At 37.3% G+C, this 288,358-nt stretch overlaps 2 protein-coding genes and 2 non-coding genes across 5 annotated transcripts; 1 reads left to right on the forward strand and 3 right to left on the reverse strand.

Annotated features, from left to right (window-relative positions):
- The first annotated feature begins 2,760 nt into the window (after positions 1 to 2,760).
- SH3BGRL (SH3 domain binding glutamate rich protein like) lies at positions 2,761 to 114,240 on the forward strand. 2 transcript variants are annotated; one of them, XM_058714770.1, is made up of 4 exons: positions 2,761 to 2,997; positions 101,225 to 101,410; positions 105,852 to 105,932; positions 112,918 to 114,240. In XM_058714770.1, the coding sequence occupies exons 1-4, from the start codon at positions 2,953 to 2,955 to the stop codon at positions 112,948 to 112,950; spliced, it is 345 nt and encodes a 114-aa protein (XP_058570753.1). In that variant the 5' UTR covers positions 2,761 to 2,952; the 3' UTR covers positions 112,951 to 114,240. The 2 variants fall into 2 exon arrangements, with proteins under 2 accessions (XP_058570753.1, XP_058570754.1); XM_058714771.1 differs by lacking the exon at positions 2,761 to 2,997 and adding an exon at positions 74,776 to 74,858.
- LOC131503208 (SH3 domain-binding glutamic acid-rich-like protein 3) lies at positions 102,648 to 140,693 on the reverse strand. Its single transcript, XM_058714773.1, has 4 exons — positions 140,529 to 140,693; positions 137,647 to 137,814; positions 137,144 to 137,243; positions 102,648 to 102,770 (listed from the first exon to the last, which is right to left on the reverse strand). The coding sequence occupies exons 1-3, from the start codon at positions 140,574 to 140,576 to the stop codon at positions 137,178 to 137,180; spliced, it is 282 nt and encodes a 93-aa protein (XP_058570756.1). The 5' UTR covers positions 140,577 to 140,693; the 3' UTR covers positions 102,648 to 102,770; positions 137,144 to 137,177.
- Positions 140,694 to 143,161: 2,468 nt separating this feature from the next.
- LOC131503318 (small nucleolar RNA SNORA62/SNORA6 family) lies at positions 143,162 to 143,315 on the reverse strand. The gene has a single exon (XR_009257409.1). It is a non-coding gene; the product is annotated as a small nucleolar RNA SNORA62/SNORA6 family (small nucleolar RNA).
- Positions 143,316 to 143,793: 478 nt separating this feature from the next.
- Positions 143,794 to 143,897, reverse strand: LOC131503283 (U6 spliceosomal RNA). Its single transcript, XR_009257385.1, has one exon. It is a non-coding gene; the product is annotated as a U6 spliceosomal RNA (small nuclear RNA).
- Positions 143,898 to 288,358: the final 144,461 nt, after the last annotated feature.

The following is a 288,358-nucleotide window of genomic DNA, read 5'->3' on the forward strand; positions in this document are numbered from 1 at the left end:
AGACCATGGGGGAAGGGAAGGGTAAAAATAGTTACAAACAGAGAGGGAGGGAGGCAAACCTCAAGAGACACTTAAATACAGAGAACAAACTGAGGGTGGACGGGGGTGGAAAGAGGGAAAATGGGTGATTGGCATTGAGGAGGGCACTTGTTGGGATGAGCACTGGGTGTTGTATGTAAGCTAATTTGACAATAAATTATATTTTACAAATATAAATAAATAAATAAATAAATAAATAAATAAATAAATAAATGATATCTTATGGCAATAAGTCACAAATACTGTTTGAAAATTCTTTGATCCATTTTACTTTAATCAGGCCATAGTCTTTCCAATACAATTATATTGAAATGATTTGGGGAACTACTTTATATAAGATTAAAATGAAGCAAAAATGTCTATTCTAGAATATACATTCCAGGGATGGTTGAATATAGTAAGGTGTAAGTCTAATATAATCTATAATGTTAATTTCTAGGATAAAAATATTGATAAAGCCGGTCCCCTCATGTATCCCAAGTATTGTCAATAAGAGACAACAGATTTTGTTTATTGGTGAAATTTTCACTTAGATTAATATATCTGGATTTAAAATTCATTAAATACCAGGAATACCAGGAATACCAGGAATTCCATCTTCCCATTCCTGAGAGTTTCAGATAAACTGAACTCATTATTCATTCTGCCATCCAGTTCTCTGCAGATGTAAATTTATTTTATGAGTATATAGAATAAGTACAAGAGTTTTTCTTTCTTTCTTTTTATTTTTTCAATTCAAAAGAGACTATGGGTCAAAATGTCCAAATAGAATACATGTTGACCACTAAGAGACAGGAGTCTGGGCGATATATGTATATGAAAAATTGTGTACATTTTGCCAAATCAAAACCTGAATGAAGATTTTCCTATCCTGTGGACTGGGAAGCACAATAACAGTCACCCTGAATTAGACAACGATGAAAGTAGCTTATCACCCTGCCTTATTTCTGTCTGATCATTTGTATAATGATTTTGAGTTGTATCTAGAGAAGGAGTTAGACACATGAGGAGGACAGAAAAGAGTAAAAGGGTGTGGGGGAAAAGTGAAGAATGAGAGAAAAACAGAAAATGCATGAAAATGAGAATAAATATGGTGATTTCAATGGGGAGTCAACAATGATTATGTAGGGAAGTTAGTTTGGAGGAGGAAGGGATAAGACTATGGCTAGTGTAGGGCCAGATTATGGAAGGAGCTCCTTAGAAACATAATTTAGGTTTGATTTGATAGTCTATAGAGAGCTATGTTTAGTGATATATGAAAGTAATATTTTAAATTTTTTAGTGTTTATTTTTGAGAGAGAGAGAGAGAGAGAGAGTCAGAGCATGAGCAGGGGTGGGGCAGAGAGAGACAGGCAGACACAGAATCTGAAGTAGGCTTCAGGCTCTGAACTGTCAGCACAGAGCCCGACGTGGGGCTCGAACTGTGAGATCACGACCTGAGCCGAAGTCGGACACTCAACCAACTGAGCCACCCAGGTGCCCTGTATGAAAGTAATATTTTAGAAGGAAAGATAGCTAACTATTATTGAGTACTTTCCTTATTCTGGTCAATGTGATACAGGATGGGCAAGAGGGTGGCCTTTGAAGTTGGTTGACTTAAGGTCTAGTACTGACTCTGGAATTTACCAGCTATATGACATTGGGAAAATTACTTATTTTCCTGAGTCTCAGTTTCTTCATCTGTAAAATTGTTATAATATCCACCCTTCAAGGTTGTTGTATGGATCACATAGATTGAAGAAGGGAGAACCTGTGAATAGGGAACAGTTAGGAAGGTATTACAATGAATGAACCTAGACAAAGGTGATTACACCACTAGAATGGAGAGGGAGGAAAAACGGCAAAGGAAAAGGAAAGAAGTAGGACAGATAAGTGACTACCTCACCTCACTCTTATTCATCTTGCAAGTTTCTTATTTCTGTTCATATGACATAATCTGGGATAATGAAATTACACTCTGAAGTACAGGGTCCCTCTCTAGACATTATCATTTATTCATTTCCCTAGAGTTATAAATAACCGTTTATTTTCTCTGTTCATCATTTAAACATCTCTGCAACATACGATTCAAACTCCCTTTCTTCAGTTAAAAAAAACAAAACAAAGCAAAAAGTCATTCACTTTCTTACACTGTATTTTCAATTTTGTTATTGTTTGCAATTTCTTCCTCCATTATTGAGTTTGCCAGTCAGGCCTCCTGTGAATTTTCACAGAGACAGTATTCCCTATCATAACAAAAAATGAAACAGAAAGAAAACTAGTCCTGCCGTTTCTGGGCTTAGAGAAACCTGAAACTTCTTAAACCTTCTGTGTCATTGGTTACTTCTTCAGTGCCTAATTTCTGCTACCAACTAACATTAGATAATCACTACATAATAGGAGTCTTAAAATGCACAAGGCTTGGAAGGCATGGGCTTTCTTACCAGTGTCTGTATTCAACATAGAGCGTCTTATTTCAAGAAAGGTCTGTCTTATTTGCATACATTTCTGACCAGGAAGTTATGCACAGAACTTTTAGTTTCTGTGGGAAAATGTCCTTCATTTTAATATAATTTAATTCAACCCTTTCTTTTGTTTTTTTCTTTCTCCTCTACCTCTTCTCGGGGAGAGAATAGTAAAAAATAAATGTTTCAACAGATCTCGCGGTGTTATTCGAGATTCCCTAATAAAAAAAAATAGAAATGATGCAAATGAGCCTGTGTTTTCCGGGCTTTGGGGCTGAGACTGCAGTGTTCTTAGCTGAGTGAAAGCAGTCAAGGGAGGAGGCGGGTCTCTGGCAATTTCCCGTTCTAACTTCCCCCACCCTTCTCTTCCAACCTCTGATCCACCTCTAGCTGGATTATAGCCTTTGCGACAGCTGCTCTCTAGCCCTTTGCAGGACCCAAACAACAGCGGCCGGCCATCGTTCCCAGGATGGTGATCCGTGTGTATATTGCATCTTCTTCTGGTTCTACGGCGGTAAGGAGGGTGGGGAGACCACTTTGTTTTCCTACATACCAGTCTCCTTCTGCCCCAGAACCCTTAAATTGAAGTTCCTCTGGCAGCTGTTTTTTCAGAAGACACACACATATCTTCCACCCCTCCTCCCCTTCTTCTGTTTCTTCTCTTTGTTGCATCGATTTCATTTTTCCATGGGGTTTAGCTTTGTTTGCCTTATGTTAGAACCACATTTCTTCTTTGAAGGAAAAAGAAGGCTACTGAGTTTTGGTAGATGGGAGATGGTGGCTTAGGGTCTTTAAGGTTAGGGGAAGAAGGCAAGTAAAATCACACACTGGTGAGTTTCTGGAGTGGGAAATTTGCCATTTGTGCTTCTAGGTACTGAGATCAAGGGCAGGAGTGCAGTTCTGTAAGGATGCAGAACATGCTAACTGAAGATAATTGAGTGGAGGCCTATTTAGGCATTGTGATTATTTTTGAAGTGAGACCCCTTTAATCAGAGAGTTATATTGCCAATGTGTGGGAGAGGGTGTTTAAATTCAGCCTAAAAAGTGTTAGAACTAGGCAGAATGGGAGGGGATTTTGGGAACAATGATGCAAAGTTGTGGGGTTTTTTTTAACTTTAATGTGACAAGGGGCCTGTTTTTTCCTTCCATATTGCCCCTTATTTTGATTTTTTTCTTTTTTCTTTTTTCAAAAGATTTTACTTGTAATATTTCTAACTGCTTCAACTATATTGAGAACTAAAAATAGAACTAAAAAATAAGTGGCTTCTTGTGTAGAGGCAGACTCCACTTGCTTTTTTTTTTTAATATTTATTTATTTATTTATTTATTTTGAGAGAGAGAGAGAGAGAGAGAGAGAGAGACAGAACGTGAGCAGCTGAGGGGCAGACAGAGAGGGAGACACAGAATCTGAAGCAGGCTCCAGGCTCTGAGCTACCAGCACAGAGCCAGACATGGGGCTCGAACCCAGGAAACTTGAGATCATGACCTGAGTTGAAGTAGGACCCACTGAGCCACCCAGGCACCCCTCCAGTTGCTGCTTCTTAAAATGATAGGACAGGTCCCCACTGGATTCATGTGCTTTTAATTTAGAATAATATATCAGCAGCTGTGGGGAGCAATAGGGTAAACTGGGGTGAAAGCTGAGTGTATATCCATGATAAATGAAAGTGCCTGTTTTTCACAACTCAAGGGAAAAGCTAACAGTAAGTAGCACATTTCTTATGTGTGAGTTCAGGATGTAGGATGTAGGAACTGCATCCCTCTTCTGAGCTTTAGAGCAGCAGCTATTCCATGTTTTCACTGTTATTGTTTATTTTTGTTTTGTTTATTTACCCCCTAAGTGGGTTTGGGATAAAACTGAAGGTTCTGGGGGTGCCTGGGTGGCTCAGTGGGTTGAGTGTCCCACTTTGGCTCAGTTCATGATCTCACGATTCGTGGGTTCAAGCCCCGCATGGGGCTCTGTGCTGACCTCTCAGAGCCTGGGGCCTGCTTTGGATTCTGTGTTTCCCTCTCTCTGCCCCTCCCCTGCTAGCACTGTTTCTCTCTCTCTCTCTCAAAAATAAATAAACACTAAAAAAAAAAAAAAACTAAACTGAAGCTTATGTGAAATCACAGGAACCTTGAACTTTGAACTTTATCTTCTCTGGTCACCGTGTGTGGGTATGTTCAGACAGTTTTCAGATAGAATACTTAACTTTACATTTTTTGGACAAGTTTAGGTTGAAAACATAAAGAGAACTTTTTATATTGCCTTTGAACTTTATTTTATGAGCTTCTTGCCTCATTATTATCCATATATATTCTGATATTTCAGAGTAACATTTGAGTTGCTCAGAGTCTCAAGTCCAGTATAACAATTGTAAAATTTGAAAGACCAGCTTAATAACTTTAGTTAAATTCCTGATTAGATTGAACAGATCAGGAAGTTAGTTTCATTTTGGGTGATATGCAGTTACAGTACTGCTATTTATTCTTTGCTTTCTTGTTCTTCTACCCCTCCTCCAAAAGTATATTCAAAAAGAAACTCCATTCAGAATTTCTATCAAAGTAAGAACAATTGTACCTCTCTCTTTATTAAGATTTAAGTTTCTAAGGGCCTTAAAAAATAACTGCTGTCTCTTATTATGTACATTGTTAGACTAGAATGTTGAAGATTCTACAAATAGTAAATATTTATGCTATTTGTGTTTTGTTTCAATTTTTTCTTATGCATAATTAGATTTATCTGTTATTTAAGTAATTATAGTTCTTTTCAGCCTGTTATCAAAATTATACATATTGACAAAATAAATTCTTATTTTTTATAAATTATGCATACTTTTAAATAATACTAAAATGGTATAAAGTGAGTGTACTTCAGGAAGAGCTCATTTATAACATAAATGGGAAATATTCAAGTGGCAATACTAAGTTTTTCCCTTAAGATTGCTACCATATAGTTTTTAACACACAATTTAGAAATTTTGGGGTAAAAATCATAATAGGAACCCAAAAATTACTCAAAGTGAGATAGTCTTATAAGTGATTTAGTGTAGTTCTCTGAAGAGCATTTAAAAGAAAGCTTTTGATTTTGGACTGATAATTTCTGATGGTTTTCTGACTCTTCCTAATGGTTGTTACAAAATAACCAATATTAGATGTTTTGTCAGGCAGGGGAGGATCTATGATGATTCTAAAACAATATTAAGTTATTCTGTTTTTATTTCAAGACTCTTTTTCCCTCATAGCCTGATTTAAAAAAACAGAAAAGTTTTCAAACATTTACTTAACTCTGTCCCAATACAGAAGAGTAACACTTGCTTCTCAAAAATTTAGAAATGAAATTAAGTATGTTGATTTTTGCAACGGATTTCTAGAAAGCCATAATAATGATAGTAGTGGGAACACTTAATTGTGTCAAGTACTATCTGATTTTTTCTTGACAATTTTTAGTCCTATGACTCAGGTCTTATGATTATCTCTCTTTTTAGGTTAAGGAAATACAGGTTCAGAAATGTTAAACAACTTTCCAAGGTCACATAAGCAGGAAGCCACAGAACTTGTATCTAATAGAAGCTGTTTGAATCCAATAACATGTGTTTAACCACCAACAAATATATTGTTCCACTGGTGCATGATAGCTAGGAGGCATGAGAAGAGAAATGTGAATATGAGGTGAGAGGCACAGAAATAACTATGCCCTTTAAGTGGAAGAATTGCCTGAGTATGTGTGTGTCTGTGTACACACACACACACAGACACACACACACACACACCCAGAGGTTAGAAAAAAGAGGAGCTGATGTGGAGGAGGGATAGTATGTCCAAGGCTGAATGCCAGTAAATGGGGTAGATGACCATTCACTCAAGGACAGGGAGATGGAGACATGCCCATTTGGAACTGTTTTTTATAGATCAAGGTATGGAAATTCAGGCATTAATATTGTTTCTTTTTATGGAAACAATTTAGTAGCAATGCCGTTCCAAAGTTGTCTGTTCATAGGAAGTGATTTAGTGCTTTCTGCCTGTTCAGAGCTGGTGTGCATGTCTTGACCCACTGTAACACAGAAGTATACACCATGGTTTTTTTTCCTCGAGATTGTAATGCCCTATAAATTTGTATTTAATGGAAAATAATAAGCACAGACCTATAAAAATAAATTTCAATAACTTTTAACAAAAATCAATATTGGCCTTTGATCAGAATTGCTAGAGTGATGATTGCTTAGAGATTTTTAACTGGTTTGAGAGGTTTTTATTTTTTTTTTCTCAAACTTCTTTTCCTTGGACCCATAATAATCTCCATTGTTTGGTCTCTATACATTCTAGGTGTGCTTGGTGTAGAAATGTTAAGATTGTGGTAGGATAGATCATTTCTAGGGGTTTTATTTATGAAATAAAATTTGTAAGATGATCTTTTTTATGACTGCTAAAACATAAACTATTACTAATTAATAAATGAAATATACATAATTTTTCTTTACGACAGTATCTGCTATACAAGTTATAAAAACATTTAAATAAAACAAATGCTTGTGATTACCAAAGCATGAGTCACAGTATTTTTTTTTTCATTTGGATAATACAGATGTGGAATAATTAAACTACAGCTATTCATCTATATGATTCCCAAGTAATTGTATTTTAGGTGACAGAGTATTTTGCTGTTCTGACTCCGCATTTATAAGTTGAACATTGATTTGATGTATGCTATAGTCTTTGTTATAACTGTCAAGATTTGCTTGAATGATATGAATTTGACAATATCAAAGGTATTGATAAACTACTTAAAAGGACAAAATCAGAAACTGTTCATCATATGAATGCATTGACATACTTTTTGGATGTTCTAAACAGTGAGAAATGATAGCTTTCACTTGGCAAATGCAGGAACTCAATATCAGCACCTCAGCCTGATGCTCTATATTTGATGACTGACTTCCTCAATTTCAAAACAATAATGACAAAGTTTTTGGAATAATTTTGCCCAACTTAAAGAGGGTTGGAAAACACAATTATCGGTGATGATGATTTTTGAGCTTTTAAAAGTCAAATGGTTTCAGAGAAGAATGTATTTTGGAAATTTAGTATAAAATTAGATTTATAATCTGGTAGAAGAGAAAGATAAAGTGGATTTATCTCTAGCTCTAGCTCAAAGACTAATTTCTCTACTGAGGAGGAGTTTTGATCAATAAACTGTAAGGTCAATGCTCCCCTTGAGTTGACATGAAAAAAAAAATTGACGCCTCAGGTACAATCAGGTTAAGTGTTCTAATTCTCTGTGGTTAATCTCTAAATTCTTCTCTAAAATATATATCATACAGTCAAATATATATCTTTTTTTAAGTTTATTTATTTATGTTTTTAATTTTTGTTTAATGTTTATTTTTGACAGAGAGAGACAGAGCATGAGCAGGGGAGGGGCAGAGGGAGAGAGAGACACAGAATCTGAAGCAGGCTCCAAGCCCTGAGCTGTCAGCACAGAGCCTGATGCAGGGCTCAAACTCACAGACTGTGAGATCATGACCTGAGCTGAAGTCAGATGCTCAACCTACTGAGCCGCCCAGGCGCCCCAAGTTTATTTATTTATTTTTGAGAGAGAGGGGGGGAGAGTGAAAGCTGGGGAGGGGCAAGGAGAGGAAGAGAAAATCCCAAGCAAACTCTATGCTTTTAGCACAAAACCCAATGAGGGACTTGATCAGGTCATGACCTGAGCTGCAGTCATGAGTCAATGGTTAACTGACTGAGCAATTAGGTGCCTCAAACATATATCTTTTATAGAAATATTTTATGCTTTAATTGAATTATCCATGGTTATATTTTGTTTCTTACTGATAAAATTAAACATAGTGAGAAGCTGTTGGTGATTATCTGATCATCTGCTTTCAGTTATACTTTATAGCCCACCAGGAGGCCTTTTATTTATTTATTTATTTATTTATTTATTTATTTATTTATATTTTGAATATATGAAATTTATTGTCAAATTGGTTTCCATACAACACCCAGTGCTCATCCCAAAAGGTGCCCTCCTCAATACCCATCACCCACCCTCCCCTCCCTCCCACCCCAAATCAACCCTCAGTTTGTTCTCAGTTTTTAACAGTCTCTTATGCTTTGGCTCTCTTCCACTCTGACTTCTTTTTTTTTCCCTTCCCCTCCCCCATGGGTTTCTGTTAAATTTCTCAGGATCCACATAAGAGTGAAACCATATGGTATCTGTCTTTCTCTGTATGGCTTATTTCACTTAGCATCACACTCTGCAGTTCCATCCATGTTGCTACAAAGGGCCATACTTCATTCTTTCTCATTGCCATGTAGTATTCCATTGTGTATATAAACCACAATTTCTTTATCCATTCATCAGTTGATGGACATTTAGGCTCTTTCCATAATTTGGCTACTGTTGAGAGTGCTGCTATAAACGTTGGGGTACAAGTGCCCCTATGCATCAGTACTCCTATATCCCTTGGGTAAATTCCTAGCAGTGCTATTGCTGGGTCATAAGGTAGGTCTATTTTAATTTTCTGAGGAACTTCCACACTGTTTTCCGGAGTGGCTGCACCAGTTTGCATTCCCACCAACAGTGCAAGAGGGTTCCTGTTTCTCCACATCCTCTCCAGCATCTATAGTCTCCTGATTTGTTCATTTTAGCCACTCTGACTGGCATGAGGTGATATCTGAGTGTGGTTTTGATTGTATTTCCCTGATAAGGAGCGACTTTGAGCATCTTTTCATGTGCCTGTTGGCCATCCAGATGTCTTCTTTAGACAAGTGTCTATTCATGTTTTCTGCCTATTTCTTCACTGGGTTATTTGTTTTTTGGGTGTGGAGTTTGGGGAGCTCTTTATAGATTTTGGATACTAGCCCTTTGTCCGATATGTCACTTGCAAATATCTTTTCCCATTCCGTTGGTTGCCTTTTAGTTTTGTTGCTCGTTTCCTTTGCTGTGCAGAAGCTTTTTATCTTCATAAGGTCCCAGTAATTCATTTTTGCTTTTAATTCCCTTGCCTTTGGGGATGTGTCGAGTAAGAGATTGCTACGGCTGAGGTCAGAGAGGTCTTTTCCTGCTTTCTCCTCTAGGGTTTTGATGGTTTCCTGTCTCACATTCAGGTCCTTTATCCATTTTGAGTTTATTCTTGTGAATGGTGTGAAAAAGTGGTCTAGTTTCAACCTTCTGCATATTGCTGTCCAGTTCTCCCAGCACCATTTGTTAAAGAGACTGTCTTTTTTCCATTGGATGTTCTTTCCTGCTTTGTCAAAGATTAGTTGGCCATACGTTTGTGGGTCTAGTTCTGGGGTTTCTATTCTATTCCATTGGTCTACGTGTCTGGTTTTGTGCCAATACCATGCTGTCTTGATGATGACAGCTTTGTAGTAGAGGCTAAAGTCTGGGATTGTGATGCCTCTTCCTTTGGTCTTCTTCAAAATTACTTTGGCTATTCGGGGCCTTTTGTGGTTCCATATGAATTTTAGGATTGCTTGTTCTAGTTTTGAGAAGAATGCTGGTGCAATTTTGATTGGGATTGCATTGAATGTGTAGATAGCTTTGGGTAGTATTGACATTTTGACAGTATTTATTCTTCCAATCCATGAGCAGGGAATGTCTTTCCATTTCTTTATATCTTCTTCAATTACCTTCATAAGCTTTCTATAGTTTTCAGCCTACAGATCTTTTACATCTTTGGTTAGATTTATTCCTAGGTATTTTATGCTTCTTGGTAAAATTGTGAATGGGATCCGTTTCTTTATTTGTCTTTCTGTTGCTTCATTGTTAGCGTATAAGAATGAAACTGATTTCTGTACATTGATTTTGTATCCTGCAAGTTTGCTGAATTCATGTATCAGTTCTAGCAGACTTTTGGTGGAGTCTATCGGATTTTCCATGTATAGTATCATGTCATCTGCAAAAAGTGAAAGCTTGACTTCATCTTTGCCAATTTTGCTGCCTTTGATTTCCTTTTGTTGTCTGATTGCTGATGCTAGAACTTCCAACACTATGTGAAACAACAGCGGTGAGAGTGGACATCCTTGTCGTGTTCCTGATCTCAGGGAGAAAGCTCTCAGTTTTTTCCCATTGAGGATGATATTAGCTGTGGGCTTTTCATAAATGGCTTTTATGATGTTTAAGTATGTTCCTTCTATCCCGACTTTCTCAAGGATTTTTATTAAGAAAGGGTGCTGAATTTTGTCAAAGGCCTTTTCTGCATGGATTGACAGGATCATATGGTTCTTATCTTTTCTTTTATTAATGTGATGTATCACGTTGATTGATTTGCAAATGTTGAACCAGCCCTGCAGCCCAGGAATGAATCCCACTTGATCATGGTGAGTTATTCTTTTTATATGCTGTTGAATTTGATTTGCTAGTATCTTATTGAGAATTTTTGCATCCATATTCATCAGGGATATTTGCCTGTAGTTCTCTTTTTTTACTGGGTCTCTGTCTGGTTTAGGAATCATAGTAATACTGGCTTCACAGAATGAGTCTGGAAGTTTTCCTTCCCTTTCTATTTCTTGGAATAGCTTGAGAAAGATAGGTATTATCTCTGCTTTAAACGTCTGGTAGAACTCCCCTGGGAAGCCATCTGGTCCTGGACTCTTATTTGTTGGGAGATTTTTGATAATTGATTCAATTTCTTCGCTGGTTATGGGTCTGTTCAAGCTTTCTATTTCCTCCTGATTGAGTTTTGGAAGAGTGTGGGTGTTTACGAATTTGTCCATTTCTTCCAGGTTGTCCAATTTGTTGGCATATAATTTTTCATAGTATTCCCTGATAATTGTTTGTATCTCTGAGGGATTGGTTGTCATAATTCCATTTTCGTTCATGATTTTATCTATTTGGGTTATCTCCCTTTCCTTTTTGAGAAGCCTGGCTAGAGGTTTGTCAATTTTGTTTATTTTTTCAAAAAACCAACTCTTGGTTTCATTGATCTGCTCTACAGTTTTCTTAGATTCTATATTGGTTATTTCTGCTCTGATCTTTATTATTTCTCTTCTTCTGCTGGGTTTAGGCTGCCTTTGCTGTTCTGCTTCTATTTCCTTTAGGTGTGCTGTTAGATTTTGTATTTGGGATTTTTCTTGTTTCTTGAGATAGGCCTGGATTGCAATGTATTTTCCTCTCAGGACTGCCTTCGCTACGTCCCAAAGCGTTTGGATTGTTGTCTTTTCATTTTCGTTTGTTTCCATATATTTTTTAATTTCTTCTGTAATTGCCTGGTTGACCCACTCATTCTTTAGTAGGGTGTTCTTTAACCTCCATGCTTTTGGAGGTTTTCCAGACTTTTCCTGTGGTTGATTTCAAGCTTCATAGCATTGTGGTCTGAAAGTATGCATGGTATAATTTCAATTCTTGTATACTTATGAAGGCCTGTTTTGTGACCCAGTATATGATCTATCTTGAGGAATGTTCCATGTGCACTCAAGAAGAAAGTATATTCTGTTTCTTTGGGATGCAGAGTTCTAAATAGATCTGTCAAGTCCATCTGATCCAATGTATCATTCAGGGCACTTGTTTCTTTATTGACAGTGTGTCTATATGATCTATCCATTTCTGTAAGTGGAGTGTTAAAGTCCCCTGCAATTACCACATTCTTATCAATAAGGTTGCTTATGTTTATGAGTAATTGTTTTATATATTTGGGGGCTCTGGTATTCGGCGCATAGACATTTATAATTGTTCGCTCTTCTTGATGGATAGACCCAGTAATTATTATATAATGCCCTTCTTCATCTCTTGTTACAGCCTTTAATTTAAAGTCTAGTTTGTCTGATATAAGTATGGCTACTCCAGCTTTGTTTTGTCTTCCAGTACCATGATAAATTGTTCTCCATCCCCTCACTCTCAATCTAAAGGTGTGCTCAGGTCTAAAATGAGTCTCTTGTAGACAGCAAATAGATGGGTCTTGTTTTTTCATCCATTCTGATACCCTATGTCTTTTGGTGGGTGTATTTAATCCATTTACATTGTGTTATTATTGAAAGATATTGGTTTAGAGTCATTGTGATGTCTGTATGTTTTATGCTTGTAGCGATGTCTCTGGTACTTTGTCTCACAGGATCCCCCTTAGGATCTCTTGTAGGGCTGGTTTCGTGGTGACAAATTCCTTCAGTTTTTGTTTGTTTGGGAAGATCTTTATCTCTCCTTCTATTCTAAATGACAGACTTGCTGGATAAAGGATTCTCGGCTGCATATTTTTTCTGTTCAACACATTAAAGACCTCGTGCCAATCCTTTCTGGCCTGCCAAGTTTCAAAAGAGAGATCAGTCACCAGTGTTATAGGTCTCCCTTTATATGTTAGGGCACTTTTATCCTTTGCTGCTTTCAGAATTTTCTCTTTATCCTTGTATTTTGCCAGTTTCACTATGATATGTCATGTAGAAGATTGATTCAAGTTACATCTGAAGGGAGTTCTCTGTGCCTCTTGGATTTCAATGCCTTTTTCCTTCCCCAAATCAGGGAAGTTCTCATCTATTATTTCTTCAAGTACCCCTTCAGCGCCTTTCTCTCTCTCTTCCTCCTCTGGGATACCAATTATGCATATATTATTTCTCTTTAGTGTATCACTTCGTTCTCTAATTTTCCCCTCATACTCCTGGATTTTTTTACCTCTCTTTTTCTGAGCTTCCTCTTTTTCCATAATTTTATCTTCTAGTTCACGTATTCTCTCCTCTGCCTCTTCAATCCGAGCCGTGGTCGTTTCCACTTTATTTTGCATCTCGTTTAAAGCGTTTTTCAGCTCCTCCTGACTATTCCTTAGTCCCTTGATCTCTGTAGCAAGAGATTCTCTGCTGTCCTGTATACTGTTTTCAAGCCCAGTGATTAATTTTATGACTACTTTTCTAAATTCACTTTCTGTTATCTTATTTAAATCCTTTTTGATCAGTTCATTAGCTGTTGTTATTTCCTGGAGATTCTTTTGAGGGGAATTCTTCCATTTGGTCATTTGGATAGTCCCTGGAGTGGTGTGGACCTGCGGGGCACTTCCCCTGTGCTGTGGTGTATAACTGGAGTTGGTGGGCGGGGCTGCAGTCAGACCTGATGTCTGCCCCCGGCCCACCGCTGGGGCCACAGTCAGACTGGTGTGTGCCTTCTCTTCCCCTCTCCTAGGTTTGGGATTCACTGTGGGGTGGCATGGCCCATCTGAGCTACTTGCACACTGCCCGGCTTGTGGTGCTGGGGATCTGGCGTATTAGCTGGGGTGGGTAGGCAAGGTGCACGGGGGCAGCAGGGGCAGGCTTAGCTTGCTTCTCCTTAAGTGATCCACTTCAGGAGGGGCCCTGTGGTAGCGGGAGGGAGTCAGATCTACTGCCAGAGGGGTGGCTCCGCAGAAGCACAGCGTTGGGTGTTTTCGTGGAGCAAGTAAGTTCCCTGGCAGGAACTGGTTCCCTTTGGGATTTTGGCTGGGGGATGGGCGAGGGAGATGGCTCTGGTGAGCGCCTTTGTTCTCCGCCAAACAGCTCTGTCATCCCGGGGCTCAGCAACTCTCCCTCCCTTTGTCCTCCAGCCTTCCCACTTTCTGAGCAGAGCTGTTAACTTATGACCTCCCATATGCTAAGTCCCGCTTGCTGTCAGAACACACTCCGTCTGGCCCCTTCCTTTTGCAAGCCAGACTCGGGGGCTCTGCTTGGCCAGCAGGCTGCCCCTCTGCCCCGGCTCTCTCCCGCCTGTCCGAGCAGTGCGCACTGCCTCTCCACCCTTCCTACCCTCTTCCGTGGGCCTCTCGTCTGTGCTTGGCTCAGGAGACTCCATTCTGCTAGTCTTCTGGTGTTTTTCTGGGTTATTTAGGCAGGTGTAGGTGGAACCTAAGTGATCAGCAGGATGCGTGGTGAGCCCAGCGTCCTCCTATGCCGCCATCTTCCGAACATCACCAGGAGGCCTTTTAAACCTAGTACTGAATTATTTCCTCCAATCCAGACCAAGATTAAACAAACGTATATTTAGAGAGAAGGGGCAGCTCATTTATTATGACTTTTTATTAATAAGAGAGCCAAAACTGGCATTTATACTTGGCCAGTTGAGCAGAATTCTAAGCAAAGGGCTAATTTGCTAGCCCAGTCCTTCACATTTTGGCTTTATTAGGTTGTTTAAAGTTTTGCAGATTGCCAGAACCATTAGGCAAAAATTAAATATAAATTTTAAAAAATCATGACAAATTCAAAGATTGTATATATAAAAGTATACAATGTCAGTGTTGCTAGGTTTTTTATTTTATTACTCGTTCATTAATGTGACTAATCAAGATTTGAGTCTAGTAATAGTAAAAGCTAACCTTTATTTATGCATTATATATATTAGGCACTGTGCCCAGTGTTTTATATACATAATCTTAATTAGTTCAATCCTTATAATGACACTGGGATGTAAGTACTATTATTATATCTATTTCATGTACTTGAGAGTATCCCTAAAACCCAGAACCATTAGGTATATTCTTCAAATCAAAGAGTTACAAATGGCAGAACTGGGATTAGAACCCAAGTTGTTCTGACTCCAGAAACCACTCCTAAACACTATATAATTTTCACATCCTTTTATTTATTTATTTTTTTTTTTTATTTTTTTTTTTTAATTTTTTTTTTTCAACGTTTTTTATTTATTTTTGGGACAGAGAGAGACAGAGCATGAACGGGGGAGGGGCAGAGAGAGAGGGAGACACAGAATCGGAAACAGGCTCCAGGCTCCGAGCCATCAGCCCAGAGCCTGACGCGGGGCTCGAACTCACAGACCGCGAGATCGTGACCTGGCTGAAGTCGGACGCTTAACCGACTGCGCCACCCAGGCGCCCCTCACATCCTTTTAGTGTATAGGTATTGAACAAAAATTAGGTCAATAGTACATTAAAACCTTCTCATGTGACTGTGGATCTATAATTATCATTTAACACTGGATGATGCCTGGGTCGCCTGGGTGGCTCAGTCAGTTAAGCGCCTGACTTCTGCTCAGGTCATGATCTCATGGCTTGTGAGTTTGAGCCATGCGTTGGGCTCTCTGCTGACAGCTCAGAGCCTGGAGCCTGCTTCAGACTCTTTATCTCCCTCTCTCTCTGCCCGTCCCCTGATCATGCTTTTCTCTCTCTGTTCTCAACAATAAATAAATGTTGGGAAAAAAAGACTATATGATGCCTAAGCAGGGAAATGTGTCTTCATCCATAATCTGCACATGAATTAGGTGCAACTGAGGGAAGTAAGGGGGTTGGTTAGCAGCATCAGTTTTAGATACATTTTAGTTCTTTCTTTAAAATAAAAATAAAATTGCATAGGGGTGCCTGGGTGACTCAGTTGGTTGAGGGTCATGAGATTGAGCCCTGCATCATGCTCTGTGCTGTGAGTGGAGCCTGTTTAAGATTCTCCTTCCCTTTCCCTCTGCCCCTCTCTCCTGCAACTTGTAGTCTCTTTCTCTAAAGTGAAAAAAAATTGCCTAGCCAAGGGCAGATTTTAAAATAGCATTTGTGCCATGTATTGAAGTTTTATGACTTTGATTCTTTTCTCTAAAAAAAATTTTTATGTTGCTATAAACCAACATAATTCAGAGATGGCTTTCTTTGATTCTTACCTTCTAAATTTATTAGAAAGGCAGTACTAGTATGACTTATAAACTCTGGTTCTGGATTCTAGTCTGAGTTCTGGCCCTTTGGCTTAGTCCTTTCTGAAAATGAGACCCTATCAGAGTTGGAGTTAAAGCCAAAGATTTTTGTTTAGGGGATTTCCAACAGTGAGTCAAAACAAATAGAACTTTACCTTTTAAATACCAGAGAATATAGGGGCGCCTGAGTGGCTCAGTCGGTTGAGCGTCCGACTTCAGCTCAGGTCACGATCTCACGGTTCGTGAGTTCGAGCCCCGCGTCAGGCTCTGGGCTGATGGCTCGGAGCCTGGAGCCTGCTTCCGATTCTGTGTCTCCCTCTCTCCCTGCCCCTCCCCCATTCATGCTCTGTCTCTCTCTGTCTCAAAAATAAACATTAAAAAAATTTTTTTAAATACCAGAGAATATTTATTTCAGTTAACAGTTACAATTTGGGAAAATTTTGTCTGTTTTACCACCACCACTTAGCCAATTATTTCATCATTCAGTGCAGCATATTTCTCAATGTTAAAATTAAAACAGTCAATATAGGGGCACCTGGGTGGGTCAGTTGGTTAAGCGTCTGACTTCAGCTCAGGTCATGATCTTGAGGTTTGTGAGTTCGAGCCCCACATCAGACTCTGTGCTGACAGCTCAGAGACTGGAGCCTGCTTCAGATTCTGTGTCTCCCTCTCTCTCTGCCCCTCCCCCACTTGTGCTCTGTCTCTCTCTCTCTCTCAAAAATAAATAAACATTAAAACAATTAAAAATAAAAACAAAACACTAAATATATACTTAATAGTAGCTGCAATATCAGAAACCATTCTATCCAGTGTGGTATTTCAATTTATTTAGAAGGAAGATGAGGATAGGTTAAAAATATGATAAATTATCTCACTTTAAATTCTCACGCAAATAATTTGTCAGTGAGCTCTTAAAATGTACCAGGGATAGTGGTAAGAACTTTACATACATTATATCATTGAATTCTTGTGACAACTCAACAAAGTCAGTACTCTTAACATTGACCATTTTTAAGAAGAGGAAACAGGGTCAAGAGAGCTAGCAAAGCACCCCTCCCCCAGCTTTGTCTGATGCCAGAGCTCATGATCTTAACAACTATGCTATTTGGCCTTCTGGTTGGTATTTACTGATTATCCACTATGAATGTGGCTTTGAAATTAATTTATAAGTCATTGCAAAATTGGTTTTCTGACAAACTGGGTAAATCATGAAAAGTACTTCTTAATTAATTGCTTTATAGCAGCACCAAGAATAATTCTGGTGGTCTGTTATATCATGTAGAGAACTTAGAATTCTTCAGAGCAGAAAATCAAAGTCATAATAGCTCAATATGTTCTATTACTTAGAATGCAGAATGTGTACTTTTATCCCAATATAAGAAAATTACTTGTGTAAGGCAGTCTAACTAAAAGTAGATGAGAGAAATTGTTTTTAGAATGGATTTTAAGCTTTCAGCTAGAGCAGGTAGCTTTAGGGTGAGGTATTGCCCATGTGATGTGTAGGTCGCTAAACCTTTCTGTACTTCTCATAACCCCCACAAATGGAATATAGCTGTCATAAAATGAGAGTATCATGGAAGAAAGCTTCTACAAGTGTTTTAGAAATCCATTACTGAAAATTATAGTACTTGATTTCACACTTTCAGAAACTTAAATATTTTTGGTCTTGTGTATCAGCTAACTATTTTGAACTCAAAAGATGCAGTAGTTGGGGTGAGGCTTTTTCAATAAATTTCTATTTAAAAATTTAGGAATATTAAGTTTATATTTTCTAAGCAATGTTGAGAGGACAATCAAGGGTGGTGGGATGATATACAGAGTTTTCCAGAGACAAAGACTTGGTGAATTTTAAAGGGAATAAGTAGGAAGTGTGACAAGATCCGGAATAAGGCCAATTCTATACCAGACTTGGAATTTTTAAGAAAAGCTTGTTGAGGGGCGCCTGGGTGGCGCAGTCGGTTAAGCGTCCGACTTCAGCCAGGTCACGATCTCGCGGTCCGTGAGTTCGAGCCCCGCGTCAGGCTCTGGGCTGATGGCTCGGAGCCTGGAGCCTGTTTCCGATTCTGTGTCTCCCTCTCTCTCTGCCCCTCCCCCGTTCATGCTCTGTCTCTCTCTGTCCCAAAAATAAATTAAAAAAAAAAAAACGTTGAAAAAAAAGAAAAGCTTGTTGAAAGACAAGTACAAAAATATGAGGAAACTGTGACTAAACATTGACTTATTGTCCAGTTGCATTAGTACTTATGATTACATTTGGAAGTTTAAAGAATAATTTTTGTTTGGTATGTGCTTATATCCCCTTAAAAATTGGTTATGATCAGACTCTGCATGGGAACCTTAAGAGAGAAGTTTATATATCTCACTTGGAATTCAGTCTGATTACCAAAAGGTTGACCTCAAGAACTAAAACTACACATCCCAGGAAATTCTTATATTGCCCAAATATCAAGGACTGCTCTGGAGAGGTCCTACCTGCCATACAGCATATGTGTACTTTTGAAATCCAGTGACTCTAGATTTCATAAAAAGTAATGCACTCTATGATGCTTCAAAACACAAAGGATCTAACACAATATTATCTAAATAATTTATGTCTAGATGACCAAGTAAATTTTCTATAAATTAATTTTTAATTACTTTTTGAAAATCTCTCATATATAGAGATGGATTTGATTTTTTTGTACTGCATAATGTGGGTGGATAAAGAAATATTAGAACTGTCCTTTTAGGATAATGTTTAATACCAGGTAAACAGTTCACAAGCATATTATTGCTTGGAATATATAGAGAACATCTCAAAAGGGGCTCTTGGTACAACAATTAGATACCTTAATGTGCAATACCTCATGCTGAGAGATTCTGGGGGAACAAAAAGCAAAATCTGAATTATTGGGTTGCCAAAACATGAACTGCTTCAACAATTATAAAGAAAAGTAGTTAGAATATCTCCTAATGAGTGAGGCCATTATGACCTAATTTTATACCCGCACTTGCAAAAAGGACCACTATTTGATGCCACTATAAGATTTCTTGAAAATATTTGAAGTTGAAATGGTAAGCATTAATTTATGTGTCTATTTTGGTTTTGTTTTAGTAAAAATGTATAGCAGTATTTATTTCATGTGATTACCAATGAGCCCTTATTTTGTAAAAGCATATGATAAAAAAGATCGCATGTTGTTGTATTTCACTCATAATGTAGAATTTAAGAAACAAAACAGATGGGGGCACCTGAGTGGTTCAGTTGGTTAAGCATCCTACTTTGGCTCAAGACATGATCTCATGGTTCATGGGTTCGAGCCCTGTGTCAGGCTCTGTGTTGACAGCTCAGAGTCTTGAGCTTGCTTCAGATTCTGTAACTCTCTGTTTCTCTGCCTCTCCCTTGCTCACACTCTCTTTCTGTCTCTCAAAACTAATAAACATTAAAAATTAAAAAGAAAAAGAAAACAAGTGAACTTAGGGCAAGGGAAGGAAAAATAAGATAAAAACAGAGAAGGAGGCAAACTATAAGAGACTCTTAAATACAGAGAACAAACTGAGGGTTGCTGGAGGGAAGGTAGGTGGGGGGATGGGCTAAATGTGTGATGGGAATTAAGGGGGGGCACTTGTTGGGATGAGCACTGGGTGTTATATATAAGTGATGAATCACTGGATTCTACTTCTGAAACTAGTACTGCACTGAAACTAGTACTAACTTGAATTTAAATAAATAAGTTTAAAAAAATAGACATTGAAAAGGGAAAAAAAATAGCATTAGAATGTTTTTCTAAACATTTTCTCAAGCTATAGAGATTGTCTTTACCACAGTAATTAAGTCATATAAAGTGGGCTTCTGTATATAAAAGAACAGATTTTGAGGCCAAGTCAATGTTTTTACAGTTTATGTCTTAGCTTTCCTCCTCTCAGAATGACGGGCCTGTCAATATTTAAGATCCTTTGTAGAGCTCTACTTTAGAATAGTACTATTTCAAAATTCAATGGAGATAACAACTTACCTACCTTCTCCACCAGACCATGAGCTCCTTACTGTCCAGAATATGCTTATACATGGTAAGTTTCTAAATAAATATTTGTTGATGCATAAATGGATGAGATGTTTAAATTCAAGTACAAACATGTCATCCAAATGGAGATATGCAGTTGATAGAAATGTGTGACTAGAACTTGGGGAAGTTGGTGGCTAGAGGACAGATTTTAGAGTTATTCACAAAGAAGTGCTTGAAACCATAGGAAAGAAGAGCTCACTTGGAGGGAGGAATTATAAAGTGAGATGAGAAGAGGGCTGAGAACAAACACAGTATCTTGGTGGATGTTCACATTTAGGATGGTGTGAAAGGAAGCAGATGCAGAAGGAAACAGGAGGATTCATTAAGAGAGATCAGAGTAACATCCTTTAGTGGAAACTGGAGTAGGGAAGAGTTTTGAAGAAAGGTGACCATTGTTGGCTGGTACCATACACAAATTGGAAAAAAAAGAAAGAAACTGATTTGAAAAGGCCATTGAATTAAAAATAAGGAAATTATTAATGATCTTGAAAATTTCATTTTCAGTGGAATTCTGAGGAAAGAAGCCATATTAGAAAGTGTAAAGAAATGCATTATGTAATGATGAAGAGGTGAGTATGTAGACTAACATTTGAGTAGTTGGATGAAAAGAAAAAAGGAAGATAGTTGAAAGAATTAAAATAACATTATTTTAGAGTGATTAAAATAGAACAAAACTAAGTGAAGTAGAATTTTTCCCTGAAAAATCCTATTTGCCACTTTCCCCAGCCTAGATTTATCAAAACATTGGGTTTTTTTTATTTCATTGTAGAATCAATTTTAAACTAACACAATTACTAGTGGCTGAAATATTGAAAAATTAATATTTTAGAAATTATGACACAGAGAGAAGATGAATATTTGTGATGAGAAAACAATGAAACCAAATAAACATCTTTATTTTATTTATTGAATTTTTCAATCAATCTTCTTTATCAAGACATATCCAAATTACTTCAGAAAGCATTCTCTTTAAAGTATAAAAGCCTTGGAAAGACATTCCCTGCTTATGGATTGGAAGAATAAATATTGCCAAAATGTCAATACTACCCAAAGCTATCTACACATTCAATGCAATCCCAATCAAAATTGCACCAGCATTCTTCTCAAAACTAGAACAAGCAATCCTAAAATTCATATGGAACCACAAAAGGCCCCGAATAGCCAAAGTAATTTTGAAGAAGAAGACCAAAGCAGGAGGCATCACAATCCCAGACTTTAGCCTCTACTACAAAGCTGTCATCATAAAGACAGCATGGTATTGGCACAAAACCAGACACATAGACCAATGGAATAGAATAGAAACCCCAGAACTAGACCCACAAACGTATGGCCAACTCATCTTTGACAAAGCAGGAAAGAACATCCAATGGAAAAAAGACAGTCTCTTTAACAAATGGTGCTGGGAGAACTGGACAGCAATATGCAGAAGGATGAAACTAGACCACTTTCTCACACCATTCACAAAAATAAACTCAAAATGGATAAAGGACCTGAATGTGAGACAGGAAACCATCAAAACCCTAGAAGAGAAAGCAGGAAAAGACCTGTCTGACCTCAGCCGTAGCAATCTCTTACTCGACACATCCCCAAAGGCAAGGGAATTAAAAGCAAAAATGAACTGTTGGGACCTCATGAAGATAAAAAGCTTCTGCACTGCAAAGGAAACAACCAACAAAACTAAAAGGCAGCCAACGGAATGGGAAAAGATATTTGCAAATGACATATCGGACAAAGGGCTAGTATCCAAAATCTCTAAAGAGCTCACCAAACTCCACACCCGAAAAACAAATAACCCAGTGAAGAAATGGGCAGAAAACATGAATAGACACTTGTCTAAAGAAGACATCCGGATGGCCAACAGGCACATGAAAAGATGCTCAATGTCGCTCCTCATCAGGGAAATACAAATCAAGACCACACTCAGATATCACCTCATGCCAGTCAGAGTGGCTAAAATGAACAAATCAGGAGACTATAGATGCTGGAGAGGATGTGGAGAAACAGGAACCCTCTTGCACTGTGGGTGAGAATGCAAATTGGTGCAGCCACTCTGGAAAACAGTGTGGAGGTTCCTCAGAAAATTAAAAATAGACCTACCCTATGACCCAGCAACAGCACTGCTAGGAATTTATCCAAGGGATACAGGAGTACTGATGCATAGGGACACTTGTACCCCAATGTTTATAGCAGCACTCTCAACAATAGCCAAATTATGGAAAGAACCTAAATGTCCATCAACTGATGAATGGATAAAGGAATTGTGGTTTATATACACAATGGAGTACTACAGGGCAATGAGAAAGAACAAAATATGGCCCTTTGTAGCAACATGGATGGAACTGGAGAGTGTGATGCTAAGTGAAATAAGCCATACAGAGAAAGACAGATACCATATGTTTTCACTCTTATGTGTATCCTGAGAAATTTAACAGAAACCCATGGGGGAGGGGAAGGAAAAAAAAAAGAGGTTAGAGTGGGAGAGAGCCAAAGCATAAGAGACTGTTAAAAACTGAGAACAAACTGAGGGTTGATGGGGGGTGGGAGGGAGGGGAGGGTGGGTGATGGGTATTGAGGAGAAGTGCTCATCTTTTGGGATGAGCACTGGGTGTTGTATGGAAACCATCTTGACAATAAATTTCATATATTGAAAAAAAAATCAGCTCAACAAAAAAGGTGAAAGCTAAAAAAAATAAAATGCATAGCAGTAGACAAAAAAATGTATAAAAGCCTTTGCTAATTTCAGTGATCATATAAAATCTGTGTTGACTATGTAGCAAAATGTCTTTATTTTTAGTGGTAAATTTAAATTACCCTTGTAAGAAAATAGGCGGGAAAGTCAAAGTTCTTATAGAAATTATAAAGAACAGCTGGACAATTTACCTTACTCTTACTTCAGTAAGAGTTCAGGCAAGCTTCAGCAAAGACTACTTTGACTCTTTAGAAAATATTGCTCTTCTCAACTCTAACTTCTATTAGATGGATTATTTTAGTCATAAGAAAGTACAATTTATCCTTTTTTTTTTTAGTTTCTTCTTTTACATTTAGTCCCCCTACTCTCAATCCTAATCTAGCTTCCAAGCGGCAAGAAGGAGTATAGGGCTGGGAGATGAGTAGTTAGTCAAATAACCCCCTTAAGATTTCTGGGCTGACTTGGGATCTGGTGAAAGCAATTCAAAAAAACAAAAGACAAAGAAAGATAAATGAAAAGAAATTAGAAATGTGGGAATCCACATAAATTATTAAATTCAATTTTATAGTGTTTATGGAGCTCTGGTTTAGTACTTCTACATTTAACAAACTTTATAATATGTGTACATACATATGCTATATAAAAATTTGGCAGAGATACTCAAGTGCAGAATCTTAGGGTGGACGGGCCCTGCCAATTCTAGATTCTAGGCTGTACTGAGGATTCTCTTATTCCAAAATTCATTCATTCATTCATATAATATTTACTGTCATCCACTGGGCTAAACTCTGGATCCAGGTCCTCGAGGGCAAAAAACAGCCAGGAATAATCCTTAGCCTCTTCTCTGAGCCAGAATAAGGGAGAACATATAGAGACATCAATTTGGGGTACCAAACTATGTGGTTTACAAATAAGGAGGTATATATGAGGTGCTCAAAAGCAGAAGTAATTTAGAGACTAGTGTGCAAGTTGGTATGCTATCTCACAGGAATTATCATTCTCTTGCCCCTCAACAAATGTCCCAAGCTACTTTGTCTACCTCTTCCAGTTGCCCTGACAATGATCTTCACCTTGAATAACTATTCCAAAAGCAGTGATAGTTTATTAATTGAATTTAACTTTTACTCAGTTTTCCTGCCATTTCACCAGAGAAGGGTGTGGGAAATAGGTCTTAAGCACAATTTACACTTTCATCTTATTTTTTTTTTTAATTTTTTTTTTAATTTTTTTTTTTTGCAACGTTTTTTATTTATTTTTGGGACAGAGAGAGACAGAGCATGAACGGGGGAGGGGCAGAGAGAAAGGGAGACACAGAATCGGAAACAGGCTCCAGGCTCCGAGCCATCAGCCCAGAGCCTGACGCGGGGCTCGAACTCACGGACCGTGAGATCGTGACCTGGCTGAAGTCGGACGCTTAACCGACTGCGCCACCCAGGCGCCCCTCATCTTATTTTTTAACATTTTGCACAAGTATGATTATTATACAGTTCTGATTAAAGCCAAATATAGCAATGGCAACAAGATGAAGATTTGTGGTTTTATTGCCTTACTATTTCTATTAGTTACTTTGGGATTCTGGAACAAAGATGCTAGACTCCTGTTTTATTGTCTAAAAAATACCTTTTAGACCACTCTATAATCCCTTCACTTTGGGATCACCCCAGCTTTGATCTTTTGTGTAAACAGTTATGTGTTACAAAAATCTGACTCCTTTATTTATACTACCTCAACCATCTTATTTTTGTCTCTCCCTTTGTGCTCTTTCCTTCTTTTCCAAGGATTATAGGATTCCCAACTACAGTATATGGTTCACTGTTTCATTCAGGGTTCTGCATATCAACGTGCTTTATTTACTTTGGATTCAATTCATGCCATTGCTACAATTAAATTTGATAAGGACTGTATCTTAAGCTAGACTTGAATAGCCAGGCTATTCAATATGTTTGCCTTTGATTAAGTATATGGCAAAGAGGCTAAGTGCTGAAACAATATTTCTCCTCATGTTGCCACCAATTATTAGATAATAAAGATAATTTTAGTCCCTCCTTTCCCCTTCCACCATATTTCTAACTCCCTGCTACAAACATGTAAATTCTGTCAAAAAAAATTGTTGCCTAAATACCAAGAGTTAATAAGCATTGAAATCCAGTTGGACCCTGTTGTTGGGGTGGATAAATTTTCTCCTAGTACCAGATAGTTCTTAAAATAGCATTAAGGGGGTGCCTGGGTGGCTCAGTCTGTTAAGTGGCCGACTTCAGCTCAGGTCATGATCTCGCTGTCCGTGAGTTCGAGCCCTGCGTCGGGCTCTGTGCTGACAGCTCAGAGCCTGGAGCCTGTTTCAGATTCTGTGTCTCCCTCTCTCTGACCCTCCCCCATTCATGCTCTGTCTCTCTCTGTCTCAAAAATAAATAAACGTTAAAATTTTTTTTTTTAAAAATAGCATTAAGGCTTTCAAATTTTTATAATGGTGTTTTATTGAACTCAAAAGACTATATCTAGATGGAAAGGACATGGAAAAATATTTTTGGTTGTTAATGTCACTTGTTATTAATAAACCTAGAGTTTAACATTGAAAGTTAATTCTCCTTCGTAAAAAAAAAAAATTGGCTTTCAGTATCTTCTATTTTCATCAACATCAAATGTACTGAAAATAAACTATTAGAAGCATCTAGGTAGAAGCCTAGGAAGTCATCCAGTCTATCCAAATAAGGACTGCCTGTGAACTGTCCCACCAAGATTGTAATCAATTTCCTCTTAGTAAAATCTCTAAAGAAGGAAATCTTCAACCTCCCTTGGTAATATGCTGCAGTGCTTCTTTCTTCTATTTTCTGTTGTCTTAGACTTGTGAACTTAGATTATGGAACTTTGCATGACCAATGAAGAATATGTTTTACCTTTTTCTGTGTAGTAAGGAGGGAGATCAGATTCTTGTAACCATGGATGCAAAGGAAGTAAAGCACTATGCAATTCATAGATTTCAACTAGTTATCAGCTCAACATATATTTCCTAATATCTGACGACAAAATATTCAACTCTGTGAAGGACAAGATGTTTGTCCTGAAAGAGTTTACAACCTACCTTGTTTTTGAAAGCTTAAAATATGTTTGATGGTATTTTTTTCTCTTCTTTTATATCACTCTTTTTTGGAGGGAAACATTCTGGGTGTTGTTCATGCCTACAGAACAGTACCCTCTAATCTCATGGCAAAAGGAATATTCCAATATATTGGTTATTTCATGAGACTTGTGATTTATTGACTTTAATCTCAAAATCAGCAGTTTAAGCACCTTCAAGTTAGTAATTCATTAAAGCCCAAGTACTAGGCATTGTTCTTATGATAGTTGATGGTGTTATTAATGAAGACAATTATATGGCATGGCTAATGTAATATCCAGTGTAGTGCCTTTAAAAGGTTTAATTTCAAGAAAAACATATTTTGTTGTGAAATTATTATACTACTTACTTGCTATTATAGAGAAAACACAACTGTTCTAGAATTCTTTTTTTATTATTATGAAAATTATTGTCAAATTGGTTTCCATACAACACCCAGTACTCACCCCAACAGGTGCCCTCCTCAATACCCATCACCCATCCACCTCTCCCTCCCACTCCCCATAAACCCTCAGTTTGTTCTCAGTTTTTAGGAGTCTCTTATGTTTTGGCTCCCTCCCTCTCTAACCATTTTTTTTCTTCCCCTCCCCCATGGTCTTCTGTTAAGTTTCTCAGGATCCACATAGGAGTGAAAACATATGGAATCTGTCCTTCTGTGTATGACTTATTTCACTTAGCATAACACTCTCCAGTTCCATCCACGTTGATACAAAAGGCCATATTTCATTCTTTCTCATTGCCACATAGTATTCCATTGTGTATATAAACCACAATTTCTTTATCCATTCGTCAGCTGATGGACACTTAGGCTCTTTCCATAATTTAGCTATTGTTGAGAGTGTTTCTATAAACATTGGGGTACAAGTGCCCCTATGCATCAGCACTCCTGTATCCCTTGGGTAAATTCCTAGCAGTGTTATTGCTGGGTCATAGGATAGGTCTATTTTTAATTTTCTGAGGAACCTCCACACTGTTTTACAGAGCAGCTGCACCAGTTTGCATGCCCACCAACAGTGCAACAGGGTCCCCTTTCTCCACATCCTCTCCAGCATCTATAGTCTCCTGATTTGTTCATTTTAGCCACTCTGACCTGCGTGAGGTGGTATCTGAGTGTGGTTTTGATTTGTATTTCCCTGAGGAGGAGTGACGTTGAGCATCTTTTCATGTGCCTGTTGGCCATCCGGATGTCTTCTTTAGACAAGTGTCTATTCATGTTTTCTGCCCATTTCTTCACTGGGTTATTTGTTTTTCGGGTGTGGAGTTTGGGGAGCTCTTTATAGATTTTGGATACTAGCCCTTTGTCCGATATGTCATTTGCAAATATCTTTTCCCATTCCGTTGGCTGCCTTTTAGTTTTGTTGGTTGTTTTCTTTGCTGTGCAGAAGCTTTTTATCTTCATAAGGTCCCAGTAATTCATTTTTGCTTTTAATTCCCTTGCCTTTGGGGATGTGTCAAGTAAGAAATTGCTGCAGCTGAGGTCAGAGAGGTTTTTCCCTGCTTTCTCCTCTACAGTTTTGATGGTTTCCAGTCTCATATTCAGATCCTTTATCCACTTTGAGTTTATTTTTGTGAATGGTGTAAGAAAGGGGTCTAGTTTCATCCTTCTGCATGTTGCTGTCCAGTTCTCCCAGCACCATTTGTTAAAGAGACTGTCTTTTTTCCATTGGATATTCTTTCCTGCTTTGTCAAAGATTAGTTGGCCATACGTTTGTGGGTCTAGTTCTGGGGTTTCTATTCTATTCCATTGGTCTATGTGTCTGTTTTTGTGCCAATACCATGTTGTCTTGATGATGACAGCTTTGTAATAGAGGCTAAAGTCTGGGATTGTGATGCCTCCCACTTTGGTATTCTTCTTCAAAATTACTTTGGCTATTTGGGGCCTTTTGTGGTTCCATACAAATTTTAGGATTGCTTGTTCAAGCTTAGAGAAGAATGCTGGTGCAATTTTGATTGGGATTGCATTGAATGTGTAGATAGCTTTGGGTAGTATTGACATTTTAACAATATTTATTCTTCCAGTCCATGAGCACGGAATGTTTTTCCATTTCTTTATATCTTCTTCAATTTCCTTTATAAGGTTTCTATAGTTTTCAGCATACAGATCTTTTACATCTTTGGTTAGGTTTTTTTTTTTTAATTTTTTTTTCAACGTTTTTTATTTATTTTTGGGACAGAGAGAGACAGAGCATGAACGGGGGAGGGGCAGAGAGAGAGGGAGACACAGAATCGGAAGCAGGCTCCAGGCTCCGAGCCATCAGCCCAGAACCTGACGCGGGGCTCGAACCCACGGACCGCGAGATCGTGACCTGGCTGAAGTCGGACGCTTAACCGACTGCGCCACCCAGGCGCCCCCATCTTTGGTTAGGTTTATTCCTAGGTATTTTATGCTTCTTGGTGCAATTGTGAATGGGATCAGTTTCTTTATTTGTCTTTCTGTTGCTTCGTTATTAGTGTATAAGAATGCAACTGATTTCTTTACATTGATTTTGTATCCTGCGACTTTGCGGACTTCATGTATCAGTTCTAGGAGACTTTTGGTGAAGTCTCTCGGGTTTTCCATGTTTAATATCATGTCATCTGCAAAAAGTGAAAGCTTAACTTCATCTTTGCCAATTTTGATGCCTTTGATTTCCTTTTGTTGTCTGATTGCTGATGCTAGAACCTCCAACACTATGTTAAACAACAGTGGTGAGAGTGGACATCCCTGTTGTGTTCCTGATCTCAGAGAAAAAGCTCTCAGTTTTTCCCCATTGAGGATGATATTAGCTGTGGGCTTTTCATAAATGGCTTTTATGATGTTTAAGTATGTTCCTTCTATCCCGACTTTCTCAAGGGTTTTTATTAAGAAAGGGTGCTGAATTTTGTCAAATGCTTTTTCTGCATCGATTGACAGGATCATATGGTTCTTATCTTTTCTTTTATTAATGTGATGCATCACACTGAGTGATTTGCAAATGTTGCACCAGCCCTGAAGCCCAGGAATGAATCCCACTTGATCATGGTGAATAATTCTTTTTATATGCTGTTCTGGAACTCTTAACTGAAGGCTGTGACTTTTAACGTTGTTTAGTAGTAACTTTTTTGGAATACTTTCCATTTTTAGTGTACTAATCAACAAGAAAGCCCTGGATTAGGGAGTATACAACATGTTAGAATAATGGGCTAATCTCTATGTTTTTTCCCCATTGTAAAAGAGAAGAAATGACCTTATCCCAACTTCCCCTGAAGGTTAGTTTGATTTTTTTAATGTTATTAATTGTAAGTACTTTGAATTCCTTTGAAAGAAAATAATTTTCATTAGCAGCCCAAAATAATTTGTTAAAACTGCCAAGGCAGGATGGCCTTTCTATTTTTCTTTTATAACTTACAATTGTGTGTTTGTTTTTACTAGTTCAAGATTAGGTTTCAAGAAAACGTTAGCTCTTTATTTTATTTTGAAATTCTAATATTGGGCACAGAAGAGAATACTTATTCTTTTTCCTTTGAAAAATGAACTCTTTTTTAAGAAGAAATATTGTAGACTTTTCTGTCCTCTCTCACTATTTCCCTCAGTTTCTCCCTCCCCCCCCCTCTGTCTCTCTGTCTCTCTCTGTCTCTGTCTCTCTGTCTCTCTGTCTCTCTCTCAGCTTCTTTTCTATGTCCTTGTAAGAATGCACAGTGATTGGGGCACCTGATGCTCAGTCATCGGTTTAGGTGTCTGACTCTTGATTTTGGCTCAGGTCATGATATCTTGGCTCCAGACATCCAGCCCCACATCAGGCCCTGTGCTGATAGCATGGAGCCCGCTTAGGATTCTCTCCACCCCCTGCCCCTCCCATGTTCGTGTTCTTTCTCTCTCTCTCAAAATCAATAAACTTAAAGAATGCACAGTGATTTGCAGTTAGTTGAACATGACATTTAATAACAAATTTGTGTCTCAAAGTTGTATTTTAAGGAAGCAAAAGGGTACTAAGAAAAAGTCATACAGGACCTTCAACTCTAGAAAAATAGGCTAATTATGCTGCTTATTATTTTCACATTTCCAAATTAGGATTGTCACATATAGACTTCAGTATATTTATTTTTGTGTTCTGGAAAGGGAATCCCATGCTATTGAAAATAATCACATTCTTTTCATTAATAATCTTTCTCTTTTTGAATATTTTCCTTCCCACCTCCATTTCTTCTGAATCTCTTAGGAGCTCTTAGACTTCATTGTAAAATATTAAAAATCTACTCTCTTTGAGTATTTTTCAACTATTTCAGGCAAATTTGCAGTAGGTACCAGTCTCAAGACCATCCTAAATTATAAACAAATTTTGTGAAACCCTATCATATGTACCCCAAATATGACTTTTTTTTTAATTTATTTATTTATTTTTTAATATATGAAATTTACTGTCAAATTGGTTTCCATACAACACCCAGTGCTCATCCCAAAAGGTGCCCTCCTCAATACCCATCACCCACCCTGCCCTCCCTCCCACCCCCCATCAACCCTCAGTTTGTTCTCAGTTTTTAACAGTCTCTTATGCTTTGGCTCTCTCCCACTCTAACCTCTTTTTTTTTTTTTTTCCCTTCCCCTCCCCCATGGGTTTCTGTTACGTTTCTCAGGATCCACATAAGAGTGAAACCATATGGTATCTGTCTTTCTCTGTATGGCTTATTTCACTTAGCATCACACTCTCCAGTTCCATCCACGTTGCTACAAAAGGCCATATTTCATTCTTTCTCATTGCCACGTAGTATTCCATTGTGTATATAAACCACAATTTCTTTATCCATTCATCAGTTGATGGACATTTAGGCTCTTTCCATAATTTGGCTATTGTTGAGAGTGCTGCTATAAACATTGGGGTCCAAGTGCCCCTATGCATCAGTACTCCTGTATCCCTTGGATAAATTCCTAGCAGTGCTATTGCTGGGTCATAGGGTAGGTCTATTTTTAATTTTCTGAGGAACCTCCACACTGCTTTCCAGAGCGGCTGCACCAATTTGCATTCCCACCAACAGTGCAAGAGGGTTCCCGTCTCTCCACATCCTCTCCAGCATCTATAGTCTCCTGATTTCTTCATTTTGGCCACTCTGACTGGCGTGAGGTGGTATCTGAGTGTGGTTTTGATTTGTATTTCCCTGATGAGGAGCGACGTTGAACATCTTTTCATGTGCCTGTTGGCCATCCGGATGTCTTCTTTAGAGACGTGTCTATTCATGTTTTCTGCCCATTTCTTCACTGGGTTATTTGTTTTTCGGGTGTGGAGTTTGATGAGCTCTTTATAGATTTTGGATACTAGCCCTTTGTCCGATGTGTCATTTGCAAATATCTTTTCCCATTCCGTTGGTTGCCTTTTAGTTTTGTTGGTTGTTTCCTTTGCTGTGCAGAAACTTTTTATCTTCATAAGGTCCCAGTAATTCACTTTTGCTTTTAATTCCCTTGCCTTTGGGGATGTGCCGAGTAAGAGATTGCTACGGCTGAGGTCAGAGAGGTCTTTTCCTGCTTTCTCCTCTAAGGTTTTGATGGTTTCCTGTCTCACATTCAGGTCCTTTATCCATTTTGAGTTTATTTTTGTGAATGGTGTGAGAAAGTGGTCTAGTTTCAACCTTCTGCATGTTGCTGTCCAGTTCTCCCAGCACCATTTGTTAAAGAGACTGTCTTTTTTCCATTGGATGTTCTTTCCTGCTTTGTCAAAGATGAGTTGGCCATACGTTTGTGGGTCTAGTTCTGGGGTTTCTATCCGATTCCATTGGTCTATGTGTCTGTTTTTATGCCAATACCATGCTGTCTTGATGATGACAGCTTTGTAGTAGAGGCTAAAGTCTGGGATTGTGATGCCTCCTGCTTTGGTCTTCTTCTTCAAAATTACTTTGGCTATTCGGGGCCTTTTGTGGTTCCATATGAATTTTAGGATTGCTTGTTCTAGTTTCAAGAAGAATGCTGGTGCAATTTTGATTGGGATTGCATTGAATGTGTAGATAGCTTTGGGTAGTATTGACATTTTGACAATATTTATTCTTCCAATCCATGAGCAGGGAATGTCTTTCCATTTCTTTATATCTTCTTCAATTACCTGCATAAGCTTTCTATACTTTTCAGCATACAGATCTTTTACATCTTTGGTTAGATTTATTCCTAGGTATTTTATGCTTCTTGGTGCAATTGTGAATGGGATCAGTTTCTTTATTTGTCTTTCTGTTGCTTCATTGTTAGTGTATAAGAATGCCACTGATTTCTGTACATTGATTTTGTATCCGGCAACTTTGCTGAATTCATGTATCAGTTCTAGCAGACTTTTGGTGGAGTCTATCGGATTTTCCATGTATAATAGCATGTCATCTGCAAAAAGCGAAAGCTTGACTTCATCTTTGCCAATTTGGATGCCTTTGATTTCCTTTTGTTGCCTGATTGCTGATGCTAGAACTTCCAGCACTATATTAAACAACAGCGGTGAGAGTGGGCATCCCTGTCGTGTTCCTGATCTCAGGGAAAAAGCTCTCAGTTTTTCCCCATTGAGGATGATGTTAGCTGTGGGCTTTTCATAAATGGCTTTTATGATCTTTAAGTATGTTCCTTCTATCCCGACTTTCTCAAGGGTTTTTATTAAGAAAGGGTGCTGGATTTTGTCAAAGGCCTTTTCTGCATCGATTGACAGGATCATATGGTTCTTCTCTTTTTTTTTGTTAATGTGATGTATCACGTTGATCGATTTGCGAATGTTGAACCAGCCCTGCATCCCAGGAATGAATCCCACTTGATCATGGTGAATAATTCTTTTTATATGCTGTTGAATTCGATTTGCTAGTATCTTATTGAGAATTTTTGCATCCATATTCATCAGGGATATTTGCCTGTAGTTCTCTTTTTTTACTGGGTCTCTGTCTGGTTTAGGAATCAAAGTAATACTGGCTTCATAGAATGAGTCTGGAAGTTTTCCTTCCCTTTCTATTTCTTGGAATAGCTTGAGAAGGATAGGTATTATCTCTGCTTTAAACGTCTGGTAGAACTCCCCTGGGAAGCCATCTGGTCCTGGACTCTTATTTGTTGGGAGATTTTTGATAATTGATTCAATTTCTTCGCTGGTTATGGGTCTGTTCAAGCTTTCTATTTCCTCCTGATTGAGTTTTGGAAGAGTGTGGGTGTTTAGGAATTTGTCCATTTCTTCCAGGTTGTCCAATTTTTGGCATATAATTTTTCATAGTATTCCCTGATAATTGTTTGTATCTCTGAGGGATTGGTTGTAATAATTCCATTTTCATTCATGATTTTATCTATTTGGGTCATCTCCCTTTTCTTTTTGAGAAGCCTGGCTAGAGGTTTGTCAATTTTGTTTATTTTTTCAAAAAACCAACTCTTGGTTTCGTTGATCTGCTCTACAGTTTTTTTAGATTCTATATTGTTTATTTCTGCTCTGATCTTTATTATTTCTCTTCTTCTGCTGGGTTTAGGCTGCCTTTGCTGTTCTGCTTCTATTTCCTTTAGGTGTGCTGTTAGATTTTGTATTTGGGATTTTTCTTGTTTCTTGAGATAGGCCTGGATTGCAATGTATTTTCCTCTCAGGACTGCCTTCGCTGCGTCCCAAAGCGTTTGGATTGTTGTATTTTCATTTTCGTTTGTTTCCATATATTTTTTAATTTCTTCTCTAATTGCCTGGTTGACCCACTCATTCGTTAGTAGGGTGTTCTTTAACCTCCATGCTTTTGGAGGTTTTCCAGACTTTTTCCTGTGGTTGATTTCAAGCTTCATAGCATTGTGGTCTGAAAGTATGCATGGTATAATTTCAATTCTTGTAAACTTATGAAGGGCTGTTTTGTGACCCAGTATATGATCTATCTTGGAGAATGTTCCATGTGCACTCGAGAAGAAAGTATATTCTGTTGCTTTGGGATGCAGAGTTCTAAATAGATCTGTCAAGTCCATCTGATCCAATGTATCATTCAGGGCCCTTGTTTCTTTATTGACTGTGTGTCTAGATGATCTATCCATTTCTGTAAGTGGAGTGTTAAAATCCCCTGCAATGACCACATTCTTATCAGTAAGGTTGCTTATGTTTATGAGTAACTGTTTTATATATCTGGGGGCTCCGGTATTTGGCGCATAGACATTTATAATTGTTAGCTCTTCCTGATGGATAGACCCTGTAATTATTATATAATTCCCTTCTTCATCTCTTGTTACAGCCTTTAATTTAAAGTCTAGTTTGTCTGATATAAGTATGGCTACTCCAGCTTTCTTTTGGCTTCCAGTAGCATAATAAATAGTTCTCCATCCCCTCACTCTCAATCTAAAGGTGTCCTCAGATCTAAAATGAGTCTCTTGTAGACAGCAAATAGATGGGTCTTGTTTTTTTATCCATTCTGATACCCTATGTCTTTTGGTTGGCGCATTTAATCCATTTACATTCAGTGTTATTATAGAAAGATACGGGTTTAGAGTCATTGTGATGCCTGTATGTTTTATGCTTGTAGTGATGTCTCTGGTACTTTGTCTCACAGGATCCCCCTTAGGATCTCTTGTAGGGCTGGTTTCGTGGTGACAAATTCCTTCAGTTTTTGTTTGTTTGGGAAGACCTTTATCTCTCCTTCTATTCTAAATGACAGACTTGCTGGATAAAGGATTCTCGGCTGCATATTTTTTCTGTTTAGCACACTGAAGATATCGTGCCAAGCCTTTCTGGCCTGCCAAGTTTGAAAGGAGAGATCAGTCACGAGTCTTATAGGTCTTCCTTTATATGTGAGGGCACGTTTATCCCTTGCTGCTTTCAGAATTTTCTCTTTATCCTTGTATTTTGCCAGTTTCACTATGATATGTCGTGCAGAAGATCGATTCAAGTTACGTCTGAAGGGAGTTCTCTGTGCCTCTTGGATTTCAATGCCTTTTTCCTTCCCCAGTTCAGGGAAGTTCTCAGCTATAATTTCTTCAAGTACCCCTTCAGCACCTTTCCCTCTCTCTTCCTCCTCTGGGATACCAATTATGCGTATATTATTTCTTTTTAGTGTATCACTTAGTTCTCTAATTTTCCCCTCATACTCCTGGATTTTTTTATCTCTCTTTCTTTCAGCTTCCTCTTTCTCCATAACTTTATGTTCTAGTTCACCTATTCTCTCCTCTGCCTCTTCAATCCGAGCCGTCGTGGTTTCCATTTTGTTTTGCATTTCGTTTAAAGCGTTTTTCAGCTCCTCGTGACTGTTCCTTAGTCCCTTGATCTCTGTAGCAAGAGATTCTCTGCTGTCCTGTATACTGTTTTCAAGCCCAGCGATTAATTTTATGACTATTATTCTAAATTCACTTTCTGTTATATTATTTAAATCCTTTTTGATCAGTTCATTAGCTGTTGTTATTTCCTGGAGATTCTTCTGAGGGGAATTCTTCCGTTTGGTCATTTTGGATAGTCCCTGGAGTGGTGAGGACCCGCAGGGCACTTCCCCCGAGCTGTGGTGTATAACTGGAGTTGGTGGGCGGGGCCGCAGTCCGACCTGATGTCTGCCCCCAGCCCACCGCTGGGGCCACAGTCAGACTGGTGTGTGCCTTCTCTTCCCCTCTCCTAGGGGCGGGATTCACTGTGGGGTGGTGTGGCCTGTCTGGTCTACTTGCACGCTGCCAGGCTTGTGGTGCTGGGGATCTGGCGTATTAGCTGGGGTGGGTAGGCAAGGTGCACGGGGGCGGGAGGGGCAGGCTTAGCTCGCTTCTCCTTAGGTGATCCACTTCAGGAGGGGCCCTGTGGCAGCGGGAGGGAGTCAGATCCACTGCCGGAGGTTTGGCTCCGCAGAAGCACAGAGTTGGGTGTTTGCGCGGAGCGAGCAAGTTCCCTGGCAGGAACTGGTTCTCTTTGGGATTTTGGCTGGGGGATGGGCGGGGGAGATGGCGCTGGCGAGCGCCTTTGTTCCCCGCCAAGCTGAGCTCTGCCGTCCGGGGGCTCAGCAGCAATCCCTCCCTTTGTCCTCCAGCCTTCCCGCTTTCTGAGCAGAGCTGTTAACTTATGACCTCCCAGACGCTAAGTCGCGCTTGCTGTCGGAACACAGTCCATCTGGCCCCTCCGCTTTTGCCAGCCAGACTCGGGGGCTCTGCTTGGCCGGTGAGCCGCCCCTCCGCCCCGGCTCCCTCCCGCCAGTCTGTGGAGCACGCACCGCCTCGCCGCCCTTCCTACCCTCTTCCGTGGGCCTCTCGTCTGCACTTGGCTCCGGGGACTCCGTTCTGCTAATTCTCTGGCGGTTTTCTGGGTTCTTTAGGCAGGTGTAGGTGGAATCTAAGTGATCAGCAGGACGCGCGGTGAGCCCAGCGTCCTCCTACGCCGCCATCTTCCGGAACTTCCAAATATGACTTCTTTAAAATACAATTTGTGAATCAGGAAGATGAGCTAAAGCACAGGTTATATGCTTAAACTGGAACCTCATAGGTGGAGGCAAGACAGAGTTCATCAAGAATAGTTATCAGGGGACCTGAGTGGCTCAGTCAGTTAAGCATCCTTCTTCAGCTCAGCTCAGGATCTCACTGCCCATGGGTTTGAGCCCCGTGTCCGGCCCTGTGCTGACAGCTCAGAGCCTGGAGCCTGCTTCAGATTCTGTCTGCTTCTCTCTGCCACTCCCCCACTCTCACTCTGTCTCTCTTTCAAAAATAAATAGACATTAAGAAATTTTAAAAAAAATAATAGATATCAGAAGGCATTATTTCAGGTCATAATTAATCTGGGCAAGCTGAGATTAAGATATTTTGTATTTAATAACTTCATTTTATACAAAAATTCTTATTTTTAGTCTCCCTTATGACCCCACTGCATTTTCCTTATACTCCATTTTTTTACATAGTATAATAAAAGGACCACTAATTATCCTTTGTTCAGTCATTTTTTTGTCAGTAGTCTTTTTTCCTTCCCTTTTCTTCAACTCTGGGATTGGAAACACAGATTTTTTTTCCCTCAGTAATTAGAGAAACCATGAAGGAGGTGTTATTATAGTTTCTTCTTGGAGATTGCTGATTTAAAGCTGACTCAACTTCAGTCTTTTCTAAAGAAGACAATGGATCAGATAATGACCTGATAAATGATATGTAGAGTTAAGTAAAGCTGACTTCTTCATAAAAGCTCTATACAAGTAGAGACTATATTTCACTCAACACCTAGGCCTTTTCTCAAGCCTTTCAAGCCTGAGGTAAGTTCTGCAACCCCCAGTACCAATTCTGTTAATTTTATATGATTAAGACTAAGGAAATAGAATGATCCTAGTTGGACTGTTAACCAAAGTTATGGGTCACTACAAATTATACTGTAAATAATTTCAAGGCCCCAGAAAAAGAAATGCTGCACCTTAACCTAAGTATGGGCAGGTAACTAATATGTTTCCAAAAAACCAATTTTTTTAATTAGGCCTTTGACAGATTTTTAGACACCTAAATTCATCCCATTTATTTTGTATATTCTTTGATGAATGTTTTGAATTTCCAAACATTAACTGAAATTTTGTTCCCATGAAAGTTTTTTTTTCATTATGGCTAGGGTTATGTTGATAATATTTAACTTGAGAAATAGGACGTCATGACTTAAGAATCTCAGCACTCATTAAAAGTGTATACATTTCCAGTAACACCTTGTGCATATTTTTATATCATTGCATATTGTAATTTTCCGCTTATATCTATCTTATCTATAAGTCTGTGAACTCCTTGGACTCAGGGACTTTGCTTTGTTTATCTCTGTTGTGTTCTCAGACTGTAGCACAGGACCCAGTCACCAGAAAGTGTGTAATGAATACATGCTTATGGAATCAATGGATGCATGCATGAATAAAGAACTTAATTTATCCCATAGAATAGTATCTGTGGAATCATGGATTTAATATGCTAATTATTTTTTCTATTACACATTAGTATGAACACAAATAAACATCTTCATTCATGTATTAAAAATCATTTGTGTGTAATTAGTAGAAAGCATTGTATTAGTGACACTCTTTGGGTCAGACGACTGGGCTTACCACTTCCTGAATGTGCCACATAAATCCTCACTTCTGTGCCTTTGCTCCTCATGTTTCCTCCACCTGAGTTATCCTTTTCCACCCATTTCATAGGCTTTGGTCTTATTTATTACCCCCTCTCACAAATAGTCTTTCCTGGATATTTAAAGTAATGTAGTTCTCTCTTCATCTAAACTCCTTTAGCACTTATTGTCTATGTGTTTCACGAGGGCTGCTCATCATATTTTCCATTATCTTTTTATGGCTATGTTCTAACCATTCCACTAAACTTTATGAGAATAAGAACTATATCATATATGTCTTCAATCCTGAAGCCAAAAGAGATATTCAGTAAATGCTTGTTGATCAATTGCTTTACTTTTATTAATGATGTTGCTGCCTTAATAAAGTAAGCAACATTAGTGTAAGGTTTTATGTGGAAGAAATTGTATCTATTGGCAAAGTCTAATTCTAGACTCATAGAATATTCTGGGCAAACTGGACCTACAGCCCAGTGTGTCCAACATTTTATTCAGTGCAACATCCTTTTTTAAATAGTGTTTTAAATATTCCCTTCTTCATTAATACTTCTAGTAATTCTTCAGATTTTTTCATTGTTAAACAGCTCCAGTTAACTTTTACTACTAACTACTAACTGTTCATAACTACTACTATTAACGACTAAGTTAATAAATACAGCTTCTACTAATTATTCAAACAGGTTGTTTCATTGTTAGACAACTCCAGTTATTAAATGTAATTTTAAGGGGTGCCTGGGTAGCTCAGTCGACTAAGCATCAGACTCTTGATTTTGGCCCAGGTCATGATCTCACGGTTCATCAGATCATGCCCTGAGTCAGGCACCATCATGTGCTGACAGTGCGGAGCCTGCTTGGGATTCTCTCTCTCCTTCTTTCTCTACTCCCCCGCAGCTCCTGTGCCCTCTCTCTCTGTGTGTCTCTCAATAAATAAATAAACTTTAAAAAATAAAATAAAAGTAATTTCAAATTAAGCCAAAATGTGGTTCATTCTAAGTTCTCCCTTGTGGTCTGGATTTTTTTTTTTTTTGGTACTAAGTCCTCTCTTTGATATCAGAGCACTTCATCTAAGGGAAGACCCACATCATGTCTCCTTATAGTTTTTTGAAAATAGTTTTTGAATATCTGTCTCCAGACTGAGCATTCTTAGTTCTCTCAAGTATTCCATATAATGCATATATTTTAGGCCTTTTACCATCTTGGCTGCCACCTTCTAATTTCAGCTTCACTAATTATCTTTAAAGTTTTTAATCCTGAAAAATTACTGTAAGTATTCAATGTACTTTTGGATATATATACTTTTATTTCTGAGAAATTTAATAAATTTTAACAAAAGCATATTAAGATGAATGGTGTGTTCAGATTGTCCTTGTGACTGAGAGAGACTCTGATGGCAGTGACACTTGGAATAAATGTGATAGAGATAAGAGCTGTGCCTATGTTTTATAATTAAGTGGAATAGTAATTTTCAAATCCCCTATTTTCTATTAGGGCAAATTGAAGAGGGGCATTTTTACAATCATTGGGCTACTATGGCCACCTTTATTGGATGAATTCACTGAGTGAATTTACATAGATGAATGCCTACATACAATCACAATGGATTAATTATTAATTAATATTAAGACCAATTATGGTAGGCAGAGTAATGGCCTCCCAAAGATGTCCACATCGTAATCTTTGGAACCTGTGACTGTATTACCTTACATGGCAAAAAGGACTTTGCAGATGTGATTAAAGATCTTGAGATGGGAAATTATCTTGGATTATCCATTAGGGACTGATGTCATCACTAGTTTTGTTATAAGTAAAAGATAGAGACAGAGAGTCAGTGTCAGATTGATGTCATATGAGAACAGTTTGACAGGCATTTCTGGATTGAAAATGGAAGAATAGGCCATGAGCCAAGGAATGCAGATAGCTTCTAGAAGCTGGAAAAAGCAACAAAATGGATTCTTTTCTAGAGCTTCCAGAAGAGAATGCAACTTTGCCAACACCTTGATTTTAGCCCATTATAACATGTTGGATTTCTGACCTCCAGAAATTTAAGATATCAAATTTGTGTTAGTTTAAGCCATTAAATTTGTGGCTATTTGTTACAGAATCTAATAAACCAATGTTTAAATTAAATAGTCTCAGTTTGGGGCGCCTGGGTGGCTTGGTCGGTTAAGCGTCTGACTTCGGCTCAGGTCATGATCTCACGGTCCGTGAGTTCGAGCCCCGCGTCGGGCTCTGTGCTGACAGCTCAGAGCCTGGAGCCTGTTTCAGATTCTGTGTCTCCCTCTCTCTCTGCTCCTTCCCTGTTCATGCTCTGTCTCTCTCTGTCTCAAAAATAAATAAACGTTAAAAAAAAAATTTAAATTAAATAAATAAATAAATAGTCTCAGTTTAGAGAATTGAAAATAGAAGATTAAAAATAGGAAGTTTTAGAATATTGTCAGTAATGAAGAAGTAGGATATTTCCCTATAGGAAATAAGGAACAGTTGAGCATTTTTCCAATGATTTGATCATTTGTCAATTGTCTGTATAAAACTCTGATCAGAGCCCTGAACTATCTAATCTGGTGTCATAGGAATTGTGCCTGCATGCCTGCCTATTTTGTTGAGAGAGACACATCACTGGGCAGAGTGATTATGTTATGGATTGTCAATATAACTTAATCTCCATATGAACTTTCTGACTATGTCATATAGAGAGATATGGACACAGCTTGACAGAAGGAGCCCAGCACAGACCTATTTTAATGTCTACTCTCCAAAATCTTCTTCCTCAAGAGAGATTTTAAGCAAGTTTCCCTGCTTTTATATGCTTAAGATCTTTGTGACTAAACAAATGGGTCACATCTCATATTAAGGAGAATTAACGAGCAATATAATACTCCCTATTCTTCTCCAAGCTTCATGAAGATGGCAAGCAATAGAATACTTAATTTATATGAAGGTTGTTAAGCATCAATGAATGCTTAACTAATGAATCAAAACTAAGATATGATAATATTAAGTGACTAGCCCTGGAATTCTTAAAGAAATGGTAGCAGAGTGAGGATTAGAAATTTTGCTAGTTTCAATTAGTATTTTTAGATTGCTCTGTACTTCACTATAATAAGGACATCTATTCTAGGTGGTGGTTATGTCCTTCATGGTAATAACTTTATCTGAAAGGAATTTTTAATTTCATCTTGTTTAAACTTATTTCACACATAAAACTGAGTTTCAGAAGGACAAAAAGACTTGACCAAGGTCACACAGCACATCAGTGACATCACTGGGAGAACAAATGTGATTTTACATAAATTTCCTATATCAAAATTAATCTTCATAATTCAGATGCAGTCTCCAATAATTTTTTTATCTATAGAGGTAAAAATGTTTTGGGGGTGGGATGGGGTGATGTAGGGATAAGGAATTATCTAATTTATCTAGATTTTTTTCATTTGCTATACTTGAACTCACTAGGTAATTACCAGCCATCTTTTTCTTTCTTTCTTTCTTCCCTTTCTTTTCTTTCTTTCTTTCTTTCTTTCTTTCTTTCTTTCTTTTATTTATTTTTATTATTTTTTTAAATATGAAATTTATTGTTAAATTGGTTTGCATACAACACCCAGTGCTCATCTCAAAAGGTGCTCTCTTCAATACCCATCACCCACCCACCTCTCCCTCTCACCCCCCATCAACCCTCAGTTTGTTCTCAGTTTTTAAGAGTCTCTTATGTTTTGGCTCCCTCCCTCTCTAACCTCTTTTTTTCCCCTCCCCCATGGTCTTCTGTTGAGTTTCTCAGGATCCACATAAGAGTGAAACCATATGGTATCTGTCCTTCTCTGTATGACTTATTTCACTTAGCATAACACTCTCCAGTTCCATCCACGTTGCTACAAAAGGCCATATTTCATTCTTTCTGATTGCCACGTAGTATTCCATTGTGTATATAAACCACAATTTCTGTATCCATTCATCAGTTGATGGACATTTAGGCTCTTTCCATAATTTGGCTATTGTTGAGAGTGCTGCTATAAACATTGGGGTACAAGTGCCCCTATGCATCAGCACTCCTATATCCCTTGGGTAAATTCCTAGCAGTGCTATTGACCAGCCATCTTTTTCAAATGTTGGTATGTAGGCCTGGCTTTTACTCTACATCTTGGTCTACTCCTGACCACCTTAAAGGTAGAATTTAACAATATGGTTTTTTACTATGAAAATGTTATGCTGTGTTGAAAATTGACTCAAATACTTTATCTATATTTTTATTTTTATTCTATGTTCATTTAAAGAAAATTGTCATTTTAAATTAGAACATTGATAATCTGTTTTAACAATGTGTAAATGAGAGAGACAGAGAGAGAGAGAGAGAGAGGGAGAGAGAGAGAGAGTTATTTGTTTTGCCAAAATCGCAGAGTCGCACAGAAAACCAATAAGAACTCATGGCGGCCATACAGCCATGGGCAAGTCATCCTTGGTTTAGTAGATGAAGCATGAATGTACTTGGATTCAATTTTATTCTGATATAGGCTGAACTCTAGCTCCCTAACAGGGAGCTTAGATCCTAATTAGATCCTAATCTCCAGGACCTGTTAATATTACCTTATATGGCAAAAGGGACTTTGCTGGTATGATTAAATTAATGATTTCGAGATGGGGAGATTATCTTAGATTATCAGGTGGGCCCTAAATGCAATTGCAAGGGTCTTTATAAGAAGGAGACAAAGGAAGATTTGATGACAGAAGAGTGATTAGGACATATAATGATGGGAATAAGAGGTTGGAGTGATGCAAGGAAGGGGTCACAAACCAAGAAGTGCAGGTAGCCTCTAGAAACTAGAAGAGGCTAGGAAAATGAAATTCCATCTAGAGCCCTCAGAAGTAACTGGCCCTACCACCATTTGATTTTAGCCCCATTAGACTATTTTCTAACTGTCACCTCCAGAGCTGTAAGTGAATAAATCTGTGTTGATCGAAGCCACTAAATTTGTAATTTGTTATTGTGACAGTAGGAAACTAATAGAATTCCCTGCTCTTCCATTGATAAATCATATATTCTCAGCCAAGTCACTTGATTCTGTCACTACTTTTATTTTTCTTAGGAAAAGTTGGATTTAACATTGCCTGTATTACAGATCCCTTAAGCCTATCATGAGGAAACTTGTAAAGTTGTACCTGAAATAAATGCTTTGGGCTTTTCACAACAATGGTATCATTGTGAAAAATGGAGTGCCAAATGCCAATTGTTGAATAATCGCTTGCTAGACCCCAAATCAGTTAAAAACGTGCAAATTTTTTAGTTTTGAATTTAAAACTGCCACATTTTATTGTGATCTGAAGGCGATTACTAAAGCCATTGCTAAAGCAATTAATTAATCTCTCATTTAAGAATTCCATTTTATTTTTCTACTTAAAAACAACCAAAATGTTTTGTTCTTTACATTTCCCACTACCATATGCCCTTACTCTGCTAGATTTACTTCAGAATAGAGAACCTGCCTAATTGCTTGCAAAACCCTTGGGGTTTGAGTATATGTGAAGAATGCACAAAAATTCTTGAACAAACTATCAAATGGAACTTTTGATAGCTTTCTAGCATAACGAAAATCAGTTTTTATTTTTGCCTTACAAATGACTTATTTTCTTACTTGCTGTCTTTGGTTAAGTCTTAAAGGCACAATAAATCATTTGCTATTTAAGCTTTAAGTAATAAGAACTTTTAGATTACAAATACTCTTTAAATAATGTAATTGAAAATAAATTGTCATTGTTTTTTTCAGTTTTGGTAAGCTGTACATGCTGTTAAATAGCCTAAGCAAAGAGTGGGCTTAGTACAATAAATGGTGAACTAATGTCTGGAATGTTAACTCACATGATAACATACTTCACTCATTTTTTTTGGATTTCTGCACTCTCTAATTTACAGAAATCATTACAAAATAAACTGACAGAGGGTGGCTTCATTCTTTTGTATATTTTATCAAGCAGGCAATTTTAGATACTAGGGCTCTAGAAAATATGATTCCAGGGATTGCCCATAAATATGTATAGACTCTCCTTGTAGTAATTATTATTAATGTGTTTACAAGAAGAACAGTCCATTTTAAACTATGGTACATAGTCAATCCACTTTACTTTGTTCATATTATTTGAATATATAATTCTATTTTTTCAACAAAATGACATTAGTATGACACATGAGCTATAGCTTATAAATTACATTTTAGACTTAGAGATTTTAAGATATGCTATTATTAAAATTTGGGAGTCTTGAGTGGTTGGATGAAATGGAGGTACTCTTTTGAAAAGAACATAGACAATTGGGTAACTCTTTTATAAGGAAGTCTGTAATGCATATTCATCTCTTGTGCCTAGAATTCATATCCAGAAGCTATGGAGGAGGTGACAATGACTAAATGATATGGCATTACTAGTAATTAGGGAGTTACTAGACATGTGGTGTAGTAGAAAGTACATTGGATTTTGAGTAGGAAATTCAGAGGTTGAGTTTTAGTTCCACCATTCATAGCTATATTATAGATCATTTCATTTCTGTGAACCTGAGTGACCTCAACTAGAAAATGAGTATACCAGTAGTTGCTCTTCCTATTCCAGAGGTTGTTATAAGGAATGAGTGAATGTATATTCATTCATTATACTTTGAGCATTTTCTATGTGGTTGGCTCTGTGCTAGGCCCTGGGCATTCAACAATGAACAAGATTGATATAGCCTTTGCTTTCATTAAGCTTACATCTAATGGAAAATAAAGATAATAAAGAGGTAAACACAAAGAAATATGTAATTACAACTTGTGATAAGTGCCATGAAGGAAGAGGTCAGGGTTTAGTTTAAGAGCATAACAAGAGACTTACTTCAGGTAGTGTGGTCAGGGAAGGTCCCACTATTGAGATGATAATTGTATAGTCCTAAAGGAAAGAAGGAAGAACCAGGTAGATGACATGCAAGAAAAAAACATTTCAGGAAGAATAATAGCAACTGCAAAGACCTAGAAGAGTAAATTAGTTTGGCATATTTGAAAATACAGGCAATCCCTGGTGTGGATAGAGCAAATTGAGTAATTTGAGATAAAACTAGGATACAAGTCACAAGATAGGTTAAATAGAGCCTTGAGAACACTATGGTAAACTTTATAAACTCTAAAATCCTCTACAAGTTTAATGTGATGATAATATTGGCAGTACTATTTTCTTTTTTTGTTTATTTACTTTTGAGAGAGAGAGAGAGAGTGAGAGAGAGAGAGACAGAGACAGAGATAGCATATGAGTGGGGGAAGGGCAGAGAGAGAGGGAGACACAGAATCCCAAGCTGGTTCCAGGCTCTGAGCTGTTAGTACAGAGCCGAATGCTGGGCTTGAACTCGCAAACCGTGGGATCATGACCTGAGTTGGCAGTACTATTTTCTTAATTTTTTTTAACATTTATTTATTTTTGAGAGACAGAGAGAGACACAGCGTGAGTGGGGGAGGGGCAGAGAGAGAGGGAGACACAGAATCCAAAGCAGGCTTCAGGCTCCAAGCTGTCAGCACAGAGCCCTACGTGAGGCTCTAACTCACAAACCATGAGATCATGACATGAGCCAAAGTCAGACGCTTAACTGACTGAGCCATCCAAGCGCCCTTGGCAGTACTATTTTCTTTTTTTTTTTTTTTCAACATTTTTTATTTATTTTTGGGACAGAGAGAGACAGAGCATGAACGGGGGAGGGGCAGAGAGAGAGAGGGAGACACAGAATCGGAAACAGGCTCCAGGCTCCGAGCCGTCAGCACAGAGCCCGACGCGGGGCTCGAACTCACGGACCGCGAGATCGTGACCTGGCTGAAGTCGGACGCTTAACCGACTGCGCCACCCAGGCGCCCCGGCAGTACTATTTTCAACATAAAAACCCTGAGTACTTTCATCTCTGTAATGTGTGGCCCTGACTCTTAGACATGAAGATACGCCAGTGGATTCCTGTATTTCAGCTTGAAACTGAGCCAAATGGGATGAAAGCTGGGTTTCTCTCAATTGCCTTAAGATCAAAAATATGCTAGGCATCTTCTATAGTTACTTTCCCCCCAAATGAGATTATTGATCTCTTGGAGTTCCGAATTAGGTCACAGTAGGTTGAAGAGTTTTAGCTGTTTGTACTTCTAACATCAACAATTTCATCCCTGTAAACTAAGTAGAGAACTATTCTGTTGAAAGAGTGGTCACTAGAAGGTATACTTCTTTATGTAACACTCTTCAGGAAAAACTTATTTTTCCAACTTATTTTTCTAGAGGAGATAAAGATTCAGGGAGAATTGTACATCACTTATTCTATCTGGCTTTTCTGTCTGTTAAAGTGGAAGACTTCATTAAACAACAGCATGACAGAGTAGGAAGCTTCCTTGGAAATTAGCTATTTAAAATACCTCATTATATATATAAAGAGCTACAGCTCAGGAACTAGATTCCAAGTCAACTGACTCCCAGGTCATTGCTCCTGAGAACAATGCGTTGACATATTGAAGGCTGATACATTCACTAGTTGGTAGTCTGTGGCTCCACAGAAAACAAAAAAGCCAGAAAAACTATAGTGGATTGCTCTTGAAACATTTTCAGATAGAAATAAGTTTAAATATAATTTTAGTAGAAGCCTGTGAATATAAGTGTTGTCCACTCTTACTCTTTTAGGAAAATAGTTTTCTGTTGACAAGAATGACACATTTCACCAGACATATACCTAAAAATATGGATTTGCAGATGAAGTTCTATTTGTAAATTTGCAGTCAAGTGAATACTCATCATGCTAACTCTGTGACATTAGGCTTTAAATGAAGAAAATTGAATTTCATTTTGTATAAATTATTAGCTTTTGAAGATATCAGTATCTGTTGTTTGTCATTTTTAGAATAGAAAAATTGGGTTATAGTTTTGGGCATTTTCTTTTTTTAATCATTTCCATATGAAACTAGGGATCTAAATAAAGTAGTAAACTATTTTATGGGCTTTTTGTCCTCTGCTACAAAACAGTTGACTTTGTGTTATAGCTGATTAGAAGGAGGATTCCTAACTCTTACCAACTGCTAGCAGTTATTAGTTTAACTAAAGTGCTATTAAATGGGGATTATATCATCAATTTTGTGATGAGCTTGTCAAATTTTTGCTGAAAAGTTAAGTGTAGTTAAGTTCAAAACAGAATGTTCAATTTCAATTTGTGAAAAATTAATGTGCTAACAGTTTTCACAATGACTTGTCATTTAAATTTTAGAATTCCATTGTGGTATAACATATATATGTGTATGTATATATATACATATATATGTGTATATATATATATGTACGTGTGTGTGTGTATATATATATATATATATATATAGCCCTTTGTTCCTGACACAGAACTCCTAAATCCTTGGAGTTTCCTGAATGATAAGAGTGCTTTTTGTTATTTATAATGACCACACCTAATTTTATGCTAATATGGTGGCTCTTGGCAGGGCAAGACCTCAAAATATCTTCAGAATGAGAGCTGAGCTACAGAAGAAACAATCAAATGATTAGAGAGTTGGAACTTTCATCCCCACCCCTAGGGAGTGGAGATGGGCCAGAGATTGAGTTCAATCACTAGTAGCCAGTGATTTAATCAATCATGCCTACATACTGAAATGTTCATAAAACCTTCAAAATGACAGGGTTTGGGGAACTTCTGAGTTGGTGAATATATTCACATTCCAGGAGAATTGCTGATGCACGAATTCAATAGAGACAAAATTCTTGCACTTGGCATTCTTCCAAACCTCACTCTATGTACTTTTTTATCTGGCTGCTCATTTCTATCCTTTACAATAAACTAATAGTAAGAGGTTTTGTTTTTTTTTTCCCTAGAACTTTCCTAAGTTCTGTGAATTGTTCTAGTGATCTTGAGCAGGGATAGTTGTGGGAACCCTTGAATTTGTAGTTGGAAGTATGGGCTTCCTGGGATTCCCACTCGTAGAAATAAGTGGCTGGCATCTGAATTGAGGGCAGTCCTGAGACTGAGCCCTCCAATTTGTGGTATCTAATCTAACTACAGGTAGTGTCAGAATTGTATTGTTGGACATTCATTTGATGTCATATAATCGGAAAATTGATTATTAGGGTAGAAAAATAACACATAGTTGTCAGAAAAAACACACAAACATGCTAGGTAGTTTGTTTTGAGATTAAAATGTGAATATATTACATTTAAATTCCAAGAGTCTTCTTTGGTCTTGGTTTTGTAATGTTTATTCGTTTTCATAAGTGAGCCTTATATGAAACTCAGCCGCATAAACAATAATGCCAAGCTGTTAGAAGACCCCAGTTGAAAAAGTGTCAGCTTTGGGTACAAGGCTGCAGTAGCAATATTCTCTGGACATTAGCAAGTGAAATTAAATGAAATAATGTGTGTGATAGTTAGCATAATACCTGGCATATAGTAAATGGTAAATATATATGTATATTCATATATGTATATATGTGTGTATTTTAAAAATGATTAAACAATTTAGGTAATACAAACAAACTTTATTTAACACTTCATGAAGCAGACAGTCTCCATTTAGAGAACTGCAAAATGGGCACGAAGAAAGGCAGGAAGCTTTTTTATAGGATAAAGAATAAAGAACAAGGAAGAGAAAAATAGAAAATATCTAGTTGGTTGAGGCCACATAGTCAAACTTGTTTGGGGTGAGAAGGCCCAGAGTTGGCCTGGCATTTTGGAATTGGCTGACTGGATATACTGTGTTTCTGGCCAAGTGGAACATGTATAGGAACACAAAAGTTATCTCAATTTTAGTTTCCTGACATGGCACCCCGGTCAAGAGTGGCTCCATCTTGTGATTAGAAATTTGCTTCAAATAGACACACACACACACACACACACACACACACACGCACGCTTCTAAGCCTCAGTAAGTCAGAGATAATAATACCTACCTTACTTGGCTATTCTAAAATTTAAATAAGATAATATAGTTAGTACAGTGCTTAAAGCAATAACTGTTTGATGTTATTTGATAATATTGCTTTTGTTATTATTATTATTATTACGGATATATTTGGATAAATTCATGTTGTTTATAAAATCCTTTACTAGGTATAGCATTGTATACAAGTTCCTCTCTGAAACTCACTTTATAAAATGAAGGTAATAGGTCTACACATACATCACAGTATCATTATGATGACTAAAGAAGCTCAGTGGAATGCTTGGCATACAGTAATTATTCAATAAAGAGTAGTGATGATAATGATGATAAAGATGATTTGCCTTCTCTTTGGAAAATAATAGGCTAGCTGTAAGCCTTCTTGAACATCAAGATTTGTATTGCTTAATTGATACTTACCCAGAACTTTTTTCTTATTACTAAATTCGAGTTTCTTTTTTTATTCCTTTTTATTAAAAATGTTTTAATGTTTACTTATATTGAGAGACAGAGAGAGAGAGAAAGAGAGAGAGAGAGAGACAGAGGCAGAGCACGAGCAGAGTAGGGGCAGAGAGAGAGAGGGAGGCACAGAATCTGAAGTAGGCCTGAGGCTCCAAACTGTCAGCACAGAGCCCAATGTGGGACTCAAACCCACACACTATGAGATCATGAGCTGAGCCAAAGTCTAACACTTAACTGACTGAGCCACCCAGGCACCCCACTAAATTCAGATTTTCAAATGCATACCCATCTCTTTCTCTTCTCATTCTCTCTCCTGTGCTTGCTCTGGTTTTTGCATGCTAAGACAGCAGTTTTTGTGAAAGCACTCAAGGCATAGGTTAGCTTGCCCTTTCAAACATTTAGCTGAACACTTTATAAAACACTTTTCAAATTGTGAAAAATGATACAGTATTTCCTTTTTCCTTAGATATGCAGGATCAAATTCTTTTTTTTTTTTAAAATAATGTTTATTTATTTTTGAGAGAGAAAGAGAGACTGAGCTGGAGGAGCAGAGAGAGAGGGAGACACAGAATCCTAAGCAGGCTCCAGGCTCTGAGCTGTCAACACAGAGCCCAATGCGGGGCTTGAACCCACAAACCGCAAGATCATGACCTGAGCCAAAGTCAGACGCTTAACTGACTGAGCCACTCAAGAGCCCCCAGGATCAAATTCTTAATATGTTTATGAACCAGCATCTGACCCTGCACTTAACCTAACTTACTTTACCTAATTGACTTGACATACCTAACTTACTTGACCTTCAGGCCTTATCGGATCGTGTCTATTTAAAATTTAGATTTTTTTTTTCATCATATATTTTTTTGCATTAATTTTTATTTTACAAATTTCTTTAAAATATTATTTATATTGATTACTAAGATTTTTGGAGTCCCTTAAAATATTTCTATAGGTGAGTGCCTCACTTTCACCCTAGTCCAGGTCTGCTGTAAACAACTGGAGAGCATCATACATCTATAGAGACACTTGTAATAGTGGGATACAGCTTTTCAGAATAAAAATATGGCAATAAACCATAATAGTAGTTGAATTTTTATTATCCATCGATTAAGAAAGTAAATAATAACAAAAGCTACCATGAATTTGGTAGCACTTTGAAATGAATTTGTATTTTAAGTTACATAGGTTTCTCTCTCTCTCTCTCTCTCTCTATATATATATATATATATATATATATATATATATGAAAACATAGTCAAATGTTTCAGTGCAAGACTTATTCTTTTCAGTCTCTAGAAAATGCTTCCTGTACTTAGAGCTTTGTAAATCATTTATAGTAACAACTCTGTTTTTCCCTCCTCACAGTGATCTCGACCACAGATCAGAAACCACTGCTAAGAGAATTCAGATACTATAAGGAAAATCAAAGTGCCTGAAATATATTCTAGGAAAGGTAGAACTTTGGGTTGAGTTTGAAGAATGTGTAGAAGAAAATGAGGAAATGGTTGTGGAAAGACTTTCTATTTATTGAGTGTTTTGGAGGTACCAAGTTCAAAGTCAGGCACTTCACATTCTTCTCTCATATAGTCCTTACATTGCTGTGAAATAGGTATAGTATGCCCATTTTACATATAAGAAAACCAAGTCTCAAAGTATTTGGGTAACTTGGTTGAGGTCTTATAGCCAGTAAATTTGCAGAGTCAGGATCCATACCCTGGATTTTACTTTAGCATTATTCTAATAGGAAGGACAAAAGTCAGCTACTATTAATGTTGGTAAAGAAAATGTGAATTTTAATTAGTAAACTTGATTTCCACAGAAATTATAGCAGTGGTTTACTTTTGTACTTCCTCATTTGGCAGGCCTGTCTTAATTACCGTATTGTTTTTTTTTTTTTAATATCCTGTTGGTTAAACTTGTGCTATTTCTAGACCATCATTCAACAGATTATTTCATCTTTGATTGACTTTACTATTAATGTTTAACTCTACTGCCTAGGCTCTTTCCATGATCCAGACTAATCTATTTTTCACAGGACTTTAGAAACAGGTCACAAAAACACAGGTGGCCACTTGATTGGCCCTTTCTTTTTTTAAGTTTGTTTATTTTGAGAAAGATAGTACAAGGGAAGGGCAGAGACAGAGGGGGGGAGAAAGAGAATCCCAAGAAGGCTTCATGCTGTCAGCACAAAGCCGGATGTGGGCCTTGAACTCATGAACCATAAGACCACAACCTGAGTTGAAATCAAGAGTTGGAAACAACCAACTGAGCCATCCAGGTGCCCCTTGATTGGCCCTTTATAAATTCCTCAAATTGTGTGTGATGAAGTTGATTCCCATTATAAATAGGTTGTACCAAAGTAGAAATACCCTTAACTTGCTCACTTGCTAAAAGTAATGGAGTGAATATTATAAAATCAATTCTGAATTATGCATGAGGAAATGGTTTTCTTCACTTTCTTTTTAGTTATCTTTGATGAATTTATAAACATTTATGAACAGTTCAGTGCAACTTTTCCTTTTTAAACTTTTAATGATTTATTTCTTCCAATGTCGTTCTGATTATTTTGCTTCCAAAGACACCCAATAGATGCTATTGTTGATTACATTGTTTTATAACTTATTTTACAACAAAATGTTCTCCATTGCGTATTTTTCCTATAACATGGAAAAAACTTTCTTCTGTTGTGAGATGATGCATGATATTTAACATAGCAATAGGCCTTACAGAAATTTAAAAGTTCTCATATGTGACTTAACTGGAGTTACTCACTTTTTTCAATTTTGTCTCCCTCTAAAATCATTAAACTTTTCTGGATCTTGCAGCATGCAAATACTTGATCATGAGTGTATGAGCTTGGTAATAGGGGTTTACCAAGCATGTTCTAATATCATTAAGGATTTTAATTCTGGCTTTGAACTAAGTCCTTTTGCCTTCCTTTAAAATTTTTGTGGCAGTCTCTTTGACTTATGCCAGTTATTGTAGACAATAATGAGCTTATAAGTAGTCATGAAACATCTGAGTTTCCACCAGCTATAGGGTTGAGCAATTAAGAGTGCAGAGTTTAGGTTCTGAGTGCATGGGTTCGAATCCCATGTGGTGGCTTAAACTATCATATTCTGTTGGTTATACTGAGAAGGTTACTTAACTTTTCCCTCTCAAAGCCTCTATTTCTTCTTCTGACAAATAAAGATAATAATATCAACCTTACAGTTTTCTTTTGAAGATTAAGAGAGAATGTGATATGCTCCATGCCACCTAGCACATAGTGGGCACTTGCTAAAATGTAAGGCGATGATGATGATGATGATGATGATAGTTAACTTTAACAAAGAAAAATGTATTTATGAGCTTAAGCGTTCAGGAAATAGTATGTCTGGCTGAGACCACTACCAAGCTATCACAGAAAGATAGTTACTTTCATATTTTGGGAAGTTTAAAGGAGTTTAATTTTAAGAACCCAGAGCTTGCAAGGATGAGGCAAAGAGGAAAGAGTTCGGTGAATTTATCTTTTTAATGCTTGGGCCTGCTAGGTAGTTGGATACCTCTGAAAAGATGACATGGATATGAGGAGAGGGAAAGAAATAGGGCCTCAAGCAAGCAGTGAAAAGCAAAGTTCACTGTTTCCCACATATAATTTACAGACTGCCCACTTGCACTGGTTCTTTTTTAAATGCAGATTCCTGAGTCCATGTCTAGACTCCCTAAATTATATTCCAAGTCACACTAAGGTCTGAAAATCCACTAGTATGGTGAAATTAGGTTGCTCTGGGTTCAAATCCCTATTTTGCCATTTATTAACTATACCCAAGCCTTCTACTCTTCTCGTGTGTCACTGCCAACCCTACTGTTAGCTCTCATTCTCTCTCTTATTTCCTCTTTGTTATTTATTATATGGCCAATCCCAACTGCATAAGCTCATTTAGGTAGTTGTGTAACCAGCCATCTTTTTCCCTGAGACCACTGGGGTTATCACTTGACTACTCATTACTAGTACAGTGTTCTAGCTAACAAGTATTTTTTATTTACTTCTCATTATCAGTAGTTGGTCCTGATATAGCTGCCAGTATTCCTTTCCAGTTTCTATTAGCTCAAGGACAGATACTCAGATATAAAACTTCAGTTTGTAAAGCCCAGAGACTCTATGATCTCTCAATATTTCCTTCCTTGTACCCCAATGCTGATAATGTTCCATATCTTATTCAATAGAAATGGACATTTGTGTTAGGTATGGGGGAAATTGACTAGGAGACCACGTTTGAGCTGGATCTCAAAAAATAAGCAAGGTTTTTACAATTAGAGATGGAAAGAAGGCAACAGTAAGAACAAAGATATGACTAGGGGACTGGTGAAAGACTCAATATTAAGTTTTCTATAAACATTTCATTGTTTTTTCACAGTGTAGTGAGGGGACTACTGGCTTCAGAAATCTCACAGGATTCTTGTTCAAAATATCATTCATGGATGCTGCAAACCTATTGAATCTGTAGGAATGTGACTCAAGAGTCTACATTTTGAGCAACATATGCAACATCAAAATGAATCAAGTAGCTACATTTAACTAAGGCTATGGAGCTGAAGATCTGGGTAGACTAAGCTAAGTCTTTCTTAAAGAGCTGAAAACTACACAGCTTGGAGAATGAATAATGACTTTATAAAAGAAGTGGTAGGGTTTGGAATTAGTCTATGTCCAGGGAACTATTTAAGATACAATACATAGAATTCTAGGAGAAAAAGAAAGAAACCGATCTGAAATCCAGTAAGTTTTGTGGTATGTGTGTGTGAGAGAATAGAATAGAATAGAATAGAATAGAATAGAATAGAATAGAATAGAATAATAGTGCAAAGAAATCTTAATATGGTTTTGAAGTACCAGGGAAGCCTCAGAAAGCAGACACAGCCTGGATAGTTGGAACCATGGGGATTAGATAGACTCAAGGGAGAAGTACAGTAGTGGGAGAAAAGTCAAGAAATTTTATTGAATTAAATCCTTATTATATTTATAAAGTCTTTTCATATATATTATCATATTTCACATAAATACTCCTAATAACTTATGAGCATAAGTACTCATGTCACTCTTTTGGACATTAGGACACTGAGTGAGGCCCAGAAAATTTAAATGACTTGCTTGTGATCATATATATATTATTTTGAGCCTATTTTTTTGACTCAAAGTTGAGTCAAAATACACTAGTATTACCGATACACCAATACCACTTCCCTCACCTACGGAAATAATAATATCAGTAATAACAAAAACTAACATGAATTACTTAATATGTATCAGACATTGTTTTTAGCACATTGTATGCATTAATCCATTCAGTCTTTTTTTATAGAATCATTTTTATCTGCCCAATAGATTTTCAATCCTGACTTCTAAAATCCTTGTATCTGACATATGTGCCTTTACTATGTAGATCCTTATAACTCTTTATGAAACACAGACCAAAAAAAAAAAAAAGTGGAAGAGAAAGCTAAGGAAAAGGATTGGTGAAAGGACACATAAATTACAGGATCAGACAGGTCATGTTTATTTGGGACTATGTTCAGGTAGCAATCTCTGCTGACCAGTTGTAAGGCAGTAGTTAAGTAGTAAGACAACACCTAACTTTAAAATGTTGATTAACAGTGCACATTTCCATGAATATTTTAATTGAGCTTCATCTTTTATGAACTTTTGGATATTGTGCCTATATACAGCATGTAAATTCATGCTTGTTGCCACAGGGTGTATTTTTCATTTTTGACTTGTTTACCTTCTCAAACTACACAGGCAGGGCACAAAAAACAGTTGTATATATATAATCATCTTTGAACTTTAACCAATTCTAAATAAATATTCTAGTGGCTCATGTATAAAGTATTTGGTTAACAGCTTTAAGAAAGATTATTTAATGTCTACAAACAAGACGTTTTAGAAGTTGGGGAGAGGAAGATAAAAACCTGGGAAGAGTCAGATATGCTTATCAAGCATTTTTATCTACTTTATCTCTTTGCCTGCCTCTTTTCTGGCTTAGTTTTTGGGACTGAAAATTCATTTATTCTGCTTTTCTCAAGTTCTTTGTTTTCTTGTTTGGAATTGGATCAAAACAGGTTTTGACTGAAAGATAAAAATACTACTACTAACTAATTTTACAGTGGTTACAGTGCCAATAGAATAAATCCAGTTAGTATTCTCATGACAAGAACCATCAAAGTGATGCTGTTATGGAACCAGGCTGGAACGCTGGCAGAAAAACCAAGCGGAACTCGGCTATCATGGTGGATCTGAGATTTATTTAACACCGGCCGGCTCAGAGGGGACCATTTCTTGAAAGATCTGAGCACCGAATGCAAGTGGGGAGGGTAATTTATAGTTGTCAGATTCCATATCTGTGGGGGGTTTCGCGTGCTCAGCAAACAAAGGACAAAGAACCCAGAGGAGGGGTCTCTAAGCCAGAGACCAGAGTCAATTTTAGCCCCATCGGCCATCTTTGGCATACTTTATTCACTTCTCCAACATTCCCCCCTTTGATGCCTTTTAGAAAAAAACTTTTAGTAGGCATCACCTTTCAGTTTTACAGGTTGGTACTCTCAGAAGGCTAAGATACGTGCTGTAGTTTGGTGAGCAACAGTGTTTTCAATAAAACGTACCACAGCATTCAGTATACAGGGACTGATGGATACAAGTAAAATTATGGAGAGGAGGGGCTCCACCAGGTCAGGAAGCCAGGATGCCCAATCTGTGAGATCCCATCCTTTCCATTGATGGATACTTTCCTGTTGTCTACGTTGAACTCTTTCCTTGAGTTCCTTAACCTTAGTTGTAACTATTCCTGACTGGTTCTGGTTTCCCCAGAAAGATGCAAGTCCCTCCTTTTTCTGAAGTGAGGAGGTCAAGGGCTCACCTATTTTGAAGGGTTATTGCCGCCAGAGAGTTTATTTGGCTTTGTAAGGTTACCAGAGAATCTGCCACCTGTTCCATGTCTTCATTTATCTCTTGAGATAGTCTATGGTATAGTCCTACGAATGAACCTGTGCCCCCTATTCCAGCTCCTATTCCTGTTGCAATTCCTGCTCCTATCAGAACGGGTAGCAGGATTCCCCGTTTAGCCTGGGACTTGGGGCTAAAGGCTGTTAGCAACTTATCTTCAGTGTATACGGATATCTCTGGGATTAGGAAGACAGAATAACATATCTGAATCCAGTTGGCCTCTAAGCATCGGTAGGCCAAATTAGAACACAGATAGAACACCCCAGGGGTTGAACATAGGGTTGTATTCTTCTTTAAGGTTATATTTCTTCCACATAGAGAGGTACCATTCATAACTTCAGGGACTGTAAAGATTAGATTGTTGGCATTTGTGAGTCGGATCCCAGTGGCCAGGGGTCCAATTAAGACAGAGGTGTTGGTTTTGAGATTTTCAGGAGCTTCCAAGGTCAAAGGGATAGGAGTGGCTAAGTAAGTCCTCTGGCTGAAGGGCAAGCACATCCAGCAGGTTTGGGTGTGATTATCTATTGTATGGAGGACTTGTAGAGTAGTGTTGGCCCAATGCTGGAGTGGGGAATTGGTAAGCATCTGATTGAGGGCTGAAAGGTTCAAACCCTGGTAGGCTTCTCGGGGAGTGGTCGCCTTTATGGCTTCTATTACCCTGTCCTGGGTATCCTTTATAACCTTTGAAGGGCACTGTCTTGCACTCCTCCCCCATCTGAGATTCCCCCATTGAGGAAGGTAAGTGTAGCAAGCTCGCTTACCTCTCTGGAGGCCCTTGTTGTGACATGGGTTCCTGACATTTTGGGTTATCTCTATGGTCCAATACTTAGTTCTTGGGGTACCGGGTGACTGACAGAAAGTGGGTGTTTTCCCTTGTAGCAATCTTTGTGGAGGGAGGTGAAGGTGCTGAATGCCCTTGACCCCCTTATTGTCATATAACAATCCTGGGGGCAAAGTGGGTAAGTGGCAGTTGTGAGGGTGAGAGAAGTTATCATAATATGCAGGCGATACTTAATAATCCTCCCATCCAGAGGAGGTATGTGAGACCCAGCATGCATCTTTTGTCCCATGTCCAGCTTGTTGGTGCAGTCTCTATCAGCCCAACAGTAAGAAGTAAGATCAGGGCTATGACACCAGTAAGAGGCAAGGGCTGGCAGAATTGCATCCAAACCACTGGGCTAGGTTCATGCGTTGATTCCTCTGGCTTCTGCCGTGCGCAGGCCAGCCAGTTTCTGGGGTGTGGCTGGAGCAGGGCTGGGGATCTCAGAGGCCAGTGTCTTTTTGAGGGTCAGCTGAAGCGGGTTGACTGGATCTGGATCACTTTGCCAGGTTGAGGTTACTCTGAGTTGGCCTTAGCTCTGGAGTGATGGACCCATGGGGTGATACCTGAAAATGAATTCTCTATTTGGTTGCATATCTGTAAATTCCATCTCCAAGTCTTCGAAAGGGGCGGGTTTCTGGTAGCTGTCAGATCAGGTTTAAGGAAGATATGGTTTGCATATTTAGAGATCCATCCTGTTTTCCAGTTGTTTAAATAATCGTATGCCCGTGGGGTCTTGTTATTATCCCCATAGAATAACTAGCAGAGAAGATTGCCTATACATGAAATACTGTGATAATTTTTCTGGAGTTTACCTCAAGTTGTCTAATCTAGGCAAACAACAAACATTTAAAGACAATCATAAGTAGAATTTAACATCCATAACAGTGCATTGTTGAAACATAGTTGTTCTCTCTAAAAATCCCTCCTTTCCAGAGATAGCCAAATTGAAACCAATGCATTTGCATTTGTAGAATAAACCCAGTCTTAACAAAGCTGGCTCAGCAAGAATAGTGATTGATCATGAGGATCTTTTAAAGTTTGCTTTGCTGGAACCTTTTATAATGAATGTCCGGGTTGAACTTTTAGTAGCCTCTCCAGGCCAGAAGCCAAGCCAAATACTTGCCATCAGACAGGCCTGCAGTGCCTGTAGAATTTGGCGAATTCCTCTTCATGAGGTCCTCAAGATATCCTGAGGTTTTGCACCTGCCAGGAAGTGACCTTCTTTACTCACCTGGTGAGGCTGCTGGGAACTCTGTAAGCAAGGCACCAGGCCAACATTTCCAAGGATCTTTATGGCTCCATGTTTTATAAAGCCAACCCTGGTTCCTTAAAGCTGTGTGGTCATATCTGAGTCTATGAATGTCATCCTCAATTATAATATTGCAGTCAAAGCCTTGGTAAAATAACCAGTATTTCCAACGGTGACCTGTTACAAGATGAACAGATTCTTATTGAACTTATGCAAACAATTTTAATTACCATGAAGGAAAGAATACTCATTGAGAGTTTTTGAATCTCAGGGGAAGTATGTAGAGGGAAAAGATAAATGCTTCAGTTTACAAATGAATACTTTATGACATTTTTGTATATCATAGATATCTTAAGAGACAGTTTCCTTAATCTGGAAGAGGAAACATTAGAGAACCAGCAATATCTTCAACAAGAATCACAAAACTATAATCTTCCTCAGTTCATTTAATCCCAGTGCTTTTCCAAGTAACTTAGCATCCCAAATAAAAAGGCCTACTTGGTCAAGAAGACTTCATTTAACATTTAAATACTGAGAAGTTTGTTGAAACCCCAGGAAGTCATAAGTGCATCCTAAGTAGGACTACAGATCATTACAAATCTTAAAATTTTATTTATTCAACCAAAGTGGCAATAAAAGATCCCAAAGGTGAATGTATAGCATTATATAGTTGTTATCAAAACATAGCTTTAACATTGAGAAGTTTTTTTTAATTTTTTTTAACGTTTATTTATTTTTGAGACAGAGAGAGACAGAGCATGAATGGGGGAGGGTCAGAGAGAGAGGGAGACACAGAATCTGAAACAGGCTCCAGGTTCTGAGCTGTCAGCACAGAGCCCGATGCGGGGCTTGAGCTCACGGACCGCGAGATTGTGACCTGAGCCAAAGTCGGCCGCTTAACTGACTGAGCCACCCAGGCGCCCCAAAATTCCATTCATCTCAACCTTCTACAACCTTCTTTTGCCTTCAAATTTTGTCCCAAAACCATTTCTCTCCAAATAACCAGTCTCATTTAGGACAAAATTACTTTCTTCTACCCTTAACAAAACTGTATTTCCATTCTTTATATCTTTCTTATATATCTCCTACTTTCCTACATACAGGGTTGCTTTTCTTTATTTTCATCAGTCTTAAGAACACTTAGCAGAATTTTATTTTATTTTTTTTTTAAATTTTTTTTCAACGTTTTTTATTTATTTTTGGGACAGAGAGAGACTGAGCATGAACGGGGGAGGGGCAGAGAGAGAGGGAGACACAGAATCGGAAACAGGCTCCAGGCTCCGAGCCATCAGCCCAGAGCCTGACGCGGGGCTCGAACTCACAGACCGCGAGATCGTGACCTGGCTGAAGTCGGACGCTTAACCGACTGCGCCACCCAGGCGCCCCAAGAACACTTAGCAGAATTTTAACTCTTAGGAAACCTTAGTCTCCAATTGAGGATTTAGTAATCAGTTAAGAGGTGTTTACATCAGAATTTTTTAAATGGTAAACTCATGAAGCAATTAAGTACAAAGCATGTTTTCCAATAGGTCCGAATAGCCTTAATTTCTCAGCAATAAGAAGTTAAAAACACAAACCTATGTTCAGTAATCAAAGCTTTAGCATTCCATCCTATCTGGAAAGTTTCAGGTTACCAAGGACCTTGAAAGTTATCTTAATTACCCATGAAAACTTTGAGACAGAAAAAATAACTATCATTAACAAATTGCAAAAGAGATAACATGAGCTTATTTGACCTTTGCTGATAACTTTAAAGACAGGTCCAATAAACTTAAATTAGTTTAAACATCGAATATGTTTCACCTGCATCCACGTAAAAGTCAATCAGTTTTTCCCCATTGTCAATTTTCATTTGGAGCACCAGTGGAGATATCTGAAATGGGTGGTCTAAGGGGGGCGCACTTTGCTCCTTGACTTGGAGGGTGGGAGGAGGAACCAATGGTGCCTGAGACATGGAGGATGGAATAGGACCACACCCAAGTTGGTGCAGAAACATGAGGGGGAGGGGAAGGTATAAGCAGCAACTGCTTGGGAATATTCCTTAAAGTCCCTGTCCCGGGGTAGACTAACCACAGTTGGCTCTAATTATAGCCGTTAACCTGGGATATGAAGTAAAATCCTTTACATCTATTAGGCAGAGGAACAGGGAGGGAGAGTCAGTGTCCCCTTTTGGTCTGATTCTTTCTTGGCTAGACCAATAAGGTCCCCTTCTCAAGGTTCCTCCTGATGTCAGCTGGGGTTTGGGGACTTTCCCTGGTTGGGACACTTATTCTTTTTAATGTCCTTTCCCCTTGCAGTAGGTTCATTGACCCCTTGCTAAGGAGGTTCTGGGCCTCCCCCTTTTGGCGGCTAGACCTTCTCTGTCCTTTTGTCATGGCTCTTTTGTGCCTCTGGAGCAAACAGGGTGTAAGCCACATATAGTTTCTTATAATAATCCCCGGGGGGAGGGGAATCCGCTTGCTTCTGGGCATATTTATGGCCTTCTTAGCCCCTGCTCTGATACCCCAGAGAGCCTCTTGGTACCAGCGGATGTGGACTGGCATCTGGAGAGTGCCTGCGCCTGGCCGAGGGTGCCTGCGCCTGGCCGAGGGTGCCTGCGCCTGGCCTAGGGCACAATCTGGCATCTGGTCCTCGTGGGGGAGGGTTCTCCAGGCCCAGAAGGGGAGGAGAAATGGGCGGTGGAGGTGGTGCAACAGAGGGGGGAGGAGTTTCAAGCTCAGGGGAGGGGGAGGGAGCCTAATGAGTCATGAGGAGGCAGAACACTAGGAGAGTGGTGGGTCGCTTCTTTGGCTCCCTGGGTGAGTTTCCGGATAAAGTGGCTAAAACCTTAACCTGGCTCTTCTTACTATGGATGAATTGCACCCCAGGCGGAGGATTTGGGGCAATTTCAAGCCAGGAGCCTGGGTCTCTGTAGACAATATGCCAGATGCAGCAGACCATTGGGACATCCAAGGTTCCCCCAGAGGGCCCCCCCACACCAAAAGTGGAGCATTCCAACTCATATAGGGTCCCCAATGTGCCAGGGGCTATTGCAATTCCAGTCTCCCAAAAACCCCCTCCTTGCTCTGTCCCGACCCCACAATGCTCCCACCAGGTGGAGTTGCAAAGACAGAGGGACAGGGGCACCCCCTCCAATGAGGAGACCAGCCAGATGCCCTCCTGTGTCCCGAAGGAACCCAGGCAATGCTCAGCTGCAGCAGTCCCAGCCCTGCGACTCATGATCAGAAACCACTCTGATGCTGCCACAGACCTTGTGTCATCCATCATGGAATTTCAGATGGGCCCATTCAGACTCCGTGAGCCCCTGGGGACCCCAAGGGCACCCACCTGTGGAGCCACAGAATCGAATTTGGCAGGCAAGCTAGACCAAGTAGCACATTCACATTCACATTCACACCAGAGGTTATTACATTCCCTCCCATAGAATTCCTACCTGTGAGACTTCTGAAGTCTCGGGGAGTGATCAGGTCCCCTTTCCACTCTTGTGAGTGGGCCTGACTAGATTGGGCCCCAGCCAGAATGGTTCTGACCTCAGGTCCATGTCCTCACCTGCCAAGTTTCCTCGAGTCCAGCGGGAATGGTGGAGCGGGGGCTGGCCTGAGGCAACTGAGCGGGAGACTGCTGAAATTCAAGCAGGGCTTGCCCTCTCCCTTGCAATCCCTCATTCTGTCACCACCTCACCATTTTCCCTTTCCCAAGCCAGTGGCAACAATGGGCCAGCGCAGTTGGGTTTTCTGGTCAGGGAACCAAATATCTTGTGGAATCAGGCTGGAACGCTGGCAGAAAAACCAAGTGGCACTCAGAGATCTTGGTGGATTGGAGATTTATTTAACACAGGTGGGCTCAGAGGAGACCATTTCTCCAAAGATCTGAACACCAAATGCAAGTGGGGAGGGTAATTTATAGTCGTCAGCTTCCATATCTTTGGGGGGGGGGGTTGCGTGAGCAGCAAACAAAGGAAGAAGAACCCAGAGGAGGGGTCTCTGAGCTAGAGACCAGAGTTTATTTTAGCCCCAATCAGCCATCTTTGGTGTACTTTATTCACTTCTCCAGCAATGCATTGTGATTTAAATAAGATCTTCTGTGTTGAAGGGGTCTTTACCTAAAAATATTTAGTGAAGGGGCTCCTGGGTGGCTCAGTCAGTTAAGTATCTGGCTTTGGCTCAGTTTGTGATCTCGGGTTTTGTGGGTTTCATGGGTTGGAGCCCCATGTAGGGCTCTCTTCTGTCAGCACAGAGCCTGCTTTGGATCCTCTGTCTCCTTCTGTCTCTGTCCCTCCCCTGCTCTCTCTCTCTCTCTCTCTCTCTCTCTCAAAAGTAAATAAACATTTAAAAAATATATTTATTGAATACCCACAATGTGTGAAGCATTCTGGTTGTCTGAGGGACACAAACACAAATCAGATGTGGGAACTGCCTTTTGAGGAGATTGTAATCTAGTAGGGCTAACAAAACTTGTATGTAAATGTTTGTGTGTGTGTGTGTGTGTGTGTGTATTATATATATATATATATATATATATGTATTTATATATATATGTAAAATATATATATAATATATATTTTAGTCTTTTTTCCACACAAGGGCTATTAGGATTAGCAAGCCTGCATTGATGATGTGGTAACAGCTCTACAAAGACAAAAGCATTTATATCAACAGTGAACCGTAGGAGTAGGAAACAAAAGAGAAGCACAGTGCATTAATTTACCAATTGTTCATTACTTACTGTGAATAGCCATTATATGTTTATCATAAAGAAAAGCCTCAGGCGCCTGGGTGGCTCAGTTGGTTAAGCATTTGACTTCCGATCAGGTCATGATCTCACAATTTGTGGGTTTGAGCCCCACGCCAGGCTCTGTGCTGACAGCTTGGAGCCTGGAGCCTGCTTCAGATTCTGTGTCTTCCTCACTCTCAGACCCTCCCCCACTCCTGCCCTGTCTCTTTCTGTCTCTCAAAAATAAATAAAACATTGAAAAAATATTTAAAAAGCGTCTTCACTTGTAAAGATAGCATTTTCTGAATTTATCATCTTGTTTTGCTGTGCTTAGTTTTTTGTTTTTTTTTTCCCTTTGGTTGTTTGTTCAGATAGCACTTTCTGTTGTCATACCCATGGGTTGATTTCTCCTCCCTATAGAGGACTTACAGCTCAATTCATTTAAAACATAACTCATAATCTTTACTCTCTCATCCTTATTTCACCTTTTGCTTCTCAGATATACACAACACATACACATTTAAATGATACACATATATATGGAAGGTCTGCCTTCATTTACAATGATGAGGGAGACAAAGGCAAACTGAGGGCAAAGCACAAGCCAGCACGCCCCCCTCCCCAGGTGGGATATGTGTGACATTTCTCAGGCACTTCTGGCAGCCCAAGAACAAAGGAAAGGGAGAAACCAAAGGTTATCTGTTAGAGATCACAGTCATGCAGGACATGAGTCTCCATCACTTTACAAATGTCTTAGTAAATTATAAGAAAAAGGCAGTCTTATCAATAACCTAATCTTCAGAAACCTATAAACTCAGTTTCCTGGAGCCCTAACATCACCCTCCCCTCCATAGTGATGTGGGGAGTAAAAGTGAGAAAGAAATGGTAGGTAAAATTAAATTTCCTTATAACCTGCAACCCATTGACAAATACTTGAGATAGGCAGAGTAAAACATTCCTCCAGGAACTCCCTACTGTCTTAATGTTAATACTTTGCTAGAGGAAAAAAAAAAAAAAACAACTTAGCTTGACAATAGCTAGGCCTCCAGTATCCTATGAGTCCTCTTTAGCGTATGAAAGTCCTTTTGGAAACCTCCCTTTTGCCTTTACCTCCTCCAACTCCATAGTATATAACTAGTCATTCTTCACAACCCCAGTTCAGCTCTTTCCACAGGTCCTGTCCCTGTGCTTTAATAAAATCACTTTTTTGCACCAAAGATGTCTCAAGAATTCTTTCTTATCCATTGGCTCCAGATCTGCACCACCACTCCAAAACCGCATCAACAATGTCCTGCTTTTTACCAGTGGTTCCATATTATTGTCAGCATCATCTTTTAATTAAATGAGATAATTTGTTTTAAAAGCCTAGTCCATTAATTAAGATTTATTTAGTTCCTTTACACTTGTCTACTTTGTGTTTTGGAAGTCATCTTTCACTTTGATAACTGATAACGTATATCAACTAATTAATATCTGAAATTATTTCATATATTGTTAATAATTAAGCTGATAACTACACTTATCCTGGTGAGCATTTTATAATGTATATAAATGTCAAATTACTATATTGTACACTTGAAACTAATAAAATATTATGTCAACTATACCTCAATTTAAAAAATAATTAAAAGCCACTTATACTGGGTGTTGTATGCAAGTAATGAATCACTAAATTATACTCCTGAAACTAATATTACACTGTATGTTAACTAACTAGAATTTAAACAAAAACTTGAAACTAGAAAAAAAAATGCTGCTTACTTTGAATCTCTGCTCTACTGTTTTCTAGCTGTGTCTTCTTGGAAAAGGTTAACTGTTTTCTGACCCATTAAAATGAGATAATGCATTAAAGTGCTTAGTGTAATATTTAGCACATGGCATAAGTATTTAAAAGTATATAAGTATCATGAGGCACCTGAGTGGCTAAGTCAGTTAAGCCTCTGACTCTTGATCTTGGCCAAAGTCATGATCTCAGGGTTTGTGAGAATGGGCTCTGTGTTGATGGTGTGGAGCCTGCTTGGGATTCTTTCTCTCTTCCTGTCTCTCTGACCCTCCCCACTTGCTCTCTCTCTCTCTCAAAATAAATAAATAACTTTGAAAATACATAGCTATCATAAATATTTTACTTAAGTGTGGAAATTGAATTTAGTGTCTTAAATTTAAAAATCTTCAAACAGAAATAGTATTTTGTCCTATTATGCTCCCCAAAGAGCTAAGCAGTGAAACAGGAATTCATCTACAGGATTGGGAGGAAGGGTGGATTTCATTACCAATATATGAGCATGGACTGAAGAAAATAGAAAAAAAAATGTTAATTAAAAAAATATTTTAATTAAGTACAACATAGCAATGAATCTCCTTATTTTTCACCATTTTACTTGTTTTTATGCCAAGAAGTATGGAATTCCACACATTTTGGAAGGCTGGGAATATTTTTATATTATTCCCTGTTGCCCTACAAAACTAGTCATTTAAATGTTTGTGTCTCAAGCTGTTAAAAAGTGCAGGACTCTATGATGAAGAATCATTGACATATATCATGCAGATCTTTTAAAAGGTCCATCAATGTTTTTTAATGTGTATTTATTTATTTAGAGAGAGAGATAACATGAATGGGAGAGGGCCAGAGGGAGAGAGAGAGAGAGAGAGAGAGAGAGAATCCCAAGCAGGCTCTGCATTAACAGCTCAGAGCCAGATGTGGGGCTCAAACTCACAAAACTGTGAGATCATGACCTGAGCTGAAACCAAGAGTCAGATGCTCAATCAACTGAGCCACCCAGCTGTCCCAGAAATGAAGTACTTTTAAAAATCATAAGGTAAAATGAATATTTTAATTTTTGCAATTTTATTCCCTATACCATATGCTTACTTGTAATATTGATTAAAATTAAAACAAACTATAAAAGCAGTTCTGTTCATATAACATTTTAGTAGTAACATTGGCATTACAGTCCTTTTTTCATAGACTTTACTTTCATAAGAATTCTGTAGTGATAGCTGCCAGGTTTTTTTTTTTCTCTTTTAAACTTGACTATTATTAGATTTATTTCAACAAATAATTTCCTAAATCAGGATGAAAATAAGGCAAAAGCATGTTTACAGAGAGAATAAATGCTTTGCAGCTTGTCTAGACTTCAAAATGAGGTCATGATTTACTTTTTGTCTTTTGGCACACATATGGATATTTGGGTTTTGAATTAGAGAAGTTAAAGATGTAACATTGGTCACAAGAATTGATTTTACACATAAGCAACCTAACTTATGAGGGACTGCTGATGAATGTGTTATCCCTAGGGGAAGAAGAGTTTAGTCTGGCTTGATGAATTCTTGAATAATCCATGATTTCTGTTTTTAATAGAATTTCTATACAACTTAACTCCCACAATTTTCTTTTCAACCATGTGAAATGACAGGATTTCATCAGGCAAAAGTATGTTTGATGTTCAGATTAGCTTCCTCTTCAGAAACCTAGAAGAGTTGAGAACCTTATAAAGCCAAATAAGTTGTAAATAGTAGATGTGGGCAGAGAGTTCTCCATTAGTTTCTTGCATTTGTGCACATCTTGTGAGCAAAGGCACTGACTACCATTGTTCTGTATTATCTTTTCAAGGATGCAACCTGCCTTGAAAGATGACAGTGTCTCTCCCTAAACCAAAGGGAAGATTTGTGTATGGCTCTGTATAAAATACCTGAGTTCCCTAACATGGCTTCCTGTGTCACCATAAAGGAATTAAGGAACAGGGAAAAGGTAAAAGAAAATGCTGATACTTTGGATACTACTCTTGTTGTGATGGAGAAGTCTCATGTTTTCTGCCACCATTCTTAAAACTATGGCAGGCTTATCTGTTAGTGTGCAAGTAGGATAAAAATATCAGATCTTTCACAATTCTTGACAGTAGTTTTTATTGTTGTTCATGCTGTTCTTGACAGTCATAATCCAAATAACAATGGTAGCAATTAAATTGCACAGAAACTCACTAATAAACCCACAGAACTGCATGGCCCAAGCCGATTTTGTTTAGCAACCTTAGTTTACTATTGGTTAACTTCTTGGACCATTTGATCCTGGTCTTATTTAACTAATTAGGTAACATATAACCATTATTCTCAGCTGGTCAGTTTGGAATATGGTTTATTGCCTCGAGTCTGGGAATACATTCATAGTTTTCTCCGGAATGTTCACCTGGGGCACACTGGTCAGCTAAGACTTCAGTCTAGTTATTTTTTCCTATGGCAAATGAATTTGTTTCGGCCAAGATACAGAATTCTCTATGTTGCCATACTCTCTTAAAAGGAAAGTGTTTAAGGGCACCTGGATGGCTCAGTCAGTTAAGCCTCTGACTTCAGATCAGGTCATCATCTCCAAGCTTGTGAGTTCAAGCCCCACGTCAGACTCTGTGCTAACATCTTGGAACCTTGAGCCCACTGCAGATTCTGTGTCTCCCTTTCTCTCTGCTCCTCCCCTGCTCTCTCTCTCTCTCTCAAAAATAAACATTAATTTTTTTTAAAGGAAAGTGTTTAATTTCCTAATGAAATATTATCACTTCACCAACTAAAGGGGAAAAAAAAAAACACCACCGCTAATGTAGTCTGAAAGGGTTTTATTTACTCTTTTGTTTTTGTGTTTGCTTTCTGAAGTCATAGGCTGCCCTTCAGGTGTAAAGATTATTCTAGGGATTCATCATCAGCTGGATATGGTTAGCAGTTGTTTTCTTTCTTTTTCAAGTTTTTATTTAATTTCTAGTTAGTTAACATATATAGCAAAATTGGTCCCAGTTGTAGAATTTAGTGATTCATCACTTACATATAACATTCAATGCTCATCACAACAGTACACTCCTTAATACCCATCACCCTTTAGCCCATCCCCCCACCCATCCCCTCCACATCAACCCTCTGTTCTCTATAGTTAAGAGTCTCTTATGGTTTGCTTCACTCTCTCTTTTCCCCCCTTCCCCTATGTTCATCTGTTTTGTTTCTTAAATGACACATGTGAGTGAAATCATATGGTATTTGTCTTTCTCTGACTGATTTATTTCATTTAGCATTATACTCTCTACCCTATCCATATTAATGCAAATTTCAGGATTTCATTCTTTTTTAAGGCTGAATAATATTACTATACACACACATACACACACACACACACACACACCCCACATCTTCTTTATCCATTCATCAGTCAATGGATATTTGGGTTCTTTTTGTAATTTGCCTATTTTTCATGCTGCTGCTATAAACGTTGGGGTACATATACCCCTTCAAATCAATGTTTTTGTATCTTTTTGTATCCTTTGTGTAAATGCCTAGTAGTGCAATTGCTGGGCTGTAGGGTAGTTCTATCTTCAACTTTCTGAGGAACCACCATCCTGTTTTCCAGAGTGGCTACATCAGTTTGCATTCCCACCAACAGTGCAAAAGTGTTCCCCTTTCTCCAAATCCTTGCCAACGTCTGTTGTTACCTGTGTTATTGATGTTAGCCATTCGGAAAAGTGCGATGTAGTATCTCATGGTTTTGATTCCTATTCCCTGATGATGAGTGATGTTGAGCATCTTTTCAAGTGTCTGTTAGCAATCTATGTCTTTGGAAAAATGTCTACTCTTGTCTTCTGCCCATTTCTTATCTGGATTACTTATATTTTTTGGGTGTGCATAACTTTTTTGATAACTTCTTTATAGAATGTGGATACTAATCCTTTATCTAATATGTCATTTGCAAATATCTTCTCCCATCCCAGAGGTGGCCTTTTGTTTTGTTGATTGTTTCCTGTGCTGTGCTGAAGCTGTTCATCTTGTCAAAGTTTCCCAATAGTTCATTTTTGCATTTGTTTCCCTTGCCTCAAGAGACATGTTAGTAGGAACTTGCTACAGCAGAGGTCAAAGAGGTTGCTGCCTGTGTTCTCCTCTAGCATTTTGGTGGTTTCCTGTCTCACATTTTTTTGGCATCCATTAGCATGGTAGATGATTCTCCATCCCCTGACTTTCAATCTGGAGGTAACTTTAGGTCCAAAATGAGTCTCTTATAAGCAGCATATATATGAGTCTTGTTTTTTTTTAAATCCATGCTGATATCCTATGTATTTGGGGCATTTATTCCATTTACGTCGATAATTATTAATGGATAAGAATTAAGTGCCATTGTATTACCTGTAAATTCGCTGTTCCTGGAGATTTTTCTCTGTTTCTCTCTAGTCTTTGTTGCTTTTGGTCTTTTTTTCCCACTCAAAGAGTCCGCTTTAATATTTCTTGCAGGACTGGTTTAGTGGTCACCAACTCCCTGGGAAATTCATTATCTGTCCTTCTTTTCTGAATGACAACCTTGCTGGATAAAGTATTCTTGGCTGCATATTTTCCCATTCAGCATATTGAATATATAATGCCACTCCCTTCTGGCCTGCCAGGTTTCTGTGTTGAGATCTCCTTCTAAACTTATTTGTCTTCCTTGTAGGTTGAGTATTTCTTTTCTCTTACTGGAAATCCCTTTCAGGACTTTTTTCCTAAGATTTTTTTAATGTTTATTTATTTTTGAGAGAGAGAAAGCATGTGCATGTGAGCGAGGTGGAGCAGAGAGAGAGGGGGACAGAGGATCCAAAGCAGGCTTCTTGCTGACAGCAGAGAGCCCAATGTGGGGCTCGAACCCATGAACAGCGAGATCATGACCTGAGCTGAAGTCAGACACTCAACCAACTAAGCCACTCAGGTGCCCTCAGGATTCTTTACTTATCTCTGTATTTGGTTAGCAGTTATTTTCCCAGGAAGATCCAGAGAGGGTGACCAAGGACATACTTTTTACATGTATGGAAGGTAATTGGACAAAGAATTGCCTACCAACTGAGCCTGGAGAACTTAAATAAATAGTCATATAAGCAACTTTTAGATTTTTAAACAACATTTAATAATATACATTTCTTTGTAAAGATAGTTGAAAATTCCTTTAAAAAGGCAAAAAATATATATTGAAATAATCATATGTTTGTGTAACACTACTTAAAATCCTTGACCTTGGGGCACCTGGGTGACTCAGTTGGTTTAGCATCTGACTCCTGATTTCAGCTCAGGTCGTGATCCCAGAGTCATGGGATTGAGTCAGCAGGCTCAGCATGGAGCCTGCTTAAGCTTCTCTCTCTCTCTCCTGGGGTGCCTGGATGGTTCAGTTGGTTAAGCCTCTGACTTTGGCTCAGGTCATGATCTCACGGTTTGAGCCTTACATCAGGCTCTATGCTGACAGCTCAGAGCATGGAGCCTGCTTTGGATTCTGTGTCTCCCTCTCTCTCTGCCCCTCCTATGCTCACACTGTCTCTCTCTCTCTCTCAAAAATAAATAAACATTAAAAAGAATTTTTTAATTGTCTCTCTCCCTCTGCTGCTCCACCCCACTTGAGTGCTCTATCTCTCTCTCTCAAATAAAATAAAATAAAATAAAATAAAATAAAATAAAATAAAGTAAAATATTCTTTACCTTGATTAGACTGTAACTGAGGGTGGCTGTATTTTTTTTCAGTGTGTAAAAAAAATAAAGTCAGGCCTATTTGTCTGATTATATTACATTAATAAACCAGGCTGTTTAATTATACAAAATTTTCATTGTTTTGATAGCTGACTCTGTGATCTAAAAGTATGATAGAATTATTTGTGAAAACCACTCAGATATTGTGTGTGTACAAAGATTTGCTATCTCCTATTATCATGCATTTAATAGAATGGTAATTTTTAAGGGTAAATAGATTGAATTTGAGTAAGTTATATGGGACATTTTGTACCATTTCCATGAATTTGAACAACATGCAAAAATAATGTGTTTTTTTCCCACATTTGATGGTGGACAATGGAGATATTCTCTTATTTGAATGTCATTAGCAATAGACCAAACCTTCCTAAATCATTATATTTTGTTCCTTTTCTTTCTGCTGTCACCGCAATACTACTCTCTAGTTTGAAAAAGCCATTGCCTTAAAATATTCTTACTGTACTGAGACAGAATTTGGTCACAGCAAAGAGATGTTTTACCTGATTGAAAATGCAGTAGTACATATGCAAAAGCAGTTACCTTTACCTTTGGAAAGGTACAGGGAAGTGGAGAAATCATTTTCTTTCAATCTAGAGTTATTAGGAATTGCATTCATGAGAATTTGCATGTGTCTTTTTATTTGGCAGTATTATTGGTCTTCTTCATAGAATGATTTTGGGGGACTTACAGAGATTAATTCAATGACTTCCTTACTCATTGTTTCACATTTTTTTTGGTCTTCTTCCTTTTTAAAAAAAAATTTAAACATTTATTTATTATTGAGAGACAGAGAGACACAGAGCGTGAGCAGGGGAGGGATAGAGAGAAGGAAGACACAGAATCTGAAGTAGGCTCCAGGCTCTAAGCTGTCAGCACAGAGCCTGATGTGGGGCTCGAGATCACGAACTGTGAGATCATGACTTGAACCAAAGTCAGTCGCCTAACCAACTGAGCCACCCAGGCGCCCCATGGCCTTCCCCTTTTAAAGGAATTAAATGTTGGTGGACTTTTATAGTGAACACTAGCTGAGTGTCATGGGTATATGGTTTGTGGTTCAAATTGACTTAACTTTGGAATTTTTTCTACTGCTTCAGATTTATCTGTCGTTTGGGAGTGGTAATTATTTCACATTTGGAGCAGTTTAATAGATACCAGATAAAGTAACCAATATAAGAAAAAGAGCAGTTTTATAATTTGGCAGGATTTTTTTTCTAAGTAAGCTCTCTGCCCAACATGGGGCTTGAACTCATGACCCCAATATCAGGAGTCACATGCTCTACCCACTGCATCAGCCATGCATCCCTGGCAGGATGTTTTGAATGAAAATTTACTCTAAGACTCAAGAAATGTATTGTTTGGCAATATATAACCATCAGACAATTTTCTATTAGACTCTCTTACATTAGAAGCACATTTTTATGGATATTATCAGATAAAATTTCTTACTTTGATTGACACTTTTTCTAAACACAACACTTCTGGAATTTTACTGTGATGCAGTGAACAGTTTCATCTTTTTAAGGTTTTTTTTTAGGAAGAATTTTAAAGTCTGAGTGGCCCCTCAAACATTTGCTGGGTGTGTGTGCTTAACAGCCCATCTTGCTTCTCAGCGCCCCAGCAAATGAGTGAGGGAAGTCATTAGATGTTTTGAATGTTGAGGTGTCATCCCAGCACTTTACAAAGCATTTGTCTGGTAGTGACTACCTAGTGACTACACTATTTGCTTTAAACACCTATTTATCATCCTCATGTGCAATTTCTATTGATATTGATAGCTGCTTATCAAAAAGTTACATTGAATGGTGCAAATACAATATTCTTAAGTTTGATTCTAGAGCCTGGCTCTTCATCTGCATTCCCTTACTAAACAGCTCTGGAAGGACTGTATTCTAATAGGATTGATGTACTATGGTGTAATTCATTGTTTTTAATAACTTGAGAACAAGGGTTCTTTACGAATATTTAAAATAGGTAGCTACCATTCCCTGAGAGTTTACATTTATTTATTTATTTATTTATTTATTTATTTATTTATTTATTTTCTCACTTGTAACACATTTATAGAACACCTGCTATAGGTAAGATATGATAATGGGTACTGGATAACATGATGAGCAAGATAGACAAGGTTCCATCCATGAAAGAGCTTATAGTTTACAATCCAGACTATTTTATTGTAGGCAGTATGAGAGGTACATTGCTTCTCTCATCTATATTTGTTTCTATAATCATTCTTGGAAGTGAATGCTATTACTCTCACCTCATAAGTGAGGAATTTGAGACTCAGAAAATTTAATTAATTTACTTAGTCACACAGATAAGAAATGTAGGATACAAATTCAAACCCAAGTCAGTCAGGTTTTGTATTAATTTTCTATGCTATGTAACAAAGTACTATCATTTTAGTAGCTAAAAACAGTACACATTTACTATATCACAGTGTCAGTGCATTGAGTAATCTGGTATAATTTAGCTGGGTTCTCTACAAGGCCTAAATCAAAGTGTCAACCAGGACTGGTTTGTCATCTAGAGGCTCCACTGTGGTAGAATCTACTTTCAAGCTCATGGTTGATGGCAGAATTAATTTCCTTGAGACTGGAGTACTCATGACAGCTTGCTTTTTCATATGTAACAAAGGAGAGAGAAACTCTAGTGTGGGTTAGCAAGAAAGGTCAAGCCTTACAGTATCATCACTAGAGTTACATTCCATCACGTTTGCCATATTCTGTTAATTGGAAGCAAGAAACAGTTCATTTCCATACTCCGGGGGAAGGGATTATACAAGGGAGTGAATCCTAGGAGGTAAGGATAATGGAGCCCCATGACAGTGTGTTTGCCACAAGTTCCATAATCTATTGTCTTTGCATTATACTATTCTGCCTTTATTAAGAGCTCTATATACATAAATTGATTTTTGAAATATTTTTTAACGTGTGTGAAGCATTATAACACCACTAAAAAAGTTTGGCAAGGGAATCCCCATAATCTCATGATCCTAACACCACTCAATTAGTCTCCTGAGCAAGTTGTAAAGAGATAGCACTCCTACTATCTGTATAAGACGTAATAATAATTGTGTTTGAATTCCTATCTGATTTAAAAAAAAAACACAGTTTTCCTTTTCACAAGTTGGATTCATAGCAAATACATGATTCTCTAGACTTCTTTTTTCACTGTTTATATCATAAATGTTTTTCCTTGTTGCTACATAATCATACAGTGGTCAGTTTCAATTGTACTCAGCAATCTTTTGAATGATCACATCATTGTTTACTTAACCAAGTCCAAATAGTTTGATGCAGGCAATTTTTAATCTTCCACTGCTAAAAAAATAAATAAATGACAACAACAATAAAAACACACCAAAACATTGCATAAACTCTTTAGGCACAAGTTCTATCCTCTTTTGCATTATTTACTTAAACTAGGAATTCAGAAGTGATATTACTGGATCAAGACACATGAATGTTTCCATGGATCTTGATGCACACTCTCAAAATGCTTCTAATTTTATTTGACTTTCATTGAATTAACCAGCCTTCAAAATTGTAAAGGCATGTGATAATTCTAATTGAAATTCTATGATCACTGGACAGACAGTATCTTAACTGTTGCTATTACTGCTGTAGTGGTTTTGGTAGGGCAAAGGGGAAATTATCTTTTCTTTATGGCCATGGACCAGATCTCAAGATGTTGTTCTATCCTGGAGTTCAAGTGAGGAAAAGGATTTCCTCAGGACTTATCCTTAGTACCAAAGGATGTCACTTACATGGATATTTTTCTCGGTCATAGTGCAATACAGTGACTTCCCCTACAATGGGGCAGAAGCTATTCACATGAGATACTTCAGAAATCTACATTAGCTTCTGTACAGGGACAGATTTAATTAATTTATTTCTTCAGATGCTGTTGTTGAATGTGTCCATGTTGGCAGCACATTTCACAGTAGCTTTTCTTATAGTTGAAAAGGAAAAGAATAAAAAGATGGAGCTAATGTAGTACCCAGTATATTGGCTCATATTTGTCCTCTGCTACAGTAATAAGAACAGATTATTTAATTTTTTATGATTCAAGTACTGATAGTTTGGAGTTGGTGGTTACAGCCTTTTTTTTTTTTTAAGTATCTGTTGTGAGCTGGAGAATTTAGCTACCATATTTGGTTTTCATATGCCTTCCCTGTGACTTTACATTAGCCTGTTGGAGGATTTCTGTGTTTTTGCTTATCCTTATATGGGAAGGCTGCCTGGAGAATCTGTCTGACCAGAATTAGAAGCCCTGTAGCATTTGCAGGAAGTGTGGCGTTAGGAAGAAGCCGTCATTTGTGTAATTAAGTTTCCTTACGGCCAGAATTTGTTGCATAAAGAGATGGTGAGTTAGAGAACATTTTTGCTAACTATAAAATACCTCTTCATATGCCAAATTTCCTTTATTCTAATAAAATTCCCCTAAAGAAGATTGAAATCTCTTTGTGCTGAGCTTGATAATGATAAGTGGTTGAAGCAGGGAAGCAGAGGCTGGAATAGATTGATAGTTTATTGTTATAGTTTATTGTTAAATTCTTAGTGCAAACTTAGTCTGAATTATTTTGGAACATAAGATCCACATATGTTAAACTCGCACTTGTCACAAATATTTAGCTTTGATATTTGATTATAACAATGTGATTTGTGTCAAGGAAAGTTTTTGCTTTAATGGCATTCCCAAAGCAGCCAGAACAGTCTAAAATACCTGTTACCCTATTTCCCCCTTTGCACTAATTTCCTGTACCTACCTATGGCCACAAGTCACTGACACTTTTGTGGAAGCACTTCGGAATGTTCTTAACTTCACACTTTATTTGTTCAAATATGTGACAGTTTTAAATGGAGAACTTTTTATATATATAAAGGCACTGGGTTCATATGAATAACAGCTTCTTCACTGTAACTCTTTCTTATCAAGTCTTAAAGTTCCATAATGGCTTTACTACTTGTGCCATGTTTGTTTCATTATCACAGAACTTCAGAGTGGGAAAGGATTAAAGGGATTATCTAGAAAAATCTACCCTGTGTATAAAACCTTTGAAACAATCAATGGTTTTATTGCTCTTACTTTAGGCCAAGCTTTGGAAGTAAGAATGATACAAAATATATGAAACATCTCTTCACTCAAAGAGCCATCATTAAGTTGACAGTATAATTAGTATGAGATAGCAAGTGTGGTAGTGCATTATTTTGTTATTCATCATGCTTAGTATTTAAGTGGTGTTTTTCACTCATACAAATCTTGGGCAAGTGTGTACTTTGAAGAAAGTTTCTAATCCATTTGAGCATTAGTTCCTTCATCTGTGAATATGGAGTGAAAATAATAGCAGCTGCCTCATAACACTTGTGGAAACAAAATAAGATAAGCATGTGAAAAAAAGATAAGGATGTAAAGGGCTTAGTATAATGCCTGGCCCATAAAAAACCTTAATAAGTAATAATTATTATATTAAACTTTGGAGTTAGATTACACTTGGTGCAATGCAGACAGGAACCTAGTTCATATAAAATTCTGCAGCCCTTTGTTAGCAAACCCTAAAGTGAAGTCTGTCCTTTTGTTTCCCCTTATTACCCCAGCCCTAATACACCCACTACCATCCAGCAGAAAGAGGCCAGACTTTGATTAAGGGCTGGCTAGTTTCCATTGTTTAAATTATCTGCTAGTATGGAATTTATAATCCTATGATTATAATTTATAAATTTCTTGAGACCATAAATAATATCTATTTTATTTTTACTTGTATCAGGGTAAGAACAATGGCCTTGAGGCCCAGTATGTACTTAGAAACTACATTATTTTTTTATAATTTTTTTATTTGAGTATGGTTGACACATAATGTTATAGTATTTTCAGGTGTACAACATAGTGATTCAACTTCTCTGTACATTATCCTATGCTCACAAGAAGTGTAGCTACCATTCTTGATTGAATGGTAGCCCCTAACATTACCTAGGCAGGGATCCAGCGCTAATCTTTTTCAAGCAGCAAAGGATCCTAATGTTGGATTTGGGTATTCTAGTTACTTTTTGTTCATAATGATGTGGAGATTGATTAAATTGTGTGCATACTCATTTGGACGATAATGGAAGCAAAATTATAGTCCAGTAAGTAGAATTTAGCATTAAATTATATAGTAAGAACACATCAAAAAGTGTTGTTGCTTTTTGTAAGAGATCGTTAACCTTGTATAATTTTTTTTAAATCTATTTAAGATGTCATGAAGATGGACATGGAATTTTAGTTTACTAATTTAAGCTTTGGAGTTAGAGATATCTAAGTTTGCATGCCAGCCCTGCCGGGCACTAGCTTTGTGAGTTTGAGTAAATTTACTTCTTTTTTTTTTTGGGGGGGGGGGTGCAGCAATGCTTTATTAAACATAGAAAACAGACAGAAAAAGATCAGTTTCAAAGGTGGGTGTTGGTTACCCAGGGCCAGGACATCTCTCATAGTGATTTTTTTCTTTTTTTCAAAAATGTTTATTTATTTTGAGAGAGAGAGAAAGAGAGAGAGAGCAGAGGAGAGGAGAGGCAGAGAGGGGAAGAAAGAAAAGCCCAAGCAGGCTCTGTGCTGTCAGTGCAGAGTCGGACGTGGGGCTTGATCTCACAAAGTGTGAGATCATGACCTGAGTTGAAATAAAGAGTCAGATGCTTAACTGACTGAACCCACCAGGCACCCCTCTTTGTGAATTTCCTTATGCATATCCTTTTCATGCCATAGTGGAAGGAACACTGTCCTCTCCCTAAGGAAGACAGATGTAACAGTGGGGGTGACCAGGTATCATGTAACGTACGTGCTTTAAGAAAAGACAAAAGAATACTCAATGAACATGAAACAAGAAAGATATCCACACAAGGTGGTCATTCAAGCACAGGGTATTTGGGCTCTTTATCTCATAAGTGTTCCAGCCCCAAGGCCCATTCTAATGTGGCTGAGTAAAGGTAAAAAGACTGTGCATGTGAGATAGTCATTTGGATTAAAAAAAAAAAAGGTACAATTGGAGATGTAAAATTAGACTGGAAACCCTATGAAAAATATTCTCTTAAATAAGCTTTTAGTAATGTGAAAATATACATTCTCTGAGAAAAGATAAAATTTTCACTGCTGTGATGTTACAATTCCAGGGGCAGAATGAAGTCATTTTTATTGTTTGTAACAATAATTGGAATATCAAACATTTCTAGCTGTTGTCTGTCAAATCTGCACTCATTTTCTTCTTAATGTGTGTTTCTAAAATAGTACTGTCAGTATCTCTTTTTGAATGCAAAATAATGTCATAGTCTGAAGGTGAATATAAGGTCATTTTATTTTTTTTAAGTTTATTTATTTATTTTGAGAGAAAGAGACAGAGACCAAAGGAGAGGGGCAGAGAGAATAGCAAGCAGGCTTCATAGTGTAAGCACAGAGCCCAATGGATACAGGGTTGGAACTCATGAACCGTGAGATCATCACCTGAGCCAAAACCAAGAATCGGACACTTAAATGACTAAGCCACCAGGCACTCCTCTTGGGGACTGATTTATAGAAATACCTCAAGTTCTTTTATTTTTTAGTTTACCTCTTCAAGTTCCCATTAGCCCAATCCCTACTGCTGTCCCACTTCTTTTTTATTCTGTACCTTTCTATAAAATTCAGAAGTGAATTTGTAATCTGTGAATTTGTAATCCATGCTGGTGAGAGTTTACATGCTACATGGATAAGTTCAGATTTGCCTGAGTCTTTTTTTGAACCTACTATTTATTTACAACAATTTCACCACGTGGAGTACTGGGTGTTTATAGTAATTATTTCTTTTTTTTCCCCCATTTATTTATTTTTAATTTTTTAAATTTATTTTTTTATTTTTTAAAATTTACATCAAAATTAGTTAGCATATAGTGAAGCAATGATTTCAGGAGTAGATTCCCTAATGCCTCTTACCCATTTAGCCCATCCCCCTGCCCACAACCCCTTCAGCAACACTCAGTTTGTTCTCCATATTTATGAGTCTCTTCTGTTTTGTCCCCCTCCTTGTTTTTATATTATTTTTGTTTAACTTCCCTTATGTTCATCTGTTTTGTCTCTTAAAGTCATCATATGAGTGAAGTCATATGATTTTTGTCTTTCTCTGACTGACAAATTTCACTTAGCATAATACCCTCCAGTTCCATCCACATAGTTGCAAATGGCAAGATTTCATTCTTTTTGATTGCCAATACTCCATTGTATATATATACCACATCTTCTTTATCCATTCATCCATTGATGGATATTTAGGCTCTTTCCATACCTTGGCTATTGTTGATAATGCTGCTATAAACATGGGGGTGCATGTGTTCCTTCGAAACAGCACACCTGTATCCTGTGGATAAATGCCTAGTAGTGCAATTGCTGGGTCATAGGGTAGTTCTATTTTTAGTTTTTTGAGTAACCCCCATACTGTTTTCCAGAGTGGCTGCACCAGCTTCCATTGCCACCAACAATGCAAAAGAGATCCTCTTTCTCTGCATCTTCACCAACATCAGTTTTTGTCTGAGTTAATGTTAGCCATTCTGACAGGTGTAAGGTGGTATCTCATTGTAGTTTTGATTTGTATTTCCCTGATGATGAGTGATGTGGAGCATTTTTTCATGTGTTGGCTGGCCATCTGGATGTCTTCTTTGGAGAAGTGTCTATTCATGTATTTTGCCCATTTCTTCATTGGATTCTTTGTTTTTTGGGTGTTGAGTTTGATAAGTTCTTTGTAGATTTTGGATACTAAACCTTTATCTGATATGTCATTTGCAAATATCTTCTCCCATTCTGTCAGTTGCCTTTTAATTTTGCTGATTCTTTCCTTCGCTCTGCAGAAGCTTTTTATTTTGATGAGATCCCAGTAGTTCATTTTTGCTTTTGTTTCCCTTGCCTCCAGAGACGTGTTGAGTAAGAAGTTACTGAAGCCGAGGCCAAAGAGGTTGTTGCCTGCTTTCTCCTCGAGGATTTTGATGGCTTCCTGTATTACATTGAGGTCTTCCATCCATTTTGAGTTTATTTTTGTGTATGGTGTAAGAAAGTGGTCCAGGTTCATTCTTCTGCATGTCGCTGTCCAGTTTTCCCAGCACCACTTGCTGAAGAGACTGTCTTTATTCCATTGGATATTCTTTCCTGCTTTGTCAAAGATTAGTTGCCATACATGTGTGGGTCCATTTCTGGGTTCTCTATTCTGTTCTATTCATCAGAGTGTCTGTTCTTGTGCCAGAACCATAATGTCTTGAGGATTACGGCTTTGTAGTATAGCTTGAAGTCTGGGATTGTGATGCCTCCTGCTTTGGTTTTCTTTTTTAAGATTGCTTTGGCTATTCGGGGTCTTTGTGGTTCCATACAAATTTTAGGATTATTTGTTCTAGCTCTGTGAAGAATGCTGGTGTTACTTTGATAGGGATTGCATTCAATATGTAGATTGCTTTGGGGAATATCAACATTTTCACAATATTTGTTCTTCCTATCCAGGAGCATGGAATCTTTTTCCTTTTCTTAGTGTCTTCTTCAATTTCTTTCATAAGCTTTCTATAGTTTTCAGCATATAGACTTTTCACCACTTGGGTTAGATTTATTCCTAGGTATTTTATGGTTTTTGGTGCAACTGTAAATGGGATTGATTCCTTGATTTCTCTTTTTATTGCTTCATTGGTGGTGTATAGGAATGCAACTGATTTCTGTTCATTGATTTTATATCCTGAAACTTTGCTGAATTCATGGATCAGATCTAGCAGTTTTTTGATGGAATCTTTTGGGTTTTCCATATAGAGTATCATGTCATCGGCAAAGAGTGAAAGTTTGACCTCTTCCTGGCCGATTTGGATGCCTTTTATTTCTTTGTGTCGTCTGATTGCAGAGGCTAAGACTTCTAATACTATGTTGAATAACAGTGGTGAGAGTGAACATCCTTGTCTTGTTCCTGGCCTTAGGGGGAAAGATTTCAGTTTTTCCCCATTGAGGATGATATTAGCATTGGGTTGTTCATATGTGGCTTTTATGATCTCGAGGTATGATGCTTCTATCCCTACTTTCTTGTGGGTTTTTATCAAGAAAGGTTGCTGTATTTTGTCAAATGCTTTCTCTGCATCTATTGAGAGGATCATATGGTTCTTGTCCTTTCTTTTATTAATGTGATGAATCACGTCAATTGTTTTGCAGGCATTGAACCAGCCCTGCAACCCAGGTATAAATCCCACTTGGTGGTAGTGAATAATTTTTTTAATGTATTGTTGGATCCGGTTGGCTAATATCTTGTTGAGGATTTTTGCATCCATGTTCATCAGGGAAATTGATCTATAGTCCAACTTTTCAGTGGGGTCTCTGTCTGGTTTTGGAATCAAGGTAATGCTGGCTTCATAGAAAGAGTTTGGAAGTTTTCCTTCCATTTCTATTTTTTGGAACAGCTTCAAGAGAATAGGTGTTAATGCTTCCTTAAATATTTGGTAGAATTCCTCTGGAAAGCCATCTGGCCCTGGACTCTTGTTTTTTGGCAGATTTTTGATTACTAATTCAATTTCCTTATTGGTTATGGGTCTGTTCAAATTTTCTATTTCTTCCTGTTTCTGTTTTGGTAGTGTATATGTTTCTAGGAATTTATCCATTTCTTCCAGATTACCAATTTAATTGGAATATAATTGCTCATAATATTGTCTTAATATATATTTTTTTAAATTTCTGTTGTGTTGGTTGTGATCTCTCCTCTTCATTCTTGATTTATTTATTTGGGTCCTTTCCTTTTTCTTTTTGATCAAACTGGCTAGTGGTTTATCAATTTTGTTAATTCATTCAAAGAACCAGCTTCTGGTTTCATCGATCTGTTCTACTGTTTTATTGGTTTCAATAGCATTAATTTCTGCTCTAATCTTCCTGTCTTCTTCTGATTTGGGGTTTTATTTGCTGTTCTTTTTCCAGCTCCTTAAGGCATAAGGTTAGGTTGTGCATCTGAGATCTTTCTTCCTTCTTTAGGAAGGGCTGGATTGCTATATACTTTCCTCTTATGACCGCCTTTGCTGCATCCCAGAGGTTTAGGGTTGTGGTGTTATCATTCTCATTGACTTCCATGTACTTTTTAATGCCTTCTTTTACATCTTGGTTAGTCTATTCATTCTTTAGTAGGATGTTCTTCAGTCTCCAAGTATTTCTTACATTTCCACATTTTTTCTTGTGGTTGATTTTGTTTCATAGTCTTGTGGTCTGAAAATATGCACGGTATGATCTCAATCTTTTTGTACTTAGGGCTGATTTGTATCCCAGTATATGGTCTATTCTGGAGAAAGTTTCATGTGCACTGGAGAAGAATGTATATTCTGCTGCTTTAGGATGAAATGTTTTGAATATATCTGTTAAGTCCATCTGGTCCAATGTGTCATTCAAAGCCATTGTTTCTTTGGTGATTTTTGGATGAGATGATCTGTCCACTGCTGTGAATGGAGTGTTGAAGTCTCCTACTATTATGGTATTACTGTCGATGAGTTTCTTTATGTTTGTGATTAATTGATTTATATATTTGGGTTCTTTCACATTTGGCACATAAATGTTTACAATTGTTAGGTCTTCTTGGTCTATAGACCCCTTGATTATGATATAATGCCCTTCTTCATCTCTTGATACAGTCTTTATTTTAAAGTCTAGATTTTCTAACATAAGTATGGCTACTCTGGCTTTCTTTTGTTGACCATTAGCATGATAGATGGTTCTCCATCCACTTACTTTCAATATGAAGGTGTCATTAGGTCTAACGTGGGTCTCTTGTAAAGAGCAGATAGATGTATCTTGTTTTTTTATCCATTCTGTTACCCTATGTCTTTTGATTGGAGCATTGAGTCCATTGACGTTTAGTGTGAGTACTGAAAGATACGAATTTATTGCCATTATGATACTTGTAGAGTTGGAGTTTCTGGTGGTGCTCTGTGATCCTTTCTAATCTTTTGTTGCTTTTGATATATATTGTTTGCTATTGATATATATATACATATATTCATCTTTTCTCTCCTCTCCCCTCAGAGACTCCTTCTTAAAATTTCTTGCAGGGCTGGTTTAGTGTTAATAAACTCCTTTAATTTTTGTTTGTCTGGGAAACTTTTTCTCTCTCCTTCTATTTTGAATGACAGCCTTGCTGGATAAAGAATTCTTGGCTTCATATTTTTCTGATTCAGCACACTGAATATATACCACCACTCCTTTCTGGCCTGCCAAGTTTCTGTGGATACGTCTGCTGCAAACCTGATCTGTCTTCCCTTGTAGGTTAGGGACTTTTTTTCCCTTGCTGCTTTCATGATTCTCTCCTTGCCTGAGTATTTTGTGAATTTGACTATGATATGCTTTGTTGATCGTTGGTTTTTGTTGAATCTAATGTGAGTCCCCTGTGCTTCCTGGATTTTGATGTCTGTCTTTCTCCAGGTTAGCAAAATTTTCCTCTATGGTTTGCTCACATAACCCTTTTACCCCTATTTCTCTCTCTTCCTCCTCTGGAACCCCTATGATTCTGATGTTGTTCCTTTTTAATGAGTCACTGATATCTCTAATTCTTAAATAGTGCTCCTTTGTCTTAATCTCCCTCTTTTTTTCTTCTTCGTTATTCTCTTTAAGTTGTTCTCTTTATCACTGATTCTCTGTTCTGCCTCATCCATCCTTGCCGCCGCTGCATCCATCCGTGATTGCAGCTCAGTTATAGCATTTTTAATATCATTCTGGCTATTTTTTTTACTTCTTTTATCCCTGAAGTAAGGGATTCTAATCTGTTTTCAACTCCAGCTAGTATTCTTATTATCGCGATTCTAAATTCTGGTTCAGACATCTTGCTTCTATCTGTGTTGGTTAAATCCCTGGCTGTCGTTTCTTCGTGCTCTTTCTTTTGGGGTGAATTCCTTCGTTTTGCCATTTTGAAGGGATAAAAGGAATCAATGAGGTAGAAATATTGAAATAAAAAAATTAAAATTAAAAAAAATATTGAAATTAAAAATTAAAAAAACACACACAGATACAAATTGAAAAGATTATTCTAGATCCTAGGTGTGTTTTAGTCTGGGTGTTGAAAGTGGTTTGACAGATTAAAGGGAAAAAAAAAGGGGGGGGTGGAGAAAAAAAAGGAAATCGTTTGAGAATTTGAAAAGCTGAATACACTAAAGTAGACTAAAATAGGTGATGTGGGTAAAATAGAACTTTAAAAAAATATACACAAAAGTATAGAATATAGTAGAAAAAATTAAAGAAAAATATTTTTAATAAAAATTAAAAATAAATATTAATTTTTTCATTTTCTGTATTTAAGAAAAAAGAAAAGAAATGAACAAGAGAAAAAAAAGATAAAGAAAAAAGAAAAATGAAAAAGATAAAAAAGAAAAAAGAAAAGAAAAAAAGGAAATCATTTGAAAATTTGAAAAAGTGAATACACTGTAGTAGACTAAAATAAAATGATGGGAGTAAGATAGAATTTGAAAAAAATTACATAAAAGCAAAAAATATAGTAATAAAATTTAAATAAAAATATATTTAAAAGAAATTGAAAGTAAAAATGAAGCTTTTATCTTTCTGCATTCAAGAAAAAGAAAAGAAATGAAAAAGAGAAAAAAAGAAAAGGAAAGAAAAAAAGGAAATTGTTTGAAAATTTGAAAAGGTGAGTACCCTGAAGTAGACTAAATTAAAATGATGGAAGTGAAGTAGAATTTGACAAAATTTACACAAAAGTAAAAAATATGGTAATAAAAATTAAAGACAGATATTTTTAATAAAAATTGAAAATAAAAATGAGTTTTTTCTCTTTCTGCCGAATTCTGTGGTTCAGGTTGTGCAGATTGTTGTCTTAATCTTCCAATAAGTTTTCTAGATGTGTAGGATGGTTTAGTGTTGGCCTGGCTATATTTCATGGACAGGAGACACACCGAAAGCTTCCATGCTGTTCCACCTTCTTGGCTCCTCCTACTTAACTTCTTTTAACTTCAGTATTCTAATCCATAAACTGGAGGTAATACCTTCCTTATAGCATATTATAAATACTAAGTGAAGGAGTGCCTGGGTGGCTCAATAGGTTGAGCATCCAACTTCAGCTCAGGTCATGATGTCACAGCTCATTGGCTCAAGCCCCACATCGGGCTCTGTGCTGACAGCTCAGAACCTGGAGCCTGCTTTGGGTTCTATGTCTCCCTGTATCTCTGCTCTACCCCCACTCATGTCTTTCTCTCTCAAAAATAAGTAAAAAGTGTTAAAATTTTTTAAATATTAAATGAAATAACATGTAAAAGACATACTTTGGCTGCTGTCATTTAATGGGTCTTTTATAAATGGTAATTGTGATTGATTGAAATAAATAATAAGACAATATGTATCTCCTAGACTTGTCTGAAAACAACCACAATTTGAAATTCCTGTGAATTTGGGAATAATTAACAAATACCTTCTAATAACCCAAAGTATCTCTCTATGCTAGATGAACCATAACTTCGGTGAGCCCAGATATTCTAAATCTTGTGAAGCTTATGAGATTCAATCCTGACTGGAACAAAAGTACAAACGGTGTGGGGAATAAGCTTAGGAATCCCCTGGGCTTACACCAATGGGTTGACAAGGCATAAAGAAATACAAAGTCATAAAATTGCTCACACCCGAGTTTGGGTAAACCAAATTGGCACCCCAAGAATAGGGGGGTGCAAAGACACCCCAAGAATAGGGAGGCACAAAGGTGCCAGGAATAAGGAAGTGCAAAGGCACCCCAAAATAGGGAGCAGGTGCAGAGCCCCCCAAAATAGAGAGAGAGAGGCAAAGGCCTGAAATAGAAACAGTGCAAAGATGCCCAATACATAGGAATAATATTAGAAATTCAGAGTGAAAGCACCCCAAATTTAGTACTATAGCAGAAAGCTGCTTTCATAGGAGAATAGGGCCAGGTTAGGTAAATTGGTGAAATTGGACTATGGACTGCTGCACTGCAGGCAAAGCAGGCCAGAACAGAGATGATTAACAAAAGAAAAGGTGTCTTGTCAACCCTGGGGTTATTCCCCTTATCTTTCTCATCCCATAGGCTAGCAAAGATAAACAGGTTCTGCCTCACTTCCGCTGTAAACAACCCTCCTCCTGACTGCATGGCGCCTGGATTTTGTATTAACCCAAACCCCTAACCACAAAAGTCCTCAAGACCCTCTTTCCCTCATGTCCACAAGTTAATGTTCACAGATTCATTGTCCCTTTGTGCACGTCCATCGCCATGTTTGTAAGCCTTCCGAGCCGAATAAAAATTGGGCAAGGACCCTTATTCAGGACTGTTGTCTTTTCCCGGACATTAGCCATCACTCCTTTCAATCCTGCTTCCTCTTTTGCTGGACAAGAGAGAACTTTAGACCCAGAGTCTAAGACAAAACACAAAAAAGTACCAGATAGGAAAGGGCTGGATAAATGAGGTCATTCAGAACTGATATTTCATTTAGTCAAGAAAATCCTTTTTAACCTAGAAAATAATTGTAACTGTATTTTCCTTACTGTGATCACCTTAAGAAATAGCTATTTTTGGGAATTACATTTAAATATCTACTTTTTCTTCTTTTCACACTGGTCTCTATTTTTAAAACTACTTTGGCCTTAACATCTATGTAGATTTGATGTGGTAGAAGTACAACTAAAAAAGAAACTAATAGCAGTATATTTTTTCTTTTGGTAGCAGTGTGTAGCAAACCTTAGCTTGTGGTTTTATGTTGCCATGTCTTAGAACATCTGTCAGCAGAATTCCAGGGGGCTGAGGGTGGAGGCTGGAGACCAAGGAAGAAAATTCTTAATAGTATTTCTTAACCCAGATTTGTTGTGAGTTTGTTGGCAAAGAGATATGAATTGCAAATTTTACATGGTTGATTGCGACCAAAGAGTTTTTAAAATATTGCAAAACAGACAAGGTGCAAACAAGTGTCTTGCTGTGGTTGTATCATTATACTAAGCAATAGGAAGAGTGGCTTAAGGATTCATGACAGTATTCATTTAAAAATGCACACAGATGTCGCTGGTTACTGAGCAACTATCCTGTGGCAACACTACACTGGTCCAGCATCAAACTGGTAATTCAGATTTAATTTTCTTTTTGGATGTATTTTGTAAGCAGATTGGCTTACAAAATTTAAATTTTATTTGTTCACCCCTCCTTCACTCCACTGTTAAATTTTTAGGCACAGGCTAGGCAAATACAGGCTTACTAGTTTCCTACAAAGTATGGTGGGCTTTTTAGGGAAGCATTTGAAATAAACAGAACCAATCGGAGGGAATCTGTATATCTGAATTTCTCCTTGCAGAGGTTGACTGGGTCACAAATTATAAACTTGTTTAAAAAAGACAAAATAGGGGCATCTGGGTAGCTCAGTTGGTCTAGTGTCCCACTCTTGATTTTGGCTCAGGTCGTGATATCACAATTGTGAGATTAAGCCCCGCATTGGGCTGCACACTTAATGTGGAGCCTGCTTAAGATCCTCTCTTCCTCTTCCTCTACCCCTCCCCCCAAAAAAAGACAAAATAGACACCCACACAATTGTTCATTTATAGACTTCAAGCATGCACAAAAATTTAGTCATAGAAATGTGAAACATCCATTTAGAAAATTTTCAAGTTTACTTGGTAATACTGTACCTTCATTGTTCTAGTGCAATATGCTATAACATTTGTGAGCTTAGTTTTCACAGATGACCAGTTATATTAAACTACACTAAGTACATCATCTTTTAACTAAAATTATATATTGGATGAAATATAAATAAATGTAGTATGTAGCATTTGTGCTATTATTAAGTTTAGACTAAGTGGCATCAACAAAAGCACTTACTCTCTCTTCTGAGTTCCTTGCACTGATCGGCTTTTCATTCATTTGCCCTCTCTCACCTAACCAACTTGTATTTATAGTTGTCCTAGCTTCATATTTAAATACCATATTGTAATTTAACCTTTTAGGATAATCTTTTCCATTAGATTGTGATCTTGGGTGGAAATCTGCTACTCTTTCTCTAGATATTTTAGAGAACCTAATAAGGTTATCACACACTTAAGAGGCCCCCAAGATATATTGTTGAATAGCTAGTAAATAGTTTCAGACTATCATTTTAAATTTTAGTGCATCATATTTGGAACCTCTTTCCATGTTCATTATTTTTTTTAATTTTTTTAATTTTTTTAAATTTAGAATGATTTTTTTTAATTTTTTTAATGTTTATTTATTTTAGAGAGAGAGCACAAGCAGGGAAGGGGCAGAGAGAAAGGGCAACACAGAATCGGAAGCAGTCTCCAGACTCTGAGCTGTCGGCACTGAGCCCAACGTGGGGCTCGAACTCACGAACTGTGAGATCATGACCTGAGCTGAAGTCGGACCCTCAACCGACTGAGCCACCCAGGCACCCCTGTCCATGTTCATTAAAGTGCCAGCTGAGAACATGCGACAAAGGTTGATTATAAAACAAGACAAAATCCTCACCTAGATTAAATGTTTTATGGTAGATTGGCACTTTCATAAAAAAGATTCTTGTTTTCCCATTTTAAATATATATATATATTTAACGTTTTATTCATTTTTTGAGAGAGAGAGAGAGAGAGAGACAGACCATGAGCAGGGAGGTACAGAGAGTGAGAGAGACACAGAATTGGAAGCAGGCTCCAGGCTCTGAGATATCGCACAGAGACCGATGCAGGGCTTGAACCCACCAACTGTGAGATCATGACCTGAGCCGAAGTTGGACATTTAACCAACTAAGCCACTCAGGTGCCCCATCTTGTTTTATCATTTTAAACATGATTACTAAAGTTTTATTGTTTCTTTGGAATTCAAACATTCACACTGGCACCTTCTAAAGCAGAAACCTTTTCAGTTTCCTTCCTTTAAAAGAAACTTGATTCTTATCCCCCAGCCAAAATTCCAAACGGAACCAGTTCCCATCACTAAACTTGCTTGCACTGTGCAAATGCCCAATGCTGTGCTTCCGTGGATCCATCCCTCCAACAGGCCTGCCTCCCTCCTGGTGCTTCAGGGCCCCTCCCACAGGGGACCACCAGCAGCAAAGCAAGCTAAGCTTGCCCCTCCCACCCCTGTGCACCTTGCAGATCCACCCCAGCTAATATGCCCTTGACCAGATCCCATCAAAGCAGCACCACAAGCCTGGCAGTGTGCAAGTAGCCCAGACAGGGGCCACACCATTCCACAGTATGTCCTGCCCCTGGGAGAAGGGAAGGTAAGGTACACACCAGTCTGACTGTGGCCCCAGTGGTGGGCTGGGGGCAGACATCAGGTCTGACTACAGCCCCGCCCACCAACACGAGTTTCTCTGGACAGCACGGGGGAGTGACCTGCAGTTTGGAGCTACTGCAGGGACTACACAAAATGATGAAATGGAAGACTTCTCCTCAAAAGAAACTCCAGGAAGTAATGACAGCTAACGAATTGATCAAAAACTATTTAAGCAATATAACCGAACAAGAATTTAGAATAATAGTCATAAAATTAATCTTTTGGCTTGAAAAAAATCATAGAGGACAGCAGAGAATCTATTGATACAGAGATCGAGGGACTAAGAAATAGTCATGAGGAATTAAAAAATGCATAAATGAGGTGCAAAATAAAGTAGAGGCGAGAACAGCTCAGATTGAAGAAGCAGAGGAGAGAATAGGTGAATTAGAAGATAAAATTATGGAAAAAAAGGAAGCTGAGAAAAAGAGAGATAAAAAAATCCAGGAATATAAAAGGAGAATTAGACAAGTGACATGATTAAATGTAATAACATACGCATAATTGGGATTCCAGAAGAGGAAGAGAGAGAGAAAGGTGCTGAAGGTGTACTTGAAGAAAACATAGTGGAGAACTTCTTTGATCTGGGGAAGGAAAAAGGCATTGAAATCCAAGAGGCACAGAGAACTCCCTTCACACGTAACTTGAATCAATCTTCTGCACGATATATCATAGTGAAACTGGCAAAATACAACGATAAAGAGAAAATCCTGAAGGCAGCTAGGGATAAACAGGCTCTAACTTACAAAGGTAGACACATAAGGGTAGTAGCAGACCTATCTACTGAAATTTGGCAGGCCAGAAAGGAATGGCAGGAAATCTTCCATGCGATGAACAGAAAAAAAATATGCAGCCCACCATCCTTTATCCAGCAAGTCTGTTATTCAGAATAGAAGGAGAGATAAAGGTCTTCCCAAAGAAAAACTGAAGGAATTGATCACCACTAAACCAGCCCTACAAGATGTCCTAAGGGGGACTCTGTGAGTGAAATGTTGCAAGGACCACAAGTTACCAGAGACACCACTACAAGCATGAAACCTACAGACATCACAATGACTCTAAACCCATATCTTTCAATAATAACACAATGTAAATGGACTAAATGCTGCAACCAAAAGACATAGGGTAACAGAATGGATAAAAAATACATGACCCATCTATTTGCTGTCTACAACAGACTCATTTTAGGCCTGAGGACACCTTCAGATTGAAAGTGAGGGGATGGAGAACTATCTATCATGTTACTGGAAGTCAAAAGAAAGCTGGAGTAGCCATACTTATATCAGAGAAACTAGACTTTAAATTAAAGGCTGTAACAAGAGATGAAGAAGGGCATTATATAATAATTACAGGGTCTATCCATCAGGAAGAGCTAACAATTATAAATGTCTATGTGCCAAATATTGAAGCCCCCAAATATATAAAACAATCACAAATGTAAGCAAACTTATCGATAAGAATGTGGTAATTGCAGGGGACTTTAATGCTCCACTTACAACAATGGATAGATCATCTAGACACAAGATCAATAAAGAAACAAGACACAGGATCAATAAAGATACATTGGATCAGGTGGACTTGACAGATATATTTAGAACTCTGTATCCCAGAGCAACAGAATATACTTTTTTATCAAGTGCACATGGAACATTCTCCAAGTTAGATCACATACTGGGTCACAAAACAGCCCTTAATAAGTATAAAAGAATAGAGATCATACCATGCACACTTTCAGACCAAAATGGTATGAAACTTGAAATCAACCACAGGAAAAAGTCTGGAAAACCTTGAAGAAATGGACAAACTCCTAAGCACCCACAAACTTTAAAATTCAAACAGGAAGAACTAGAAAACTTGAACAGACCCATAACCAATGAAGAAATTGAATCAGTTATCAAAAATTTCCCAGGAAATAAGAGTCCAGGACCAGATGGCTTCCCTGGGGAATTCTACCTGATTTAAAACAGAAATAATGCCTATACTTCTCAAGCTGTTCCAAAAAAATATGAAGGGAAGGAAAAATTCCAGACTCATTCTATGAACCCAGCATTACTTTGTTTCCCAAACCAGAGACCCAGTGAAAACAGAGATGTTCAGGCCAATATCCCTGATGAATATGGATGCAAAAATTCCCAACAAGATACTAGCAAAGCGAATTCAACACCATATAAAAAGAATTATTCACCATAATCAAGTGGGATTCATTCCTGCACTGAAGGGCTGGCTCAACATTTGCAAATCAATGTGATACATCACGTTAATAAAAGAAGATAAGAACCATATGATCCTGTCAATGGATGCAGAAAAAAAAAAAAACATTTGACAAAATTCAGCATCCTTTCTTAATAAAAACCGTCGAGAAAGTCGGGATAGAAGGAACAAATTTAAACACCATAAAAACCATTTATGAAAAGCCCACAGCTAATATCATCTTCAATGGGGAAAAACTGAGAGTTTTCCCCCTGAGATCAGGAACATGACAGGGATGTTCACTCTCACTGCTGTTGTTTAACATAGTGTTGGAAGTGCTAGCATCAGCAATCAGACAACAAAAGGACATCAAAGGCATCCAAATTGGCAAAGATGAAGTCAAGCTTTCACTTTTTGCAGATGACATATTATACATGGAAAACCTGATAGACTCCACCACAAGTCTACTAGAACTGATACATGAATTCAGCAAAGTCACAGGATACAAAATCAATGTACAGAAATCAGTTGCATTCTTATACATTAATAATGAAGCAACAGAAAGACAAATAAAGAAACTGATTCCATTCATAATTGCACCAAGATTCATAAAATACCTAGGAGTAAACTTAACCAAAGAGGTAAAAGATCTGAAAACTTTAGAAATGTTGAAAACTATAGAAAGCTTATGAAGGAAATTGAAGAAGACACAAAGAAATGGAAAAACATTCTGTGCTCATGGATTGGAAGAATAAATATTGTTAAAATGTCAATACTACCCAAAGCAATCTACACATTCAATGCAATCCCAATCAAAATTGCACCAGCATTCTTCTTGAAGCTAGAACAAGCAATCCTAAAATTTGTATGGATCCACCAAAGACCCCGAATAGCCAAAGTAATATTGAGGAAGGAGACCAAAGCAGGAGGCATCACAATACCAGCCTTTAGCCTCTACTACAAAGCTGTAATCATCAAGACAGCATGGTATTGGCACAAAAACAGACACATAGACCAATGAAATAGAATAGAGAGACTCCAGCATTGGACCCACAAAAGTATGGCCAACTAATCTTTGACAAAGCAGGAAAGAATATCCAATATAAAAAGACAGTCTCTTTAACAAATGATGTTGGGAGTACTGGACAGCAACATGCAGAAGAATGAAACTAGACCACTTTCTTTCACCATTCACAAAAATAAACTCAAAATGGTTTGAGGACCTGAATGTGAGACAGGAAACCATCAACCCTAGAGGAGAAAGCAGGGAAAAACCTCTCTGACCTCAGCCGCATCAATTTCTTACTTGACAGATATCCAAAGGTAAGGGAATTAAAAGCAAAATGAGCTATTGGGACCTCATAAAGATAAAAAGCTTCTGCACTGCAAAGGAAACAATCAACAAAACTCAAAGGCAACTGATGGAATGGGAAAAGATATTTGTAAATGACATATCCGACAAAGGGCTAGTATCCAAAATCTATAGAACTCACCAAACTCCACACCTGAAAAAGAAATAATGGAGTGAAGAAATGGGCAGAAGACATGAATAGATACTTCTTAAAGAAGACAGATAGCGGGGCGCCTGGGTGGAGTAGTCGGTTAAGCGTCCTGCTTCAGCCAGGTCACGATCTCGCGGTCCGTGAGTTCGAGCCCCGCGTCAGGCTCTGGGCTGATGGCTCGGAGCCTGGAGCCTGTTTCCGATTCTGTGTCTCCCTCTCTCTCTGCCCCTCCCCCGTTCATGCTCTGTCTCTCTCTGTCCCAAAAAAAAAAAAAAAGTTGAAAAAAAAATTAAAAAAAAAAAAAAAAAAGAAGACAGATAGCTAACAGGCACATGAAAAGATGCTCAATGTCACTCCTCATCAGGGAAATACAAATCAAAACCACACTGACATATCACCTCATGCCAGTCAGAGTGGCTAAAATGAACAAATCAGGGGACTATAGATGCTGGAAAGGATGTGGAGAAATGGGAACCCTCTTGAATTGTTGGTGGCAATGCAAACTTGTGCAGCCAGTCTGGAAAACAGTGTGGATGTTCCTCCAAAAATTAAAAGTAGATCTACCCTATGACCCAGCAATAGTACTGCTAGGAAATTACCCAAGGGTATAGGAGTGCTGGTGCATAGGGCCCCTCTACCCCAATGTTTATAATAGCACTTTCAACAGTAGCCAAATTATGGAAAGCACCTAAATATCCATCAACTGATGAATGGATAAAGAAATTGTGGTTTATATACACAATGGAATACTACGTGGCAATGAGAAAGAATGAAATATAGCCTTTTGTAGCAACGTGAATGGAACTGGAGAGTGTTACAGTAAGTGAAATAAGTCAGACAGAGCAAGACAGACACCATATGTTTTCACTCTTATGTGGATTCTGAGAAACTTAACAGAAGACTATAGGGGAGAGGAAGGTAAAAAAAAGTTAAAGAGGGAGGGAGGCAAACCATAAGAGACTCTTAAAAACTTAGAATAAACTGAGGGTTGATGGGGGGGAGGGAGGAGAAAGTGGGTGATGGGCATTGAGGAGGGCACCTGTTGGGATGAGCACTGAGTGTATTATGGAAATCAATTTTATAATAAATATCATATTAAAAAATAAAAGAAACTTGATTCTGACAAGACAGACAAGAAACTGAGGCTAGCAGGAGAGCAACTGTTTCTTCCAGGTAACAATTGTTCAGTGGCCCTGCTTTGTGTCTTTGGAGGGAAGGATACCTTGATTCTCAACCCTGATATGTGGACTGAAACAACTTCACATTCTTTGGGTGGAAGTGAGGGGTGTTTGCTCTTTTCAAAAGATTGATTTAAATTTTTGGACTGTGCCAGTGTCCACTTGCAAATGCTTTTATGTGCTGAAGAGGATATCAATAACCTTTTAACTCCAAAGTAATTTATTTTTTCCTATAGAAAATTTAATTTTTTTGCCTTAGTACACCCTTGTGACACCCATTCTTAATTGTTCTGACAATGTGTAGTTTTCAATCATTTTTTTTCTGTGTCCCTTTATTTTAAATTCCAGTAAGAAATTAGGTAATTAGCATTAACAGAAGCTCTTTTGTCAGGATGTGTTGCACTGAACTATGTGCCTGTAGGCATATAAGAAAGGCAATAACTCTTTAGATATAAAATATCCCTTGTTGGAAGTAAAGTTAATATGTGAACATTTGGACTCACAGATATGGTTAAATTAGGAAACCTTTTATTTATTTTTATTTATTATTTTTTTACATATCCTGAAGACTCAAAGCTGAATAGATATTCACATTTGACAGGGAAGAACCTACTTAAATTGTTATTATGAGGCTGCCTGTGTAGCTCAGTCGGTTGAGCATCCAACTCTTGATTTCAGCTCAGGTCACAACTTCATAATTTGTGAGATCAAGCCCATTGTTGGGCTCTGCACTGACAGTGTGAACCCTGCTTGGGATTCTCTCTTCTCTCTCTCTCTCTCTGTCTCAAAATAAATAAACTTTAAAAAAAAGTGTTATTATGGCCCATTCTGTTCAGCTTTATAGAGATGTAAACACTCTAAGGGGCATGTATACTTATTGTCAGGTAGTTCCAGAGCATGGGAGAAATATTTTCAGTCTGGAGCTGATGGTCGAGGGGTAAAGATATGAGTAAAGATACGCTATAAATGCCCAGTGATCTTAGACTTAACTACCATCTTAGCACAGTGGACAGTGTTCTCAGTATAGCATCAAAGATTCATTGATCTTAAAGGTCCTGTGCCTTTTGTCTCTCACACAGATATGACAAATTATATTTACCCAGGGCCATGTATAATTCTCAGCATGTGAGCTATAATATAACATTAATTCTTCATTTATTCAGAAATATCTGCTAAAATGATAAGTGCCTGAAAGTACCATATTTATATGTCATCTGTATCTAAAACTAAATTTGTGAATATGCAAATGATTGACAAATTACTTAACATACTTCAAACTAACTGAACACCTATTGTATCATGAAGATTGAAAAACACTGATGTAATTGAATCTTCCATTAAGTGTATTAATTTACTAGATACTCACTCCTGATTATTTAGTGATTTTTACAGTGATTTTCTTCAAAATTCATAAAAGGCTATATGTTATACTTAGGAGTAAAAGTTTGACTTTATAAACCAATAAGAAAATAGGTTTCCTGTTATAAAATAATATCTTGTTGCAAATTTTGTTGGATTGTAATGTATCTTTAAAGAAGAGAATTATTGGGGTGCCTGGGTGGCTCAGTTGGTTAAGCATCCAACCTTGGCTCAAGTCATGATCTCACAGTTTGTGAGTTCTAGACCCACGTCAGGCTCTGTGCTGACAGCTCAGAGCCTGGAGACTGCTTCAAATTCTGTCTCCCTCTCTCTCTCCATGCCCCTCCCTGACTCATTCTCTCTCTCTCTCTCTCTCTCTCTCTCTCTCTCTCTCAAACATAAATAAACACTTAAAAAATTGCCAAACAAATAAGAAGAGAATTATTTTTTCCTGGGGTTATCTGATGAGAGAGAAGCTTTTTTATCCATAAAAACAACAAAGTTAGAAGACAAAAATGTAATCTGTGTGTATGTATGCATGTGTATGCAGGGTATAAATTCAGAGGGGATTTCACTGTATAGAAGTTATTTTTTTTAATTTTGCACTATTGTATCCTTTGGGAGAACTGCTTCTGTTGACTTTATATTTCTGATGCTTCTCTCCATGTGACTTTTTAGTGTGACTCCATGAAGAAGCTTTTATTGATTGGCCTGTGCAACTCAGAAATTTTAAGTAATAGTTTTAAATTTGAGCAAATTACCATAGACGTGTGAATTAAAGTCCTAAGAAAAACATATCAATGGAGAAACCTGACTAAAAAAAATCTTAACTTTATTATTTTAAAGCTCTCTCCTAGGTATGATTAGTAGACAAAATAGTGTATTATCTCTACCTGGTAATCTAAAGAAGTAGCACAGAAACCAAATGTAAACTTTCTATTTTAATGGGTTAATCTATAACCTCCCAAATATTGTTAAAACACCAGGTAGAAATGCTGGCATTTTCCTATTAGTTTCATCAGTATTATGTTTGACAGTTTTGGAAAAGAAAGAACAAGAAACAGTTTGAGGACAGAAAATGTGGTTGTAACATGACTAAACATTTTTCATTTTCCAGTGTCACAGGATGGGAAGGTAATGGTTTCAAATCTCTTATTGAAGAAATAGCACAGACACATGAAAGATAACCTGAGCAGCATGTGTTAAGGGCTCATGAGTGGTACAAGTGTATTCCAAACTAAGTATACAGGAAGGCTTAGCGCCTATATTCTTATCCAATTTCTGTTCTAATCCAATTTCTGTTGTAAACAATGAAAACTGACATATAGAGTAACTCTGAGACTTATAATGTGGTCAAAGAAAGATTCATTTCTGTTTGCTTGAGGATGCTTATTAAGACAGAAAGTATAAACAGAAAGGAATCAGAGTGTATCACTAAAGAAAACCAGCATGAAAGAGAAGGGAAGAGAAGGGAAGAAAGAATCAGAAGAAAACAATAGAAATAGCCACAAAACAAGTAACAAAATGGTAATAAAAACATATCTATCAATAATTACTTTAAGTGTAAATGGATTAAATGCTACAACCAAAAGACATTGGGTGACATAATGAAGAAACAACAACAACAACAACAACAAAAAAAAAAACAACAACAAAAACAAGACCCATCTATATGCTGCCTACAAGATACTCATTTCAGACCTAAAGGCACCTGCAGGTTGAAAGTGAGGGGTGGAGAAACATCTATCATGCAAATGGTCAAAAGAAAGCCAGGGTAGCAATACTTATATTGGACAAAATAAACTTTAAAACAAAGAGTGTAATAACAGACAAATAAGGATGCTATATATCAATAAAGGGGACAATCTAAAAAGACAATATAACAATTGTAAATATGTATGCACCCAACATGGAGGCACACAAATGCATGAAACAGTGAATAACAAACATAAAGGAAGCAATTGATGGTAATACAAAAATAGCAGGGGACTTTATCACCCCATTTACATCAATGGGTAGATCAGCCAAATAGAAAATCAACAAGGACACAGTGGACCACTGTGAATGACACACTGGATGTGTCATGACACACTGGACCAGATGGATTTAACAGATATATCCAGAACATTCCATTCTAAAGCAGCAGAATGCACATTCTTTTCAAGTGCACACAGAACATTCTCTAGAATATAGATAATAATAAATTACATGTTGTGCCACAAATCAAGTATCAACAAATTAAAAATATTGAAGTCATACCATTCACCTTTTCTGACCACAAAGCTATGAAACTAGAAATCAATCACAGGAAAAAATCTGGAAAGACTACAAATACTTGGAAGTTAAATAAAATGCTACTATACAATGAATGGGTCAACCCATAAATCAAAGAAAAAATAAAAAAAAATTACATGGAAACAAATGAAAATGAAAACAATAGTCCAAAACCTTTGGGATGCAGCAAAAGTTGTTCTAATAAGAAAGTTTATAGCAATACACGTTTACCTCAAGAAGCAAAAAAAATTTGAGATAAACAACCTAACCTTACACCTAAAGGAACTAGAGAAAGAACAAAAAAACCTAAAACCAGCAGAAGGAAAGAAATAATAAATATTAGATGAGCAAGAAATGATCTAGCAAATTTAAAATATAGAACAGATCAATGAAACCAGGATCTGTTTCTTTGAAAGAATCAACAAAATTGATAAATCTCTAGCCAGACTCATCAAGAAAAAAAAAAAGAGAGAAAGGACTTAAATAAACAAAATCACAAATGAGAGAGGAGAAAAGAAATGACCAAAACCACAGAAATACAAACAATTATAGGAGAATATTATAAAAATTATATATGCAAACTAAATGGATAACCTAAAAAATGGATAAATTCCTAGAAATACATAAACTACCAAAACTGAAGCAGGAAGAAATAGAAAATTTGAACAGAAAGATTACTAGGAAGGAAATTGAATCACTAATCAAATAATTCCCAACAAACAAAAGTCCAGGACCAATTGGTTCACAGGTGAATTTTACTAAACATTTAAAGAGTTAATACCTATTCATCTCAAAGTATTCCAAAAAATAGAAAAGGAAGGAAAATATTCAAATTCCTTCTATGAGGCCAGCATTACCCTTACCCTGATACCAAAACCAGATAAAGACAGACACACACACACACACACACACACACACACACACACACAAAGAACTACAGAGTGGTATCTCTGATGAACATAGATATAAAAAAACCTCAAAAAATACTAGCAAATCGAATCCCACAATACATTAAAAAAAACTTATTTACCACAAGCAAGTGGGATTTTTTTTCTCCAGAATTCAAGTGTGGTTCAATATTCACAAATCAATGAATTTGATATAACACATCAATAAGAGAAAGGATAAAAATCATATTGTCATTTCATTAGATGCAGAAAAAGTATTTGACAAAATACAATATCCACTCATGATAAAAGCCCTCAACAAACTAGGTTTAGAGGGAACATACCTCAACATAGTAAAGGCAATATATGAAAAACCCACAGCAAACATACTCAACAATAAAAAACTAAGAGCTTTTCCCCTAAGGTCAGGAACAGGACAAAGATAGCCACTTTCACCACTTTTATTCAACATAGTACTGGAGGCCCTGGCTTCAGCAATCATACAACAAAAAGAAATAAAAGGAATTCAAATCAGCAAGGAAGATATAAAACTTTCACTATTTTCAGATGATACAATACCCTATATAGAAAACCCTAAAGACTCCACCAATATATATAAATCAATTCAGTAGAATTGCAGGATACAAAATCAACATACAGAAATCTATTGCATTTCTATACACTAATAGTTAAGCAGCAAAAAGAGAAATTAAGGAATCAACCCCAATTACAATGGCTACATAAACAATAAGATATCTAGAAATAAACCCAACCAAAGTGGTGAAAGACCTATATTCTGGACTCTAAAACATTGACGAAAGAAATTGAAGATGACACAAGGAAATGGAAAGACATTCCATACTGATGGATTGCAAGAGCAAACATTATTAAAATGTCTATATTACCAAAAGCAATCTACACATTTAATGAAATCCCCATCAAAATGCCAATAGCATTTTTCACAGAGCTAGAAAAAACAATCTGAAAATTTGTATGCAACTACAAAAGATCCTGAATAGCACAGCAATCTTGAAAAAGAAAAGCAAAGCTGGAGGAATCACAATTCTAGGCTACAAGTTATATTACAAAGGTGTAGTGACCAAAACAGTATGATACTGGCACAAAAATAGACACATAGATCAATAGAACAGAATAGAAAAACCAGAAATAAACCCACAATTATATGGGCAATTAATCTTCAACAAAGTAGGAGAGAATATCCCATTGGAAAAAGACAGTCTCTTCAGCAAAAGGTTTTTTGTGAAAACTTGTCAGTTACATGCAACAGTGAAACTAGACCTCTTTCTTTTCCCATACTCAAAAATAAATTCAAAATGGATTAAAGACCTAAATGTGAGACCTGAAACCATAAAAATCCTGGAAGAGAGCACAGACAGTAATATCTCTGACCTCGGTCATAGCAACATTTTTCTGGATATATATCTTGAGGCAAGGGAAACAAAGGCAAAAATAGACTGTTAGGACTACATGAACACAAAAACTTCTGCACAGTGAAGGAAACAGTAAAAAAAAAAACAACTAAAAGGCAACCTTCTGAATGGGAAAAAGATATTTACAAATGACATATCCAATAAAGGGTTAGTATCCAAAATATATAAAGAACTGATGCAACTCAACACCCCAGAAAATCAAATAATCCAATTAAAAACTGGGCAGAAAACATGAACAGACATTTCTCCAAAGAAGACAGATAGATGGCCAATAGATGCATGAAAAGATGCTCAACATCACTCATTGTCAGAGAAATGCAAATCAAAACCACAATCAGTTATCACCTCACACCTGTCAGAATGTCTGAAATGAAAAGCACAAGAAACGAGTGTTGGTGAGGTTGTGGAGAACAGGAAACCCTTTTACACTGTTGGTGGAAATGCAAACTGGTGCAGCTACTGGGGAAAACAGTTCCTCAAAAATGTATAAATAGAATTACCCTATGATCCCGTAATCACACTACTATTTACCGCCAAAATACAAAAGTGCTAATTAAAAAGGATAAATGTACCCCCTATGTTTATTCCATTATGGTATATGGTAGCCAAATTATGGAAGCAGCCCAAGTATGCATTAATAGATAAATGAATGAAAAAAAAGTGGTATATATACATAATTGAACATTATTCAGTCATAAAAAAGAATTAAATCTTGTCATTTGCAAGGACATGGAGCTAGAAAGTATTATGCTAAGCAAAATATGTCAGTCAGAGAAAGGCAAATACCCTATGATTTCACTCATATGTGGAATTTAAGAAACAAGACAGTTGTGCAAAGGAAGAAAAGAAGAGAAAGACAAACAAAGAGACAGACTCTTGACTATAAAGAACAAACTGATGGTTACCAGAGGGGAGGTGGGGGGTGGGAATGGGTGATATAGGTAATGGGGATTAAGGAATGCACTTGTGATGAGCACTGGGTGATGTATGGAATTGTTGAATCACCTGAAACTAATATGACACTGTTAAATACACTGGGATTGAAATAAAAAAGTTAATTAAAAAAAAGAAATGGAAAAATGCTAGCAGGTATATATTTTTAAGAATTATTCTGTCATGAGGAAGATCTAAAATCACTTAGAAGCTATAATAATTATGGACTTTTTAATTTAAAAATACAAAAATAAAAATTAAAGATAAAATTTAAAGCAAAAAAAGGACATAATCGCAAGTCATTTGGAAAGATTTTCTATGAGGCTGAAACTAAGAAAAGCTTGTAGATAATCAGAAAGCAAAGCTTCCCACTCCTCAGTTTTGATTTAACTGCACTTTAGGTTATTGATATGCATTAGCTAGCCTCACTTCTGCATCATTAGATGTGGGAGTTTTCTTTGGAAAAAGAAAAAATAGGTTTATACACGGATTTGTAGACTTAAAGTTATTCAATCCACTTGTGAGACATCATTAACAACAAAATAATAAAGAAGAAAAGCTACATATCTTCTGTGAAACCACAAATCTTGATCCGTGTCTGAATTAATTTCAGCTAGTTCACAAACACTGGCTTTTAATTTGAAAAATAAAAACAACAAAATCTTTTTTTAAACAATATAGTTTCTTTGTCCTTTGGGTTCTAGATTAAGAAGAAACAGCAAGATGTGCTTGGTTTTTTAGAAGCTAACAAAATAGGATTTGAAGAAAAAGACATTGCAGCCAATGAAGAGAATCGAAAGTGGATGAGAGAAAATGTACCTGAAAACAATCGACCAGCCACAGGGTACCCCCTGCCACCTCAGATTTTCAACGAAAGCCAGTACCGTGGGGTAAGAAACTGATTTAAACTCTTGTTTTATCGAAATGGATCGCCTCACATCTATCCTATCCCCTTCACTCCACCCCCAAATTTGCATACAGCCATTTATCTTGTTCATCTCTTCATCCAACCTAGGCAGCTAGGATATTTCTACTAGGAAGCAGATGGATGAGTAATCCATCCCTACCCCACAACTTTCCTGTAAATGCATAAATACAGACCTTGGGCACATAGTTTCCTTTCCCTTTTTTTAAAGATTTTATTTTTAAGTAATGTCTACACCCATCCTGTGGCTCAGACTTACAACCCTGAGATCAAGAGTTGCATGCTGTACCGACTGAGCTAGGAAGGTGCCCTGCCTTTCCATTTCTCCATCTAAATTCTATCTAGAGCAATTGTGTTGTTTCTGTCCTGTCCATGAAGAAGTTTCTGAAAGAAGTCAGCTGCTTTACTTTAGATTAAAAGTAGTTAAAAAAGAGTAATATCTTATTTCCTACTTGAATCTAGTAATACTTTTATTTTGATATTATTTAAAATATATATATTTTTTAATTTGAGAGAGAGAGAGAGGGAGAGAGAGAATCCCAAGCAGGCTCTGCACTGTCAACACAGAGTTGGATGTGAGGCTCCATCTCATGAACTGTGAGATCATGACCTGAATGGAAATCGAGGGTTGGATGCTCAGCTGACTGAGCCACGCAGGTGCCCCTTATTTTGATATTATTAATGAATTTTCATAAAATCTTAAGTTAGCTAATTGAACTCATGTAAGTAACAAGGAAACAAAAATGGATTTTTTTGCTTTGTGACTGGTGTTTTCAAGTATGCCATCTTTAGTTCATTTAAACCATAGAGTAGTTTCCTTTATTCTTTTAGTAACATCTATCATCTCTGGCAATTTTAGATACTATGGCAAGTACAAGTATAAATAAAACAGTCTTTTCTCTTAAGGAGCTGGTTGGGAGTGAGATGTCGGAAGAACCACACACACCTGAAACAATTGGAATGTGGTTATAAATATATATCCATGTGATGACACAGTACAGAAAGCATATGTGAGGGCTATAGGAATTTCTAGTAAAGAATTGTTTGCACTGCTATGTCCTCAGAATTAGCATGACTGAGAGAAAAATGTATTAGAGCCAGCAATCCAAATCTTCTACAGGTTTATATGGAAGTAAGAAGGACACTTTTGGGTGGGGATCTTTTTTATGTGCCAATTCAGAAAATCTAGGGGAGGAACCATGGAAAAATTGAGAACTTTATTGGCATAAAATATTTTCTCTGTGAATTCAATTTGTTCAGTCCTGAGGAGCATCCTGGAGATTTCATCTGTTGCTGCTAATGGGGCCAATGTGTAAAGACATACTCTGCAGATAAGGAAAAGGCAATTAAGCTCTTCATTTAGATAGTGAAACCTCAGTGCCTCTATAATGGAAATTTCTGCAAATTATTGAATACCAGGAGCTGGAAGAGGCCTCAGAGGCCATCCAGTGCAATCTAAGCCAGCATATATTCTCTTAACTTTTTTGAGTCAGAAATTTTAACTCATTTGACTTTGAAAACAAGCACATTTTAGGTTATAAGGGTAACGTTTGAGAAGCATTTACCTAGTTTATTTCTCTCACAGAAGCCACACTGTAAAGGAATGGAGTATGTTATAGAAATAAGGTATCACTGAGAAATAAGGAGATGGAAAGGAAGGGGCAGGAGGTGAGACTTGATCAAATAAATATTTGTTAATGGAAAGAGAATCCAACTTTTACTGAATGCCTGCTATATACCAGACACTAAGTTAGGAGGTTAATAACAATAAGAATTAAAATTTATCCCTATACAGACTCATATGGAGAAGAATATATAGTAACTATTCATAGAAAACATATGTATGATATGTCAGCTATTGTGCTACATGCTTTATGTGTATTATATTAATTAGTTCTCATACTAATCCCATGAGGTAGGTATTGTTATTCCTGTATTATAGATGAAGAAATTGAGGCTTAGAAGAAGGCTAACTGACTTGCTAAACCATACAGCTAGGATTTAAGCCTAAATCTGTTTTATTCTAAATCTCTTACCTTTTCTGTTGAAACACTGTGTATTTCATTTTCCTATTTATGCAAAGATCCCATTTTCATTCTTTTTTCTTCCATTCTGTATTATGGGGGAGGTTGACCTCAGTAAATTACATTTCTCAATCTCCGTTGGTGACTGGCTACCTATTAGGTTTGGCCAATAATAGGAGATACTGGTTGGTAGAGTGGAAGACAGAGGAAACACCAAGGTATTCTTCTCTTTCTTGCTTCTGGAAGTGTCCATGACAGTGGCTATGTCTCCTTTGTGGTACTACATGTCTCAGCTCCTGGGTTTTGTAATATCTTCTCTACTCTTTCCTTTAACCTTGTAGCTGTGGTAGTAGCTTCTTGCTGTTGTTAATCTTTGGGTTTCCTTATCATTTCCTGTTTGCCTTTCCTCTATCACCCTTCTCTCTGCCCCTCCCCTGCTCATTTGCACTCTCTCTCTCTCTCAAATAAATAAAACATTAAAAAAGAATTAAAAATATTCTGTTTACTCTTGTATTCTTAGCACCAAAAAAATGATTGGCATGTAGTAGGTGCTTAATAAATATTTTCAGAATAAATTAATTAATCTGGGTCAATTGAGAAACTTGTAATGTTCTTTTGTCTCAGAGTTAGAAACCTGTTTGGGCTTGCAAAGTCCAAGGCCAAAAAAAGATAATATACTTTGATCCAGGGCAACCTGGGTGGCTCAGTCTGTTAAGTGTCTGACTCTTGATTTTGGCTCAGGTCATGATCTCACAGTTTGTGGGATCAAGCTCTGCATTAGGCTCCATGCTGACAGCCTGCTTGAGATTTTCTCTCCCTCTCTATCTGCCCCTCCTGCTTCAAAATAAATAAACATCTAAAAAATATATATATATATATATACTTTGATCCCAAAACACTTGAACTAGAGTTGCATTTTTTGATCAGTAGAGTAGAATTTTATGATCAGATTTAAATATAGTTGAAGACCTACTTTCTTTCACATGAACTTAAAGACTGATAAGAATTTTTTTTGTTACTTTGAACAAGAGGCAAGAAATACCTCTTCTACAACTGTTGGACTCTTTCAACTAACATTTTGTTTACTTCCAAGTGGTTGAGTTTAGAAATGATGTATATTGTTTGTATATTGTTTACCTTGAGTGCTTTAAAGGTAATGTGTCTCAGTATGAAATTGTTATCAGTATCCAATTAGTTTCACTTTAGAATAGTGAGCTCAAAGAGTGAGCTCATAGGATACTGTTCATATGTGCCTACTGTGTAGGGTTTATTCCTTTGTCAGCATCTAGGGTACATGATAAGGTGCTTTGAGTCAATCCTTGGGAGATTCCAGTAGGGCTAATCAATTCTTACTGTGAAAAGAATCCCTAAATAAGAGAGATAAATTCTGATGTTTCTTGGGGTGAGGTTCCAATTTAGGATCATCTATGGCTTGAGAGATCCTCCAAGTACCAGGAACTATACATATATCTAAAATTTATATCTCCAGATACTCCAAGTACCAGGAATTACACATACACATACAGAAAACTATAATTTATAATCTGTTGGTGAGGAAGTCTCTAGAGAAACCAGAAAATTATGAGTGCTCTTCACCTCCAATAAATCAGCCAAAATGCCAGACTTATTTCTGTGTGTTTTAAATTAAACAAAGTAAGGCCAGTTATAGACAGTAGGTTTCCAAGTTTTCTAAGTAGGTTTGCTATTGATTATATGTCATAGTCAAATTTAGGCAATTCTATTTGTTACTTGTAAAGCATGCTTAGTGGCTTAGAGGATGACAGTGGGAAGCCCAACCAAATTCAGTCATGTGAGGCTTTTCATGGATCCCTGAATTGAAACTTTTTAGTGGTCCATTTGCTCTTCTGGTCATATTTCATGAAAATCTCATTCCCTCCTTCCAAAAACAGCACAGATTTATTACTCTTATGGTCTTGGGCATATATAGCTAATATTCAGTCTACTGAAGGTTCTGAGGATATCTCTATCTTAATAAATAATGAAAGAGAAATAATGGGGAATGGAAGTAATAGCCTCCTACTAGAAATAAGCAACCTCTTGCTGGCAAATAGTTGGCTGCTTTAGCTGTGGAGAAAGCTACTTGGCCTGAGGCAGATTTAAACGCTATGTGATATTAAATAATCCGTTTTGAAATTTCTGCCCCACAAAATAGCATATATTCTAACTCACATTAAATGGGATCTAACATGCCTTGACTCTTTACTACATTTCCCAGAGTCCTAGCACTATGGAAATTTGATAACCTATATGCCCCCCCCCCAAAAAAAAGGTTCACCAATCAGTTAGTTATGAGTAAATTTACTCTTTTATTTCCTTTGTTGGTTACATATTGCTTATTCTCTTTTCCTTCTTTTCATTAAGGACTATGATGCCTTCTTTGAAGCCAGAGAAAATAATGCAGTGTATGCCTTTTTAGGCTTGACAGCTCCACCTGGTTCAAAGGTATGATTCCTTTTTTTCTTTGCTTTATTAGCCATTTTATTGCTGCTGGGTTTTTTAGTCCGTGAGATGTCTACCTTTATTATGTATTCAGATTAAGCTAGACGCAGTGTAACATGGCTGAAAGGAAATGTTCCTTTTTTTGCATGCGTTTAATTCCTGGTAGGGCAGACATGTGCATAATCAAATACATAAAGTATGTGAGTGGGAGGTAGGTGGAGTGACTTCCCCATCAAGTTACCCAAAGCAGTAGATTTCTCATTGACCTATTCATAAATAAGTGGTTACCAACTTTAAAGACTCCATTATTTCAGCTGTCATGAATGGTTTTACATCAACAGAACACATCTTGCATCATAGTAATCTTCTTGGCAGCATCTATTGTCTTTGTGTGAGAGTAAATGCTGGAGTCACCCATTCAAATTAACTAAGAACATTGGGGCGCCTGGGTGGCTCAGTCGGTGGAGCCACCGACTTTGGCTCAGGTCGTGATCTCACGATTTGTGGGTTCGAACCCTGCATCGGGGTCCGTGCTGACAGCTCAGAGCCTGGAGCCTGTTTCAGATTCTGTGTCTCCCTCTCTCTCTGCCCCTCCCGTACTCGCACTCTCTCTCCCTCTGTCTCAAAAATAAATAAACATTTAAAAAATTACATAAAAATTAAGAGCATTTGAGTTTCTAAACTGGTCACTAAATTGCTGGCTAAATTTGGGACTTTCTCCCTGCCAACAACAAATAATTTTTCAAATGGCAGTGTTTCCAAGGGAGATCATATAAAGAAAAGAATCAAAAATTAAATTGCCTATTTAATGAAATGTCTCAAAGCTATGGGCTTTAAATATAACTTTGCTTTTTACCATAGGCCTTTTCTTTTTAAAAATATTTTTAAATGTTTATTTTTATTTTTGAGAGACAGAGCATGAGAAGGGGAGGGGAATAAAGAGAGGGGGACAGAGGATCAGAAGCAGGCTCTGCGCTGATAGCAGCAAGCCAAATGTGGGGCTCAAACTCATGAACGAAAAGATAATGACCTGAACTGAAGTTGGCTGCTCAACCAACTGAGCCACCCAGGCACCCCATGCTTTTTACCATAGGTCTTTTCTACACAGGCTGGCTTAATCAGAATGTATACCCCCCTGTTCTATCATTTTATGTTTTGTTCATAGCAACTAATTTTATGTTAAATGGATTCTTTGAACTCCAGCTCCTTCTCCAATTTTGGGAATCTGCGTTATTGCTTGTTTTCAACTAGAGATCATTTACTAACATTGTTGTCTGATTCACTGTGAAATTCTGTTTCCTTCCTGAAATTTCTTTTCCCATGAATAAAATGTCTTATTTTAGGCTTTGTATAATTTAAGTTGGAAGAAATGTTAGGTAAGACATTTCTGTTTAATCAAGTTAGTAAAACCCAAGTTAAATCATTGATTTAAGTTCAGATAAGAGGAAGTATGAAAAGAAGGATTATCTGTTTTCTGTGACTGATTACTCCCTCTTCTTTAGTTAAAAGTAGAAGTCATTCATTCAGTAAGTATTTATTGAGTGCCAAACACTAACTTGACATTGATGGTGAGACAAATATGGAGAATACAACATAGTCGCTACCTTCAAAATGTTTTTAACCTAGTGAAGGAAGAGTATACAAATAATTATATAACAAATATGACTACAAATAATTATAATCCAACTTGTATTATAGTAAATTCTGTATGTTGTGAAAAAAAGTGCCATAGGCATTCAGAGAAAATAATAATAAATTATTATTAAGGAATTTGGGGAAAGTTTCACAGAGGAAGTGACATTTGAGCTGTTAGGGATTCAAAAATACTGAAATGACACTAAGGTGTCTTTCATAGAGGCAGAACAGGAACTACTGCATGTAGCTTCACATGATGATATTTTCAGGGAGCAAAGTGTAGTGCTGCATGTCTCCATAATAGGGCATATTAAATACAGGAGGTGAGATTGACTAGGTAGGTTTGGACTAAATTATGAATGCTGTGTTAGGTACTTTCAGTTTTATCCTCTAGGTATCTAAAAGCCAAGGTAGGAAAAGGGGGAATACAGTGATAAGATTATCTCTGTACTTTAAGATGTGATTTGATCTATGTCTTAAGAGAATAAATTTGAAAGCTATATGGATTATAAAATATTGGAGAAATGAGATATTAGAGATAGGCCTACCCATTAGAGGGTACTTTAGAAGTCCAGAAAAGTAATGAAGAGGGCCAAGTGGTGTAGTGGCCATGGAAAGGAAAAATGAATTTAAGAGATATAAAAAACTCATGTATAATAAGATGTAGAAATTTATGAGATGCTTGTGTATGTAAAGAACTGGGAAGAAGTGAAGCTATATACAGGGCTTCTAACCTGAGTGACTGGGAAATAAAACAAACATCATGTAGGAAACAAAAAAGTGAGTGATCCAGGGGAAGATTTAGTCTTGGAAAGGAGAGGACATGCATTTTTTTCTGACACTGGAGAGAATGAGAATAGAAGGATAAAAATAGAAATTTTAATGTGCAAGGAGTGTAGACAAGTTCATATTTTAAAATGTCTTATATTTAGTGTAAGGTCATCTGCTAGGTGTGATGGGAAATTTAAGGTATTAGAACTTTGAGGAGAATTGAAAGGATTCAGTTGGTGAAAATAGGCTAGAGTAGATTAAGATTGTGAATGGAAGTATGGCTGAGCAAAATAGAGGGTCCAGCTAGAGTTGATGAGTTCATAGTGGAGCCAGTCAGCTGATAGTTTTTTTTTTCCATCCTCATTTAAGCCTAGGAGTAAGAATAAAGTAAAACAGTGCATGTTAGCAAGGATAGAGTGGATAGATTGGGATAATAAGAAAAGATCTTGAGTTGACAGTGGAGTTAAGGGAGGATTGGTGATAGGGAGATTGTTTCATTTTGTTTAATTTGTTTTTACTTGAGTATAGTTGACACACAATGTTACATTAATTTCAGGTGTACAACATAGTGATTCAACTTTTGTACAAAATATGGTAAGCTATCATTTGTCACCATGTAACACTATTACAGTATTCCCTATATTCCCTATGCTATGTCTTTTATTTGGTGATAGGAAGATTTTGAATGTTAGTATTTCATAGGTTTTTAATAGTTTTTTTTCCAAGACTAAAAGTGATAAATTTGATATCGGAATGATGATTTTTCTATTCTTTAGCTCAGCTTTCAGAGTTTTTTCCCCCTTCAATTTAACATGACAATAAGCCTTCCAGAAAGAACTGACAAATAGAAAGTATACAAAATAAGGGGTGACTGTGTGACTTAGTCAGTTAAGCGTCCAGCTCTTGATTTCAGCTCAGATCATGATCTCACAGTGGTGAGATGGAGCCCAGCATTGGGCTCTGTGCTGATCATGGAGCCTGCTTAAGATTCTCTCCCTCCCTCATCCTCTGCCCCTCCCCTGCTCATGCTCACACACTCTCTCAAAAAAAGAAAGTATACAAAATAAGAAATACAACTAGTTAACCCACATTAGAAAAATGCACTGACAATAAAGACATGTGATAAAATGAGATTCAATTTTCATCCATGAAATTAGTAAATATAAAACAAAGGATAATACTCAATGCTAAGAAGCGTGCATTAAATCGCTCACATATTGCTGGTGGTAGTATGAATTGGTACTCTCTTTTGATAACCAGAATGGAAAACAGGTATCAAGGACCCTAAAATGTTTATAGTTCTTCACCCAGTAATTTCACATGAGGCATTATAGTCTTCATTAATGAAATAATTCTATACATGGAAAAAGTTTTATGAATAAAAACATAAATCAAAATGCTATTTGCAATCCTAAAACTTTGGAAGTAAATTAAATGTCTAACAGTAGGGTCAACCAAAATAAATCAACACTGAATGAGTTTTATGGATAAAAATATGTTTCAAAGCACTATATATAATCCTGAAACTTTGAAAACAAGTTAAATGTCCAAAAATAGGGTCAACAAAAATAGTTTATTCACTGAAAGAACTAGTGCTTTCATTAAAAAATGAGTTTGTGAAAAGATACATTATAATAAGGTATATAATTGTTTTTACTGTATAATTAATACTCTGTTAAGAGACTGAACTGAACCGTAGCTAAACATGAATATTTTTCTCCTTTCTTTATGTTCCAAATAACTTGCACACATTCTATTTACATTTAAAAATTATTCAAAACCAATTCAGTGGAGAACTTGGTATTTAAAAATATCTTCTGATAAATATTTCCATAAAACAAGGAATCCTCCTGTGAAAGACAATTTTTATATTATTTTGTATATGGATGCATTCAAAACAGGGTATATTAATATTTACTATTTATTTTATTAATATGGAAGATTATTCCTTAGCACTAGCATTTCTTTATAGAAGGTGATGGTTTTCAGATATGAAATAAAATAACATTTTTTTTACTAAAAAATAAAAATCTGGTGATGTTCATGTTGAGAGAAAAAATTATTGGACCCATATTCACTAGTAGTATATTGAGGCAGTAGAGAATGCTGGTTACAGAAATGTTCTCATTAGCTTTGGTTGAACCACCCTGCTTCAGGGAGGAGCAATGGAGTCTGCCTCTGCTGTGAGATTTGAAACATTCCTATTTCCACTAAGCCCATTCTATTTTACCACATCTCCAAGAGAAATTTTATATTAATTTCACTTAGCTGTGGTGTTGGTCCTAGTTACTTGGCAAAAAGTGGAGAAGAGAAAAGCAGGAAAGAAGGATGTATGCCTGAAATAGCCAAGCACTGAGCTAGACCCTTCACATACAACTCATTTTATCCTTAAACCATCGTTATGAGCTAGGTGTCCTCAATGGCATTTTATAGAGGAGGAAACTGATGCTCAGATAATTTAATTAATTTGTCCAAGGTTACATAATGATTAAGTAACAGAGCTGAAATTTGAACCCAGGATTATCTGATGCAAAATTGGTACATTTATGGAATGATGTTTATATTAGGAATAAAGGGGGACGATACCTCATATGGCTGTTTCCAAATATCTCAGTTTAATTAGATAATCCATGAACTATAAATATTGGCTACTTACATTTATGTACTAACAAATATTTTAGCACAATTTATATATTTGATGGATAAAATATAATTAGAAAAGTAAATAATTTACTTTAAATATAATGTATTATTGCAAAGAGAAATTACAAAAAAATTGAATAGCTTTTTTGTTTTGGATGTCTGTGCCAATAATTTCTTCCATTAAAAGGGATAACTGAGAGCTAAAGGATTTATAACTAATTACAGCAAAGAGTGATAGGATGTGACTTTAGGGATTTAGGGTGTTTCCAAAATGGTTACTCAGAGGCATTAGATGTGCATAAAAAGAAGGACTTCACATTAGGACATATTCGCATTTTTATTTCTATTTCTATTCTATTTTATTGTTTTTTTTTAGAGAGAGAACACGAGTCAGAAAGAGGTGCAGAGGGAGAGAGAGAGACAGAGAGAGACAGAGACAGAGAGAGAGAGAGAGAGAATTCTAAGCAGGTTCCACACTCAACACAAAGCTGTACACAGGGCTTCATTCCACAACCCTGGGTGATGACCTGAGCCGAAATCAAGAGTTGGATGCTCAGCCGACTGAGCCACCCAGGCGCCCATATTCACATTTTTATATAACTACTTCCCCAACGATATGAGCTAAGCCTTTGAGGGGTCTTAGTGTAAAATTCATTATGTTATAAGGAAATTCTCACAAGCTTGTTCCATAAAATGAAACAAAATACATAATGAGGGTCTAAGATATATTCATTTTGACAACCAAACATGATATTTAAAGTTTTAAAAGCGCTTAGGATCTTTTTTTTTTTTTTTTTTTTTGCCAAGGTTTCTGGAAGGTAGTATTTTACATCTGTTTTGTTGAAAATGTATTAAGAATGAATTACAGGGGTTCATGGGTGGCTCAGCTCAGTCAGCTGAGCTTCTAACTTTGGCTCAGGTCATGATCTCATGGTTCATGTGTTTGAGCCCCAAATCAGACTTTGCACAGACAGCATGGGGCCTGCTTTGGATTCTTTGTCTCCCTCTCTCTCTGCCTCTCCTCTACTTGTGCTCTCTTTCTCTCTTTCAAAAATAAATAAACATTTTTTTAAAAATTAAAAAGAATGAATTACAGTGTACTCTTTTGCATCCTTCTTTCTTTCATATCTACCTTTTTTTTGTTTTGTAAGAATCTAGCATCTTTCATTTTTGCTTTTTCCCCCTTCTTCTGGGCATAGTACCAGAGGCTCATTTTGGAGTATTCAGCTGCTCCTACTCCTGAGACCATCAAGTATTCAATTTATGACAGGTGTTTAGAATTATATTGTCTAGTATGCATGATTTCTACAACCTCACTCTGAAGTTTCTTTCACCAAAGTCACTCTTACCACCCATCTTTAGTTCCATAAACTTTCCTTGAAGTGTATTTTGTGTCAAGTAGTATGGTAGGTTCCAGAGCACACCTATAGGTCAGAGTTCCTATGGTAGAAATACTCATTGTCCAGAGGAGAAGAAAGAAAACCTGACCTGTTTTCCTGCCTACCGTTATAAAATTTAAAGCAACAACATTTTAATAAACATCACATTTTTCAAGTAATTTAAACCTTAATTAAACAAAACGACTAACTGTAAACTTTAGGTGACAATGTTTTTGAGCACTCAATTTTTGATGAAAAATCACAGAGAAATGAAATCATCTATTTTGTTAAATTTGAACTATAACTGGAAATCACTGGCTTTTATGGAATTATTTCACACAATTAGTAATGATTAGGCAGTCTTCTATTACATCTGCTTCTAAGCAGAAGTTTCTATTTTATAGTTTTTCTATTAAGAATTTTTAAGCAGTCTTCTCTGGGAACCATTTGTTTTTGTTTTTGAATATTCTTAATAATTTGAGCTAATATAGTGCAACCAAAATGTACATGGATGTCTGTTTTGTGATATTTAAATTTGTTTTGTTTGTTTTTCATTTCAGGAAGCAGAAGCTCAGGCAAAGCAGCAAGCATGAACCTGAAACATTCTGCCTGAAGCATCCTGAAAAAGGAATCTCTATTGCTCTTAAAATTATCTTCAAAAGAAATCAGCTTAATGTTGAGATAATAGATTATTTGGTGTTTTCACATGCAAACAAAATGAATAATACATAATTAAAATGTGAATATTATGATGAGGAGAATGAGAAGTGAACAAAATTTTTAGATGTCATGGAATAGTATTGTTATCTGCCAAGGCATTTTATATACTTCAGTGATTGTAAAAAAGAAAAAAGACCTGTGCCTTTTCTGGTATTATTATTGCAGCTTTTAAAACAGAGCAAAAGAATCTGTCTCTTGTTCCAAAATTGCCTCATTAATTTTAGTTAACAAAAATATGTACCCTTTGATATAACATTATTGTGATTAAAAAGCAGTTGCAGGTAATTTTTATATGTCAGACATTGTAATTTCTTATGGTAATTATAACATTCCCATTATTTTGTAATTGAAACTTTTATGTACTAAACAGGTTTTTTACGCTTCTAAATGTAGCCCTTTATTGTTTACTTCAATGATCAGAATAGATGATCTACAAAAAAACCCAAAAAAACAGATATGTTCAATTGACAAGTTCCTCGCTTAACTGCAGAGCTGTGATGCAATTATGTTTCTAAGTTGCTTGCCTCAGTGAAACATGTATATATATATATATATATATATATATATATATATATATATGAAAGTGGGATAGCATGTAATTTTAAAATGGCATTCTTTTGCAAAAAGCTCAGACTTCTAATTAACTATTACAAAATAGGTCAGCACTCAATGCCCAAGACTGGTTTTCCTTAGGTCTTTGCTAAAAAAAATCTTAATGGTTCACCCTTTTAAAACAACTTGTGGTCATGAATGCCACTACCTCTCAAATATTTGACGTGTTTGTTTCAGTTTGGGCACATATTGTATGAATATGTAAATCTAAGCAGAGAGAATCTTTTCTATGCTTCTATTCCAGTGATAACACAAGTATCAGATAAAAGAATCAATTTTTAAAATATTAATTATGAAAACTTGTAAGAAAACAAAAAAACATTATGGTTTAATTACTTACCCAGAAGATATACATATTGTACCTTAGTTCCACACTACTTTATTACTTAAAAAAAAACACCTTTTACTTTAAATTACTTTACCCTATCATTTGATGTGTGCAAGTCTGTGTTCTATGCCAAAATCAACATACAGTGAAGACATAGTTTTGTTTACTGAGATTCAACCTTAATGTGATGCTTTACAATAAACTCAGTCCTTTTAGAAACATATTTTACGTGTTCCTGGAGTTTCTAAATAGTATAAGAGTAATTTTAGATGAGTAATACATGTTTTAGAAAGTGGGAAAGGAGAAAAGAAAAAATAACAGAAAATAATTTAAATGTAACTTCTAAATTTCCTTTTTTAGGATTCTAAATTTTGCTATATACACTAGAATTAAACAGAATTATTCCATTGTTTTGTCTACAAAAATATGCCATAGAGAACTCTAGAGAAAACAGGGTGCCTTGTAATTGATTCTGGAAAATGCTAGAAAAATGTTTGGTCAATATTTTCTCCTGAGCTTTATTAAATGCTGATTTATGAAGTTTTGGGGTGATGGGGGACTCATGGGGTCCAGAGCCAATGGCCAAGAGAGAATTCTTGAAGATGTCTTTGGTGCAAAAAGTTGATTTTATTCAAGCATGGGGACAGGACCCATGGGTAGGAAGAACTGCACTGAGGTCGTGACAGGTAACTCATTATATATCCTCAGGTTGAGAGGGGATCAGGGATAGAGTAAGTCTCTAAGGAATTTTGGAACCAAGGTTTCCAAGACCTTGAGGGGCTAGTGGTTGCTAAGAAAATGCCATTTATTACTGTTTAATAAAACCTCAGTCATAAGATCCTTCAGATGTATATCAGGAGACCATAAGCTTGGAGTATGATTGCCAGCATGTATCTTGGGCAGTTGAGATAAAGGAACTTGACTTACAGGATCCTTGAGGCTGGGAAAAAAGGTAAGATTCTCTTTTGCCCCTAGCAAATTGTCATCATCTAAGCAGCTGAGCTGAGCTCCTAGAGGGCGGACACTCTGCTGATTTCAAGGACTTGTCAATTGGCTGTAGACAGTAAGGGAATTTAATTTTTCATTTGCCTTAGTTTCCCACATTACCATGGCAAGCACTTAAACCCCTTTCCTTTGTTTTTGGGTAGCCAGGAGTGTCTGAGAAATATCACACATATTCTACCTGGTCAGGGGAGTTGGGGGGAGAGCCAGCCTGTATTTTGCCCTCAGCTTGCCCCAAGTTCCCTCATCACTGATAATGTTTCTTGCAGTATTCTAAGTGGACAATTATTTTATACTTATTCATTCAAAATCATATTTCAATTCATTTGAATTATGAGAAAAGTAATAGTACTAAATTATAATATTCTTAAATGATAATGACAAATAGTACATGGCAAATCCCTATTACTTCTGTTGGCTCACTATCCTATCATTAATCATGGTGAATTATTTTGATATTATAAATGGGAGTACAAGAAATAATACTATGAACATGAAGAGTTAATCATTCCTCCAGCAGTTCATTGTCTTACAAATACCTTCTTTATAATTTTTGAAATCATTGCTGATGAGGTTTTGGGGGTGATGGTGGAGTTTGTGGGGTTTGGAGCTTATGGCCAAGAAAGAATTCTTGAAGACATCTTTGGTGCAAAAAGTTGATTTTATTAAAGCATGGGGACAGGACCCATGGGCAGAGCTGCCCCGGCCCCTGTGGAGAGACTGGTTATATATATATTTGGGAGTTGGGGGAGGTAAAATCAAGGGGAGTTTCCAATGAGATTTTCATATGCTAAAGAAGACTCACAGGATACTGAAGGCCTAGCTATTGTCAAACTAAGGTGGTTTTTCCCTCTAGCAAAGCATTAGCTCTAAGACAGTAGGGAGTGCTTAGAGAAAAGTTTTACCCTGCCTGCCTCAAGTATTTGTCAATGGGCTGCAGGTTATAAAGAAATTTAATTCTATCTGCCATTTCCTTCTGCCTTTGTTTCCCACATCTTTCCCCCTGAAAACTTTTGACTCTTAAAATCTTTAAGGTTTCTGAGGGTGGAAGGTATTTTCTTCTGTAACTTCTTCCTGCTGAACAGGGGTGTAGAGATGTCCCTGTGTGTCAACATTGGTCAGTTTGGTGTTCATATACAGGAGTTACCAAAGGCAAAGGCAGCCAATCTAAGGTAGACAACATATATGAACCTCCTTGAGTAGAAAAGATCATCTGTCAGCTAGAAGTTATGGTGGTGAAGGAGTCTTGGCACCAGGCAGACACCAGAAAAGACAACAAAATAAGGTTAATATTATGAGAAAGAGAAGCCAAAAAAAAAATCTCCAGTCCTTTATTGTCATTTGAAGAGAAATTTAAGGTCTTCCACTGGTTCACAGGAATAAGAAGGCATGTCAGTTGGCATACTATGATTGGAAAAAAAAAAAAAGGATGAAATAGGCAGAGAGGGAAAGGACTAGGATCTGAGGTCCCTGGGTGGGGAAAGACACATTTTGGAACAATGCTGGGAGTGTCTGAGCACAGCACCACACCCTGGGCATAAAAGTTCCTCTTAAGAATGTAACAGACACTGCCTACTCCCCCTCAGGTTTCCCTCTGGAATTTGACAAAAGACCTAAGTGCGGCCATAGACAACCCCTCATAACAATGAAAACGAGCCAATCAGGCATGGACAACCCAGCACCTAGAGCTATCAAGACAATAAGGGTACGGGCGCCTGGGTGGCTCAGTCGGTTGAGCGTCTGACTTTGGCTCAGGTCATGATCTCGCAGTCTGTGAGTTCGAGCCCCGTGTCGGGCTTTGTGCTGACAGCTCTGAGCCTGGAGCCTGCTTCGGATTCTTTGTCTCCCTCTCTCTCTGACCCTCCCTCGCTCATGCTCTGTCTCTCTCTCTGTCAAAAATAAATAAATACTTAAAAAAAAAGAAAAGACAATAAGGGTAGAACCTAGGAAGGAACAAGGGGAAAGGGAAGAGGGAGGGCTGACCAGAACCTTATAAAACAAGGACCCTTGCCTAGAGTTCTCAGGCATTCACTTTCAAACATCCCTTCTCTGTAAACAGAGCTTTCCTACTATTCTTCCTTTCTAATCTTATACTCTAATAAACTTTTGCCTGCTGCTCATTTTGTGTCCACCTCTTTGTTCTTCAAAGTGGCAAGGCAATGAATTCTGTGTATTGTGGTAAAAAATCCTGCAACAATACTAGATTCCTGTGAGGAAGGTACAGGTTTAATTCTTTAAAAAAAATTTTTTTTAACGTTTATTTATTGAGACACGAGAGCGACAGAGCATGAGCAGGGGAGAGGCAGAGAGAGGTGGAGACACAGAATCTGAAGCAGGTTCCAGGCTCCGAGCTGTCAGCACAGAGCCCGACATGGGGCTTGAACTCACAAACCGTGAGATCATGACCTGACCCAAAGTCAGATGCTCAACCGACTGAGCCACCCAGGTGCCTCCAGGTTTAATTCTTGATATAGGAGTCCATGAGTAATGACCTTCTAATTTAACTACAGTGGGATTCCATAATATGACTCAGTAGGGGCCCTTCCCTTTTGGAGTTAAATCCCTTACCTGTAGTAGACTTCCAATCTTTTAAATAAATCATATTTCCTTCGTTTATATGGGGTGGGTTTCTAATAACTACAGATAAGGTTTAGGGAGACTATGACTTGTATATTCATTTAGAGATGTATGAGTTAACCTGGGCTCAAGGAATAATTTAATAAAGCACTATAGTCTTTTCATAAAATTGTTGGGGAAATCCATCCCATTCTAGCTTTTTAAATAAATAATATACCCATTGGGACCTGTTACTATCCCCACAGAATAACAAGCAAGAAGATTGTCCATACCTGTTCTATTGTGAGAATATCTCTGAAGTTTATCTCAAGTTGTCTAGCTTAGGCAAACAACATTTAAAGACTATCAGAACTAAAATTTAACATCCAGAAATGTGCATTATTAAAATAATTTTTCTCTCTAGTAACCCTCATTTCTGGAGATAATCAAATCAAGACTAATTCCTTTGTAAAACAAGTCCAGTTTTAACAAACTTGGCCTAATTATTTACATAAACTCAGCAAGAGTAGTGATTGATCATACAGATCTTTTAAAATTTGCTTTGCTGGAACTTTTTATAAGAAATCTAGATTGAATGTTTAGTGGCTCTCCAAGCCAGAAGCCAAGTATTGCCATCAGACATGCCTGCAATACCTGTAGATTTGGGCAAATTCCTCTTCAGAAGGTCCTCAAAGTATCCTGAGTTTCGTGCAGCTGCCAGGAAGTGACATTCTTTACTCAACTGGTAAGACTGCTGGGAACTCTGTAAGCAAGGCACCAGGCCAACATTTCCAAGGGGCTTTATGGCTCCATGTTTTATAAAGCCAACCCTAGTTCCTTAAAGCTGTCTGATCATATCTGACTCTATGAATGTCATCCTCAAATATGACATTCCAGTCAAAGCCTTGGTAAAATTATCAGTATTTCCAACAGTGACCTGTTACAAGATGAACAGATTTTTATTGAACTTATGCAAACAATTGTAATTCCCATGAAAGAAAGAATACTCATTGAGAGTTTTTTGAATTTCAGGGGAATTATGTAGAGAGAAAAGATAAATGCTTCAGTTTACAAATGAATACTTTATGACATTTTTGTATATCATAGATATCTTAAGAGACAGTTTCCTTAATCTGGAAGAGGAAACATTAGAGAACCAGCAATATTTTCAACAAGAATCAAAACTATAATCTTCCTTAGCTCATTTAATCCCATGTTCAGTTTAATTCAATCCCAATTATCATGTGAGGAACACGTTAAAATTTTAGGTTACAGAAGACTGAAAGCTATCTTAACAATTACCCATGAAAACTTTGAGACAGAATTAACCATCATTTTAAGTCATCTTTTTTGTTAACAAATTGCAATAAAGACAGCATGAGCTTATTTATTTTCAATAATCCTAGATAGAATAAGAGTTTTATATTTAATGTTGATAACTCTAAAGATATGTCTATTTTAATTAAACCAACAAAATTAAATTAGCTTAAACACTGAATATGTTCCACTTGCATCCACTTAAAAGACAATCTGTTCCCCATTATCAATTTTCACCTGAGACACTGGTGGCAAAATCTGAAGTAGGCAGTCCAAGTGGGTGCTCTTTGCTCCTAGACAGCCAGTGGTGCCTGAGGAGGCACCGAGGATGGTATAGAATCAGCTTTGCAGGCCACACCCGAGGTGGTGCAGAAACAGGAGAAGGCAGAAGAGGTGAAATGCTGCCAGCAGGTAGAGGAAGAGTTCCCAGTTCTACATCTTGTCAGCTCGGACAGAGGAGCAGATGCCTTGTTTTTTGTTTTCCACCAAGTAGTGGAATTAGGCAGTCCATGTCAGGTCAGAATAGACAGGGAATTTCCCCTAAACAAAGGGAGTTTTGGCAGCTTCTCTGCTTGGGAGCATTCCTTAAAGTCCCCGTCCTGGGATAGACTAACCATTTGGTTCCAATTAAAGCCATTACCCAGGATATGAATGAGAGAGAAGCTCCCGTTATTAGGAACAGTGAGAGAGACAGTATCCCCTTCATTAGGGATGGCCTGTGTTTCCTCCAGCAACCTGAGTTTATTTGGAGGAGGCCAGTTTAGATAAGAGGCCTTTAGATCCAGGTCCTGATTTAGAGCCATGAAGGTCTGGGCCTAGGAGACCTTTGTCAATTTGCCCTGTTTCCTGCAGAAAAGATCTAACTGCTAGATCCTACAAAGGCCATGCAGTGTTACAGGATATCAGTCCTTTCTTAAATCTTGTAATCTGAATTGTTTCCAGTGGGTTAAAAAAGCATCTCAAGGGAGAGTCCTTGGGGACAGAAGAGAAAAAATAGATAAGGTCCATTACCACAAAGATCCCCCTTGACTCCTGGGTGGTGTCCCATGCTCAGGATATATCAGATGTTCCTTGTGTCAAAGCGACCTGAGGCATCCATCAAACGAAGTCAAAGGTCGAGGATCTACCAAACAGCTGCTAGAAACCCCTGTAGGAGGGAGGCCAGCCCTCCCCCCACTTCCCCATTGCATTCTAGACTACAAGTGGGGGCTGGCATATGGACCAAGTTTGCCTTGTTGAGAAGGCCTTGCTGTGCCATCCTGTGGCTTGTCCTGTGGAGAAGGCGATGTTGTGCCTTGGTGGCCATGTACCACACTGTGGCTTGCCTTGCAGAGAAAGCCATGAAAAACCAGCCATTTTTAACCCATGGAAAACACTGGAAAAGTTTTACAAAATTACCCAATTCTGTAGTTGAGGACAATGACAGAAAGCAGTAAAGCTAGAAATCCATCATGATCTAAGCAAAATTCCAACACAGCTGACTTCCTAGGAAATGGTCCCCAGTTGGGTTTTATTTCAATCAGGTACTGGTTTCAGGTGGCTCCCAGTGGAGGTCTCACAATCAGAAGGGGTCAGACCAGGTATGTCGAGGGGATCCCATTAGACCAATGAGAAGGAAACTTCTCACAGGAATCTTAAGACTGGCAGCATGCTAGTCACTTAGGTGGCTGTCCCATGTCCAAAACAGACAACTTTGTATAAAGACAGGAATAAAGAGAGGGCATAAAGTTTCTGGATGTTATTACCATTCAGGCTAGGGTACTAACTTCCAGCCAAAAGGCAGGCTTTCTCCTCCCCATAGAGTAGCCATGGGCAAGAAGATTGTAGCCTGAGCAATTGACATGAAATTGTTCCAATAAGACCATACTCCTCAAAAAGGCCCCTGAAATGAGAGTAAAGGAAGAAAAGGGAAACTACTCACCCAATTTGCACCACTCAGAGTCCAGATGAAAGGACTCATAGTCCGACATTCGGGCACAAAATATGATGAGTATTTTGGGAGGTGATGGTGGGGTTCATGGGGTTCTGAAACAATGGTCAAGAAAGAATTCTTGAGATGTCCTTGGTGGAAATATCGTGATTTTATTAAAGCATGACGACAGAACCTGTGGACAGGAAGAGCTGACCCAGATGTTGTGGAGAGACTGGGGTTTATATATATGTGTGTGTATATATATATACGTATATATATATACCACAAGTATAATATATATATATATATATATATATATATATATATATATATATTTGGGAGTTGAGGAACGTAAAGTCAAGGGGAAGTTTCCAATGAGATTTTCATACGCTAAAGAAGACTCACAAGTACTGGAGGCCTGGCTATTGTCAAACTAAGGTTGTTTTCCGCTTTAGCAAAGCATTAACATTAAGAAAGTAGGGAGTTCCCAGAGGAAAATTGTACTCTAACTGCCTCAACTATTTGTCAATGGGTTGCAGGTTATAAGGAAATTTAATTCTATCTGCTATTTCCCTCTGCTTTTGTTTCCCATATCAATTGCTATTCTTGACATGGACATGCAAAGAGAAAGAAATTAACATTTAATTCAATTGTTTGACAGATTGTTATAGTTGTGTTCTATGCTCAGAATAATGAAGGTGGTTTATTGAAAATAATGTCAACCTATTTCATTCTTCAAATTTACCTTGTCTTCCATGAAACATTTTAGTTTGTCTTTAACTATTTTCTATTTCAATCCAAATTTTCACAAGATGGAATTAGACACTATAACATCTTTGGAATTATACATTCCATTGGTGTGTTTTCTCATATGAGAAATAAATCTCATAATGTTGCCAATATGACATTTTGAAAAACCAAAATATTTTCCATTCTATATGAAGAGATTATGTTTCAAAATGTAAGGGTCAATATATTATATATACATACTATGAATTATAGTGTTAAAAGGCATCTTTCACACTTATTTTCATGAGCACTGAGCAATACATGGAATTGTTGAATTGCTACATTGTACACTTAAAACCAATACAACACTGTATGTTAACTACATTGGAATTTTTTAAACTACCAAATAAGTTAACAATGTCAAAACTAGAATCCTTCAAAAGCAAATGATATATTTGAGATGTTTATATTTACTAGGCTGTACCTTACTATATATAAATTTAAATTAAAAGGATAGATTGAATCTTCCTAAATTGAAATCTTTCATTTTGTCTGTGTCCTTTAGCACCATATGCTAGTAGATATAAGCGGATACAAAAAAAGCAAGTGAAGTTCTGAATATTAAGGTGAGATTTATAAAGAGTTTTCACAAAATTTGCCTCGAAAATACAACCCTTGCTACCTTCACTAAAATTTCTATTTTCAACAAACAATGCAAATTGGTTCTTGATTATATTGCTAAATGTCAACATTTATTTGAGAATCTTAGTGGAGGGGTAAATAGAATTTTAAATAAACGTTTTTCTCTTCCTTATGATCTTCTTTTCTTTTCTTCTTCTTCTGTTTTTTTTTTTGTTTGTTTTTGAGTATAGTTGACACACAATGGTACATTAGTTTCAGGTTTACATCTTAGTGATTTGACAAGTTTATACATTATGCTATTTTCACCACAAGTGCAGCTACCAGCTGTGTCATTACATTGCTATTGCAATATCATTGACTATTCCTTATGCTCTGCTTTTTATTCCCATGACTTACTCATTCCATAACTGGAGGCCTGTATCACCCTCTTTCCTTTACCCATTTTGCCAGGCACCAATGTTTATTTTTTTAGATTTCATTTATGAGTGGAATCATATGGTAGTTGTCTTTCTCATCTGACTTGTTTCACTTAGCATAATACCCTCTAGGTCCATCTATAATGACTCAAATGACAAAATCTCATCCTTTTTTATGGCTGTGTAATATTGTGTATATATACCATATTTTCCTTATTCATTTGTCTATTGGTGGACACTTAGGGTTGCTTCCATGTCTTGGCTACTGTAAATAATGCTGTAATAAACATAGGGTGCATATATCTTTTTGAGTTGATGTTTTTGTTGTCCCTGGGTAAATACCCAATAGTGGAATTATTGGATCACATGATATTCCTATTCTTAAATTTTTAAAAGTTTATTTATTTATTTTGAGAGAGAGAGAGCACATGTGCACATGCATGTGTGGGGAGGGAAGGGCAGAGAGAGGGGGACAGAGAGAGAGTCCCAAGCAGATTCTACACTGCCAATTCAGAGCCTGACATGGGGCTGGAACTCACGAACCATGAGATCATGACCTGACCCAACATCAAGATTTGGATGCTTAACCAACTGAGCCACCCAGGTGCCCCTCTATTTTTACTTTCTGAGGAATCCTCATACTGTTTTCCACAGTGGCTGTACCAATTTATATTTCCACCGACAGTGCAAAAAAGTTCTTTTTTCCCCATATCTTCACCAACACTTGTTGTTTTTTGTCTTTTTGATTTAGCCATTCTAACAAGCGTGAGGTGATATCTTATTGTGGTTTTGATTTGCATTTCCCTGATGATTACTGATGCTGAGTATCTTTTGATGTGTCTGTTGTCCATCTGTATCTCTCTTCCAAAAATGTTTATTCAGGACCTCTGCCCATGTTTTGATTGGATTATTTGCTGTTTTGGTGTTGAGTTGTATGAGTTCTGTATATATTTTGGATATTAACCTGTTATCAACTACATCTTTTGCAAATATATTCTATTCAGTAGATTGTCTTCTTGTTTCCTTGATGTTTTCTTTCACTGTACAAAAGTTTTTATTTTGATGTAGTCCCAATAGTTTATTTTTCCTTTGTTTCCCTTGCCTGAGAGGACATATTTAGAAAAATTAATATCAGAAAAATTACTGCCTGTGTTCTCATGTAGGGATTCTATGCTTTCCAGGCTCACATTTAGGCCTTTAATTGATTTTTAGTTTATTTTTGTGTGTGGTGTTAGAAAGTAGTCCAATTTCATTCTTTTACATGTAGCTGTTCAATTTTACCAGAACGATTTATTGAAAAGAATGCCTTTTCATTGTATTTTTATGCTTCCTTTGTCATAGATTAATTGACCATATAAATGTGGGTTTATTTCTGGGGTCTTTATTCTGTTCTACCCATCTATGTGTCTATTTTTGTGCCAATACCACATTGCTTTGATTACTACAGCTTTGTAATAGATCTTGAACTCTGGAATTCTGATACCCCCAACTTGATTCTTTCTTGTGATTGCTTTCACTATTTTGGCCTTCTGTGGTTCCACACAAATTTCAGTATTGTTTGCTCTAGTTTTGTGAAAATTGCTATTGGCATTTTGAGAGAGATTGCACTGAATGTGTAGATTCCTTGGGTAATATGGACATTTTGACAATATTAATATTTCTAATACATGAGCATGGAATATCTATTTGCTTATATCATCATCAGTTTCTTTCATCAGTGTTTTATAATTTTCAGAGTACAGAACTTTCACCTCTTTAGTTAAGTTTATTTCTACATATTTTGTTCTTTTTGGATCATTAGTAAATGGTATTTGTTTTTAAATTTCTCTTTCTGTACAAGGGAAGAAAGGTCATGAATCATGAAGGCAGACCTAGGGAACTCAGTGACTTATTAAAATTTAATAACATTCTTATAGTATCCCAGAAATGAAGAAAGATAAAAAGGATCAGAAGGTTTATTCAGGGGCGCCTGGGTGGCACAGTCGGTTAAGCGTCCGGCTTCAGCCAGGTCACGATCTCACGGTCCGTGAGTTCGAGCCCCGCGTCAGGCTCTGGGCTGATGGCTCAGAGCCTGGAGCCTGTTTCCGATTCTGTGTCTCCCTCTCTCTGTCCCTCCCCCGTTCATGCTCTGTCTCTCTCTGTCCCAAAAATAAATAAACGTTGAAAAAAAAAATTTAAAAAAAAAAAAAAAAAAAGAAGGTTTATTCAAACATATTATGGCTGAAAACTTCTCTAATCTGGGGAAAGACACAGACATCAAAATACAAGCAGCACAGAGAACTCCCATTAAATTCAACAAAAGCCAATCATCATGAAGACATATCATAGTCAAATTAAAATTATGCAGTTGAGGAAATAATCCTGAAAGCAGCAATGGTAAAAAAGACTCACAAATAATATCATTTTCAATAGGGAAAAGCCAAGAAACTTTCACATACAGTAAGGAACAAGACAAGGATGCCCACTCTCACCAATACTTTTTAATATAGAACTGGAAGTCTTAGCCTCAGCAATCAGACAACAAAAAGAAATAAAAGGCATTGAAATCAGCAAGAAATAAGTCAAACTCACTTTTTCCAGATGACATGATACTCTATGTAGAAACCCCACAAGACTCCATCAAGAAATTGCTAGAACTAATATATAAATTCAGCAAAGTTTCAGAATATAAAATCAACCTGCAGAAATCTGTTGCATTTCTATACACCAATAATGAAGAAATAGAAAAAGAAATCAAGACAATGATTCCATTTGCAATTGCACCAAAACAATGATACCTAGGGATAAACCTAATGAAAGAAGTAAAAGATCTGTACTTTGAAAAATATAGAACTGAAAAGGACACAAAAAAATGGAACAGCATTGTATGCTCATGGATTAGAAGAACAAACACTGTTAAAATGTTTATACTATCCAAAGCAATCTACACATGTAATAAAAATCCTTATCAAAATACCACCATCATTTCTTGAAGAACTAGAACAAACAATCTTAAAATATGTATGGAACTACAAAAGACTCTGAATAGACAAAGCAATCCTGAAAAAGAAAAACAAAACTGGTGACATTACAACTCCAGGTTTTAAGCTATATTACAAAGCTGTAGTCATCAAGATAGTATAGTTCTGGCACAAAAACAGACACATAGATCAATGTAACAGAACAGAAAACCCAGAAATTGACCCACAAGTATATGGTCAAGCAATCTTCAAAAAAACAGGAAAGAATATCCAATGGAAAAAAGACAGTATCCTTAACAAATGGTGTTAGGAAAACTGGATGGCGACATGCAAAAGCACGAAACTGGACCACCATCTTACACCATTCACAAAAATAAGTTCAAAATGGATTACAGACCTAAATGTGACACAAGAAACTATCAAAATATTAAAGGAGGACACAAGCCATAACCTCTTTGACCTTGGCTGTAGCAAATTCTTGCTAGATACGTGGCAAAAGGCAAGGGAAACAAAGCAAACATTAACTATTGGGACTTCATCAAGATACAAAGCATTAGATAGTGAAGGAAACAATCAAGAAAACTAAAAGGTAGCTTACAAAATGGGAGAAGATATTTTCAAATGACATATTTGATGAAGGGTTAATATACAAAATCTATAATGAACTTATCAAAGTCAACATAAAAAAAACAATAAATCCAGTTAAGAAATGGGCAGAAGACATGAATAGACATTTTTCAAAAGAAGACATCAAGCTGACTAACAGACACATGATAATATCCTCAAAATCACTCATCATCAGGGAAATACAAATCAAAACCGCCATGAGATGCCACCTCACACCTGTTAGAATGGCTAAAATCAACAATACAAGAAACAACAGGTGTAGGCAAGGATGCAGAGAAAGGGAAACTCTCTTACACTGTTGTTGGGAATGCAAACTGGTGCCACCACTCTGGAACAGTATGGAGGTTCCTCAAAAAACTAAAAATAACACTACCCTATGATCCATCAATTGCACTATTAGGTATTTACCCAAAGGATATAAAAATACAGGTTTGAAGTGGTACATGAACCCCAATGTTTATAGCACCATTATCATCAATAGCCAAACTATGGAGAAAGCCCAAATATCCATCAACAGATAAAGGAATAAAGAAAATGTGGTACACATTTATAATGGAATATTACCCAGCCATCAAAAAGAATGAAATCTTGATTGCAATTGCATTGAATGTGTAGATTGCTTTGGGTAGTATTGACATTCTAACAATATTTATTCTTCCAATCCATAAGCATGGAATGTTTTTCCATGTCTTTGCATCCTCTTCAATTTCCTTCATAAGCTTTCTATAGTTTTCAGCATACAGATATTTTACATTTTCGGTTAGCTTTATTCCTAGGTATTTTATGATTCTTGGTGCAATTGTGAATGGGATCAGTTTCTTTATTTGTCTTTCTGTTGCTTCATTATTAGTGTATAAGAATGCAGCTGATTTCTGAGAAAGACAGATACCATATGTTTTCACTCTTATGTGGATCCTGAGAAACTTAACAGAAGACCATGGGGGAGGGGAAGGAAAAATTAAAATTAGGGAGAGAGCCAAACCATAAGAAACTCTTAAAAACTGAGAATAAACTGAGGGTTGATGGAGGGTGGGAGGGAGGGGAAAGTGGGTGATGGGCATTGAAGAAGACACCTGTTGGGATGAGCACTGGGTGTTGTATGGAAACCAATTTGACAATAAATTTCATATTAAAAAAAGAATGAAATCTTGCCATTTGCAATGATGGGGATGGAGCTAGAAGGTATTATGCTAAGCGAGATAAGTCAACAGAATAAGACAAATACCATATGACATCACTCATATGTGTGTAATTTAAGAAACAAATCATGAATATATGGGAAGTGGGGGAGTGGGGAAGAGGAGACACAGAAACAAACCACAGGAGACTCTTAATAGAGAAGAAACTGAACATTTAGGGAGTTAGGTGGGTGGGAAATGGGCTTAGGTAGATGATGGGTATTAAGGAAGGCACTTGTGATGAGCACTGGGTGTTGTATGTAATGAGTCCCTGAATTCTACCCCTAAAACAAATATTTTATGATGTTGGCTAACTAAAATTTAAAAAAATTGTTGTGAAGCATAAAAAAATAAATGCAAAGAAAATTAATCTTTCTGTGACTTTGTTATTAGTGTATACAAACACTACTGATATCTGGGTATTCATTTTGTATCCTGACAGTTTACTGAATTCATTTATTTTAGTAGTTTTTTGGTGGTGTCCTTAGAATTTTCTATGTATATTATTATGTCATCTGCAAATAGTGATAGTTTAAATTCTTCTCTACCAATGTGGATGTCATTTATTTTTCTTGTCTGAATACTGTGTCTAGGACTTCCAGTACTCTGTTGAAAAGAAGTGGCAAAAGTGGACATCCTTGTCTTGTTCCTGACGTTAGAGGGAAAGTTCTCAGTCTTTGACCATTGAGCTTGAGGTTAGTTGTGGGGTTTTGATATATGGTCTTTAATATCTTAAGTTGTATTAGCTCTAACTCCATTTTATTGAGAGTTTTTTTTTATTATGAATGTATGTTGAATCTTGTCAAATGCTTTCTCTGTATCTATTGACATGACTGTATGATTCTTATCCTTTGTTTTGTTGGTATGGTATATAATGTTGATTAATTTGCAAATATTGAACCATTCATTTATTGTGGGAATAAATCCCACTTAATCGTGGTGAATGGTCTTTTTAATGTATTGTTCTTTGTCACTTGCCAATATTTTGCTGAGGTATTTTGCATCTATGCCCATCAGGGATACTGGCTATAGGTGTTTTTTTTTTTTGTTTTTTTTTTTTTGTTTTTTTGTTTTTTTTTTTTTTTTTGGTGGTGTCTGTCTGGTTTTGGTATTATACTAATTATAGCCTTGTAAATTGTATTTGGATGTATTCCTTATGTTTTTTGAATAGTTGGAGGAGAATAGGTATTAGTTTTTCTTTAAATGTCTGGTATAATTCACTTGTGAATCCATTTGTTCCTGGTCTTTTGTTTTTTGGTAGTTTTTTGATTACCAATTCAATTTTATTACTTGTAATCAGACTGTTCAGACTTTCTTTTTTTTCCCTAGTTCAGTTTTAGAAGATTGCATGTTTCTAGAAAATAATCCATTTCTTCTAGGTTGACCTGTTTGTTGGCATATATTTGTTCATAGTATTCTCTTATAATCCTTTGTATTTCTGTGCTGATAATTGTTACTTTTTTCTCATTTGTGATTTTATTTATTTGGGTTCTTTCTCTTTTTTTTCTTGATGAGTCTGGCTAAGCATTTGCCCATTTTGTTTATCTTTTCATAAAACCAGTTCTTGGTTATATTGATTTTTTTCTTTTATATTCTCTTTGTTATTTATTTCTGCTTCGATCTGTATTATTTCCTTTCTTCTACTTACCTTAGGCTTTTTTTGTTCTTTGTATTCTTGTTCCTAAGGCCTAAGGTTAGATTGTTTATTTCAGTTTTTTCTTGTTTCTTGAAGTAGTCTTGTTTGAATTTCTTTTCCTGTGTCTCAGAGATTTTGGACCATTGTGTTTTCACTTTTCATTTGTTTGCATGTAATCTTTTATTTCTTCTTTGACAGCTTCATTGACCCACTGGTTGTTTATAATGTTGTTCAGTCTCCACATATTTTACTTTTTCCAATTTTTTTCTTACGATTTATTTTTGGTTTCACACAATTATGGTCAGAAAAGATACATGGTATGATTTCAATTTTTTAAAACTTTATTGAGGCTTGTTTTATGGTCTAATATATGATCTATTCTGAAGAATGTTCCATGTGTACTTGAAAAGAATATTTATTCCTTTGTTGTTGTTTTATTGTATTTTGGGTGGAATGTTTTGTACATATGTGTTATGTCCATCAGGTTTAATGTGGAAACAGAATTTTGGAACAGATTATTTACTTGCTTTGGAAAGTATAAATTTAAAGAATTTTGTAGAGCCAGGTTACACATCACATATTCCATTCATTTAGGAAAAGGAAAAAGGAAAGCTCACATTGATTTTGTTACCCTGATGTGGATGGTGAAAATAAAGAAAGATTGACATTGACTGCATTTTTCCATGTAAAATAAATATTTCTTTTCTTTTGAAGAATTCCAGTAAAACTGATTAATAGTTATTCACATTTTATTAATTTGAACCTTCAGGTCTTCTGCCCTCACCTCACCAACCTCATCCCTGAATATTATCAGCTGTCTCTTATTTAACAAAAGTTTGAGTTCCTACCTAAACATTAACCATATTGTTAATATAAATACTATCTGAGCATAATTACCTTTAAACATCTCCATTGATATATAATCCACATACAGTAAATTCACCCATTTAAAGTGTACAATTCAACGGTTTTTAGTATATTCTTAACCTTGCACAGCCATCACTATAACTTAAGTTTTGAACATTTTATCACACAACAAATACACCCTGTATGCATTAGCAGTCACTGCCAATCTCCCACTCCCTCCACCTTATGCAACCACTAATCTATTTTATCTATCTATGCATTTAATTATTTTGAACATTTATATAAATAGAATCACAAAATATGTGGTCTTTTGTCACTGGCTGCATCTAAGTACCATGCTTTTGAGATTCATCATGTTGCAGTTTGCATTAGTACTTCATTTTTTTATTGTCAAATAATATCCATTGTATGGATATAACTACATTTTGTTTAACCTTTAATCAGTTGATAGACACTTGGGTTGTTTCCACTTTTTGGCTATTATGCATAATGAATATTTGTGATATATTTTTTTGTTTGAGCACCTATTTTTAGTTCTCTTGTATATGTATACATACATATATATGTATATATATACATATACATATATGTGCATATGTTATATATACATATATGTGCATATATGTATATATATGTGCATATATGTCATATGACTGGAGGGATTTAAGACAGCAGAGTAGTATGGGGACCCTGAGTTTGTCTTATCCCTGAAACACAATGATATCAGCATTAAACTATTTTGGACACCTAGGAAATTCATCTGAACATTAATGCAATAATCTGCATAATTTGAGTCAGAGATCTTGGCAGGTACGTGATGCAGAGAGATAAAGGCGGGGGGAGTGAAAAGCAGCAGTGCCACTGTGGTTAGGGAGCTGTTTTTGCAGGGAGGGGACAGAGAGAGAAAGAGAAAGGGGAAGACAGTGCAATGCTTTGGGATTGCACAAGAAAAGCAATCCCCCTGAAATTAGCTGCAGAGAAAGAGAGAGAGAAAGACTGAAAACACTCACAGAAGACATGAAATCTGTTCCCCAAAATCATGGGCAAGGAAGAGTGAGAGGATTTCAGTACCACCAGTTTTATATAAATAGTGAAGCACAAGGAGAGTCTGAGGTTTCAGAGTTCAGTGCCTATCAGTATTCTGGCAAGGAAGCAAGATGATTCCCCAGGAGCAGGCAGTACAGTCTGAGGGGTCCATGTGCCACACAGGGAGAAGCAGTTCTCCTGCTTGCAGTGCATTTAGTAGAGGTGATATAGCCTCCCCATGGGCAAAAATCCCAGTAGACCCAAGAGAGCTGCCATGTTTACTGATATTGGAGCAAAGATGCCAGATGAGTGCATCAAAATCTGGCACCTGCGGTATGTTGTGATTTACCACAAACTCTATCTGCCACTATGCAATCATGCAGATGTTTTCTGGGACAAGTCAGTACCCAGTCATTGCTCAGCAAGACCCTTCTCCAGAGAATCAGGGTGAGTCCAAACCGCAGGGGTCTCTGAAATGTGGGGTTTTGAAACACAGCCCCATCTGAGATACAATTCTAGAGGGAGGCACCTCTTGGCAGTCAGACTGCTTAAACACACAGTAAAGACAAGGAGTTGACAGAAGCCTGAGACAGGGGTAATTGATAGCACATTTGCAAAGGTAGAAATTCCCCCTCTGGAGGCTAGAGAGTGGGGTGAAGGCATTTTCACCTCTAGCACACTCACACTGATCTACCCCAGTATGCTAAGCAGGAGAACAGAGCTGTTACACTAAGCCCTGCCCACCTGTGCCCTCCAGGCACATCCCCCAGAAGACCAGCAAAAATCCTTATCACCCACTTACCACCCACTGTGGACCATAGTGTGCTGCAACATTGCAATTCTGGGGGAAACTGGATCTAGCTTCATTTGGGTTTCATTTTGTTTATTAATTTGTTTGTTTCTTTGCTACAGTTTTTATGTTGTGTTCTTTTTGTTTTTTTTTCTTTTCTTTTTCTTTCTTGGACACAGAAAGAGCAAATTTTTTATTCTACTTTGTTTTCTTTATTTTATTATATTCTATTTTATTATTTAAATTTGTTTTTAATTTTTAATTTTTTTAAGTTTTTTTTTAATTTCTTTTCTATTTTTTCTCTTTTCTATAAAGCTTCTCCCAACAAGAAGATGGAAACACTCCTAGGATTTAACTACCTTTATTTGACTTTTGGGTTTTTTTTTTCGTTTTCAATTTTTATGTTTAATTTTATTTTACTATTTTTTTTTCTTCCTCCAAAATGAAAAGATTGAAAAATTCACCTCCCCAAAGAACAGAAAGAAATGACAATGAAAAGATGGAGAAATTCAACTCCCCAAAAAAGAAAAGAAAGAAATGACAACTAGGGATTTAATCAACACAGATACAAGTAAGATGTCTGAACTAGAAATTTAAAATTACGAATACAAGAATAGTAATTGAGATTGAAAAAAGCATAGAAGACACCAGAGAATCCCTTTCTGAAGAGATAAAAGAACTAAAGTCTAGTCAGGCCAATTGATAAAATGCTATATCCAAGATGAAATCTCAAATGGATGCCATGATGGTGAAGATGGATGAACTATAGCAGGGAATCAATGATATAGAAGATAAAATTATGGAGAATAATGAAGATGGAAAAAAAAGAAATTTCTTAAATACACAACCCAACTTTACACCAAAGGGATCTGGAAAAAGAACAGCAAATAAACACCAAAACCAGGAGAAGAAGGGAAATCATAAAGATTAGAGCAGAAATAAATGACATTAAAAAAAACAACAGTAGAACAAATCAATGAAAGCAGGAGCTGGTGTTTTAAATTTTTTTAATGCTTATTTATTTTTGATACAGAGACAGAGCATGAACAGGGGAGGGGCAAAGAGAGAGGGAGACACAGAATCTGAAGCAGTCTCCAAGCTCCAAGGGGTCAGCACAGAGCCCAATGTAGGGCTCAAACTCACAAACTGTGAGATCATGACCTTAGCCAAAGTCGGATGTTTAACTGACTGAGTCACCCGGGCGCCCAGGAGCTGGTGTTTTAAAGAATTAACAAAATTGAGAAACCCTTATCTAGATTTCTCAAAATGAAAAAGGGAAGGACCCAAATAAATAAAATCATGAATGAAAGAGGAGAGATTACAACCAACACAATGGAAACACAAAGAATTATGAGACTATTATGAACAATTATATACCAACAAATTGGACTATTGGGAAGCAATGGATAAATTCCTAGAAGCATATAAACTACCAAAACTGAAACAAGAAGAAATAAAAAAAAAAAATGAACAGACTCATAACCAGTAAAGAAATTGAATCAGTAATCAAAAATCTCCCAACAAACAAGAGGCCAGGGTCAGATGGCTTCCAAGGGGAATTCTACCAAACATTTAAAGAATTCTTTTGAAGCTGTTACAAGAAATATGAATGGAAGGAAAATTTCCAAACTCTTTCTATAAAGCTAGGATTACCTTGATTCAAAACCAGACTATGAACCCCCTAAAAAGGAGAATTACAGACCAATTTCCCTAATAAACATAGATGCAAAAATTCTCAACAAGATACTAGCAAATTGAATTTAACAGTACATTAAAAGAATTATTCACCAAGATCAAGTGGGATTTATTCCTTAGCTGCAGGGTTGTTCAATATCCATAAATCAATCAACATGATATACCACATTAATAAGAAAAGAAAGACCACACGATCCTTTCAATAGATGCATGAAAAGCATTTGAAAAAATACTGAATCCTTTCTTGATAAAAACTTTCTTGAGATGTCCACTCTTACCATTGTTGTTCAACATGGTGTTGGAATCCTCAGCAATCAGACAAGAAAAAGAAATAAAAGACATCCAAATCAGCAAGGAAGAAGACAAGCTTTCACTCTTCACAGACAACATGATGTTGCACATGGAAAGCCCAAAGATTCCACCAAAAAACTAATAGAATGGATAGATGAATTATGCAACATTGGAGGATATAAAATCAATGTACAGAAATTGGTTGCATTCTTATGCACCAATAATGAAGTAGCAGAAAGATAAATCAAGGAATCAATCCTATTTACTATTGCACCCAAAATCATAAAATTCCTAGGAATAAACCTAACCAAAGTGGTAAAAGATCTGTATGATGAAAACTATAGTAAGCTTATGAAATAAATTGAGGAAGACACAAAGAAATGGAAAAACATTCCACGTTCATGGATTGGAAGAACTGATACTGTTAAAATGTCTATACTACCCAAAGCAATCAACACGTTCAATGTAATCCCTATCAAAATGGCACCAGAATTTTTCACAGAGATAGAACAAACAGTTCTAAAATTTGAATGGGATTAGAAAAGGCCCAGAATAGCCAAAGTAATATTGAAAAAGAAAATCAAAGTAGGAGGCATAATAATTCTAGACTTTAAGTTATATTACAAAGCTGTAGTAATCAAAACAGTGAGGTACTGACACAAAAACAGACATGTTCATCAATGGAGCAGAATAGAAAACCCAGAAATGGATCCACAACTTTATGGTCCATTCTTCAACAAGGCAGAAAACAATATGCAATGGGAAAAAAGACAGTCTCTTCTACAAATGCTCTTGGGAGAACTGGACAGTGACCTGCAGAATAATGAAACTGGACCACCCTCTTAGACCATACACAAAAATAAATTGAAAATGGATGAAAGACATAAATGTGAGAAAGAAAACCATCAAAATCCTAGAGGAGAACACAGGCAGCAACCTCTTTGACCTTGGCCATGGCACCTTTCTACTATAGATGTCTCCAGACACTGGGGAAATAAAAGCAAAAATGAACTATTGGGACCTCATTAAGATAAAAAACTTCTGCACAATGAAGGAAACAATCAACAAAAGTAAAAGGTAACCTATGGAATAGGCAAAGATATTCACAAGTGACATATCAGATAAAAAGCTAATATTCAAAATCTATAAAGATCTTGTCAAAGTCAACACCCAAAAAACAAATAGCCCAGTTAAGAAATGGGCAGAGACATGAAGAGACACTTTTCCAAAGAAGACATACAAATGGCTAACAGATACATGAAAAACTGGTCAACATGACTCATCATCAGGGAAATTAAAATCAAAACCAAAATGAAATACCACATCACACCCATAAAAATAGCTAAAATTAACAACTCAGGAAACAGATGTTGTTGAGGATGTGGAGAAAGGGGAAACTCCTTACACTTTTGGTGGGAATATAAACTGCTGCATCCATTCTGGACAAAGTGTGGAGGTTCCTCAGAAAATTAAAGATAGAACTACCAGCAATTTTACTGCTAGGTATTTATCCAAAGGATACAAAAATACTTACTCAAAGGAGCACATACACCTCAATATTTATAGCAGCACTATTAACAATGGCCAAATTATGAAAAGAGCCCAAATGTCCATTGACTGAAGAATGAATAAAGAAGATGTATACATATAATATGGAATATTACTGTCATCAAAAAGAATGAAATCTTTTTGAAGTCATTAGAAATTTTGCCAGTTGCAATGACATAAATGGAACTAGAGTGCTTTATGCTAAGTGAAATAAGCCAGTTAGAGAAAGAAAAATACCATATTGTTTCTCTCATATGTGGAATTTAAGAAACAAAGTAGATGAACATAGGGGAAGGGAAGGAAAAATAAAATAAGATAAAAATAGAGAGGAAAGTAAATCATAAGAGACTCTTAACTACAGAGAACAAACTGAAGGTTGCTGAAGGGGAGGTGGGGGGGGGTGGGCCAAATGGGTGATAGGCATTAAGGAGTGCACTTGTTGAGATGAGCACTGTGTGTTATATGTAAATGATGAAACACTAAATTCTATTCCTGAAAACAATACTACATTATATGTTAACTAACTTGAATTTAAATAAAATCTTGGAAGAAAAAAAATTGAAGGTGAAGGATGAAACCATTTAAGTGTTGATTTGGAATTATTACACAGAAAAACCTTGGTTTGTGAGCATAATTCATTCTGAAAACATGCTTGTAATCAAAAGCACTTGTATAGAAAGCAAATTTCAACAACTGTTGGCTCAGTTGTGATCATGTGGCGTTCGGCATCACGTACTACTTGCATTGCAACATTTACTCATTTATCAAGTTAAAATTTATTAGAAATGTTTTCTCTCCTTGCAGAACACTCACAGAACAAGTTACTTGCAATCCAAGATTCTATTGTATTTGTTTTTTCAGGAACTAACTGGGTTACATATATAACTGATACTTGGCCATGATTTCATTGTCCTTTAAAGTTCTTATGAGAATATGTCAGATATTTTCTATTCTGAGACTTTTCTAGGAAAACCTTTTTGTTTTTATGGTAATGAATGTATTCCTTTAAAACTTTCTTTGAAAAACTAAAGTGTATTTTTTACATTTTTACTGTCAGTTTTAAATTGTGTTCACATGTGTTTCAACAGTTAATTTAGTATGAATTTCTTCAATTAAAGCAGTATAATTTAAAACAGAAAATTTATATTTCTATTTGTATGAAAAGTATAGTACATTTTATACTCGTGATGCTTACGAATCTTAGTTACTATATTTGACATTATTTTCTAGTTACTATTCATTATTTCATGTGAACTACACACATTTGATCCCTTGTTACATCCAATGCCACATTATTTATTTATTTATTTATTTATTTATTTATTTTTTAATTTTTTTTAACGTTTATTTATTTTTGAGACAGAGAGAGACAGAGCATGAACGGGGGAGGGTCAGAGAGAGGGAGACACAGAATCTGAAACAGGCTCCAGGCTCTGAGCTGTCAGCACAGAGCCCGACGCTGGGCTCGAACGCATGGACCCCGAGATTATAACCTGAGCTGAAGTTGGCTGCTTAACCGACTCAGCCACCCAGGTGCCCCCCAATGCCACATTTATCACAGTTTGGTATGTATCCACTGGAAGACATATTTTTTTCTGCATAAAACCACACACACCAAATATCAAATATATAACTTTGCTAAAATTATATTATGAATTAATCAGTTTGCAAAAGGAAAAAGATATTAAACTCATTTGTACAGTCAGATAAACAAAGAGAAGTTTGATCTTGATAAATGTTTAACAATGTTTTTTACACATCTTTGTAAAATGTTCACTATGTAACAAAGAAATGATTGTAAAGCAAAATTGAAATTGTAAAAGCCCCCATGTTAGTGATTGCAAATGAATCTAGATATCAATTAACCTTATGAAGCTCTCATATTTTTTTTAATTAAAAGTAACCAATGTATATGGAAGTATATGCAGATCTACCTTGGTAAACATATTTTGTATCATCACCGCACATTCATTCCATCTTCAGGAATTTCAGAATCTCTTTGTTCTCCTTTGCCTTGTGAAACATTTCAAAATCCTAAAAGGAATTAAAATTAACTTGTAACATCAATGCTGATAATTTCACTTATGAAACAATTAAATTCAAGTGTCAAGGTCAGTTTGCTAATTATCTTGCCTGGGCCTTTGCAAATGTCTACCAGCTAAGTTAGTTAAAAGAATTTCCCCAAGGTATCAGTTATTTCATCCTATAACGTATGGTGAAAAATACTGTGTATCTCCAAACAAGCTGCATGATATACTTTCCTTTCATGATATTTTTCATAATGAAGTACACATTGCCTTATCTTCAGGAACACAATTAAGTTATTATGTAAATGAAAAAAATCTCACCCTCACAGTCCATAAAAGTATTGTTTCCCCATTTAAATAATCTTAAAATATGAAATAAAAATAAAATAAAAATGGAAATTTACTCTTACCCCACAATATTCTTGACCATTGAATATCTGAGGTGGCAGAGCTCTAGGGGTAGAAACTTTAGTCCTCATTTCCTGAAGTATTTTCAAACTCACAGAAATATCTATTAATTCATATTTTATTTTGTAAGTATCTAAAATTCTGGTAACTTCTTCTTGTCTCTGCTTCACCTAGATAGACAAAGATATAAAGAGATGGAAAGATGTTAATCAACTTGCCCCAATGTTTTATGTTTTATTTTTATTTTCCCTATCCATTATGCTATGGTAGGGTAATAGCTTTTAATGGTGTGATTTTTTTGAGCAGCAAAATTAGGTAATTTTATTGTGATAAACACATACACATACACACATATATAGTATATATGTTTAATATGTATATGAAGAAATACAGTAAGGTGTCAGTGGGAGTTAAAAATGTCTAATGGGGTATACATATTTACCATATTGATTTCAAACTGCATATGAAATGGTATGAACATTCTGCTAACAGTTGAAGCACACATTTCAGCTCATCACTGCATTAATTTATGCTAATAGCTATGGTAGCCCTGTGTAGGAAATGAATAGGATACCAGGTTTTTACATTTAAAAGAAAAAACTGCATGTTCTTAACAATAATCGGAGACTATGCCTAAGTGAGGAGATAAAATCTACAGAATGAGAAAATAAATCAGAGGATTAAGATTTACAAAAACTGTGAGTGAATAAAAGTGATCAGTTCTTGCTATGTCCTCCTATATGAACTTTACATATCTGTTATCTGTTATAAAAGGCTGTATATCCACCCCCATTGTCTTTTCCCCTGAAACACTACTGCCAAAGTATAATTGTAATAATTGGTTATCTTTTAAACATAGTGTAGGGGCACCTGGGTGGCTCGGTTAAGCGTTTGACTTTGGCTCAGGTCATGATCTTGCGGTTCATGAGTTCAAGCCCCATGTCAGGCTCTGTGCTGACAGCTCAGATCCTGGACCCTGCTTCAGATTCTGTGTCTCCCTCTCTCTCTGCCCCTCCCCTGCTCATGCTCTGTCTGTCTGTCTCTCTCAAATATAAAATAAAATATAAAAAAATTAAATAGTTTATAAGTACATTTTTTGTTAATAACTGTAACATAAATCTTAAAATTTGAGTTTTCTACATTTTCACATGACAATCTTGGGCAATTTTGCCACATAAAATCTGTGATGCCAGAATAAGAAAACATATGTAAAATCAATTTGACAAGTACAAACCCCAGTTTATTCAATTATGACTTCTGTGAAAGTGGATGGCAGAAGGTTTTTTGTTTGATGACTTAAAAATATAATCCAGTCAGGCTTAGAAAACCTTGTCCATTTCCAACTGATAGTGGAGAAGTTTTTGAAATTCCATCATGCAACATTTCTACTTTCTGAGGCTCATTAGTCTTCAAAATTGCAAAAGCATGATTCATGTGACTTAAGTCACATTTTTATAGTATTTTTTTCAAAACTCTTTTTAGAGGAACCACATTATGAAAACAGTTGTTTAGACTAGTGCTAATCTGAGTGTGATTTATAAGACCAGCATCATCAGCCTTATCCCACCCCAAAACTATAGAATTTGGAAATGGTTCTCAGGAATGTTTTAACAAGCCCTCCAGATGATTTTTATGTTACAGTTTGAGAGACACAGACCAACAGTTGGGTGAATCTTCTGCTGTATCCATTTATGGTCCTTAATGATTTAAAATCATTCCCTCTTATAGAATCTTAGTACCATATCCAATAACATAAATTACAATGTTAAAAATAGTCACAAAGTCCATAATTTTCGTTTTAAAACTGTTTCTTGTTATTGTTGTTTCTTAGTACCCAGGTGAAATCCTTAGTTGTTCAGGCTTTATGCAGAAGCAATGCACTATTTCTAGGCTGAGATAAAATCTCATTGCTCCTTGCATCTATCATGGTGCCTAACACACCGAAGGAGTGTGATGAATGTTTGTTGGCCATTTATAATCCATTCTAAATTCTTCAGTTTTCATGCTTTTCCAAAAACTTTGCAGAATGAGGTTCTTAGACATATAACATTCCTTGTATAGCTGAGCTGTGATAACCATTAGCCAGCCACATGTGACTATTGAGAACTTGAAGTGTGGCTAGTCCAAAATGAAATGTTCTGTAAGTACAAAATACATACTGGATTTTGAGGACTTAATATGGAAATACATAACACCTCTTTTTAAATATTGGTTATATGTTGCAATGATAACATTTCGTAAATTTTGTGTTAAATAAAATATATTAAAATCAATCTCAACTCTTTTTTTAAGTCATTACTAGAAAATTTAAAATTACACATGTGGCTCACAATATATTGTTGTTTGAAACCACCATTCTACAATATTTCCTACAACATGGTCAAAATAGTTCATCTAAACTGTAACCTAAGACATGTCCGATCTATGCAAATACATATTCTTCTTAGAAATTAAGTTTGTCTTTTTGAGGTTATCCAATCTTCTCTGAGGATTTTGGCCATTTACTCACTGGCATTTTCCCTCTCCTATCCTAAACAGTGTTCTTTAGCTCTTCCATCTCCCATCCTAAACATCCTAAAGAAAAAGGTTCTTTATCTCTTCCATTTGAAACATATGCAAAATTACTGGAAATACTAAAGTTGGCTGAACTCAGGACCCAGAAACCTCTCAAAGCAGTCAGTTCTTAGAGCACAACCAGGGTGAGGGCAATAACCACATTCTCTGTTGTCCTCTGCACTTCCCATTCCTGAAAACCTAGAGAGGAAGGAGCTGACAAGAAGACAAGAAGGAGATGGTAATGCCCTAGCACAATCCTGAAGTCCCCAACTAGAATGTCTTCACTCTAGTCTTTTTTGCCTGCTAAGGCTCTTTTCTTTCCACTCACCTCTCTAGACCCTGACACGCTGGTGTAATAGACTTTAATGGAGCTCATTGTTTCCAATTAAAGGCTACTTTGCAGAAGTAACCCAGAGTCAGTCACTTCATTACCGCCTAAGGCTGAGCTAATAGAAGTCCCAAAACCTGGCTGTGCCTTTTCTCAGACTGTTGCTAGGAGCCGTTGGCCTGTACACTCCGGATTGGCTGGGAAAGTAGTGCCCTTGTGACGCAGGAACACTGGAGCGTCGTGACTGCCAGCCTGGGGGAGAGGGCATGAACTCTGGGGTGATAAACTTCTGTTAAGGCCTCTTTTCTCCCCTCATCGGCCGGGGAGGCACAGGGGAGGACTGGATGGAAGAATTAGTGGACTCTGTATTCCTGCTACTCATTCTCCCATCTCCCTGCTTGGGGATGGTGGTAAACATGAGCTGTTTTGTCTGGCAACCACAGCCGCAAATGAAGGGCTGAGACACCTGAGGGAGAAAATGATCAAAATACAATGTTATAGCAAATAAAGAGATATATTAAAACTTGTATTCCCTAAATTTGTAGTGACAGAGCAAGTGGCGCCAATGCTTACTTGGACAGGAAGGGACGGGACCACCATAGCAACCTTTGATGCTTTTTTTCTTAGCTTGGGGAGGTGACTACTTTCCCACTCCCGTGTTCCTCCCTTCCTGAAGACAGCAAGCTTTCCTATGATTTGATCTTTTGGTTTATGTAATAGTGGGTTCAATAGTCGCTGACTCTCCTAGCACTTCCTCCCTACACCTGCTATAAAAAAATGACTTTGTGCTTTAATGTCTACTTCTTCAATACATTCGTAGCTCATTATTCTAGCCTTTGTTTTCAAGTAGTTGAAGATAGTGATAATGTTTGCAGAATTTCTTTGGTTTGCCAAAATGAGCAATGGAAATTGACAGTAAAGAACTAAAGACTTTTAGCACCAGTTTTTCTGCTAAACAAATTTGGATTCCATGGTTCTACCACTTGATAACTATAGATCTTGAGCAAATTACTTCCTTCTGAATGTCGATTTCTCAATCGTTAGTGTATAAATGTGAATAGTGACACCTACATGACAGCATCATTATCAGGATTAAATGAACTGAGTATGTAAAAGTGTTTGGCACATGGTCTGACATGTCGTTAGTTCAGAAAATTATAATTATTATTTAAAAAATAATGGGTTTTTTTGAGAGAGAGAGAGACAGAGTGCAAGCAGGGGAGGGGCAGAGAAAGAGGGAGACAAAGAATCTGAAGCAGGCTTCAGGCTCTGAGCTGTCAGCGCCCCTGACATGGGGCTCTAACTCAGGAACTGTGAGATCATGACCTGAGCGAAAGATGGATGCTTAACCACCTGAACCACCCAAGTGCCCCTATAATAATTGTTATTGGTAAGTATCTGACTGCTTGCGTGATGTTTCAGAACAAGCATATCAATATGAATAAGAGGAAGCATTTACCTTCAAGTTACTCACAGAGTGATAACTGATAAAGTAAGATAAATGCAATGTACAGAAATCTAAATCAGGCTAGGTGGGTCAAGGCAGGTATCCCTAAAGAAGTGAGAGCTAAACTGAAACCTGAATGATGTGTAGTATGCCAAGAAATTATAATAAAGAAGTTTTAGGTAGAAGGAACAGTCATGAAGCAATGTGGTAATTGGAGCTTTGGGAGCAAGTGGAGGAATAGAAACTGAGGAAATAAATAGGAAAAAGCACATAGGCCTTCAGGTTTCATGTTAGATTTTGACGTATAGTCTTTTCAAGGCTGTTTCTTCTTTTATAAAAATGTGGAAAATCTTAACTTGCAAATTTACTGTGAAGATTAAATAAGTTGGAGATGTTGCCTAAGGGCATCTTTCACTTATGAAGCACTCAATAAATTATATCTATTATTAATCCATGGATGATTAGACAGCTCTGAAGCATTTAGCTCTTCGTGTGAAAGGTGGATCAATCTAGAATATAAAGTGGACTTGAAAGGGGGAAAGACTGGAAGCACTTGCAGCAATACAAAAATAAAATGACAATAGTGAAAGGGAAAGATATTTAGGACAGGGGACTGCTAGAATTTGGATATAAGAGAGAGAGGCAAAGGAGATGGATATAACCAATGAAGGAGTGTAGGTTAGGAACAATTTGAGATCTACATTTTCTTTTGATATTTCTTTGTGATAACAGTGGTATAAAATCTAATTTTTTTTATTGTTTTCATTATCTTTCTGGTGTGAGATTGTGACTTATTTTCTCATTTTGCTGTGAGCTCTTACTTTGGTGTCAAGCTAAATTAATGCACTATTTCTTATAATAGGTTATCTTTGACAACCTAAAGTAAATTGGTTGATATGACGTACAAAATTTGAATTAACCTATTATATAGGATGTTTTTGATAATTATTTTGAAGTAATTATTTAAAAAAAAACTGTATTGATAATTGTAACTGAAAGTATCATCTATGTAGATGTTTGTTTATGCTTCCCTGTCTACTTGGGCAGTTTGTATCTGAGTTCAAATCATTCTCAAGAATGGGACAGAAACTTGTGGGACTGGAAAAAATATATTCTAAGGAAATTAGTATACTTTTTCTTGACCTTTTATATATGTGACTATTTATTTATTTAATTATTTATTTTTACTTGCAGCAAGAATTACTATCAAAGTCCACTCATTGGCGCAAAGACCCTTGTGGTGTTACCAAAAGACTTGCCCCTCATGTAGCATACTACCTGTAATTCTGAGTTCATCAGCTAGCCAGTGGCCTCAACTCCAAGCTCTAAAAATGTGCATGACTTATTGATCATACAAACAATACATGAATTCATACACACTTTATAAGTCAAACCACATAGAAATATAGAGAGTAAAAATTAAAATTACACTAACACCTTCTTTTTAAAATCCTCCTCCCTTGGGGCGCCTGGGTGGCTCAGTCGGTTGAGTGTCCGACTTCAGCTCAGGTCACGATCTCGCGGTCCATGAGTTCGAGCCCCACGTCGGGCTCTGGGCTGATGGCCCAGAGCCTGGAGCCTGCTTCCGATTCTGTGTCTCCCTCTCCTCCTCCCCCGTTCATGCTCTGTCTCTCTCTGTCTCAAAAATGAATAAACGTTAAAAAAAAAATAAAAAAAAAATCCTCCTCCCAGAGGAAACCACTATTAACAGTTTGATTTGTATCATTTTTCACAAACATGATGACATTTATTAAGTCAGTTATAAGGGATAAAAAGTCACTTATAACATGAAAGTTAAGTACACAGTCTACTTTTTAAAAAAATATGGAATGCTTCATCAGTTTGCATGTCATCCTTGCACAAAGGCCATGCTAATGTTCTCTGTTTTGTTCTGATTTTAGTATATGCACTATTACACAGGCTTTGAAGTGAGGCTTCTTGGGTTCAATCCCAGACTCTACCACTTACAACTGTGTAATATAGTGCATCCTATATAACTTCTCTGTGCCTCCATTTTCTCATGGGTGAAATGGAAATTATAATATCTGTTTTATAGAGATATTATGAGGGTTATACTACTTAGTGTATGTGAAGTATTAGAAAAATGCCTGGCACATATACATGATGGAATCATATTGTATACGTTGTTCTGCAACTTCCATTCCATTAGTACAGATAAAGGCAATACAGTGTACTGATTAAGTAAGTGGATTCTAAATCCAATTGCCTGGTGCAAATACTAGTTCTACCATTTACTATGTTTGTGAACTTCAACAAGTATATAAACTTTTTCTGTCTTTGTTTCCTTTGTAAAATTCAAATAAGAGCTTCGTTATTTTTAAGTTTTATTTGAATTCCAGTTAGTTAACATAAAGTGTAATATTAGGTTCTAGTGTACAATGTAGTGATTGTGCTTCATCACTTCCACACAACACCCAGTGCTCATCACAAGTACACGCCTTAATCATCATCACCTATTTAACACATCCTCCCATGCACCTCCATTCTGGTAACTCTCATTTTGTTCTCTATAATTAAGAATCTGTTTCTTGGTTTGCCTCTTTTTTTTGTCCCTTTGCTTATTCATTTTGCTTCTTAAATTCCATATATGAATGAAATCATAGTATTTGTCTTTGACTGACTTATTTCACTCAGCATAATACTCTCTAGCTCCATCCATGTCATTCCAAAAGGCAAGATTTAATTCTTTTGTATGGTTCTGTAATATTCCAGTGTGTGTGTGTGTGTGTGTGTGTGTGTCTGTGTGTGTGTGTAACAGCACTGTTATATATGTAATATAATATAATATAATATAATATAATATAATATATAATTTTATATTATATATAACACATCTTCTTTATCCATTCATCAACTAGTGGATATTTGGGCTGTTTCCATGAAGTGGCTATTGTAGATAATGCTGCTATAAACATCAGGATGCATGTATCCCACTGAAATAGTATTTTTACAGTCTTTGGTTAAATAGCTAGTAATGCAATTACTGGATAGTAGGGTAATTAAGAAGAAATAATATCTGTTCTTTCTAAACTATTCCAAGAAAAAGAAAAGGAAGTAAAACTTCCAAATTCATTCTTTGAGGCCAACGTTATCCTCATACCAAAACAAGATAAAGACACAGCTAAAAAAAAGAAATAGAGGCCAATATCCTTGATGAACACAGATGCAAAAATTCTCTAAAAAATTCTAGTGAAACGAATCCAACAATACATTAAAAATATTATTCACCATGACCAAGGGGGATTTATCCCTGAGTTGCAAGGGGGGCTCAATATTCACAAATCAATCGATGTGATACATCACTTTAATAAGAAAAAAAAAACAATAAGAACCACCATATGATCCTTTCAAAAGATGTAGAAAAAAAAACATTTTACAACGTACAACATCCATTCATGATAAAAACCCTTAACAAAGTAGGGGTAGAGAGAACACACCTCAACATCATAAAGGCCATATATGGAAAATCCATAGCTAATATCATCCTCAAGGGGAAAAAACTGAGACCTTTTCCTCTGTGGTCAAGAATAAGACAGGATGTCCAATCTCACCACTGTTATTTAGCATAGTACTGGAAGCTCTAGCCACAGCAATCAGACAACAAAACATAATAAAAGGCATCCAAATTGGCAAGGAAGAAGTCAAACGTTCACTCTTCACAGATGACATGATACCTTAGATTGAAAGCCCAAAAGATTCCACCAAAAAATTGGTAGAACTGATATATATCCAGTGAAGTCACAGGATACAAAGCCAATGCACAGAAATCTGTTGCATTTCTATACACCAATAATGAAGCAGAAGAAAGAGAAATCAAGGAATTGATACCATTTACAATTGCACCAGAAAGCATAAATTACCTAGGAATAAACCTAACCAAATATGTGAAAGAACTCTGCTCTAAAAGCTGTAAAACGCTGGTGAAATAAACGGAAGAAGACTCAAAGAAATGGAAAGACATTCCAAGTTCATGGATTGAAAGAACAAATACTGTTAAAATGTTTATACTATTCAAAGCAATCTACACATTAATGGAATCCTTTTCAAAATAGCACCAGCATTTTTCACAGAGCTAGAACAAACAATCCTAAAATTTTTATGGAACCACAAAAGACCCCGAAATAACCAAAGCAATTTTGAAAATGAAAAGCAAAGCTGGAGGCATCACAATTCTGGACTTCAAGTTATATTACAAAAGTGCAGTGATGAAAACAGTATGGTACAGGTCATAAAAATAAACACATAGATCAATGGAACAGAATAGAAAACGCAGAAAAAAAAAGCCCACATCTGTATGCCCAATTAATCTTCAAAAAAGCAGGAATGAATATGCAATAGAAAAAAGACAGTCCTTCTACAAATGATGTTGGGAAAAGTGGACAGCTACATGCAAAAGAATGAAACTGGACCACTTTCTGACACAATACACAGAAAATAATTCAAATGGATGAAAGATCTAAATGCAAGACAGAAAACCATAAAAATTCTAGAAGAGAACACAGGCAGTAAACTCCTTGACATCAGTTGTAGCACCTTATTTTTAGATATGTCTCCCAAGTTAAGGGAAACAAAATTGAAAATAAACTATTGGGACTACATAAACAAACAAACAAACAAAATAAACAAACAAACACAACTTCTGCAAAGCAAATCACCAAACTAAATCACCAAAACTAAAAGGCAATCTACTGAATGGGAGAGGGTTTTTGTAATGACATATCTGATCAAGGGTTAGTATCCAAAGTATATAAAGCACATATGAAAGTGAACAACCTAAAATGAGTGATCTAATTTAAAAAAGGGAAGAATACATGAATAGACATTTTTCCAAAGAAGACAAACAGATAGCTGATACATAAAAAGATGCTCAATTTGGGGCCCCTGGGTAGCTCAGTTGGTTAAGTTTCCAACTTCAGCTCAAGTCATGATCTCATGGTTTGTGAGTTCAAACCCCACATCGGGCTCTGTGCTGACAGCTTGGAGCCTGGAGCCTGCTTCAGATTCTGTATCTCCCTCTCTCTCTGCCCCTCCCCCACTCATGCTTTCACTCTCTCTCTCTCTGTCTCAAAAGTAAATAAAATTTTTTTAAAAAGATGCGCAATTTACTGATCATCAGGGAAATTCAAATTAGCCTACAATGAGATACCACCTTACACCTGCTAGAATGACTAAAATCAACAACGCAAGAAACAGCTGTTAGTGAGGATGTGGCGAAAGGGAACACTCTTGCATTGTTGGGGGGAGTGCAAAGTGGTGCAGCCACTCTGGAAAAGAGAATGGAAATTTCTCAACATGTTATAAATAGATCTACCATATGATCCAGCAATTCAACTACTAGGTATTTACCAAAAGAATACAAAAATGCTAACTCAAAGGGATGCATGCACCACAATGTTTATAGGAGCATTATCTACCATAGTCAAATCATGGGAGCAGCCCAAGTGTCCATCAATAGATGAATAAAGAAGATGTGGTACACACACACACACACACACACACACACACACACACAATGGAATATTACTCAGCCATAAAAAAGAATTAAATCATGCCATTTGCAATGACATAGATGGAGCTAAGAGAGTATTATGCTAGTGAAATAAGTCAGTCAGAGAAAGTAAAATGCTACATGATTTCGCTCATATGTGGAATGTAAAAAACAAAATGAATGAACAAACGGACAAAAGAAGAGAGAGAGAGGCAAACCAAGAAACAGACTCTTGGCTATAGAGAACAAACTGAGTTGGGTTGGAAGATGGGTTAAATAGGTGATGGGGATTAAGGAGGGCACTTGTGATGGGTACCTGGTGTTGTATGGAAACACTAAATCACTATATTGTACACCTGAAAATAACATTACACTCTATGTTAACTAACTGGAATTTATACTTTTTATTTTTTTAGTGTTTATTTCTGAGAGAGAGAGAGAGAGAGTGAGCAGAGGAAGGGCAGAGAGAGAGGGAGACACAGAATCTGAAGCAGGCTTCAGGCCCCGAGTCATCAGCACATAGTCTGACACGGGGCTTGAACCCACAAACCATGAGATTATGACCTGAGCTGAAGTTAGATGCTTAACTGACTGCATCATCCAGGCGCACCTAACTGTAATTTTTTTAAAAAGTTGAAAAAATGAAAAAAAAGTCATGAATTTGACAAAGCTATTTCTAGTAATGAAAAAGTAAGTGGCTACATTTATAGTTCTACTCAGAAAGTTTTCATGAGGCCAAAGTATGTATAAATATCCATCTCTTGTACAAATTCTGAGGTATAGTATTTTTTTTCGATGTGTGACTCAAATGATTTTAATTAAGCACAGTACAAAACAATGTACAATATTTATAGATGGAGAAAGGATTAGGCACTTTAAGCAAAAACTTTTAAATAAATAATTTATTACAGTTTAATACATACATTAAAATAATTATACTTTTGTATAAGTTTGTACTTTTTAAAACACTTTCATATATACCATTTAATATTATCTTGACAATAATGCTGTGAATAAGGGAAAGGAATATTATTTTCACTATTTCTTTAATAGGAAAATTGAAATCCAGGAATGGTAAATAAATTACCTGATTTTAAAATGTTAATGGCTTATCTTGATGAGCACTGAGTCTTGTATAGAATTGTTGAATCATTGTATTGTACACCTGAAACTAATATAACATTGTATCTTAATTATATTTCAAAAGAAAGAAAGAAAGAAAGAAAGAAAGAAAGAAAGAAAGAAAAGTTAATGCAGACTCAAGTCTCCTTATTCATGGTGTTATTGTGTATCCTTTGAGCAACACTGCCTCCCTAAATTACTTGTGTTTCATTTAGGAGACAAGTCTTCATTTTTACATTCAGGCAATGTACACTGCCTGAATGAGTTCTTTTACATTACAGGAATGTACCACACTCTTCTGTTTAGAATTTTTTTTCTAATAAAATGCTTGTAGAAGTCTTCCTAATTGAATTCCTTTATAAAAAACAAAATTATACAAAATCTTGCAAACCACTTACATGTAAGAATATTTTAAATGATGGGAAAAATGTGGAAAAAGCAATGTATAGATATAGAAGACAATTCATTTTCCCCTGATTAAAAGGAAAATTAAGATAACATTGTAAAAGAATGTTTAGCAAAGCAGAGAAATGATACAAATAAAATAAAATCTGTGAATGAGATAACTGTAGCAAAACGCAAAAAAAGCATCCCTTTTAGAAAATTTTGTTGCAGGGGCACCTGGGTGGCTCAGTCGGTTGAGCGTCCGACTTCGGCTCAGGTCATGATCTCACAGTCCGTGAGTTCGAGCCCCGCGTTGGGCTCTGCACTGACAGCTCAGAGCCTGGAACCTGCGATTCTGTGTCTCCCTCTCTCTGCCCCTTCCCCGCTCATGCTCTGTCCCTCTGTCTCAATAATAAATAAACATTAGAAAAAAATTTAAAAAAAAGAAAATTTTGTTGCGTTGCCCATTCCAAAGACAGTAAAACAGGATGAAAGACAGCTAAGTTTATACTGATCTTGGTCATATACAAGTATGTGCCATAATTATCTTGACTTAAAGATCGGAGGAAACCATGTGAGGAACATTTATGATTTGGGTTGCTTTGTGGAACACATATGAGATGATGCTTTTAATAGTCCCCTTTTACCTTCACTAGATAATACCATTGAATCATTCTTCTATCATTGAGATTCTTGAGAAACTACTTGCCTCAAAACTATTGAATGGAGATAAAATTCAAGAAAATAAGTATATTGTTTTATAAACAACTCCTTTCTAATTTTATGCTTAGTAGTTATAAGGAAAAAAGATATATGAACTCTATAAACAATTTTTGGAAGAAATCTCACTAAAATCCTACTCTATAACCTATCGTATGACTTCCATTTGATAAGGAATAATGTAACTCATATTAGCCTTCAAAACTTTCAAGAGTAGAATATAGAGGCATCAAAACCTTGGGAAATTCTTCTAAATTCTTTAGCAAGATGTAGTCTCTGTAATGTTTCCTATGGAAACAATTATCAATTCTGCACTCCTAACAAAATTTTAAGCCAGAGAATTAGGGAACTTATATCACATCTACAATAGAAACCAACTGTAGGTTGGCTGGACTGACTTAAGAAACTAGACTAGAGGTAAGAGTTAAGATGGTGGAGAAGTAGGGGGACCCTGGGCTTTTCTCATCCCTCAAACACAGATGTATTGAGGTCAGAATACTTGGAACATCCAGGAAATCAATCTGTGGGGGTGGCAGAAGGATCTCCACAGTGGGAGGGAGACAGCTTGGCAGGTTCCAGGTGGATGGAAGTGAACTGAGGAAGAGAAAAATGGCAGAGCCACAGAGGGGAGGGAAAACTTTCTGTGGAGAGACAAAAGGGAGAGAAAGAGAGAGAGGTTGAAGTAGTGCATCATCGAATTAGCACAAAAAGAAAACCTCTCTGGACCACAGACTGGTAAGTGAGAAGTACTGAGTGTCCCAGTACTTTTTGCAAACAGCCTTTGTTGCTCAAACTCTGAGGTTTTGGAAGTATGCAACTTTCTCTGGAGAAGAGCTGTGGTGGACACTGCTGGGGAGGAGGGAACTGGCCCTGGAGTGCATAGCGTGGTGCAGAGATCTCTGGGGTGCACTGAAAGAGAACAGTCCCTTTCCTGGGGTACTTTTGGAAGAGGGCTTATTGCATCCCCAAGGACAAAAGTCCCTGTAGGTGCCAGCCAAAGGCCTTTCATCAGCAGTTTGGTGAGGCTATACTCCAGAGGAGGTGTATACACACCATGCCAGGTCCTTTAAGACTTTGGATTTTCAACCCAGCAACACACCAAAGAAAAAGCATAGGTAGAGAAAAGACCCAGGGCAACTTGACTGCCTTAGGTATTCAATGAGAGTTGCCTGCCTGAACAGCAGGGGTTTGATCCCTGGTGAAGGCAAGAAATTGGGGTGGCACCATTCCCCCTGCCAACACCAAAATGGTGGGACTTCAGAGAGCAACACAGTAGCCCCCAGTGGAGGTGTAACCCACTTACACTAAACCTTGCCCTTCTAAGCCTGGCAACTGCGTATTTACTGGGGCAAGACTGACTCTGAGCCAAAATACCTGGCCTCTCCTCTAGACCAACAGAGCCAGCACCTCGTAGGCACCAACAGATAACTCTTTTATTATTTTCATCCTCATTCTTTTTTCTTTTGGAATGAGGCTCATAGTTTCCTATCTTTTTTTTTTCCATTTCCTTCTCTCTTTGTCTCTTTGGATCAGGATTTTTTATTATTTTCCTTTGTCTTCTTTTTTTCCCTTTTCTCCTGCTTCCCCCTGCCTTTTTCCCCTTCTTCTTTGGAATCAAACTTATAGTTTTTTATTCTCTGTCCATTGTTCCTTTTTCCGTTCCTTTTCTCTTTTTGGGATCAGGGTTTCACTCTCCTTTTTTCCAGGCTTAATTCAACAAACAAATCAAAGAACACTTAGTTAAAGGTCCAAACACTCCAACACTTCAAATAAGGAGGAGCTCTGTTGATGATGGTACAGGGGTAAAGAGCAACCAGGAAATTAAAGAAGTAATTTTAAAAATACATGGAGGCAAATGAAAATGAAAATTCAACAGTCCAAACACTTTGGGATGTAAGAAAGGCAGTCCTAAGAGGAAAAATACTTTGCAATTCAGGCCTATCTCTTGAAGAAAGAAAGGCCCCAAATACACAACCTAACCTCACACCTAAAGAAGATAGATAAAGGAGAAGCAAATAAAGCCAAAAACCAGCAGAAGAAGGATAATAATAAAGATTAGAACAGAAACCAATGATACAGAAACAAAAATATGGTTGAACAGACTAATGAAACTAAAAGCTGTGGGTTTTGTTTTGAAAGAATAAACAAAATTGATAATCCCGTAGCCAGAATTATCAAAAAGAAAATAAAGGAACACAAACAAATAAAATCACGAATGAAAGAGAAGAGATCACAAGCAACAACCCAGAAATACAAACAATTATAAGAGAATACTGTGAAAAATTATATGCCAACAAACCAGACAATCTGGAAGAAATGGACAAATTCCTAGACACTATACTCACACAGTACCAAAACCATAACAGGAATAAATAGAAAATTTGGATAAGCCCATACCCAGCAAATAAGTTGAATCGGTTATCAAAAATCTCCAAACAAATAAGAGTCAGATGGATTCCCAGAGGATTTCTACCAGACATTTAAAGAAGAGTTAATACCTACTCTTCTCAAACTGCTCCAAAAAATAGAAATGAAAGAAAAGCTTCCAAACTCATTCTAAGAAGCCAGCATTACTTTTATTCTAAAACCAAAGACCCCACTAAAAAGGAGAATTACAGGCCAATATCCTGATGAAGCTGGATTAAAAAATTCTCAAGATACTAGCAAATCGAATTCAACAGTACATTAAAAGAATTATTCACCAATTTTTAGTGGGATTTATTCCTGGACTGCAGGAGTGGTTCAATATTTGCAAATCAATCAATTTGATACACCACATAAATAAAAGAAAGGATAAGAACCATATAATCCTTTCAATAGATGCAGAAAAGAATTTGACAATACAGCATCATTTATTGATAAAAACCCTCAAGAAAGTAGGGATAGAAGGAACATACCTCAGCATCATAAAAGACATACATCAAATTCCCACAGCTACTATCACTCTAAATGGGGGAAAACTGAAAGCTTTCCCTCTGAGGTCATTAACATGACAGGGATGTCCGATCTCACCATTGTTGTTCAACATAGAACTGGAAGTCCCAGCCTCAGTAAACAGACAACAGCAAACAGACAAAAAAGCAAAATAAAAAGCATATTGATTGACAAAGAAGAAGTCAAACATTTACTCTTTGCAGATGACATGACACTTCTCATTGAAAACCCGAAAGACTCCACCAAAAAATGCTACAATATGTGAATTTAGCAGTCACAGGATATAAAACCAATGTACAGAAATTGGTTGCATTTCTATACACCAATAATGAAACAGCAGAAAGAAAAACCAAGGAATTGATCCCATTTAAAACTGCACCAAAATCCATAACATACTTAGGAATAAACCCAAGCAAATACATAAAAGATCTGTATGCTGAAAAGTATAGAAAGTTTATGAAGGAAATTGAAGAAGACACAAAGAAATGGAAAAACATTCATGCTCATGGATTGGAAGAACAAATACTGTTAAAGTGTCTATACTACCCAAGGAATCCTACACATTCAATGGAATCCATATTAAAACAGCACCAGCATTCTCCAGAGAGCTAGAAGAAACAATTCTAAAATTTGTATGGAACCAGAAAAGACCCTGAATAGTCAAAGTGATGTTGAAAATGAAAATCAATGTTGGAGCCATCACAATTCTGGACTTTAAGCTTTATTACAAAGCTGTAATCATCAAGACAGTATGGTACTGGAACAAAAACAGACACATAGATCAATGGAACAGAATAGAGAACCCAGAAATGGACTCACAAATGTATAGTCAACTAATCCTCAACAAAGCAGGAAAGAATATCTAATGGAAAAAAAGTCACTTGAACAAATGGTGTTCAGAAAACTGCCTAGGGACATACAGAATGAAACTAGACTACTTCCTTTCACCATACAGAAAAAGAAATTCAAAATGGATGAAAAGACCTAAATGTGAAACAGGAAACCATCAAAATCTTAGGGGAGAAAGCACAACAATCTCTTTGGCCTCAACCATAGCAACTTCTTACTAGACATGTCTCTGGAGGCAAGGGAAATAAAAACAAAAAACAGTATGAAGTCCCAATAGTGTTAAGAGTACATAGCATAACAAAGTCACTAATTTTCCTAGTATTCAAAATTATAAATGCATTTAATTATACTCTCAGAGTTCAATTTTTTCCCTCCTGTATGTCATCAAAATACGTGGCTAACAGACAAATGAAAAGATGCTCAACATCACTCATCATAAGGGAAATACAGATCAAAACCACAATGAGATACTACCTCACATCTGTCAGATTTGCTAAAATTAGGGTACCTGGGTGGCTTAGTCGGTTAAGCGTCCAACTTTGGCTCAGGTCATATTCTTGCAGGTTGTGAGTTCAAGCCCCTTGTGGGGCTCTTTCCTGTTAGTTTTGAGCCTGAAGCCTGTGTAAGATTCTTTGTCTCCCTCTCTCTTCCCTTCCCCCACTTGCACTCTGTTTCTCTCTCTTTCTGAAAAATAAACATTAAAAAAAATTTTTTTAAATGGCTAAAATTAACAACTCAGGAAACAACAGATGTTGTCAAGGATGTGGAGAAAGGGGAACCCTTTTGCACTGTTGGTCAGAATGCAAACTGGTGCATGCACTGTGGAAAACAGTGTGGAGGTTCCTCAAAAAATTAAAAATGAACTACCCCATGACCCAGCAATTGCACCACTGGATATTTATCCAAAGATACAAAAATGCTTATTTGAAGGGGCACATGCACTCCAAGGCTTATAGCAGTGCTATTAACAATAGCAAGAAGAGCCCAATGTTCATTGACTGATGAATGGATAAAGAATAAGTGGTATATGTACACAATGGAATACTACTTGGCAGTCAAAAATAATGAAATCTTGCCATTTGCAACACGTGAATGGAAGTAGAGTGTATAATGCTAAGCGAAATAAGTCAGTCAGGTATCTCATTTCCTACTTTATTTCAGGAGAAGTTGTAAATGGGATTGATTCTTTGATTTCTCTTTATGTTGCTTCATTATTGGTGTACAGAAATGCAACAGATTTCTTTACATTGATTTTGAACCCTGCAACTTCAGGGAATACATGTATCTGTTCTAGCAATTTTATGGTGGAGGCTTTTTGGTTTTCTCTATAGAGTGTCAGTCATCTGCAAATAATGAAAGTTTGACTTCTTTGCTGATTTGAATGCCTTTTATTTCTTTGTGTTGTCTGATTGCTGAGGCTAGGACTTCCGGTGTTATGTTAGATAATAGTGATGAGACTGGACATCCCTGTCTTGTTCCTCAGTGGGAAAAGCTCTCTTTTTCCCCTTTGAGGATGATAGTAGCTGTGGGTTTTTTGTATATGGCCTATATGATGTTGAGGTATGTCCTGTCTAACATTGCTTTTTTGAGGGTTTTATCATGACTGGATGTTGAACGTTGTGAAATGCTTTTTCTACAGCTATTAAAAGGATCATATGGTTCTGGGGCGCCTGGGTGGCTCAGTCGGTTAAGCTTCTGACTTCAGCTCAGGTCACGATCTCGCGGTCCGTGAGTTCGAGCCCCGCGTCGGGCTCTGGGCTGATGGCTCAGAGCCTGGAGCCTGCTTCCAATTCTGTCTCCCTGTCTCTCTGCCCCTCCCCCATTCATTCTCTGTCTCTCTCTGTCTCAAAAATAAAGAAAACGTTAAAAAAATTAATAAATAAATAAATAAATAAATAAAGGATCATATGGTTCTTATCCTTTATTTTATTAATGTGGTGTATCACATTGATTTGTGAATATTGAACTACACTTGCAGTCCAGGAATAAATCCTATTCAATAAAGGTGAATGATTCTTTTAATGTACTGTTAATTTTGATTTGTTACTATTTTGTTGAGAATTTTTTGCATGCATGTTCAGAGATATTGGCCTGTTCTTCCCTTTTTTAGAGAACTCTTTGTCCTGGTTTTGGAATCTGGGTAATGCTGGCCTAATAGAATGAATTTGAACATTTTCCTTCCCTATTTTATGGAATAGTTTGAGAACAATAAGTATTAACTCTTCTTAAAATGCTTGGTAGAATTCCCCTGTGAAGCCATCTGGCCCTGAACTTTTGTTTGTTGGGAGATTTTTGATTACTGATTCAGTATTTTTGGTGGTTATCAATCTGTTCAAATTTTCTATTTTTCCTGTTTCAGTTGTGGTAGTTTATGTTTCTAGGAATTTACCCATTTCTTCCAGGTTTCCAATTAATTGGCACATATTTTTTCATAATATTCTCTTATAATTATATTTCTGTGGTATTGGTATTTATCCTCACTTATTTATGATTTTACTTAGTTGGGTCCTTTGTCTTTTCTTTTTGATAAGTATGGCTAGGGGTTTATCAATTTTATTGATTTTTCAGAGAACCAGCTCTTGATTTAATTGACCTGTTCTACTATTTTTTTTTAATTTCTATATAATTTATTCCTGCTCTAATCTTTATTATTTCTCTTTATCTGCTGGCTTTAGCCTTAATCTGTTGTTCTTTTTTCTAGCTCCCTTAAATATAAGGTTAGGTTGTTTATTTGAGATTTTTTTTGCTTCCTTATGTAGACCTGTATTGCTATATACTTTCCTCTTACAACCACTTTTGCTGCTTCCCATAGTTTTGGACTGTCATGTTTTAATTTTCATTTTTCTTTCATGTATTTGTTAATTTCTTGTTTGATTTACTGGTTGGCCCATTCATTTTTAGTAAGGTGTTCTATCACCTCCATGTTATGGTGGTCTTACCAAATTTTCTTGTGGTTGAATTCAAGTTTCATAGTGTTGTGGTAGGTAAATATGCATGGTATGATCTCAATATTTTTGTACTTGTTTAGGCCTGATTTGTGACCCAGTATGTGATCTATTCGGGAGAATGTTCCATGTGCCCTTGAAAAGAATGTGTATTCTGCTGCTTTAGGTTGAAATGTACTGAATATATATGTTAGGTCCATCTGGTCCACTGTGTCATCCAAAGCCATTGTTTCCTTCTTGACTTTCTGCTTACATGGTCTGTCCATTGTTGTAATTGGGGTGTTAAGGTTTCCTACTGTTATTTTTTTATTATCAATGAGTTTATTTATGTTTGTGATTAATTGATTTATATATTTGGGTGCTCTCAAGTTGAGGACATAAATATTTACATTTGTTAGATCTTCTTTTGGATAGACCCTTTAATTATGACATAGTGCCATTCCTCATGTTTTGGTACAGTCTTTGGTTAAAAATCTGGTTTTTCTAGGGCACCTGGGTGGCTCAGTCAGTTGAGTGTCTTACTTTAGCTCAGGTCATCATCTAACAGTTTGCGGGTTTGAGCCCCATGTTGGGCTTTGTGCTGACAGCATGAAACTTGCTTTGGATTCTCTGTCTCCCTTTGTCTCTACCCATTCCCTGCTCCTGATTGCTCTCTCTCTCAAAAATAAATAAACATAAAAAAAATCTGTTTTTTCTGATACAAGTATGGTTACTCCCACTTTCTTTTGATGTCCACTAGCATGATAAATGGTTCTCTATCCTCTCACTTTTGATCTGCATGTGTCTTTAGGTCTCAAATGAGTGTCTTGTATGCAGCATATAGATGAGTCCTGTGTTTTTTTTTAATCCATTCTGATACCCTATGTCTTTTGATTAGAACATTTCATCCAGGGGCGCCTGGGTGGCGCAGTCGGTTAAGCGTCCGACTTCAGCCAGGTCACGATCTCGCGGTCCGTGAGTTCGAGCCCCGCGTCGGGCTCTGGGCTGATGGCTCAGAGCCTGTTTCCGATTCTGTGTCTCCCTCTCTCTCTGCCCCTCCCCCATTCATGCTCTGTCTCTCTCTGTCCCAAAAATAAATAAAAAACGTTGAAAAAAAAAAAAAAAAAAGAACATTTCATCCAGTTATATTTGGAGTAATTATTGATAGATATGAATTTATTTATTTATTTATTTTTTAATTTTTTTTAACGTTTATTTATTTTTGAGACAGAGAGAGACAGAGCATGAACGGGGGAGGGGCAGAGAGAGAGGGAGACACAGAATCAGAAGCAGGCTCCAGGCTCTGAGCCATCAGCCCAGAGCCCGACGCGGGGCTCGAACTCACGGACCGTGAGATCGTGACCCGAGCTGAAGTCGGACGCTTAACCGACTGAGTCACCCAGGCGCCCCGATAGATATGAATGTAGTGCCATTTTATTACCTGTATAGTTGGTGTTTCTTCAGATTATCTCTGTTCTTTTCTAGTCTTTGTCACTTTTGGTCTTTCCTTCCCACTCAAAGAATCACCTTTAATATTTCTTGCAGGGCTGGTTTAATGGTCATGAACTCCTTTAGTTTTCGCTTGTCTGGGAAAGTCTTTATCTTTCCTTCTATTCTGAATGACTGCCTTGCTGAATAGAGTACTCTTAGCTGCAGATTTTTCCCATTCAGCACTTTGAATATATCATGCCAGTCCCATCTGGCATACCATATTTCTGTGGAGAGATCAGTTGCTCACCTTGTTGGACTTCATGTATAATTTAGAGACTTCTTTTTTCTTTCTCCTTTCGTAAATTTTTCTTTATCATTATATTTTGCAAATTTAACTAGAATATGTCTTGGTATTGGCCTGCTTTTGTTGATTTTGATGACAGTTCTCTGTGCTTCCTGGATTTGGATGTCTGTTTCCTTCCCCAGATTAGTGAAAATTTCAGGTATTATTTCCTCAAATAAACTTTCTGCCTCCTTTACTCTCTCTTCTTCTGGGTCTCCTATGATATGAGTGTTATGTTTGATGGCATTCCTGAGTTCCTGAAAACTACACTCATGATCCAAAATTTTTCTTTTTTCTCTTTGTTCTGCTTCATTATTTTCCATAATTCTATTTTCCATATCACTTATTAATTCCTCTGATTCTTCTAATGTTCATTACATCAGGTTCATTTTGAATCTCAGTTATTGCATTTTTTATTTCTGCCTGTTTTATAACTCCTTTGCCTCTGCAGTAAGGACCTCCTTAACATCTTCCATTCTTTTTTTCAAGCCCATTGTGTATTCATATGATTGTTGCTTTAAATTTTGCATCAAGCATATTTTATCAAATGCTTTTATCTGTTTCTATTAGATCTGTGACCTTTTCTTACTCTTTCTTTTGGAATGAATTCCTCCATCTTGGAATTTTGTCTAAATCTCTGTCTTCTCTTTGTTAGAGAGGTCTGTTACATTTTCTGCTTCTGAGAATAATGGCTTTATGAAGAAGGGGTCATATAGTGTCCAGGGCCTGGCACTTCAGAGAGTTTTTCTGGTGTTGCTTCGTGCTGTATTTTGACTGCTTTATCCTTTAGGCCAGTTATCGGGAGAGGTTCTCCTTGCCTGCAGTGGGCAGTGTTTGGACCTTAGCCAGAGTGTGGGTAGTATAACTAGGTGTGCCCTGTTCTGCTTTCTAAATGATAGCTGATGCTACTTCCACTAGAACAGAAGTCTTTTAAAAACTTTATTGTTGGGAAATGTGGTGTGTGAAAAGGTTTCTGTTGGTCTTCTGGGGTAAGGGACCCACTGTGCTGGGACTTGCACACCTTTGCCAAAGAAAGGCAATATAAGCAGAGCACAAGGGTATGGGACTTTGTGTAACCAGATTAGGCAACGAGTGCTGGTATTGTGTTGTTTACTGAAGCTGGTTTATGTTGAAGAGTGGGGGACAGAAATGGTGCTAGCCAACTCCTTTGACCCCACAGATGGGTCTCTATACTTGTGGCTCTCAGGAAATCACTCCCAGAAGAGTGAATTATCTCTCCCAGTGAGTCTCAGGCATCTTTAAAATCACTGTTTTCATGCTGTCTCCAGGTTGTTTGCCTACAGGAGCTGTGCAGTGCACTTTGGTCTCTATCCCAGTCAAGCTTGCTGGCTTTTAAAACCCCAAAATTTAAGGTTTTGCTGTGGTGGGCACCTGCACTAGTCTTCTGGGGGAAGGTCTCACTATAGTGGAAGTGATTTACTTTTGACTCAGAAAGAGTAAATGTGTAAGAGTGCACATTTATGGGACTTGGAGCAAGAAGGCAAGGCAGCCAGTGTCTGGGCTAGCTGCCCTTAATAGGTGACTCTATGGGTATGCCCAGGGATTGGGGAGGGAAATGCTGCCCACTGGCTCTTCTGTTTTAGGAGAGGCATTTTGTGAAGGATACCTCTCAAAGACGCATTCCAAGAAGAAGGAACAATTTCCCCTGTGAGCTTTAGGCATTCTTCAGTTAGCACTGTCTGCCTCTGGGTTGCTTCTTTGGCTTCTTTCCAGGAACAAGGCAGTACCCACAGGGTTCTATCCCAGCCAAGACCACCCAAACTTTATGCACTTCCTACCTTCCATTATGTGGCCTCTTTTCTCCCTCTAGTTGTGGCATTTGTTCTGTCAGTCCTCAGATCTATTTCTTGAATATTCAGAATGACTTGATAGTCATCTAGTTATGTTCCATGGATAAGACAAGCCTAGGGTCCTTTTACTATGCCATCATGTTACCTCAAATTGCATTTTTCTGAAGTGAATTAAATGTTGGGCAACATTATTGGTGTGAAATATTTTTTGGATATAATGATATGTATTAATATTTTATTAAGAAGATACAGGTACAAATAATGTTAAGACTACACAGTATACAAAAAGTCACAAATTTGTTATAAAAATTAGAAATGCATTTAATTATACTCTCAGAGTTCAAATTTTTCTTTCTTGTATGTCATCAAAATGCTTATGTGCCTAAGAGACACATGAAAAGATGTTCATCATAAGGGAAAAACGGATCAAAACCACAATAAGATACTATCTCACACCTGTCAGAATGGCTAAAATTAACACAGGAAACAAAAGATGTTGGCAAGGAGGTAGAGAAAGGGGAACACTTTTGCACTATTGGTGGGAATGAAAACTGATGAAGCCACTCAGAAAACAGGATGGAGTTTCCTCAAAAAATTAAAAATAGAGCCACCCTATGACCCAACAATTGCACTACTATGTATTTATCCAAAGGATATAAAAATGCTGATTTGAAGGGGCACAAGTACCTCAATGTTTATAGAAGCACTATCAACAATAACCAAGTTATGGAAAGAGCCCAAATTTCCATAGACCCATAGACTGATGAATGGATAAAGAAAATGTGATATCTATATCTATATCTATATCTATATCTATATCTATATCTATATCTATCTATAATGGAACATTACTCGGTGATCAAAAATAATGAAATCTTGCCATTTGTGCCAATGTGGATGGAACTAGGGTGTACTATGCTAAGCAGAATAAGTCAGAGAAAGACAAATATCATATGATTTCACTCATATGTGGAATTTAAGAAACAAAACAGATGAACAAAAGGGAAAGGAAGGAAAAATAAGGTAAAGACAGAGGGGAAGGCAAGCCATAAAAGACTGTTAAATACAGAGAGCAAACAGTGTTGTTGGAAGGGATGTGGGTGGGGGGATGGGCTAAATAAGTAATGGGCATTAAGGATAGCACTTGTTTGTTACCTTTGCATTAAGTATCATATGTAAGTGATGAACCACTAAATTCAACTCTTAAAACCATTATTTCACTATAAGTTAACTAACCTAGATTTAAATCAATAAAAAATTAAAACAAACAAAGAAACTGAAAGAAAAAAACAAAAAATAAACAACAACAAACACTAAAAGTCATCAGGTTTGGCTAGGATAGAACGCAAGGTGCACAGTGTTACTCCAGGCAGGCAAGCAACTTGAATACAGTGTGAAAACATCCATCTGAAAAGCACCTAGGTTGAATAAGGGAAAATTATTCACTCTTCAGGGACTGTTTCCCTGGGAGCAGAAAAGACAAACTCCACTCTTCAGGGACAAAGGAGCTGGCTGGTACTATTCCCCACCCCCCCCTTCTCCCCAGCATAAGCCAACTTCAGTAAACAGAACAGCACAGACACTGGCTGCCTGATCTGTGTACACCAAGTCTAGCCCTGTGCATTCTGCTATGTACTGCTTTTCTCTGGCAGGTGTGCCAAAGGACCAGCACAGCAAGTTTCTTCCCCAAAACACCAGCGCAAACCCTTAAATGCACCACATCTCCCAAACACACAATTCTTCAAGTCTTCAGTACTAGTGGAAGTAGAATCAGGTCTCTTTTAACAAGCAGAACAGAGCACAACTAGATAAACTCACCACACTCTGGTCTGGATACAAACATTTACCACTACAGCCAAGGAGAACCTCTGCAGATGAGTGGCCTTGAAGGATAGAGCAGCCAAAACATAGCAGGAGAATGCATGCCACACACACAAGAGACGACACTCCCTGAAATGCTAGGCCATGGGCTGTATACAACCTTTTCTTCATGAAGCTATTACTCTCAGGAACAGGAAACACAACAAGCTTTTTGAACACACAAGAGAGAGATCTAGACAAAATGCCAAAAGGGAGGAACTGATCTCAAAAGAAAGAACAAGAAAAAGTCATGGCCAGAGATCCAATGGAGACATATATAAGTAATATGCTTCATGGAGAATTTAAAATAATTATCATAAGGATATTCACTGGGCTTGGGAGAAGGAAGGATACCCTTACTACAGAGATAAAATAGTTAAAATAAGTGAGGCAGGAATGGCAGTGACAGAGATTTGAGACAGACGGGATGTAATGACCACAAGGATAGAAGAATCAGAGGAATAAATACGTGATATAGAAGATAAAATTATGGAACATAATAAAGCTGAATTACCGACAGAAAGAATTATGGATCATGAGAGTAGCCTTTGGGAACTCAGTGACTCCATCAAATGTAATAACACTTATAGCAGTTACAGAAGAAGAAGAGAGATAAAATGTTGCAAATATGTATTTGAGGAAATAATAGCTGAAAAATTCCCTAATCTGGAAAAGGAAACAGACATCCAAGTCAAAGAAGCACAGAGAACCCCCATCAAAATCAACAAAAGCAGGCAGTCAATATATATTGTAGCTGATTTGCAAAATATAGCAATAGATAAAAAATCCTAAAAGCAGCAAGATAAAACAAGTCCTTAACTTACAAGGGAAGACCCATAAGGCTGGCATAAATAGATCAATGGAACATAATAGAAAAACCAGAAATGTACCTACAACCATATGGTCAAGTGATCTTCAACAAAGCAGGAAAGAATATCCAGTAGAAAAAAAAAGTCTCTTCAACAAATGGTGTTGGGAAACCTCGACAGCAACATGCAGAAGAATGAAACTAGACAACTTTTTTGCCATACACAAAAATAAATTTAAAATGGACAAAAGACCTAAATGTGAGACAAGAAGTCATCAAAATCTTAGAGGAGGAAACAGGCAATAAGCTCTTTGCCATCAGTCCTACAACTTCTTACTAGATATGGCTACTGAGGCAAGGGAAACAAAAGTAAATATAAACTATTAGGACATCATCAAGATATAAATCTTCTGCACAGCAAAGGAAGCAATCAAACTAAAAGGCAAGCTACAGAATGGGAGAAGATATTTGCAAACTGTATATCTCATAAAGAGTTAGTATGATATATATATGTATATATATATGTATATATGTGTATACATATATATATATATACATATGTGTATATATATGTATATATGTGTATACATATATACATATGTGTGTGTGTATATATATATATATCTATATATATATATAGCTCATATAAACTCAACACCCAAAAAATAAATAATCCAATTTAAAAATGGGCAGAAGACTTGAATAGACATTTTCCCAAAGAAGACATTCAGAATGCTAACAGACACATGAAAAGATGCTCAACATCACTCATAATCAGGGAAACACAAATTAAACTACAATGATATATCACCTCATAACTGTCATTATGGCTAAAATTAACAACACAAGAAACAGCAGGTGTTCATGAGGATGCAGAGAAAGGAACCCTCTTACACTGCTGGTGTGAATGCAAACTAATGCACTTACTCTAGAAAACAGTATGGAGGCTCCTCAAAAAGTTGGACCAATTCACTTTTTAAGAATAAAATTATAATTTTGATACAGTTAACATATAGTGTTATTATATTCGGTTCAGGTGTACAATATAGTGGTTCCACACTGCCATACATCACCCAGTGCTCATCACAAGTGTACTCCTTAATCTCCATCACCTATTTCACCCATCTCTCCATCCTTTCCTTCTGGTAGCCATCAATTTATTCTCTACAGCTAAGAGTCTGTTTCTTCCTTCTCTCTCTCTCTCTCTCTCTCCATTTTCCTTTACACATTTTTTTCTTTCTCAATTCATATGTGAGTGAGATCATATGGCATTTGTGTTTCTGATTTACTTCGCTTAGCGTCATACTTTCTACTTTATAGCTCCATCCATATCATTCATCTGTCAATGGACAATTGGGCTAATTCCATAATTTGGCTATAGTAAATAATTCTGCTATAAACATAGTGATGCATGAATCCCTTGCAATTATGGCTTTTATATTTTGAGGTAAATACCATTACTACAATTACTGAATTGTAGGGTAGTTATATTTTAATTATTTTGAGGAACCTGCATGCTGTTTCCCACAGGGGCTGTACTAGTTTTCATTCCTACCAACAATGCAAAAGGGTTCCTTCTTGCCCATATCCTTACCAACACTTGTTTCTTGTGATAGTTATTTTCGTTATTCTGACAGGTGTGAGGTGATATCTCATTGTAGTTTTTATTTGCATTTCCCTATGGACAAGTGACATTGACCATCTTTTCATTTGTTTGTTGGTCATATGTATGTCATCTTTGAGGAAATCTAATCAGGTCTTTTGTCCATTTTAAATAGATGATTTGGTTTTTTTGGTGTTGAATTGTAGGAGTTCTTTTTATAATTTGTATACTAATCTTTATTGGATATGGATTTGCAAATATCTTCTCCAATTCCATAAGCTTCTTTTTAGTAACATTGATTCTTTCCTTTGCTAGGCAGAAGCTTTGTATTTTGATGAAGTCCCATGACGTCATTTTATTTATTTTTTTTGTTGTTGTGATTAAACTTATCTACTTTTCTACTTTGTCAAGTATTTATTTAAATTCAAGTTACTTAACATACAATGTAATATTGGTTTCAGGAGTAGAATTTAGTGATTCAGCACTTACATATAACAACACCCAGTGCTCAACACAACAGGTACCCTCCTTAATATACATCATTCATTTAGCCCATTCCCTGCCCACCTTCCCTCCATTGACCCTCAGTTTGTTATCAATAGTTAAGAGACTCTTATGGTTTGCTTCCCTCTCTTTTCTTTTATACTTCCCCTATGTTCACTTGTTTTCTTTCTTAAATTTGACATATGAGTGAAATCATATGGTATTTGTCTTGCCCTGATTTATTTCATTTATAATACAATCTAGCTCCATCCATGTTTTGCAAATGGCAATATTTGTTATTTTTGATATCTGTATAATATTCCACTGTATATATACTCTGTATATATATATATATATATATATATATGTGATATATATGTGATATATATATGTATATATATATAGGATATATATATATCCAATACTTATTATTTTTGATGTCTGTGTAATATTCCACTGTATATATGTACTACTTTTTTTATTCATTCATCAGTCGATGGACACTGGGCTCTTTCCATAATTTGGTTATTGATAATTCTGCTATAAACATCACAGTGCATGTGACCATTCAAATCAGTATTTTTGTATTCTCTGGGTAAATACCTAGTTGTGCAATTGCTGGGTCATAGGGTAATTCTATTTTTGACTTTTTGAGGAAACTTCATACTGTTTTACAGAGTGGCTGTACAAGTTTTCATTCCCACTAACAGTGCAAGGGGGTTCCCCTTTCTCCATATCCTCACCAACATCTGTTTCATGTGTTATTCATTTTGGCCATTTTGGTATGTGCGTAGTGGTACTCATTGTAGTTTTGATTTGTATTCTCATGATGATGAATGATGTTGACCATCTTTTCATATGTCTGTTGGCCATCTGATATTTTCTTTGGAAAAATGTTTATTCATGTCTTCTGTTTTCTTTTTTTGTTTAGTTTCCATGTCATTTATTTATGTTTTAATCTTTATAATTTCCTTCCTTCTGCTGGTTTGGGATTTTGTTTGCTGTTCTTTTGTACCTCATTTATGTTTTTTTTTTTAATTTTTTAAATGTTGAATCATTTTTGAGAGACATAGACAGAGCACAAGCGGAGGAAGAACAGGGAGAGAAGGATACACAGAATATGAAGCAGGCTCCAGGCTCTGAACTGTCAGCATAGAGCCCAATGTGGGTCTTCAACCCATGAATCGTGAGATTAGGACCTGAACTGAAGTCAGATGTTTAACAGACTGAGCCACCCAGGCTCCCCTACCTCATTTATGTTTAGTGTTATGTGGTTTGAGATTTTTTTTCTTCTTGAGTTAGGTCTGAATTTCTATCAACTTCCTTCTTAGAAAAGCTTTTGCTGCATCCCAAAGGTTTCTTAACGTCGTGTTTTCATTTTCACTTTTTTTCCATGTACTTTTGGATTTCTTCTTTGATTCATTTGAAGAAAGAACTTGGGAAGATAGGTAAGAGACTATGGTGAGAAAAGAGGATATTGATGTGGATTAGAGCATTTAGGAGTGATGACCTTTGCTGAGGTAGAATATATGTGTTAAATCCATCTGGTCCAGTGTGTCATTCCATACCACTTTTTCCTTGTTTATTATCCTTTTGAATGATCTGTCCACCAATGTATGTCAGGTGTTAGACTCCCCTGGTTTTATAGTATTACTATTAATTACTTCCTTTAGCATTTTTGAGTGTGCTTTATAAACTATATGGTCTCTACAAACTTTAATAAATTATTCATGCAGTCTTTCCTACCTTACAAAAATTATTCCTCTGTCCAAAATCTTAACATTTTTATTGTCTTTGTGACTCATTCCTGAGATTGAAATGAAAATAATAATATAATATTATCATTATTATTATTAACAACAATAATAATAGGTAATGTCTATTAAGTGGTTATTATGTGCTAGGCAGAGGTTTTGAGTACTTTACCTTAAATAACTGATTTATTCCTCACAACCATCTGAAAGGTTGAAAATAATATTTGAATCTATGTTTCTTTCCTGTAGATCAGGAGACAGATTCTAGGTTGGAAATGGAAATATTAGATCAAGTTGCAATAATGACTACCTCCAGAGATGACATTACTAAAGATATATGCATACTCCAAAAATCTTGTAAGCAGATCACAGAAGAGTAATAATTTTTTTACTATACATAATTGAAGGTATTCTTGTCAATAAATAAACAGCAAACCACTACTATATTTTAATAATTTATTTTTGTCATGGCAGATCTAAAGGATATTATGCTAAGTGAAATAAGTCAGAAAGACAAGTACTATATAAGAGGAAAGAAGTGGGGATTGCAAAAAGTGGATGAACTGGGAGGTATAGGCTTTCATTTTTTTTTAATATGAAATTTATTGTCAAATTGTTTTCCATACAACACCCAGTGCTCATTCCAACAGGTGCCCTCCTCAATACCCATCACCCACCCTCCCCTCCCTCCACCTCCCATCAAACCTCAGTTTGTTCTGTTTTTAAGAGTCTCTTATGTTTTGGCTCCCTCCCTCTCTAACCTCTTTGTTTTTCCTTCCTCTCCCACATGGTCTTCTGTCAAGTTTCTTAGGATCCACATAAGAGTGAAAACATATGGTATCTGTCTTTCTCTGTATGACTTATTTCACTTAGCATAACACTCTCCAGTTCCATCCACGTTGTTACAAAAGGCCATATTTCATTCTTTCTGATTGCCATGTAGTATTACATTGTGTATATAAACCACAATTTCTTTATCCATTCATCAGTTGATGGACATTTAGGCTCTTCCCATAATTTGGCTATTGTTGAAAGTGCTGCTATAAACATTGGGGTCCAAGTGCCCCTATGCATTAGCACTCCTGTATCCCTTGGGTAAATTCCTAGCAGTGCTATTGCTGGGTCATAGGGTAGATCTACTTTTAATTTTCTGAGGAACCTCCACGCTGTTTTCAGAGAGGCTGCACCAGATTGCATTCTCACAAACAGTGCAAGAGGGTTCCCATTTCTCCACATATTCGCCAGCAACTATAGTCTCCTGATTTGTTCATTTTAGCCACTCTGACCTGCGTGATGTGGTATCTGAGTGTGGTTTTGATTTGTATTTCCCTGATGAAGAGCAACATTGAGCATCTTTTCATGTGCCTGTTGGGTATCTGGATGTCTTCTTTAGAGAAGTGTTTATTCATGTTTTCTGCCCATTTCTTCACTGGGTTATTTGTTTTTTGGGTGTGGAGTTTGGTGAGCTCTTTATAGATTTTGGATACTAGCCCTTTGTCCCATATGTCAATTGCAAATATCTTTTCCCATTCCATTGGTTGCCTTTTAGTTTTATTGATTGTTTCCTTTGTAGTGCAGAAGCTTTTTAGCTTCATGAGGTCCCAATAGTTCATTTTTACTTTTAATTCCCTTGCCTTTGAGGATGTGTCAAGTAAGAAATTGCTGTGGCTGAGGTCAGAGAGGTTTTTGCCTGCTTTCTCCTCTAGGGTTTTGATGGATTCCTGTCTCACATTCAGGTCCTTTATCCATTTTGAGTTTATTTTTGTGAATGGTGTAAGAAAGTGGTCTAGTTTCATCCTTCTGCATGTTACTGGCGAGTTCTCCCAGCACCATTTGTTAAAGAGACTATCTTTTTTCCATTGGATATTCTTTCCTGCTTTGTCAAAGATTAGTTGGCCATACTTTTGTGGGTCTAATTCTGTATTCCATTGGTCTATTTGTCTGCTTTTGTGCCAATACCATGCTATCTTGTTGATTGCAGCTTAGTAATAGAGGCTAAAGTCTGGGATTGTGATGCCTCCTGCTTTGGTCTCCTTCTTCAAAATTACTTTGGCTATTTGGGGTCTTTTGTGGTTCCATACAAATTTGAGGATTGCTTGTTTGAGCTTCGAGAAGAATGCTGGTGCAATTTTGATTGGGATTGCATTGAATGTGTAGATAGCTTTGGGTAGTATTGACATTTTGACAATATTTATTCTTCCAATTCATGAGCATGGAATGTTTTTCCATTTCTTTATGTCTTCTTCAATTTCCTTCATAAGCTTTCTATAGATTTCAGCATACAGATCTTTGACATCTTTGGTAGGTTTATTCCTAGGTATCTTATGCTTCTTGGTGCAATTGTGAATGGGATCAGTTTCTTTATTTGTATTTCTGTTGCTTCATTGTTAGTGTATAAGAATGTGACTGATTTCTGTACATTGATTTTGTATCCTGCAACTTTGCTAAATTCATGTATCAGTTCTAGCAGACTTCTGGTGGAGTCTATTGGGTTTTCCATGTCTAATATCATGTAATCTGAAAAATATGAACGCTTGACATTATCACTGCCAACTTTGATGCCTTTGATTTCCTTTTGTTGTCTGATTGCTGATGCTAGAACTTCCAGCACTATGTTAAACAACAGCGGTGAGAGTGGGCATCCCTGTCATGTTCCTGATCTCAGGGAAAAAGCTCTCAGTTTTTCCCCATTGAGGATGATGTTAACTGAGGGCTTTTCATAAATTGTTTTTATGATGTTTAAGTATGTTCCTTCTATCCTGACTTTCTCGAGGGATTTTATTAAGAAAGGATGCTGAATTTTGTCAAATGCTTTTTCTTCATTGATTTACAGGATCAAATGCTTCTAGTCTGTTCTTTTATTAATGTGATGTATCACATTGATTGATTTGTGAATGTTGAACCAGCCCTGCATCCCAGGAATGAATCCCACTTGATCATGGTGTGTAATTCTTTTTTTTTTTTTTACGTTTATTTATTTTTGAGACAGAGAGAGACAGAGCACGAACGGGGGAGGGGCAGAGAGAGGGAGACGCAGAATCGGAAGCAGGCTCCAGGGTCTGAGCCATCAGCCCAGAGCCTGACGCGGGGCTCAAACTCACGGACCGCGAGATCATGACCTGGGCTGAAGTTGGATGCTTAACCGACTGAGCCACCCAGGCGCCCCTGTAATTATTTTTATAAGCTATTGAATTTGATTTGCTAGTATCTTATTGAGAATTTTTGCATCCATATTCATCACGGATATTGGCTTGTAGTTCTCTTTTTTTACTGGGTCTCTATCTTGTTTAAGAATCAAAGTAATGCTGGCTTCATAGAATGAGTCTGGAAGTTTGCCTTCCCTTTCTATTTTTTGGTACAGCTTGAGAAGGATAGGTATTATCTCTGCTTTAAATGTCTGGTAGAATTCCCCAGGGAAGCCATCTGGTTCTGGACTCTTATTTGTTGGGATATTTTTGATAACTGATTCAATTTCTTCACTGTTTATGGGTCTGTTAAAGTTTTCTATTTCTTCCTGTGTGAGTTTTGGAAGTGCGTGGGTGCTTAGGAATTTGCCCATTTCTTCCAGGTTGTCCAGTTTGTTGGCATATATTTTTTCCTAGTATTCCCTGATAATTGCTTGTATTTCTGAGGGATTGGTTGTAATAATTCCATTTTCATTCATGATTTTATCTATTTGGGACATCTCCCTTCTCCTTTTGATAAGCCTGGCTAGAGGCTTATCCATTTGGTTTATATTTTCAAAAAACCAACTCTTGGTTTCGTTGATCTGCTCTACAGTTTTTTTAGATTCTATATTGTTTATTTCTGCTCTGATCTTTATTATTTCTCTTCTTCTGCTGGGTTTGGGGTGTCTTTGCTGTTCTGTTTCTATTTCCTTTAGGTGTGCTGTTGGATTTTGTATTTGCAATTTTTCTTGTTTCTTGATATATGCCTGGATTGCAATGTACTTTTCTTTCAGGACTGCCTTCGCTGCATCCAAAACTGTTTGGATTGTTGTCTTTTCATTTTTATTTGTTTCCATATATTTTTTAATTTCTTCTCTAATTGCCTGATTGACCCATTCATTCTTTAGTAGGGTGTTCTTTTACCTCCATACTTTTGGAGGTTTTCCAGACTTTTTCCTGTGGTTGATTTCAAGCTTCATAGCATTGTGGTCTGAAAGTATGCATGGTATGATATCAATTGTTTTATACTTACTAAGGGCTGTTTTGTGACCCAGTATGTGATCTATCTTGGAGAATGTTCCATGTGAACTCGAGAAGAAAATATATTCTGTTGCTTTGGGATGCAGAGCTCTAAATATATCTTTCAAGTCCATCTGGTTCAATGTATCATTCATGGCCCTTGTTTCTTTATTGATCCTGTATCTAGATGATCTATCCATTGTTGTAAGTGGAGTATTAACATCCCTTGCAATTACCACATTGTTATCAATAAGGTTGCCTATGTTTGTGATTGTTTTATATATTTGGGTCTCCCATTCAGTGCATAGATATTTATAATTGTTAGCTTTTCCTGAAGGAGATACCCTGTAATTATTAAATAATGCCCTTCTTCATCTCTTGTTCCAGCCTTTAATTTAAAGTCTAGTTTGTGTGATATAAGTATGGCTACTCCAGCTTTCTTTTGGCTTCCAGTAGCATGATAGATAGTTTTCCTTCCCCTCACTTTCAACCTGAACGTGTCCTCAGGTCTAAAATGAGTCTCTTGTAGACAGCAAATAGATGGGTCTTGTTTCTTTGTCCATTCTGATACCTTGTGTCTTTTGGTTGGAGCATTTAGTCCATTTACATTCAGTGTTATTATAGAAAGATACGGGTTTAGAGTCATTGTGATGTCTGTAGATTTCATGCTCGTAGTGATGTCTCTGGTATTTTGTGGTCCTTGCAACATTTCACTCACAAAATCCCTCTTAGGATCTCTTGTAGGCCTGGTTTAGTGGTGATGAATTCCTTCAGTTTTTGTTTGTTTGGGAAGACCTTTATCTCTGCTTCTATTCTGAATGACAGACTTGCTGGATAAGGGATTCTTGGCTGCATATTTTTCTGTTCATCACATTGAAGATTTCTTGCCATTCCTTTCTGGCCTGCCAAGTTTAGTAGATAGATCTGTCACTAGTCTTATCAGTCTCCCTTTATATGTTAGAGCATGTTTATCCCTAGCTGCTTTCAGAATTTTCCCTTTATCCTTGTATTTTCCCAGTTTCACTATGATATGTGGTGCAGAAGATCGATTCAAGTTACCTCTGAAGGGAGTTCTCTGTGCCTCTTGGATTTCAATGCCTTTTTCTTCCCCAGATCAGGGAAGTTCTTGGCTATGATTTGTTCAAGTACACCTTTAGCCCCTTTCTCTGTCTCTTCCTCTTCTGGAATTCCTATTATACGGATATTGTTGCGCTTGATTGCATCACTTAGTTCTCTAATTCTTCCCTCATACTCCTGGATTTTTTTAAATCTCTCTTTCTCTCAGCTTCATCTTTTTCCATAATTTTATCTTCTAAATCACCTATTCTCTCCTCTGCCTCTTCAATCAGAGCTTTGGTTGCCTCCATTTTATTGTGCAGCTCATTAATAGCATTTTTTTAGCTCCCCCTGAATGTTTCTTAGTCCCTTGATGTCTGTAGCAATAGATTCTCTGCTGTCCTCTACACTTTTTTCAAGCCCAGAGATTGATTTCATGACAACTATTCTAAATTCATGATCCATTATATTGCTTAAATCGTTTTGGATCAATTCGTTAGCTGTTGCTAATTCCTGGAGTTTCCTTAAAAGAGAATTCTTCCATTTGGTCATTTTGGATAGTCCCTGGAGTGGCACAGAACTGCAGGGCACTTCCCCTGTGCTGTCTGGAGTAACTTGTGTTGGTGGGTGAGGTTGCAGTCAGACCCAATGTCTGTCCTCAGCCCACCGCTGGGGCCACAGCCAGACTGGTGTGTACCTTATCTTCCCCTCTCCCAGGGGCAGGACTCACTGTGGAGTGGTGTGGCCCCTGTCTGGGCTACTTGCACACTGCCAGGCTTGTCGTGCTACTTTTATGGGATCTGGCATATTAGCCAGGGTCGATACGCAAGGTGCACATGGGTGGGAGGGACAGGCTCAGCTCACTTTGCCATCACTGGTCCCCTGTGGGAGGGGCCCAGCAGCACCAGGAGGGAGGCAGACCCGTCAGAGGGATGGATCCACAGAAGCACAGCATTAGGTGTTTGTGTGATGCCAGCCATTTCAGTGAGGGGAACTGGTTCCCTTTGAGATTTTAGCTGGGGGATGGGAGAGGGAGATGGCACTGGCCAGTGCCTTTGTTCACCGCCGAGCTGAGCTCTGTCTCTGGGGGTTCAACATCTCTCCCTCCTGGTGTCCTCTCGCCCTCCCTCTCTCCAAGCAAAGCTATTGATTTATAACATTCCAGATGTTATGTCCCGCTGGCTGTCAGAATTCACAGAGCCTGGCCCCTCTGCTTTTGCAAGCCAGACTCTGGGGCTCTGCCTTGTCAGGCAGGCTGCCCCTCCACTGTCTGGCTCCCTCCCGCCAGTCCGTGTAGCATGCACCACCTCACCACCTTTTCTACGCTATTCTGTGGGCCTCTTGTCTACTCTTGGCTCCCAAGAGTCCATTTTGCAAGTCTTCTGGCAGTTTTCTGGGTTATTTAGGCAGCTGTGGGTGCAATCTAAGTGATCAGCAGGAGGCGGTGAGCCCAGCATCCTCCTATGCTGCCATCTTCTCCCCTGGTATAGGCTTTCAGTTATGAAATGAGTCACAGAGATGAAAGGTATAACATAGGAAATATAGTCAGTACAATTTTAATAGTGCTGTATGGTGACAGATGGTAGCTACGCTTGTGGTGGAAATAACAATGTATAGAGTTGTATAACTGCATCATATACCTGAAATTAATGTAATATTATGTGTCAACAATATTTCAAAAAATTTTGTCCTAGAATATGGATTTCAAATATCTATATTCTATACCAGATTCAGTAAAATGGATAAAGTATACATTGGTAATTAAATGGTGGTTTGCACTGAAGTTGTATGTCTTTTTTTTTTCTTTTTAAAATGGGCTCCATTGTATAATAGGTGTGCAGAAGTACCTGGTTTTAAGCAATGAATACTGCATCTGTAATTGCTGAATCACATCAGCTTAGTAGTTGCTGAGTTCAATGCCCATGCTTCTCATGGAGATTTTGGGGACTATTTTTCTATGCCTCTAATTCTTTGTTTATCATCAAGAACATAAATTAGAAGGCATAGCCATATATTCTCTATGGCAGTAGTTTTTGAAGGAGCTAAAAAATCCTTGAAAAGAATCAACAATATAAATAGAATCTCTAATATTTTCTTTCTACTCTTTAATGGATGTATTGTGTAATTTTGCTCACCTCTTTGCAATGCCCTCAACCCCTAGCTGTGCAGACTGTACTTTGTCACCTAGAGTTCTAAGGCACTCTCAAACTTATATTTTGTTGTATTTCCTTGATTTTGATCAATGTTCTTTTCACCCAATTTCCTATCACTGTAACTTCAAAAGATTCTGCTTCATAATTGGCAAATTTATCCAGAAATTCAGCTTCTTCTGGGAATGTTCCAGCCATCTCCTTATCTTACCTGAGTCTGTGTTCTTCCTTGCAAGCATTGCTTCTTCAGCATCAGGAGGTGGTTTAAATTTTTTTTAAATATTTATTTTTTTTTTAGAGAGAGAGAGAGAGAGAGAGAGCAAGAGAGAGTGGGAGGGGGAGTTGCATAGAAACAGGGAATCCGAAGCAGGCTCCAGGCCCTGAGCTGTAAGCACAAGCCTGACATGGGGCCCAAATCCATGAACCATGAGATCATGACCTGAGCCAGTCGGATGCTTAACCGACTGAGCCACCAAGGCACCCCAGGAGGTGGTTTGGTACTCATTTGTTCCCCATTCCTTCTTCCAACCTAATGGTTTCCCATTCTCTCATAGAATACCCCTGCATATTTGAGCGACATGTCATTTTTCTACACCATTTTCTCCTGTGCCTTGGCTACTTCTCTTTTTCATAGAATACCATAATATACGGATCAAAGTCTTTCTTCCTAAAATACTGTCATTTTTTTCTCCCATGGTTATTCTACGTCAGCATGGTCATCACCCCAAAATTCTCTAATCCACATTAAGCATCCTATTTTCTCACCACAGTTTCCTATCTATCTTCCCAGGTTGTTTGTTCAGTCATTCCCATCATAATTGTTCTTTACCTTCTGGTCCATTGATATCTCTAACTTGCTGGTATCTAAATAGTCTTCTTCTATTTTCATTTTCATTCACTATTTCAATAGTTCTCTTGCCAACTAGGTACTTGTACTTTCTCTTACATTCCTTTATAAGTCAATGACTTCATAGAAGCCAGGGAAAGACCACGGTGCTTGATCAATGTTTAATGTCTGTCTTGACCCACTATACTGTCTTGTTCCCTTGTCTTGTTGCAATGTCACTACCTAATTTGGTGTGCACCATATATTTATTATGATAATAAATAAATTAATGAGGCCAGAATTAAGGCCAATTCATGGACATTAGAGATAGATTTTGGATCATTAAAAATCATTTGAACAATTAGAACATCAAAATATAATAGGTTTTACTGTGAATTATGAATTTCCATGTCACTGGGGATATTCAAGGAAAGGTTAGATAAAGTTAAGAAGAGTTCATGTGTCATAGACCCTGGGTCTAGAGTTCTTTCTTGTCTAGCAAGAAAACAGGAGGCAGGATTAAAATGCGAAAGATGGCTATGTCTGGGGGAAGACAAGAGCCCCGATTAAGGGTCCTTGCTCCGTTTTTTTTTTAGGATCAGAATGTTTACAAACATGGTGATGGACGTGCACAAAGAGACAATAAATCTTTGAACATTAACTCATGGGCATGAGGGAAAGCGGTTTTGAGGATATACAGTGTTAGGGGTTTGGGTCAATATAAAACAAAATCCTGGCAAAGGGCAGATGGTTAATGGCAGACACGGAGTGTGAGGTGCCTATCTTAGCTAGCCTAGGGGATAAGACAGAGCATGCAACCTCAGGTTCAACAAGGCACCTTTGTTTTGCTAATTAGCCCTGCTCTGGGCAACTTCACCCCGCAGCAGTGTATAGCCCTATTTACCTGTTTACCTAATTTGGTCCTTCCTTTCTGTGAAAGCAGCTTTCTGCTATAGTACTAATTTTGGGGGGGGTGCATATCCACCCTGAATACCTAATCTTATTTACCTCATATACCTTTGTATTGGGGCCTTTGTCCCACCCTCTCTATACGTATTCATCTAATCTTGTTCACCCAAACTTGGGTGTGAACATCCTATGGCATTCTAATTCTTTATGCCTTGTTAACCCATCAGTGAATGCTCAGGGAATTCCTCAGCTTATTCCAACATTCATGAGACTAGCTGTTTTCTGAAGTCTTATCCAACTCTGGATTCTGTTAACTTAAAATTAAAAATTACATAAGGGGAAGAAAGATCATTCATAGGATATTAACCCTTTGTCAGATATATGATTTCCTCCCATTCAGTAGGTTGCCTTTTCATTTAGTTGATGGTTTCCTTCACTGTGCAAAAGCTTTTTATTTTGGGGTGTAATCCCAGATTATTTTCGCATTTGTTTCCCTTGTCTAAGAAAACATACTCAGGTAAATGTTGCTAAGGCCAATGTCCAGATTACTATTTATGCTTTCTTTTAAGGAATTTTATGGTTTTAAGTACCACATTTAGGACTTTAATCTATTTAAGCTTATTTTTTGGGTATGGTGTATAAAGCAGTCTATTTTCATTCTTTGCATATAGCTGTCCAGTTTTCCCAACACCATTTATCGAAAACCCTATATTTTCTTGATAGCATTTTTTTGCCTCATTTGTTATAGATTAATTGACCATATAAGAGGGGTTTTAGTTTCTTAAGGTGTAGGGTTCAGACAATAATTTGAGATCTTTCTCCTTGTTTGAATAAAGCAATTAAAGCTAAAAATTTGCTGCTTAAATGCTATTTTGTGGGGCGCCTGGGTGGCTCAGTCGGTTGGGCAGCCGACTTCGGCTCAGGTCATGATCTTGCAGTCTGTGAGTTCGAGCCCCGCGTCGGGCTCTGTGCTGACAGCTCGGAGCCTGGAGCCTGTTTCAGATTCTGTGTCTCCCTCTCTCTGACCCTCCCCCGTTCATGCTCTGTCTCAAAAATAAATAAACGTTAAAAAAAAATTTAAAAAAATGCTATTTTGTATTGCATCTTAGATTGTTGGTATGTTGTGTTTTTGTTTACGTTGATTTAAAATATTTTCTAATTCCTCTTGTGATTCCTTCTTCAGTCCATTGCCTATTTAGGACTGTGTTGATTACTTTTCACATATTTGTGAGTGTCCAAAATTTCCTCCTGTTATTAATTTCTAATGTCATTAGGTTGTTGATGGAGAACATGTTTTATATGATTTAAATGCTCTAAAATTTACTGAGCCCTGTTTTATGGCCTAACATATAATCGATCTTGAAGACTGCATGTGTACTTGAGAGTACATGTATATTCTGCTGTTGGATAGAGTGATCCATAGAAGTCTGTTAAGCCTAGATGGTTTATACAGTTGTTAAAATCTTCAACTTGCTTATATTCTGTCTACCTCTTTTATCTCTATTAAAAGTGCAGCATGGATATATCCAACTTATTAAGTCGTTTAATTCATAGTTCCTTCATGTATTTTGAGACTTTGTTGTTAGGTGTATATACGTTTATAATTGTGACATCTTCTTGGTAGGTTATTTTGTTGTCATAAAATGCCTTTTTTTTTCCTTTAGTAACAACTTTTGTCCTAATGACTTTTGTCAGATGTTAGTGTAGCCAGGCTGGCTTTTTGTTGTTGTTGGTGGTGGTGGTTGTTTGTTTGTTTTTGGTTACTGTTCATAGGGTATAAGTTATTTTATTCTTTTTTTAAACAAACTTTCTTTCTTTGAATTGAAGGTATGTCTCTTATAGACAAATATAGTTAGGTCATGTTTTTCAACCCATTGGGCTCATCTCTGCAATTTGACCGATGTGTTAATCCATACATTTATCATAATAACTCATTAGGTAGCATTTATATTTATCATTTTGCTTTTTTGTTTTCTACATGTCTTATTCCTTATATTATTTCTCTATCCCTACGTTATTGTCTTCTTTGTTAAATAGATATGTTCGGATGTAATATTTTAATTCTTTTGCCATTTCCTTTACTATATTTTAAAGTATTTTCTTAGTGGTTATCCTGGAGATTACAATTAACATATTAATTTATCACAATCTAGTTCAGATTAATACCAAGTTAATTTCAATAGTAGGCAAGAACTTTGTGTCAACATAGGCATATTCCTTCTCATTCTTTGTACTATTATTTCATACAAATCACATTTTAAAAAATTATAAGCTAATCAGCACAGATTTATAATTTTTGCCTTATGCAGCTTTATTTTTAATCAGGCATATAAAAGATTAATAAACAAAACACTACTTTGTACTCATTTTTTTAAACTACGTATGTTTCCTTATCAGAGCTTATTATATTTTTGTATGGATTTGGCTGTAGTCTAGTATCTTTTTATTTCAGCCAGAAGGACTCTTTATTACTTATTGTAAGGGGAATTCTGGTGGTGAGAAATTTTCTGTTTTTAATTTTTTTCTAGAAAAATCTTAATTTATTCTTTATTTTTGAAGAAAATTTTTGCTGAATATGGTATTCTTGGTTGATATATTTCATTCTTAGTATTTTGAATGTTTCATTCATCTGCCTTTTGTCATACCTGATTTCTTTTTTTTAAATCTTTTAAATGTTTATTTTTGAGAGAGAGAGAACAAGTGGGGGAGGCAGAAAGAGAGGGAAACACAGAATTTGAAGCAGGCTTCAGGATCTGAGCTATCAGCACAAAGCCCGATGAGGGGTTTGAACTCATAAACCATGAGATCATGACCTGAGCTGGAGTCGGATGCCCAACCAACTGAGCCACCCAGGTGCCCCTGCCATACTTGATTTCTTATATGAAATCAGATGTTAATAATAAGGTCCCTTGTATTTGAGGAGTCACTGCTCCCTTGCTGTTTTCTAGATTTTCTGTTATTGGTTTTTAACAGCTTAATTATGATATGTGTCAGTGTGTGGATATCTTATTTTATCTTTCTTGGAGTTTGTTGAGCTTATAGGATCGGTACATTAGTGTGTTCATCAAATATCTGAAGTTTTTTGATAATTATTACTTCAAATATTCTTTTTACACCTTTTTCTCTCCTCTCCTTCAGGTACTCCCATTATGCATATGTTAGCACAATTGATAGTACCTAAAAAATCTCTTGGCTCTGTTTATTTTTCTTCCTTCCTTTCCCTTTTCTGCTCCTCCATTAAAGAATCTTGATTGACCTATCTTCAAGTTCACTGATTTATTCTTCTGTTTGCTCAAATCTGTTGTCAAAACCATCTAGTAAATTTGCATTTGTTATTAAACTTTCTACTATGCAATTTCCATTTTCTTCTTTCTTATAATTTCCATCTCCTTATTTATATTCTTTATTTGATAAAATATTATTTTTATACTCTCCTATAGTTTTTTAGACACAATTTCCTTTAGTTCTTTGAACATTTTTATAATAGCTGATTCAATGTCTTTGTCTAGTAATTCCAGTGTCTTGGCTTATAGATAATTTTGGTTGATTCATTTTTTCCCCATAAATGAGTTTTACTTTTTTGTTTCTCTATATATTTCCTTTTTATTGAAAAATAGATATTTTAAATGATATTATCATGGCAGCATTAATAATCAAATCTCCTATTCTCTCCAGGGTTTGTTGTTGTTGTTAGTAGGTGTTATTGTTGCTGCTGGTTGTTGATGTTCTTTTATTAGTTCTGTAAATTCTCTATTTCTTATTATGAGCAGCCACTCAAGTTCTACATTGTTTTATTGGTAGTTGGCTAATGGCTGGACAGAGATTTTCTTAAATTCCTGAAAATAATAGGTACCCAGTCTTTGCCAAGGCACTTTCTCTATATTAAAGCATGCCTTAAACACCTAGCTAGGCAGTGGATAACTCTCTTTTAGCCCTCATTACTTGTTTGTGTAGATCCTCATGAGTCATCAGTCATCCAGAGGACTTATGTCCTTCTCAGGTCAATTATGAGCATGCACACAGTTGGGAACATGTACATGTAATTCTAGATTTCCAGAAATATTTTGGAGCTATTTAAAGACCTCTGAGGAAATCTCATTCCCAAGCTTTATTTTTTTTATTATTTATTTATTTATTTATTATTTTTTATTTTTTTAGTTTAGGAGTTTTTAACGGAAATATGACAGGCAAAAACACCGCAAGTGACAAAAAGGAAATTCTGAAAATATCCCTTCAAGTGAAGTGAGTGCTTGGCTTTGACCTTCCCAAAAGGACAAGAAACTGATGGGTTAGCAACAACATTCTCTGGCAGCCACCTTGCCAACGCATGAATGTCTTAGCCAGAACTGACTCCCACCCCCCTACCAAAAGTGGAGAGGAGATAAAGAGTTTACAGAAATAATGCAGAGACATTGAGAGCCTTAAGAAAAGTCTGAGGACCTTGACAAAGAGGCTGTTGGTTCTGAAAACCTCAAATACATTGACAAATAGTTCTACAAAATGTTACTTAAAACTAAAATGCCTAATCTTGTTTCCAAGGGTTCCCCTGGACTTCTCCCCACATCACACACCAACGTACATGGCTGAACCCAAAAGCCATGCTTTTAAAAACAGAAAAACTAGAGTAAGCCTTGTTGCTCTTTAAGGATAAGGAATCAAACTGAGGCTGCTGGGACACTTCCCACTTAGATCAGTGCTATGTAAAGCAACTTCCCAGCAGAAACATGGTATAGTTCCAGGTGAGGGTCTCACCTTTTTTCATCCATGATTCAATGTACTTTATTCTCCATTAGAGGGCTGTCAATTTATCATTTAGTGTTACAAGTCTTGAAGGACAACAGATATCAAACAAGTTGAGAAAGTCCATGACTTTCTTGATGAACTCAATGTACTCATTGTCCACCCTGTCCTGGTGGATCTCCCCCAGCACCAGATCCTCTTGACCCACCGTGGCTGTCCTCTAAGGAAGAGACATTGCTCCAAGCTTTTTCTGTTCAGCTTTTTGTCAGCCTTTTTCCCCCCAGCTAATATTGCCACCTCCAAAACCTCCAATGTTTAACATTGCCACTGATACTTTTTTTGATAAATGCCAAGGATAAGCTCTTTAACACTGTGTAAGTTCTGTGTAAGATCAAGTAAAGAAAAGCCCTTTGAGAGGATGTTCTCTGGGAGCTGTTGTTGAGACCAAATAATGATAATTCTCTTGGAATAGGATATTTTTGGGTTCCAAACACATTTTGACTTATCTAACAGTTGTGAGTCTGTTTAATTTCACAGACATTATAATTTCAAAGTTAGCGGATTTCAAGGCCACTGTGGAGCTGGTAAAAGTGGTATGAAAATGGAGCAAGATAAAACTGTCAAAAAGCTCATTGTTCTTACCAAGATTTAGCTGCGTTTCTTGAACTAGTACTCCTCACATTATTGTAAGCCTTTGGTCATTTTCAGAGTTCTGACAAAATTCATTTTGACAATTTTCCCCAGTGTTCTTGTTTCACTTTTTGGAAGATTAGATTGTAGGATGTCCTTATTCCACCATTTTTGAATGTTCACAATACATGGAAATCTAAGATTCAGAAGTCATTTCTCTTGTACTCTGGGCCAGTGATGAGAGTGGCAGTCCTGATAATCTCTGAATTGCCTTCAGAGTAATTTATTTATTTCCTTGAATAACAGATCCTGGCTTCTGTTTAGATGGTTCATCCATACTAATCAGCTTATGAACTGTTTACTTGGCCAAACGTTTAGTGCATATTTCCTGTTTTTAAATGTAAGTGCTTGTTTTAATTCTTGTTATTTAACATACAACATTATATTAGGTTAGTTTTAATTCTTGTTATTTAACATTCAGCATTATATTATGTTTGAGTGTAAAATTTGATAATTCAACAGTTCCATACATCACCCTGTACTCATCATGACAAATGCACTCCTTTATTCCCTTCACATATTAACCCATCCCCCACACTTCTCCTCTCTGGTAACCATCAGAATGTTCTCTAGAAGTAAGAGTCTGTTTCCTGATTTCTGTCTCTCTCTCTCTCTCTCTCTTTCTCACTTTCTATTAAGATTTTATGTTTTAAGTAAACTATACACCCAACATGGGGCACAAACTTACAACCTTAAGATCAAGAGTCATATGCTCTAAAAACAGAAAAACTAGAGTAAGCCTTGTTGCGCCCCTCTCTCCTTTTTACATTGCTTGTTTGTTTTGTCTCATAAATTCCACATATGAATGAAATCATATGGTATTTGTCTTTCTCTAACTTACTTAGCATAATACTCTAGATAAATCCATGTCATTGTAAATGGCACTATCTCATTCTTTTTTTATAACTGAGTGATATTCCACTGTGTGTACATATATACCACTTCTTTATCCATTCATTAATTGATTGATGGACACTTGGGATATTTCCATATCTTGACTATTGTAAATAATGCTGCTATGGGGTGCATGCACCTGTTTGAATTAGTGTTCTTGTTTTGTTTACATAAATACCCAGTAGTACAATTACTATATGGTAAGGTAGTTCTATTTTTTTTTAATTTTTCAGTGTTTATTTATTTTTGAGAAAGAGAGAGAGTGCATGAGCTAGGGAGGGGCAGAGAGAGAGAGAGAGAGAGGGAGACACAGAATCCAAAGCAGACTCCAGGCTCTGAGCTGTCAGCACAGAGCCCAATGCAGGGCTCGAACTCATTAACCATGAGATCATGACCTGAGCCAAAATTGAATGCTCAACCGACTGAGCTACCCAAGCGCCCCAAAGCAGTTCTATTTTTAACTTTTTGAGGAAACAGTATTCCTACCAACAGTTTAAGAGGGATCCCCTTTTTCCACATTCTCCTTAACACCTGTTGTTTCTTTTGTTCTGTCATTTTGACAGGTGTGAGGCAGTATCTCATTCTTGTTTTGATATGTATTTTCTTGATGATAAGTGATGTCGAGCATTGTTTCAAGTGTCTGCCGGCCATCTGTATATCTTCTTTGGAAAAATGTGTATTTATGTCCTAAGCACATTTTTCAATTGGAACACTGGTCTTTTTGGGTGTTGAGTTTGATAAGTTCTTTTTATATTTTGGATACTAACCCTTTATCCAGCACGTCATTTGCAATTATCTTCTCCAATTCCATAGGCTGCTTTTTAGTTTTGTTGACTGTTACCTTTGCTGTACAGAAGCTTTTTATTTTCATGTAGTCCCAATAGTTTATTTTTTATTTTGTTTCCCTTGCCTCAGGAGACATATCTAGAAAGAACTTGCTATAGCCAATGTCAAAGAACTTACTGCCTATGTCCTCTTGTAGGACTTTTATAGTTTCAGGACTCAAATACTCACTTCAGCAGCACATATATGATAGTTTCAGGACTCACACTAGTGTCTGTCATCCCTTTGAATTAACACTTGTGTATGGTGTAAGAAAGTGGTCCAGTTTCATTCTTCTGCATGTCACTACCCAGTTTTCCCACCACCATTTGTTGAAGTGTCTGTCTTTTTTCCATTGTAGCTTGAAATTTGGAGTTGTGATGCCTCCAGTTTTTCTTTTTTTCTTTCAGAATTGCTTTGGCTATTCGAGGTCTTTTGTGGTTCCATACAAATTTTAGGATTTTTTGTTTCAGCTTTGCAAAAAATACAGTATTTAGGTAGGGATTGCATTAAATGTTTAGATTGCTGGGGCGCCTGGGTGGCTCAGTCAGTTAAGCGTCCGACTTCGGCTCAGGTCACGATCTCGCAGTATGTGGGTTCATGCCCCATGTCGGGCTCTGTGCTGACTGCTCAGAGCCTGGAGCCTGTTTCGGATTCTGTTTCTCCCTCTCTCTCTGACACTCCCCCATTCATGCTCTGTCTCTCTCTGTCTCAAAAATAAATAAATGTTAAAAAAATTAAAAAAAATGTTTAGATTGCTTTGGGCAGGATAGACACTTTAACAATATTTGTTCTTCCAATTCATGAGCATGGAATTTCTTTGTATTTCTTTCTGTCCTCTTTAATTTCTTTCATCACTGTTTTTAATTTTCAGAGTACAAGACCTTCTCCTTTTTAGTTAGATTTACTCCTATGTAGCTTATGTGACTTGGGTATAATTGTAAATGGGACTGATTCTTTAATTTCTTTTTTCTGTTGCTTCGTTATTGATGTATAGAAATGAAACAGATTAGTGTACCTTGATTTTGTATCCTGAGACTTTAATTAATTTGTGTATCAGTTCTACCAGTTTTTTGGTAGAGTCCTTTGGGTTTTCTATATAGAGTACCATGTCATCAGCAAATAGTGAAAGTTTTACTTCTTCTTTGCCTATGAGGATGCTTTTCATTTCTTTTTTGTTGTCTAATTGCTGTGGCTAGGACTTCCGGTATTAGGAATTTATCCATTTCTTCCAGGTTGTCCAATTTGCTAGAATATAGTTTTTCATAATAGTCTTCTATAATTTTTTTCTGTTCCTGTGATTTTTGTTTTTATTTGCCCTCTTATATTTGTGATTTTATTTATCTGGATCCTTTCTCTTCTTTTTGGTAAGTCTAGCTAGTGGTTTATCAATTTTATTAATAGTTTCAAAGAACCAGTTCCTGGTTTCATTGAACTGTACTCTTGTTTATTTTAGTTTCTATATCATGCATTTCTACTCTAATTTTTATTATTTACTCCTTTCCACTTGTCCTAGGCATTGTTTATTGTTCTTTGTCTAGCTTCTCTAGGTGTAAGGTTAGATTGTTTATTTTAAATTTTTCTTGCTTCATGAGGTAGAACTGTATTGCTATATACTTCCTTCTTAGGATTAGCTTTTCTGTATCCCAAAAGTTTTGGACTGCTGTGTTTTCACTTTCAATTGCTTCCATCTATTGTTAAAATTTATTCTTTGATTTCCTTCTTGACCTATTCATTATGTAGTACCATGTTAGTTGACCTCCAAGTTGTGATCTTTTCAGTTTTTTTTTCTTGTGTTTGGCTTCTAGTTTCATAGTGTTGTGGTAGGAAATGTTGGTTGGTATGACTTCAAACTTCTTGTATTTGTTGAGGCCTATTTGTGGCATAATATGTGGTTCATTCTGAACCATGTTATGTGAGCACTTGAAAAGAATGTAAATTCTGTTGTTTTAGTGTGCAGTGTTCCGAATGTATCTGTTAAGTCCATCTGGTCTAGTGAGTCATTTAAAGCCAATGTTTCCTTGCTAATTTTCTATTCTGATGATCTTCCCATTTATTAAAGTGAAGTGTTAAAGTCCTCTACTGTTATTACATTATTATTGATTAGTTCCTTTATGTTTGTTAATTGTTTTGTATACTTGGGTGTTACCATGCTGAGGGCATGGATATTTACAATTGTTAAATCTTCTTGAAATATCCCTTTATTATTATATAGCACCCTACTCTGTGTCTTCTTAAACTCTTTGTTTTCATGTTTAGATCATCCAGTATGAATATCACTACTGTGGTTTCCTTTTGACATCCATTTGCATGATAAATGCTTTCCCATCCACTCACTTTCAATTTGCAGGTATATTTAGGCCTAAAACAAGTCTCTTGTATGCAGGATATAGATGGTCTTGTTTTTTATCCACTCTGACACCCCATGTCTTTTGTTTGAAACACTTAGTCCATTTACATTCTCAGTAATTATCGCTAGATATGTCTTTATTGCTATTATGTTACTTGTTTTGTGGTTGTCTCTGGGATTTTCTGTAATCCTTTCTTGTCTTTCTCTCTTTCAGGTTTTGGAGATTTTCTTTAGTGATATATTTGGATTTGTCTCCCTTTATTCTTTGGATGTTTATTAATGGTTTTTGATAAATGGTTGCCATCAGGTTTCTATATAAACTATTCTGAAAATAGAAGCCTATATTAAGTTGATCATTAATTTTGAACCCATGATTTCCTCCTCTTCTCTTCACATTTTAGGTATATGTTATTATATTTTATACCCTTTTTTTGTGAGTTCCTTGACTGATTTTTTACAGAAATATTCATTTGTACTGTTGTGTTTCTTGCTTTTATACTGTCACTTTTGGACTCTCCATTCTTTTTTAAAAAGTTTATTTATTTTGAGAGAGAGAAGAGTAGGGGGAGGGGCATAGAGAAGGAAGAGAGAATTACAAGCAGGTTTCATGTTGTCAGCATAGAATCGAACATAGGGCTCTAATTCATGAACTGTGAAATCATGACCTGAGCTGAAATCAAGAGTGAGATGCTTAACCAATGAACCACCAGAAAGGTCTTTCCTTTCCACCAGAGTGCCCTTTAATATTTCTTGAAGGGATGGTTTAGGGGTCACAAACTCCTTTGGTTTTTGATTGCCAGGAAAACTCTTTATCTCTCCTTCTATGGTAAATGGTAGCCTTGTTGGATAGAGTATTCTTGGGTGCAGATTTTTTTTCCATTCAGCACATTGAATATAACACGCCACTCCCTTCTCTAGCTTGCCAAGTTTCTGTTGAGAAATCTCCAGCTAGCCTTATGGGGTTTCCCTTGTAAGTTAAGGACTCCTTTTGTCTTGGTGCTTTTAAGATCTTTTTATTTATCAGCATATTTTACAAATGTAATTGTAGTATATCTTGACATTGACCTGCTTTTATTGTTTTTGATGAGAGTTTTTTGTGCCTCCTGGATCTGAATGTCTGTTTCCTTCCCCAGATTAGGGAAGCTTTCAGGTATTATTTCTTCAAAAAAAATTTCTGCCCCCTTTTCTTGATCTTCTTCTTCTGGGACTCCTATAATACAGATGCTATTACATTTGATGGAACCACTGTGCTCCCTAAGTCTATTTTCATGTTCCATAATTTTTCTTTTTCTCTTCTATTCAGCTCTATTATTTCTCATTATTTTGTCTTGTATATCACTAATTCATTTATCTGCTTCTTCCAGCCTGTGGTTCCTTGCATTAAGCCTGTTTCCAATCTCGTTCATTGCATTCTTCACCATTGATTGATTCTTTTTAAATCTTTTATCTCTGTGGTAAGGATCTCACTGATATCTTCTATTCCTTTCTCAAGCCCAGAGAGTATCCTTATGATTGTTGCTTTAAATTCTCCATCAGGCATATTATTTATATCTGTTTTACTTAGATCTCTGGATGTGGCCTTATTTCGTTCTTTCATTTGGAATTAATTCCTCTGTCTTTGTATTTTGTCTAAGTACATACCTTCTTCTCTGTGTTAGAAAATCCATTTATGTGTCCTGCTCTTAAATGTTTTTATGAAGAAGAGGTTGTGTAGTACCCAGGGCCTGGCACTTCAAGCAGTGTCTTGTGTGTCCAGTGTACACTCTGATATTGTGTTTTTCTGCTCTATCCTTCAGGCAGGTCATCTGCAGAGGCTCTCGTTGTCTTCAATGGGCTGTCTTTGGTCTGTGGCCTGAATGTGGTGAGTTTTTACTAGGTGTGTTCTTGTCTGCTTGTGAAATGAGACCTGACACTACCTCTGTCAGAACTGAGGCCCTGAAGAACTATCAGGTAGGAGACATGGTGTGGGCAGGGATTTGTGCTGGTCTTCTCCAGGAGGGGCCCACTATGCTGAGACTGAAGCAAGCTTCACGGAGAAAGGCAGAACTACCAGAGCAAAGTGGGGGTGGGGCTTGGTATGAGCAAGTTAGGAAGCTATTGCTTCCTAGCAAGTGTTGGTGCTCTTCTGCTTCCTGCAGGTGAATGGTAAAATGGCACCAATCAGCTCCTTTGTTCCCAGAGAGGCATCTCTGTGAATGTTGCCCCACAGAAAGCTCTCCAAGCATAGTGAATTTTCTACCCCTTGTGTGCCTCAGGAACTCTTCAGATTGCTGTTTCCTGGCTCTCTGATCCACATTGTTTTCCTGCTTTCTCTCCAGGAGCAGCAAAATGCCCTCCAGGCTCTATCCCAGCCCAGCTCACTAACTTTTAAAATTCTAGGCGTCAAGCCCCACTGGTTGCAAGAAGTGACAAAATTCAGATCCTCTCATTTTCTGAACCAATGGCTTTGGGGAAAAGTTCTTGTGCATTCCCCTGTGTTTTTCTCTCTTGCCTTTCTCTGGGACCATGGCTCCTTCTCCTCCACATCACCTGTGATTTGTTTTTTCCCTAAACCATGAGTCCACACTTCTTACATTCTTCAATGTAGCCTCTTTTCTGCCTTAGTTGTGGAATTTGTTCTGTCACTCTCAGGCCAATTTCTGAGGTGTTTAGAATGATTTGATAGTTATCTATTTGTGTTCATGAAATGAGGTTTGCCTAGGGTCCTCCTACTAGGCCGTCTTCCTCTCATACTCCTATTATTATTGTCCTTATTATTTTATATGTGTATGTCCACGTGTTTCAGCACCATTTGTCGAACGATCATATTTTCTCCATTGTATTGCTTTTGTTCTTTTGTCAAAGATCGGTTGACTATATTTATGTGGATTTATTTCTGGTCTATTTTTTCCCTCAATCTATCTTTCTATTCTTTCACCAATGCACAATGTCTTGATTACTGTAGCTTTATATTAAATCTTGGAGTCAAGTAGTGTCCTTCATCCATTTTTGTTCTCCTTCAATATTGTACTGATTATCCTGTGTCTTTTGCCCTTATATATTAATTGTGGAATCAGTTTTGATTTCCAGAAAGGACCTTGCTGGAATTTTGCTTAGGGATGTTAAAGTCTTTAACTGTAATAGTAGGTTTCTATTTCTCCTTGCAGTTCTATCAATTTTTTTCTTACATGTTTTTGCGTTCTGTTTTTAGGCATCTATATTTGGTCTTTTCAGTCCACTTTGACAGTTTCTATGTTTTAATTGGTACATTTATTATGTTAATATTTCAAGTGATTATTGATATAATTTTGTAAAATTTACCATATTTAATATTGTTTTCTATTCATAGCCTTTCTTCCTTGTTCTCATTTTTGTTTTCCACTCGACTTTCTTTTGCATTTTGTGATTTTAGTTAAAAATTCTATATGATTCCATTTACTTTTCTTTCTTATATCAATTATTGTTCCTTCTTTTTACTTAAAAATATTCTTAATTCCTTCTTCCCTGTGGAGTTATTTCTAGAGAATGTATTATAAGTCATGGAGGGTGAATGGGGCAATAGCTGAAACATCAACAATGTTCTGGTCTCAAGGCTGTCAAACGTGATAGCATCATGAGATACAGAGCCCCATGATCTCCCCGAGGACAGTTAAAATACAAAACCAGCTGTAACTCCCTGACACTCCTTGAAACTGCATGTACTCCCTTCATGACTTCACATAGACACCAGATGTATGTCTGGTTAATGTATAAAGATCCTTTGTGTTCTCTTCCCATGTTTTGATACTCTTTGACACTTATATCTAATGAAATATAAAATAAAGGCTATATGCAGTCAACTGCTGCTGCTTTTCTCACACAGCCAGTCCTGCATGTCCACTCAGTCTGGAGTCTGAGAACTTTTTCAGTGCATGGCCACACCTTTTATTCTTTGTATTATTGTTGTTACTATTTTCACTTACATGTAAACATACATACGTAAATTATATTTATATATTTGTATTTATATTATTTTAAATATAATTAATTATATTTATAAGTATATTATATAAATATATAAATATTCAAATTAATATAATATAGATTAATAGTAGTAAATTAGTATATTACTACTATATTATATATAATAAAAATAAACATAACATAAATATATAATATATAAAAATAAATATACATGAACATATATTTAACATTTATATTGTACTAATAAGAATATATAATTTAATTCTTGTTATTTTGAGCAAAATGTTATCCATTAGATTAATTAAGAATAAGAAAAAAATAAAAAGTTTTATTTTATTCCTTCTCCAATGATCTTTCTTCATAAATACTTGAGTTTCTAGCATATATAATTTTCTTTCTTTCTTTTCGAAGACTGTTTTTAAAAATTTCTTGTTAAATAGACCTACTGGCAGCAAATTCTTTCAATAGTTGTCAGTGGAAGTATTTCTCCTTTATTTTTAAGGGTAATGTAGCAAGACACAGGATTTTAGGTCATTTTTTTTCACTTTCTCAACATTTTAAACATTTTGATACCCTTTATTCTTGCGTACGTGGTTTCTGAAAAGTCAGGTGTAATCCTTCTCTTTGCTCTTCAATAGGTAAGATGTTGTAGTCCTCTGGCTTCTTTCAAGATATTTTCCTTATTTTTGATTTTCTGCAGTTTGAATATTCTATGCCTATGTGTAGATTTTTGGTATGTATTCTCCTTGGTGTATTCTGAGCTTCATGGAGCTCTTAGATTAATGTGAGACATTAATTCTTCTTTGTTATTGTTCAGAAAAATCTTGTGTTATTTTCTCTATTCTCACAATCCTATATATACTTTTTAAGCTCTCCATTTCACAGATATTCTGTTCCCCTTTTTTCAGTCTTTTTTCTTTTGTATTTCAGTTTTTAAAGTTTCTATGTCCTATCTTCAAGCTCAGAGATTCTTTCCTCAGATGTGGCCATGCTAGTAATTTGGTCATCAAAGCCTTTCATTGTTTCTGTTACTGTTTTTTTTTTTTTAAAGTTTTTTTTTTTTTTTAATTTATTTTTGGGACAGAGAGAGACAGAGCATGAACGGGGCAGGGGCAGAGAGAGAGGGAGACACAGAATCGGAAACAGGCTCCAGGCTCCGAGCCATCAGCCCAGAGCCTGACGCGGGGCTCGAACTCACGGACCGCGAGATCGTGACCTGGTTGAAGTCGGACGCTTAACCGACTGCGCCACCCAGGCGCCCCACTGTTACTGTTTTTTATTTCTACCAATTCTTTCTTATTTCTTTCATAGAATTTTTATCTCTTTTGGGGAGAGGAGTTAAGATGGTGGAGTAGTAGGGGGACCTTATGTTTGCCTTGTCCCTCAAACATAGCTAGATAATATCAAATTATTCTGAACACCCAAGAAATCAATCTGAAGACTGAGAGAACAAACTGCACAACTAGAGGGAGAAAAAACAGCCACATCTTGGAAGACAGGAACTGTGGAGAGTTGATTTGGAGAATAAAAGAATTGTGGGTGCTATGGAGGGGAGGGAGCCCTAATCACAGAGAGAAGAGAGAGACAGGGAAACAGTGAAAAGAATATGCAAGGGATTGCACAAGAAAAACTCTTCCCCAAAACTATTGACTGGGAAAAGTGAGGGGCTGATTATCACAAGTTTTTATAAGCAGTGGAGCTCAAAGTGTGAAGTTTCAGAAGTGTATGCCATTCCCCAGGTGGTGCCTGTCAGGCTTAGCAGTGCTGCTATGGGGAAGGAGCTCAGAGGCTGAGGAGTAGGCAGCATGGTCTGAGGATCTCTGTGTCACACCAGGAGAGACAGTTGTTCTCAGAGTGCATTTGGGAGAGGTAGAACTGCCTCTCAGGAGATAAAAAAAAATGGTGGGTGCCATTATGCAGTCCCATTAATTAGCACAGCAGCAGAGCGCCTGTTGATGGCAGCTGACCTAGAAACCAGCTTTTGGTTGCACTTTAACATAAACTCTGACCCACTATGTGGTTGTGCAATAGCTTTTATGGGACAAACTGGCAGCAGCCACAGTGCAGTGAAACTCTCCTCCAGAGGATCAGCATGGGTGGTGCCTCACCAGGTCCCTAAAATTTGGAGTTTTGAAACCCAGCCATGCGTCTGAGATAAAACACAGGAGCAATGTACCACCAGGAAGATAGATGGCTCAAACACAGGGTGAAGTCAGGGCTCTGGTGGAAGCTTGGGACACAAGAAAGGAGATTGTTTGCTCTTCCCTGAAGGCCTTCTGAACAATGGCAGGTGCAAACTCCTGTCTCTAAGAGGATGGGGTGACACCATTTTACTCCTGTCCATCAGCAGGGATAGCCTTCAGTTGACAACACTGCAACCCCAGTATACGCTGGAGCTGCTTACACCAAGCCCCGCCCCACTGCACCATGTGGATGCATCTTTACTAAGGTAAGTCAGCCTGAGATCCGGTGCAGCCGCCCCCCGCCCCAGCAGAAGACCAACACAAAACTTCTGCACACACCAATTCTCCTTATCATAGAGTGCTGCAAAGTTACAGCTTTATGGGAAATAGAATCTAGCCTTTTCTAACAAGCAAACCCAAATACACCTGGTTAAAACTCATCAACACTGGACCAGGTCCAAACACTCCCCACTGAAGGCAAGGGGAAACTGCACAGGATGGATCTGAGGGAAATAGCATCCAAAACACAACACCAGAGTACACATAGCAGACACCAAAAAAAAAAAACACCCCAAAAAACAAAACAAAACAAAACAAAACAGAAAAAAACCTTCCTGAAGTGACATGCCCTGGACAGTATTTAATATAGTCATTACATTCAGGAGCAGCAAGTATAACAGGAAAACACACAGGAGACAGAGGTGTAGGTAAGATGGAGGAATTCTGTATTCAAATTTTTCCTAGAAGAGAAAGAAAGAACAGGAAGAGCTCACAGCCAAAGATCTAATCAAAACAGGTATAAGTAACATTCCTGAATGAGAATTAAAACAATAATAATAAGGATACTAGCTCAGCTTGGGAAAAACAGAGAAGACATAGGGAGTCCCTTTCTGCACTGATAAAGGAACAAAGACTAGTCAGCCCCCCAAAAATGTTATAACTGAGATGCAAAACTGACTGATGTATTGACAAGGATGGAAGTAACAGAGGAAGGAATTAGATATAGAAGATAAAAGTATGGAAAATAAGCTTGAAAAACAGGGAAAGAACAGTACTGGATCATGAATGTAGACTTAGGGAACTCAGTGACTCCATAAACCATAATTACATTCAAAACATAGGAATCCTGGAAGAAGAGAGGGCAAAGGGGGCAGAAGGATTATTTGAGCAAATTATAGCTGAAAACATCACTACTCTGGGGAAGGAAACAGGCATCCAAATCCAGGAAACACAGAGAATTCCCATCAAAATTAACAAAAGCCAGCCAACACCAAGACACATCATAGGAAAAGTTGAAAATTACACAAAGAAAGATCCCGAAAGCATCAAAGGAAAAAAGGTTTTCATCCTACAAGAGGATACAAATATTGTTCACAGCAGATCTCTCCAGAAAAACCTGATATGCCAGAAAGGCATGGCATGATATATACAATGTGCTGAATAATAAAAAATATGCAGCCAAAAATACTTTATCCAGCAAGTCTGCCATTCAGAATAAAAGGAGAAATAAAGAGTTTCCCAGACAAACAAAAGCTAAAGGAGTTCCTGACCACTAAACCAGTCATGCAAGAAATATTAAATGGGAATTTTTGACTGTGAAAGGCCCAAAGCAAAAAAACCTAGAAAGGAACAGAAAAATCTCTAGAAACACCAACTTTACAGGTAATACAATGACAGTAAATTTATATCTATCAATAATCTGAATCTAAATAAACTAAATGCTCCAATCAAAAGACATAAGGTATCAGAGTGGATAAAAAAATAAAATCCATCTAAGGGTGCCTGGGTGGCTCAGTCAGTTAAGCCTCCGACTTCAGCTCAGGTCATGATCTCACAATTAATGGGCTCAAGCCCTGTTTCAGGCTCTGTGTTGATAGCTCAGATCCTGGAACCTGCTTCAGATTCTGTCTCCCTATCTGACCCTCCCCCACTCATGCTCTGTCTCTGTCCCTCAAAAATGAATAAACATTAAAAAACTAAAAAATAAATAAAAACAAGATCCATGCTGCCTTCAAGAGACTCAAACCTACTGACACCTGCAGATTGAAAGTGAGGAGATGGAGAAACATCTATCATGTTAATGAATGTCAAAAGAAAGCCAGAGTAGTCATACTTATATCAGAAAAACTAGATTTTAAAACAAAAGCTGTAACAAGAGAAGGGCACTATATCATAATTAACTGGCCTATCCAATAAATCTGATCATTGTAAATATTTATGCCCCCAACTTGAAAAACCCAAATATATAAATCAATTAATAACAAACATAAATAAACTCATTGATAATACAATAATACTGGGGAACATTAAAAGCCCACTTACAACAATGGACAGATTATCTAAGCAGGAAGTCAACAAGGAAACAATGGCTTTGAATGACACACTGGACCAGATGGACTTAACAGATATATACAAAACATTTCATCCCGAAGCAGCAGAATACACATTCTTTTCGAGTCCACATTGAACCTTCTCCAGAATAGATCATATATTGGGTCATAAATCAGGCCTCAAGAAGTACAAAAAGAGTAAGATCATACAATGCATGTTTTCAGACAGCAACACTATGAAACTTGAAGTCCACCACAAGAAAAAAATTGGAAAAAAAACACAAATACGTGGAGGTTAAAGAACATCTTACAAAGAATGAATAGGTTTACCAGAAAATTAAAGAAGAAATCTAAAAAAAAATACATGAAAGCAAATGAAAATGAGAACATGACAGTCCAGAATCTGTGGGATGCAGCAAAGAAATTTGTAAGTGGGAAGTATATAGTAATACAGGTCTACTCTAGAAGCAAGAAAAGTTTCAAAAACAACCTAACTTTACACCTAAAGGAGCTAGAAAAGGAACAGCAAATAAAGCCTGAAGCCATCAGAGGAAGAGAAATAATAAAGACTAGAAAATAAATAAGTGAGATAGCAAAAACAAAAACAAAACAGTAGAACAGATCAATGAAACTAAGAGCTGGTTCTTTGAACGAATTAATAAAATTGAAAATCCCCTAGCCAGACTTATCAAAAAGAAAAGGAAAGGACGCAAATAAATAAAATCATGGATAAAAGAGGAGAGATCACAAAAAGCACCAAGAAATACAATTATAAGAGATTATTATGAAAAATTATATGCCAACAAACTGGGAAATCTGGAAGAAATGGACAAATTCCTAGAATTATACAAACACCAAAACTGAAACAGGAAGAAATAGAAAATTTGAAACGACACATAACAAGCAAAGAAATTGAATCAGTAATCTAATATATCCCAACAAACAAAGTCCAGGGCCAGATGGCTTTCCAGGGGAATTCTACCAGAAATTTAAAGAAGAGTTAATACCTATTCATCTCAAACTGAAAAGATGGAAATAGAAAGAAAATTTTCAAACTCATTCTACAAACCCACCATTACCTTGATTCCAAAACTAGACAAAGACCCCACTAAAAAAGGAGAATTACAGGCCAGTATCTCTGATGACCATGGATACAAAAGCTCTCAAGAAGACACTAAGAAATTGAATCCAACAGTACATTAAACAATTATTCCCCACCATCAAGCAGGATATATTCCTGAAGTGCAGGGGTGGTACAATATTTGCAAATCAGTCAATCTGATACATCACATTAATAAAAGGAAAGGTAAGAACCATATTGTACTCTCAATAGATGCAGATAAAGCATTTGATAAAGTGCAGCACACATTCTTGATAAAAACTTTCAACAAAGTAGGGACAGATGGAACATACCTCAAAAACATAAAGGCCATGAAAGACCCACAGCGAATATCATCCTCAATGAGGAAAAACTGAGAGTTTTTACTCTACACTTAGAAACAAGACAGGCATGTCCACTTTCACCATTGCTATTTAATATAGTAGTGAAAGTCCTAGCTCAGCAATCGGACAAAAAATAAAAAATAAAAAGCTTACAAAATTCACCAAGAGGAGGTCAATCTTTCACTACTCATGATGACATGACACTATGTAGAGAACATGAAAGACTGCACAAAGAAAATTACTAGAACTTACTCATTAATTCAGCAAAGGATATAAAATCAATGTATACAAATGTGTTGCATTTCTATTTGCCAATAATTAAGCAGCATAAAGAGAAATGAAGGAATCAATCTCATTTAAAATTGCACCAAAATCCATAAGACACCTAGGAATAAACCTAATCAAAGAGGTAAATCTGAGCTCTGAAAACTATAGAACACGTATGAAAGAAATTGAAGATGACACAACAAAATGGATAAACATCCCATGCTCATGGATTGGAAGAACAAATATTGTTAAAAAGCCTACACTACCCAAAGTAACCTATATATTTAATGCAATCACTATCAAAATAACATCAACATTTTTCACAGAGCTAGAATAAACAATTCTAGAATTTGTATGAGACCACAAAAGACCTTGTATCTCCAAAGTACTCTTGAAAAAGGAAAGCAAAGCTGGATGCATCACAATTCTGGGCCTCAAGCTATATCACAAATCTGTAGTCATCAAGAGAGTATGATACTGGCACAAAAACAGACACATAAGTCAATGGAACAGAATAGAAAAGTCAGAAACAGACCCACAATCCTATGGTCAACTAATCTTTGACAAAACAAGAAAGAATATCCAATGGAAAAAAGACAGTCTCTTCAGCAAATGGTGTAAGTAAACTGGACAGCAACATGCAGAAGAATTAAACTAGACCACTTTTTTACACCATACACAAAAATAAATTCAAAATGGATAAAAGACCTAAACGTGAGACAGGAAGCCATTAAAATCCTGGAGGAAATCACTGGCAACAACCTCTTTGACCTCGGCCATATCAACTTCTTACTAGACACGTCTCTTGAGGCAAGGTAAACAAAAGCAAAAACGAACTATTGGGTCTTCATGAAAATAAACAGCTCCTGCACAGTGAAGGAAATAATCAACAAAACTAAAAGACAACCTAGGGAATGAGAGAAGATATTTGCAAATGACATATATGATAAATGATTAGTATCCAGAATACATAAAGAACTTACCAAATTCAACACCCAATAAACAAACAATCCAGTTAAGAAATGGGAATAAGACACGAATAGACATTTTTCTAAAGAAGACATCCAGGGGTGCCTGGGTGGCCCAGTCTATTGGGCGTCTGACTTCAGCTCAGGTCATGATCTCACACTCCCTGAATTCGAGCGCCACATTGGGCTCTGTGCCCTCAGTTCAGACCCTGGAGCTTGCTTTGGATTCTGTGTTTCCCTATCTCTCTGCCCCTCCCCCAGTCATGCTCTGTCTTTCTGTGTCTCTAAAAAAATTAATAAATGTTAAAAAATTTTTTAAAAAAGTAAAGAAGACATCCAGATGGCTAACAGACACATGAGAAAAAGCTCAATATCACTCGTCCTCGGGGAAATAACAATTAAAACCATGATGAGATACCACCTCATAGCTGTCAGAATGGCTAAAATTAAGAACGCAGGAAACAACAGATGTTGGTGACAATGCAGAGACACTGTGTGAATGGAAACTGGTTTCATCATTCTGGAAAACAGTATAAAGGTTTCTGAAGTATGTAAACCTAGAACTATACCATATGACCCAGACATTGTACTAGTACATGTTTTTGCAAAGATACAACATACAGATTCAAAGTGCTACATGCACCCCAGTGTTTATAGCAACATTAACAATAGTCAAACTGTGGAAAGAGCACATATGTCCATTGATTGATGAATGGATAAAGAAGCTCTGGCATATATGTACAATGGAATATTATTCAGCCATCAAAAAGAATGAAATCTTGCCATTTGCTATGATTTTGATAGATCTGGAGCCTATTATACTAAATGAAATATGTCAGGCAGAGAAAGACAAATATCATATCATTTCACTCATATGTGAAATTTAAGAAACATAACAGATGAACAGGGGAAGGGGGAAAAAGAGGGAAGCAAACCATAAAAGACTCTTAAGTATAGAAAACAAATTGCAGGTTGATGGAGGCAGGTGGGTGGGGGATGGGCTAATTGGTTAATGGGTTAAGGAGGACAGTTGTGATAAGTCCTGGGTGTCACATGTAAGTGTTGAGTCACTAATTTTCTACACCTGAAGCCATTTTTCCATATATGCTAACTAGAATTTAAATAAAACCTTGAAATAAAAAATAATTGAAAAAATTTTCATATCTTCCCTAATACCTATTGTTCTTGCATTTTGTCTTTTTTCTAAAGGAAAGATCTTAATTTAAGATTAAGATTAAAATTAAATATGTCAGTAGTATATATGTTGCAGCAAAGACAAGGTCTTCAGGAACTGTATACAACTTCCAGAGTTTAGAGATTTTAAGAGAAGCTCCATAAACACAGACACACACACACACACACACACACACACACACACACCACAAAGATTAAAATCTTAATCATAGTTGTTTTTATTTTTTTTTTTTTTTTATTTTTTTTTATTTTTTTTTATTTTTTAATATATGAAATTTACTGTCACATTGGTTTCCATACAACACCCAGTGCTCATCCCAAAAGGTGCCCTCCTCAATACCCATCACCCACCCTGCCCTCCCTCCCACCCCCCATCAACCCTCAGTTTGTTCTCAGTTTTTAACAGTCTCTTATGCTTTGGCTCTCTCCCACTCTAACCTCTTTTTTTTTTTTCCCTTCCCCTCCCCCATGGGTTTCTGTTACGTTTCTCAGGATCCACATAAGAGTGAAACCATATGGTATCTGTCTTTCTCTGTATGGCTTATTTCACTTAGCATCACACTCTCCAGTTCCATCCACGTTGCTACAAAAGGCCATATTTCATTCTTTCTCATTGCCACGTAGTATTCCATTGTGTATATAAACCACAATTTCTTTATCCATTCATCAGTTGATGGACATTTAGGCTCTTTCCATAATTTGGCTATTGTTGAGAGTGCTGCTATAAACATTGGGGTACAAGTGCCCCTATGCATCAGTGCTCCTGTATCCCTTGGATAAATTCCTAGCAGTGCTATTGCTGGGTCATAGGGTAGGTCTATTTTTAATTTTCTGAGGAACCTCCACACTGCTTTCCAGAGCGGCTGCACCAATTTGCATTCCCACCAACAGTGCAAGAGGGTTCCCGTCTCTCCACATCCTCTCCAGCATCTATAGTCTCCTGATTTCTTCATTTTGTCCACTCTGACTGGCGTGAGGTGGTATCTGAGTGTGGTTTTGATTTGTATTTCCCTGATGAGGAGCGACGTTGAACATCTTTTCATGTGCCTGTTGGCCATCCGGATGTCTTCTTTAGAGAAGTGTCTATTCATGTTTTCTGCCCATTTCTTCACTGGGTTATTTGTTTTTCGGGTGTGGAGTTTGATGAGCTCTTTATAGATTTTGGATACTAGCCCTTTGTCCGATGTGTCATTTGCAAATATCTTTTCCCATTCCGTTGGTTGCCTTTTAGTTTTGTTGGTTGTTTCCTTTGCTGTGCAGAAGCTTTTTATCTTCATAAGGTCCCAGTAATTCACTTTTGCTTTTAATTCCCTTGCCTTTGGGGATGTGCCGAGTAAGAGATTGCTACGGCTGAGGTCAGAGAGGTCTTTTCCTGCTTTCTCCTCTAAGGTTTTGATGGTTTCCTGTCTCACATTCAGGTCCTTTATCCATTTTGAGTTTATTTTTGTGAATGGTGTGAGAAAGTGGTCTAGTTTCAACCTTCTGCATGTTGCTGTCCAGTTCTCCCAGCACCACTTGTTAAAGAGACTGTCTTTTTTCCATTGGATGTTCTTTCCTGCTTTGTCAAAAATGAGTTGGCCATACGTTTGTGGGTCTAGTTCTGGGGTTTCTATTCGATTCCATTGGTCTATGTGTCTGTTTTTATGCCAATACCATGCTGTCTTGATGATGACAGCTTTGTAGTAGAGGCTAAAGTCTGGGATTGTGATGCCTCCTGCTTTGGTCTTCTTCTTCAAAATTACTTTGGCTATTCGGGGCCTTTTGTGGTTCCATATGAATTTTAGGATTGCTTGTTCTAGTTTCAAGAAGAATGCTGGTGCAATTTTGATTGGGATTGCATTGAATGTGTAGATAGCTTTGGGTAGTATTGACATTTTGACAATATTTATTCTTCCAATCCATGAGCAGGGAATGTCTTTCCATTTCTTTATATCTTCTTCAATTACCTGCATAAGCTTTCTATAGTTTTCAGCATACAGATCTTTTACATCTTTGGTTAGATTTATTCCTAGGTATTTTATGCTTCTTCGTGCAATTGTGAATGGGATCAGTTTCTTTATTTGTCTTTCTGTTGCTTCATTGTTAGTGTATAAGAATGCAACTGATTTCTGTACGTTGATTTTGCATCCTGCAACTTTGCTGAATTCATGTATCAGTTCTAGCAGACTTTTGGTGGAGTCTATCGGATTTTCCATGTATAATATCATGTCATCTGCAAAAAGCGAAAGCTTGACTTCATCTTTGCCAATTTGGATGCCTTTGATTTCCTTTTGTTGTCTGATTGCTGATGCTAGAACTTCCAGCACTATATTAAACAGCAGCGGTGAGAGTGGGCATCCCTGTCGTGTTCCTGATCTCAGGGAAAAAGCTCTCAGTTTTTCCCCATTGAGGATGATGTTAGCTGTGGGCTTTTCATAAATGGCTTTTATGATCTTTAAGTATGTTCCTTCTATCCCGACTTTCTCAAGGGTTTTTATTAAGAAAGGGTGCTGGATTTTGTCAAAGGCCTTTTCTGCATCGATTGACAGGATCATATGGTTCTTCTCTTTTTTTTTGTTAATGTGATGTATCACGTTGATCGATTTGCGAATGTTGAACCAGCCCTGCATCCCAGGAATGAATCCCACTTGATCATGGTGAATAATTCTTTTTATATGCTGTTGAATTCGATTTGCTAGTATCTTATTGAGAATTTTTGCATCCATATTCATCAGGGATATTGGCCTGTAGTTCTCTTTTTTTACTGGGTCTCTGTCTGGTTTAGGAATCAAAGTAATACTGGCTTCATAGAATGAGTCTGGAAGTTTTCCTTCCCTTTCTATTTCTTGGAATAGCTTGAGAAGGATAGGTATTATCTCTGCTTTAAACGTCTGGTAGAACTCCCCTGGGAAGCCATCTGGTCCTGGACTCTTATTTGTTGGGAGATTTTTGATAACCGATTCAATTTCTTCGCTGGTTATGGGTCTGTTCAAGCTTTCTATTTCCTCCTGACTGAGTTTTGGAAGATTGTGGGTGTTTAGGAATTTGTCCATTTCTTCCAGGTTGTCTAATTTGTTGGCATATAATTTTTCATAGTATTCCCTGATAATTGTTTGTATCTCTGAGGGATTGGTTGTAATAATTCCATTTTCATTCATGATTTTATCTATTTGGGTCATCTCCCTTTTCTTTTTGAGAAGCCTGGCTAGAGGTTTGTCAATTTTGTTTATTTTTTCAAAAAACCAACTCTTGGTTTCGTTGATCTGCTCTACAGTTTTTTTAGATTCTATATTGTTTATTTCTGCTCTGATCTTTATGATTTCTCTTCTTCTGCTGGGTTTAGGCTGCCTTTGCTGTTCTGCCTCTATTTCCTTTAGGTGTGCTGTTAGATTTTGTATTTGGGATTTTTCTTGTTTCTTGAGATAGGCCTGGATTGCAATGTATTTTCCTCTCAGGACTGCCTTCGCTGCGTCCCAAAGCGTTTGGATTGTTGTATTTTCATTTTCGTTTGTTTCCATATATTTTTTAATTTCTTCTCTAATTGCCTGGTTGACCCACTCATTCGTTAGTAGGGTGTTCTTTAACCTCCATGCTTTTGGAGGTTTTCCAGACTTTTTCCTGTGGTTGATTTCAAGCTTCATAGCATTGTGGTCTGAATGTATGCATGGTATAATTTCAATTCTTGTAAACTTATGAAGGGCTGTTTTGTGACCCAGTATATGATCTATCTTGGAGAATGTTCCATGTGCACTCGAGAAGAAAGTATATTCTGTTGCTTTGGGATGCAGAGTTCTAAATATATCTGTCAAGTCCATCTGATCCAATGTATCATTCAGGGCCCTTGTTTCTTTATTGACTGTGTGTCTAGATGATCTATCCATTTCTGTAAGTGGTGTGTTAAAGTCCCCTGCAATGACCACATTCTTATCAATAAGGTTGCTTATGTTTATGAGTAACTGTTTTATATATCTGGGGGCTCCGGTATTTGGCGCATAGACATTTATAATTGTTAGCTCTTCCTGATGGATAGACCCTGTAATTATTATATAATGCCCTTCTTCATCTCTTGTTACAGCCTTTAATTTAAAGTCTAGTTTGTCTGATATAAGTATGGCTACTCCAGCTTTCTTTTGGCTTCCAGTAGCATGATAAATTGTTCTCCATCCCCTCACTCTCAATCTAAAGGTGTCCTCAGACCTAAAATGAGTCTCTTGTAGACAGCAAATAGATGGGTCTTGTTTTTTTATCCATTCTGATACCCTATGTCTTTTGGTTGGCGCATTTAGTCCATTTACATTCAGTGTTATTATAGAAAGATACGGGTTTAGAGTCATTGTGATGTCTGTATGTTTTATGCTTGTAGTGATGTCTCTGGTACTTTGTCTCACAGGATCCCCCTTAGGATCTCTTGTAGGGCTGGTTTCGTGGTGACAAATTCCTTCAGTTTTTGTTTGTTTGGGAAGACCTTTATCTCTCCTTCTATTCTAAATGACAGACTTGCTGGATAAAGGATTCTCGGCTGCATATTTTTTCTGTTTAGCACACTGAAGATATCGTGCCAAGCCTTTCTGGCCTGCCAAGTTTCAAAGGAGAGATCAGTCACGAGTCTTATAGGTCTCCCTTTATATGTGAGGGCATGTTTATCCCTTGCTGCTTTCAGAATTTTCTCTTTATCCTTGTATTTTGCCAGTTTCACTATGATATGTCGTGCAGAAGATCGATTCAAGTTACGTCTGAAGGGAGTTCTCTGTGCCTCTTGGATTTCAATGCCTTTTTCCTTCCCCAGTTCAGGGAAGTTCTCAGCTATAATTTCTTCAAGTACCCCTTCAGCACCTTTCCCTCTCTCTTCCTCCTCTGGAATACCAATTATGCGTATATTATTTCTTTTTAGTGTATCACTTAGTTCTCTAATTTTCCCCTCATACTCCTGGATTTTTTTATCTCTCTTTCTTTCAGCTTCCTCTTTCTCCATAACTTTATCTTCTAGTTCACCTATTCTCTCCTCTGCCTCTTCAATCCGAGCCGTCGTGGTTTCCATTTTGTTTTGCATTTCGTTTAAAGCGTTTTTCAGCTCCTCGTGACTGTTCCTTAGTCCCTTGATCTCTGTGGCAAGAGATTCTCTGCTGTCCTGTATACTGTTTTCAAGCCCAGCGATTAATTTTATGACTATTATTCTAAATTCACTTTCTGTTATATTATTTAAATCCTTTTTGATCAGTTCATTAGCTGTTGTTATTTCCTGGAGATTCTTCTGAGGGGAATTCTTCCGTTTGGTCATTTTGGACAGTCCCTGGAGTGGTGAGGACCCGCAGGGCACTTCCCCCGTGCTGTGGTGTATAACTGGAGTTGGTGGGCGGGGCCGCAGTCCGACCTGATGTCTGCCCCCAGCCCACCGCTGGGGCCACAGTCAGACTGGTGTGTGCCTTCTCTTCCCCTCTCCTAGGGGCGGGATTCACTGTGGGGTGGTGTGGCCCGTCTGGTCTACTTGCACACTGCCAGGCTTGTGGTGCTGGGGAGCTGGCGTATTAGCTGGGGTGGGTAGGCAAGGTGCACGGGGGCGGGAGGGGCAGGCTTAGCTCGCTTCTCCTTAGGTGATCCACTTCAGGAGGGGCCCTGTGGCAGCGGGAGGGAGTCAGATCCGCTGCCGGAGGTTTGGCTCCGCAGAAGCACAGAGTTGGGTGTTTGCGCTGAGCGAGCAAGTTCCCTGGCAGGAACTGGTTCTCTTTGGGATTTTGGCTGGGGGATGGGCGGGGGAGATGGCGCTGGCGAGCGCCTTTGTTCCCCGCCAAGCTGAGCTCTGCTGTCCGTCCGGGGGCTCAGCAGCTCTCCCTCCCTTTGTCCTCCAGCCTTCCCGCTTTCTGAGCAGAGCTGTTAACTTCTGACCTCCCAGACGCTAAGTGGCGCTTGCTGTCGGAACACAGTCCGTCCGGCCCCTCCGCTTTTGCCAGCCCGACTCGGGGGCTCTGCTTGGCCGGCGAGCCGTCCCTCCGCCCCGGCTCCCTCCCGCCAGTCCGTGGAGCGCGCACCGCCTCGCCGCCCTTCCTACCCTCTTCCGTGGGCCTCTCGTCTGCGCTTGGCTCCGGAGACTCCGTTCTGCTAATCCTCTGGCGGTTTTCTGGGTTCTTTAGGCAGGTGTAGGTGGAATCTAAGTGATCAGCAGGACGCGCGGTGAGCCCAGCGTCCTCCTACGCCGCCATCTTCCGGAACTCCCCTCAATCATAGTTGTTTTTAATTCTCAGTCTGATAATTTCAATATCCTAACGATATCTGAGTCTGATTCTGATATTTGTTCTGTCTTTTCAAACTGCATTTTTTTTGCCTATTAGTATGATTTTTGAATTTTTGAAATCTAGAAGTGATATACTAGGTAAAATAAGTGGTGATTATAGGCCTTTGGTTGTATATTTGTAAGGTATGGGGGAAAGTAAGTGGTCTATAATGTTTAGGTCTCAGTCTTTCAGTGAGCGTGTGTCTCTGGACTGTACACCTCACAAGTACTTAGTTTATTCCTTTCCCCTTTTAGATGGGACAGAATAGCTACCATGGGAAGTAGTTGGATATTTCTCTTCCTCCTTGTGGAAGGCTAGAGAGGACCAGAGTTCACTGATATTTGTTAGACTCCTAGTAGCTTAGGCTCTGGTAAAATAGTTTCTCTTGAGGACAGTCTTCCTTAAGAAAAATAGAATGTTGTGATGTATTTCAAAAAGGTTACTTTTCTTCTCCTCCTGCAGAAAGCACAAGGGGACTTTTCTCTTCTCCTTTGTTGGCCTTGAGCTAAAACTCAAAAAAGCTTGATAACCCTTCTATACTCTCCCAGAGTTATTAAATCTTATACTTGTCCACACTGATCCTCCAAGCTATTTGTCAATTAAAGTGTTGTTTTCCTAACCTGGTACTTGTCCCACAAGGGGTTTCTGCTTGTGGGTTCCTGCTCTGGTAGCTTATGGTATTTTATTTTATTATGGTAGCTTATGGTATTTTAACTTTAAAAAACAGCAAGTAGCTTATCAAGGCTATAGTGTATGTAAAAGGCAATGGTACAACATATGCCTGGAGAGGTAGGTCATTTAACTATTTAGTTCAATAAATATTTAGAAAAACTTATATGTGCTAGGCACTATGCTAGGAACTAAAGGTCTATGAATTAATAAGTCATTGCCCTGACGGTGCTCACATTATTGCATGGGGAGGGGGAGGTAAGGAATACAGATAATTTTAATATAACAAATGGAATACAGTTATAGGGGCATGCATGGTGTGATAAGGGACACTGAGTGGGGAGACTTAATACAACTTTATTTCCTATAGAAAATGACATTCTAGATGGGTGGGAGATGGGATAGATTAGTGATGGCTATTAAGGAGGGCACTTGTGATGAGCACTGGGTGTGGTATGTAAGTGATGAATCACTGAATTATACTCCTGGTGCCAATAGTGCATTGTATGTTGGCTAACTAAAATTTAAATGAATAAAAAAGAAAATGACATATAAACTGCATCTTGAAGAATAAATAAAAAAAAAATATCCAGAAGAAGAATGGTAGGAATAGCATTCTTAGAGCAAAATAAAATATGACCATAGCACAGAGGTGACAAACAGCATATTTCATAAAAGAAATCACAAACATTTTGGTATAATAAAAGCATAAAATCACAGGAAGAAAGTGGTAGGAAATAAGAGTCTAGAGGTGGGTACAAGTGAAGTAATGACCAAATTTTATTTTGTATGCCTGAGCTTTACACTCTTCCTTATTGAGAGTCAATAACATGTTTTAAGCAGGAAATTACATTATAAATTTGCTATTTTAGAAAGGTAAATATGGAAAGCAATATATTAAATGGTTTGGAAGATGATAAAACGAAACACAGGAAGAGCTTTTAGGAGGGTATTACTCTGGTTACAGGGACAGATATTGAGGCCATGAATTAATAAAGTGAAAATGAAGAGGACATAGATATGATAAAGGTCAAAAATGAAATTAACAGAATTTAGTGATAAGTTAAATGTATAATATAAAGGAGAATTTTCAAGAATATCTTCCAGGTTTCTAGCATGTGTGACAGTGTTACTGTTAGCTGATTTAGAGAATACGAAAGAAACTCATGCTTAAAATGAAAAAAAATATGAGGTAATGTATCCAATTTTGGACAGGTTGAGTTGGAATTTATAAACATTGTATTCCATTTAAAAAAATGAATTACAGTAAAACTTTGGTTTGTGAGCATAATTCAATTCCTGAGACATGCTTGTAATCCAAAGTACTTGTACATCAAAGAGAATTTCAAGAACCAGTGGCTCAGTTGTGATCACATGATGTTCAGCATCATGTATTACTCATATTGCAAGACATCACCAATTTATGAAGTTAAAATTTATTAGCAATGTTTGCTTCTCTTGTGGAACACTCACAGAATGTTACTCCTAATCCAAGGTTTTACTGTATATTTATTTTTAAATTTTTTTCTTAATGTTTTTATTTATTTTTGAGACAGAGAGAGACAGAGCATGAGTAGAGAAGGGGCAGAGAGAGAGGGAGACACAGAATCGGAAGCAGGCTCTAGGCTCTGAGCCATCAGCACAGAGCCCGATGCGGGGCTCGCACTCACAGACTGTGAGATCATGACCTGAGCCGAAGTCGGACGCTCAACCGACTGAGCCACCCAGGCGCCCCTGTATATGTATTTTTATAATATAGCCCTCTGGTTGTAAATATTTCTGTTTCATATATATGAAATATTTGAATATGTTTAGACTTCTGTTTGGTACAGGTGGAAGTGTGGTAAAGATGGCGTGTGTGTGTGTGTGTGTGTGTGTGTGTGTGTGTCTGTGTGTGTCTGTGTTTAAGGAGCTTCTCTTAAAATCTCTAAACTCTGGAGGTTGTATACAGTTCCTGAAGACCTTGTCTTTGCTGCAACATGTATACTACTGACATATTTATTGTCTGAATCTACATGGTACCTTGAAGACAAGCTGTATTTGTGTCAAGCTTTGGCATGACTTTCTTTGCCAAGTTTTGAAGCTGTCCTGGCCAGGCCCCAGATTCACTAGATTACCACATCCCCACTTCCAGGAGTTTATGGCACCTCTCAGAGGCACTCAGATTCCGGGTATGACTCCCTCTGCTACCTATGGGACTCCAAACCATAATCCCTTTCTGGTCTTGGGAAATTTCATGATCTTTCACCGCTCATACTTCTCTCTCCTCAAATTCATATATTCCATTCTGTGTTTCTAAGTCTAATCACCTCAGGTTTCTTAGGCTGCTGGAAAACAAAAACTAAGAATATTATATTGTCTGAAAGCAACTTCTGCTTTTAGCGCTGAATTTCAAGCCTCCCCTGAGACAAGAAGGTACAAGAAAGAGAAAAATACAGCAAGAAAAAAATATACCTCAACCTGGGTTACCTTGAAAGCTGATCCTGATTCAAAAGTCTTGCTTCCTTATAGTTTATTTGATAAATGATCCTAGACAGTGGGAGTGATGAACCAGGGAAGGAAAAAAGTCCAATCATGCAGAATCAAGCTGGCTACTGCTGTGGATAGTTGATATTCAATCTAGATGGACCATTTTGAGAAGATATATAGAATTAACCTCAGAATGACCTGCCTAAAGAGTATTGTCTACCCATTTACTCCTGGCTGTCATTTAGGTGAGGATTGTGCTATTGGCTGTTAAATCCTAGTAATTTTAAGATTGAGCATGTGTGAATGCAGAATGAGATCTTACAGTCATTCCATATTGTGGTGTCAGAGAAGCCCTGAAAAAGAAAGTGCACAATACATAGGGGCAGTTTGAGATGAGGTACTGTCAGCATGAAGTGGGATTGTAACCTGCACAATAGCTTTTGTCAAAGATGTCTGAAATCAGCCCTGAGGGTGAGAAGCTGTGAAGTGGTACTCAAGATGTGTCATAGAGTCCATTCATTGCACCACTTACTACTGCCTTTCATTATTTCCATTACATTTTTAAATGAAATTTCCAACTACACTCCCTACAAAAGACATGAAGAAGATGAATAGAACATGCCACCATTGTCTCTGCTACTAAAACTGGTCCCAAGTCCATATTGATATTCATTGTTTGACTCCTTTACTTTCAGTCTATTTTCCCCTCACTCTCAACTAGTAATTTTTAAAGTTTTTATTTAACTCTAGTTATCTCCACTAGTACTTTTGCTAATATAGATTGCTTACCTGATGGGATGACCCAAATTTCAGCCTTAAAGGGTCTGAGTCCTTAGTGGACTTTTGCTTGCCAGGCTGTGGCAAATATAATTGTTTATTAATCATTATCATAAGGCATGAAAGCACAAAGAGAAACCCTAGTAAATTCTCTGGGTTCTAGAAATTTCTCCTTACCTTGATTGTGTAAGAGTAATCTTAGCTCTTCATGGTAATAGCATTGGTTTCCCCCATTCATATTAATTCATTTATTACCTGCTCGTCCACTTTTCTGAGAAGTTTTAAATGACCAAGTGGGTGTTGCAGCTCCATGTAAAATGGCACCCTACATTCTCTTTTTTTTGAAGCATTCTTCCCCATCAATACAAGGGCTTTAGGGGCACCTGGGTGACTTAGTTGGTTAAGTGTCTGACTTTGTCTCAGGTCACAATCTCATGGTTCATAAGTTCGAGCCTCACATCAGGCTCTGTGCTGACAGCTCAGAGCCTGAAGCCTGCTTCAGATTCTGTGTCTACATCTCTCTTTGCCTGTCTCAGCTCACACACACTCTGTCTCTCTCAAAAATAAATAAACATTACAAAATACAAGAGCTTTAAAGCTGGAAAATCCTAAGAATTTGGGTATGGAAAGTCATAGCCTACAAGTGTTAGAGAGAGAAGCGAATCTCATTATTTCCTGGACAAATTTATTGTATCTATTAAGGATATGAGCCATATATCAGCTACTGGTTCAATAAATATACTTTATACTGGAGGATCACACCTCAACTCTGAGGGTAGAGCTGCCAAATGGGCCCTTACTGAGCCTTTACTAGGGCATTTACTTAGGCTTGATGATTCTAGATAATGTGATATATAGTAGAACTAGTAGGTCCCAGATGGAATAGGGCTTTTGTAATTGACCAGCAACATAGTGGTTAGTTGGTGTCTTTGAAGGATATCTATATCAAGACCTCAGATGCTGCTAGCAGATTGGGCATTTGGTCACAGAGGTAGGCTTATAAAGCTTGGTAAAAAAAGAAGTACTTGCATAGCTCTTATTCTTGCCATCATAAGTCAATTTATTCATGGTCCTATTACAAAAACACTGGGATGATAGCCTAGAAGAGTAGCTGGCTAATATCTATAGGATGAATTATCATGTTCACTTGGATGTTAAAGATGTCCTTAACATTACTGTGTGTTATAAATTTCCTCATGGTTTTCCCATTCCTGTAGGTCATTCACATGGCTCTTGAGTATGAGGTGCATAATGCTGTATCCAATAGGCCAAACCAAACATAAGGCCATCCCATTTTCAGGAGTGAAGAAACAGACTCCACTTTTTAGTGGGAGGAGTTGAAAAGTCAGAAGGAACAGGATAAAGAATTGCAGTCATTTTTACAATAAATTTATTATACACATCAAGTTGATAACCAGATGTACTACTGAAAACCTTGCCAACTGGGAGTATTTCCACTTATTTCTGTCCCTTAGGGACACCTATGCATGTGGCTGGTAGATGCAGTAGCAGACTATTTTTGGTTCACAACAACATACTGAGCCTACCTAACCATGAAGCAGACCCTAGAATACATACACACATATATATATGTATGTATATATATATATATATATATATATATATGTATGTATATATATACATGTATATATACATACATATATGTATACATATATATGTATACATATATTATATATATATATATATATATATATATATTAACAAAACATATAATATAGAGGCATCAATGCAACAGAAATAACTCATATGCAGTCTGGGGTTTCTATTTGTGTAACTTATTTGGAACTTTGGGACCAGTCTATTGCATGATGGATTGCTATTGAATTGGTAGATCTAATAAACAGCTCGTGATGGTTAGCTCTAGTGGTTTAGTCACTTGGTCATGTACTTAGTCTCTACTAGGGTCTAGTAGTACATTCAAATCTACTTTTCAAGCATCAAGTAGTTTTGTTCCACAGAAGTCATGGCCTTTTTCCATAATCACTGAAGTCTGTGCTATACCTCTCTAATTGGAGTCAGAGGATCCCCATCCACTATAGATTGATTCCTCCAACACCATTATATCTGCTAAATGATATGGCCTGAGAAACAGAGCAGCTTTCACTCATATCTTTTTTCAATGTCCCCTTTGATGTGAAGCCTAAAATTAAGGCTCGATATTATATGATGCCTTGACATCTGAAACCAGAAGAGCCTCAAATAGCCTAACTACAAACTTCCCTCTTTTCTGCTTTTGTGGATAACGTCTCCTATTCAGAAAACCCTCCTTATCAAGGGCACCTTCCCAATTCCTGCTAATCCCTGAGTAGTGGGTTTCAGTTCCCTGCTAGCTTATGGAATTATTCAAATAAGCCACTTTCATCTTCTCACCAACCCCCCCACCCTTGATCCAACTGCTTTATACAGCCGTCTTATTCATTCTCTTCCTGATTGAAACACATATTCTCCTATGAGGTATGTGGTGTGTCCTCTTTCCCTGGGCTGTGAGTATATGTGACTAATAAGCTATCGTTCATTTCATCTCTCCAGTGTTGGTTGTTGTGTTTTGGCAATGAAAGCAACTCCAGGGTGTTCCTCATCAATGGGGTAAAGGGAAGCAGTTAAAACACCCTCTCTTAAGTGCTCAGAGCCTTACTTACACTGTGTCTTTTCATCACAATCCTAGACTTCAAGTTATATTACAAAGCTGTAGTAATCAAAACATTATGGTACTGCCACCAAAATAGACACATAGATCAATAAAACAGAATACAAAACCTAGAAATAAACCTACAACTGTGTGTTAAATTAATCTTTGGCAAAACAGGAAAGAGTATCCAGTGAGAAAAAGACAGTGTCTTCAACAAATGGTGTTGGAAAAAGTGGACAGCAACACGCAAACGAAGGAAACTGGAGCACTATACACAAAAATAAATTCAAAATGGATGAAAGACCTAAATGTGAAACAGGAAACCATCAAACTTGTAGAAGAGAACAAAGGCAGCAATTTCTTTGACATTAACCATCCCAACTTCTTACTAGATATGTCTCCTGAGGTAAGGGAAACAAAAGCAAAAATGAACTATGGGAATTCTTTGAGACAAAAAGCTTCTGCACAGTGAAACAATCAACAAAACTAAAAGACAACCTAGGAAATGGGAGATAATATTTGCAAATGACATACCTGATAAAGGGTTAGTATCCAAAATCTATGAAGAACTTATCAAACTCAAAACCCAAAAAACAAATAATCCAGTTAAAAATGTACAGAATACATTAATAGACAGTTTTTCCAAAGAAGACATCTAGATAGCTAACAGACACATGTCAGATGTTCAACATCACTCATCATCAGGGAAATACAAATCAAAACAACATTTAAAAAACTACAATGAGGTATCACTTCACACAAGTCATAATGGCTAAAATTACACCATACACAAAAATAAAGTCTAAATAGATTAAAGGCCTAGGGGCGCCTGGGTGGTTCAGTCGGTTAAGCGTCTGACTTTGGCCCAGGTCATGATCTCGCAGTTCGTGGGTTCCAGCCCCGCATTGGGCTCTGTGCTGACAGCTCAGAGCCTGGAGCCTGCTTCAGGTTCTGTGTCACCATCTCTCTCTGTCCCTCCCCCACTTTCACTCTGTCTCGCTCTCTCAAAAATATTAAACATTTTTTAAAAATAGATTAAAGGCCTAAATGTGAGATCTGAAACTAAAAATCCTAGAAGAGAACACAGGTAGTAACTTCTTCAACATTGGCCATAGCAACTTTAACTTTATTCTAGATATGTCCCCTGAAGCAAGGGAAATAAAAGCTACAAGAAGAAAAAAGAAACAAAAAACTAATGGTACTAAAAAAAAAAAAAAAAAGAAAAAAAAGCTGCACAGCTGGGCTCTGTCGTAGGGATTATGGCCAGAGTCACAAAAGATGAGTCCGCAAAGTGCAGTTAAGTAAAGGTCCTCATATTTGAGTCAAAATGAGGCCCTGACCTCAGAATTAGGCCCAGACCTAATAAAAGCTCCCTTTTATTAGGATAATTGCTAAAGATTACGTGCATAAATTCAGCTAAGCAAGTGCGTTAATCAATCTAATGGTTTAGCTTTTCAAGGTTGAATTTCGAATTCATTGGTTTCTATAACACTAGGAAGGGTCAAGTGTGAAGGAGGATCCAGCCTTGGACAATGTTAATGGCTCTAGGCATTCCTTATGAGCTGCAGCCACATTCAGGTGTGTAAACATGTCCTAAGGCCTTGCACCTTCTCCAGCCCTTCCCTTTTGAAGTCTTTTCCTTTGATGCTTCTCTCCTGCATCTTCCACAATTCCCCCTTTTTCTTTCATTTGGCAAAACTGGAGGGCAAACATAAAGGCTCCTGAGACATGTTCTTGGCTTTATTGCTGTCCTCTACCCCAGACTAGGTATATGAAAAGTAGTAAGACAAAGATTAATATATATATATATATATATATATATATATATATATATATATAAACAATCGCAGAAAAGCTTAAGGGTTTTGTATAATTCATTGGATTCAATTCTGAAATTCGGTTAGTTATCTCAGATAGAGAAGGACTACCAGAAATCATCTCAAGTTTATTTTTGAAAGTTTCATAGATGTCCTTTTGCAATTGAGCTATATCAGCAGAGGTGTTACTTTGATTAAGAAGGTGTTGACTCACCGGGTCCCATGATATCTTAGATTGATTATATGCATGGGGGTGACACAAAAGGTGGTTATGTTCCAATCACAGTGAAGTTTTATCTGTTGTTGTAAGCTAATCAATTGATCTCCTAGAAAAAGAACAGCTTGTTTCAAGTCAGATAATTGGCTCTCTATTCGGCTATCAATCAGCCATTAGCTGTTCCACAGCCTTTCTGAATCTTGATGCCAGTTTTGTACAAAGTGGGTGGTTTGTACAGTCTGATGCAGCACAAAACTGACTGTTGCTGCTGCAGCTGTAATAGCTATAATCCTTATAGCTATAATCCCAGCAGTTATCAGTAAAGCTACAAACCATCGGGTGCGGTGTAAGACACATTTCAATATTTCATCTATGAGAAGCATTTCAGGGGAGTGTTGCCAAGACCGATCCATGATTACAGGTATCCAAACCCCATTATGTGCCTTAAGGGTACATAGGTTTTGTTTTTCCTGGTTAAAAGAAATAGAATTAAGACAAGTATAAAAAGAACAATTATGGCAAGTCAGAAGATTGTTATCAGGGTCCCACTGAGGCATGCCTAACATAAACAGAAAAGGAAGTCTGACACATACTTGAATTTTATGAGTCTCAATCTAAAAGAGATGGAGAATTTATTTGAAATATTCATTAAGTGGCCTTTCCAATTGGCCATGCCTAATAATCCAGTACCAATTTTCCAAAGTTCTGAATGAACTGGCCCATCAGGTAAACGTGGGCTGGGGGGAGTCATCCCTCCTTCATGCCATACAATGGGTTCAGATGTTACATCTGAAATGATGTTGTCTTGATATCAACGCCATAGGAGCTCTCTTTTGGAGTATTTGGTCCGAGCAGACCCTACAGAGACCCAATTAATGATGGTTCCTTTTGGAAGTATTAAGAAGAACTCTACCAACATCTCCTCTACAGAGCTCCCAGTTAACCCATTCCTCAAGATTTATGATTTTCTTAATTGACATCGAGGCAATTTAGGAAGGTGATAGTATGTAATTCTTTGACTTCTCATGGAGACTCCCTGTGGCAAGTACAATATAGAGACGTTAGTCCCATTGGGTATTTTTGCTATCCATGCCTGTGAACAAAATGTAACACAGTGTTGACCTGTTCCAAAGCATATACATGGCCCATCTGCACCTATGGAATATTTAGGGATTACTTTTCCTTCTTCTTCTGGTTTAAATGGACCTTTATTCTCATAAGGTCCAGGCAACCAGACTGAATCATTTACATAAACTGGGAAAGAGGGATCATCCCATTTAATGAATCTATTAAGAGGTGGATTTGGAATATAAGCCCAATATGTGTGATTTTTTTCAGTACTCATGTTACGGAACCAGGCTGGAATGCTGGCAGAAAAACCAAGTGGCACTTGGAGATCTTGGTGGATCAGAGATTTATTCAACACCAGTGGGCTCAGAGGAGACTATTTCTCCAAAGATCTGAACATTGAATGCAAAGGTAATTTATAGTCGTCAGCTTCCATATCTGTGGGGGGTTTCGTGTGTGCAGCAAACAAAGGAAGAAGAACCCAGAGGAGGGGTCTCTAAGCTAGAGACCAGAGTCTATTTTAGCCCCATCAGCCATCTTTGGCATACTTTATTCACTTCTGCAACATTCCCCACTTTGATGCCTTAAAAAAAAAACTTTTAGTAGGCATCACCTTTCAGTTTTACAGGTTGGTGCTTGCAGAAGGCTAAGATACGTGCTGTAGTTTGGTGAGCAACAGTGTTTTCAATAAAATGTACCACAGCATTCAGTATACAGGGGCTGATGGATACAAGTAAAATTATGGAGAGGAGGGGCCCGGCCAGGTCAGGAAGCCAAGATGCCCAATCTGTGAGATCCCATCCTTTTCATTGATTGATACTTTTCTGTTGTCTATGTTGAATTCTTTCCTTGAGTTCCTTAACCGTAGTCATAACTATTCCTGACTGGTTTACAAAATAACAACATACCTCCCCCAGAAAGATGCAAGTCCCTCCTTTTTCTGAAGTAAGGAGGTAGAGGGCTTGCCTATTTTGGAGGGTCACTGCTGCCAGAGAGTTTATTTGGTTTTGTAAGGTTACCAGAGAATCTGCGACCCATTCCATGTCTTCATTTATCTCTTGAGATAGTCTATGGTATAGTCCTACGGATAAACCTATGCCCCCATTCCAGTTCCTATTCCTGTCTCAATTCCTCCACCTATCAGAACGAGTAGCAGAACTGCCTGTTTAGCCCGGGACTTGGGGTTAAGTCTGTTAGGAACTGATCTTCAGTGTATACAGATATCTCAGGGGCTAGGAAGACAGAATGACATATCTGAGTCCAGTTGGCCTTTAAGCATCGGTAGGCTGAATTAGAATATAGATAGAACACCCCAGGGGTTAAACATAGGGTTGTATTCCTCTTCAAGGTTATATTTCTTCCTCATAAAGAGGTACCGTTCATACCTTCTGGGACTGTACAGATTCGATTGTCCGCATTTGTGAGACAGAGCCCAGTGGCCAGGGGTCCAATTAAGACAGAGGTGTTGGTTTTGAGATTTTTAGGAGCTTTCCAGGTCAAAGGGATGGGAGTTTCTAAGTAAGCCATTCAGCTAAGGGGCAAGCACATCCAGCAGGTTTGGGAGTGATTATCTTTTTTATGGAGGATATGTAGAGTAGTGTTGGCCCAAGGCTGGAGTGGAGAATTGGTAAGCATTTGATTGAGGGCTGAAAGGTTCAAATCCTTGTAGGTTGCCAGGGGAGTGGTCGCCTTTATGGCTTGTATTACCCTATCCTGGGTATCCTTTATAACTTTTTGAAGGGACTTCTCTTCCACCCCTCTCCCATCTGAGATCCCCCATTAAGGAAGGTAAGTGTAGCAAGCTCGCTTCCCTCTCTGGGGTCCCTTGTGACATGGGTTCCTGACATTTTGGGTTATCTCTATGGTCCAATATTTAGTCCTTGAGGCACCAGGTGACTGACAGAGTGGGTGTTTTTCCCTTGTAGCAATCTTTGTGGAGGGAGGTGAAGGCGCTGAATGCCCTTGACCCCCTTATTGTCATATAACATTCCTGGGGCAAAGTGGTAAGCGGCAGTTGTGAGGGTGAGAGAGGTTATCATAATATATAGGAAATACTTAATAATCCTCCCATCCAGAGGAGGCATGAGAGACCCAGCATGCATCATTTGTCCCATGTCCAGCTTGTTGGTTCAGTTTCTATCAGCCCAACAGTAAGAAGTAAGATCAGGGCTATGACAGCAGTAAGGGGCAAGGGCTTGCAGAGTTGCATCCAAACCCCTGGCTAGGTTCATGCGTTGATTCCTCAGGCTTCTGCCATGCACAGGCCAGTCAGCTTCCAGGGTGTGGCTGGAGCGGGGCTGGAGGTCTCAGGGTCCAGTGTCCCTTTTGAAGGTCAGTTTAAGCAGGTTGACTGGATCTGGATCACTCCACCAGGTTGTGGGTTCTTCTGAGTTGGCCTTCTTATCTCTGGAGTGATGGACCTGTGGGGTGATACCTGAAACTTTAAGTGCTGTAGGAGTTAGAATAACAATTTGAGTTATTGTCAATAACAGTATGAGTCCACCGCGGCCTAAGAGGTTCCCTCTTCCAATCTTTGACCCACACAGAGTCTCCTGGCAGAAAGAGGCGACTGGGGCCCTCTCTGTGGTGTATCTCTGTAACTTGTTTGGGACTTCCCCCAAGGTCTGGAGCTGTTTTCTTATTCCCTTGTCTCCAATCTGGTGTAGGTCTCCTGGGGGTTTCCTAAACATGGGGGGGGGTCGCCCATATAATAATTCAAAAAGGGAGAGTCCTAGTGCCCCAGGCATGCATCAGGCACGCAGGAGGGCCAGCAGTAGTAAATCTTGCCATGGGAGATTAGTCTCTTGGTGGAATTTAGCCAGGGTTTCCTTGAGGGTGTGATTCATCCCCTCTACTTTCCCTGAGCTCCAGGGTCAGTAAGCAGTGTGCAGTTTCCAGGTAATGTTGAGGGACTTTGTCAGGGTTTGTATAATGTCTGCCACAAATGCAGGTCCATTATCACTGTGTATGGTTAAGGGTAGACCAAACCGAGGCACAATCTCCCGTAGAAGAGCTTTGGCCACCTTGCAACTTCTTTCCGTTCTGGTCGGGAATGCTTCGACCCATCCCAAATATGTGCAGATTATTACAAGAAGGTACCTGAACCCTTTATTTGGTTGTATGTCAGTAAAATCCACCTCTAAGTCTTCAAAAGTTGCAGCCCCCATCCTATGTGTGCAAGGCGGGGACACTGGGGCAGACCAAGCATTGTTTTGGCACACATTACACATTGTTCACTGACAGCTCGGCATAATGCCGGCAGCTGGCTGACATAGTAGTTCTTTTTGAGAATGGCTTCTATTGCAGTTTTCCCTAGGTGCATGATTGGTGATATTCCTTCACTAGGTGTTTTCCCATAGACGACGGGACAAAGATGTGTCCATTTGGCATGACCCACCATCCCTCTTTGCTTAGTGTGCCCCTTTCTGTTGAGGCCCAACTTCTTTCTTCATTTGTGTACAGGGGTGGGGAGGCTTCCCTCTGGGGCACAAGAGTCATAGTGTAGGTAGGAGCTTCGCCTGAGTCACCATAAGCGGCCGCTCTGGCTGTTTCATCAGCCAAGTGATTTCCTTGAGCTATGGGGTCATCTCCTTTCTGATGTCCCTTACAGTGTAGGATAGCTACCTTGTCTGGCAGCCATACGGCCTCAAGAAACTTTAGTATTTTTTCCTTGTTTTTGATAGTTCTCCCTGCAGCAGTAAGGAGGCCTCTTTCTTTATACATGGGTCCATGTACATGCACAGTAGTGAAGGCATACCGGGAATCAATGTAGATGTTAACTTGTTTACTTTTGCTAAAGATGAGGGCTCGGGTTAAGGCATACAGTTCAGCTTGTTGTGCTGACCATCCTTCTGGCAGGGCCTTGGCTTCCAGAATTTCAGTGGTTGTGGTTACCGCATATCCTGCTCTTTGACTGCCCTCTTGTAAATAGCTGCTCCCATCACTGAACAGGGTGATCTCTGGGCTTGTTATAGCCTGGTCTTGGAGGTCCGGGTGGCTGGTGTAGACTTCATCCAGTACTTCAGAATAGTCATGGTCTGGTTCTCCCTCCTCTGTGGGATGGAAGGTGGCCGAGTTTAGTGTTCTTACTGTTTTGAGAGTGACCCTTGGGTTTTCATAGAGAAGGCCTTGGTATTGTGTCAGCTGAGAATTGGAGAGAAAACGATATCGTTGGGTGCTCATGAAGGCCATGAACACATGTGGGACCTTAACATTAAGTGTTTGTCCCAGTGTGAGTTTGTCTGCCTCCTTGATAAGCAGGACTGTGGCTGCCAGCGCTCTGAGGCACTGTGGCCATCCTGCAGCCACAGTATCAAGTTTTTTTTTGACAGGTAGGATACTGGCCATTGCCAAGGCCTCATGCTAGGAGTGAGCACTCCAAGGGCTATTTTGTCATTTTTGCATATGAAGAGGTTAAAGGTTCTTTCTATGTCAGGAAAACCCAGGGCTAGGGCTCATCCCAGAGCCAACTTTATTTCTGTGAAAGTGGCCCTTGCCTCCTCAGTCCATGGGAGGGGCTCCCAGTTTGGCCCTCCCAACAGGTCATAAAGGGGCCTCACTATGGCTGAGAATCTGGGAATCCAAATGCGATAGAACCCTGCAGCCCCTAAAAATTCACACAAACCTCGTTTTGTTTGGGTTGTGGCAGTGTGGTGATAACTTTCTTCCTTTCCAGTCCTAGTTCTCTTTTTCCTTTTGTGAGGAGGAAGCCTAGTTATCAGACCTGCTGCTGACAAATCTGTGTCTTTTTCCAAGAGGCCCATTATCCGTGTAGGATAGGAGCTTCAGGAGGGCCTTGGTACATTTCATACAGTCTTCTTGGGTGTCGCTGGCAAGGAGGAGGTCATCTACATATTGGAGGAGGAAACACTCTGTAGTTTCCCTCAGAAAGTTGGCGAGGTCTGCAGCTAGGGCTTCCCCAAAAAGAGTGGGTGAGTTCTTAAAACCTTGGGGAAGTCTTGTCCAGCTCAGCTGCACCTGGTGCCTTGTAACGGGATCAGTCAATTCAAAGGGAAACAATGGTTGGGGGTGCCTGCGTGGCTCAGTCCATTAAGCGTCTGACTTCAGGTCAGGTCATGATCTCACTGTTGGTGGGTTCAAGCCCGTGTCGGGCTCTGTGCTGACAGCTATGAGCTTGGAGCCTGCTTCTGGTTCTGTATCTCCCTCTCTGCTCCTCCCCCACTTGCACTCTGTCTCTCTCTGCCTCTTGAAAATAGATAAATGTTAAAAAAATTTTTAAAGGCAAACAATGGTTGACTTTGAGGAGCCAGGTGGAGGCAAAAGAAAGCATCCTTTAGGTCAAGGCATGCAAACCATCTGGCTGACCCCAGAATACAGGTTCGGAACCACTGGGTGTAAGGAAACACTTTGTTAATGGCCCTCAAAGCTGGTACTGGTCGGTATCCTCCTCCTGGCTTCTTGACTGGCAAGAACAGGGTATTCCAAGCCAATTGGCACTCAATTAGAATACCTGCTTCTCTGAGCTTGGTAAGGTTCTCTTGTAGACCCATTCTAGCCTCGAGTGGAAAGGGGTACTGTCTTTGTCTCTGAGGTTGGGCTCCAGGGATCAGGTCAACAATGATGGGGGTCTGACTTCAAGCTAGTCCAGGTAGGTTATCTTCAGCCCATATAGAGGGGAATGTAAGCCTGAATTCTGAGGGGCTACAGGGTAGGGCCTGGGTTCAGAACAGTCTCCATTCTTTTTCCTTTGGCTGGGTAATCGCCAAGACCAGGGTTTCCCTCTGCCTTGGGTTTAATTGGAGGCTGGTGTGTCTGGTGGGTTCAAAAGTTATCTGGGCCCCAAGTTTGGAGAGCAGATCCCGGCCCAGGAGAGGAATCGGGCAGTCAGGTAAGTAGAGGAACTCATGCTGGACCTTGTGACCCCCAAGTTCACATTGTCGAGCTTGACAGAAGGGCTGTTGCATTGCCTGTGTCCCAGCAGCCCCAAGTATGTTTGCCGTCTTTTGGCTTAAGGGCACCACCAGGGAAGTAACAATGGAGTATCCAGCCCCAGTGTCAACCATGAAAGTTATTGTTCTGCCCCCTACCTTCATTTTGACCATGGGCTCATGGGGGCAAAGAGAGAAAGAGTCCCTTCCCCCTCAGTCTTATTCTATCCCGGCCAGACCAACGAGGTTCTTGCCTCAAGGTTCCTCCTGATATTGGTTGGGTTTTGAGGGCCCCTTCCAACTCGGACATTAATTCTTCCAGTGTCCCTTCTCTTTGCAGTATGCACATTGGTCCTTTGCTAAGGGGGCTCTGGGCTTCCCCCCCCTTTTGGTGGTTGGGGTATTCCCATCTTTGAAGCATCTGTTTCTTTTGGTGTGGCTGCAAGAAGTGTGGCCTTCTTTTTTAGTCTTCTCTCTGCTTCTCTTTCTGCTGTGACTTCTCTTCATGAAAACTGTATTGGCGACCTCTGTCAGCTGAGTGATATTCATCCTGGCAAAGCCCTCCAACTTCTGGAGTTTTCTTCTGATATCTGGGGCAGCCTATGCCACAAAAGAGGTATTTACCATTTGTTGATTTTCTGGTGCCTTGGGGTCAAATGGGGTGTAAACATGGTATGCTTCTAATTCCCTTGCCTTTGGGGATGTGTCAAGTAAGAAATCTCTGCGGCTGAGGTCAGAGAGGTTTTTTCGTGCTTTCTCCTCTAGGGTTTTGATGGTTTCCTGTCTCACATTCTTGTCCTTCATCCATTTTGAGTTTGTTTTTGTGAATGGTGTAAGAAAGTTGTCTAGTTTCAACCTTCTACATGTTGCTGTCCAGTTCTCCCAGCACCATTTATTAAAGAGACTCACTTTTTTTTCCCATTAGTATTCTTTCCTTCTTTGTCAAAGATTAGTTGGCCATACTTTTGTGGGTCTAGATCTGGGGTTTCTATTCTATTCCATTGGTCTGTGTGTCTGTTTTTTGGCCAAACCATGCTGTCTTGATGATTACAGCTTTGTAGTAGAGCCTAAAGTCTGGGATTGTGATGCCTCCTGCTTTGGTCTTCTTCTTCAAAATTACTTTGGCTATTCGAAGTATAGCCATACGAATTTGTGGTTCCATACGAATTTTAAGGTTGCTTGTTCTAGATTCAAGAAGAATGCTGATGCAATTTTGATTGGGATTGCATTGAATGTGTAGATAGCTTTGGGTAGTATTGACATTTTAACAATATTTATTCTTCCAATCCATGAGCATGGAATGTTTTTCCATTTCTTTGTATCTTCTTCAATTTCCTTCATAAGCTTTCTATAGTTTTCAGCATACAGATCTTTGACATCTTTGGTTAGGTTTATTCCTAGGTATTTTATGCTTCTTGGTGCAGTTGTGAATGGGATCAGTTTCTTTGTCTTCCTGTTGCTTCATTATTAGTGTATAAGCATGCAACTGATTTCTGTACATTGATTTTGTATCCTCCGACTTTGCTGACTTCATGTGTCAGTTCTAGCCGACTTTTGGTGGAGTCTCTCGGGTTTTCCATGTATAATGTCATGTCATCTGCAGAAAGTGAAAGCTTAACTTCATTTTTGCCAATTTGGATGCCTTTGATTTCCTTTTGTTGTCTGATTGCTGATGCCAGCACTTCCAACACTATGTGAAGCAACAGCGGTGAGAGTGGACTTCCCTGTCGTGTTCCTGATCTCAGGGAGAAAGCTCTCAGTTTTTTCCCCATTGAGGATGATATTAGCTGTGGGTTTTTCATAAATGGCTTTTATGATGTTTAAGTATGTTTCTTCTATCCCGATTTTCTTGAGGGTTTTTATTAAGAAGTGATTCTGAATTTTGTCAAATTCTTTTTCTTCATCGATTGACAGGATCATATGGTTCTTATCTTTTCTTTTATTAATGTGATGCATCACGTTGATTGATTTTCGAATGTGGAACCAGCCTTGCAGCCCAAGAATGAATCCCACTTCATCATGGTGAATAATTCTTTGTATATGCTGTTGATTTCAACTTGCTAGTATCCTGTTGAGAATTTTTGCATCCATAGTCACCAGGGATATTGGACTGTAGTTCTCTCTCTCTCTCTCTCTCTCTCTCTTTTTTTTTTTTTTTTTTTTTTTTTTTTACTGGGTCTCTGGTTTAGGAATCAGAGTAATGCTGGCTTCATAGAATGAGTCTGGAAGTTTTCCTTCCCTTTCTATTTCTTGGAATAGCTTGAGAAGGATAGGTATTATCTCTGCTTTAAACGTCTGGTAGAACTCCCCTGGGAAGCCATCTGGTCCTGGACTCTTATTTGTTGGGAGATTTTTGATAACCGATTCAATTTCTTCACTGGTTATGGGTCTGTTCAAGCTTTCTATTTCCTCCTGACTGAGTTTTGGAAGATTGTGGGTGTTTAGGAATTTGTCCATTTCTTCCAGGTTGTCCAGTTTGTTGGCATACATTTTTTCATAGTATTCCCTAATTGCTTGTATTTCTGAGGGATTGGTTGTCATAATTGCATTTTCATTCATGATTTTATCTATTTTGGTCATCTCCCTTTCCTTTTTGAGAAGCTTGGCTAGAGGTTTATCAATTTTGTTTATTTTTTCCAAAAACCACCTCTGGGTTTCATTGATCTGCTCTACAGTTTTTTAGATTCTATGTTGTTTATTTCTGCTCTGATCTTTACTATTTCTCTTCTTCAGTGGGTTTGGGGTGTCTTTGCTATTCTGTTTCTATTTCCTTTAGGTGTGCTGTTAGATTTTGTATGTGGGATTTTTCTTGTTTCTTGAGATAGGCCTGGATTGCAATGTATTTTCCTCTCAGGACTGCCTTCACTGCATCCCAAAGTGTTTGGATTGTTGTCTTTTCATTTTTATTTTTTTCTGTATATTTTTAAATTTTCTTCTCTAATTGCCTGGTTGACCCATTCATTCTTTAGTAAGGTGTTATTTAACCTCCATGCTTTTGGAGGTTTTCCAGACTTTTTCCTGTAGTTGATTTCAAGTTTCATAGCATTGTGCTCTGAAAGTATGCATGGTATGATCTCAATTTTTGTATACTTATGAAGGGCTGCTTTGTGACCCAGTATGTGATCTATCTTGGAGAATGTTCCATGTGCACTTGAGAAGAAAGTATATTGTGTTGCTTTGGGAGGCAGAGTTCTAAATATATCTTTCAAGTCCATCTGATCCAATGTATCATTCAGAGCCCTTGTTTCTTTATTGATACTGTGTCTAGATGATCTATCCATTGTTGTAAGTGGAGTATTAAAGTCCCCTGAAATTACCACATTCTTATCAATAAGGTTGCTTGTGTTTGTGTTTAATTGTTTTATATATGGGGGGGGGGCTCCCATATTAGGAGCATGGACATTTATAATTGTTAGCTCTTCCTGATGGATAGACCCTGTAATTATTAAATAATGCCCTTCTTCATACCTTGTTACAACTTTTAATTTACAGTCTAGTTTTTCTGATATAAGTATGGCTACTCCAGCTTTCTTTTGACTTCCAGTAGCATGATAGAAAGTTCTCCATCCCCTCATTTTCAACCTGAAGGTGTCCTCAGGTCTAAAATGAGTCCCTTGTAGACAGCTAATAGATGGGTCTTGGGTTTTTTTTTTTTATCCATTCTGATACCCTATAACTTTGGTTGGAGCATTTGTTCCATTTACATTCAGTGTTATTATAGAAAGATGTGGGTTTACAGTCATTGTGATGTCTGTAGATTTCATGCTTGTAGTGATGTCTCTGGTACCTTGTCTCACAGCATCCCCCTTAGGATTCCTTGTAGGGCTGGTTTAGTTGTGATGAATTCCTTCAGGTTTTGTTTGTTTGGGAAGACCTTTATCTCTCTTTCCATTCTAAATGACAGACTTGTTGGATAAAGGATTCTTGGCTGCGTATTTTCTGTTCATTACATTGAAGATTTCCTGCCATTCCTTTCTGGCTTTCCAAGTTTCTTTTTTTTTTTTTTTAACGTTTATTTATTTTGAGACAGAGAGAGACAGAGCATGAACAGGGGACGAGCAGAGAGAGAGGGAGACACAGAATCTGAAACAGGCTCCAGGCTCTGAGCTGTCAGCACAGAGCCTGACGCGGGGCTCGAACTCATGGACCGCGAGATCATGACCTGAGCTGAAGTCGGATGCTTAACCAACCGAGCCACCCAGGCGCCCCTCTGGCTTTCCAAGTTTCAACAGATAAATCCTTCTCTAGTCTTAGCAGTCTCCCTTTATATGTTGGAGCATCTTTATCCCTAGCTGCTTTCAGAATTCTCTCTTTATCCTTGTATTTTTCCAGTTTGACTGTGGTATGTGGTGCAGAAGATCGATTCAAGTTATGTCTGAAGGGAGTTCTCTGTGCCTCTTGGATTTCAATGCCTTTTTCCTTTCCCAGATCAGGAACTTTCTCAGCTATGATTTCTTCAAGTACACCTTCAGTACCTTTCCCTCTCTTATCCTCTGTAATCCCAATTATTTGTGTTATTACATTTAATTGTGTCATTTAGTTCTCTAATTCTCACTCATACTCCTGGATTTTTTTATCTCTCTTTTTCTCAGCTTCCTCTTTTTCCATAATTTTATCTTCTAATTCATCTATTCTCTCCTCTCCCTCTTCAATCCGAGTTGTGGTGGCCTCCATTTTATTTGTCACTTCGTTTATAGCATTTTTTAGCTCCTCCTGACTGTTTCCTAGTACCTTGATCTGTAGTAATACATTCTCTGCTGTCCTATATAATTTTTTCAAGCCTAGCAATTAATTTTATGACTTATTTTAAATTCATTTTCTGTTACATTGCTTAAATCGTTTTTGATCAGTTTGTTAGCTGTCGCTACTTTCTGGAGTTTCTTTTGAGGAGAATTGTTCCGTTTCATCATTTTGGATAGTCCCTGGAGTGGCGTGGAACTGCCGGGCTCTTCCCCTCTACTCTCTGGAGTAACTTGTGTTGGTGAATGGGGACAGAGTCAGACCTGATGTCTGCCCCAGCCCACCACTGGGGCCACAGTCAGACTGGTGTGTACCTTATCATCCCCTCCCCCAGGGGCAGGACTCATTATGAAGTGGTGTGATCCCTATCTGCACTACTTGCCCACTGCCAAGCTTGTGGTGCTGCTTCGATGGGAACTGGCGTATTAGCCGGGGTGGATCTGCAAAGTGCACAGGGGCGGGAGGGGCAGACTCAGCTTGCCTTGCCTTCAGTGGTCCACTTAGGCAGGGGCTCTATGGCACCAGGATGGAGGCAGACTCGTCAGAGGGATGGATCCACAGAAGCACAGCGTTGGGTGTTTGTGCGGTGTAAGCAAGTTCCCTGATGGGAACTGATTCCCTTTGGGATTTTGGCTGGGGGATTGGTGAGGGAGATGGCACTGGTGAGTGCCTTTGTTCCCCGCCAAGCTAAGCTCTGTCCTCTGGGGCTGAACAACTCTCCCTTCCCGTTGTCCTCTAGCCCTCCTGCTCTCAGAGCAGACCTGTTGACTTATAACATTCCAGATGTTAAGTCCTGCTGGCTGTCAGAACACACTCTGTCTGGCCCTTCTGCTTTTGCAAACCAGACTTGGAGGCTCTGCCTTGCGGGTGGGCTAGCTGCCCTTCCACTGCCCCGCCTCCTTCCCACCAGTCCGTGTAGCATGCTCCGCCTCTCTGCCCTTCCTACCCTCTTCCGTAGAGCTCTTGTCTAAGCTTGGCTCCAGAGAGTCCATTCTGCTAGTCTTCTGGCGGTTTTCTGGGTTATTTAGGCAGATGTGAGTGGAATCTAAGTGGTCAGCAGGACACGGTGAACCCAGTGTCCTCCTACACCATCTTCCTCCTGATAACTCCATTTTGGTGTTTAAATCTTCCAATATTTTAAACTTCAAAAGATATCATTAAAATTACTTGTAAAGTCAATATTTCATTTTAATTTACTTACATAATAACCCCACACTTTTTTGTTGTAGTTCTTCCCTCTCTTCTCTTTAATTTCTTTCTTTACATCTGGAATCATATTCCTTCTGCCTATATAAATGGATTATTGCCATTAATTAGGGTTTTGTGTTGACTGGTGATGAATTCTGTTTTTCTTTACGTGAAGTATCTTTATTTTGTCTCTACTTAAAAAGAATAAGTTCAATGACTGCTGGATTTTTTTCTTGAAAATTATTTCAGTGTTTTGAAAATATTCTGTCATTCTCTTCTGGCTTCTTTTGATTTCCTTCAGAAGTGTTGTGTTTTTCTCTCTGGCAGTTTAAGACTTTTTCTCTTTCAATTTTGTTTTTGCATTTTTGCTATGAACATACCTAGATGTTGTTTTATTTGTATGCATCTTGTTTGAGTTTTTAGTACTCATTGAATCTGTGGCATGACATTTTTCCTCAGTTTAGGAAAATTATTCACTGGTACCTCTTGAATTATCTATTAAAATATTGCTTCTGTCTCACTTTATCCTTTCCCTTTGGGGCACCAAGAAAAGATATATCTTTCCATGATATCATATAGATCTCTTATTCTCACTCTTTGAATTTTTCACCTTTTTCCTCTCATGCTTTAGTCTGGATATTTTCTGTGACTTATGTTCCATTTCACTAATTATATTTTTCACTCACTACTGTAAAACATATTCAGGAAATCCTTAATTTTAGTTCTTCGGTTATAGAATTTGCATTTGGTCCTTTTTTATTTATTCTGGTTGTCTGCTGCAATTCTACACTTTATCCACTTTTTAACACAATTTATTAGAGTTATTTGTATTTTTTTCTGATAATTCTCATATCTGCAACTCATGTGGATTGGTTCCCTTTGAATACTTTACTCTTGCATTTTGGTGACTTAAAAATCCATTATATCTTATAACTTTATTTGAATCCTATACATTGTATTTAAAAATTTGTAAAGACAATTTGAAGCTTTTGATTATTTTATATTCTTTTTTCAAGTTTATTTATTTATTTTTAGAGAGAGGGAGAGAGAGTATGAGTTGAGAAGTGTAAGAAAGAGAGGGATAAAAAGAATTCCAAACAGGCTCCACACTGTGTAGCCATGCATTGAAGAAAAAGGCTTTAGATATTTACATTTTTAATGTTTATTTATTTTTGAAAGAGAGAGAGAGACAGTGTGTTAGCAGGGAGAGGCAGAGAGAGGGAGACACAGAATCCAAAGCAGGCTCCAGGCTCTGAGCTGTCAGCACAGAGCTTGACATGGGGCTTGAACTCATGAACTGTGAGATCATGACCTGTTCCGAAGTTGGACACTTAACCAACTGAGCCACCAAGGCGCCCCTCAAGGTTTTTAGTCATTTAGATTGACCAAATGTTCAGGGCTGCCTCTGTCAGTGAAACAGCAGCAGCAGCAAACCGCACATAGTCTTTATTTTATTTTGCCAGGCATAAACATCAAAGAATGTCAAAGCATTGGAGGAAAACACAAAGAGCCTCTAGACATAGACCAAACACACATCTAGTATCTACATGAAAGCATGCATGGAAGTGCAGTTTTAAGGTCTGCTAGGCAATTAAAGTGGGCCTGTTCCCTAACTGGCTTCTGGGTGGATCATGAGGTTCTGGATCTTATAGTGCTATTGTGTTCAACAGCCTTGAAACCAGGACATCATTGTTGTTTCACCAATTGCCCTATTCACTTTCCCAGGGCTTACAATACATTCTCTAAAAATAACTACAAATCTGTCAGCACTGAGCCCAATGAGGGTTGATATCCCAGACTGTGAGATCATGACCTGAGCCAAAATAAAGGTCACATGCTTAACCAACTGATCCACCCAGGCACCCTTTGATTATTATATATTCTTATAAAGAAGACTAACTTTTGCTCCTGCTAGGTGGTTACAGTGGAAATCTAATATCTTAATTCAATCACTAATTTTGCCAAATGACATATGACTTTTTTCTCTCTTTTTTTAAATTTTTAAATGTTTTTATTTATTTTTGAGACAGAGAGAGACAGAGCATGAGCAGGGGAGGGGCAGAGAGAGAGGGAGACACAGAATCTGAAACGGGCTCCAAGCTCTGAGCTGTCAGCACAGAGCCCGACGCGGGGCTTGAACTCACAGACTGTGAGATCATGACCTGAGCCAAAGTCGGACGCTTAACTGACTGACCCACCCAGGCGCCCCGACATATGACTTTTAATCTTGGTAAAGGCTTATTCATTTCTGGTTTTCACTCTTAGTCTTGGGTTTATTCCCATAGAGGACCCAACTCAAACCTGGGGTTTTATTTTCCATCTTGCTTGATCCCAAACTTTAACTTTCACTTCACCAGTTCCTTTAGGTATCTGAAATCACTGTTCAGGCTTTTGACCTCTTAGTCATCACTTATGAATTGAAAAATTGTCTTGAGTTGTGAATCCATGTGAACATGGATCATAATCCTGATAGTTATTTAGTTCCTTAATATTATTTTTATGTATTAGTTTTTTTTTATTTATTATCAGAAGGGTTAATATGATAAATATTTACTCAGCTTAGATAGGAGAGTAATTGTCATGGTCTGTATGTCTTTTCTAATCTTCTGAGAAATAGATATCAAGATAGTATTAGATGTGAAAGAACTTTATTTGTGAGACGTCTATGAATAATGGGGAGAGATCATGAGTAACCAGAGAGTTTTCAGATTGTGATTCAAGTTTGAACCTGTGAGAGAAACGAGAGAAGAAGGGCTTGAACAAAAATATCCTTATATCACAGTGAAGTTCTGATATAATTTCAGCAGACTTATATGGAGTCTCCAAGGGAAGGAATGGATGAGGACTTGTACCCCCATTGTACTTCTTCATTGACTAGGAGAAGCTCTGGAAAGTATGATCTTAGAATTCACGGGTTAAGGAGTGGAAATTAAGAACTTCTTATTCTTTTGAAAGAGATCTGAGTGGCACATCTATGGTATATTATACAATTTGCAATGCACATTTATGTTTCTACACATATTTTCATTAAGCATCTCCTCTATGGTTCCTGTGAGCCTTAATTTCTGTGATAAAGCATAGAAAAAGGAAAATAGTGAAGAAAACTACTGATTTCATCACTGTATTTGGTGTCAGGGCAAAAATGATACTCATTTCCCATCTCAGATGTAATCTTAGTAGGTCTTGATAGATATTGCTTAATAATGTGACCCAAAACTTCCTAAGGTCACTGAGCCCTTAATTCATTTGCAGACTGGAGTTGTATTAGGTGACCAATAATCATGTAAGTACCAAATGGTGATCAAATGTATCACCTAAGTTACACACATTTTTCTCTCGGCTACTGTTATATGAAAGGAGCCCATCTCCTCCTGCTTACCAGGGTCAATGACCCTTGCCACAATGTTGACTCTTCATCTGCTGGTTCCTGGCCATAAGGGGCCCAAAGAACAAAGGTAGAAGTTGTTACATCTAGTTCAGTAGTACAATTTCTGTAATCCCAGGAAAAATCCATTAGGGATAAGAACATCTAATAATGAAGATCCCAGAGTTAAGAAAACAAAAACACAAAGTCTTATAGTGGGTCACTTAGAGTGGCTGTAAAGGGATCCACTTTTGTTTACACTCCTTGGTACCCAGAACCATGTTTTATTTCTAATGGGGTCACTGTACAATAGAGGTCTCCAACTATATATAGGACAATTATACTTTGCCCTAATGTATGGAATCCTGTACTTGTGTGGCATTGCCTTCTAATAGTTACTTCACCTGTACATTAAATTAGTCATTTCAAAAAACTCAACAAGAAACCCATAATTATATATCAATTAATCTTCAACAAAGTAGTAAATAATACCCAAAGGGAAAAAGACAGTCTTTTCAACAAATGTTGTTAGGAAAATTGGTTAGCTACATATAAAAGAAACTGGACAACTCTCTTACACTACATACAAAAATAAATTCAAAATGGAGTAAAGACCTAAATTATTTGAGACCTGCAACCATAAAAGTCCTAGAACAATCAATAATATCTTAAACATTATCCATATATATATATATATATATATATATATATATATCCTGAGGCAAGGAAAATAAAAGCAAAAATAAACTATTGGGACTACATAAAAATAAAAAGCTTCTGTACAACAAAAGGGTCATAGACTCTGGGTATAAAGTTCTTTCTTATCTAGCAAGACATCGGGATGCAGGATAAAAAGTGAGAGATGGCTAATGTCCAGAAAAAGACTATAGCCCCAAATAAGGGTCCTTGCCCCACACTTATTAAGATCAGAAGGTTTAAAAACGTGATGGTGTGCAAAGAGACAAAGAAACTGTGAACATTAATTTGGGGACATGAGGGAAAAGGGGGGTTTTGAAGATACACAGTGTTTGGGGTTTGGGCCAATATAAAACAAATTCCTGGAACTGGGCAGGTGGGTAGATGGCTGTTAACAGCAGACAGGAGGGGCCATTTCTGTTTATCTTAGCCGGTCTAGGGGATGAGGCAGATAGGGAAAATAACCTCAGAGTTAACAAAGTACCTTTCTTTTGTTAATCATCTCCACCTTGGGCTGCTACACCTGAAGTGCAGTGGTCTATAGCCCAATTTACCTGTTTACCTAACTTGGTCCTTTCATCCTGTGAAATCAGCTTTCTTCTATAGTACTAAATTGGGGGTGCTTCAACCCTGACTATCTAATCTTGTTTGTTTCATGTACTTATATATTTGGCACCTTTGTGCCCCTCTCTATTTGGGGTGCCTTTGCACCTCTTTATTCTTGGGGTGCCAATCTTGTTTACCCAATCCCAGGTGTGAACATACTATGGCTTTGTATTTATTTATGCCTTGTTAACCCATTGGTGTAAACCCAGGGAATTTCTAAGCTTATTCCCCACACGAAGGAAACAATCAACAAAATTAAAAGGCAACCTAGAAGACACTTGCAAATAATGTATCTGATAAAAGGTTACTATCCAAAATATATAAAGAACTTATACAGATCAACACCCAAAAAACAAATAATTCAATTTAAAAGTGGGAAGAAGACATGAGCAGACATTTCTACAAAGCAAATATGGAGATGGCCAACAGACTCATGAAAAAATGCTCAACATTACACATCATCAGGGAAATGCAAATGCAAATTAAAATGAGATATCACCTCACACCTGTCAGAATGGCTAAAATTAACAACTCAGGAAATAACAGGTGTTGTCGAAGACATGGAGGAAGGGGAACACTTTTGCACTGTTGGTGAGAGCGCAAACTGGTGCAGCTACTATGTAAAACTGTATAGAGGTTCCTCAGAAAGTTAAAAATATAACTACCTTATGATCCAGCATTCACACTATGTGGGAGTATTTATCCAAATACTAGGTATTTATCCAAAAAATACAAGAATACTACTTCAAAAGGATGCATGAATGATGATGTTTATAGCAGCATTGTCTACAGTAGCCAAATTATATAAACAGCACAAGTGTCCATGGACTGATGAATGGGTAAAGACCTGGTGTGTGTGTGTGTGTGTGTGTGTGTGTGTGTGTATTCCATACATATATATGATGGAATATTTCTCAGCCATAAAAGAGAATGAAATCTTGTCATTGAAATGACATGGACTAGAATTGAATGACATGGGCTAGAGAGTATTATGCTAGGTGAAATAAGCCAGAGAAAGACAAATATATGATTTCACTCATACGTGGAAATTAAGAAAAAAAACAATAAGTAAAGGAAAAGTGTGAGTATGTGTGTGTGTGTGAGAGAGAAAGAGAGAGAGAGAGAGAGAGAGAGAGAGAGAGAGAGAGAGAGAGACTAAGAAACAGACTCTTAACTATTAAGAACAAATTTTGGTGGTTACCAGAAGGGACGTGAATAGGAGGATGGGTGAAATAGGTGATGGGAATTAAGGAGTGCACTTATCATGATGGGTACTTGGTGATGTCTAGGATAGTTGAATCACTATATTGTACAATGAAACTAATATAACACTGTATGTTAAATATACTGAGATTAAAATTTAATAAAAAAACATAAAGACACCTGTTACAACAAATGAAAAAAAGTCATTTGAACATTCTTCATAGTGGCTGATTCTAGACTGTGTAATATGATATAACCAGTGAATTCTGTGGTCATGGACCCATGGAACCACTCCTACATATCAGGTACTTTCTTAGACCGAAGGAAGTGTGGCTGCCTGAGGTCTTGTGGGAAGACAAAGGTAAATCCATACCAAGAATAAACATTTCTCCCTGGGGGATGAGCTACTGACCCTTACAGGTTAGAAGACACCCAATATACTCAACTTTCTACCAAATTATTTTATCTACATATTTGTTCTTGTGGATATACCATGTGGATGCTTTCTGCTTGACATTAACATATGGTGCAAAAATCTTTCTACTTAGTACCTGTTCCCATGCATCCATCTATATGCCTCTACCCCAGACTTTCTTGTCTTTCATCTTCCAATCCTTTGCCTTTCAGGCTCCCAATTAAATGAGTAAGCCATTGGCCATTGCTTATAAATATGTATATATTCTCTCTTTGGATCACTTTTACTTCCACACATATTAGATGATCATATACCATTTATTTCCATTAAGGTTTTGTGTGTGTGTGTGTGTGTTTTGGCTGGTAATAAATTTGTTCAGTTTCTCTGTGTCTGAAAATATTGTCATCTAACAAGTAGAGAATATACAATCTTTTTGGAAGATATATGAAATATGTATGCCATTTGTGTGAATGCTTAGGCCATTACTTCCTTTTGGCTGTTCTGAGTCCGTGATAGACAAATGTGAAGTACTAATGACAATTCACTATTGATTAAAGCAGGATTCATCTAATAGGAAAACTTAAGTCAGGGACTTCACCTTGATTTTGCTGGAACTTTCTTCAAATATTCTGGAGTCTGAGGCTATTCAAATCTGATCCTTCCATTGAATCTAATTTGTTATTTTCTACATTTAAATCTTTTACATCCTAGTTAATTTTTGGTCTGCTTGACTTATTCGTTTTTGCTAGAGATGTTTTGAAATATTTCACTATGTTCATAGACATGTCAATTTCAAATTTTCATTCTGTTTGTTTTATCTTTTCATATTTTGAGACTCTATTATCAGTTGCATAAAAATTACCTTATTTTTAGATTTTTCTTTAATTGTTACACACTTTCTCTTAGTGCTATTGCTATTTTACCTTAAGTTCTACTTTGTCTTCTTTTTAGCTTATAGGATTGTTTTCTCAGTTGTTATGTATCTGATATATCTGCGTGTAGATTTATCTTTCTTTTGATTTGTATATAGAGCCTACTTTATGAGAATTTGTGTCTCTTCAATTCTCAAAAAATTAACTCACTTCTTCAAATATCACTTTTTCATCACTCCCTTTTTCTATTCTTCTAGAACTACTATTAAATGTATACTGGCACCCTTTAGTATATCATCTTTAAAAAAAATACCATTTCATTTATTTTGTAACTTTTTATCCATGCTGCATTATGGGTGAGTTCCTCAGTACTATATTCCAATTGTCTCATTCTTTTTTCAAGGTCTAATAAAAAGTATATCCTGCCTATTATTACTTTAATTTAAATTACTAAAATTTTCCTTTTTAAAGTTTCTAATAGATTAGTATTCATATTTAACGTATTTTGTTCCTATTTATTTTATATTCTTATAAATTTTATTTACATCTTTATTTATGAATATCTTAAATATTCTTATTTTAATATCTTTTAAGACAGTTTCATTATTATTATTGTTAATTATTTTTATTAATTATTATTATTTGCTTTTTGAATTTGAGAAATTTTCTCTCAACCTCTTTCTTTCTAGTGGTTTTGCTTTCACCTCTACCCAGCTCCCTGTATCTTCAGTCAAAAAAATAAGATTTAGTTTGGGCTACCCCAGAATCAGAACTTAGAAAAGAGATTGAGCCACCATGGCAGAGAAGTAGGGGGATCCGTACTTCCTGTGTCTCCCAAAGAAAGACTGAACCTGAAGGACTTAGAATCCTGAGTCTGGGAGGAAAAGAGATGGCATCTACCAGGAAGAAAACAGGATAACTTGAAAGACCATAGGTAGGTGATTGCGAACAGGGGGAGATAAAATGGGCCATGTAGGCATGGGGGGAGAGATTCCCTTTCTGCCAAGAGACAAAGGGAAGAGAAAGATCTGATGGGGAAGCATAGTACTGTATTTGGACAAGAGAAAAACAGACAGGGATGAAGAGGAATCCCATCTCTAACTGAATGTTAGAGGATATCTAACTGCAGATCCTATTTTGGACTGGGGACCGCTGCCTTGTTCGCACACCTGGGGAGAAGGGGAGCCACCCTAGGGTTCACTGGTAGATCAGGGGCACAGTCCCCTGGAGAAACCAGTGCCCTCACCTGAAGGGCTGCAGCACAGGACAATATCAGCCGGGACCACATATCAGAATATGTTTCCCCAGTACCAGGGCTCACCGAGCAGATCAATTCCCAGCCAAGCCCCTAGGGCAAAGGAGTCAGCAGAGTGAAACAGACAGCCTTGTATACACCCTCAGCGCTGTGAGGACAGATCCAAAGGAGTGATTAGGGACACCAGGACATGGAGAAGAAAGTGGGGGGGTCGCCATTTTTCTTCCTACCACCACCAAGTCGGGACCTCAGGGATCAGTCTGTGGGGCCCACAATAGAGGTGGAACCGGCCTACCCCAAACCATGCCCCTCTGCACTGGGTAATTGCATATCTACTGGAACGCAGTAGGCAGTGTGGAACTAGAGAGACAGCTCCTTTAGACCAGTGTGGCAGCATTGCCTGGATTAATTCCAGGACAATTCTGGATATATAGATATATTCTGCCTCCCACCCCTGCCATTTCTCTTCCTTATCTCTTCCCTCCTCTAGGCTGGTAAATCTGTTTATTGGTTTGTTTAAACAGACATATTTAATCCATTTTCTTGATACATGTTCTACACCCCCGTTACATTCCTTTCTCTCTCTCTCTGGAATAATCAAGCTGTATAATTTCTCTGTCTGGGTGACTTTATCTTTATTTCTTTTTCCCTGCCTCTTTCCTTATTTTCCTTTCTCTCTCTCTGGATTAAGCCTTTGAGTCTCTCTGCCTGGTCAATGTTTATATTTCCTTTTTCACTGTCCCTGTTCTTTCTCTCTTTGTGTGTGTTCTTCCATCAACACCACCTCCACCCTGTTCTTTACTTGTAGCTGGCTTTTCTGTGTCTTTTGTTTTTTGGTGTTTTTTTTGTTTTTTTGGTTTGGGACCATTTCACTTTTTTTTGTTTTTGTCTGGTTAGTTGGTTTATTTGTTTGTGTGTTGTTTTTTTTATTTTTATTTATTTCTTTTTTTAATTTTTTAATATATGAAATTTACTGTCAAATTTGTTTCCATACAACACCCAGTGCTCATCCCAAAAGGTGCCCTCCTCAATACCCATCTCCGACCCTGCCCTCCCTCCCACCCCCCATCAACCCTCAGTTTGTTCTCAGTTTTTAACAGTCTCTTATGCTTTGGCTCTCTCCCACTCTAACCTCTTTTTTTTTTTTTTCCTTCCCCTCCCCCTTGGGTTTCTGTTACGTTTCTCAGGATCCACATAAGAGTGAAACCATATGGTATCTGTCTTTCTCTGTATGGCTTATTTCACTTAGCATCACACTCTCCAGTTCCATCCACGTTGCTACAAAGGGCCATATTTCATTTTTTCTCATTGCCACGTAGTATTCCATTGTGTATATAAACCACAATTTCTTTATCCATTCATCAGTTGATGGACATTTAGGCTCTTTCCATAATTTGGCTATTGTTGAGAGTGCTGCTATAAACATTGGGGTACAAGTGCCCCTATGCATCAGTGCTCCTGTATCCCTTGGATAAATTCCTAGCAGTGCTATTGCTGGGTCATAGGGTAGGTCTATTTTTAATTTTCTGAGGAACCTCCACACTGCTTTCCAGAGCGGCTGCACCAATTTGCATTCCCACCAACAGTGCAAGAGGGTTCCCGTCTCTCCACATCCTCTCCAGCATCTATAGTCTCCTGATTTCTTCATTTTGTCCACTCTGACTGGCATGAGGTGATATCTGAGTGTGGTCTTCATTTGTATTTCCCTGATAAGGAGCGACGTTGAACATCGTTTCATGTGCCTGTTGGCCATGTGGATGTCTTCTTTAGACAAGTGTCTATTCATGTTTTCTGCCCATTTCTTCACTGGGTTATTTGTTTTTCGGGTGTGGAGTTTGATGAGCTCTTTATAGATTTTGGATACTAGCCCTTTGTCCCATATGTCATTTGCAAAAATCTTTTCCCATTCCGTTGGTTGCCTTTTAGTTTTGTTGGTTGTTTCCTTTGCTGTGCAGAAGCTTTTTATCTTCATAAGGTCCCAGTAATTCACTTTTGCTTTTAATTCCCTTGCCTTTGGGGACGTACCGAGTAAGAGATTGCTACGGCTGAGGTCAGAGAGGTCTTTTCCTGCTTTCTCCTGTAAGGTTTTGATGGTTTCCTGTCTCACATTCAGGTCCTTTATCCATTTTGAGTTTATTTTTGTGAATGGTGTGAGAAAGTGGTCTAGTTTCAACCTTCTGCATGTTGCTGTCCAGTTCTCCCAGCACCATTTGTTAAAGAGACTGTCTTTTTTCCATTGGATGATCTTTCCTGCTTTGTCAAAGATTAGTTGGCCATACATTTGTGGGTCTAGTTCTGGGGTTTCTATTCTATTCCATTGGTCTATGTGTCTGTTTTTATGCCAATACCATGCTGTCTTGATGATGACAGCTTTGTAGTAGAGGCTAAAGTCTGGGATTGTGATGCCTCCTGCTTTGGTCTTCTTCTTCAAAATTACTTTGGCTATTCGGGGCCTTTTGTGCTTCCATATGAATTTTAGGATTGCTTGTTCTAGTTTCGAGAAGAATGCTGGTGCCATTTTGCTTGGGATTGCATTGAATGTGTAGATAGCTTTGGGTAGTATTGACATTTTGACAATATTTATTCTTCCAATCCATGAGCAGGGAATGTCTTTCCATTTCTTTATATCTTCTTCAATTACCTGCATAAGCTTTCTATAGTTTTCAGCATACAGATCTTTTACATCTTTGGTTAGATTTATTCCTAGGTATTTTATGCTTCTTGGTGCAATTGTGAATGGGATCAGTTTCTTTATTTGTCTTTCTGTTGCTTCATTGTTAGTGTATAAGAATGCAACTGATTTCTGTACATTGATTTTGTATCCTGTGACTTTGCTGAATTCATGTATCAGTTGTAGCAGACTTTTGGTGTAGTCTATCGGATTTTCCATGTATAATAGCATGTCATCTGCAAAAAGCGAAAGCTTGACTTCATCTTTGCCAATTTGGATGCCTTTGATTTCCTTTTGTTGTCTGATTGCTGATGCTAGAACTTCCAGCACTATATTAAACAACAGCGATGAGAGTGGGCATCCCTGTCGTGTTCCTGATCTCAGGGAAAAAGCTCTCAGTTTTTCCCCGTTGAGGATGATGTTAGCTGTGGGCTTTTCATAAATGGCTTTTATGATCTTTAAGTATGTTCCTTCTATCCCGACTTTCTCAAGGGTTTTTATTAAGAAAGGGTGCTGGATTTTGTCAAAGGCCTTTTCTGCATCGATTGACAGGATCATATGGTTCTTCTCTTTTTTTTTTGTTAATGTGATGTGTCACGTTGATTGATTTGTGAATGTTGAACCAGCCCTGCATCCCAGGAATGAATCCCACTTGATCATGGTGAATAATTCTTTTTATATGCTGTTGAATTCGATTTGCTAGTATGTTATTGAGAATTTTTGCATCCATATTCATCAGAGATATTGGCCTGTAGTTCTCTTTTTTTACTGGGGCTCTGTCTGGTTTAGGAATCAAAGGAATACTGGCTTCATAGAATGAGTCTGGAAGTTTTCCTTCCCTTTCTATTTCTTGGAATAGTTTGAGAAGGATAGGTATTATCTCTGCTTTAAACGTCTGGTAGAACTCCCCTGGGAAGCCATCTGGTCCTGGACTCTTATTTGTTGGGAGATTTTTGATAACCGATTCAATTTCTTCGCTGGTTATGGGTCTGTTCAAGCTTTCTATTTCCTCCTGATTGAGTTTTGGAAGAGTGTGGGTGTTTAGGAATTTGTCCATTTCTTCCAGGTTGTCCAATTTGTTGGCATATAATGTTTCATAGTATTCCCTGATAATTGTTTGTATCTCTGAGGGATTGGTTGTAATAATTCCATTTTCATTCATGATTTTATCTATTTGGGTCATCTCCCTTTTCTTTTTGAGAAGCCTGGCTAGAGGTTTGTCAATTTTGTTTATTTTTTCAAAAAACCAACTCTTGGTTTCGTTGATCTGCTCTACAGTTTTTTTAGATTCTATATTGTTTATTTCTGCTCTGATCTTTATGATTTCTCTTCTTCTGCTGGGTTTAGGCTGCCTTTGCTGTTCTGCTTCTATTTCCTTTAGGTGTGCTGTTAGATTTTGCATTTGGGATTTTTCTTGTTTCTTGAGATAGGCCTGGATTGCAATGTATTTTCCTCTCAGGACTGCCTTCGCTGTGTCCCAAAGCGTTTGGATTGTTGTATTTTCATTTTCATTTGTTTCCATATATTTTTTAATTTCTTCTCTAATTGCCTGGTTGACCCACTCATTCGTTAGTAGGGTGTTCTTTAACCTCCATGCTTTTGGAGGTTTTCCAGACTTTTTCCTGTGGTTGATTTCAAGCTTCATAGCATTGTGGTCTGAAAGTATGCATGGTATGATTTCAATTCTTGTAAACTTATGAAGGGCTGTTTTGTGACCCAGTATGTGATCTATCTTGGAGAATATTCCATGTGCACTCGAGAAGAAAGTATATTCTGTTGCTTTGGGATGCAGAGTTCTAAATATATCTGTCAAGTCCATCTGATCCAATGTATCATTCAGGGCCCTCGTTTCTTTATTGACTGTGTGTCTAGATGATCTATCCATTTCTGTAAGTGGGGTGTTAAAGTCCCTTGCAATGACCACATTGTTATCAATAAGGTTGCTTATATTTATGAGTAATTTTATATATCTGGGGGCTCCGGTATTCGGTGCATAGACATTTATAATTGTTAGCTCTTCCTGATGGATAGACCCTGTAATTATTATATAATGCCCTTCTTTATCTCTTGTTACAGCCTTTAATTTAAAGTCTAGTTTGTCTGATATAAGTATGGCCACTCCAGCTTTCTTTTGACTTCCAGTAGCATGATAAATCATTCTCCATCCCCTCACTCTCAATCTAAAGGTGTCCTCAGATCTAAAATGAGTCTCTTGTAGACAGCAAATAGATGGGTCTTGTTTTTTTATCCATTCTGATACCCTATGTCTTTTGGTTGGCGCATTTAATCCATATACATTCAGTGTTATTATAGAAAGATACGGGTTTAGAGTCATTGTGATGCCTGTATGTTTTATGCTTGTAGTGATGTCTCTGGTGCTTTGTCTCACAGGATCCCCCTTAGGATCTCTTGTAGGGCTGTTTAGTGGTGACAAATTCCTTCAGTTTTTGTTTGTTTGGGAAGAATTTTATCTCTCCTTCTATTCTAAATGACAGACTTGCCTGATAAAGGATTCTCAGCTGCATATTTTTTCTGTTTAGCACACTGAAGATATCGTGTCAAGTCTTTCTGGCCCGCCAAGTTTCAAAGGAGAGTTCAGTCACGAGTCTTATAGGTCTCCCTTTATATGTGAGGGCACGTTTGTCCCTTGCTGCTTTCAGAATTTTCTCTTCATCCTTGTATTTTGCCAGTTTCACTATGATATGTCGTGCAGAAGATCGATTCAAGTTACGTCTGAAGCGAGTTCTCTGTGCCTCTTGGATTTCAATGCCTTTTTCCTTCCCCAGTTCAGGGAAGTTCTCAGCTATAATTTCTTCAAGTACCCCTTCAGCACCTTTCCCTCTCTCTTCCTCCTCTGGGATACCAATTATGCGTATATTATTTCTTTTTAGTGTATCACTTAGTTCTCTAATTTTTCCCTCATACTCCTGGATTTTTTTATCTCTCTTTCTCTCAGCTTCCTCTTTTTCCATAACTTTATCTTGTAGTTCACCTATTCTCTCCTCTGCCTCTTCAATCCGAGCTGTCGTCGTTTCCATTTTGTTTTGCATTTCTTTTAAAGCGCTTTTCAGCTCCTGGTGACTGTTCCTTAGTCCCTTGATCTCTGTAGCAAGAGATTCTCTGCTGTCCTGTATGCTGTTTTCAAGCCCAGCGATTAATTTTATGACTATTATTCTAAATTCACTTTCTGTTATATTATTTAAATCCTTTTTGATCAGTTCATTAGCTGTTGTTATTTCCTGGAGATTCTTCTGAGGGGAATTCTTCCGTTTGGTCATTTTGGATAGTCCCTGGAGTGGTGAGGACCTGAAAGGCACTTCCCCTGTGCTGTGGTGTATAACTGGAGTTGGTGGGCAGGGCCGCAGTCAGACCTGATGTGTGTCCCCAGCCCACCGCTGGGGCCACAGTCAGACTGTTGTGTGCCTTCTCTTCCCCTCTCCTAGGGTCGGGATTCACTGTGGGGTGGCGTGGCCCGTCTGGGCTACTTGCACACTGCCAGGCTAGTGGTGCTGGGGATCTGGCGTATTAGCTGGGGTGGGTAGGCAAGGTGCACGGGGGCAGGAGGGGCAGGCTTAGCTCACTTCTCCTTAAGTGATCCACTTCAGGAGGGGCCCTGTGGCAGCGGAAGGGAGTCAGATCCGCTGCCGGAGGTTTGGCTCTGCAGAAGTACAGAGTTGGGTGTTTTTGCGGAGCGAGCAATTTCCCTGGCAGGAACTGGTTCTCTTTGGGATTTTGGCTGGGGAATGGGCGAGGGAGATGGCACTGGCGAGCGCCTTTGTTCCCCGCCAAGCTGAGCTCTGCCGTCCGGGGGCTCAGCAGCTCTCCCTCCCTTTGTCTTCCAGCCTTCCCGCTTTCTGAGCAGAGCTGTTAACTTATGACCTCCCAGGCGCTAAGTCCCGCTTGCTGTCAGAATACAGTTTGTCCGGCCCCTCCGCTTTTCCCAGCCAGACTCGGGCGCTCTGCTTGGCCGGCGAGCTGCCCCTCTGCCCCGGCTCCCTCCCGCCAGTCCGTGGAGCGCGCACTACCTCACCGCCCTTCCTACCCTCTTCCGTGGGCCTCTCGTCTGCGCTTGGCTCTGGAGACTCCATTCTGCTAATCCTCTGGCGGTTTTCTGGGTTCTTTAGGCAGGTGTAGGTGGAATCTAAGTGATCAGCAGGACTTGCGGTGAGCCCAGCGTCCTCCTAGGCCGTCCTCTTCCCTCCCCAGCTGTTTGTGTGTTTTTGTCACCTTTTTGTCAGTCTGTTTGTTTTCCTTTACAGGGCCGTGTCAAGGAACAAATCAAAACACACCTGGTGGAGGATCCAACACATCACTACTAGTAGGAAAATAACATAAAGTCACAACAGAGAGCAAGTATCACTCTCCATAAAAACCTCCTGAAGGGCCAGGCCCTGGACAGTGTATGACCCTTTCTTTAATATAGCAGTGGTCACAGGTGCAGAGCACATAACAAGCTTTTAAAACTCATAAGGGACAGAAAACTAGCCAAAATGATGAAACAGAATTCTCCTCAAAATAAATTCTAAGACGAAGTGACAGCTAAAGAATTGATCAAAACAGATTTAAGCAATATAACTGAACAAAAATTTAGAATAATAGTCATAAAAATAATATCTGGGCTTGAAAAAACATAGAAGACAACAGAGAATCTATTGCTACAAAGATCAAGGGACTAAAACAGTCATGATAAGTTAACACATGTTATAGATGAGGTGTGGAATAAAACAGAGATAGCCACAGGGTGGATTGAAGATGCAGAAGGGTAAAATAGGTAATTAAAAGATAAAATTATGAAAAAAGAGGAAGCTGAGAAAAAGAGAGATAAAAGAAATACAGCTTTATGAGGGGAGAATTAAAGAACTAAGTGACTGAATTGAACAGAACACTATCGGTATCATAGGAATTCCAGAAGAAGAGAGAGAAACGGTTGGTTTGAAGGTGTACTTGAACAAATCATATCTGAGAACTGCCCCGATCTGGGGAAGGAAACAGACATTGAAATCCACGAGGCACAGAGAACTCCTTTCAGACATAACTTGAGTCAATCTTGTGCACGAGATATCATAGTGAAACTGGAAAATACCAGGATAAAGAGATTTCTGAAAGCAGCTAGGGATAAGTGGGCCTTAACATACAAAGGTAGAAACATAAGGGTAACAGCAGACCTATCTACTGAAACATGGCAAGCCAGGAAGAAATGGCAGGAAATCTTCAATGTGATGAACAGGAAAAATATGCAGACAAGAATCCTTTATCCAGCAGGCCCGTCATTCAGAATGGAAAGAGAGATAAAGGTTTTCCCAAAGAAACAAAAACTGAAGGAATTCATCACCACTAAACCATCCCTACAAGAGATCCTAAGGGGGACTTTGTGAGTGAAATGTTGCAAGGACCACAAAGTACCAGAGACATCACTATAAGCATGAACCTACAGGTAACACAATGATTCTAAACCCATATCTTTCAATAATAATACTGAATGTAAATGGACTAATAGCTTCAATCTAAAGTCAAAGGGTAACAGAATGGATAAAAAAAAGAAAACAAGACCCATCTATTTACTGTCTACAAGAGACTCTGTAGACCTGAGGACACCTTCAGGTTGAAAGTGAGGGGATGGAGAACTATCTATCATGCTACTGGAAGTCAAAAGAAAGCTGGAGTAGCCATACTTTTGTCAGACAAACTAGACATTAAATTAAAGGCTGTAACAAGAGATGAAGAAGGACATTATATAATAATTACAGGCTCTATCCATCAAGAAGTGCTAACAATTATAAATGTTTATGCACCAAATTCGAAGCACACAAATACATAAAACAATTAACCACAAACATATGCAATCTTATTGATAACAATCTGGTAATTGCAGGGGGAATTTAATACTCCACTTACAACAATGGATAGGTCATGTATACAGAGAAGCAGTAAAGAAACAATGGCCCTGAACGATACATTGTATCAGATCGACTTGACAGATATATTTAAAACTCTGCATCCCAAAACAACAGAATATACTTTCTTCTCGAGTGCACATAGAACATTCTGCAAGATAGAACACATACTGGGTCACAAAACATCCTTCAATAAATATAAAAGAATTGAGATCATACCATGCACACATTCAGATCACTATAGTATGAAACTTAGAAATCAAACATAGGAAAAAGTCTGGAAAACCTCCAAAAGTATGGAGGTTAAAGAACACCCTACTGAAGAAAGAATGGGTTAACCAGGAAATTAGAGAAGAAATTAAAAGATATATGGAAAGAAATGAAAATAAAAATACAAGAATCCAAACCCATTGGGATGCAGCAAAGGCAGTCCTAAGTGGAAAATACATTTCAATCCAGGCCTGTGTCAAGAAACAAGAAAAATCCCAAATACAAAATCCAATAGCACATGTAAAGGAACTAGAAGCACAACAGCAAAGACTCCGCAAACCCAGCAGAAGAAGAGAAATAATAAAGAACAGAGCAGAACTAAACAATATAGAATTAAAAAAAAAAACAGCAGAACAGATAAATGAAACCAAGAGTTGTTTTTTGAAAAAATAACAAAATTGATAAACCTCTAGCCAGGCTTCCTCAAAAAGAAAAGATTGATGATCCAAATAGATACAAACACGAAGGAAAATGGAATTATTACAACCAATCTCTCATAATTACAAGCAATTATCAGGGAATAGTATGAAAAATATGTGCCAACAAGCTGGACAACCTAGAAGAAATGGAAAAATTCCTAAACACCCACACACTACCAAAACTCAAATGGGGAGAAATAGAATATTTGAACAGACTCATAACTACTGAAGAAATTGAATCAATTATCAAAAATCTCCCAACAAATAAGAGTTCTGAACCGGATGGCTTCCCTGAGGAGATCTATCAGACATTTAAGGCAGAGTTAACACCTATCCTTTTCAAGCAGTTCCCAAAAGTAGAAAGGGAAGGGAAACTTTGGGACTCATTCTATGAAGTCAGCATTACTTTGATTCCCAAACCAGACAGAGACCCAGCCAAAAAAAGAGAATTACAGGCCAATATCCCTGATGAATATGGATGCAAAAATTCTCAATAAGATACTCACAAATCTAATTCAACATTGTATAAAAATAATTATTCACCATGGTCAAGGGAGATTCATTCCTGGGCTGCAGGGCTGGTTCAATATTCGCAAACCAGTCAATGTGATACATCACTTTCAAAAAAGAAATAATAAGAACCATATGATCCTGTCCAAAGATGCAGAAAATCATTTGACAAAATTTAGCATCCTTTCTTGATCAAAACCCTCAAGAAAGTCTGGATAGAAGGAATATTCTTGAACATCATAAAATCTATTTATGAAAAGCTCACAGCTAATACCATCCTCAATGGGGAAAAACTGAGAGCTTTCCACCTGAGATCAGGAACAAGTCAGGGATTTCCACTCTCACCACTGTTGTTTAACATAGTGTTGAAAGTACTAGCATCAGCAATCACAAAACAAAATGAAATAAAAGGCATCCAAGCTGGTAAAGATGAAGTCAAACTTTCACTTTTCACAGACAACATGATACTCCATGGAAAACCTGACAGACTCCACCAATAGTCTGATAGAAATGACACATGAATTCAGCAATGTCGCAGGCTACAAAATCAATGTACAGAAATTTGTCCCATTTTATACACCAATAATGAAGCAAGAGAGTGAAATAACGAAATGGATACCATTCACAATTTCATCAAGAACCATAAAATACTGAGAATAAACCTAACCAAAGATGTAAAAGATCTGTATGCTGAAAACTATAGAAAGGTTATGAAGGAAATTGAAGAACACACAAAGAAATGGAAAAACTTTCCATGCTCATGGATTGGAAGAATAAATATTGCAAAATGTCAATACTACCTAAAGCAATCTATACATTCAATGCAATCCCAATCAAAGTTGCACCAGCGTTCTTCTCAAAGCTAGAACAAACAATCCTAAAATTTGTATGGAACCACAAAAAAACCTCGAGTAGCCAAAGTAATATTGAGGAGGAAAACCAATCCTGAAGGCATCACATTCCCAGACCTTAGTCTCTACTAGAAAGTTGTAATCATCAAGAGAGTAGGGCATTGTCAGAAAAACAGACACATAGACACATGGAATAGAATAGAGACCCCAGAATTTGACCCACAAATGTATGGACAACTAATCTTTGACAAAGCAGGAAAGAGTATCCAATGGAAAAAAGACAGTCTCTTTAACAAATGGTGCTGGGAGAACTGGACAGCAACATGCAGAAGAATGAAACTAGACCACTTTCTTACACCATTCACAAAAATAAACTCAAAAAGGATAAAGGACCTGAATGTGACACAGGAAACCTTAGAGAAGGAAACCTCAAAACCTTAGAGAAAGTGGGGAAAAACGTCTTTCACCTCAGCCACAGCAATTTCTTACTTGACACATTTCCGAAGGCAAGGGAATTAAACACATAAATGAACTATTGGGACCTCATCAAGAGAAGGAGCTTTTGCTCTGCAAAGGAAAAAGTCAACAAAACTAAAAGGCCATGAACAGAATGGGAAAAGATATTTGCAAGTGGCATATTGGATAAAGGGCTAGTATCCAAAACCTATAAAGAACATACCAAACTCCACACCTGAAAAACAAATAATCCAGTGAAGAAATGGGCAGAAGACATGAATAGACACTTTTCCAAAGAAGACATCCAGATGGCCAACAGACACATGAAACAATGCTCAACGTTTCTCATCATCAGGGAAATACAAATCAAAACCACACAGAGATACCACCTCACGCTGGTCAGAGTGGCTAAATGAACAAATCAGGAGACTATAGATGCTGGAGAGGATGTGGAGAAATGGGAACCCTCTTGCACTGTTGGTGGGAATTCAAAGTGGTGCAGCCTTTCTGGAAAACAGTGTTGAGGTTCCTCAAAAAATTAAACATAGAACTACCCTATGACCCAGAAATAGCACTGCTAGGAATTTACCCAAGTGATACAGGAGTGCTGATGCGTAGAGGCACAGATATCCCAATAAACCCCATAGCAGCACTTTCAACAATAGCCAAATTATGGAAAAGAACCTAAGTGTTCATTTGTGGTGAATGGATAAAGAAGATGTGGTTTATTTTTTTTTTTTTTATTTTTTTTTATTTTTTTTTTTTTATTTTTTTATTTTTTTTATTTTTTAATATATGAAATTTACTGTCAAATTGGTTTCCATACAACACCCAGTGCTCATCCCAAAAGGTGCCCTCCTCAATACCCATCACCCACCCTGCCCTCCCTCCCACCCCCCATCAACCCTCAGTTTGTTCTCAGTTTTTAACAGTCTCTTATGCTTTGGCTCTCTCCCACTCTAACCTCTTTTTTTTTTTTCCCTTCCCCTCCCCCATGGGTTTCTGTTACGTTTCTCAGGATCCACATAAGAGTGAAACCATATGGTATCTGTCTTTCTCTGTATGGCTTATTTCACTTAGCATCACACTCTCCAGTTCCATCCACGTTGCTACAAAAGGCCATATTTCATTTTTTCTCATTGCCATGTAGTATTCCATTGTGTATATAAACCACAATTTCTTTATCCATTCATCAGTTGATGGACATTTAGGCTCTTTCCATAATTTGGCTATTGTTGAGAGTGCTGCTATAAACATTGGGGTACAAGTGCCCCTATGCATCAGTACTCCTGTATCCCTTGGATAAATTCCTAGCAGTGCTATTGCTGGGTCATAGGGTAGGTCTATTTTTAATTTTCTGAGGAACCTCCACACTGCTTTCCAGAGCGGCTGCACCAATTTGCATTCCCACCAACAGTGCAAGAGGGTTCCCGTCTCTCCACATCCTCTCCAGCATCTATAGTCTCCTGATTTCTTCATTTTGGCCACTCTGACTGGCGTGAGGTGGTATCTGAGTGTGGTTTTGATTTGTATTTCCCTGATGAGGAGCGACGTTGAACATCTTTTCAAGTGCCTGTTGGCCATCCGGATGTCTTCTTTAGAGAAGTGTCTATTCATGTTTTCTGCCCATTTCTTCACTGGGTTATTTGTTTTTCGGGTGTGGAGTTTGATGAGCTCTTTATAGATTTTGGATACTAGCCCTTTGTCCGATGTGACATTTGCAAATATCTTTTCCCATTCCGTTGGTTGCCTTTTAGTTTTGTTGGTTGTTTCCTTTGCTGTGCAGAAGCTTTTTATCTTCATAAGGTCCCAGTAATTCACTTTTGCTTTTAATTCCCTTGCCTTTGGGGATGTGCCGAGTAAGAGATTGCTACGGCTGAGGTCAGAGAGGTCTTTTCCTGCTTTCTCCTCTAAGGTTTTGATGGTTTCCTGTCTCACATTCAGGTCCTTTATCCATTTTGAGTTTATTTTTGTGAATGGTGTGAGAAAGTGGTCTAGTTTCAACCTTCTGCATGTTGCTGTCCAGTTCTCCCAGCACCATTTGTTAAAGAGACTGTCTTTTTTCCATTGGATGTTCTTTCCTGCTTTGTCAAAAATGAGTTGGCCATACGTTTGTGGGTCTAGTTCTGGGGTTTCTATTCGATTCCATTGGTCTATGTGTCTGTTTTTATGCCAATACCATGCTGTCTTGATGATGACAGCTTTGTAGTAGAGGCTAAAGTCTGGGATTGTGATGCCTCCTGCTTTGGTCTTCTTCTTCAAAATTACTTTGGCTATCCGGGGCCTTTTGTGGTTCCATATGAATTTTAGGATTGCTTGTTCTAGTTTCAAGAAGAATGCTGGTGCAATTTTGATTGGGATTGCATTGAATGTGTAGATAGCTTTGGGTAGTATTGACATTTTGACAATATTTATTCTTCCAATCCATGAGCAGGGAATGTCTTTCCATTTCTTTATATCTTCTTCAATTACCTGCATAAGCTTTCTATAGTTTTCAGCATACAGATCTTTTACATCTTTGGTTAGATTTATTCCTAGGTATTTTATGCTTCTTGGTGCAATTGTGAATGGGATCAGTTTCTTTATTTGTCTTTCTGTTGCTTCATTGTTAGTGTATAAGAATGCCACTGATTTCTGTACATTGATTTTGTATCCGGCAACTTTGCTGAATTCATGTATCAGTTCTAGCAGACTTTTGGTGGAGTCTATCGGATTTTCCATGTATAATATCATGTCATCTGCAAAAAGCGAAAGCTTGACTTCATCTTTGCCAATTTTGATGCCTTTGATTTCCTTTTGTTGTCTGATTGCTGATGCTAGAACTTCCAGCACTATATCAAACAACAGCGGTGAGAGTGGGCATCCCTGTCGTGTTCCTGATCTCAGGGAAAAAGCTCTCAGTTTTTCCCCATTGAGGATGATGTTAGCTGTGGGCTTTTCATAAATGGCTTTTATGATCTTTAAGTATGTTCCTTCTATCCCGACTTTCTCAAGGGTTTTTATTAAGAAAGGGTGCTGGATTTTGTCAAAGGCCTTTTCTGCATCGATTGACAGGATCATATGGTTCTTCTCTTTTTTTTTGTTAATGTGATGTATCACGTTGATCGATTTGCGAATGTTGAACCAGCCCTGCATCCCAGGAATGAATCCCACTTGATCATGGTGAATAATTCTTTTTATATGCTGTTGAATTCGATTTGCTAGTATGTTATTGAGAATTTTTGCATCCATATTCATCAGGGATATTGGCCTGTAGTTCTCTTTTTTTACTGGGTCTCTGTCTGGTTTAGGAATCAAAGTAATACTGGCTTCATAGAATGAGTCTGGAAGTTTTCCTTCCCTTTCTATTTCTTGGAATAGCTTGAGAAGGATAGGTATTATCTCTGCTTTAAACGTCTGGTAGAACTCCCCTGGGAAGCCATCTGGTCCTGGACTCTTATTTGTTGGGAGATTTTTGATAGCCGATTCAATTTCTTCACTGGTTATGGGTCTGTTCAAGCTTTCTATTTCCTTCTGATTGAGTTTTGGAAGAGTGTGGGTGTTTAGGAATTTGTCCATTTCTTCCAGGTTGTCCAATTTGTTGGCATATAATGTTTCATAGTATTCCCTGATAATTGTTTGTATCTCTGAGGGATTGGTTGTAATAATTCCATTTTCATTCATGATTTTATCTATTTGGGTCATCTCCCTTTTCTTTTTGAGAAGCCTGGCTAGAGGTTTGTCAATTTTGTTTATTTTTTCAAAAAACCAACTCTTGGTTTCGTTGATCTGCTCTACAGTTTTTTTAGATTCTATATTGTTTATTTCTGCTCTGATCTTTATGATTTCTCTTCTTCTGCTGGGTTTAGGCTGCCTTTGCTGTTCTGCTTCTATTTCCTTTAGGTGTGCTGTTAGATTTTGTATTTGGGATTTTTCTTGTTTCTTGAGATAGGCTTGGATTGCAATGTATTTTCCTCTCAGGACTGCCTTCGCTGCGTCCCAAAGAGTTTGGATTGTTGTATTTTCATTTTCGTTTGTTTCCATATATTTTTTAATTTCTTCTCTAATTGCCTGGTTGACCCACTCATTCGTTAGTAGGGTGTTCTTTAACCTCCATGCTTTTGGAGGTTTTCCAGACTTTTTCCTGTGGTTGATTTCAAGCTTCATAGCATTGTGGTCTGAAAGTATGCATGGTATAATTTCAATTCTTGTAAACTTATGAAGGGCTGTTTTGTGACCCGGTATATGATCTATCTTGGAGAATGTTCCATGTGCACTCGAGAAGAAAGTATATTCTGTTGCTTTGGGATGCAGAGTTCTAAATATATCTGTCAAGTCCATCTGATCCAATGTATCATTCAGGGCCCTTGTTTCTTTATTGACTGTGTGTCTAGATGATCTATCCATTTCTGTAAGTGGGGTGTTAAAGTCCCCTGCAATGACCACATTCTTATCAATAAGGTTGCTTATGTTTATGAGTAACTGTTTTATATATCTGGGGGCTCCGGTATTTGGCGCATAGACATTTATAATTGTTAGCTCTTCCTGATGGATAGACCCTGTAATTATTATATAATGCCCTTCTTCATCTCTTGTTACAGCCTTTAATTTAAAGTCTAGTTTGTCTGATATAAGTATGGTTACTCCAGCTTTCTTTTGGCTTCCAGTAGCATGATAAATAGTTCTCCATCCCCTCACTCTCAATCTAAAGGTGTCCTCAGATCTAAAATGAGTCTCTTGTAGACAGCAAATAGATGGGTCTTGTTTTTTTATCCATTCTGATACCCTATGTCTTTTGGTTGGCGCGTTTAATCCATTTACATTCAGTGTTATTATAGAAAGATACGGGTTTAGAGTCATTGTGATGTCTGTATGTTTTATGCTTGTAGTGATGTCTCTGGTACTTTGTCTCACAGGATCCCCCTTAGGATCTCTTGTAGGGCTGGTTTCGTGGTGACAAATTCCTTCAGTTTTTGTTTGTTTGGGAAGACCTTTATCTCTCCTTCTATTCTAAATGACAGACTTGCTGGATAAAGGATTCTCGGCTGCATATTTTTTCTGTTTAGCACACTGAAGATATCGTGCCAAGCCTTTCTGGCCTGCCAAGTTTCAAAGGAGAGATCAGTCACGAGTCTTATAGGTCTCCCTTTATATGTGAGGGCACGTTTATCCCTTGCTGCTTTCAGAATTTTCTCTTTATCCTTGTATTTTGCCAGTTTCACTATGATATGTCGTGCAGAAGATCGATTCAAGTTACGTCTGAAGGGAGTTCTCTGTGCCTCTTGGATTTCAATGCCTTTTTCCTTCCCCAGTTCAGGGAAGTTCTCAGCTATAATTTCTTCAAGTACCCCTTCAGCACCTTTCCCTCTCTCTTCCTCCTCTGGGATACCAATTATGCGTATATTATTTCTTTTTAGTGTATCACTTAGTTCTCTAATTTTCCCCTCATACTCCTGGATTTTTTTATCTCTCTTTCTTTCAGCTTCCTCTTTCTCCATAACTTTATCTTCTAGTTCACCTATTCTCTCCTCTGCCTCTTCAATCCGAGCCGTGGTGGTTTCCATTTTGTTTTGCATTTCGTTTAAAGCGTTTTTCAGCTCCTCGTGACTGTTCCTTAGTCCCTTGATCTCTGTAGCAAGAGATTCTCTGCTGTCCTGTATACTGTTTTCAAGCCCAGCGATTAATTTTATGACTATTATTCTAAATTCACTTTCTGTTATATTATTTAAATCCTTTTTGATCAGTTCATTAGCTGTTGTTATTTCCTGGAGATTCTTCTGAGGGGAATTCTTCCGTTTGGTCATTTTGGACAGTCCCTGGAGCGGTGAGGACCTGCAGGGCACTTCCCCCGTGCTGTGGTGTATAACTGGAGTTGGTGGGCGGGGCCGCAGTCCGACCTGATGTCTGCCCCCAGCCCACCGCTGGGGCCACAGTCAGACTGGTGAGTGCCTTCTCTTCCCCTCTCCTAGGGGCGGGATTCACTGTGGGGTGGCGTGGCCCGTCTGGGCTACTTGCACACTGCCAGGCTTGTGGTGCTGGGGAGCTGGCGTATTAGCTGGGGTGGGTAGGCAAGGTGCACGGGGGCGGGAGGGGCAGGCTTAGCTCGCTTCTCCTTAGGTGATCCACTTCAGGAGGGGCCCTGTGGCAGCGGGAGGGAGTCAGATCCGCTGCCGGAGGTTTGGCTCCGCAGAAGCACAGAGTTGGGTGTTTGCGCGGAGCGAGCAAGTTCCCTGGCAGGAACTGGTTCTCTTTGGGATTTTGGCTGGGGGATGGGCGGGGGAGATGGCGCTGGCGAGTGCCTTTGTTCCCCGCCAAGCTGAGCTCTGCCGTCCGTCCGGGGGCTCAGCAGCTCTCCCTCCCTTTGTCCTCCAGCCTTCCCGCTTTCTGAGCAGAGCTGTTAACTTCTGACCTCCCAGACGCTAAGTCGCGCTTGCTGTCGGAACACAGTCCGTCCGGCCCCTCCGCTTTTGCCAGCCCGACTCGGGGGCTCTGCTTGGCCGGCGAGCCGCCCCTCCGCCCCGGCTCCCTCCCGCCAGTCCGTGGAGCGCGCACCGCCTCGCCGCCCTTCCTACCCTCTTCCGTGGGCCTCTCGTCTGTGCTTGGCTCCGGAGACTCCGTTCTGCTAATCCTCTGGCGGTTTTCTGGGTTCTTTAGGGAGGTGTAGGTGGAATCTAAGTGATTAGCAGGACGCGCGGTGAGCCCAGCGTCCTCCTACGCCGCCATCTTCCGGAACCTCTCTCGATGTGGTTTATATATACAATGGAATACTACCTGGCAATGAGAAAGAATGAAATCTGCCATTTGCAGCAACATGGATGGAAATGGAAGGTATTATGCTAAGTGAAATAACTCAGTCAGAGAAAGACAGATACCATATGTTTTTACTCATAGGTGGATCTTGACAAATTTAACAGAAGACCACAGGGGAGGGGAAGGGAAAAAAGTTACACAAAGGGAGGGAGGGAAACCATAATGGACTCTTGGATAGTGAGAACAAACTGAGGGTTGATGAAGTTTGGGGGAGAGGGAAACGTGGGTGATGGGCATTGAGGTGGGCACTTTTTCGGTGAGCATAGGGTGTGGTATGGAAACCAATTTGTCAATAAATTATAGATATATATAGATATAGATGATATAGATGATACAGATATAGATATAGATATAGGTATAGGTATAGATAAGGATATAGATTTATGAGAACTTACAAGAATGATTTTAGTTTAGCTAGGGTATTTAAATTTGATCCAAGGAATCACTGTAAAAGTAGTAAAGAATTCAGTTAGAAAATAGAAGGTAGTCCAAAATGTTTGTTACTAAGTAAATTATCACTGTGGACAAATGAAGTTTTATTCTTCTGGGGAATTATGGAATTTAGCGTCAAATATCCACCTCACTTTTTTCTTCCTGAATGAATGAGGGAGCTGAAGTATTTTGTATCAGGCATTGTTTGGGGATTACGCTGGGGAGCATTGATTTCTTGACACTTCTAGATTGTTACCTGGGTTACAAATAAGGTTTTAAATTCCAAAAAAAAAAAAACAAACAAGAAAACAAAACAAAACAAAACAAAAAAACCCTGCAGGCAAGGAAATACAGGTTTGTGTTGTTGTTGCTCTTGTTGTTTGCATTTGAGAGTCAAATTGGTGTGGGATATTGATAGTGTTTATTATAGAAAATATATTGATGGTTTAGAATTGTTCTCCAACAATCATGTTGGATACATGTCAGATTCAGTGACTCAGCCTATAGGAGCTTGACTCAGTTTTGCTCATGATTTTGTGGTCTGTGTTCTTAAGCCTCCCAAAGTATGTTGTTTCACATAAGGTGCCTTAAGCAGAGTTAGTTATCAACTTTATTCAACTTATTTTCATGAGTGAGATGTGATCCCAGATTTTGTTTTTAATCAGTAAGCCTATTCCTAGTTTTCAAAGTTACATGAAGTACTTTAAAATCCCAAGAATCTTTGGGAGATGCATCCCTAGATCCACTTTTGGGCTCAGGGAGCATCAGATCATGGATTTTTAAAACTTTACTCATTGTTCTTCTTATTTTTCCCCTAAAATTAGGATATACAGAGAATGCTTCTCTTTTTGGTCTGATTACATCAATATTTTTCACTATTTATATTTTATCTCACATTATTAGAGTCGTGGCTCAGAGAGTAAACTTAAAATGCCATGTCAATTGGAAGTCTAAGTTCTCTGTTGCACCTTTATGTTCCCATTCTGCCAGCTCCCTATTATCTTTAGAAAATTTCTATATCACTTTCTTTTTTCTTGTCTCTACTTATTGCTCCTCTCTAACATCATCCCTGGTTATCTGATCCCTGCTTATCGATCAATATTGACTCTTGATGCTTGCCTCAGTCTCCTGTCTCTGACCTCAGTTTTGAGGACTTGTGATTCTGTCTCCCAAAAAATTGACATTTGGCTTCTTTTCCTATGTAACCATAGTTTCGCAACCCAAGCCCTGAAGGATCAACCAAACAAGACCATTTTCTACCTGACCTTTCTAAAAGGTGAAAAGGATCTAACACCTTTGTGCCACCACTGACTCTTATGCAAATCTTTTAGTATAACACTATATTAAAATGTCTGCCTAAAAGACTTTCTTTTTTACACGTCTATGAATTTTTTAGGGCAAGGAATATATATTCAAACACTTTTGATATAAGTATTTCTATTTTTTATTTTTTTTTACATTAAGTCTAATTTCAGACTTTATATAGACAAAATAAAAATACAACAGAGACTATTCTAATTTTTGCCACAAGATGGAACCATCAGAATTCAGATCTTAAAGGACAGTAAAAGAACAATAAAATAATAAATAAATAAATTTTAAAAAGGACAATAAAAAAATAAATCCAGGGCTGTGAGAATTGATACAATTTCCAATTATACTCAAACACGTTAAATAAGAACGTATTTATTGCTTGAAATGGAATAAAGGACTCAAATAGTCCATGTTGTAGGTGTATAATTGTGACCTAAAATAATAGCTTAGATGTTTTTCATGGAATATATTTTCAGAAGAGATTGATATAATTTTATATAAATTGGTTAAAGTAAATACCACTGTTTAAAAAACTAGAACACACTAATTCCAAGTATCACAAAATGGATCTTTGTAGTTAGTGTTTTAAACTTTGTATTTGATTGTCTGGACATCTAAAAGAGAAAAACCTTAAAACTTGCTCAAAAATAGAACTATCGTATGAGTTATCATTAATTCTTTTTGGTTAGGGACTTCAGGAAAGCTAAAAGTATGCCTCTTCCAAATGTTTGGGAAAGGAAGAACACTTTTATGCCATTAATGATGGCACAATTAAATTGAATGGTCCAATAGGATTATATTATTGGTGTTTTCTACTTCTTTTTTTTTTTTACCTTATTCATCAAATAAATTTTTTTTTCTATCACACACAAAGGTTCTATTAAAAAAACAACAAAGAAGTAACTTACCACCCTAGAATCCCGTGGTTCTTTGATTTACTAGTTTTACTTTGCCATTCCTCATTCTTGGGTACTCATTTTCTATTTCTATACACAGGTTCCTTAAAATTGGTAGCAAAATTCACAAATATTACATCTCTGTTTAGTTAAAAATGTGTATCATTTAACATATTGGATTTTCCTGCTATAATATAAAAATTGTGTTTATAATAGTGTCTATAACGTGATGGCATGATGGCCAGATGCAGCCTGCAGATTTTTTAAATTTGGGAGGTTTTACCTGACAGTCCAAATATCCAAGTTATCTTTAAAAAGAGAATATTTGACATCACTGGATGTTTAATTACTTGATGAAAACAGCTGGAAAAAGAGAAGTCGCTTAAACATTTATATTAGAATAATTCCACTCTACATTTTTCAGTTCCTAGAAAAATCTTTTGAATTATACCTGAGTCACTGAAGTAATTTTCATTACCATTCTGGCTATTGTAGATAATTTTCTATACCTTGGTTTAACTGCTATCTCAGTAGCCAATTCTCTCATGTTTCTAACAGCACTCTTAAGAGATGCACAACTTCTTACTGAGTGAATAAAAGTGAAATATCTAGAACATGCAAATTCATAGAGACAGAAAATGGCTTATCAGTTACCAGGGGATGAGCTGGATTGGGAAGTTTTTATTTAATAGTTACAGGTTTTGTTTGGGATGATGAAGTTTTGGAAACAGTGACAATAGTTGTGCAAAATTGTGAACATACTTAATGCCACTGAATTGTATACTTAAAAACATTAAGATGTAGAATTTATATGGTACTACAAATGCAATTTTGATCAAGAAGAACAAAGCTAGAGACATTGCACACCCTGATTTCAAAATATATTATAAAAACAAAGGCACCTGTGTGGCTCAGTTGGTTAAGCACCCGACTTCGGTTCAGGTCATGATCTCACGGTTCATGAGTTCGAGCCCCGCATCAAGCTCTGTGCTGACCGCTCAGAGCCTGGAGCCTGCTTCAGATTCTGTGTCTCCTTATTTCTCCTGTTCTCCTTCTTTCTCTTGTCTCCTGTTGCTCTCCTGTTTGTGCTCTCTATCTCTCAAAAATAAAGACTAAAAAAATTAAACAAAATATATTATAAAAACATATTAATTAAAACTGAATAGTACTGGGATAAATACCAATATATAGATTGTTGGAACAGAATAGAGAGCCCAGAAATATACCCAAGGTTATAGTCAACAGATATTCCACAAAAGTGCCAAAAATACAAAATAGGGATAGAAAAGTCTCTTCAACAAATGCTTCTGGGAAAATTGAATATCCACATGCAAAAAGAAAAAAAAAAGAAACTGGACTCTTACACTGTACAAAAACATCAACTAGTACTAGTAAAGAGACAAAATCAGTAAATAAAACATTCCCAACAACAAAAGTGGTTTCACTAGTGAAATATACCATACATTTAAAGAAGAATGAATATCATTTCTTTTCAAACTCTTCCAAAAATATAGAAGGAGAAAACTTTTCCCAACTCATTCCATGAAGCCATCATTATCCTGATACCAAAACCAAACAAGGAAACCACAAAAAATAAAATATCCCTAATTAACATAGAAGCAATTTTTTCAACAAAATATTACCAAACTGATGTCACAAATACATTAAAATAATCATACATTATGACCAAATGAGATTTGTGCCAAGAACTTAAAGATATTTCAATACCCACAAATCATTGTGATCAGTCACATAAATAAAATATAAGGTAAAAATCATATGACCATCTCAATAGCTGCAGCAAAAGGATTTGACAATATTCAACATCTATTTATGATAAAAACTCTCAACAAAGCGGGTGTAGAGGGAACATGTCTCAACATAATAAATGCCATATATGAGAAGACCATAGCTATCATCATAATTAAAGGTGAAAAGCTGGAAGTTTTTTCCCAAAGACCAGGAACAAGACAAGGATGCCCACTCTTGCCACTGTTATTCAACGTACAGTAGAAGTCCTAGCTATTAGCCAAGAAAAAACAAAAGGCATCCAAATCAAAAAGGAAGAAGTAAAATTGTCACAGTTTGCAGGTAGGATGATTTCATGCATAAACATTTTTAAAGGCTCCACGAAAATACCTTTATAACTAATCAGTTCAGAAACATTGTACTACAAAAAATCAATATACACAAATCTATTGTGTTGCTAAACACTTATGCAAACCATCAGAGGAAGAAATCAAGAAAGCAATTACATTTACAATTGCAACAAAAAGAATAAAATACCTAGTAATAAATTTAATCAATGAGGTTAAAGTCCAGTACACTGAAAACTATAAAACATTGATGAAAAACTTAAGAAACAAATAAATGGAAATATATTCTGTACTCGTGGATTAGAAGAAATAATATTATTAAAATGTTCATACTACCAAAAAAAGAAAAGGAAGTGCTTATACTACCCAATGCAAACGACAGATTCAATGTAATCTCTATTAAAATTCCAATGGCATTTGTCACAGATATATAACAATTTTAAAATTTGTGTGGAATCATAGAAGAAACCAAATAGCCAAAGCAATCCTGACAAATAAAAACATAGCAGGGGGCATTACACTTCCTGATTTTAAACTATATTACAAAGCTATAGTAATCATAAACAGTATGGTATTGGCACACACACACAAAGGACACATAGATCAATAGAACACAATAGAGAACCTAAAAATAAACCCACACATATATGTCCAATTAATTTAAAATAAAGAAGCTGAGAATATATAATGGAGAAAGAGCAGTGTCTTCAATATATGATGTTGGGAAAACTGCATAGCTCCATGCAAAAGAACAAAACTGGGGCATTTTCTTATACCATACACAAAAAATTGACTCAAAATGGATTTAAATATTAAATGTAAGACCTGAAAACATAACATTCCTAGAAAAACATGGGTGGTTAGCTACTTGACATTGGTGTTGGTGATGATTTTATGGGTTTGACAAGGAATAGTATGGGGAAGAAAACCAAAAATAAACAAATGCGACTATGTCAAAAAACAGAGCTGTTACATAGCGAAGGAAACCATCAATGAAGTGAAAAGGCAACCTACTGAACTAAAGAAATATTTGTAAATCACAGATCTGATAAAGGGTAAATAATCAAAGTATATAAACTATTCATAAAATCCAATAGAAATAAAAAACCCAATTAAAATTGGCCAGAGGATCTGAATAGACATTTTCCAAAGAAGATATATAGATGGCCAGCATGTATATAAGAAGGTCCTCAACAGCACTAATCATCATGTAAATGCAAATCAAAACAACAAAAAGGTATCACCTCATACCTGTCAGAATGGCTATTCTCAAAAGGCAAGAAGTAACAGGCATTGGCAAGGATGTGGACAAAAGAGAACACTTGAGCACTTTGTTGGGAATGTAAGTTGGTGCAGCCAGTGTGGAAAACAGTATGGAGGTTCCTCAAAAAATGAAAAATAGAAATACCATATGATCCAGTAATTCCACCACTGAGTATTTATTGAAAGAAAATGAACATTTTAATTAAAAAATGTACATAATACTATGTTTATTGCAGTATTATATACAATAACAAAATTATGGAAACAACCCAAGTGTCCATCAATAGATAAATGGATAAAGATGTGGCATATATACAATGCAATCTTATTCAACCATAAAAAAGAATGAGATCTTGCCATTTGTGACAACATAGTTGGATCTAGAGAATATCCTGCCAAGTGATATGAGTCAGAGAAAGACAAATACCATATTATTTCACTAGTATGTGGAATTTAAGAAACAAAACAAATGAATAAAGGGAAAAAAGAGGGGGACCAAGAAACATACTCTTAACTATTGAGAACATACTGATGGTTACCAGAGGGGAGGTGGGTATAAGGGGTGCACTTATGGTGATGAGCACAGGGTGATATATTGTTAAATCACTATATTGTACATCTGAAGGTAATCTAACACTGTATGTTAACTAACTGGAATTTAAATACAAACATAGAAAATAAAATAAAATAAAATAATAAAAATACCCACAAATATAGAGAATAAACTAGGGTTGTTCATTTGTGTTTAACATTTTAGTGGTCTGTGCATCTGGCCTTTTAGAACTATACATAATGCCAACTATCACCTTTTTCTTAAAAACAAATGTGTGCTAAGAAAAAGATTCTAATGGGTGAAAGTGAACACTCTCAGAAGAAAATCAGTCATTCCTGCATTGCCATATTTTGTTTCTTGGCATCAAGAAGACTAATTCCAGTTAGTTAATATATTGTGTGAATTGGTTTTAGGAGAATTTAGTGATTCATCACTTACAACACCCAGTGTTCAACACAAGTGCCCTCCTTAATATCCATCACCCATTGAGCTCACCCCTGCCCACGTCCCCTCCATTAATCTTCAGTTTGTGTACTATAGTTAAAGGTCTCTTATGGTTTGCTTCCCTCTCCTTTTCTTCCCACCCTCTATGTTAATCTATTTTGTTTCTTAAAGTCCACATGTGAGTGAAACCATACGTTACTTGTCTTTTTCTGATTGGCTTATTTTTCTTAGCGTAATGAACTCTAGCTCCATCCACGTCATTGCAAATGACAAGATTTCATTCTTTTTTTCTTCAATATATGAAGTTTATTGTCAAATTGGTTTCCATACAACACCCAGTGCTCATCCCAAAAGGTGCCCTCCTCAATACCCATCACCCACCCTCCCCTCCCTCCCACCCCCCATCAACCCTCAGTTTGTTCTCAGTTTTTAACAGTCTCTTATGCTTTGGCTCTCTTCCACTCTAACCTCTTTTTTTTTCCCTTCCCCTCCCCCCTGGGTTTCTGTTAAGTTTCTCAGGATCCACATAAGAGTGAAACCATATGGTGTCTGTCTTTCTCTGTATGGCTTATTTTACTTAGCATAACACTCTCCAGTTCCATCCATGTTGCTACAAAGGGCCATATTTCATTCTTTCTCATTGCCACGTAGTACTCCATTGTGTATATAAACCACAATTTCTTTATCCATTCATCAGTTGGTGGACATTGAGGCTCTTTCCATAATTTGGTTATTGTTGAGAGTGCTGCTATAAACATTGGGGTACAAGTGCCCCTATGCATCAGTACTCCTGTATCCCTTGGGTAAATTCCTAGCAGTGCTATTGCTGGGTCATAGGGTAGGTCTATTTTTAATTTTTTGAGGAACCTCCACACTGCTTTCCAGAGAACTGGACAGGAGCATGTAGAAGAATGAAACTAGACCACTTTCTCACACCATTCACAAAAATAAACTCAAAATGGATAAAGGACCTGAATGTGAGACAGGAAACCGTCAAAACCCTAGAGGAGAAAGCAGGAAAAGACCTCTCTGACCTCAGCCATAGCAATTTCTTACTTGACACATCCCCAAAGACAAGGGAATTAAAAGCAAAAATGAACTACTGGGACCTTATGAAGATAAAAAGCTTCTGCACAGCAAAGATTTCATTCTTTTTGGTGCGTAAGTAATATTCCATTGTGTGTGTGTGTATCTATATCTATATCTATATCTATATCTATATCTATATCATCTATATGTATTCATCAGTTGATGAACCTTTGGGCTCTTTCCATAATTTGGCTATTGGTGATAATGCTGCTATAAACATTGTACTGCATGTACCTCTTTGAATCAATGTTTTTGTATCCTTTGGTTAAATACCTTATAATGCAGTTGATGGGTCATAAGTTTCTGTTTTTAACTTAGCCAAATTATCTTTCAGGTCATTGGCTTGTTTGCATTCAAGATTCTGTACTTTTCACAGATTATGCTTATTAATTCACTTCTATGCAATTTACTAATAATTTTCAGGAATAAGAAGTAAATTTTGGCAATTTTGTTCTTAGATATCCTTGTAATATTACTGTTTATTTTAAGAAGTTATATATTTGTTTTGCATTTTTTAAGAAATTTATAAATAAGGAATGAAAAAGTACAAGTAATACATATATTTTCTAAAATAATTAATAAACATCATTAATCATTGTGTTATCAGTTTTTACAAGTACAATAATTCATTGGTCTTTTTCCTTTCTATGGAGACTTCTATTTCTCATTACATGATGGCTCTGAAATAATGGCTAAACAATGCCAGTCATTAAATAATATGCTATCAATAGAATAACTATGGATGCTTCACACCTGTCTTCAGTGTTTTCACCATGGCAACATTGGCTACATATTTCTGTCATATACAGTGTGAGGTATGCTCAGGTACACATGTGCAGTTCACAGAAAATCATTTAGTAATTTAACATCTTGCTAACAACGTTATTTTCACAGGTACTCTATCAAATTGACATATGTTTCTATTATCTAGCTTTACTTTATAATTGAAAATTTAAAATTTTAATATCCTTTCTGGCCTCATTTGTAAATTTACATATGTAATATTGTAGATACCAGTATTGTAGTTAAGTTGTAAGCATACTTTTGTTTGCTTGGTAGAATCTAATCACATTTATATAATGAAAGTGGTTAACTACAAGATTCTTATCAAAAAATGATTTAACTAAAACAATTAAATTACCTAACTTTCTATAGCCTTAGTAATGATAAATGAGTAGTGATTCTGCCATTAGTGTTTTTGTTTTCTGGTTTCTTTTATGCTTAAGGTAATCTATTTTTCTATCCATCTCAATCCATTGTAATCGGGCTGAGAAATACACAAATGCCTATCTAATTTAAATTGACTTGTTGGGTTAGCTCAGTTAACTTAATTAAAGATAATAGTCTTGGTTCTATGTAGGTATGTTAATTTCACTCTCATTAATTGTTGAAAATTGCATCCTTAAACATTGTTGGCCATCTCATCCTGTAGTGATTTTAAAATAAAGGCTAAAACCTGCCTGAATTTAACTTGCAAGTTTTCAATCTTATAAAAATGAATATTGTTATAAGGCATTGATCACAAGGTAAAATGGGGAAGAAATATGAATAAATAAGTATAAAATAAAAGCAATCAAAGATGCCTCATTGGAATGCCTTTGTGTACAAGGGAGAGTATGGGATTTATACATACTACAAATATGGTTAACAGGACAAAAAAACCTATTTTACCCAAAGTGTTTGTATCCTAACAGCAAATGTGCTGACAATAAATATCATTTTTAATATAATTTGTCAAAATGGCTTCCATAAAACACCCAGTACTCGTCCCAACAAGTACCCTCCTCAATGCCTATCACCCACTTTTCCCTCTCCCCCACCCCTCATCAACCCTCAGTTTGTTCTCTGTATTTAAGAGTCTTTTATAATTTCCTTCTCTACCTCCATGTTGTAACTTTTTTCCCCCTTCTTCTCCCCCTATGATCTTCTGATAAGTTTCTCAAGGTCCACATATGAGTGAAAACATATGGTATCTGTCTTTCTCTGACTGACTTATTTCACTTAGCATAATACCCTCCAGTTCCATCCACATTGCTGCAAATGGCCGGATTTCATTCTTTCTCATTGCCAAGTAGTATTCCATTGTATATATATAAACCACATCTTCTTTATCCATTTGTAAGTTGATGGACGTTTAGGCTCTTTCCATAATTTGGCTATTGTTGAAAGTGCTGCAATAAACATTGGGGTACATGTGCTCCTATGCATCAGCACTCCTGTATCCCTTGGGTAAATTCCCATCAGTGCTATTGATGGGTCATAGGGTAGTTCCATGTTTAATTTTTTGAGGAACCTTGACACTGTTTTCCAGAGCGGTTGCAACAGTTTGCATTCCCACCAACAGTGCAAGAGGGTTCCTGTTTCTCCACATCCTCTATCATCTGTAGTCTCCTGATGTGCTCATTTTAGCCACTCTGACCAGCGTGAGGTGGTATCTCAGTATGGCTTTGATTTGTATTTCCCTGATGATGAGTAACGTTGAGCATCATTTCATGTGTCTGTGGACCATGTGAATGTATTCTTTAGAAAAGTGTCTATTCATGTCTTCCACCCATTTCTTCACTGGATTATTTGTTTTTTGAGTGTGGAGTACGGTGAGTTCTTTATAGATTTTGGATACTAGCCCTTTATCTGACATGCCATTTGTAAATATCGTTTCCCATTCCATCGGTTGACTTTTAGTTTTGTTGATTGTTTCCAATGCAATGCAGAAGCTTTTTTTCTTATCCTTTATTTTATATTGAACTATCTCAATAGTTCATTTTTGCTTTTAATTCCCTTATATTTGGAGATGTGTAGAGTAAAAAATTGCAGCAGCTGAGGTCAAAAAGCTTTTTTCCTTCTTTCTACTCCAGGGTTTTGATGGTTTCCTATCTCACATTCAGGTCCTTCATCCACTTTGAGTTTATTTTTGTGTATGGTGTAAGAAAGTGGTCTAGTTTCATTCTTCTACATGCTCCTGTCCAGTTCTCCCATCACCATTTGTGAAAGAGACTGTCTTTTTTCCATTGGATATTCTTTCCTGCTTTGTCAAAGAATAGTTAGTCATACATTTGTGGGTGCAGTACTGGGTTCTCTATTCTATTCCATTGGTCTATGTATCTGTTTTGTGCCAATGCCATAGTGTCTTTTTGATTACAGCTTTGTAGTAGAGGCTAAAGTCTGGGATTGTGATGCCTCCTTGTTTGGTCTCCTTCTTCAAAATTACTTTGGCTATTCAGGGCCTTTTGTGGTTCCATACAAATTTTAGGATTGCTTATTTAAGCTTCAAGAAGAATGCTGGTGCAATTTTGATTGGGATTGCATTGAATGTGTAGATAGCTTTGGGTAGTATTGACATTTTGACAATATTTATTCTTCCAATCCATGAGCATGGAAAGATTTTCCATTTCTTTTTGTGTTTTTCAATTTCCTTCATAAGCTTTCTATAGTTTTCAGCATACAGATCTTTTACATCTTTGGTTAGGTTTATTCCAGGTATTTTATGGTTGTTGGTACAATTGTAAATGGGATCAGCTTCTTTATTTTTCTTTCAGCTGCTTCATTACTGTTGTATACAAATGCAAACAATTTCTCTACATTGATTTTTTGCCCTGCGGATTTACTGGATTCATGTGTCAATCCTAGCAGACCTTTGGTGGAGTCTGTGAGGTTTTGCATGTAGAGTATCACGTGGTCTGTGAAAATTGAAAGTTTGACTTGTTCTTTACCAACTTGGATGACTTTTTTTTCATTTTCTTGTGTGATTTCTGATGCTAGGACTTCCAAAATTATGCTAAACAACAGTGGTGAGAGTGGATATCCCTGTCTTGTTCCTGATCCCTGGGGGAAAGCTCTCAGTTTTTCCCCATTGAGGATGATATTTGTGGGCTTTTCCTAAATGGCTTTATGATGTTTAAGTATGTGACTTCAATCCTGACTTTCTTGAGGGTTTTCATTAAGAAAGAATGCTGTATTTTGTCAAATCCTTTTTCTGCATCTATTGACAGGATCATATGGTTCTTATACTTTCTTGTATTAATGTTATGCATCACATTAATATGCGAATAGTGAACCAGCCCTGCAGGCCAGTAATGAATCCCACTTGATCATGGTGGATAATTCTTTTTATACGCTGTTGAATTCGATTTGCTAGTACCTTGTTGAGAATTTTTGCATCCATATTCGTTAGGGATGTTGGCCTGTAGTTCTCTTTTTTTTTGTTGCATCTCTGGTTTAGGAAGCAAAATAATTCTGGCTTCATAGAATGAGTCTGGAAGTTTTCCTTCCTTTTCTATTTTTTGGAACAGCTTGAGAAGGATAGGTTTTAACTCTGCTTTAAATGTCTTGTGGAATCCTCAGGGAAGCCATCTGGTCCAGTACTCTTATTTTTTGGGAGAGGTTTTTTATAACTGATTCAATTTTTCTCACTAGTTATGGGTCTGTTAAATTTTCCATTTCTTCATGTTTGAGTTTTGGTAGTGTGTGGGTGTTTAGGAATTTGTTCATTTCTTCCAGGTTGTCCAGTTGGTTGGCATATAATTTTTTATAGTATTCCCTGAAAATTGCTTGCATTTATGAGGGATTGGTTGTAATAAATCCAATTTCATTAGTGATTGTATCTATTTGGTTTTTCTCTCTTTTCTTTTTGAAAAGCCTGGCTAGAGGTTTATGAATTTTGTTTATTTTTTCAAAAACCAACTCTTGGTTTCATTGATCTGTTCTGCTATTTCTTTGGATATTATATTGTTTATTTCTGCTCTGATCTTTATTATTTCTCTTCTTCTGCTGGGTTTGTGGTGTCTTTGCTATTCTGTTTCTAGTTCCTTTAGGTGTGCTGTTAGATTTTGTATTTGGAATTTTTCTTGTTTCTTGACATAAGCCTGGATTGCAATGTATTTTCTTCTTAGGACTGCTTTTGTTGCATCCCATCGAATTTGGATTGTTGTATTTTCATTTTCATTTGTTTCCATATACCTTTTAATTTCTTCTCTAATTGCCTTGTTGACCCATTTGTTCTTTAGTAGGATGTCCTTTAACCTCCATGCTTTTGGAGGTTTTCCAGATTTTTTCCTGTGGTTGATTTCTAAGTTTCATACTATAGTGATCTTAATGTGTGCATGGTATGATCTCAATTCTTTTATATTTATTGATGGCTGTTTTGTGACCTCGTATGTGATCCATTTTGCAGAATGTTCTATGTGCACCCGAGAAGAAAGTATATTCTGTTGCTTTGGGATGCAGGGTTCTAAATATATCAGTCAAGTCCATCTGGTCAAGTGTATTATTCAGGACCATTCCTTCTTTACAGATTTTCTGCCTAGGTGATCTGTCCATTGTTGCAACTGGAGTATTAAAGTCCCCTGCAATTACCACATTTTTATCAATAAGATTGCTTGTTTTTGTAATTAATAGTTTTATCTACTTGGGTGCTTTCAAATTCGGTGCATAGACATTTATAATTGTTAGCTCTTCCTGATGGATAAATGCTGTAATTATTATGTAATGCCTTCTTCATCTCTTGTAACAGTCTTTAGTTTAAAATCTAGCTTGTCTGATATAAATATGGTTACTCTTGCTTTCTTTTGACATTCAGTAGCATGATAGATAGTTCTCCATCCCCTCACTCTCAATTTGAAGGTGTCCTCTGGCGTAAAATTAGTCTCTTGTAGATGGCAAATAGATGGATCTTGGTTTTTTTTCTTTTTTTTCCCATTCTGATACCCTATGTCTTTTGATTGGGGCATTTAGTCCATTTACACTCAGTGTTACTATTGAAATACATGGGTTTCGAATCATTGAGTTTTCTGTAGGTTTCATGGTTTTAGTTACATCTCTGGTATTTTGTCATCCTTACAACATTTCACTCACAGAATCCCCCTTAGGATCTCTTGTAGAGATGCTTTAGTGGTGATGAATTAATTCAGTTTTTGCTTAAAAGGGAAAACCTTTATTTATCTCTCTTTCTATTCTGAATGACAGGCTTGCTGGATGAAGGATTCTTGGCTGCATAATTTTCCTGTTCATCACATTGAAGATTTCCTGTCATTCCTTTCTGGCCTACCAAGTTTCAGTAGATAGGTCATCTCCTACCCTTACATATCTACCTTTGAATGTTAAGGCCCGTTTATCCCTAGCTGCTTTCAGAATTCTCTTTATCCTTGTATTTTCCAGTTTAACTCTGGTATGTCATGTAAAAGATCAACTCAAGTTATGTCTGATGAGAATTCTCTGTGCCTCTTGGATTTCAATGTCTGTTTCCTTCCCCAGATTGGGGAAGTTTTCTGCTATTATTTGTTCAAGTACACCTTCAACCCCTTTCTCTCTCTTCTTCTTCTTCTGGAATTCCTATGATACAGATAGTGTTCTATTTGTTTGAATCACTTAGTTCTCATTCCCTCCTCATCATCCTGAATTATTTTTTATCTCTCTTTTTCTCAGCTTCCTCTTTTTCCATAATTTTATCTTCTAATTCACCTTTTCTCCCCTCTCCATCTTCAATCCACCCTGTGGCTGTCTCTGTTTTATTTTTCACCTCATTTATAACATTTTTTTAAATTAATCATGACTATTTTTTCCTGCCTTGATCTCTGTAGCAATAGATTCTCTGCTGTCTTCTATGCCTTTTTCAAGCCTAGTGATTAATCTTATGATTAATATTCTAAATTCTTTTTCAATCGTATTGCTTACACTGTTTTGATCAATTATTTTGCTGTCACCACTTCCTGGAATTTCTTTTGAGGAGAATTCTTCTGTTTCATCATTTTGGCTAGTTTTCTGTCCCTTATGAGTTTTAAAACCTTGTTATGTGCTCTGCACCCGTGAGCATTGCTATATTAAAGGGGGGGGGTCATACACTGTCTGGTGTTTGGCCCTTCAGGAAGTGTTTTTTGTAGAGTGTTACTTGCTATCTGTTGTTGTGACTTTTGTTATATTATTTCCCTACTTGTAGTGCTGTTTTGGACCCTCCAACAGATGTGCTTTGATTTGTTACTTGAAGTAGCCCTGTAAAGAGACACAAACAGGCAAACAAAAGCAACAAAAACATGCAAACACACAAACAAGTAAAACAAACAAAGCAACAAACACACAAACAAAGGAACAAAAGCAATCCAAAAACAAAAAAAAATACAGAAACACCAGCAACAAGTAAAGAACATAGTGGAGGCAGTGTTGATGGAAGAGCACATACAAAGAGAGAAATGACAGGGGTGAAGAAATAGAAGAAATAAACCCTGACCAGGCAGAGAGAATAAATGGCTTAATCTAGAGAGAGAAAGGAAAATAAACAAGGAGGAGGTAAAATAGAAATGAAGATAAAGTTACCCAAACAGAGAAACTTTACAGCTTAATTATTTCAGAGAGAGAGAGAGAGAGTAAGGAGTGTAAAGGTGGAGGTGTAGAACATGTATCAAGAGGATGGATTAAATATGTCTGGTTAAATAAACAAACAACCGCAGTAACCAGCCTAGAGGAGGGAAGAGATAAGGAGAAAAAGTAGGAAGAATATATCTAAATAACAAAAATTGTCCTAGAATTAATCCAGGCAATGCAACAGCTCTGGTCTGTAGATGTTGGCCATCTGGTTGGTTCCTCAGCATCAGTCCTGCTCCAGTGGATAAGCACTTACCCCATGCAGAGAGCATGGTTTAGTGTAGTCTGGTCCTGCTTCCAATGTGGGTCCTGGGGACTGATCCCTGAGGCCCCGCCTTAGCGGTGGTAGGGAGAAAAATGGCAACACCCCAGTCTCTTCTCCAGAGACCTGTTGTCCCAAATCACTCTGGTGGAGCCATCCTCATTGTGCCATGGGTGCAGACGAGTCAGTCTGTCTTGTTCTGCTGACTCCAGTGCCCCAGAGCTTGGCTGGGATTTAAACTCCCAATTTGTGTGCCCCAGGCACTGGGAATGAGCCTTTCTATGCTGCCTGATATGTGGTCGTGGCTTATTTTGTCCTGTTCTGCAGCACTCCAGGAACGGGACCACTTTCTCTTTCTTTGGACTGCACCCATGACTTACCACCGAACCTGGGGGTGGCTCCCCTCCTCCCCAGATGTGAAAACAGGGAAGATGGTCCCTGTCAGATGAAAGCCCTGCAGTTAGAGGTGGGATCCTTCTCCATCCCGGTCTGAGGTTTTTTGCTTGTCCAGATACAGTCCTACGCTTCCCCAGCTGCTCTTTCTCTTCCCTTTGTCTCTATGAAAATGGGGATCCCTTCCCTCAGTGCCTATGCAGCCCATTTTATCTCTCCCCCATTCACAATCACTCACCTTTGGCCCATCAGGTTGTCCTATGTCTCCCTGGTAGACTCAGTCTCTTTTCCTCCCAGACTCTTGGGGATCAAAGTCCTTTGGCTGCAACCTTTCTTTGCTTGAGAGATGCAGGAATTATGGATCCCCCTACTTCTCCTCCATGTTGGCCCCTCCCTACAATAAATATAATTTTGCCTAATTCAAGATTATATATATTTTTGGGTATCCTTGGTGGTTCATTTGGTTGAGCACCTGACTCTTGACTTTGGTTCAGGTCATAATCCCAGCATCATGGTATTAAGCCCTGCACCAGGCTCTAGAATGTGGAGCCTGCTTAAAATTCTCTATCTCTCTTCCCCTCTCTTGCTTTCACTCTCTCTCTCTCTCTGTCACTCTGCCTAAAATAAAAAAAAAGTAAAGAGTTACATGTACTTTTATTATTTATTCATTTTGGCAAAAAGAGAGATAAGAGGGGAGGGACAGAGAGAAAGAGAGAGAGGGAGAGAGACAGAATCCCAAACAGGTTCCATGCCATCATCACAGAGCCTACTTCAGGGCTCAATCTCACAAACCATGAGCCAAAATCAAGAGTCAGAGGTTTAACCAACTGAGCCACCCAGGTTCCCCTCAAAAGTTACATTTTTAACCAATATTCTAATTCATATGTGTTTACTATTCAAAGGGTAGTCAACATAATGAAGAATATATGACTCATCTAAAATAGAAGCTTAGGTATTTTGTGAATTTGGAATTATTATGTAGTATTTGGGGAAAAAAATTTGAAATTCTCCTCTTTTTCCCCGTGGCATTAGTCATATATTCAGAGAAATTCTTTTTTTTTATTTGTTTGCTTGTTTGAAAAAAATGAGACACAGAATGAATTTGTTTTTGCTGATATTTCAATGGTTTGTGTAAAATTCCGACTTTTTCTCTCTTTTGATTGTGTTTGTACCTAGATTAATATTTTTTTCCAAAGTCTGAAAACACGAAAAAGTGCATAGGTTAATGGATATTTTAGTTCAGTCACATGTCTTTTTTAAATTGATTTTACTTTTAATTTTTTAATGCTTATTTATTTATGTATTTATTTATTTTGAGAGAGAGAAGGAGACAGAGCACAGCGGGGTAGGGAAGAGAAAGAGGGAGACACAGAATCCCAAGCAGGCTCCAGGCTCTAAGCTGTGAGCACAAAGCCCAACACGGGGCTTGAACTCATGAACCATGAGATCATAACCTGAGCCAAAGTTGGATGCTTCACCAACTGAACCACACAGGTGCCCCAATTGCTTTTGGTTTTAAAGAATTATTTCTTTCTATCTGGTCACTTAAACAGCTGTATATCTGTCCCTTTTGAATTAAAAATATGATATATCAGTGAATTTGCAAATAAATGACTTCTATTCACTATATTTTTCTCTTCTAGTTATTCAGTATGTAAGAGGGAACAAAAAGCAATGGTGACCCAGAACCTTCTCACCCTTACTCCTTACATGGGGAGCCTCAAGGACTTTTACTTTCTGGTCATCTGTTTTTTGTTTGTTTGTTTGTTTTCCATCTGCCTCTTGGAAGATTATCTGAAGGGGCTTCTCTCCTAGAGGTTATCTTCAGATTTGAAAGGATCTCCATTAATTCAAAAATATGGAGCAAAGTGTTGTAATGCTTTTCAGGACCCCTTCCATATCCAATATATAAAATATAATTTTTTGGAAGCTTTATGTATAGAAATAACAAGATTTACACTTGAACATCTGGATTGTAAATAATTTATAGTCCCTGGGGAAAAAATGGCGATGTAATTTGTGGCAGATCAAGGGGGTGTTTTCTATTCTATATCCTTAAAATGGGAAGAACCTGTAATTTCATTCAGTCCATTAGGACCTCCTGTCTATAATAACTTATTATCCACATTATATTATATTGTAAAAGAAAGAATAATTGTGTGTCCATTCTGTGGTATGATAAAAGTTTTCAAATATTCAGTGTTTTTGGTTGCCTGGAAATTTCACCAAAGCAATTGGTAATTCCTAAAGAATAATATATTTCATTTTTTAACAATAGCACTGACATTATAAAGTTCAAGTAACCAATTATTTTTATCTGGATTATTATTGCCTGGCTATTTAAATAACTTCTTTGAAAATTATTTAGAATTTATTGGATGAAATGTGATTTTGTTTGTGAAACTCAAATTTTATAATAAACATATCCTCATTAACTCAACCACTATAATTCCTAGGGAGGGAAAGAAAGGAGGAAGTGTAAGTTTGAGAGGTGTACCTGCAAATGGAAGGAAAAATATTCCTTTATTGGTATACGGAGTTGATAAGGGATTTTCTTTGAATTTAAAATTTCAGTTCCTAGTTAGATTTATTTCTCCATTCTTTATATCTCTCAACCAATTTATATGTACATGGAGAAAATAAGGGGGCACTAGTTTTTTTGATACCTAAGTGTAACTCAAAACTTTTTCTTCTTTATTTTATTTTAGTGACAGTCTTTGTGTAAGTAATTCTAATAACCTTGACTATTCTTCAATTTTCCTGACACTCCAGAAGGTGATTCCAAAGCTCCTGGTGTGAAATACAGTCGCTCAAAGTCAGAATGTTATTATAGTACTTCTCTGAAGGCTAGCAGTGTGAATGGATAAATGAAGATGGAAGAAATCAAGATCAAAAATAAGAAGGCCAAAACTGGTGACTTGTTAACATTTCATGTAACTACCAATTACTGGATTATTTATTCATTCAATAAATGTTTATCCAGTCTATTATATACCGGTTATTTTGCTAGGCACTGGGTGTATAATAGTAATACAGTTACAATAATCAGTATGATTGGTTTGCAAATAAGCTAAATATAATAACCAATAAGTTTAATTTTACATATAAATTAAGCAAAAGTTTAAGAATTAAATGCTGAATATAATTTTCACACAAAATAGAAAGATGTCAAATATAAAGACATTGCCAATTAACAAAGATATGAATTTTGTTCTATTCACCACTCAATGAGAGTTTTTGAACCTCTAATTTATTTTTTCATCTTCACAGTTAAAATGTATAATCAAATAGAGGCAAGCCAGAAGAGATAACCAAATAACAAATAAAAATATTATTTTATTTTATTTTTAAAATTTAATTTCATTTGGTTTTAATTCAAGTATTATTAACATACAGTGATATATTAGTTTCAAGTGTATAATATAATGATTCAACTATTCCATACATCACTTAGTGCTTAACATGACAAGTACACTCCTTAATACCCATCACCAATTTCACCCACCCACTCAATGAACTCCCCTCTGGTAAACACCAGTTTAACAACAGTTAAGAGTCTGTTTCTTTGTCTCTCTCTTTCTTTCCCTTTGCTTGCTTTTTTTGATGTTTTTTAAATTCTACCTATGAGTGAAATTGTATGGATTTTTGTGTTTCTGTGACTGACTTATTTTACTTAACATTATACTCTCTAGCCCTTCCCATGTCATTGCAAATGGAAAAATCTGATTCTTTTATATGGCTGAATAATATTCCATTGTAGACTTGTACAACTCCTCTTTTATCCATTCCTCTACTGATGGACACTTGGGATGCTTCCATAATTTTACTACTATATATAAGGCTGGAGTAAACATAAGGGTGCATGTAAGCCTGCAGTAAACATAGGGGTGCATGTATCCCTTTGAATTATTGTTTTTGTATTTTTTGGGGGGGTAAATATCCAACAGTATAATTACTAAATAGTAGTAGTTCTATTTTTAAAATTTTGAGGAACCTGTGTACTGTTTTCCACAGTGGCCACACAAGTTTGCATTCCCAGGAATAGTGCACACGGATTTATTTTTCTCCACATCCTCACCAACACTTGTTTGTCTTTTTAATTTTTGCCATTCTGACAGGTGTAAGGTGATATCTCATTGAAACTTTTTATTTGCATTTCTTAGATGATGAGTGATGCTGAGAATTTTTTCATGTGTCTGTTGGCCATCTGTGTACCTTCTTTGAAGAAATGTCTGTTCACATATTCTGTCCATTTTTAATTGGATTATATGTTTTTTGAGTGTTGAGTTATACCAGTTCTTTATATATTTTAGATACTAAACATTTATTGAATATGTCTTTTGCAAATATCTTTTCCCGTAGAATAGGTTGCCTTTAGTATTGTTGATTGTTTCCTTTGCTGTGAAGAAATTTTAATTTTAATATAGTCTCAATAGTGTATTTATGCTTTTGTTTCTATTGCCTCAAGAGACATATCTAGAAAAATGTTCCTATGGCCAATATCAAAGACATTACTGCCTGTGCACTCTTCTAGGATTTTTATGGTTGCAGAGCTCATTTATGTCCTTAATCCATTTTGAGGTTTTTTTTTTCTTTTTTTGTATGTGTGTGTGTGTGTGTGTGTGTGTGTGTATTGTTTAAGAAAGTGGTCCAGGTCTTTTCATGCAGCTGACCAGTTTTCCCAACACCTTTTGTCTCTGTCCCATTGGATATTATTTCTTGCTTTGTTGAAGATTAATTCACTATATAATTGTGGGTTTAATCTTCTATTCTGTTCCATTGATCTATGTGTCTATTTTGGTGCCAGTATTATACTGTTTGATAACTACAACTTTGTCATATAAATTGAAGTATGGAATTGTGACACCTTCAGGTTTGATTTCCTTTTTAAAAATTTCTTTGGCTCCTTATTGGCTTTTCTGGTTTCATACAGATGTTAGGATTATTTCTACTTCTATTTCTGTGAAAAATGTTACTGTTATTTTGATAAGAATTGTATTAAATCTGTCCATTTCTTTGGATAGTATAGACATTTTAACAATATTTGTCTTTACAATCCATGAGCATGAAATGTCTTTCAATTTCTTTGTGTCATCTACAATTTCTTTCATCAGTCTTCTAGTTTTAAGAGTACATGTTTCATCTACTTGGTTAGGTTTATTGGAGGTATCTTACTATTTTTGATGGAATTATGAATTGAATTTTCTTAATTTCTCTTTCTGCAGCTTCATTACTGGTGTATAGAAATGCAGCGGATTTCTGCTCATTGATTTTGCATCCTTTGACTTAACTGAATTCATTTATCAGGTCTAGCCTTTTTTGGTGGAGTTTTTAAGGTTTTCAATATACAATATGTCATCTGCAAATATTTAAACTTTTATTTCTTCCTTATCAATTTGGATGCATGTTATTTTTTTTTCTTGTGTAATTCTTGTGGCTAAGAACTCACAGTACCATGTTTAATAAAAGGGATGAGAGGCAGTGTGCCTGGGTGGCTCAGTCAGCTGAGCACCTCACATTGGCTCAGGTCTTCATCTCCTGGTTCAGGAGTTTGACCCCCAGCTCAGGCTTTGTGCTGACAGCTCAGAGCCTGGAACCTGCCTCAGATTCTGTGTGTCTCTCTCTATGCCCCTCCCCCAGCTTAATTCTATCACTGTTTCTCTCAAAAATAAAATAAACATTAAAAAAATTCTCTGTCTCTGTCAAAAATAAACATTAAATTTTTTTTAATTAAAAAACAATTTGGAGGAGGGGCCAAGATGGCAGAACAGCATGGAAGTTTTTTGTGTCTCTCATCCATGAAATACAGCCAGATCAACACTAAACTGTCTTGCACACCTAGAAAACTGATTTGAGGGTTAACACAACAATATGCACAACGTGAACCACAGAACTCAGCAGAAAAAGGTCCCAGCAGACCCTGGAGAACAACCACATTCGCTGGTGCTGGAACAAGGACATTAAGGGTGAAAACTGGTGCCAGATATGTGTTGTGATTTACCATAATTCCTAAAATGCTGCTAAATGATCCTGTGAACTTTTTCTGGGGTGGGCTGGCACCCAGCTGCAGTCTCTGGGCATCGTCATCAGCATAGTCCCTAAAACTTTCCTGGGTGCAGCCGGCACCTGGGCATTTCTCAGTGAGGTCTTAACCCAGGAGGTCTGAGCTTGTCAAACCACAGTCCCTCAGAAGTGAGAGATTGGGAAAGACAGCCGTATCTGAGAAAAAACCCAAGAGGGAGGTTCTGGCTGGAAACCTGTTAGCTTTTTGGTCACAGACAGTGTAAAATCAGGAAGTGGACTGAATCCAGAGACAAAGGACGGGTGCGCAAATTGCACATTGGGGACAACAGAGTTCATATACTAGAAACTGTGTAACTGGGTGGCACCATTTTCACTCCTCCTGCGCATGCATGTCCACAACTACAAGCACCACAACAATCCACCCCAGTAAGCTAAGCAGCTCCATCTAGTGAAGAATGGAACTGTTAAACTAAGCCTGCTCAACTGGGCCAACCTTGCTCTTCAGGAACACCTCAAATCTTTCTGCCTGCTTAGTGTACAGACTATAAAGTGCTTCACAGTTTGATTTCTAGAGGGAACCGATGTAATTTCAAACATATTTCAGTCTGTTCCCTGGTCCGTTTATTCAATTTGTTTCTTTTTCTTGAATACGGAAAGAGAATTTATTTTTATTTTCAAGTTTTATTAAAATATTTTTATTTAATTTTTTCTACTATAGTTTTTACTTTTTTGTAAAATTTTCAAATTCTATTTTACTTCCACCATTTCCTTTTATTCTATTTCATTGTATTCATTTTTTTCAAATTTTCAAAGGTTTACCTTTTTATTTTCCTTTCTTTTTTTCTAATCTTTCCCTTTGTTCTCTAAACTATCAAACTCGTTTCAACAACCAGACAAAAACACATCTAGGGTCTAGCATCATTTATTTGACTTTTTGTGTGTTTTAAAATTTTTTTTTGACATTTATTTATTTTTCAGAGACAGAAAGAGACAGAGCATAAGCAGAGGAGGGGAAGAGTGAAAGGGAGACACAAAATACGAAGCAGGCTCCAGGCTCTCAGCAAGCTGTCAGCACAGAACCCAGTGTGGGGTTTGAACCCACAAACCACTAGATCATGACCTGAGCTGAAGTCGGACACTCAACCGAGACACCGAGGCACCCCTTTTTGTGTTATTTTTAAGTTCTTAATTTTAATTTTTGACCTTTTAATTTTTTATACATCATTAATTCCTTTTCTTCCTTCAAAATGACAAAATGAAGGAATTCATCCCAAAGGAAAAGCAAAAAGGAATGACAATCAGGGACTTAACACAGATACAAGAAAGATGTCTGAACCAGAATTTAGACTCATGATAATAGGAACACAAACTGGAGTTGAAATTAGATTAGAATCCATTTCCATGGAAATAAAAGAAGTAAAAGCTAGTCAGGATGAACTAAAAAATGCTATAACTGAGCTGCAAACTCAAATGGATGCCACATCATCAAGGACGAATTAGGCAAAGCAGTGAGGCAGCGATATAGAGGACAAACTTATGGAGAATAATGGAGTGGAAAAAAAGAAAGAGACTAAGGCAAAAGAGCATGGTTTAAGAATTAGGGAAATCAGTGACTCATTAAATGGGAATAACATCAGAATCATAGGGGTCCCAGAAGATAAAGAGAGAGAAAAAGGGGTAGAAGTGTTATTTGACCAAATCATAGTGGAAAAATTTCCAAACGTAGAGAAAGACACAGATTTCAAAATCCAGGAAGCACAGAGGACCCCCATGAGATTCAACAAAAACCAACAACCAACAAGGCATATCATAGTCAAATTCAAAAAATACTCAGGAAAGAATCATGAAAGCAGCAAGGGAAAAAAAAAGTCCTTAACATACAAGGGAAGACAGATAAGGTTTGCAGCAGACCTATCCACAGAAACTTGGCAGGCCAGAAAGGAGTGGCAGGATATATTCAATGTGCTGAACTGGAAAAATATGCAGCCAAAAATTCTTTATCCAGCAAAGTTGTTGTTCAAAATAGAAAGAGAGATAAAGTTTCCCAGACAAACAAAAATTAAAGGAGTTTGTGACCACTAAGCCAGCCTTGCAAGTAATTTTAAGGGGGGCTCTCTGAGGGTAGAAAAGATTAAATAAATAAACAAATACCAAAAACAACAAGGACTAGAAAGGACCAGAGCACACCACCAGAAACTCCAACTCTACAGGCAACAAAATGGCAATAAATTCATACCTTTCAGTACTCACTATAAATGTCAATGGACTAAATTCTACAATCAAATGACATAGGATAACAGAATGGATAAAGAAACAAGATCCATCTATATGCTGTTTACAAGAGATCCACTGTAAACCTAAAGTCACCTTCAGATGGAAAGTAAGGGGATGGAAAATCATCTATCATGCTAATGGTCAACAAAAGAAAGCCAGAGTAGCCATACTTGTATCAGACAATTTAGAATTTAAAATACAGACTGTAACAATAGATGAAGAAGGGCATTATATCATAATTAAGCTGTCTAACCACCAAGAAGATCTAACAATTGCAAACATTTATGCACCAAATTTAAAGGACCCAAGTATATAAATCAATTAATCACAAGCATAAAGAAACTCACTGGTAACAATACCATAATACTAAGGGACACCAACACCACACTTACTATAATGGACAGATCATCTAAACACAAAATCAACAAGGAAACAATGGCTTTGAATGACACACTGGACCAGACGGAATTAACAGATATATTCAAAACATTTCATCCAAAGCAGCAGAATACACATTCTTCTCCAGTGCACATGGAACGTTCTCCAGAACGTTCTCCAGACAGCAGAACAAATCTGCTGTCAACAAGTACAAAAAGATAGAGATCATAGTGTGCATATTTTCAGACCACAGTGCTATGAAACTCAAAATCAACCATAAGAAAAAAATGTGGAAAGATAACAAATACTTGGAAACTAAAGACCATCCTACTAAAGAATGAAATGGCTAACCAGTAAGTTAAAGAAAAAATTAAAAAGTACATGGAAACCAATGAAAATCATAACACCACAGCTGAAAACCTCTGGGACACAGCAAAGGCGGTCATAAGAAGAAAGTATATAGCAATTCAGGCCTTCCTAAAGAAGGAAGAAAGGTCTCAGGTACAAAACCTAACCTTAAACCTTAAAGAGCTGAAAAAAAGGAAAGCAAATCACACCCAAAACCAGCAGAAGACAGAAAATAGTAACGATTGGAGCAGAAATCAATGTTATTAAACCCCCCCAAAAAACAAAACAAACAAACGAAAAACCCAGCAGAACATATCATTGAAACCAGAAGCTGGTTCTTTGAAAGAATTAACAAAATTAATAAATCCCTAGCCCGTTTGTTCAAAACGAAAAAAATAAAAGACCCAAATAAATAAAATCAAGAATGAAAAAGGAGAGACCACAACCAATACACTAGAAATACAAACAAAAATAAGAGAATATTAATAGCAATTATATGCTAATAAAATGGGCTATTTTGAACAAATGGGCAAATTCCTAGAAACATACAAACTACTAAAACTAAAACAGGAAGTAATAGAAAATTTGAACAGACTCATAACCAGTAAATAAGTCGAATTAGTAATAAAAAATCTCCCAAAAACACAGAGTCCAAGGCCAGATGGCTTTCCAGGGAAATTCTGCTAAACATCTACAGAAGAGATAACACCTATTCTCTCAAAGCTGTTCCAAAAAAATAGAAAAGAAAAACTTCCAAACGCTTTCTGTGAAGCCAGGATTAACTTGATTCCAAGACCAAAGACCCCACTAAAAAGGAGAACTATAGACCAATTTTCCTGATGAACATGGATGCAAAAGTCCTCAACAATATATTAGCCAACCAGATCCAAAAATACATTAAAAAATATATTCACCACGACCAAGTGGGATTTATAACTGGGATGCAAGCCTGGTTCAATATCCACAAAACAGTAAATGTGATTCATTACATCAGTAAAAGAAAGGGCAAAAACCCATGATCTTCTCAATAAATTCAGAGAAAGCATTTGACAAAATATAACATCTTTTCTTGATAAAAAACTCTCAAGAAAGTAGGGATAGAAGGATAATACCTGAAGATCATAATGACCATGTGTGAAAGACCCAATGCTAATATCATCCTTAAAGGGCAAAAACTGAGAGCATCCCCCTTAAAGTCAGGAACACAACAGGGATGCCCACTCTCGCAACTGTTATTCATCATAGTATTGGAAGTCTTAGCCTCAGCAATCAGACAACACAAACAAATAAAAGGTATACAAATCAACAAGGAAGAAGTCAAACTGTCACTCTTCGCATATGACATGATACTCTATATGGAAAACCCAAAAGATTCCACCAAAAACTGCTAGAACTTATCCATAAATTAAGCAGTCATAGGATATAAAATCAGTGCATAGAAAACGGTTGCATTCCTATATACCAACAATGAAGTGACAGAAAGAGAAATCAAGGAATCGATCCCATTTACAACTGCACAAAGAACCATAAAATACCTAGAAATAAATCTAACCAAAGAGGTGAAAATCTATACACTGAAAACTATAGAAAGCTTATGAAAGAAAATGAGGATTACACACCAAAAAAAAAAGGAAAAATATCCTCCTGGAAAGGAAGAACAATGTTGTTAAAATGTCAATACTACCCAAAACAATCTGCATACTCAATGCAATATCTATCAAAATAACACAAGCATTCTTCATAGAGCTAGAACAAACAATCCTAAAATTTGTATCGAACCAGAAAAGACTCGGAATTTCCAAAGCAATCTTGAAAAAGAAAACCAAAGCTGGAGGCATCACAATACCAGACCTCAAGGTGTAACACAAAGCTGTAATCATGAACACATTATAGTACTATCACAAAAACGACACTCAGATCAATGGAACAGAATACAGAACCCATAAATGAACCCACAGACATATGGCCAACTAATGTTTGACAAAACAGGAAGGAATATCCAATGGAATAAAGACAGTCTCTTCAGAAAATGGTGCTGGGAAAATTGGACAGTGACATGCAGAAAAATGAACCTATGAAAACTTTCTTATACCATACACAAAATTAAACTCAAAATGGAAGAAAGACCTAAACGTCAGATAGGAAGCCATCAAAATCCTAGAGGAGAAAGCAGGCAAAAACCTCTTTGACCTCAGCTGCAGCAACTTCTTACTCAACACATCTCTGGAGGCAAGAGAAACAAAAGCAAATATGAACTATTGGGACCTCATCAAAATAAAAAGCTTCTGCACAGCAAAGGAAACAATAAGCAAAACTAAAAGGAAACCCAGGGAATGGGAGAAGATATTTGCAAATGACGAATCAGATAAAGGGTTATTATCCAATATCTATAAAGAACTTATCAAACTCAACACCCAAAAAACAAATAATCCAGTGAAGAAATGGGAAAAGACATGAATAGACACTTCTCCAAAGAAAACATCAAGATGGCCAACCAACACATGAAAAAACGCTCCACATCACTCATCATCAGGGAAATTCAAATCAAAACCACAATGAGATACCACCTCACACCTGTCAGAATAGCTAACATTAACAACTCTGGAAACAACAGATGTTGGTGAAGATGCAGAGAAAGAGTATCTCCTTTGCACTGCTGGTGGGAATGCAAACTGGTACAGCCACTCTAGAAAATAGTATGGCGGTTTCTCAAAAAATTAAAAATAGAACTACTCTACGACCCAGCAATTGCATTACTAGGTATTTATCCAAGGGATACAGGTATGGTGTTTTGAAGGGGGCAAATGCACCCCAGTGTTTATAGCAGCAATAACAACAGTAGCCAAAGAATGGAAAGAGCCCAAATGTTCATTGATGGATGAATGGATAAAGAATATGTGGTATATATTTAGAATTGAGTATTACTTGGCAATCAAAAAGAAAGAAATCATGTCATTTGCAACTATGTGGCTGGAACTAGAGGGTATTATGCTAAGGAAAATTTAGTCAGAGAAAGGAAAATATCATATAACTTCACTCATATGAGGACTTTAAGACACAAAAGAAATGAACATAAGGGAAGGGAAACAAAAAATATATAAAAACATGGAGGGGGACAAAACATAAGAGATTCTTAAATACGGAGAGAACAAACAGAGGATTGCTGGGGGGGTTGTGGGAAGGGAGGTGGGCTAAATGGGTAAGTGGCATAAGGAATCTACTCCTGACATCATTGTTGCACTATATGCTAACTTTGATGGAAATTTAAAAAAATAAAATAAATAAATAAGTAAATAAATAAATAAATAAATAAATAAATAATTTCTTAAGACAATTCCAGTATAGTTAGCATATAGTTATATATTAGTTTCAGTTGTACAATATAATGATTCAACAATTTAGTAAATATTACTCAGATCCCATCAAGATATCTATACTCTTGATCTCCACCTATTTCACCCATCCCCCTACCTAACTCCCTTGTGGTAACCATATGTATGTTCTCTATAGTTGAATGCCTGTTTCTTCATCAGTATCTCTTTCATTTTCCTTTGTTTATTTCTTAAATTCTATTTAGGAGTTAAATCATATGGTATTTGTCTTGCTATGGCTGTTTTATTTTTTGCTTAGCATTACATTCTCTAGATTCATTCATATCATTATAAATGGCAAGATTTCAACCTTTTTATGGCCAAACAATATTCCATTGAATGTGTGTGTGTGTGTGTGTGTGTGTGTGTGTGTGTGCATACCACTTGTTCTTTATCCACTTATCTATTGATGGATGTAGCATTTCAGCTGTTTCCATAATTTGGCTATTGTAATTAATGCTGTAGTAAGTGTAGGGGTGCACATGTCCCTTCACATTATCATTTTTTTTGCATCCTAGGTGTAAATACTCAGTAATGCAATTACTATATAATGTAGTACTTCTATTTTTAATGTTTTGAGAAACCTCCTTTCTATCTTCTACAGTTGTTGCACCAGTTTTCATTCCCAACAAACATGTCTGAGTGTTCACTTTACATTTTTGCCAACACTTGCTTTTCTTGAGTTTTTTTTAGCCATTCTGACAAGTATGATGTGATATCTCATTGTGATTTTGTTTTGCATTTCCCTGAAAATGAATGTTGTTGAAAATCTTTTCATGTGTCCATTGGCCACTTGTATATTATCTTTGGAGAAATGTCTGTTCAGTTCTGAACATTTTTAAATTGAATCATTTGATTGTTTGGTTTTGAGTTGTATAGGTTCTTTATATATTTTTGATACTTATCCTTTATCAGTTATGTCATTTGCAAATATCTTTTCACATTCTGTAGGTTGCCTTTTAGTTCTCTTGGTTGTTTCTTTTGCTATGAAGAAGATTTTTATTTAGATGTAGTCCAAATAGTTTATTTTTCTTTTGTTTCCCTTACCTCAGGAGACATATCTAAAAAAGATGCTGCTATGACTGATGTCAGATAAATTAATGCATGTGCTGTCTTCTAAGATTATTATGGTTTCAGGTCACACATTTAGGCCCCTAATACATTTGTAATTTATTTTCATGTGTGGTGAAAAGACATGGTTCCATTTTACTTTCATGTAGCTATCCTCTTTTCACAACACTATTTGTTGAAAAGACTATCTTTCCCATTGCATATTGTTGCTCACTTTGTCAAAGATTCATTGACCATATAATTAAATAAACCGTAAGTTTATTTCTGTGCTTTCTATTCTATTCCATTGATCTATGTGTATATTTTTGTGCCAGTATCATACTGTTTGGAAAACTATAGCTTTGCAAGGTGCCTGGGTGGCTCAGTTAGTTAAGCATTTGACTTTGGCTTAGGTCATGATCTGGCAGTCTGTGAGTTCAAGCCACATGTTGAGTTCTGTGCTGGTAGCTCAGAGCCTGGAGCCTGCTTTGGATTCCGTGTCTCCCTCTCTCTCTATCCCACCTCATCTCTCTCTGTCTCTCTGTCTCTCTCAAAAATAAATAAGCAATAAAAAATTTAAAAAAAGAAAACTACAGCTTTGTAATATAACTTAAATTCTGGAATTGATGTACCTTCAATTTAATTTTTTAATATTCCTTTTGCTATTCAGATTCTTTTTTTAATGTTTATTATTCTTCACAGAGAGAGGTGAGGGGGAGAGGCAGAGAAAGAGGGAGATAGAGGATCTGAAGCAGGTTCTGTGCTGACAGCAGGATTTGAACTCACAAGCTGTGAGATAATGACCTGAGACGAAGTCAGATGCTTAACTAACTGAGCTACCCAGGCGCACCTTGCGATTCAGATTCTTTTCTGCTTCCATACAAATTTTTAAATGGTTTGTTCTATTTCTATGAAAAATGCCGTTGGTATTTAAATAGGGATTGCATTAAATCTGTATATTGATTTGGGAAATATGGATATATCAATAATATTCTTTTTTTAGTCCATGAATGCATAATGTCTTTGCATTTGTTCACATTGTCTTCAATTTCTTTCATCAATGTTTTAAAGTTTTCATTATAAACATCCGTAACATACTTCGTTAAGCTAATTTCTAGCCATTTTGTTATTTTTTGTGCAATTGTAATTTGGATTGTTTTCTCAATTTCTTTTTCTGCTGCTTCATTATTGGTGTACAGAAATTCAGTGAGTTTATGTACATTGATTTTGTGTCTTGTGACTTTACTGAATTTATGTATCAGTTCTAGTAGTTCTTTGGTGGGCTCTTCAGTGGGTTTTCTGTGTAGTATCTTGTCATCTGAAAATAGTGAAAGAGTTTCTTCTTCCTTGTCAATTTGGATGCCTTTTATTCATTTTTCTTGTCTGACTGCTGTGGATAGGATTTCCAGAGTTATGTTGAATGAAAGTGGTGAGAGTGTACATCTTTATCTTGCTCTTGACCTTAGGGTAAAAACTCTCAGTTTTTCATTATTGAGTATATTGTTAGCTATGGATATTTCATATAAGGCCTTTATTATGTTGAGATATGTTCTTTCAAAAATAACTTTGTTGAGTGCTTTTTTTTATCATGAATAGCTGTTGTACACTTCAAGTTCATTTTCACCATCTGTTTAAATGATCATACAGTATTACCCTTTCTCTTATTGATGTGATGTATTCCATTGATTGATTTGTGAATATTGAACCCTATTTGCATCGTGGGAATAAATCCCACTTTTTGTAGTGTATTATTTTTCAAATGCATTGTTGGGTTCTGTTGCAAGTATTTTTCCTGCTGTTAGTGTTGCTAGTACTGTGTTGAGCATTTTTCCATCTATATTAATCAGAGATGTTGGCTTATAGTTCACTTGTTTTGTATATTTGTGTATATTTTTCTAGTTTTGGTATCAGGATAATGTTAGACTCAGAAAATGAATTTCATTGTTTTCCCTCCACTTCTATTTTCTGGAAGAATTTGAGAAGAATAGGTATTAACTCTTCTTTAAATTTATATTCAAATTAGTTAACATACACTGTAGTCTTGGCTTTAGGAGTAGAAAACAGTGATTCATCTCTTATATATGACACCAAGTTCTCATCCCAAAAATTCCCCTACTTAATGCCTGTCACTCATTTAACCAACTGCCACCCACCTCCCCTTCCAACAACCCTCAGTTTGTTCTATGTATTTAAGAGTCTCTTGTGGTTTGCCTCTTTATCTGTTTTTATATTATTTTTCTTTCCCTTCCTCTATGTTAATCTGTTGAGTTTGTCAAATTCCACATGTGAGTGAAATCATATGATATCTGTCTTTCTCTGGCTGACTTTTTCGCTTAGCATAAAATCCTCCAGTTCCATCCACATTGCACAAATGGAAAGTTTTCATTCTTTTCATTGCCTAGTAGTACTCCATTGTATATATGTTGCACATATGCTTTATCCATTCATCAGTTGATGGACATGTGGGCTCTTTCCATGATTTGGCTATTGTTGATAGTGCTGCTATAAAGATTGGGATGCATGTACCCCTTCGAATCAGCACTTTTGTATCCTTTGGATAAATTCTAAGTAGTGCAGTTGCTGGTCCATAGAGTAGTTTTATTTTTAATTTTTTGAGGAACCTCCATACTGTTTCCAGAGTGGCTGAACCAGTTTGCATTCCCACTAACAATGCAAAAGGATTCTCCTTTCTACACATCCTCGCCAACATCTGTCGTTTTCTGAGTTGTTAATTTTAGCCATTCTGACAGGTGTGAGGTGGTATCTCATTGTGATTTTGATTTGTATTTCCATGATGATGAATGATATTGAACATCTTTTCATGTGTCTGTTAGCCATCTGGATGTCTTCGTTGGAAAAGTGTCTGTCCATGTCTTTTGCTTATTTCTTCAAATGATTATTTGTTTTTGGGTGTTGAATTTAGTAAGTTCTTTATAGATGTTGGATACTAACCCTTTATCTGATATGTCATTTGCAAATACCTTCTCCCATGCCATCGGTTGCCTTTTAGTTTTGTTGATAGTTTCATCTGCTGTGCAGAAGCCTTTTGCCTAAATTAGGTCCCAATAGTTCATTTTTGCTTTGCTTTTGTTTCTCTTGCCTCTGGAGACATGTCAAGTAAGAAGTTGTTGTGGCCAATGTCAGGTAGGTGACTGCCTGTTTTTTCTCCTGTAGAATTTTGATACTTTTCTGTCTCAAAATTAGGTCTTTCATCCATTTTTAATTTATTTTTGTGTATAATGTAAAAAAAATGGTCCAGTTTCGTTCTTCTGTATGTTGTTGTCCAGTTCTTCCAACACCATTTGATAAAGAGACTGTTTTTCCATTGGATACTCTTTCCTGCTTTGTCAAAGATTAGTTGGCCATATATCTGTGGGTCCATTTATGAGTTCTCTCTTCCATTCCACTGATCTATGTGTCTGTTTTAGTGTCATTACTGTCTTGATGATCACAGCTTTGTAATACAGATTAAAATCTAGAATTGTGATGCATCCCACTTTGTTTTTCTTTTTCAACATTACTTTGGCTATTCAGGGTCTTTTTTGTTTACATAAAAATGTTATGATTCTTTATTCTAGATTTGTGAAGAATGCTGGTGCTATTTTCATAGGGATTGCATTGAATGTTTAGATTGCTTTGGATAGTCTATACATTTTAACAATAATTTTTTTTCCAATCCATGTGCATGGAACGTTTCTCCATTTCTTTAATTTCTTTTATAAGATTTCTATAGCTTTCAATGTATATACCTTTTACCACTTTGGTTAGGTTTATCCCTAGGTATTTTATGGCTTTGGGAGCAATTGTAAATGAAATAGATTCTTTGATATCTTTTTCTGCTTCTTCATTATTGGTGTATAGAAATGCAACCATTTTCTGTACATTGGTTTTATGTCTTGTGACTTTGCTGAATTCCTATATCATCTTTAGCAGTTTTTTGGTCTAGTCTTTTGGGTTTTCCATGTAGAAAATCCTGTCATCTGTGAGGACTGAAAGTTTGACTTCTTCCTTGCCGGTTTGTATGCCTTTTATTTCTTGTTGTTGTCTGAATGCTGAGGCTAGAACTTCCAATACTATGTTGAAAAACAGTGGTGAGAGTGAACATCCCTGTCACATTCCTGATCTTAAGGGAACATCCTCTCATTTTTTCCCCAGTGAGGATGCATATTAGCTGTGGGACTTTCATATATGACGTTTATGATGTTGAGGTATGTTCTGTTTATCCTGAATCTCTTGAGGGTTTTTATCAAGAAAGGATACTGTATTTTGTCAAATGATTTTTCTCTATTGACAGTATCATAGAATTCTTATCCTTTCATCTATTAATGTGGTGTATCACGTTGATTGATTTGTGAATATTGAACCAGCCCTGAATCCCAGGAATGAATCACATTTGATCATGCTGAATATTTCTTTTCACATACTGTTGCAGATTTTGAGTCTGGAATTCTCTCTTGTCCAGCAAGAGAGTGGACACAGAATTGAATACAAGAGAGGCTAATGTCTTGGAGGAGGCAAGAACCCTGAGTAAGTGTCCTTTCTCCATATTTATTAGGATCAGAAGGCTTACATACATGATGGATGTGCAGAAAGAGACAATAAAACAGTGACTATTAACTCATGTGTGTGAGAAAAAAAGAGGTTTGAAGCTATGTGGTGTTAGGGGTTAGGGTCAAGAGAAATCAAAAACCTGACACTGAGCAGATGGCCATTTACTGTAGGCACCAGGTACCATGTCTATTTATCTTAACTTTTCTAGGGGATAAGACAAATAGAGCATGAAACCTCAGGGATAACAAAGAATTTTTCTCGCTAATTATCCATGGGTGCTTTCACCCTGTAGCAGCTTTCCCCTCTATGCTTTCATTTAGTTAATGATTAATACTGGACACTTTTGCCCTACTTCAGTAGCTTTCCACCTCTACCTGTTCTCAGAGGCTTTCATCCTGTGGAAGTGGATTTCCATTCTATGCTTTGTTCTGTCTTGGGTGTTTTCACCCTGTGGTGGCTTTCCACCCTAAGCTGTATGGATCTATTGGTGCAAGCTCAGAGAATTCTTAAACTTATTCTCCACAATGTATTATTGAATTCGATTTGTCAGTATCCTATTGAGAATTTTTGCATTCGAGTTCATCAGGCATATTGGCTTGCAATTCTTCTTTTTCATGGTGTCTTAGTCTGGTTTTGGAATAAAGGTAATGCTGACTTCGTATAATGAGTTTGGAAGTTTTCATTCCATTTATATTTTTTGAACAGTTTAAGAAGATTAGGGGTTAATTCTGCTTTAATGTCTAGTAGAATTCCCCTGGGAAGTCACCTGGCCCAGGACTCTTATTCATTGGAAGATTTTTGATAACTGATTCAATTTCTTTGCTGGTTATGGGTCTGTTCAAACTTTCTATTTCTTCCCTTTTAAGTTTTGTAGTGTGTGAGTGTCCAGGAATTTGTCCATTTCTTCCAGATGGTTCAGTTTGTTGGCATATAATTTTTTCGTAGTATTTCTAATAATTGTTTGTATATCTGTGGTGAAAGATCTCTCCCCTTTCATTTGCTATTTTAATCTATTTGGATCTTCTCTCTTTTCTTTCTGAGAAGTCTGGCTAGAAGTTTATCAAGTTTTTTATTCTTTCAAAAACAAGTTCATAGATTCATTGATCTGTTCTACAAGGGTTTTTTTTATTCTATATTGCTTATTTCTGATCTAATCTTTATTATTTCCCTTTTATGTTGGCTTTTGCTTTATTTTCTAGATCCTTTAAGATTAAGGTTAGGTTGTGTATTTGGGACCTTTAATACTTCTTGAGATAGGGCTGAGTGGCAAAGTATTTTCATCTTAAGATTGCCTTTGCTGCATCCCAATGTATTTGGACTGTTGTGTTTTCATTTTCATTGGCTTCCATGTATTTTTTATTTTTCCTTTAATTTCCTGGTTGACCCATTCATTCTTTTTTTTAACTTGTTTTATTTTATATATTTTTTAAAATGTACATCCAAATTAGTTAGCATATTGTGCAACAATGATTTCAGGAATAGATTCCTTAGTGCCCCTTACCCATTTAGCCCATCACACCTCCCACAACCCCTGCCGTAATCCTCAGTTTGTTCTCCATATTTATGAGTCTCTTCTGTTTTGTCCCCCTTCCTGTTTTTATATTAATTTTATTTCCTTTCCCTTATGTTCATCTGTTTTTTTCTCTTAACGTCCTCATATGAGTGAAGTCATATGATTTTTGTCTTTCTCAGACTGACTAATTTCACTTAGTGAAATTAGTTCCAGTTCCATCCATATAGTTGCAAATGGCAAGATTTCATTCTTTTTGATTTCTGAGTAATACTCCATTGTGTGTGTGTGTGTGTGTATGTATGTATGTATATATATATATATATATATATATATATATATATATTACATTGTATTGTATATTAATATACAAATATTAAAATGTGGTATATATACCACATCTTCTTTATTCTTTAGTAGGATGTTATTTAATCTCCCTGTATTTGGGGCTTTCCAAATTTTTTCTTGTGTTTGATTTCAAGTTTCATAGTGTTGTGATCTGAAGATACACATGGTATGATCTAAATCTTTTTACACTTGTAGAGAGCTGTTTTGTGACCCAGTATGTGATCTATTTTGGAGAATGTTTCATGTGCACTGGAGAAGGATGTGTATTCTGCTGCTTTAGGATGAAAAGTTCTGAATATACCTCTCAAGTCCATCTGGTCCAATGCATCATTCAGAGCCCTTGTTTCCTTATTGATTTTCTGTTTAGATGATCTGTCCATTGTTGTAAGTAGAGTATTAAAATCTCTTACAATTATTAAAATATCTTACAATTACACTATCATTAATCAAAGTTTGCTTATGTTTGTGATTAATTGATTTATATATTTGGGATTCTCCACGTTGTGGGAATAAATATGTACAATTTTTAGCTCTTCTTGACAGATGGACCTTGTTCATGAATAAACCCCTTAATTGTGATACAATGCCCTTTTTCATCTCTTGTTGCAGTCTTTGTTTCAAAATCTAGTTTGTCTGATATCAGTATGGCTACTCTGTCTTTCATTGAAGTTAGCATGATAGATCATTCCCCATTCCCTCAGTTTCAATCTGCAGGTGTCATCAAGTCTAAAATGAATCTCTTAGGGGTCCCTGGGTGGCTCAGTCGGTTGAGTGTCTGACTTAGGCTGAGGTCATGATCTTATGGTTTGTGGGTTTGAACCCCATGCCAGGTTCTGTGCTTACAGTTAAGAGCCTGGAGCCTGCTTTGGATTGTGTCTTCCTCTCTCTCTTCCCCTCCCCTGCTCACACTCTCTCTGTCTCTCAAAAATAAATAAAAATCAGAAAA

Source organism: Neofelis nebulosa, chromosome X (genome assembly GCF_028018385.1).
Source record: "Neofelis nebulosa isolate mNeoNeb1 chromosome X, mNeoNeb1.pri, whole genome shotgun sequence".
NCBI lineage: Eukaryota > Metazoa > Chordata > Mammalia > Carnivora > Felidae > Neofelis > Neofelis nebulosa.

Coding starts and splice junctions, on each gene's coding strand:
- SH3BGRL (XM_058714770.1), top strand. CDS start 2,953: ATGGTGATCCGTGTGTATATTGCATCTTCTTCTGGTTCTACGGCG. Junction 2,998..101,224: donor CTTCTTCTGGTTCTACGGCG/GTAAGGAGGGTG, acceptor TTTGGGTTCTAG/ATTAAGAAGAAACAGCAAGA. Junction 101,411..105,851: donor ACGAAAGCCAGTACCGTGGG/GTAAGAAACTGA, acceptor CTTTTCATTAAG/GACTATGATGCCTTCTTTGA.
- LOC131503208 (XM_058714773.1), bottom strand. CDS start 140,576: ATGAGCTCCATTAAAGTCTATTACACCAGCGTGTCAGGGTCTAGAGAG. Junction 137,815..140,528: donor GCGTGTCAGGGTCTAGAGAG/GTGAGTGGAAAG, acceptor TTGTCTATCTAG/GTGAAGCAGAGACAAGAAGA. Junction 137,244..137,646: donor ATGGTCAAGAATATTGTGGG/GTAAGAGTAAAT, acceptor AATTCCTTTTAG/GATTTTGAAATGTTTCACAA.